At 57.8% G+C, this 254,420-nt stretch overlaps 6 protein-coding genes, 1 long non-coding RNA gene and 1 pseudogene across 25 annotated transcripts; 4 read left to right on the forward strand and 4 right to left on the reverse strand.

Moving 5' to 3' along the window:
- Positions 1-14,861: 14,861 nt before the first annotated feature.
- On the forward strand, positions 14,862-40,795 carry NKD2 (NKD inhibitor of Wnt signaling pathway 2). 2 transcript variants are annotated; one of them, XM_074329140.2, is made up of 11 exons: positions 14,937-15,093; positions 15,185-15,220; positions 15,498-15,595; positions 35,581-35,641; positions 36,064-36,182; positions 36,590-36,682; positions 37,324-37,468; positions 37,781-37,865; positions 38,425-38,552; positions 38,749-38,964; positions 39,087-39,554. In XM_074329140.2, the coding sequence occupies exons 1-11, from the start codon at positions 15,069-15,071 to the stop codon at positions 39,383-39,385; spliced, it is 1,305 nt and encodes a 434-aa protein (XP_074185241.2). In that variant the 5' UTR covers positions 14,937-15,068; the 3' UTR covers positions 39,386-39,554. The 2 variants fall into 2 exon arrangements, with proteins under 2 accessions (XP_074185240.2, XP_074185241.2); XM_074329139.2 differs by having other exon boundaries at positions 14,862-15,093; positions 38,749-40,795.
- A 2,502-nt stretch (positions 40,796-43,297) lies between these two features.
- Positions 43,298-122,905, reverse strand: SLC12A7 (solute carrier family 12 member 7). 9 transcript variants are annotated; one of them, XM_074329131.2, is made up of 24 exons: positions 122,699-122,905; positions 73,222-73,316; positions 72,612-72,734; positions 69,404-69,550; positions 68,115-68,169; positions 66,492-66,622; positions 65,403-65,644; positions 64,392-64,603; positions 62,966-63,133; positions 60,769-60,867; positions 60,071-60,128; positions 59,362-59,536; positions 58,241-58,359; positions 58,058-58,156; positions 57,786-57,905; positions 56,893-56,997; positions 56,199-56,367; positions 54,090-54,285; positions 53,623-53,792; positions 53,173-53,304; positions 50,548-50,655; positions 49,363-49,541; positions 45,804-45,937; positions 43,298-44,864 (listed from the first exon to the last, which is right to left on the reverse strand). In XM_074329131.2, the coding sequence occupies exons 1-24, from the start codon at positions 122,826-122,828 to the stop codon at positions 44,773-44,775; spliced, it is 3,258 nt and encodes a 1,085-aa protein (XP_074185232.1). In that variant the 5' UTR covers positions 122,829-122,905; the 3' UTR covers positions 43,298-44,772. The 9 variants fall into 9 exon arrangements, with proteins under 9 accessions (XP_074185232.1, XP_074185231.1, XP_074185234.1 ...); XM_074329130.2 differs by having other exon boundaries at positions 73,222-73,319; XM_074329133.2 differs by lacking the exon at positions 122,699-122,905 and adding an exon at positions 92,145-92,358.
- A 15,886-nt stretch (positions 122,906-138,791) lies between these two features.
- Positions 138,792-143,894, reverse strand: LOC141570747 (uncharacterized). Its single transcript, XR_012495216.2, has 2 exons — positions 140,930-143,894; positions 138,792-139,897 (listed from the first exon to the last, which is right to left on the reverse strand). It is a non-coding gene; the product is annotated as an uncharacterized LOC141570747 (long non-coding RNA).
- Positions 143,895-144,042: 148 nt separating this feature from the next.
- LOC141570446 (single-stranded DNA-binding protein, mitochondrial pseudogene) lies at positions 144,043-147,194 on the forward strand (annotated as a pseudogene).
- Positions 147,195-150,188: 2,994 nt separating this feature from the next.
- On the forward strand, positions 150,189-165,532 carry SLC6A19 (solute carrier family 6 member 19). Its single transcript, XM_019744619.3, has 12 exons — positions 150,189-150,482; positions 155,092-155,232; positions 155,678-155,815; positions 157,168-157,349; positions 157,700-157,810; positions 158,069-158,181; positions 159,425-159,553; positions 159,639-159,795; positions 161,490-161,694; positions 161,805-161,964; positions 163,899-164,061; positions 164,265-165,532. The coding sequence occupies exons 1-12, from the start codon at positions 150,281-150,283 to the stop codon at positions 164,466-164,468; spliced, it is 1,905 nt and encodes a 634-aa protein (XP_019600178.2). The 5' UTR covers positions 150,189-150,280; the 3' UTR covers positions 164,469-165,532.
- A 1,812-nt stretch (positions 165,533-167,344) lies between these two features.
- SLC6A18 (solute carrier family 6 member 18) lies at positions 167,345-180,375 on the forward strand. Of its 2 annotated transcripts, none has more exons than XM_019744615.3 (12): positions 167,345-167,552; positions 170,018-170,158; positions 170,636-170,773; positions 171,125-171,306; positions 172,933-173,043; positions 173,888-174,000; positions 174,705-174,833; positions 175,990-176,146; positions 176,617-176,821; positions 177,140-177,299; positions 179,010-179,172; positions 180,124-180,375. In XM_019744615.3, the coding sequence occupies exons 1-12, from the start codon at positions 167,393-167,395 to the stop codon at positions 180,313-180,315; spliced, it is 1,851 nt and encodes a 616-aa protein (XP_019600174.3). In that variant the 5' UTR covers positions 167,345-167,392; the 3' UTR covers positions 180,316-180,375. The 2 variants fall into 2 exon arrangements, with proteins under 2 accessions (XP_019600174.3, XP_074185230.1); XM_074329129.2 differs by lacking the exon at positions 180,124-180,375 and adding an exon at positions 179,983-180,030.
- Positions 180,376-181,645: 1,270 nt separating this feature from the next.
- TERT (telomerase reverse transcriptase) lies at positions 181,646-203,200 on the reverse strand. 8 transcript variants are annotated; one of them, XM_074329127.2, is made up of 16 exons: positions 202,864-203,198; positions 201,415-202,735; positions 197,686-197,881; positions 196,349-196,529; positions 195,400-195,579; positions 194,619-194,777; positions 192,335-192,430; positions 191,608-191,645; positions 191,377-191,490; positions 191,037-191,108; positions 189,427-189,615; positions 188,240-188,366; positions 187,725-187,763; positions 185,643-185,767; positions 184,823-184,960; positions 181,646-184,314 (listed from the first exon to the last, which is right to left on the reverse strand). In XM_074329127.2, exons 1-16 carry the CDS (start codon positions 203,080-203,082, stop codon positions 184,185-184,187), a joined length of 3,324 nt encoding a protein of 1,107 aa, XP_074185228.2. In that variant the 5' UTR covers positions 203,083-203,198; the 3' UTR covers positions 181,646-184,184. The 8 variants fall into 8 exon arrangements, 5 of the variants coding, with proteins under 5 accessions (XP_074185228.2, XP_074185227.2, XP_019600173.3 ...); XM_074329126.2 differs by having other exon boundaries at positions 191,608-191,693; positions 202,864-203,197; XM_019744614.3 differs by having other exon boundaries at positions 187,702-187,763; positions 191,608-191,693; positions 202,864-203,197.
- A 10,282-nt stretch (positions 203,201-213,482) lies between these two features.
- On the reverse strand, positions 213,483-227,475 carry CLPTM1L (CLPTM1 like). Of its 2 annotated transcripts, none has more exons than XM_074329124.2 (17): positions 227,100-227,475; positions 226,563-226,663; positions 225,504-225,693; positions 224,086-224,231; positions 222,965-223,043; positions 220,832-220,949; positions 220,446-220,540; positions 219,665-219,749; positions 218,308-218,411; positions 217,396-217,461; positions 216,665-216,715; positions 215,861-215,943; positions 215,291-215,325; positions 214,859-214,914; positions 214,735-214,779; positions 214,345-214,460; positions 213,483-213,972 (listed from the first exon to the last, which is right to left on the reverse strand). In XM_074329124.2, the coding sequence occupies exons 1-17, from the start codon at positions 227,259-227,261 to the stop codon at positions 213,888-213,890; spliced, it is 1,617 nt and encodes a 538-aa protein (XP_074185225.2). In that variant the 5' UTR covers positions 227,262-227,475; the 3' UTR covers positions 213,483-213,887. The 2 variants fall into 2 exon arrangements, with proteins under 2 accessions (XP_074185225.2, XP_074185226.2); XM_074329125.2 differs by having other exon boundaries at positions 224,086-224,234; positions 227,100-227,468.
- Positions 227,476-254,420: the final 26,945 nt, after the last annotated feature.

Below are 254,420 nucleotides of genomic sequence, written 5' to 3' on the forward strand. Positions count from 1 at the left end.
AACAACAGAAAGGGTGAATGTGTGGGAAAACCCAGGTGGCTACTGACTGAATGCAACAATAATAACAATAGCTTGCAAAACTTAAAATACACGTAAAATTAGGATACAAGACAATAGCACAAAGGCTCAAAAAGGTACTATGTTTCCCAAAAAATAAGACCTAGCTGGACCATCAGCTCTAATGCGTCTTTTAAAGCAAATATTAATATAAGACCCGGTCTTGTTTTAATATAATATAAGACCCAGTCTTATATTATAATATAATGTAATATAATACAATATAAGACTGGGTCTAATATAATATAATACAATGTAACATAATACTGGGTCTGAAGGTCCAGCTAGGTCTTATTTTCGGGGAAACACGCAAATGGCATTAAAGGAGTGTAAGGTGCTTGCATTGTCCAGGTGGGCTAAAACTCTAATATAAAGGATGCATGTGGCAAATCACTAAAAGAATAATACAAATCTGGGGCGGTCGATGGCTCAGTTGGTTAGAGCGTGAGCTCTGAACAATGGGGTTGCTGGTACAATTCCCATATGGGCCAGTGAGCTGCGCCCTCTGCAACTAGATTGAAGACAATGAGCTGCCACTGAGCTTCCGGAGGGGCAGCCGGATGGCTCAGTTGGTTAGAGCGCGAGCTCTCAACAACAAGGTTGCCGGTTCAATTCCTGCATGGGACGGTGGGCTGAGCCCCTACAACTAAAGATTGAAAACAATGACTGGACTTGGAGCTGAGCTGCACCCTCCACAACTAGATTGAAGGACAACAACTTGGAGCTGATGGGCCCGGAGAAGCACACTGTTCCCTAATATTACCAATAGAAAGAAAGAAAGAAAGAAAGAAAGAAAGAAAGAAAGAAAGAAAGAAAGAAAGAAAGAAAGAAAGAAAGAAAGAAAGAAAGAAAGAAAGAAAGAAAGAAAGAAAGAAAGAAAGAAAGAAAGAAAGAAAGAAAGAAAGAAAGAAAGAAAGAAAGAAAGAAAGAAAGAAAGAAAGAAAGAAAGAAAGAAAGAAAGAAAGAAAGAAAGAAAGAAAGAAAGAAAGAAAGAAAGAAAGAAAGAAAGAAAGAAAGAAAGAAAGAAAGAAAGAAAGAAAGAAAGAAAGAAAGAAAGAAAGAAAGAAAGAAAGAAAGAAAGAAAGAAAGAAAGAAAGAAAGAAAGAAAGAAAGAAAGAAAGAAAGAAAGAAAGAAAGAAAGAAAGAAAGAAAGAAAGAAAGAAAGAAAGAAAGAAAGAAAGAAAGAAAGAAAGAAAGAAAGAAAGAAAGAAAGAAAGAAAGAAAGAAAGAAAGAAAGAAAGAAAGAAAGAAAGAAAGAAAGAAAGAAAGAAAGAAAGAAAGAAAGAAAGAAAGAAAGAAAGAAAGAAAGAAAGAAAGAAAGAAAGAAAGAAAGAAAGAAAGAAAGAAAGAAAGAAAGAAAGAAAGAAAGAAAGAAAGAAAGAAAGAAAGAAAGAAAGAAAGAAAGAAAGAAAGAAAGAAAGAAAGAAAGAAAGAAAGAAAGAAAGAAAGAAAGAAAGAAAGAAAGAAAGAAAGAAAGAAAGAAAGAAAGAAAGAAAGAAAGAAAGAAAGAAAGAAAGAAAGAAAGAAAGAAAGAAAGAAAGAGCTGATTCTATAGCACATATTGAAAAAAAAAAGAGTAATACAAATCTAATATGGAGGAAATAATAAGAAATATTTGATTAGTCAGAAACTGGCAGAGAAAGAGAAGGACAGAGGAGACCACTACACAGCAAACTGTAACGTAAATTTAAACACAAATGTACCATCAGTTACACTAAAATAATGTACTCATTATTTCAGAACGTCATTAAATTACATTAATAATCTAATTAAAAGACGAAGCTAGTCAGACTGGATTACAAAACTGAAAATCTTCATTTCCTCAGATGACCTGAGAAGATAAGCACACAAACACATCAGGGTGGGAGAAGGTACACTGTGCAAACACACCAAAAATCGGTGGAAATATTGAAGATTTGAAAAACGTGACAAGCGGATTTGACATGGTGAACACACCAAGCACCCTGCACCCAAGAGATCCCTGCAGTAGACACTTTTCCTCAAGTGCACGAGGATCGTAAACCAAAACTGATGACGTCTTGGGCCAGTAGGAAGCCTCAGCTAATTGTCGGACGCTGACAGCAGCAAAGAGAATCGTCTGTGACCACGGTGAGATCATTGACAACGAGCTATATGAAGACAATCCCGAATGTTTGAATATAAAGTGATAAACTTCTAAATAGTCCATCTGTCAAAGAGGTCCCAGTGGAAACTAGGAAATATTTCAACTGGATGATGATAAAAGATGTGAAGTATAAAAACTTCTGTGATGTACTGACAACAATGGCAGCCCTGAGAGAAAACGTACAACCTACAATGCAAATATTAGGAAAATGCTGAAAATCAAGGAACTAAGTGTTTTTCTCAAGAACTTGGAAAAAGAACAGAAAATTAAACTTACAGTCAATAAATTAGCAGGAAGAAAACAATGAAAACATCAGTAATTAATGAAATAGAAAACATTACACAAGAAAAAAAATCAACAGTCAAAAGTTGTTTGCTTGAAATAGAATAATTAAAAACAAAATGATAAACTCCTAGAAAGTTTATTCAAGGAAAAAATGAGGCACAAATCAACAATATCAGAGATGAGAATGGAAACATCACTGAAGAGCCTACAGATATTAAATAATTAAAAAGTATGCTGAACAGTTTATGCCAATAATTTTGACAATTTAGATAAACAAATTCTGAAAAACACAACTTGGCAAAACTGATACAAGAGGAAGTTTACAGCTTGCAAAGTCCTATTGAAAACATCCCCACAAAAACTCCACATGGACGGCGAACGGGTGGCTCAGTCGGTTAGAGGGCGAGCTCTGGGCATCTAAAAACAAAACAAAACAAAGCTCCACATGGAGTTGGCTTCACCAGGAAATGTATCCAAATGTTGTGGAAGAAATGACATTAAAACCTCACAGAGAAGAGAAATGTACCCGGCGTGACCTCATTATTAACATCCGACAGGATCACTGCAAAGGAGAAACATCACAGCTGTCACGAGGAGCAGGGATACAAATACACTTTAAAAATTAGCAAATCAAAGCCAACGGGGTGAAAGTGCAGTCCACTGGCCAAGCATGTTGCAGACATGCAAGATGGCAAGGCCTGAGAAAACAAATCAATATGTAGCACAAGTGACCAGATACAAATGAGAAAACATCACGTAATCATCTCCACAGATGCATAAAAAAGCTCTAAAAAATTCAAGCCATTCCTTATAACTCTAAGAAATGAAAGAGAAGCAAAGTCAATCCTTCATCTGATGCAGAGTGCCGGCGAACACCATACAGATGCTGAAATGTGGAGACGCACGGACTGCAGATACCAAATTTTACCACTCTGACTAAATGTTTTATTAGAGGCTCCTTCCAGTGCAACAAAACAAGTAAACAGAAAGAAAAAGAAAGGAGGAAATAATACTCTCTTAATTTATTGACAAACATAGGAAATATAAAACTGCACAAAACCGTTAAGTGATACGGGATTTCAGCAAGATCGTGATTTCTGGGTCAGGAAGCAGGCCCGTCAGTGGCCGTCCTGGGCCTGCCGCTGGTCCCCTCTCAGCCTGCTGAGGCAGCACAGACTCAGCGGGCAAGAGGGGTGGCCCGGACACGCCACATCGGCCGATCCCTGGGGAGGCCAGGGGGTTGGCCCCTCACGAGCTCTGTGGCTGGCCCCAGGACCCAATGTCCTTTCATGCGCTTGCTTTTGATTTCCTTAGTGTCCACTCATCTGTCAAGGACCTGCCAAGGCGTCCCTTCCCTACGACAAGCACGACAAAAGCACCTTCCAAACCACTTTCTCCCCGAACGGCCCTGAGCTGAGAAATGCTGGTGCCAAGGTGGCAAGCCTCGGCTCTGTGGTCGTGGGCACTGCTCTGTAGTCATGGGCACAGCTCTGTGGTCGTGGGCACAGCTCTGTAGTCGTGGGCACTGCTCTGTGGTCGTGGGCACAGCTCTGTAGTCGTGGGCACAGCTCTGTAGTCGTGGGCACAGCTCTGTAGTCGTGGGCACAGCTCTGTGGTCGTGGGCACAGCTCTATAGTCGTGGGCACAGCTCTGTGGTCGTGGGCACCGCTCTGTAGTCGTGGGCACTGCTCTGTGGTCGTGGGCACAGCTCTGTAGTCATGGGCACTGCTCTGTAGTCGTGGGCACTGCTCTGTGGTCGTGGGCACAGCTCTGTGGTCGTGGGCACCGCTCTGTGGTCATGGGCACCGCTCTGTGGTCGTGGGCACCGCTCTGTGGTCGTGGGCACAGCTCTGTGGTCGTGGGCACTGCTCTGTGGTCGTGGGCACAGCTCTGTGGTCGTGGGCACTGCTCTGTAGTCGTGGGCACTGCTCTGTAGTCGTGGGCACAGCTCTGTAGTCGTGGGCACTGCTCTGTGGTCGTGGGCACAGCTCTGTGGTCGTGGGCACTGCTCTGTGGTCGTGGGCACTGCTCTGTAGTCGTGGGCACTGCTCTGTGGTCGTGGGCACCGCTCTGTAGTTGTGGGCACAGCTCTGTGGTCGTGGGCACCACTCTGTGGTCATGGGCACAGCTCTGTGGTCGTGGGCACTGCTCTGTGGTCGTGGGCACAGCTCTGTAGTCGTGGGCACAGCTCTGTGGTCGTGGGCACTGCTCTGTGGTCGTGGGCACAGCTCTGTGGTCGTGAGCACAGCTCTGTGGTCGTGGGCACTGCTCTGTGGTCGTGGGCACAGCTCTGTGGTCGTGGGCACTGCTCTGTGGTCGTGGGCACAGCTCTGTAGTCGTGGGCACAGCTCTGTGGTCGTGGGCACTGTTCTGTGGTCGTGGGCACAGCTCTGTGGTCGTGAGCACAGCTCTGTGGTCGTGGGCACAGCTCTGTGGTCGTGGGCACTGCTCTGTGGTCGTGGGCACAGCTCTGTGGTCGTGGGCACAGCTCTGTGGTCGTGGGCACAGCTCTGTGGTCGTGGGTACGGCTCTGTGGTCATGGGCACGGCTCTGTGGTCGTGGACATGGCTCTGTGGTCGTGGGCACTGCCCTGTGGTCGTGGGCACTGCCCTGTGGTCGTGGGCACTGCCCTGTGGTCGTGGGCACAGCTCTGTGCTCGTGGGCACTGCCCTGTGGTCATGGGCACTGCCCTGTGGTCGTGGGCACCGCTCTGTGCTCGTGGGCACTGCCCTGTGGTCATGGGCACCGCTCTGTGCTCGTGGGCACTGCCCTGTGGTCGTGGGCACGGCTTTTAAAGTGGGAGGAAGTCGTGGACGCTCTGGTTGACTTGGTCTGTTTTCCTCATGACTTTGGTGGAAATTGTTTCTTGTTACTGCCATCGATGTTTAACAAACACTGGTCAGAGTGAAATAGGCCGCTCACCGTGAGAGCTGAGGAGGCGGGAGGGCAGCGGGGGCGGCAGGAGAAGCAGACGCAAACACAGGCGCGGCTGGCGTGCTGCAGAATAAAGGGCCCGACTGTGCCTCATTGGTGTCTCCTGTGCTGTCTTGGCTGGTGAGGCTCCTTAAACGCTTTCCTGGAAACAATGCGTTCTTTTTTCGGCATGCACTACAGACATCCCCGCAGCTCAGGAATGGGCCTCTGTGGGACGTAGTGCCCGGCTTGGGGCGGAGGGGCAAGGTCCACCGCTGCGGCCACCTGGGGTCAGGCAACACCCAGGGCTGTGGGGCGGTGCAGCCGCCATCCCACTTGGTGAGCTGGACCAGCAGGGCAGCCCTGTAGGACCAGACACTTAGCTCACAGGCCTGCTTGGGGGGCGCAGGCTGGCGGGAGCAGAGGGAGCGAGCTGGCCCTGGGCCTCCATTCGTGTCCTGGACGCTGCGTGGTCCACGGTGCAGAGTGGACACATGTCGCCTCATAGCACGTGCAGCCTCCCACATCACGAGTGTGGAAGGAGGCCGGCCAGCGGCCTGCACAGTGGTCTGGAAGCAGGGAGAAGTGGGCGCTGACCCAGGTCAGGGCAGTGGGGCAGCCGGCCGCCTGGAACTCCTGGGGTCGGGCACCCGTCCGTCCTGGTTTGGGGGTTGAATGTGTACGTGTCTATGCAGTTTATTCAAACCCCACAGTTAAAGGATACAAAGTGCACAGTGTTTGCTGGCCCTGCTCCCAGGTGACGCCACCTCCATTCCTGAGAGACCACAGGTGTGTGTGGGAACGGCAGGCGTCCCTGGGCTGAGGGCGAGGGTTCTGGCAAGCATCCCATGGGAGAGCCCTGGCTCCCATTTCTTCCCTCGAGTTAAAGTGATTGGGAAATGAAAATAAAGAGGAAACGTTCTCAGGGAACGTACAATCTACCATGGTTTTCAAATGTGATGACAACCGCCAGCCTGGGCATCCAGGACAACAGGTTACTGCCCGTTCTGCCGGGTGCTGCAACCCAGGCACCCCAGACCATCCCCTGTGCCTGTGCAGGAAAGAGCACAGCACCGTGAAGGGGGCTCGACCCCCAAGCGGCCATGGGGGCTCGGATACGGGCTCTCCCCCCCTCTGTCTGTGTCTCTGTGTCTCCCTCTCTGTCTCTGTCTCTCTCTGTGTCTCTGTCTCTGTTTCTGTCTCTCTGTGTCTCTCCATCTCTCTCTGTCTCTCTGGACCCCACCTGACCCTGACTGTCTTACCCACTCACTTGCTCCCTTCCTGGGGAAGCAGGATGGAGTCAGTTGTAGGAGCTGTGCTGCTGGGTGTGGTTGGAAAAGGGAATGACATTCAGCGGGAAGAGGAGTCCGTGATTTACTGAATGTCCTCAGAGGAGCTTTGATCCCTGGGGCCAGGCGGGGTCAGGACGCCCCTGTACATTTTCCAGTGTCCCCTTTGCTCCCATCTGAGTGCAGAGGGAGTGCCTGATACGACAGACAGAGTGATGGTTCCCAAGGACGTCGTGTCCTGACCCCAAGTCCTGTGAGTGGATATGTTAAGTCATGTGACAAAAGGGACCACGTGTGCTGATCCACTGGCCTTGAGGTAGAGACAAGGTCCTGGGTGACCCGGGTGGCGCAGTGCACCTGCAGGGGTCCTTACAAATGGGGGGTGGGCAGGAGACAGAGAGTAGGAGACATGTGGTGTGGGGAGCCAGGATATGTCGCTGGCTCTGAGACAGAGGGAGGGTCCGAGTGGGCTGGAGAAGCTGGAGAAGAGATCAACTCTGTGCACACCGAGCCGGGCCAGTGAGACCATTTCGGACTGTGGCCTCCAGACTGTGAGGTCATAATGTGACCTGGTTATAAATGGCTCTGTCACACAGCCCCAGGGCTTCCCGTAGGATGGAGGGCCTGGCACAGTGGGGCAAACGTGGACAGAAGCCCAGGCGACCGTCTCTCAGAACCAGGGTTGGGAGGGGGCATCCTTTGTCCCTGGCACCCTTCCTCGCAGGCCGCTGCCCGCTGCCCAGTTTGGCAGGTTCCCGGGGACAGTTGGGGTCTCAGCAGGGACAGCCTGGCCCCGTGCCTAAGGGGCCTAAAAGTGGTTCTTGCTACCCACCGCATAAGGTCTGTGTCTACCTCTACTTGTGTGGCCCCCAATCTCACACACATCCACTTTGCGATCCAAAATATTTTGCAGTTGCCACGGGCAAGGGGCTGTAGTGGCTGGTGCTGGAAGCTGCCCCCCGAGGCCACCCTCCAGCGGGACAGACCCTGTTCTGCCCGGCTCAGCCCTCCTCCCACTGCTGAGACACTGCCAGCACCCAACCTGCTCCATTTGGCCTGCTGACCTCCAGATAACCCAATGGTGGGTGCTCCAGCTGACGCAGCCAAACAGGCAAACAGCCTAAGCGTCCGTCAGCTGATGGAGGGGTGAGCACAATGGGGTCGCTCCATGCAGCGCAATACGACACAGCCACAAAAAGCAAGTTCTGACACAGGCAGCACCATTGATGGACCTGGAAGTGTCCTGTTGAGTGAGAGGCCAGATGCCACATCCTTCTGTGTGACATGTCCAGGAATAGGCTGGTCAGTGGTTGCCAGGGGCTGGTGGAGGGGCCGGGGAGTGACAGGGTTTCTCTTTGAAGTGATGAAAACGCTGAAAACTTGGATTGTGCTGATGGCTGTGCAATTCAGTGAGGACACTAAAATCCCTAAAATACGCACACGCTTTACAAGGCCGAGTTGTATCGCATGTGAATTATATCTCAGTAAAGCTATAAATTTTTAAAAACAATGTTTCCACAATTTAAAAACTCATAAAAGTAACATTTCCTGGTAGCCGTTTAGAAATCAAGACAATGTATGCTCATTGTAGACAGTTTTTAAAACACAGAAAGTTATAAAAAAGAAAAAATTATGTTTCCATTTAGCAATGACAAGCAGTTTACACACGCTGCACTTTTTCCTGGTTTCACGCCTGGTTTATTCACGTAACATGAGCATGGCCTGTGTGTCAGACGCCTTCCCAAACTGTGTGCCGTCCACAGGATCGCTCACGCTTGCCAGCGGCCACGACCCGCACGCTGGTCTCCGACCGTCCTCGTGTGTTTGTTCCAGGCCTTCACTGCCGTCAGAAACCATGATGAGTGTCTTTGTGCAAAAATCCCCCGTCAATATTTCCTTGGAAATAAAACCGAGAAGTAAAATTACTGAATCAGGAAGACGAACTCTCCTTTCACATCTGAGGACAGGGTGGACTCTGCAGAAAAGGGGTGGGGGCTCCCGAAGCCCCACTGCGATTCTGACAGTGCAGTCACTCTTGGGGGTTCTTGCCTAAATAATTGTAACGTTTCGTGACAGGTGTGGCCACACCACACAGACAGCTGTCTTCCATGGAATGGACTTACGTTAAAGAAAACCACAGTGATTAGTCCTTTTTCCTGTAGACCAGGTCCTGTCAACACGCTTCTGGGTTTTGCTTGTTTTCTTATTGAAAGGCGTTTCCCGAGACCCAGCGACTAGGGCCCCCTCACCCGGCTCCAGCCCAGCTCAGCCACCACTCGGAAGGAACCTCCCAGGCTTTGTCACCGTCACCCCCACCCCAGGTGCCTCTAATAAAATGGCAGCGACTCCCTAAGCTTGAGACAGCCCCTCCAGTTGAAAAGGACCACGCAGTGGCCAGGCAGTGGGGGAGATCAGAGTTCACCCTCAACCCTGCCCCCCCCCCGCCCCCGGCAGCGAGGATGACAGAATTGGCGGTTATTTCCTAACAAAAGAAGCAACCAGATACAGGTGGCAAGCATTCAAACCCATCTCAGTTCCTCTGGGCTTGTTCCGATTGAGGGTGGGAACCCTGGATGCCCCACCTCCCAGCCCATCTCTCCTGCTGCCCACCTGGGGGGCGGGTGGAGACTGGGCCAGAGGGATGAGGGTCTGAGGTCAGTGAGGTCACCGGGTGGTCCGGGGTAGGTCCACGGCGTGGAAGGAGGCACCTGACACCTCAGTAACCAGAAGATGGCTGTCGTGTGGGTGGAGGCTGTGTTCCTGAGGCCACCACACGGCTGTGAATGGCCATCAGGGGTTCCGAGGGCCGTCCCCAGGAGCTGTAACGAGTCCTCTGCGTCTGGCATCCAGCCTGGTCACCTCGTCTCCCGTAACTCTTCTCAATTATCTGCAGGCAAAGGTGCTGGGTGAGGCCAGTGGGAGGGAAAGGATGTGGCAGCCTCAGCCCAGGGATGGGGGACTGGCTCAGCCTGCACCCCCACGACCAGGGCCCTCTCAGGCCCCAGGCTCGGGACCCCAGGCTCAGAACTCCTATCCCAGCCCCCCAGGCTCTGGACATCCCCAGGCTCACCCAGAAGAGAGGCTCCCACAGGCTCACGAGGACCATGGAGCAGCTGGCTCAGGTCATCTGGGAGCAGGAGGAGGGAACAGGCAGAGTGGGGGGAGGGACACTGAGTGGCCAGGGGAAGAAGCCAGGGCTGGGGGAGGGGCTGCTCAGGCCGCTTCAGGGCCTGGGGTCCCCGCTTCAGGGCCTGGGGTCCTCGCTTCAGGGCCTGGGGTCCCCGCTTCAGGGCCTGGGGTCCCCGCTTCAGGGCCTGGGGTCCTCGCTTCAGGGCCTGGGGTCCCCTAGGCAAGGTGGGCAGAGACATGCCCAGCTGTATATTCAACTGAGGGTGTGCGGCCCGAGACAGACGCCACAACCCGGCAGCTGGTGTGTCCCCTCACATGGGGTCCTTCTCCAGGGAGCCAGGTCTCCTGTGCTCCAGTGTGAAAGTGGAATGTGACACCCACAGAGGGAAGGGCCTGAAGGCGGGGTCAAGGTCCAACCTGGACAGACGGGCCCCTGTTGGGAGCTCCCCGCTGGGCGTCCTCTGGGCTGCATCCAGCCCAGCCCAACACCAGGCGCCACAGACATGGTGAGCGGGTGAGGCCTGCTGTGACCAGGAGAAGAGAGGGGACACGCGGGGTTTCCATGTACACACCACACAGGGCCGCCCCCCCTCAGACGAACCCCTGGTGAGCCCGGGGTCCGAGGGCTTTGGAGGGGGAGTGGCAGCAGAGGCAGTCAGACTGTCGCCCACTAACGTCCTTCAGATCTGGGACTCGCTGGTCCGGCAGCCTCGATGGGTCCAGCCCATGGTTTGAATCCAGGTGACCGGTGACACTGCAGCAAGGCCAGGCCCCTCCTCCCGCCGGACCACTGCCCTGCCAGGAGCCTTGGCGCCGCCTCCCCTCCATGCAGGGCCCCTCTCGTTGCCCTCGGTGACCCCTCTGGGCATCCCTCTGCCCAGCTGCACCCTTGTGGCCTGCACACTGTGGCCCAAGCTCAGCCTGGTCCCCACCCCTTGGCATGAATGGATGTGGCCACTCTGTCCAGTTATTCACACCGTCCTGTCATACCCACACGAAGGATGTCAGGTTGAGGCCTCGGTCACATGCTGGTGTCCCAGTGTCACAACAGCACCTGGGGCCTGACCTGGGGCCGGCAGACACTGCCAGCACCTTCACCTTCAACACTGTCCCCTCTGTGGTGCAGGGCCCCTCTGTCCCGCCAGCCCCTATGTCCAGCGGGTCCATGCGGCCTCCTCTTGGCCCCCAGCTCCACCCTCCGGTCAGTTCCAGGCACCAGCTTGGCTGCCCCGCCTGCCCCCTCAATGCTGCAATTCTCCTCTGGTCTCCTGGGCCTCATCGACCCATCCGACCACTGGCCTTGTCCAGGGCCCGCCTCTGGGCTGCGTGCCAAGTGCCCTGGCTGCCTAACCAGCCTTCTGACCATGCCAACCCTCGACCTCCTCATGCCGCCCCCTCGGGGGACCTTCACTGTCTCCCCTTCCCCACACGTGCCACGCCCAGACTCTGCAGCCTCACAACAGCCCTGCGTGTGTTTTGTTTCAAGTCCGTTTGGTCCACGGCCCCACCCTCTGCCTCAGGGATGTGCTGAACCCAGGGTCCCCTCCTTCCGACTGGGGTTCTCAGGTCCAGCCCCTCCTCCCCTGTCCTCTCAGCTCCTGTCCAGGATTGCTCTCCTGGAGCGAGTGTTTGGGGGCCCCCACTATGCCAAACGGTGCTCACCCTCCATGTGTCACCTCGGTTAAGATTTTACCAGATTTTTCTGGGAAGATGCCCCCCGCACCTCCCGGCACATCCAGGGAGGCCGGCCTCGGGGATGCTGAGCCACAGGTGCTCCACCAGGAACAGGCGCGGTCCTCCTGCAGGACGTGACAGCCGACTGGAACCGGCCTCCTGCCCCCAGGGTTGTGGGGCTCCTGGGAAGCACCACCCTGGGGAGTAAGCTTGGGACCTGCTGCAGATGCGGCTGCCACAAGCCCCTGCTGCCTGCCTCACTGTGAGTGGACGGCCATGTCTGCCTCACTGTGAGTGGACGGCCTCCTTGTACACAGGCCCTCCCGCGGGGGTCCAGACTTGGCTGCCTAGAGCCGCTGTGGCCGTGTCTACACCCGTGGAGTAGCCTGGCTGAGAAGCCCGCAGAGTGTCCTGGCGGGTGGGTCCCCTGTCCAATCGCCCAGGTTAGTCCCACCTCAGCCCATCTGTGGCTCCATTACGTGCCCCTGCTTGGGGTTCAGCGAGCTGAGTTGAGTTTCTTATAGTCAGGAAACCCCCAGCACCCATAGCCTCTGGGAGTTCCCGGAATGACTGGCCATCCCCTGTCTCCTGGCCGCAGCCATGTGGCAGAGAGTCAAAAATTACAACTCAAAGAATTTGGAGGTATGCCACCTAAAGCAGGAACAACAAAAGATGAAACAGATACGCTGAACTTCAAAATCAAAAACTTCTGTATTTCGAAGAACACCATTGGGAAAGTGGAAAGACAGCCCATGGAAAGGGAAATGATATTTGCAAATCACACGTCTGTTAAGCAATTTGTACCCCTAACATACAAAAAACTTCACATCTCAACTAAGGTTTGCGCAGACATCATTAACCATCAGGGAAATGCAAATCACGCCAGTGTGACACCACGTCCCACCCGCCAGGAAGGCCAGAATCAAAATGTCAGATAGTAACAAGTGTTGTGAGGAAGTGGAGAGATGGGCCGCACCACATGTCTGGCAGGGCTGTGACGTGGGGCCACCGCTGTGGGTAACACCGGGGCTCACAGTGAGGTGGCCCTGACACGGCTAAACAGAGAGGGACTCAGTGGCTGGCAGGTCCCCTCCCGGCTGCCACACAAGCCCTGTGTGTTCACAGGACTCAACCCAGGTGTCCACCAGCAGATGGATAAAAAGAAAACGTGGTCTGTCCACCCCTTGGAATGTTATCCAGCCATGAAAAGGAATCACGTCCTGACCATGACACAGCATGGATGGGCCTTGGGAATACTACACTCAGTGACAGAAGCCAAACACATAAGGCCACACGTTCCATGACTCTGTTCACATGGCAAGTCCAAAACAGGGAAACCTGTGGAGACGGAGCAGACAGTGGGGCTGACGGGAAGACTGGCGAGGAGAGCTGAAGGGCACAGCTTCTTCCTGAGGCGACGAAATGTTCTAAAATTGACTGTTTTGGTTGCACAAATCTATGAATATACTAAAAACCACTGAATCGTACACGTAAATGGGTGAATTAGACGGTATGTGAATTACATCTCAAAAAGCCGTTAAAGCAAACAGTTGAAACCTCTGCCAGATAATCCAGGTCAACGTGGAACATGTGAGAACTTCCTGCTGCCCAGCATTGAGTGACAAGGTAGATGTGATGACAGACACCGGTCAGCCCAAGCCAGGCCAGCCTGGGGGGCACGGTGGAATGGGCATTGATTCCAGGGGTGCTCGAGCACCCACCCGGCCCTCTGCAGCCCTTGTGACATCTGCGTTGAACAAAGACTAGAGCTTCAGCCAGAAGGAACAAGACTCGATGGTCCCTGCCAACTCACCTGGCCGGGCGTCCCAACCAACCTCCCCGGTGGGAGTGTGGGGTGGTGGCCCCCCAGTGTCTGCGAGCACCACCGTGGAGCGCCATACAGGACAGTATCTGCACACAGGTCACACACCCACCCTCGAGTTGGTGCAGGGTGATAGACAGGGACGCGAGGCGCTTGGAAGGGCTTTCATCTCTCAGCTGGTAGTTTGCCTGATGCCCAATAGTATTACTACTATTGTCGCAGAACATGAAGAGGATACATGAAACCTCAGAGGATGACAGTTAGGCTCTAAGCGGGAGTGAGACGCAGAGAGGGGCTGGAAGAGTCTGGGAGGGTTGCTCAGAGGCAGGGGGTCTGGACCAGGCTCTAGAGCTGGGTGCCATGTGGAAGGTGCCCATCTCCAAGGCCCCAAGCTGGCACTGGGTCATGCTGAGTCATCCATGGAAAGTGGAGTAACCACGGGGTTACGGCAGCTGCTGAGTTGAGGCCACTGTGGGAGATGCAGGTGCTTGGGGGGCCAGGGAGGTTTGTGGCAGGAAAAGGAAGGTGGGTAAGTGTGGCCAGCGGGGGTCCAGGGAGGTGAGAAAGGATGGTTTCTCCAAAGGAAAATAGAACAGGGCAAGAACAGGGGTCCCCACAGGGTGACGGGTGCAGAAGAAGGAACAGAGAGGGGCTGAGGGGCTGGGTACTGAGGGAGGGGTCTCCAGGGCAGCTGGATGGGCTGGGGAGCAGGCGGAGGGGAAGAAAGCTGTGCTGGGGTCTGACCCTCAGGTGGGGGGGTGGGACCATCGCCCCGACCCAGGGCTCCTGGGGCAGCTGATACCCTCCCTCACTGCCCAGGAGCCCAGCAAAAGCCCTGCCCCAATCACGGCCAAAGGAAGGAGGCGTGCAGGGTGTGTTCAGCCAGAGGCGCACTGCTGGTCCTGTCCTGGGGGACTGTGGGACAGAAAGAGGCCAGGGCTGGACCTCTGGGAAGAAGCCAGGCGGTCCACACCAGCCAGGCCCAGGCTGGGAGCTGCTCCTGTGGAGAGACACCCCCTCGTCTCCTTGCCCCCCCTCCCCAAGATGCCTCTCCCATGGGCCTCCTGTCCTCTGAATCCTGGACTAGACTCCAGGTTGGAAGCTTAACTTCCAACCCACCACCACCACCACCACCACCACCGGCCACAAGGATGCAGGGTGTGTTTCTACAGTCCTGGGTGGTGCACCCGGGTCCTCTCCTGAGAAGAGAGGGGCTCTGGACTCCTCTAGAAGAATTCGGGACCCCATGACCTGGGATGGCCTGGTGAGGGTCCTGGAGCTTTCCCCAAAACGGTCCACACAGAACAGCGGGCTCCACTGCAACCCCTGACCACTCACAGGCGGCTTGCCCCGCGTCCTCACCGCTGACGGACGCCGTCCCCCCATGTCCCTGAATTGGCACGCGCCCCAGCAGAACCAGGCCCCAGAGAGTTCCCAGGCAGAGGCGGCCGCACGGGATCCGGAGGCGGGCTGGGGTCGCGGCCCAGGGGGCGGTGCGCTGCGGATGGCGGCCGCGGGGGGCGCTGCGGGGGCCTCAGTTAAAGCCCGGGCGCTGGCGCGCGAGTCCAGAGGGAGCTGGGCAGTCGCTGTCGCCGCGCCCTTCCGCCCCAGCGCCCCAGCTGCACCGTTCCCCCGTCCCCCGACCCCCGGCTTGGCGCGGACGCCAGGCGCGGGGTCCATGCGGCCCACGCTCACGCCCGGCACCGGCACCAGACCCTAGACCCGCACCTGAGCGCGCGTCCGGAGCACGACCCGCGCCCGGTGCTGGGGCAGGATGGGGAAATTTCAGTCCAAGCACGGTGAGACGCGGGCCTCGGGCGGGCGGGCGGGGCGGGCGCCCGCCACTCACTGACCCTCCCTCTCCCGCGCCCTCCTTCCGGCGCGCCGCAGCCGCTGCAGCCTTCAAGCGGAGAGAGAGCCCTGAAGGTGAGCGGGCGGCGGGGCAGGGGGCTGCCACCGGGCGGGACCCCGATCCCAGAGCCCTCGCGCCCTTGGGTGAGGGGACGGTGCCGCGGGGTCTCCGGGAGCGCGCAGGTCCCCCCAACCCCGGCCCTGACTCTCCGGCCGGAGTCCTGCGCGCCAGGCCGCGCGGATGGGGTGGGCGCGCCAGGCAGTGGGACACCTTTAGGGCGCAGCGCCCTCGGGGCTCATGGCGCGTCTCCTTCCCACCTCGGTTCCCGCGTTTCCTCTCGCCGGGCCGCAGGGGACAGCTTCGTGGTGTCCGCGCACCCGAGTGGCCGCAAAGGCACGGAGGAGGCCGAGCGGCGCGGCGGCCTGGAGCACCGCGCACGGGACAAGCAGGTAGGCGTGGATGGGTGCGTTGGAGAAACCAGGACACGTCGGTGCCAGAGTTGTGCCCATGGCTGGGACGGATCTAGAAGGCACAGGCCGAGATGGCCTGCGGGTTGTGATGCCAGCTAGACTGAGAGAGCCTGTCCCTCCCCAGCCTCCAGGGACCAGGCTGGCAGGTCCTGAGCCCTTAATATCCCAGATGGAGGCTTGGGGGGAGGGGCATGATTTGCTTTAGGATCCATGGCTTCACAGTAAAGATGGCCTGAGCTGGAGACCACCTTGAGTCCCATCTGCAGGGTAGGTGACCACTGGCCTGCAGGGAGTCTCATGGGAAAGCCAGGCTCCAGGTGGACCCTGGGGCCACCCAGGCTTCAGGGTCCTGCTCAGGTGGGTTTGGAAGGTGTTGTGTTCAGAAGCAGAGAACTGCTCAGCACAGCACCAGAGAGACCTTGGGTAGACTAGACCCTCGCATGTGTGCCAAGCAGGAGAAGGTGGACGTTGGATGGGCATTAGTGTGAGCTGGCTCCGTGTAGATGGCTGAGACCCCTCCCTGCCCACTGCTTACGGAAAGTCATCTCTGTTTGTGGAACGACATTCTTGTGACAGGTTGATATGATAAATGAAAAGTTCTGAGTACATTTGTGAACACCACACCTCCACCTGCGCAGGGCCCAGGTTTGCCCTGAAATCAAACCCATACTGGAATTAGGGTTCCTGCTTTCGGAGAGTGAGGGTTTAATCCCACACCTGTGAAGGTAGTAAGTACATTTTAAGGTACTTTCTGGTATATCATGGTAATGTTGGATAGGAACGCCGGCTGGACCAAGGGACAGCGTGGGGTGCCCAGGGAGCAGCTCCGAGGGAGGTGGGGCTGTTGTTGATAACGGGATGGTAACTCTCCCCTGTGTGGCATGTAAATTGGGGCAGACTGGGAGCTGTGTGGCCATTAGCTCCGTGGTCAAGGCTTCAGGCTGGCACTGGCTCGCTGGCTGTCCTGGCTAGGGACCTGCTCCCTGGGGACACACAGGACCTGGTGCTGCCCACTCGGCCCTCAGGACTCGCTGGGCACATCATTGGTCCAGAATATGGCTGCAGGAAAGAGGGTGGTCTCAGCAGCACCAGGCAGGCTTCTCATGGGCTGAGGGGTTCACTGGAGAGAGGGTCTAAAGCGTGAGAACTTCAGTGACACTGTGGGGCTGTCAGAGCTGGGGCTGAAACGGGCCTCCACACTCCTGGGACAGGTTTTGAAAGAATGGCAGAGTTGGCTTGGGTTGTTCCCTTTTCATTTTGCTATGGTCTGAATGTTTGTGTCTCCCCAAAATTCACGTTGAAACCCAACCCCCAAAGCGAGGTGTGTGGAGGTGTGGTCATCGGGAGGTGACGAGGTCACGAGTGTGCAGCCCTAATGATGGGGTTATTTGCCTTCTACGAGAGACCCCAGGGGCTGCCATGTGAGGACACAGCCAGAAAATGCCGTTTATGTCAGAAAGGGTCTCTCAGCGGACCCTTGATCTCTGCCAGCACCTTGATCTTGGGCGTCCAGCCTCCAGAACTGGGAGACATAAATGTCTGTTGTTTATAACCCCCCCCCCCATGGTGTTTGTTGTAGCCGCCCGAACAAACTGAGACGCCCTCATTTCAGGAATGAAAGGTCCTTTTGCCACCCTGATGTGGACAGAGCAAACTCAGAATATAGGATGGTCCTTAAATTAAATACGTTTCAGCCTCAAGATGACGGCTCTGCTTTTTCCGTATCTTCCTAATTTGGCCGTGTGGCTGCGGTCAGGCTCCTGCCTTGAGTTTAGACATCCTGGACCAGGCACGTCTCACCCTGGCACCGAGCACAGGTGTCCACCAGCACATGCCACTGTCCCTTCCCTGCCTGGGGCGGTTGCGGCCCCCGTCCAGTGCCAGCTGTGCCCCACCACCCCAGTCCCGGTGCTGCCCCAGAAAGTGCTCAGTCTAGGCATTTGGGTGTCAAGTCCCACGTCGCTCCTGTTCCCTGCCCAGTGTCCTGTGCCCTTCTCTGTGTGGCGCCCAGAGCTCCGTCCGTCATCTCTGCCCTCCCAGGCGATGCCGCTGAGGAAGGCCAGTCGGAATCAGGCAGAACACCTGTGATGTCTGGCCGGGGCTGGTGAGGGGATGCGTCCTCCTTTCCCTGAAGTCCCTCTGTATGTCCACAAGAACTGTGGCAAGTAACCATATAGAAAGAAGTACATGCCCACCATCTAACTTTCACCTACCCTCCCTCACCTCCGAAAATAAAGGCCATGAGTTGTTTTGCCCGTTAATTGTTAGTGAGCACGCTAGTCCCTGCTACGTATTTAGTGCACATCTAAAACATTCTCACAAATATTAGTACTTCCAGGCAGGTGGACTTCCTGCTTCACAGGCTTCTAGAATAGTCTTCCTTATTGATCTGAGAAATGCTGCAGTTTGGCCGTGACAGGCCCTGTGCCACTTCATTGCCACGTGCCCCTAAGGCCAGTGCCAGGGTATGTGGGGTGTTGGCAGGCACAGCACAGAGGATCTGGGAAGTGGAGTCGTGGAGGTCGTCTGTGTGTTAAAATCATGAGAAGTGGCAGACGGTAGCACCAGCAGCAATTGGCAGTGCTATTTCTAAAGGTGGGACCATCCCCTCCGCATAAGGGTCCCGGTTACAGGTGGGGCCAGCCCAGCAGCAGCAGGGTCAGGGCAAGGATCCGGCACTTGTCAGGATCCTGGAAACACGCCCTTGCCTGCATGCACTTGCTCCCCATCTGCCTGCCCCTCTGTTGTTTCTCCAGCTCTCCCTGAGGCTGGCAGGACAAGTTCAGAAAAATAAGAATTACCATTAATGATTGAAACTTTGTTGTGGATTGAACACAGCCATCCATTAACTAAATCTGAAACTAGGACGTTTTGGCTCACTTCAGAGGTGGCGTTTTAGCTGAGAATCGAGACAGAAGTGCGTGAGTCAAGGAGGCCACGTGGTGAGGCCTACTGCCTGGTGGGATTCTCAGTCCCCAAGGCTTTGGGACAGGCAGCTGGGCAGGGCTCAGCCCATCCTGCCTTGGGTGGAGCTCAGCTTTATGGGTCCACACACTGGTTCCCCGGACACATCCAGACGGCATTGTCATGAGCTGATGGGTGGCACCTGTTCCCAACGGACACAGCCTCGCAGAGTCAAGATGGCGAGTCTGAAACCCCACCGAGAGACTCACCTCTGGACAGGCCTGTAGCTTGCAGCAAACGTCATCTGTCGTGCGTGTGGTTCTGCCACAGGTGGCCTCTGGCTGCTTCTGGAATCGGGCTCAGCGCCACGGCGTGGGTTCATGCCTGTCTCCTGGTGAGGATTCCCTGGGGCCTGTCACCATGGCCTCAGTCCCGCTTGTCCCCTCTGTGGTGGGGCAGGGCCACTCCTTCCTCCTCACCTGGCAGCTCAGGAGCCAGTCCACCTGCCCACCTGCCCACCTGCTCACCCCTCTGCCAGAGGACATGGTAGCAGCAGGATTTACACGGCTCACTGAAGAGTGGTTGAGATGTTAGCGCTGGCTTTTCGTAGAAATCCCTGGAAAATTCCCAGGCTTTGCAGGAAGTCTGGACACCACCCTGTCCACAATAAACAGAGAGCCGTGGTACGGGGCGTAAACCACACGTTTGCCCGAGACACTCGCGATGTGGGTGCCACGGCCCCTGCTTGTCAGCCGGGCCTCGGGCCTCGTGGAAGCAGAGGCACCCCTTGTGACTCAGTGAGACGGGTGGCAGGTGCTCCGGCCACGGTGCAGTTCAGAGGGCTGGCCTGCGGTCTGCTATACCCTGTGCTCTGGGGACACTGGCCTCACAGAGTCCCGGCCTTTGGGGGTATCTGGGCCTCAGGGCCAGACCTCTTTCCTTCATTTTGGGTGCACACTGTGGGGACTTGGACACTAGCAGCATATCCCTGCCCTCAGATGTGCCATGCGTGTGGCGAGGCTGGCACAGACGAGCACAGGTGCCTGAGGGTCACCTGGATGTGGGGACATTGACGACAGTCCTGGGGTCCCGGCCTCGCTGAGCAGGAGCACTCCGCCCCCCCAACGTGTTTCTGAAATTGCCAGTGGCCCTCTGGGTCCCCACTGTACCTCAGGACAAGCCAGATGGTCCCAACTCATTCACATCTGAGGAGCCACCAGGCCACTTTGTGGGAGGCGCCTCCTGGAGAGGGGAGATGGGACCAGCCTGAGGACCCTGTAGGGAGTGGGGCTCTCTAAGTGTGTGTCGGAGGGGAGCAGCTGACGTCTACCTTGTTTCCTCACCTGGAAATGTGGACAGGTGCTGTCTGTAGGCCAGACTTGGAGGGGAAGGAGACCCACTGTGCTCCCTGGCTGTCCCCACGTCGCTGGGAAACAGGAGGTGCTGGGGTCACCTGTGGACGTGCCACCAACAGCATCAGACGCTTGGGGGCTGAGTGCCACACAGACAAGCCATGTACCTGCCGCCTGCCCCAACCCAGCACCCCTGGCGGGCCTTGTGCTGCTGCAGGGGCGGCGTGGCCACTGGAGGCAGTGTGTGTGCCCACCTGCCATTTGCTGAGCTGTGGGCACCCTCACATTGAGTGGTGAGGACTCTGAGCTGGCGCCCGGCCTCAGGGCTGGGCCAGCAGGTCCGTGTTAGCTGGTGGCACAGCCTGTCCCCATGAAAGGACGCTGGTCAACAGAGGCTCTTCCCCTGAGAGGCTGGTCTCCAGAGAAGCTCCTTGGAAGCTGTTGGAGATGTAGCATGTGGCCGGCCTATTGGGAACACGACAGCAAGGCACGTGAAGGCCGTTTGGAGATGCTGGCCATTCACTCCACGTGCATGCCCCCAAGGCCAGGGCTTGGGTGGAGCATTCGGGAAGTGCAAGGAGCTGCTCGGGCACACGGTTCTGCAGTTGGGGGTTTCCCAGACGACGTGGAAGGAGCCCACAGGCCGCAGCAGGTCACTAACAGCTTCCAGGGGCACCATGATGCCGCTGCGGCTGCGCAGACATGGCAGCTCCCAGGAGAGGTGCAGACCTGCAGGCACTCTGCCCGCGTCGGGGAGGAGTTTCACCAGCGTGGGAAAGCACGGTGCCACGTCCAAGGAGCACCTGCCACTTCTCTCTTGTGTTTGTACTGTGGCCGAGTCGTTGCAATCACTGTGAGGGTTTTGTTGTTGGAGAGCTTGCCTTTCGTTTTTTCTTCAAAAATCCAAGCTGCTTTGCAGTCTTTGGAAACCAGCGCTCAGCCAAGTGGCCAGCTGTTAAAGGGGTGGCAGCACAGAGCCAGACGTGGTGTAGACTCCCAAGTGTGGGTGGGCAGCTTCAGCTGCTGGGAGACCTTGAAGCTGGCGGGAAGCCATGGGGCCATGGGGGTGACCCCTGTCAGCCCCTGCCCCGCCCTTGGCCCAGCAATCCAGCCCCTGGCCCCCTGACCTGGATGGAGCTCTGGCGAGGTGCGAGAAGGCCGTCCAGCTCTAACACTGCAAGGCCCACAGTGAGCCCAGGTGGTGAACGCAGGCTGTCATCTTTTCCTGGGCACAACCCTGCTGTGCACGCAGGGAGCAGAGTAACATCTCCTCTGAGCAGCAAAGTGTATTTTGGTTTCATTTCCCTTGTAGGCAGTGCCTGGTCCTTCACCCGCTGTCACCTGGGTGGCCAGCACTTGTCCAGAGCTGGCTGGAGCAGGGCAGCACCTCCGTGGCTGTGCCAGGCCACAGACCCTCCCTGGGCATGGGGCCCAGACAGCACGGCCCTCCCCTGTCCACCCTGCCTCTAGGCTGCGGTCGGGCGTTTGATCATTTCTTTTTCTCAGGAGCTGAGAGGTTGAGGCCCATGTCCCCTGTCCTCCAGGCGCCACTGTCTGGCCAAGGGGCACCCACCCAGCCCACCCCAGCAGAGGTTGTCAAAGACATTCTGCTCACAGACGACTGCTGGGGATGCGTGCTATGTCCGTCTGCAAATGCAGGAGCCTCGGCTCACCAAGGGTTCCCTCGTACCACTGCAGTGGGAGGCGGCCCGTGTGGCGGCCGACCGTCGTGTCCTGCGTCACAGCTTGTCCTGCACAGCTCCCAGGCCACGTGCTGCTTCTGCCTGAGTCCTACAAGGAACAATGAAGTGACGGATGTGATGAGTCGAGCTGGCTCAGCCACCGGCAGGCTTTGCAGAGGCGTGCTGGACAGCAGCCCACACGTGGCCAGTGAGCGCCAGCGTTAGGCTCCATTCCTGACCTTCCTGGGCTCTGACACCAAGTGCGCAAAGGAGCGCTGTGCTGGGTGGGCAGTCCCTGAGAGGCCAGGTGCCCTGAGCAGGCACGGGGGACGTGGGGCCACGCGGCTGGCCCTGCCTCTCCTCTCCCCGGGAAAGGAGGCCTGTGGCCATGTGGCCGTGTGGCTGCCGTCCCCGAGCTAGCGGAGGCGTGGTTTACGGAGGCAGCAGTTTGGGCTGCTGGGCACAGTCCATCCCTGAACTGAGTTCCAACAGCAGGATTTGAGATAAGCCAGCGTCTGAGTGACGGTGACATCGCTGCCCTCAGCCCTTCCTGCAGCTGTGAGGTGGGGTCTCTCCCAGGTTGATGCCCTCATCAGAAAGCCTCTGGCTTTGGAAGACAGGCCTTGTCGTCCAGGGAGGGGCCACAGTGCCTGCCAGGCTGTGGGGATCGCAGACAAAGGGCACTTTGGGGCGGCCCACTGCAGGCCCCTCTCCTAGGCCATGCGAGTCTCTGTCACAGCCTCTCAGCATTGTCCTGGCTGCCGGGCCTGCCCACCCCTGTAGCTTCACCATCCCGTCCACTTGTGAGGAGACCTGGCCAGTGGGGCCATGAGGTGCCCTCGTGCCGTTGGGTTAAAGCAGAGAGAAGTGTGCGGGCAGGGCCCGCTCCCTGCCTCCCACGGAGACTCCGCCTGGTCGCTGGGACCCACCCAGCAAGGCACTTTTTCTGATCCCATGTGTGTGGACTGAGGAGCGGACAGGGCGTCACAGCAGAAAGGCCACCTGGCGTGAGAGGAGGGGGAGCCAGCCCTGCACAGGGCGGCTGGGTCTTGGCAACTGGCCCGTGTGGGTTTCTGGGCCGTAACCAGCACCACAGACGTGTGGCCTACGCAATGGGAATGTCTTGTCCCCCGGGCTGGAGGCCGAAGGAGGAGGCCGTGTCCTCACGTGCGTCCTCCCTGTCGTCCTCTTCATGTGATGTTCCTTTTGTCGGGACACAGGTTGTATTGGTCCAGGCTCCACCCTTGTGTTCAAGTGACATCTGCAATAACCGTAGCCGCAGCCAGGGTCACAGCCATGGGACTGAGGGCAGGACTCGAACATGTGAATGGGGGGGACGATCTGGCCCCTGACAGGCCCCAGGTTTCCCTCAGCCCCCTTCTCCTCCCACCCGTCCTCCCTCCTCTCCACCTCCTCCCAGTGCTGCACTGTGTGATGATGGCTGAGAAGGAGGCAGTCGTCCTGGCCAGGGGACACGGGACGCGGCCCATGGTCAGCCTTTTCCCAGCCTTTTCCGTATCTGGAGCTGTTTCTCTCTGCTGCACCCCATCTTCAGCACCATCCACGGCTCTTCGTGTGTCCTGAGCCCCCAGGCATTCGGTGCTGGAGAGGCTGTGGTCCTCCTGAGACGTCTCTCCTTATTACTCGCCCCATGTGACCCGGCTCTGCTGTGCCCTGACCTGGGATTGGTCACGTTTGGGAAAAGGGCCAAGGGGAGGGGGCTCCGTGGTGCGTCCGCCAGCCTCTCGCAGGCCGGGCCTCGGGCCTCCATCCTGACCCGCTCCTCGGACCCCAGCCAGGTGGCTTTGGAAGGTCTCTGGATGACACTGCTCACCCAGCGTCAGCCCCCAGGTCCCCGGAAGGGCTTCAGGAGAGGGGGGTGTGGGGAAGGGAGCTGTGAGCTGCACTTTCTGTTTCCTATTTCCAGAGCCAATTCCTGTAACTCCTTTGGGCTGTTTTGGTTGGAAGGAGGCAGGGGGCATATTTTTCCGTGGTTCAGCTGTCCCCGTTTTAGCTCTTGTAAGAAAGTATTTCCCTGTTCTCGTCTGGAGAGGCCAATGATTGAAATGCTCCTCCCTCTTGGAGCACCAGTTTCCTTTCCCTGTGGGACTGGGTTCTCACGCCTAAGCCAGGCCTGCCCCCTCTGTCTGCCCAGACCCCCTCCAGGCCCATGGCAGGGCACACAGCCTCACCCCTGCCCCCACTCCTCAGGGAAGGCACTGCCCTCCCCCGCCCTCCCCCCTCCCACTTCCCCTCCCTCCCCCTCCCCCCTCCCCTCCCCCTCCTCCCCCTCCCCTTCTCCTACTCCTCCTTCCCTCTCCCTCCTCTTCCTGTCTGGAGGCCCAGCAGACCCTGACCATCTGGGCTCATTGTGTCTTCCTGGCCTGCAGGGACATTTGCTCCTCTGAGATCTAACCACCCAGGAGGACATGCTTTCCCAGCCTGCGGGGTTACAGATGCCCATGTGTGTGTCTTAAACCCAAGAGGGGCCGGCCCCCGGCTGCAGGGTCCCTCGAGCCTCAGGAGAAATTTGGGGCAGACCCCACCCCAGATCCCACCAGAACCCCAGATCAGTAATTCTTCCTGAAGAAAGCTGGACGTGTGGTCTTGTCATGTGGTCTTGTCACGTGGTTGGCAGCGACATTTGATGGCAGATCTTTCTGGAATGGTTGAACTTTGACAGTATAAGCACATGTTAGAGTGCCCTAGGATTAAGTGTTTTACAGAATTAAAAGCAGCCTGAGGCTACCTGTGTTGTTTTCCTGGGGAGGCTGTGACAGAGTCCCACAAACTGAGTGGCCTAAAACAATAGGCATTTATTCTTTCACGATTCTAGAGGCCAGAAGTTTGAAATCAAACTGTCAGTGGGGCTGTACTCTCTGAAGCCTCCGGGGGAAGGACCTTCCTTGCCTCCTCCCGCTCCTGGGGGCTCCAGGCGCCCCGGGCACGGCTCAGCTCTGCCTCGTCTTCATGTGGCCTGTCGCCCGTGTCTATCCTTTCCTCTTCTTCCAAGGGCACCACTCATTGGATCAGCGCTGACCCTGAATCCAGCATTAGCTCGATTCCAAATATAGCCACATTCTGAGGTTCCGGGTGGACGTAGATTCTGGGGACCCCCGTCCAGCCCAGGACGCTACCCCCGAAAACGTAACATCAGAACACGCTGTTTTCCAGTTTCTTTGGCACGAAAGGGACTTGAGTGAGGAGCACAGCCGACAAAGCCCTTGTGTCCTGACCAGAGCAGTCTTCACATCAGTGCTTTGTCTGAAATCCGCATTTTGAGGCGACCCCAACAAGGTCCATATTGAGTGACGGCTGAAGCCGCCCCACTTTCGCATTTGGTGATTTCAGAGTGGGTCCAGGTCTGGGCTCCGTGCTCAGGAGAACTGACGTCACTGAGCCACAGGAGCAGACGACCTCTGGTGTCACAATAGTTACGTAGCTGTGCGCGGCACATAACCGTTTGGCCCCCGTCTGGATCAGCTCTGGGATTCCTGGTGGCCCCGCCTGGAAGGAAGGCGGCCGGCAGGTGGGCCCCTCAGCCCAGCCTGGCCCCACATCTGGGCCTGTTGGAAGCAGGACTGTGCATGTGGTTGTCTCTGCATTTGGAACAGCTTTTAATTAGCTTCAGGCCAAATTCCATGCAATGAATTATCCAGCTGGAGAAGAAAAACCTCAGGGGTCCGCTTCAGACCAAGGCAGCCCATCCACCAGGCACACCCTGAAAGGGGCTACAAGTCCCTCTGTGCTTGGCGGTGTCCCCAGATGTTAAGGAGACTTTCCGTCCTGCAGTTTCCCTGTTCATAGCGCAGCTGAGGGGAGGAACAAGGCAGGAGGAACGGCACAGAAGAGCTGGCGGGTCCTGCATCTCAGCAAGTGGTCCTGGTCCCCTGTCTGCCACACCCAGGTCCCATCCCATCCCTCGGGAACCCGTTAGCTTGGTCTCAGAACATTTCACCACAGCCCTCTCTGCTGTGCCTCCAACCAGACCTCCACTTCCTTCTCCCCTGCACCTCTGAGAGCCCAGCTGGGTGTTGGGCCAGTCCCAGCACCTACTTGCTGGGCTGACAGCCTCACTGGGCTGACGGCCTTGCTGGGCTGACGGCCTCGCTGGGCTGATGGCCTCACTGGGCTGACGGCCTCGCTGGGCTGATGGCCTCCCTGATCTGACGGCCTCGCTGGGCTGACGGCCTCCCTGATCTGACGGCCTCGCTGGGCTGACGGCCTCCCTGATCTGACGGCCTCGCTGGGCTGACGGCCTCACTGGGATGACGGCCTCGCTGGGCTGACGGCCTCGCTGGGCTGACGGCCTCCCTGATCTGACGGCCTCGCTGGGCTGACGGCCTCATTGGGCTGACGGCCTTGCTGGGCTGATGGCCTCGCTGGGCTGACGGCCTTGCTGGGCTGATGGCCTCGCTGGGCTGATGGCCTTGCTGGGCTGACGGCCTCCCTGATCTGACGGCCTCGCAGGGCTGACGGCCTCCCTGATCTGACGGCCTCGCAGGGCTGACGGCCTCCCTGATCTGACGGCCTCGCTGGGCTGACGGCCTCGCTGGGCTGACGGCCTCACTGGGCTGACGGCCTCACTGGGCTGCCTCTCCGCTGAGAAGCTGCGTGTGATGGACGCGGGGCCTTGCAGGAATGCCGTCTGCCTCCAGCTGGGTCTGCTCAATCCTGTCTGCTGTGCCAGCTGGCAGGCACCCAGGACCAGCCCTCAGCCTTGGAGGCGAAGGACTTACCTTCCTTTTGTTCTGCAATGTTCCCAAGGAATTTATAAGAAATTTTGAGCCCTGAAATCAGAGAAGCAAAAAACCTGTTATTTTTTAATACAAAAATCCAAACTGGAGGTTATTTTAAACAACCCTCGAGGTGTCTGGTGGGTTTGAACTTGGAGCGCTGCTGTGGTGGAGCCCTTGGTCAGCCAGGACTGAGTGGTCACTTACAGGAGACGCCCCCTCCTGCCGTCAGTGAGATGAGGCCGTTGTCTTGGTCCCAGGCCGTCAGCCAGCGGAGGCGGGACCCTCCCCGGGTAAACCCATGGGTCTCAGGGCTTCCGTGCACATGCCTCTGGGCCTCGGCCTCTCACACGAGCTCAGGGGCGAGTGAGGCCCAGCCAGCTGTGGTTCGTCTGTCTCCCTCCTCAAAGAACCTGCCTGATACTAGCAGAGCCTCCCGAGGGTCGGGCACAGTCCCAGTGGCCTTTGGCACAGCCTTCCCTCTAGCCGGGGACCTGGATGGTTGGGCCCTCCGGGCTTGAAATCAGGCCCCTTGGCAGATGATTCGCCCAGAACCACACAGCAGGGAGTCGTGCAGCCAGGACCCGGGCCAGGCAGGCCCTGGAGCCTATGGTCTGACCGGTGAGCTCCCTGCCTTCTGCGGGCTCCGTGCTGCTCACAGGCTGCGGGGAGGCAGACAGCGGCCACCACACAGGTGCCCTGTGCCGAAGGTTCCTGGGAGAACTAACGCGAGGGGTTGTGAGGGCAGCCAGTGGGGGAAGTTGCCACTGATGGGCCACGAGCACTGTGGCATTGATGAAATGTCCAACAGAACCGAGTAGCCATCCCTCCATCTCCAGGTAGGACAGGGAGGGGCCCTGGGCTTTGCCACAATCACAGCTGAGTCCATGTGTGCAGGGGATGTTTGTGACAATAGGGGAGTGAAGACCATGGCTACACCTGCATCCCCATCTCCCAGCAGCAGATGCTAAATGTCAACACGACTGCCTCCCTGCAGCTTTGTGACAAGTGTCACCTGCTGGGAGAAGGGCCAGGCGGCCCTCTGGCCCCACACCCACAAAGTCGGAATTCTTGGGGTTCCTGGACCCCATCTTCCCAGTTTTGGAACAACGGGCTAGAGCCAAGAAGGGGGGCATCTTGCCCTTTCTCTTTTTCCATCGATTTGTTAAAATGGTTTAGGTTTTCTTTGAAACAAAACTGTCTTTAGTTCTCAGTAAATGCAGTGTTTATGGCTAGTCTGTGAGGTGACCCCAGAGGCCCGAGGTGTATTTTCAACAGTGGCCAACCCTGCTTTCTTCAGGAGCTCGGGCAGCAGTCAACCCCATCTATGGTCCCCATGCCAAGGAGGTGACGCTGTGGCCCCCTTGCCCCTGAGGTGGGCAGAGGGAGGCTGCTGGAGCCAGCAGCTGCCAGCGAGAAGGTCCTAGGCTGGAATGCGGTGACGATCCTCCTGCTTCTGGCCTAGGCCCCTCCAATGGGGCCGTCCAGTGCTATCCAGCGTCCTCTGCGAGTGGCCAGGGAGCTGGGGGCAATGCTGGCCTCGTGGCTGCCATGAGAGGAAGCAGCCCGACAGAGCAGGGACACTCTCGTGCTGGGTGCAAGGACACAGGGGACAGACACGCTTCCTGCTTTTGGGGTTTCCAGGCCCAGCAGGCAGGGGCAGGATGCTGGCCACCTCAGTTGTAGCTCGTCTGGGGGGCTCAGAGCCCCAGCAGATGAGTCCTGGGTCAGTCAGAGGGCAGCATGACCAGGCTGCTGCCCCGAGTGGCCGGACAGTGGGTCCCTGGCCGGCTGGCCGCCCTCACGTGGCATGGTGTCATGTCTGTTTTCATCCTGAGAAGCCCACGTTGGGCTGCCCTTCCCACCCTGGTGTTGGGAATGGCTGCAGAAGGGCTGCAAGGGTGGGTGCCCTGCACTCGGTCCCATGCTGTGCCCCCCAGTTTCCCAAACCATGTTGCGGCTCACAGACACGGGTTTCCTCCGAGCACTTTTGTCTTTCACACGTAGGGTCTCCACTGAATTCCTTTAGGCCTGGGTTTTAGTCCGTGTCTGTAGAAGTAGCTTGGGTTTTGTCCCTGCTCCTTTAAGATCGGCCGGCTGTCAGATGTGGAGCTGCAGCCACCGGGCTGCCTTTGATCTCAGGTCTGCTGAGGCTATCACTTGTCTTATCTTATGCAGGGTGTGTCTCTACACAGTGCTACTGAGACGCTTTTAACGAAGGAAACAGCACTCCTTACTGTTCTCAGAGCTCGGCCAGGGGGTCCTGGTGCTGTGATGAGGTCTTAGCTCCCCGCCTTTCCAGTATATTGAGCTCTGCTGAGGGCACAGACGGCCCCGTAACATATAGTGCCTTCTAAATTAGAAAGGCTAAATAAATGCATGGGGTTCCTTTCCTGCTTTGGAATAATCTTTCTTCGAAATAGGAAACAAAAGGCTTTAATATAAATAAAAGAAAACGAAAAGCCTGGTGGGCCCGTGGAGGAATCCAGGTGGGGAAGGCAAAGTCTGGGTTTGAAACCCAGGGACATGAACCTCCTCTGAATGGGGGTGACCAAGGGCGTAACGGGTCTGTTTTTATTCTGTATGTTGTGACTTCTGTGGCCTATATGCTCAGAAGACAACAGTTGGATTTGGAAGAGCGAGCACCCTTGATTTTCCTTTTTCTGTGAAATTCTGAATTGTGAGCTCTGAGGACAAAAGCAGTAGCAGCACGAGTGGCAGGAGCAAACGAGGTGATTGTGCCGCACGTAATGTGGATCCAAAAAACCCCAGGAAGCTAAGAGTGGAAGTCCTGGAGGTTTTGGCATGTTTATGGTCACGTCGCATTATCGAAGGGTGTGCGTACAGGTGTGTGAGTGTATTACACATGTGTGTACATGTGTATATGTGGGCTAGACACACACGTGTGCATTTATACAAATTTAGTATCGGTGCTGAAACCTTTTGTCCTCAGCGACACTTGACTGAAGTGGAAACTGGGGGGACATGGATTCTGGTCCCAGCGACAAGCCTGGGTTTGGGGTCGGGCTCTTCCCAGTCACGTCAGTTAATGTGGGTCACACAAGTCGTGGGGGAGGGAACCCGGCCACCATGCTGTTAAACCCAGATTCTCGCTGACCCTCTGTTGACAGTGTTGAGCTGCATGTATCTACAGGGCAGGTGGCCTGGGTTGTCCCCGGTCACTCATTCATAATGATGAGCTGTGGGCCAGGCACTGGGCGGGGTCCCTAGCTGTGGGCCAGGCTATGGGTGTGGTTGGAGGACGCTCCCGTCCCCATGGTATGTTTCAGTCATTCCTGCCACGGGCTTTGCAGCCATTCTCTGGCAAGTTCCAAGTGTGGGGCCCTTGGGGACCCTCTCAGGGGTCAGGGTCTTTTGGGGGTGGGTAGGTGCCAACAGAGAAATCTCTATAGACCAGGGTAAGTGGGGTGTATAATACAGGCTGTGTCTTTTCTTATTAAAATGAGCAAAATTGTGACAAGCTGGGCCGGGATGAGAAGATGGAGGCCTCACACAGGATGGAAGTCACAGCTGGCGTGTGAGGGACACATATTTCCTTTAGGAGAACTTCTGAACCCAGATGGCTGAGATTCTAGATGGAAATTCCAAATGTGGTTGGTTATTGCAGAGTCTGACTAAATCGTCCTCACCCAGAAGGACCGGTGGGCAGACTCTGAACCGCTTTCTCAGACCCTGAAGCTCTGTGGTGACTTAGAGAGAAAGAAGCTACAGTTGTGTGCAGCTCCTGGGGAAGTCTGGGGCACCCTCACCGCCCCCACGCCCCCAGAACGCTCAGCTTCTTCGTCCCTAGTCTTGCTTTCAAATCAGAAGTTTAGAATAACAGTTACAGCGGCCCCTTGAATGGGACTCTCCGAGGGCCTCAGCTGCACATGTGTCGGAATCATTAAGCTCGTAAAACTGCATCGTCACATCTGAAACTGTTTAGCCGCTGAAACCGAGACTGCCACTTCAAAGCTGCTCTGGCCGTTCCAGGCGGGACGACGCTGGTGGGTCACCTTGAAGTCAAATTCCATCCGCCTGCGGCCACCCCCACCCCCTCACAGAGCCAGCGGTCACAAACAACAAACTCGGAAAGAGTGGCTTCCCTCAGGCACGGGGTGTATTCCCACACACCTTCAATGTGGGGGCGGCTGGACCCGCCTGCATTCCTGGCCCCGTGAGGGGGTTCTTTTATTTAAACAGCACAGGCAGCAGCTGCCCCCACCCCGGCCCACATTTCTGCTGGAGTGACTACTGACAGGCTGCTCGTCCCCTCCGCCCCTGCCCCACCGACAGCCACTCTCCATGTCTCCCTTACCCCCTGCCCCTCTCGGGCCCCTTGCTGGCCGTGGGCCTCCTGTTCTCTTCTCCAGGCGCCTGGGTGCTTCTCCCTCATCTAGGGTGCCACCTGCACTGGGCTGCCACCGTTGGCACGACTAACCCCAGGCTGAGCCACCACAAAGAGAAGCAAGGTTGTCTGGTAGCTCCTGACACGGCCCTTTTCCTTCTGGAGAGTTCCTTGGCTGGCGGGTAGCGCTGACTGAGGAAGCTGGAGCAGAGGGGGCTCCGATGGCCCTTCCTGTTCCGCTGTCCCCGCGGCCCTGCCCTCCCTGTGCACTCTTACAGCTGTACCTGCTTCACTGCCAGGGCCTTACCTGCCCAGGGCAAGGAGGCAGGTGAGGCTGTTTCCCTGCTGACCAGAAACCCTGCCAGGCCAGGCAGTAATCCTGTCCTGTCCTTCTCCGCACCCTGTGGGTCCCTGCAGCCGCGTGAGGTGGGACTGCCGTGAGGAGGGGACCCGCCCGGGACCAGGTGGTGCGGCCGCAGGGGTGCTCTGTGGATCTGGGGGCACCGCTTGCTGAGGGTCACTGGACGTACCTGGGAGCCATCCATCTTGTTTCCGACCAGCACCTTCTAGATAACTGCTGTGACCGCGAGTGTGGCCTCACAGGCCCCATGACCCCAAACGTCCCCCCAGGATCGAAGGCCACCCCCTCCTGAGGGACTCGCTGAGGGGGCATCAGTAACCGTCCTGGTATGAGCAGTTCTGGAAAAGTGCCTTCAACACACCCGCTCCCTTCTCCCTGTCACTCCTGCCTGCTGCCCCCAGAGGAGCCCCTCCCCCTTCTCTCCTGCTGGGACTCCTGGCCACAAGGAGCCCCCTCCTGCCCCCACTGCACCTGGGAGGAGGCCCCGAGGACTCAGGAAGTCACACAGAATTCTGGGAAGTGGCCCCGAGCTCACATTCCAGGGGATGGTATTCCCAGAAGCCCAGAGGTGCTGTGGCTTCAGGCCTGAGCCATAAGGGGCTGTGAGCTGCACGCAGGGGATCACACTGAGTTGGGAGAAGGGGCAGCGCCTGCAGGGAGGCTGGGGTGCACCAGGTGCCCGCACACCCGTCCTGGCCGACACACTGGGTTCTCCTCACCACAGACAGGAAACCTGCTCCTGGGACCCAGAACACTACTCGTTTTCTGGATGGAGTAAATGTTTGTTCGTGAGGCCACCACAGGCTCAGGAACGCAAGCCACAAAGGCCTCGGAGTCTATCAAGAATGCACTTTCGGAAGCAAATGTGTTTCCGGCCGCGTGACCTCACTTTTTTCACTTGAAGCAGGGCCTGCTTCTCCCTTCTGTCCTCAGCCGTTTAGGCGCGAGGAGGAACCCGTCAGCAAGCTCAGGTGTTAGAGCTGGTGGCGTGACCACGTCTGTCCTCACAGCACAAGCTTCAGACGGGGGCTGGATGCTGCCCCCAGGGTCCGTGTGCTCCTCCCTGGGACCCACGGCTGTGACCTGATATGGAACAGGGTCTCTGCAGGTGTGGTCTTGAGGCAGACGGAGGTCGTTCTGGTGGGGCCCTCACAGCTCGTAGGTGTCTTTGTCAGAGGGTGGCAGTAGGAGATTTGTCATAGAGGAGACTGCGTGCACAGGGAGAGGCCACGTGGAAACGGAGCAGAGGTTGGAGGGATGTGGCCACAGGCCCGGGAACACCTGGGGCCCCAGGAGCTGGAGGAAGCAGACACACCATCCTGGAGCTTCTGCGACACATGGCCCCAGACCTGGGAGAGCATAAATTTCCATTAAGCCCCCAGTTTTTGGCCACTTGTTCTGGCCACACCCGGATACTACACTGTGCCCCAGCCCCTGTTACCTTCACAGCTGTTCACTGAAGCCCAAATCCCCGAGACCCACACACTAACCTCTTGGCTGAACAAACGCAGATCTTTCAAGGGAAACACGCAGGTTTTATCTGTTGGGGAAAGACGAGACCCTGCCCGTCCTGGGCCAAAACAAGGACTGACGTGAACCCGAGGGCTGCTGCCTGGAAATGAGCAGGACTTACGGGCCCTTCTTTTCACGGCTGTCAGCCTCGCGCAGTCCCCAGGAGAGAACGCACTTGCTCTGGACACACTGGTTTCCGGAATGGTCTTTCCAGGAGGCAGGGAATAGAAAGCCTTTGGTTGATGCCAGTGTTGAGTTTCTCGGGAAAACAGGCCCCTGAAAATTGGGGATGTGTCTGCTAAGATCCCAGATGCATCACGTTTTGAACATTGAACTCTGAAAAGCAGACCACTCAGGATGTCGTTATTTACATCATGAGAGGCTTCTCATTTCCCATCACACCTGCCTGGCCTTAAACAATAGCAGCCCTCAGCCAGGTGTGCATGACCTCCCCACACCCCCCACACACAGCCCAGACCTCACACTGAAGCCCACAGACAGCCCGTGTCACCACCACCTCACCACGGGCTGGGGACACTGCTGTGATTGTGGGGCTCCACCAAGCGCTGTCCCACAGGAATGTGTGGCTGGACCTTCTGGCTTTTCAGGGGAGGCCAGGAGCCGAGATTTCAGGTGAATCTCCCAACACCCCACGCTATGGGCAGCTGTGGGGAATGTCTCACGGTCTCACCTGGGTCTTTCACCAGGACGTGTCTAGGGCAGGGCCGTGTGCTGGGGAGGACGGTGCTCGGCCTTGTGCTGTGGCTCGTGGAACAGACATCCTTGGCGTCTGAGCTCAGGACAGAGTTGGACAGGAGACGTGGATGGTGGCCTTGGGGCAGCTGACTCACAGGCCTGGATGGTCTGTCCCTGCAGGGCGAGAGGGGCAGGCATCGGACCACAGGGACCCCGCAGTGAAGGTCACAGCCACCTAATGTTGATGTGCAAAAGGAGGGCCTGACTGCTCATGAAGCAGTAGGAAGCCGTGGGCTGAGACCCTGTCGTCAGAGCCAGAGAATGAGCCTACAATGCCCCAGGGCAGCTGGGGATGGCAGCAGGCAGCCAGGAGTGCGCTGCCCCCTGGCCCGTGCCACAGGGCAATAGCTGAAGGTCAGGCCCAGCGTTGAGCACAGCTGGATGGGTGGCCCCTGCTGGCTTGCCAAGGGAGCCCCGGGGTGGGGGTAGGTGGCGGGAACAACTCTGTCAGCTGTCAGCCAGGGAGTAAGGAGGATGGTGCTGAGGACCCTTTCTGGGAAACCTGGCCAGGCAGAAGGCGGGGCCAGATGGAGAGTGGAGCTGGGGACTTTATAGCCTGGAGGCTGGGGCTGCCTTGCAGGCCGGCAAAGGGAGTGAGGGCAGTTGATTGTCCAGGAGGGAGGACTCGCCATGGGCAGGGCGCTGCGGGAGGTGGACTTTAGGAGATGGGACATCTGCTTGCACCCTCCTCCACCCCTGTCTCACACGAGGGCCCTAGTGAGCTGGGAGTCAGCTGGCTGGGAGGTCAGCCCTGCAGGGAGGGGCTGCACATCTGGCCAGCATCCCTGTGGTGGTTTATCCATTGCCACTGAAGCTCTTGGCCCTTCTGTTTAGCCAAAGCAGTAAAGATTAAAGGGCATTTGCTGTAACCGGGGTGAATTTGACCGAAACCACCAGTCACAGGAACAAGGATTGTTACTTTCCCCCCAAATACTCTTTTCCCTCTTTTGAGGCTCTGCATCTCAGAGGCAATTGCTGCTTTAGCTCCTAGACAGACACTAGATTTTAGCGTGGGGATATGCAAAAATGGACGATTTTCCAGCTGGAACTTGAGGCCCAGCAGGGCACTACTCACTGCCGGCTGTTGGAGTGTCACTGTCCCCGTCACTATCGCATCTCCTGCTAACTATTGTGTTCGTCCTTCGTCACTGTGTCTTTACTGTGGCATTGTCACAGCGTTGGGAGCGCTGTAGGAGACCAACCAAGCTCTGCTGTCACCTGCCCTCGGGCTCCCTGGTGGCGTGTCCCACAGGAGCTGCACCGTGGCTCTTCTGGGTTCTGGCACTTTCCTGGAAGCAGGTCTGGGGCTTCGGCAGTTTCACCGACTGACTTTACCTCTTTCAACAAGAAATGTTGGGCCGGCCCAGTGGCTCAGGTGGTTGGAGCACCGTGCTCCTAATGCCGAGGTCACCGGTTCAATTCCCACATGGGCCAGTGAGCTGTGCCCTCTACAGCTAAATTGTGAACAACAGCTCTCCCTGGAGCTGGGCTGCGGCAGCCGGACATTGGCGTGAGCTGCTGTTGGCTACCGTGTGCTGCCAGGAGCGGCCGGGGACCAGCATGAGTAGCTGGCAGCCATCGTGAGCGGCAGCAGTTGGTGAGAGCTGCCATGAGCTGCTGTGAGCGGCCGACCGACGACTGGTGACCAACAGCCTCAGCCGGGGGGCATGGGCCAGGGAGCTGTGTCCTACACAACTAGACTGAGAAACAACGGCTTGAACCAGAGTTGGGGGGGGGGGGGAAAAAGGGGGAGGGAATTAAAAGGAAAAAAAAAGGCTATGCACACTCGGCCCGAGCCTCACGTTCGGAAGCCTCTATGATTGTAACGCACACTTGGGTCCAGGTGGGTGCCTGGGGGCGGGGGCACTTCGCCCCCACAGTCCGGAGCCGGCAGGTTCTTGGGCAGCAATGGGCAGCGTGTGTCCAGTCCTTGCACGTGGCTCCCGGAAGTGCTCAGGCTGGGCTGGGAGAGAGGACAAGTGGCTGTCCTGTCTGTTCTGTGCCTCCTCTCAGCACGGGCCATGCACAAGCCCTGCATTCTCCCTGCGGCCGCGATCTCAGGCAAAGGCCACACACTTGACAGGGCACGCGGGCTTTCGGGGGCAGCAGGTCCTGTCCTGTGTCTCAGGCAGCACATCTTGTCCCGGACGTGGTTCTGATGGACACCACCATGCGATAGGGACGTGTTTTGCTTTCGAAAACTGTGAGGCTTAGTGAGGTGTCTCTACACCGAGAACGGTGACACCCCAGGAGGCAGGCGTCCATGGCCGGCCCCAGCCGCCCAAGGTCACACGCTCCTTGTTCTCCCTGCAGGAGCTGCCCAGTGGGGACCCCAAGGAGGAACCTTTCCAGGGGGACCAGTGTCCTCTAGAGGGTAAGTCCCGCTCCCCAGACCTCACCCGTGCCCCCAGCATATGGCCCAAACCTGCCCTCAGCACACCTGGACAAACGGACCCCTGATGATGTGGACCGCCCACGCTCCTTAACTGCCCGTGAAATGCAGGCCTGCCCCGGGGCAGCCTCCTCCCCACCTTATTCTCCAAAGCCACCGCTGGCTGTGAGGGGCGGAGGCAGCAGGACACCCTGGCCCTGGCGACCCCAGGTGAGGGCTGCCCCGCCTCTGCCCAGGGCCCTCGACACCTCCTTGCTCCGGAAGGACGGGCTCTCAGCTCAGGCCCATCTGGAGAGCATCAGAGTCTCCCCGGCTGCACTTTCCTGCAGCCCTGCTGCCCGCGTCCCCTGCCTGGGCAGGGCCAGGGGGAAATGGCCCTTCCTAACCCCTTCTCGTCCCTCCAGTGGTGCTCCCCCCTGAGAAGGCCGAGGGCCCGGGACAGCTCTTCAGTGTGGACGACGGAGAAAGAGCCGCAAACCGCGAGGGCCCGCGAGGCCTGGGCAAGAAGCACCTGAACATCGATGTAGGTGTTTGCCCTGCCTCGGAGCAGGCGGTCCGCGGGCGGGATGGGTGCACATCAGCCCTAAAACAAGCATCAGCCTGGAGGGTTTGCCTGAGGTTCAGCCAGTGGGAGGAGTTACGGCAAAGCTTGCAGGAGCTACCAGTGTCTGCTGGCTGGGGCCGGGCAAGGGTGCCCCCGAGAACCCAGCGGAAACTGCTCGGTGATGTGGCACCAAATAATCCGGGGATTTGCCGGGGTGGCGCCAGCACCAACGGAATGACACAGAGGTCCCCCATTGGTCTCCCACCCCGCCCAGGGCAGGAGCACGGGGGAGCGGGGGAGGGGCCCACTTTCCGGAGAGGTGGGGGAGGCTGGGCGTCCCAGCTCAGTGTGCTGGCCTGCCTCCTCTGTCCCCATGTGTCCTGCAGGCGCTCCAGTGTGACGTCTCGGTGGAGGACAACCGCCAGGAGTGGACCTTCACACTCTACGGCTTCGACAACAGGGGCAAGGCCACCAGGGAGGTGATGCACTTGTGTCTGGGGCAGATGGTCCACGGGGCAGGGGCTGGCCGCAGACAGATGCCACCATGCCTGGTCTCCATGATGGGGAGACAGGCTGAGCCCTCTAGGGTGGGAGGAGAGGTGTGGATGGGGGTTCAAGACGGGGGCCACGGCAGGACCCAGGCAACCACTGGAGCCGAGGCTGCCTGTGCTGTTTCCAGCAGAGCCCCGCACGGCCTCTGGGCGTCCCCTGAGGCCCAGCCAGGCCAGCAGCCCCCCCGCAGGTGGCAGTCGTCCCAGGAGTAGCCCTGGCGCTCTCCCCTGCTGGCCTGCGTCCAGGGCGGGCAAAGTGCTCCCCAAAAGGAAGCAGACACATAGGACGACTGAAATAAGTGTCTTTGGATCAAAGAGTAAGACGGGTAGTCACCTGATTGCTAAGTCCTTTGAGCACAGACTGAAATTGAAAGGGTCCAAGGGATGTGATTCCAGCAAGAGCAGGGCTGCCTGTTGTCACAGGGGCTAAACGTGGGGTGACACAGGCTGCTCAGTAAGTCTGGGTCTGTCTGGGATGCCAAGTGACTCAGGCAGGCAGGCAGGCAGCCAGGTGGTGGCAGTGCCCCCGCCCAGTGCGCCTGTGGTAGTGACGTCAGTGCCGCCCTCAGGACATGTCCAGCCTGATGCACACCATCTACGAGGTCGTGGACGCCTCAGTCAACCACTCGGGGAGCAGCAGGAGCCTCCGTGTGAAGCTCACCGTCAGCCCCGAGCCCTTCGGCAAGAGGAGGGAGGGGCCCGCCGCCGGCCAGGGTGAGGGGCCTGGGCCTGCCACTCAGATGCCCTGAGGACGCTGCTTTAAATGGCAACCCACCCTCTCCCTGCAGCCACCCCAGCCCGTCCCCTGTGCATTTCCCCGTAGCCCTACCTCCCGCACAGCAGGCCATGGGGGTCACTCTTCAGCACCCCCACCCCCCAGGGCAAAGTCTCTGTCCTTTCCTGACATGGAAAGCACGGTGCATGGCCTGGCCCCTGGCAGGGCCTCAGAAGTGTTTGCGCAGTAAATGATTGAGTGAGCGAGCAAATGCACAAGTGAGTGAGTGAATGCACAACGGCCTCTTTCAGACCGGGAGCCCACTCGCTGCAGGACGGAGGGCGAGCTCTCCGAGGACCCCAGGGTGGCTGACAGGAGGTTGTCTGCGCATATCAGGTGAGGGGCTGGGGTCAGGCTCCGCCCTCCATCGGGACCCTTGTCCCACTTTCTGCAAATGCCAGGGGCCACCCCCTCAGGGCAGGCTGCCAGATGGGCACCTGGGTGCGGAGGTGCTCTGCTGGCTTGGCCCTCACTCCAGCTAAAGCTGAGCACACCCAGTCTGAGGTGGGTGAGGACTGAGGGCAGGCGGGCCTCCAGACCCTCAGCGTGGGGACCTGTGGTTCCACTCGTGGATCTGTGGTGGTGACAGGGGCAGTGGTCTCGGGGGTCTCAGAGCAGTGACCCACTCTCTGGCTCAGAGTATCCTAGGTGAACCAGAAGACGGGGACTCCTGTGGATTCCCAAATTTGTCCCAATGGGGTCCCGGGGCCGGCTGGGGACTTTGCTGTCATGGACGCCCACCCTTTCTGATGCTCCTTGCTGGGAAGTGGGTGCTGGGCAGAGCCCCTGCCCGGGACCCCGGACTGCCCGCCGCAGTGCCCCCTCCTCTCTGGGAGTGTTGCTGTGGCCTTTGCTGCAGCCGGAGCTCAGGCCGCTCTGCCCTGTGCCCACACAGGAGGCCCAATGCCGACCCCCACCCCTGCCCCATGCGGGGGCCATACTGTGTGGACGAGAACACCGAGCGGAGAAACCACTACCTGGACCTGGCTGGGATTGAGAACTACACGTCCAGGTTCGGACCCGGTAGGTACTGGGCACCAGTCCGCTGGGCACGAGGCCCCCGGCCGTGGACGCCTCCCTCAGGAGTGTGAGCTGGCCCGCAGGTTCCTGGGCCCGCAACAAGCACCCTGTGCATTGCGTCCAGATGTGGGGGGTACCCGGTCCAAGGTGAGATGTGCAGGCCCTGCAGAGGGCCTCACAGCCTGTTCCATGTCGGCAGGGTCCCCACCGGCACATCCCAAGCAGGAGCCGCAGGCCAAGGCCTCACACCCCCCGAGCAGGTCCCGCTCCCAGGACTCGGACGCGCACAACCGCAGGTCCCAGGTGCTGGCTGACCACACCCTCCTGGCCACGGAGCCCACCGCCCGGGCCCTGGACATGCAGCCCCGGCTGAAGGGGCAAGAGAAGCAGTTCCTCAAGTCCCCCAAGGGCTCGGGTAGGCCTCCTGGGGGGCCTGGGGGGGGCGTGCCTGGCGGGGGTAAGCCCGGGAGGACCTTCAGCTACTGTCTGCCAGCCGCCCCACCCCAGAGCCCCCAGGACGGCCACCACCTCCCACAGCCCCCACCGCAGCCCTATGGCCACAAGCGGTTCCGGCAGAAGAGCAAGGAGGGCCACTCGCCGCTCAGGGCCACGCTGGGCCAGCCCTTGGCATTGGAGCACGAGCTGGTGCGGGACCTGCCACCCATGCTGGCGGGGGAGGGCTGCACGGTGCCTGTGGTCCAGCGCCACGAACACCACCACCACCACGAGCATCACCACCACCACCACCACCACCACCACCACCCGTCCTAGTGCAGCCCCGCCTGCCAGCTCCAGGTCCCCGGTGGGTCAGCCCAGGCGGCACTGGGGGCACTTGAGAACAGGGCCCTTCGTCCCTCCTCTGCTCTACTCTCCTCCGTGCTGTCAACGGATGTTGTGTTGAGACGAACACGTCTGATGCCACTGACGTTTCCAGTACGAAGTTATTCTGTGTAACTCATGAACCCACATGTAAGCGTAGAAAAATACACTTGTATCTTTCATTTATGATTCCAAAGTGCGCCCCCCTGTGGTGCTGAAAGGACTGTGCTCGGACGACCTTCACGCTTTTCTCGCGGTGCCTTGCGCTTTGCTGGCGAGGCCGTGCGTATGCAACCCGCGTGGATGTTGGAGCCCGCACGCAGTTATTCCTTGTGAAGCCGAAGGGCAGGTGTCCTCCGTGCTCTGCGTGTGCTGAGGGCTGTTCCAGAACACCATGCCCAGCACGTACCAAAATGGAGGGGTGGCCACAGGGAGGGGCGAGGTGCTCCTTGGAGAGTGGTCATGAAATGTGGGACATGAGGCCACGAGAGCCGATGGGGTGGACGGCAGCAGCATCTTAAGTGGACAGGAGGGCTGGGAGGTGGTGAGCTCCTTCTGAGCGCACATACCGTCCCCGGGACAGGAGGCAGAACACTCGCCCTTGGGCTCACACAAGCCATCGCCGTGCCCACCTGTTGGCACAGGTGATCCCTCTGGGAGGGAGGAAAAGGATTACAGACCAGCAGGAAGTCCCAGGGATGTGGAGCAGGGCCCGTCTCAGGGCTGTGGAATCCCGGCCAGCAGCGTCCCTCTGAGGCAGGCCACTGCTGCTCCTTCCTCCCTCTGAGATGGACAACTGGATTTTCTGGCAACTTGAGAGTTAGTGCAGGTGGTTTCCCCCCTCCCCTTCTTCCGTCTCCCTCCACCTCCAGTTCAAGCCGTTGTTTCTCAGTCTAGTTGTGTAGGACACAGCTCCCTGGCCCGTGCTGGTGTTATGAGCCCTGTGCTCCCCCCAGCTGAGGCAGTCGGGTGCCAGTCTCGGTTGGCCACTCACAGCAACTCATGGCAGCTCTTGCCAGCTGCCGGCCGCTCACGCTGGCCACCGGCCACTCCTGATGGCACACGGTAGTCCACAGCAGCTCACTGCCGGCCACTCACGCTGGCTGCCGGCCACTCACGGCGGCACACGGCAGCCCGCAGCAACACACGGCAGCTCACACCAACCCCCGGCTGTTCACGGCAGCCCAGTTCCAGGGAGAGCTGCTGTTCACAATCTTAGCTGTAGAGGGCGCAGCTCACTGGCCCATGTGGGAATTGAACCGGTGACCTTGGGCGTTAGGAGCCGGTGCTCCAACCGCCTGAGCCACTGGGCGGCCCCTTTGTATTGACATTCATGGAACTGCTTTTAAGAATCGAGCAAACTGGTGGTCAGTTTGTAATTGAGGTTCTTTTCCCCCAGGCATAATAGAAATATGTGCACTTTGTAACATGTCACACCCTGTTTTAAAATGAGCTTTTTAAGTAGATATGGTCAGGCCACCTGCACCAGCCTGTGGCTGCATGGAAAGGGTGTCTGTCTCCATTTATAGAAATGTTTGTAGAAGGACAATTAACATACGTTCCGGACACACACCTCCAGGTTTATGGGCAACTTTCCCCCCACTTTACTGCACTAAAAGGAAAACCAAAAAGCCCAAAACCTAAGCCCCAAATCGGGTTCATGATAAGGGGACACTTGGAGCCACTGTCTGGGGCTGCACAGACCAAGGTTTACATGGAGACACTGGGCTCTCTAATGAGACTGGAGAAGCCGCTGCACCATTCGCTGCTGTCTCCTCTTCCTCCCTGTAGCCCTCACACCCCGTTCACGGCCATGTGATCCCCCTCGGGATTTCTGAGGAACAGGTGTCTCCCTGTGAGCGGAAGCCACATGCAGGGCAAACTGGGGCGTCCTCGGGGTCTCTCGGCCAGAGAACTCACCTGGTTTCCAGGTATTTCAGCTCAGCTCGTGCATGCTTGGCCCAGGGGCAGAGCGCCCTCTCGTGGGAACATGTCCACACTCCATGCACACGCATGAATCCTGCACAGGCATCACACCCTGCTCAGGGTTGTACAGAAATGCGTGTCATCCCGAGCCGTGTCCGTTTCTCAGTGTGCAGAGCTCTTGCACCCAGTCCCACATTCGGGGACCTTGTTTAGTTAGTCCCAGCACACCTGTCTGCCCTCAGGTAGGCGCTCCGCTGACCAGCGGGCATGGAAGTTTGGCGGGGCCTGAACTGCAGCCTCTGACCTCAGACCCCGGTTTTAAGAACAATTCCTAAGTGCAGTGGGACGCCGGCAAACAGACCAGAGGCTGTTGCTGCTGGTGACCTCGTGACACATAGTAGCACACCTGGCAGCTCTCCAGCCCCCACCCTGCCTCCTCCGCCCTGCTGACCTCACTTTGTCCAGCAAGCTCTACAGCAGACCAGCCTCCTCCGTCAAACCAGAGGCAGGGCTCCTGCAGCCCCAGGACCCATGCGGCCCTGCCTCCACCCGGCACCCCTCTGCCCTCAGGTTGCCCGGCTCAGGGCCTTTGTGGTGGGTGCCTCTGCCAGGAGGGTCTCTCCACTCCGACTGACCCTCACTCTCCTCCCAGCCCAACATCTGGTCAGGGCTTCCTCCCACTCACATGGTTGATGCTGCCTCCCCAAAGGTCACTGCTCATGCTGCACAGGGGGCCTTGTCCACGAGGTCAGGGGTGCGATCGCCACCCCCCCTTCTGGGCTTCTGCCTGGATGCCAGGCCCCTCTCCACCCAAAATGTTCCAGTGTGTTCTCTGCAGCAGGAGGCCTCAAAGGCGGAGAGGTCAGTGGGGCGAGGGCGGTCTGTGGTTTTATCAGTTTGGGAAACAGTGCGTTGTGATTTTTCCTCAGCACTGACCTGCAAGAAGGTGCCACGCTGCCCAAAGCCTACGGGCTCTAAGCTGTGCTGACCACATGCCCAAATGGCTGGGCCACAGGACCTGACGCGTAGGTGCCCATGGGCACATGGCCGAGTGAGGACCTGGGACCCACCAAGTCCTCCCTCGATTATCTGCCAGCCCTTTGTGGGGCCTGGTTATTTCCACTCCCGTGACCCCCAAGGGCAGGCCCCTGTGCTCTAGGTCATGGGTGTGAGTGCCCCGGGCACAGCCCACACTTACCCAGTGGGGACTGAAGGACGCTGTGCTCTCTGGGTCACGCTCCAGCAGTGACTATGTCTACCTTGCCCAGGGCCCAAGGAGACACGCTAGCGAACAGCTTCACACACCTGCGTGCGTGCAGCGGCCTCTGTTGTCACACTCATAGGCTGCAAACTCCACCACCATTATAGGACATCTTCACACCCAAAAGGTGCCCTGTGCTCACAGCCCAGCAACTGCCTTTGCCTCTTAACTCGCCTATTTCGCACACTTCGTAAGTGGGTAACATGTGGCCTGTGACTGTCAGAATGACTGAATTGTATCCCAGCGAGTGTTTACCGTGTTTTGTTCAGCTGTTTATCAACTGCTGGGTGTCTGGGCTGTCCCCACATTTTGGCTGCTATGAACATGCGTGTGCAAGTTTATGCGGCTGAGCATTTCTCTGGGCGTCCACCCAGCAACAGAACTGCTGGGTCACACGGCAACTGAGCACGTCGGGAGCTGCAACTATTTCCACAGCAGCCACACCTCACATTCCCACCGGCACCACCAGAGGGTTCTGATTTCGCCACATTCTGAGCACTTGCCCTCCTCCCTTTCCTTGGTTCACCCACACCTGGGGGTGTGGTCCCCTTGGAGGTGCTCTCAGTGTGAGCCTGTGTATTGCAATAATTAAAGGGGTCCCCTCTAATCACAGATTTTCTTTGCTGATTCCATTTATAGGGTCGTTTCAGCAAACTCCTCCAAGAGAACAAAGGCATAGGGGCATTTTCTGCAATTGTCTAATTTTTACTCTGAATAAGACCCATGAGATCCTTCAACATACTCAGATTTTAAAGCATTTTATTCTTCTACTAACAAAAATCATACAAAGAACCTGTAAAAGGAAAACATGAAATCCACCTTAACTGGCTGCAGTTAGTTACACAAAGGTCAGTGTGGAAAGGCTGCGTGGTGCTGAGACCACAGACACGGTGGGCAGGCACAGGCCACTCCGTGCTGAACCAGGCCAGGAGGACGTGCCGGCCCCCACCCCTAGCCCAGCTGCGGCTGTTTGGCACACGCTCTGGCCAGTGGTCACTCAGACCGCGAGGCTGGCCCTCCAGGCTGCACAATGGCTCCTCAGAAACGTTTGGAAGCACACACTTAACCTTTGCCCAACATGAAATCCGCGGCCCGAGCCAATTCCTGAAATGCCCATGGAAGCCAGAGAAGGCCAAGGGCAAGGCTGTTTGAGCCTCTTGCACAGACACAATCTTTGTGGACTTTATTAGCACTGACATGCCTAGGTGTTTAGACAAGTAAATAAGCCCAACAGAAAGTGGGGCACCGTTACTGCAGCATCAACAGTGCATGTGACCAAAATCACCAGCAGAAAGACCACAAGGTCAAGTGCAAAGCCTGCCCTAAAAGGCTGTCACCGTCCCTTACCTGCAGTGGGACAGACACAAGCTTCAGGCAGATAGCTCAGTGCCCTGTGCGCCCCTGCCCCCCCCAGTCCCCCGGGACATGAAGTGGGGACACGGAGGCCAAAGGATCGAGTGCGAGTCACATGGAATGGCGCGGTGTGCGTGCGGTTCTGGAGGTGGGGAGAGAGCTTGCTCCACACCCCCCAACACCACACCGCTGGGATGGGCCTGCCGGGGCTCAGGAAAGGACACAGCCGCTCGCAGGCTCCCATCTGGAGCACAAACCCAGCTGGGTAACCCACCCCGTGCTCCCGATCAACTGGGTTCCCTTCCCAGATGTCCCCAACCAGGTGGGCACCTGATCAAGGCCACCGGCTGAGCGTGGGGACGAGGGTGTGGGCAGAGCTCGGTTTTCTGCCTTAATTTAGGGAAACACACACACACACGATATTCAAAGGAACAGACAGCTGGGGGCTGACCAAGGAACCGTTACTGAGCCCTCACTGGGGGCTGACCTTTCACCTTCATAAACGGACCCTAATGGCCCAAGGGTCAGAACGGACATGTGACTGCCACAACAGACTGGGTAGGTGCAGCCAAGGAGACTTAATTCTACAATCCCGAGGCTGAGTGCATGGCCGTCACGAGACGGACAGCTGTGTCCCGGTCCCCCGCGTCCCCTCAGGAGCACACGGAGCACCCAGGGCATCCCATCTCCCCTCAGACTTGAGGAAACCTTTTCAGTCATGCACTGGCTCTCAGCCTGGACTGGAGAGCCCGGTGGTATTCTAGAAACTTCTGTAGCAAACCACGCCAGCAGGTCAGGCCAGGGGCAGTGTGTGCGTGGCACGGCCCCCAGGCCCGCCCAGCGCGCTGCCGGGGCGGCCGTGCGCTAGGAGTAGATGGTGATGACCTCCCGGCCGCTGCCCCTGACCAGAAGCACCCTGTTGAGCCCCTCAGTCAGGACCTCGAGGAACTCCATGTCTGGGGCAGGTGAGTTAAGGCCACAGCCAACCCGCCGGACATGTAGCCCAAAGCTTGAAGAGAGCGACTGACTTCCTCAGGGTCCCGTGTCGTTCAGACTCGGTTTGAGGAAGAGGATGAGGACCGAGTCAGGGAGAGCCAGGCCCCAGGGTGGGGGGGCCAGGGCAGGGGGCCCCAGCGAGCAGCCTGCAGCACCGACCCGGCCCCACCCAAGGCCCCCCCACCTGACCAGGAACCTAGAGGGGACCCCAGCCCACGTTGGGCTCTGGGTACAGACACAGGGGAGCGATGTGCCTGGCGGACGTGTCCACAGCCCGACACCCAGACAGGCCTGCAGGTCCTGGTCATCAAAGCGTAAGTCCCTAAGGCTGTCGGCAGTTTGAGGCTTAAACCTGACAACCTGGCTGTTGATGTCTCTACCTGCCCCTTGATCCCCCAGGGGAGGGCGGGGCTGAACCCTGGAGCATGGCCCCCTAGCTACATGTCACTAGGCAGCCAGGAGCCTGTGTGGGGACCCGCCCCATGCAGCACGGGGTGGCTGATGCACATTTGGGGGCTGGGAGCCCAGTTGGGGACAGGGCTGACCTGTGAACTCTGAGGTCATGCCTAGTATGTGTGACCTGAGGTCACAGCTTCCCACTCCATGCTGGACACCCTCACCCACCAGGAGGGGCCTTGGGCCCCTGTGGGGACACGGGCTTGATGAACAGAAAGGTGATTAAGGGGCCTGGAGGAGAGGTGCTGAGAAGGCTCCGAGCGGACCTTCAGCAGACGCCCCGTGGACCCGGTCGCCCCAAGCTCAGCTGGTCCCAGAGACAGTCACGCACACGTGCCCCATGGGGCCGCAGCAAAATGCGAGGACAGGAGTCAGCCAGGTGGCTGCTCAGAGCCCAACGCCCACGTCACCTGCCCCCCAGGGCAGCGCCCAGAAAAGGATACAGTTCTCGTCTCCTTGGCGGTTTCTGGGGGGGCCGGGCATGTTGAGCAGCACCAGCTGGGCGTCCTGGGACTTGCTCAGGACGACCCCGTTCAGCTTCACGGCCGTGTGCATTCTCCTGACATTCGACTGGTTCCTGTGGGGAAAGACGGTCACTCTGCACCCCGACTGTGAGGCTGGGCACCAGCTGGGTCTGAACCCCACCTGCCCACGTCACTCCGCTGCCCAGGGCTGGGTGAAAGCCAATCCAGGTTCTCACGGAATCACCGCCACAAAGGCCCCACGGGACAATCGTGACGGGAACCGAGGGGACTTGTTGAGCAGCTGAGGGCCACAGCCTCCAAACACTTCACACTCAGCACTACTACTGCTGCTAAGCTTCTAGTCTACGAGCAGCTGTCCGCACAGGCGAACGAGGGCTTTGGCGGCGAACTAGCTGTCCGGGCACAGAAAGGTGCTCACACAAGCACCGGCTCTGAGCTGCTTGCGCCTGGGACCCTGGTGTTGGGGCCGTACTCCATCTGTCGTGAGTCCACTAAACCTAGTGCACACGGCAGCTGCTCACTCACACGGGATGGGGTCCGAAGAGACCCCAGAGATGGTGAAGAACCAGGTCCCTCCACCCTGTGGTCTGAGGTCCTGTGACAAGAGCTGGATATCCTGGCCAAGATGCAGCCCCTGAGAAGCCACCTAGCTCTCGGCCCTCCCAGATGCTGGCGCTCTCGGCTATGGCTGAAAGTCAAGAGCTGGCAGTGCCCAGAGACCCAGACATGGCCCCCGCCCTCACTGACCACCTGGTTCTCCAAGCCCAACAGTGGGCACAACGCCCACTGGGCTGCCAGTGTCTCGGGCAGCCTGGGTCTAGCAGTGGCCCCCAAGAGAGGGCCCCAGCCAAGTCCAATTGAGGAGACTGAGACCCAGGTACCCGGGAACCTGCAGACCCCACTGCCCCGGCTCCCACCTCAGGAACTGCGCTCCAGGAAGCACCAGCGGTGGACGTCTAGGAGCCCCGCCCTCCTCAAAGCATTTGCATCTCCCTGTGCAGGAAGCTCCAGCCCACTGCCGATTGTGGGGTCACGCACAGGAAATCCACAGCCAGCCCTTCTACAAGGTCCCCCGTGCCCCAGACACAAGAGGGACAGGCCTGACAGAGGCTACGCATGAGGGCGCAGAGAAAGGCCTGCAGGACAGATGAGGCCACACCCTCTGGTCAACTCCACCCTTAAGGCAAATAAATCCGGTGATCACCACCAATCACCAGGTGGAAACAGGGACCCGGGCCCTTTATTTTTGCCCTGCAATTCTGTCTGACAAAATTACAGATTGGGTCTCTGTCTGTGGCACAACAGGGATCCTTCCTCGTGAGAACCATGAATGAGCCGCCTGGAGAGAACATAATCAGCCGTGTGCATAAACAGCAACAGCTCCAGAACACGTGTGAGCCATTAAAGGATCTCTTAAGATGAAAAGTTTGAGAGCACACATGATCATGAAATCGGACGTTTGGGTCTGGAAGGGCCCGTGGCTCCAGGGCAATGAGCCCCCGTTGGGGTCAGAGGTGCACAAACTAACAGCTGGCCATGAATCAGAAACACGCAGACTCTGCCACAGGGAGAAAAGCTTCGCAACAGGGTCTGGAGGCTGGGAGCTGGAGCTGGGGGTGGGGACCCCTGGGGCAAACTGGGTATTCCGGTCCCCGGCTCCCGTGGCCTCGGAGCAGGACAGAGGAAACAGAGGAAGACAGCACAACACACCCCAGCAGGACCCCACGGTACGTCACGCATGTCAGATGTGGGCTGACCTCCCCACCTTCCAGAAGCTTCCCTCAGCCTAGCCACACGTGGGGCAGATGGGAGTAGGCCCTGGGCAACGTCGGTCTGCACACTTAGTTCAGGGCATGAAACAGCCCCTTTCTGGGTCACTTTCTTCTGAGTTTCCCTGCCTGCAAGGGTCCAAACTCCGACCCTGCTCAATTCAGGGCTTGGGGGCACAGGTGTGTGGAGCCCGACCTGAGCCCTCGTGGCCGTGTGGGAGCAGGGGTTCTCCGTCAGCCCATGGTTTAGGGAGAGACTCTATTCCTGTGTCTACATGTTTTTGTTTAATTTACAGACTTTATGGCAGGGTTACTTTTAAACTTATGGACAAACAGCAGAAAGTAGACCCCTGCATGCCCCCCCGCACAGTCTCTCGACACGTCCATCCGTTTGCTCCCTCAATGAATCAGCATTGTCCCTTGTCCTCGATGTGTGACTAACTCAGGCTCGGGGGCCAAAAAAGGAAGTGCAACCACTGGTCCCCAGCGCTGCCCTAGGCTGGGGAACAGGGGAGGGATGGGTGGACCAACCGCAACCTCAGGGTCCTGCCCTCCCGTGGCCGGCCTGGCCATCGCCCTGGCCCCCTGGCCCCCTGGCCGTGGGACTAAGCCCCAGCCTGACCGCACACAGAATTCACCCACATCCCCTTTCACACGGGGGTTAAAGGACGGCAGTGTCCTCCAGGCCAGGGGACACAGGAGAGGCTGGCCCTGCAGAACTGGCTTTCTATCAAAACGCCTCGGCCGAGGGATGTGGAAGAACCAACCAGCTGCGACAGAAGCACACACTCTCCAGTCAGAGCGGCTCAGGACCAGCCGCCCGATCTCTGCTCTCATGGGGTGTTTAGAGAATGAACCTCGCGGATGTGCCATGAGCCGCTCTGAACCAAGGAGAGCCAACTAAACAGCAACTAAACTGCGAGCCACAGCAGTGCGGGCAAGCTCCGCCTGCACACGGACACGCATGCATCACAGGACACGTGCACACGCAATCATGCACACGCGCTTCGCGAGGGGCTGGGCATGGGCAGCAAGCAGGCTAAGAGGTGTCCTAAACCACGCGAGCGACTTACAGGTTTCCCCATTCTCTACATGGGAGAGAAAACAAAGAGCACGTTACTTCAGTGACCGCGACGCACACTTCACCACGGGCCCACCCCCGCTGCCCTTTCCTGGCCTACTTTGGTCCTTCTTCACGAGGAGGGTCTCACCCCTGGGGCCCCAGAAAGCCCCCGGTCCCTTTCTGACAATCTGGGCTTTAGGGTCTAGGTCACTGAAGACCCCAGGAGAAGCCACGCTGCTGTCCTGTCCCAGGACCCAGGGCTGTAAAACTAGGATTCATCCCAGGACCCCTCCCCGGCCGGGCGCAGTCACGCCGTGCCATGGGCCCCTCTGCCAGCCCAGGGGCTTCTCAGCTCAACAGCACGGACGGAAGCCAAGGCAGGTGGACAGGCTGCTGGCCATGGCGGCAGCCTGGCCGTCAGCGGGGACCAAGCTGGGAGTCCCGATCCATCTAGGAGCCCTAACGTCTAGCTGCTGTGAGACCCACCAAGAGCTCAGACAGGCCGGCTTCACGACTGACACAGCCAGGGCCCGGCTAGCTGGCCCTGAAAGGAGTGTGGTCCTTGGGCAGGTCCCCTACCCTCCCAGGCCTGCCAGCTTGCAGCTGTGTTGCTGTGACAGGCAGGGAAGGGGGTTGGCTCAATGCAGCCAGGACCTGCCACCGGGGCCCATAGGCTGACACTCACGGCTTCAGGCTGAAGAGATCTTTGAACCCGGATATGCCGACGTCTTTGTTCTTATACTTCTCGGCGATCAGCTTCTCTTTCGTCCAGGTCATCTGCACCTTGTCTGGCGTGGGCGGGGCTTGGGTCCTGGCAGCCACCACAGAATGGGACGCGGTGTTCCGGTCGTGGATTAGCTGAGCCTGGGGGGAGGGCAGGGGCAGCGACGGGACTCACCACAGCAGGTCTCCAAAGTCCCGCCGGGAGGCAGCAAGCACAGGCAGGAAGACGCTGGCCCATAGGACCAACAGGGGCTCGCGACCAACCGGACCTGAGGATCCCTGAACAGCCTCCCACATGGGACCCCAGAGCCGCCCCCTCCCCTGGTCAGTCCCCTTCCTCTTGGGTTTCCAAATCAAACTCATCGCTTCCTTCTCTCTCTCCTCCTGCCTTGCCTCTGAAAGCCACCGAGAAAAGACCCAGACCTCCATGTTGACTCAAGGGGACATTCACTCCTCCACCCATATATCCATCCACCCCCATCCCTCCATCCACCACCCATCATCCATTTATCCATCCATCCACCTATCCATCAACAGCAGAGGGCCCACCAGGGAGTGCATGTTTGGGGTATGTGGTAAGCACCACGGAGTTTGGGGATGGGTGTGGGAGGAGGGAGATTCGGTTACACAAAGCACCCGGGACGCCTGTGTGCGAAGGCGGTGCTGCCCGACGGCCAGAGGGAGATGGGGGAGGCCTGGGGATGAGGGGCTCAGGGCAGGGCTGTGCCAGGCTGCTGGGCCACGGAGCCTAGGGAGGGGTTAACAAGTCAGCTCTCGGAGGCTCCGTGGCTGCTGGCTGGAGGATGGAGGGGCAGGAGGGTGGCCGTGGGGGTTCGAGCAGGAGATGACGCAAGAGGCGAGGGGCTGTGCACAGCTGGGACCCGTCTGAAATAAGACTGCATGTGTGGGACTGGCGTGACCCAGCCCCTGGCCCGGCCTGGACGGGGCCCAGAGGCTGGTGAGGGCAGTGGTCACGGGCGAGGAGGTAGAAGGCCACCGGCTGGTCACAAAACCAGGGCTGTCGGGACAGGCTCCAGGTGACGACAGACCCCGTCCCAACAGCGCCGTGGGGCTGGGGAGCAAAGGGTCCTGTGCCACACCTGTGCCGCCTCCCGCCTCCGCCGCAGGGCGCCGCACCCCCACGCACCTCCCTCTCCCGCTCGGTCTTGGAGAGCTGCATCTGCTTCACCATTTGCGACCTCTGCTCCATGAGTAGCGTCTTCTCATAGGTGAACGCGGAGATGTCACTCTCACCCTGGAAGGTTCCAGGGCACAGAAGTCAGTCAATGTGCAAAACAGTGTGTTTTCACCACATCACCCGCTTCACTCCGTGTCTGGGCAGCTGCTCAAAAACAGCTGCCGGGCTCCTCCCCCCTTCCCTGGGAGGGTGAGCGTGTGTGCGCGTGTGTGAGCACATGCGTCCTCCTGTGTGCATGTGTACATGAGGGGGTATGAGCACGTACGTGGGTGACCATGTGAGCGTGTGTGCAGAAGCGTGTGAGTGTGCGACAGCCCTCACAACTAAACACACTCCCCCCTCCGCCCATGGCCCTTCCTAGCGCCCACGCTCACTAATGCACGAGCCGCCATGAGGAGGAAAACCAGCAGCAGCTGAGCCAGCGCACTGTCCAGGGCTCTGGACAAGGGCCCTGCCCAGCTGCGGCTACGAGCACACAGCCCCGTGTGAGGGACAATCTCAGAAGTAGCAGGAGTTGCTCTCTGTGCCCAGGAGAGCCGGCTGCCAGTGCAGGGGAAATCTGTCATTTGCCCGCTGACCAGAGCTGTCCTCTCCCGACCTGGCCTGTCCCTCAGTGGGTGACACTGGGTCCCCCCGTCCCTGGGCGGGATTTGTGACCCCCACATGCACCACCCCTCAGCCCTGGGAATGCCGCCCACAGGGCCGCCGTGGAGCTCTATGCCGCCCAGCCGCCCCGTAAGCTGGGCATCATTCCCTGACACTTTCTCGTGAGTCACTAGGCGGGAAAATTAACTTTTACGCATTATTTTTTTTATCAGCTCACTCTACTAAATTTTACTGAATAAAATGTTTATTTCCTTGGGTTTTCCTGGTATGTAAATCATACCACGTACAGAAAAAAAAGCCCCCCATTTCTAGTACTTAAGGCTGCAACATCAGCATCCAGGAGGCAAGACCTTGTGGCCGGCCGGCCGCGGATGGCCGGGAGGCACTGACCCTCACTCAGTGAGGGGCTTTGGCTCAGGCGCTGAGTCCATTCACTGAAAGCCCATTTATTCTTACTTCCCTGGTGCCCTCAATGATAGCTCCTCATTTTAGAGAAAAGTCTCAGCAAAGCTGCCAAGCTCACTCAACGGGCTTTTCTGAATCTTGCTGGCTGGAAGGACCTCCTTCCTTATCAGGGGCCCTGATTCTTTATGGTTCAATTTCAGCCTCTGGCCACTGGCTTCCCATCTCCTCATTCATTTTCACACTCCCTGCAGCCCATGGCCCTCAGCTCCCTGTGGGTATCTGCCTCCTGAGGACTCTAGAGCCCCAAGCATGGGGCTGCAGGTGACACCCCGGCCCCTGGCTCTCTGTGAGGCCATGTGACACAGCATCCGGCATGTGTGTGTCCTGCGGTGCCCTGGAGGGGGAGGCCAGCCTTGAGAGGAATGCAGAAACTGCAGGAGAGGAAGGCGGGACCCTGCACACACCCCCAGACAGAAGGACCTAACTTGGCTGAGGTCTTCTCCTCACAGGACCCATCTCCTCCGACAGGAGAGCCAGCAGGGCAGCTGAGGGCAGGAGGCCGGCTCTCACTTTCACAAAGGAAACACCACTACGTCCGTAACACCACAGACGCTTTCCACTTAAACCTAATTAGCAATCGTGAGTGAGATCAAGGAGGGCTGTAGATTTGAACGTTATCGTTCAATACATGGCACCAGCTACCCACTTGGAAAGCTGAGTAAGACCAGTGGCTTGGAAATAACTAGTTCTTGCAAAATTGTGACACTGACTCCACACCTCAGTACCCTCCTCAAATGGGGGCAAAACCATTTGCACCTTAATTCCATTTGGCTTCAGATAATTTAAAACTGTATGAGATTCCTGAACATGGACAGCAAAAGCCGATGGATGATTACAGGATGGGGAACAGCAAAAGGACGCGGGAGCCACCGGAAGATGTCCCCGCAGCCAAAGCCGGGCAGTGCAAGCAACACAATGAAGAGTGTAGTGAACAACCCAAAGTGCAAAGGAGTGTGAGACACACACACACAGATGCACTGACACACATGGAGATCCCGACAGCTCAGTCCCCCTCCTGCACCTGGGGACTCGGGGACACACTTCCAGAGCAGAGTCTGGAGAAGGAACCACTGCGACTTCACAGCAGAGGCCACAGGTCCCATGCCTGCGGGGCCACAGGTCCTATGAGGGGTGGAATGCCACGTCTCCCTTACAGGACACAGTGGGGAGGGCGCGCCCCCCTGAGGTTCTCCATAAACTAAGTCCCGTCCGCCACGAGAAAACCATCAGACATGATCTGGGGGACATTCTACCAAACCCCTGACCCTTCTAAACTGTCAAGGTCATGAAGAAAGAGAAACCATCACAGTGCAGAGGAGCAAGTACAGCACAAGGTCCTGAGACAGAGACCGCAGGAAGGATGTGAGATGCTGAATTGGGAGCCCAGTGGGTGGTGAGGAGCAGGGCCCACCCTCATGTGACAACCATGCTGAGGGCCCGTGTCAGCACCGGGTGGCGGGAACCTGCTGGAACCGGCACCCCTGCCCACGCCGGCGCCCTCACCATCTCCACCACCTCCACCTCGGCGCTAATCCTGAGGTGGTACAGGAACGTCTGCAGGTCCTTCTTCATCTGGATGCTGTTGTCGTCCACCTGGGCCACCGTGAAGATGCGCATCCGGCACTTCTTCCACACCTGGGGAGGCCTTGCATGAGGTCCCAGGGTCCACCCACAGGGCCGCCACCCCCACGCGCCTCACCCCACCCCGTGAGCCCCCTCCCACCCCCACCTCCCGCAGTGCCCCGCCCACCTAATGTTGCCCATGACCCCGCCCATAGTCCCGTCCCCACCCATGCCCCGCCCACAGTCCCGGCCCCACCCCACGTGCCCCGCCCACCTGTTGCCATGACCCCGCCCACATCCCCGTCCCCACCTCCCGCACATGCCGCGTCCACCTAATGTCGCCCATGACCCCGCCCACAGTCCCGGCCCCACCCCGCGTGCCCCGCCCACCTTGTGCTGCCGCAGCAGGAAGGGCAGCAGCATGAGCAGGCCCCCGTCGTGCACGATCCACCACACATCGATGTTCCCATCGCTGAAGCGCTCCTGGTTTTGTGGAAATAGGTCCACGTTTTTGGCCACCAGCAGGGCCTGCTGGGCCGCCGTGGTGTCGCGGACGGTGTCTGTAGAAAGGAAGCACATGGGTCAGCCGGACAGCAGCCAATGCGAGAGTCCCCACAAAGCCCAGGGTGGCCCTCGCTCCATCTGCAACTCCACAGGTGGCACGGGCACAGGTGGCTGAGCTGGGCACCTCCACAGTGATGGCCAAACTGGAGGACATGGCGGGAGAAGGGAAAAGGGTGGCTCAAGGCTCCCAAGGCTTTAAAATGGCCTTTGCCTTTCTTTTTAGGTGAAACAGCACGGCTGGGCCCAGAGGGCCTTTGGGGAACAGCTCTCGGGCCAGAGGAGACGCGACCCACCGACAAAGTTCCTCCAGGAGGAGGGGTTGTCCTCCTCCTTCCAGGACTCTGGCCAGGCCACGAGCACCGTGTTGTGCTTCATGCCCCCCAGGCCGGCCGACTGGATCAGATGGGACATGCCATCCCGCAGGTTGGAGGACACCACCAGCTGGCAGAAGCCTTTGCTCTTCTCAGCGCTCATCAGGGACCGGATGTTCTGCAGAGAGGCCAGGGGTCAGCGCCACAGCTCCCGTGGCTCAAGTGGGAGCGCGATGTGCCAGCCCCACCCAACTACCCACCACAAGGGGTGCCGGTGGCACTGGGCAGACCCCACCCTGACGTCACTGCCTCGGAGTAAGGCCAGCGGCACAGGGCAGGTGGTGCCTTTGGGGCCTGAATTCAGGACCTGGCGTGAGCTCCAGGGGACCACCTGTGCGTGTGCATGTGCAGGAGACGGGCAACAGTCGTTGCTCTGCACACAATTCCACGCGGTTCTTTGAAGATGATCTACATCGTGCCAAAACCTCCCCCGGTTCACTGGGACCTTTCAGGGCCTGTGTTAAACATCTGGTTTATGGAAAACCTCGCTAGAACATGTCAAATCTAACTTCTTCTAAGGAAGACTGTGATGCTTCCGGGTTCAGGGATGAAATACTAGGCATGTACCACACGCCCCGCGGTGTGCAGTTCCTGCCCGCTCCATCCCCCACCAGGAGGGGGACGCCTGACACGCAGTGACCAACACGCCTTCCATCAGAGCACCACTATGTGTGGACAACGGTCTTTTCGCTGGCCACGCGGACCAGCCAGTAGCCAGGCCCGGGCCCCCTTTTGGGTGGAGCTGGGAGCCACAGAGAAGCATTCCCGGGTCCCTACACCAAACGGGATGCCCACTGGATTTCAACTCCCTTGGGACAGTGACCCATCGACACCACGGATGTCTGCCCCCTAGAATGGGAATGTCTCTACCCCACATCGCACTTGGGAACAGACACCTGTTTTCTGAGTGTGCAGGTCTGTGCACAGAGGTATTTTGCCCCAGGGTGGACTTCACCCCCAGTCTCACCAATATCCGGTTCAGGTGACATGGAAGATGAGATTTGGGACCTCTGAGCAGCTGGTAGCTAGATGACATTCTGGACGGTCAGAATGGGTTGGGACTTGGGAGGATGTTGGTATGATATGAACGCACTTTGCATGTAAGGCAGATGTGGATTTGGGGGCCAGAGGACAGACTATAGTGGGTTAATGGTGGGCCCAAGAGATACGTCCACATCCTGATCCTGAGAACCTGTGAACGTGGCCTTATCTGGAAAAAGGGTCTTTGCAGATGGGAGTAAGACAAGGCTGAGATGGGGAGACCCTTCTGGGTCACCCAGGTGGCCCTGAATCCAGTGACATGTGTCCTTATATTATAACAGGAAAGACAGAAACACAGGAGAAGCCATATAGCCAGAGGCAGAGACTGGGGTGATGCGGCCACCAGCCCAGGGACGCCGGGAGCCCCAGCAGCTGGAGGAGGCAGGAAGGTGCCCCTCCAGAGTCTAGGGAGGGGGTGTGACCGGCACCTTGATTTTGGACTTCTGGCCCCAGAACTGGGAGAAGATAAACCTGTTGTCGTCGGTCCCCCATGTGTGGTCACTTGTTACGGCCACCTCAGGACACTCATACAGAGGCTAGACTACGCCCTCCCCCTTGCCAAGAACTCAGAGCCTCTGAGCAGGCAAACCGGAGGCACAGGGGCCTAAGGCCACCATGCAGAGATCTGGAATGTGGATGCAAACAGCACAGAAGCTGGGCCCTCGCGAGGGCTCTGGAGGAACCTGTCCGTGCGAGGACTTTTCCAGGGTTCGAGCTAAATGGCTCTCACCACCAGGTTCTACACCTTCCTGGGCGAAACTGGCACTGTCTCTTTAAGGCCTGAGCATCGCACGTTGGGGGTGGGGATGGGGGCTCTTCAGCACATTTCAAATTCAAAGACCACTTAGGTCGTCTTCGAGGTGGGTGATGGCACAGCACACAGCACTGTGTCTGGGGCATCGCACATGGAAGACGTTTGTGTGCGGCCCAGCAGAAACGGCCTGGCCCCCAGCCCCTCCGTCTTCAGTCCCAGCCCACGCGCCCACCCACCTCCTCGGCCTGCTGGGCCTCCGTGTGCTTGTCCAGGTAGGTCCCCTCCAGCACGGAGCCCACGATGGTCAGGCCCTTGCCCGCCTTGAGCTGCGTGGTGAAGGACAGTAGGCGGGGGTGCTTCACGCACTGCTCAGCGTCCAGGTTCAGCATCACCAGTACCTGGGGCCTGTGCGGGAACAGCAGTTACCTGGCAACTCTCCACACGCTCACCGACAGGTGGACAGGTAACACAGGGACAGGTGAACAGTCAGGTGCCTCCTGGGGCCCCATGGCCGAGAACCCCAGTAGGCACCTCCCCTCACCTCCAGGTAAAGGCAGGGTGGAGGCCAAGCGGCTTTCAGTGCAGATTAGATGCCCCCCTTCCACAGGGGCAGCCCTCCGCCGACCCCCTCCCAGAAGTGAGAAGAGGGGCTGCGGGCTGTTACAACTGGTCTCCCATCAGCAGCAGAACCCGCACTAGGAAAGCTCGTCCCCGCCCCCCTCACCACCCACAGGGCCAGGCTGACAGCCCGGCACCGGGCAGTGGCTCAGACACAGCTGACCAGCCCAGGACTGAGGGAAGGTGCTTCTGAGACTGTTTTCTTTTAACAAGGAGGGGAATGCCTTCTCTCTGCAGGTCTGATTTTAGAAACAGATCTTCTGTGGGTTCAGAGGGCGGGGGTGGGGCTTGGGGAGGGCGGCGAGCACTCACCTCCAGTTCTTGGTGTGGGGGGCACCCTGCTCCACGCGCAGGAGAGCGTAGCGGGCTGCGTTCAGCGACAGCCCCCGGATGCCATCGCCCCACTCCTTCTCGGCCCTGCAGAGGGGACAGCAGTGAGGCCCTGCTTTGCAGCCACCCTAGTAAGCTGACTTGGGGGGTCTCTCGGCGTTTCTGTGACAGAGGAGGGGCCTTCCAGGCCGGCTGAGAGAGGGGAGGGGGCAGCCTGTGTGGGACCGGAGTCGGAGCCGACTGGAGGACATGGACAGGATGTGGTGGGGGGCCCTGTGACGGGCAGGCAGTGGCCGGGCAGAGACGGCCCCAGGGGCCTGGCCAGCGTGAGCAGTCGTAGCCCCCAGGCCCTCCTTCCACACCACCTGAGAGCTGGGGCGGGGCTCTATGCAGCCCCCCAACCCCCAATACCCCACCACCTGGCCAGAGGCGCCAACCCCCGCCCCTGGGCGGCCTGGGTGGCCAGGGGAGATGACCCCATAAGGAACCGTGGGCGGTGATGCAGTTCCCATGACATGCGACTGCTGCCCACAACTTTGTCCTTCACAGTGTGGTTTCTGGAAATTTTGAAATCCATCACACATCAGTGGATTTTACTTTCCAAAAACAAGAAGTATGCTAAAAAACGATGGCTTTTACATGAAGACACAGATAAACCTAATGCTGTATTGAAGCAAACGTGGAGTCAATCGTGAAGAGCAGACATGGCAGCTCCCTGCCTGCCAGGACCAAGCTGCAGCGGTGACCCCACTCCCACCTGCGTGCAGGTGCCCAGACGTCCCTGTGCACCTGGGCCTGGGAGAGGGAGCCAACCCCTGCGCTGCCACAGCACTCGGCTGACCCCAGAAGCCCAGCCCCGTGGCCCCAGCACTCACCCACGGTACTCGATGTACTTGTAGATGCAGCTGGCAATGAGCATGGCACACAGGGCATAATACCAGGAGCAGATGAACATCAGCGCCAGGCACAGGCTCATGCCCAGGAAGGACAGTGCCCTGTGGGAGGTGTGGTCATGGGGCGGCCGGCACCCACCCCACACGCCGGCCTCCCCCACGCCCAACCAGCATCCGAGCAGCTGCCTCCAGAACAACACCGCCCGTCAGTGGCAAGCGTCCCCACAGGGACCCCCACCCCCGCGGTGCCTCACCAGTGGTAGTACTTGAAGCGCGGGCGCCAGTTGGGGGTACGCAGCAGGGTCTGCACAGCACAAGCCAGGTTCACAAACATGTAGCACATGAGGAAGAACCTAGGGACCCGACAGCAGCGTCAGAAGGGCCAGCCCAGGTCCCACGGTCCGGTCCCCACACGCCCGCTGCACATGCCCGCTCACATGGATAGGATGGGGGCCACGCTGTCCAGGGACGCAATGAGGATGCCGATCTCACAGATGAGGGCCGTGAGCAGCAGGGCCCACGTGGGCTCCCCGTTGGCCTTCCCGTGGCCGAACACCTGCAGGGAGACGGACACGTGGGTGGGCGGCCAGGCTGGGAGGTCCAACCGCAGGGGAGTGGGAGTGGCTCCATGACACCACAGCCGACGCCGACGCCACCTCCCAGATGGCCCGCCCTCCTGGCCGGCACGTGCCATGCCATCCACCATGGTCCCTGTGGTCAGGGCACCCTCCATGGCCTCGTCCCTCCTGAGCAAACAGACAGAAGCCGTGACAGGTGAAGAAACGCGCGTCTGCTAGGATCAGTTTCAGGAAACTGAGGTGAGAAGAGCAGACACTGGGGCCGCGGTGCCATGCCCATCAAGGTCATACACCAGAGGCCCAATACATACAAAGGTTATTGTGTCCCCGAAATTCAGGTGGTGAGGTCCTGACCCCAGCACCTCAGGACATGACTGTGTTTGGAGTTGGGGACTTTAAAGGGAACTTTAAATGAGGCCACTACAGTGGACCCTGAGGCAACATGACCAGTGTCCTTAAAAGAAGAGATCAGGACACAGACACACAGAGGGATGTTCTTGTGAGGACACGGGGAGAAGACAGCGTGTTCACGCCAAGGAGAGGCGGCAGGAGGGAGCAGCCTGCGAGCCCTGACCTCCGACTTCCGGATCCAGACACGAGAAGCAACTTGTGTTCCTTAAGCCGCCTGTTTTGTGGTGTTTGCCATGGTGGCCCCAGGGCACTGACACAGTAACGGCCTCAAGCTCATTCCAGAGCATTTTAGCCCCAATTGGAAACCATGGGCCTCATCATCGTCACAGTGGGACATTCCTGGGCAGTGTCCCACAGGGCGATGAGGAGAGATGCCCAACCCACATGACGTGGAGGCCCTCACGTCGCTCCTCTGAACTGCTCCACCAGACCAGGGTAGAGGTGGGGACGTAGACCGTGCCCTAGAGCAGACCCTGGGGACCTGCGGACACGTTTCTTCCCGAGGGTCCCCACTCTCAGAAGGGGAGCCAGAGATGCAGCCAAGGCTTGTGGGTAGTCGCCATGCTCACCTGCAGGAAGGGGATGATGCCATCTCGGGCAATGGCCTGCAGCAGGCGTGGCGCCCCTGTCAGGCTCTGCAGGCCAGCGCCGCAGGTGGAGAAGAAGGAGCCGATGACGATGACCCAGGGGGACGGCCAGGCCAGCATGCCGATCACCAGATTCCCCTGCAGGGCCTCCCCGAACCTGTGGGCCGGCGGGTGGGCTTTCCAAACAGCTGAAGACTAAAGGTTTCCCCAGCTTCGGAGTGCGCATAACGCTGTCCCCACCCAATGAACAAACGTGTCCTACTCCCTGAGGGTCCTTTCTCAGGAGCAGGGAATCTACGGCCCAGCCGAGGGTTCGTGTGGCCACACTCACTCACTGTCAGGGACCCACAGGGGCCCTCACACCCCGAGGCAAGCAGGGTTGGCGAGCAACAGCTCCTCCACTGAGCAGCAGGGCCCAGGAGGTTTCCCACAGCCTCTCTCAGGAGCTCCTGCACCCCTAGCTCTGTAGGGGCCCGAGGTGACTCTGTGGTCCCCAGCTCCAGGCGGGAGCAAGAGAGCACCACCCCTCTCAGGTCAGACCAAACAGAACCTCAACAAGGGCCGTGGGGTCTTCCCGCTCCACAAGCAACACGTGAAATCCAAGGTGATCTCATTTCAAAGCTCAAGTTATTTAAGAAAACTGATGCTGACCCCAGAAATTTCTATAAGTTGAAGATAAAAACCAACATACTTATCTCGTAAGATCACGCCTTCAATGCAAGCTCCAAAAAGCACAATGCAGGAGAGGTCTGCAGCTTGTGTCAAGGAAGCAGTGGCTGCCATGCGCTGGCAGCAGGGCCCTGATCGCAGGTGGGCCTGGACCCACCCTGGGTGCACTGCCTGGGGCCCCTCAGGCACCTTCCTCACTGCTGAGCCTGGGTCCACAGACCGGGCCTCGGCTCAGTGCGGACATGCTGGGCCTGCAGCGTGACCACTTCGGGGACAGGACTGGAGATGCTCACTCACTTAGAAGGGGCGAACCTCAGTGAGAGAAAGGGCTCCCTGGCATCTCCAGGCTAGTGACACACACAGCTCTGTGCAACTGTGACCAGTGCACGTGTGTGACTACCCTGTGATACGCATAGTTATATGTCACTAACATGTTATATGTTGCATGTGGTAACGTGGTTACTGTATATGGTTTATTTACGATACCACATCCCATAACCAACTGTGAAGGTGGCGCCCAGGTATGTGTTTTATTTTCTGGCACGCGGTTGACGCCAGACCAGGTTCCTCTTGAAGAGACGGATGTTGTGGTCAGAACTCGCCTGAACCGGGGAAGCGTGCCCAGAGCGGCTGATGGCACAGCAGCGAGCCACGTGGGGCGTCGGGGGCTGTCCTTCCCCAGCGCCTGCGCCTCTCATGCCCTGACCCCTTCAAGGATACAAATAAAAGACGTGGTCACAATGGCCAGAATGGTGCCTGTAGGGATCGACTTCTGCGCGTCCCTCAGGTCCCCAGACCGGTTCGAGCCCGCCATAATGCCTGTGGAAACAGATGATCTGACATGTTACTGAGCAAACCTAGAAAACGCCACCCCCACTGGCCAAGGCCTCTCTGGGGCTGAGTTAGGATGACCGCAGCCAGGACCTTGGCCAGAAAGAATGAGCTGGAAGAGACATCTGCTGGGGCCTGTGTCCCCAAGCCGGGCCTCACTGCAGCTGTGGGACGGATGCTGCAGGGCCTATGGGGAAAGGCCCCAAATGTCCTCCAGGCTCTCCACAGGGACAGCCACCCCCACCATGAACTGAGTCACAGTCAAGACCAGAATGAGGCTCAAACCAGACACTCGCCATTGATGCAAAACCAAAGCTGGCCTCCAGATGCACCCAGCTCCTGCCTCACTCCCCTCTGGGATCCGGGTTAACCCACATGGCCGGGTCCTCTCTGGGATCCGGGTTAACCCACGTGGCCGGGTCCCCATCTGGGATCCGGGTTAACCCATGTGGCCGGGTCCCGCTCTGGGATCCGGGTTAACCCACATGGCCGGGTCCTCTCTGGGATCCAGGTTAATCCACGTGGCCGGGTCCCCATCTGGGATTCAGGTTAACCCATGTGGCTGGGTCCCCATCTGGGATCCGGGTTAACCCACGTGGCCGGGTGCCCTCTGGGATCCAGGTTAACCCACGTGGCCGGGTCCCCATCTGGGATCCGGGTTAACACACATGGCCGGGTGCCCTCTGGGATCTGGGTTAACACACATGGCCGGGTGCCCTCTGGGATCCGGGTTAACACACATGGCCGGGTGCCCTCTGGGATCCGGGTTAACCCACACGGCCGGGTCCTCTCTGGGATCCGGGTTAACACACGTGGCCAGGTCCCCTGTAGGAACTGGGTTAACACACATGGCCGGGTCCCCCTCTGGGATCCAGCTTAACCCATGTGACTGGGGGTCAGAGACTCCCAGGACAATGATGCCAAATGCCAACTTCCTCACAAGGCCAGGTCTGGATCAGAGCATTATAAGAACAGGAGCCTAAAGTACTGGGGGCCCCCCCACGTTACCGCCGCACTGGGCTCAATCCTCCTGCACATGGGCGCAAGTCACTGCCCACGCCCTCAAGAGTCACTGCATTTGGTACATAAAGTACAAGTGATTCCAATTGGGTTCAAAGCAACGCCAATTGACGGTAGGTCCGTCCAGCGTCCCGTGAGCCTGTTCTAGGTGTGACCACATGCACCAATGGGCTCAGAAAGGCAGTGGCAGTGTTGGGTGGGTGAGAGCACAAAGACACGTTGCCACTGCGTGCTGGGACCACCTGCTTTCAGAGGATGTCTCCACCCACCACGCCCACTCTCATCCCAGAACGCATTCCACACTAACAGATGGGGAGTGGAGTACAGGACAAAGACCCCGGGGGCCAGAGCCACATCCCAACCACACCAGCCAAGGTAAGTCGGTGACCCCAGCTTTCAGGGGAGAAAAAAACACTCGCCAACACCTCCCCCTCCCTGCCTCTAAACTAAGGCTTTAGGGAGAGATGAGATATGGTATGGAGCGCAGACAGGCTCCCGGGGTGGCCAGGGGCTGACCCGGGCAGGGACCGACCCGGGCAGGGACCAGAGGGCCAGACACACCAGGCTGCTTGTTCAGCCAGGCCAGCCGAGGTGGGGGCTGAGAGCTCCTGCTTTGCAGGGAGAAGGCTGAGGGGTGTCCAGGTGGGAGGTGGCCTCCAGGAGCAGAGTGTGTGTATGCATACGTGCGCCCCAGTGTGTGCATGTGTGCACATGTGCTTGGGGAGGGGAAACGTGCATACACTAAGGGTCATCCGGGAAGGTCAGCTGACTCTCGCAAGGAGGATGGCGCAGCACCTGGCCTCTAACAGCCCTCCGTGTCCTCTCCTAGGCGCCAGCTAACAGCACCCTGCGCCTTCTCCATGGACCATGCTGCTTCCAAAGCCGTGGGCCTCGCAGGAGAGCAGGGAACAAACCTCACTTAAACACACAACTTCCTGAGGTCCCTCCTCAGAACAAACAGGAGCAGAGACCTGTAAGCTCGTTGCTTGTGCCAAACAGGAAAGAAAACGGGGCACGGGGTTGGGAGTGGCGAGCTGTGGGAGGGAAGTGGCGGCTCTGGCCTCACCGGTCACGGAGGGGAAGTAGATGCCGACCAGCATGGTGAAGGAGGTCACGATGTCCGTGAGGACGTACGGCAGCCCACTGGCTCTGCTCTCCTCCGGCACCGGCACCGAGGGCGTGCCCTTCTTCTCCACAAATGCCCCTTTGTCCGTGTATGCACTCCACAGGTTATCTGTGGGGAGAAAAGGCTGGGTAACAGGACTCTAGAACTTTCCACCAGGCTCCTGCCATGGGGAGGCCCAGCAGATGCACCTGGCACTTCCCCATGGGCTCCAACTTTGCACGACGACAAGGACGTCAAACATTCCCTGGGGAAATTGCTCACCTCCTCTGAAAGGTTTCAGTCCTAAAGTAAAACCTGACGGGAAGACTTCACTTGAACAACAAACATGCCCCTGACTAGCGGCCTGAGGGCTGAGGGAAGGTCTCCCTGTGGACGGAGTCAGTCAGTGATCCCGCCACTGGGGTCCCCAATGATGGAGGACCCCCACTGATGGGGGACCCCTGAGGGGCAGTGATAGCGCACACACACACACACACGCACGAGGTGACACCTGGGCCCACCTCCCACCGATGCAAATATACCACTTGGCAGATCTCAGCCTGGCCCGGCTGCAAGCTATGGTCACCCTCCCCAAACAGAAACCCCCACAACGCCCCCACATGCAGAGCCCAGCCCCAGGGCCCCCACCCCCGACACAGACCGCCCCCCCAAACACCCCTACACTCCCCACAGGTCACTGCCACACCTACTCCCTTTCCACCCATCCTGCTCCCTCCAAACAGGGCACCCGTGTAGCTATCTCTACCTGTACCCTCCGTGGGACCTATGAACTGCTGCCCCTTCCAGGGGTCTTGCTCTGCCAGAGCCCAGAACTGGGCCTTGGGCTCACTACCCAGGAGGCCTCGAAGATTCAGGATCCCCGTACTGAGGGACATGTGGACAGTGGTCACTGCAGCCCTGAACCATCACTGCCAACCCACCTCAACGGCCCCCAACACCTACTGTCACCACAATGTCAGAGGGGCACGGGATACCGACCCACCAAGGGATGGGCAGCTAGGCCTTGGGGTCGTCCTGCTTCCTTTTCCCTAAAAGGCCAGGCCTCTCTCCTGGGTGGTGGGGGACCAGCCATTTCTCATCACAGAAAAATGCAGAGACAAAAATCCAGTCCACACCCGTTAGTTGCTTCCCTCATTAACAGAACTGCCGCAGAGTCCTCAAGAGAAAGGACTGATTTGGAGCCGCTGTCCCACTGGCTGCCATGACATGACCGCATCTTCTGCTCTGGGGAGAGCCGGCCTCAGCAGGGGCCCTGGAGGGTCAGCAGTGGGGAAGGGGCAGCATGGCCACGGACTGAGCAGCAGGACGGGTCCCTCGGGACTGGGCCTCGGACGATGCAGCCCCACTAAGATGGGCCGGGCCTCACCCAGGAGGACGCCGCTGGCCACGCCCGGGATACCCTGGATCTCCGTGAGGTTGTTCTGGGCAAAGTAGTCGTCACAGGCGGTAGCGTCGGCGGAGCCGTTGCAGAAGAGGCCCCAGAGCATGCTGGTCCTCGTGCCGTTGCCAGTGGTGTGGACTTTGGCACAGTCATCAAAGCTGCGTCTCGATAACGTGCGGTTCCCCAGCAGACAGACCCTGCAGTGGGGGTGGGGAGTGAGGACACGCATGGCTCCCAGGGGACCAGGCGGAGATCCACAGAGCCCTCTGTAAGTAGCTCCTGACACTGCCCGTTAGCATGATGGACACATGCACACGAGCGGCTGGGGTCAGCACCTCAGCGGGAGTCCAGCCCCCAAGACTGCACTTCCTGAATCACAGGCTCTCATGCAGTGAGGGGCTAAGGACAGTCAGTCCTGCCACCCTGTCCTGGGGCGTCGGACACAGGAATGAATGGGCTGTTCCCTCCACGTGGAGATGGCAAAGCACAGGAGCGGGGGGCTGGTGCCAGCCGCCCCCCCAGACTCCTCCCGTCAGCCCATGGGCAGTAGGCCCACTGCGCAACCTAAAGCCTGAACACTGGCCACACCAGTGGTTCGCTGTGACCTAGGGCCACTTCCTTGTGACTCGGCATCCTCATTAAAAAAAGGAAACTTCAAGAAAAGAACCCACTTGGGGGCTTTCCTGAGGACCAGGGCAGGAGGCCACTCCCGGGAGGAGCTGGGTGCTGCCTGATGGTCCCCAGAGCCACCGGCCATCCTGTGCGCCCGGGCTTTCACCAGACCTTTCTTTGCAGATGGCTGGTGACAAGAGCCTCTGACTGCTCGCTCCCGAAGCCAGTGAGAGAACAAAAGACTCACTGGCGGCCCTACCACCCCCCACCGCCATGGCCACTGACGAAACCTGAAATACAAACTAGGAAACACTGTGTCCTTACAGACCTGGCACCGGGAAGAGGGACAAAGGACAAGATCCCCACGACGGACCCAGGACTCACGGGATGTTTGGCGGGTCGAAGGCGGTCTTGATGACACCGGCATAGATGGCAAGGATGGACAGCACCACACAAGCCAGGAACACCAGGGCCAGCTTGTTGACGTACTTGACGCCCACGAAGACCACCATGGCCATGAGGGCCAGCGTGCACGTCCCGTACACGCGCATGTTGTGCAGCATGGCCACCGCCTCACCGTCTGCTGAGGCCGCGTGGATGATGGCTGCGCCAGGGGAGATGTAGGTCTGCAGGGAGAAGCAGGTCAGGACCACCATCCACCCCAGCCTGGAAGACGACCCCATGGGGAGAAGGAAGGCCAGACATGACCTCCTGAGGGGCCCTTCTGTGGGGGGCTTGGCGCTGAGCTCCTTCCCCGGAGGCCCCACACCACCAGAATGTGCCTACAAGGGACCCTCGGGTGCACAAAACAGGGGCATCGAATGGCAAGGAACAGGGCCCAATTCTGAGATGACACTTAGGACCCTTCACAGTGAGGCAGTGTTAGAACACAAGCATTCCCCACTTTCCTAACTTAAAAGAAAAGCAATGTTTTTCTGCGACCAGGGATGTAATTCCAGGTTGGAGAGCCCAGTGCCGGCCCAGCACTGCCCTCCCAGAACCACGCGGGCGGAAATGGAGCAGAGACACACGTGCTGCTCGGTGCGTCCTGCTAGGAGGATGGACCAAGGGACCGGTGACGTAGCTGTAAGACGCGGAAGGACCAGGGATGGGGACGTGACAAACGGGCTTGGGGAGCACATCTCCCTGTTGCCCATCAGGCACCCAGGGTACGGGAGGCACCGGTGTTTTTGGCAGCCGTGCCTGAGGTACCGGAGCAGGAGGAAAACTGGGACGAAGGGGCGGCAGGACCAGCGGGTCCCAGAGAGCGTGACCTCTGAGGGGTCTGGCAAACCTTAAAACATACAAAAACGTGAGCGCAAGTACTTCACGTTTCAGGGGGAAACTTCCTGCAGAAGGACCCAGAATGTTCGCCATGTGACAAGGACAGATGAGAAGAAAAGCTTGACGGCAAGCGCTGCCCCCAGGGTTGGCGCCCGGGCAAGGGGAACCAGCCGCCAACAGGGCACTTACCAGAAAAATCTCAATGGTCCCCAGAATGTACATGGCCCCTGCGAAGGTTGTGCCCAGATAGAAGCAGAGGCCCACGGCGCCCCCAAACTCCGGCCCCAGTGACCGCGAAATCATGTAGTACGAGCCGCCAGCTGCAGAAACCACCAAATGAAACAGCGGGTCAGTGAATGCAGACTTCACAAGCAGACGGCCGTCTCTGGGAGTGGTGACTGAAGAGGGTCGTGGTGAACAAGTCAGTAGCAGGGGGCAAGGCGCCAGAGACCTGCGCCCATAAGTCTGCACATCTTGTTGTCAGACCAACACCCATCCTCTTAACTTCGCCACAAAAGGCCCGAGAACCCAGGCTGCTCAGGCACCATTTCTGTATCACCCTCACAGTGCCCTCAATTCCCACGCCTGTGTCTGTCCCTAGCTGTTCTGTCAGTCGGCTGGGTCCACACTGGGACACCAACCAGGAACCACTGTGAGTCTGGAATGTCTGCAACACATTTCAGGGAGAGGCCCCTTTCTGCAAAGCAAATCACCGATCTGCTTCTAGAATCATCACACCCCTCCTGCAGCTGAGCTGTGGCCGCCTTCCGGCTGGGCCTGGAGGGGAGCAGGCGACCCACAGGGGGTCTCGCTGTGCGGAAGTTCTGGGGAAGGGGCAGCTCTTCAAGAATTTGGGGTGCAAAACAAACTGAGCCTCACTTACATACACACACAGGCTGCTCAAGCTGCAAGGGAGCCAGGTGGCTCCTTCCACTTCTGTGAAGCCAGGTGGCAAATGAATTAGAGGCTCCCAGGGTACAAACTGGGCCACAGCACTGCCCTCCGGCCTATCCTCCCTGGCTGAGCTCACCCCCTTCCCGTGGGGACTCCCCTCTTGCGCCCCTCCCCCCCAAGCACCAGGGCGGTAACTTCGCTGCAAAAGGGAGGAAGACAAACATCCAGGATTTCAGGGCTCAAATTTCAAAGTGAAGCCCGGAGGGAACAGACCAGACGTCCCCACGCCAGACAGCCCCTCCCCCACCCCTACCCCTTGGTCAGATGGCGTCAGAGGCAACAAATGCAGCCTGTGGTGCTTTAGTTGGTTGAAAAGAGAATGATGGTTTGTGAGAAATTAAACATCAGAATCAAAGGGATGTATCTGGTCATAAAACGCCAGTGCCTTGTCCAGACAGCAAAGGTGCAGGTTTGACAAGAAAAAGTCCTGGGGACGCTGATGTGGATTCGCCCCGCGGTACCTCAGGGGGACACAGGGAGAGGCCCCAGGACACCGGGGCACCAGCCCTCATGAGTCCACATGAGCATGCTGAGCAAAGGTGGGGTCACTGCTGACAGCATCCGGAAGGGCCAAGGACATCCCTCTCCCATCCACGGGCCCCTGAGGACGTGGTCTCTGTGCTCGGACACTGATGACAGACCCCAACCTACAGGCGGGAAGGCACATCCACAGGAGGCCTTCTGGAACAGGGCCCCGCTTCCTGCCTCACCTGCAGCCATCTTGGATGAAGGGCACACGACAACGTCATCGTCAAAATGAAAGTGGAGCGCGTACTGAGTGCACAGCGGCGCTCAGCGCAGCCACTACCCACTAAAGGAAGTCGCGTTTCAGATGAACCGGGTGCCAGCACCCCTTACCTGGGACCACGCCGTTGGTGGCAATGGCGCTCATCGAGATGGCGGTCAGCATCGTCTGCAAGACAGGTGACCCTTTAGAAGAGCACTCTTGAGGTCCGCCCGGCAGCAAGGACAGCGCCCCCCACACACACACCCCCTGCGGCAAGGGCAGCGCTTCCCGGGTCCTGACCACAAAGGAGCTGCTGAGTATTGGACACTCAGGACCGCAGCCCCCAACCCCGTGTTCTGCCCCACTTAACCCCCAAAGCTGTGCTCCTACAGGCAGCCCAGAGAAGACGTGACTGATAACCCCATCCCACAGTGAAGGGCTCACTTCTGCCTGGGTGCTACCCCCGTGGGGTGTTCAAGGGGGACCCTGCCTGGGTGCCCGCCCCCGTGGCAGACTGCCAGAGCCTGTGTAGGGTGGGCCTGCCCCAGCTCTCACCACCTGCTCAGGAAGCAGCCACACCCGTGGGTTGGGGAGCAATTACTCTACAACCAAAGGACCAGAAGCCACAGCTGGGAAAGCGAAGGCCCAGTGAGTCCAGTGACCAGGTGCCCCCTGGACCGTCTCTGCCGCCTGGACAAGACCTCGCCTCTGTCTTGCTTTTTATCCTTTAATCGTGGCAATCACTGTGGACACTTCCCGACATCATGGCACAGGAGAACACCATGAGGCGGTTTAGCTGACCCCACCACAGACCCGCGAAGGCCGCGGGCCAGGGTGCCGGGAAGCCCAGGGTGCAGGGGAAGTGGACCAACTGGGGCCCAGGGCACTCCCGCTCGTCTGCATGTTTGAATTCTTCCAGGTGACACATGGTGACAGAACCGTTTAATCACCCTCCTCATAACGAGAATAAAAGACAGTAGGAAAAGCACGGCCAGGGAGCAGGGGATGAGGAACTAAACGAGATGTGACAGAACGCTGGACAGAAGAGCATCTGTGTCCTTGACAGGGACACAGGCGCGGAGGCCAAGTGTGGGTCTGGGGCTCAACAAGTCACCTTCCTATAAACGGGGTCCCTGAAATGTCCAGAGGGCTCCAACTGGAAGAGGACCTGGTCCAAGAGCAGGACCGTGCAAGTGGCAACAGCGGCCACGGCAGCGCCCAGCTGCCCAGACGCCCGCAGCCCTTCTGCACACCAGCGAGACCAGACGCCCCACAGCCGCCGTGCTCACACTGGCTCTGGGCAGGGGCTGCGCTGACCCGGGACGCACGCGGAAACCAGGCCCCCAGAGCCCGCAGTGGTCCACAGCACCGGCCCTGATGCCCGGGGCACACACAGCGCCAGAGCCGGCGGCTCACTCACGCAGGTGCAGCACATGAACACGATGAGGAAGGACTCCAGCACGCCGGCCACTCCCACGATCCACGTCAGGCGCAGGAAGAGGATCACGCCCAGGATGTTCTGCAGGCAGGGCAGGTAGACGCCGATGAAGGTGCCCATGCCCGGGCTCTGCGGGAGAGAAGGCCCCGGGAGGCCAGCTGCATGGGGCACCCAGCCCGCCCTGCAGCCCCACCTCCGCCCTCCGGCCCGGAGGACGAGGAAAGGAACCAGCTTCAGCTGCCTGGACCTAGAAAAATGGCTGAAGGGACACCACCCCCCAGAGTGACCTGAGGCTCCAGAACACCAGAGCAGGACGCCAGCCGTCCAGGAGCAGGCGGCCTTCCAGGAGGGGCCAGACCCACATTATCACCAGGGAGCAGAGGGAGCAGCCCGGCTGGGCCTTCGTCCTCTGAGGGGAACGGCGGGAAGGGGGGAAAGTTTGGGAAAGGGAGGAGGGCCAGGCTCTGAGCAACGCGACTGCAGCTTGGGGCTCCAGGAGCTCAGGACCTCATGGGCGTGAACCTAAAGCCACAGAAAGCACAGACACCAGGGCCAGGCACAACTCTACCGTGTCCGGCCTGTGTGGACGGAGTGACCAGGGATGCCGGCGAGACTTCAGAGGATGTGTGTGAGCGCACTGGACAGCCCCTCCCCACAGTCCACAGCCAGACAGAAAAGGCAGACGTGCCGCCTGGACATGGGGAACTGCAGGTGGGGAAGTGCCGGGGGCCCAGGCGGGAGCGTCCGCAGTGAGCCTGGAGAGACCAGCCCGAGGAAAGGCCCAGTGGTCCCACCCCACCCTGTCCATAACCTGGACGACAGCCAGCATGACCACAGTCAGGAGGGACACTTGGGATTTGGGGACATCTGGCTATAAAGACAAGATGCTGCTTAATGAGGAAAACGTGTGAATTTAGGTAAAATTAAAAAAAAAAAGGAAACCTGGGAAGCTTTGCTTTGAAAACGTTTCCTGAATGACAACGATGACCGAAAACAAGGGCCTCATGTGGCAACTGAGGGGTGCAGCCCTGCGGCTCTGGGGACACAGCCCAGCCCCAGGGAGGCAGCCGAGGGCCGATGCACAAGGAAGAACAGACTGAACCCCATTAAAGGAAGGAGGTGGGTTTCTTGGGGTGACAACAGAGCGGTCGAGTACAGAAGGGACAGGGCCACGAGCTCTGACGGATCCTAGGACCCCAGGGACAATGACCTGAGTGCCGCCCAGTCCCTGAGAGGAGCCAGGGGCAGAGGGTCCAAAAGCCTGCACAGCTCACAGCGCCAGTGCTGGGCTCCGGCCGGCTGCTTTAACGCCTGCGCCCCAAGTGCCCTGGCACTCCTAGGCCAGTGTCCTCAGCCCCGGCCCTGCCCACCCACGGGACCCTGTGCTTTTGTGAAAAGTGGGCCTGGCGCCTGACGCAGGGTGGGTAACGTAAACTGTATGAAAATGCGAGTGCTACACCAGGTGACAACTATGCTGGGCAAGTGCAGCCGCTGTTCACTGTCTCATGGAGCACACAAGGTCGTCACAAAACAGCACGGAGGCTGAAGCTGACCGTCCAGTCACAGCATCGCCCGGCTTCAGGCACCACGTGGGCTGGGGGCCAGCTCTCTGTGCAGCGGCTGGCAGGCTCCTGAGTCTCCCGAAAGGGCACAGCGGGCACGTGACCTTAGTTCTCATAAAAGGCAGCTTTGAAGGACACACCTGACCACTGAGACCCAGGAGGCTGCAGGGACCAGGCCCTGGAGACGGCGCCTGGGGGGAACCGACGCCCTATCTCTGGGGACAAGCGCCTGTGCTCAGGTGGTCAGAGGGACAAAGAGGGGTGGCCCCTGCCCCCACTCCCCAGGGAACTTCAACTCAGGCCTAAGTGGGGCAGCTGGATTCACCCCAACCAAAACCTGCCCACCTAATGACACACAGCTGTGCTAAGGGTCACGGGGTGGCCGTCCCTCCTGGGGTCCCCATCTGGCAGTGGGTCCATGCCACGGGCCATGTAGATGTACCAGGCTGGTCACTTAGGTTACATCTCAACAGAAACTACGAGGGGTTGGGGCTGCAATTCTGTCTGTGCCACAAGGCGGCTGTGACCTGCTGGGCTGCGCCATGTGGCCCGGAGGGAGCTGCAGCGGCAGGTGGGGGCCTGGGTGGGGCCAGGAGCTGAGGCCAAGGGTTGGTTCCAGAAACACTGGGACCCAGGCAGGCTGGCAGTTCCCTGGGACACAAGCTCCTACAGACAGACAGATGGACAGCTGTCCCACAGCAGAGCCAGACCAGAACCTAGGACATGCATCCACAGCTGCGACCTCCCGCAGGGCGTCACCTGGGCCTAGCGTCTTCCGTCCCCCACCTCAGGGCAGGCCGTGGCTCCATGAAAACCCAGGGTGGTTACAAGCCCCTGACAAGCCAAGAAGGTCCTGGCAGGGGAAGCGGGACAGGTGTGGTCCGGACACACCACCGCTGAAGAGGCCACTGCCCTCTGGCCGGGAAGGTAGATGGAGCTGGATGGCGAGGCCATGTCCCCGTTATGTCTCTGTTACTTCAGAACACAGGGACCTTCGGGTGGCATTCTCAGAGCCACGTTAGGGGAAATAAAGGGGGGAAATCACCATTTTAAATCAAGAAAAGCCGATTTCCACCCTTGAGTGAGCCATCTGCGGAAGAGGTGATCAGAAGAGGAGACTTGGGAAAAGCCAGTTTTTTCAAGGTTTCAGAGGAAGGAAGGCAGGAAGAGGGTGCGTCATGACCTCTGGAAGCTGGGGCCTGCACTGGGAGGTCTCCCTTGGTGGTTAAATTTTTTTTTAATTTTTAGTCTGTGTCTTTGATTTTAAAGTAACATACATACTGCAAGATAATTTAAAAAGTAAAGGAAATAAGACAAAACTAAGAATCACACATCATTCTCCCATCGAGACACTCAATGTGACCTGTTCACTGTGGCTTCGTCCGAAGTCGCGAAACACAGCTGGCAGACTTGGCTGTTCCGTCCTGGGCAGCCCCCAGCCCCTTGGTGCTTTCCTAAGCCCGCTTACAAAACCTTCCCGGAAAACCTTTCCACACAAATCCTCACGGCAGCTCTGCTTATTTTTTAGGATCGAATCCTAGAAATAAATGCCTAAGAAATAAAATTTCTGGGACAACGGTAAGAGACGAAGTGGCCTATAACTGAACAAAGGGCAGGCCGTGGCGCACCTTGACCTCGCGCCGCCGGCTTTCCTCGGCTTCCTCGTGCTCCACCACACCCTGGCTCAGGTTGGTGTAGTTGGCCAGCTTGTTGAGGAGTGAGGACACCATGGGGTTGCTGTCCATCTCCTCCTGTTTGGGACCAAGACATGGAATCAGTCACCGTAATCCCTAACTGACACGCCCCAAACCCACCAGACCAACCACCCGGCACAACTCCTGCTGTGTGGACGCTCCAAAGAGCCCATCTACCTCCAGGGCCATCTGGAGCCCAGCTCTGTCCTGGTCCTGAAGACTATAGATCCAGCCAGGCCCTGATCACAGCCCGTCTGAAGTCAGGGGTCAAGGGCCAGAGGTCAGGCTCCAGGGCACAGTGAGCAGGGCTACCCACCCAGCAAGGGGGACAGGGCTCCCCAAGATGGCCCAGGATTCAGCCTGTCCGACGGGTTCCTGAGGCACCTCATGGGGAGGGGTCAGCTGAGGGACCACGAGCGTCACCACCTGGTGCCCAGTCAGGCAGCCTGGCCCCAGTTCACCCTTAGACTAGGGGGTCTCAAGGCCATGGCCCACATTACAGCTACTTTGTGCCCGGCTATTTGCAGGAGAAAGTGGACGTTACCTCAAAGAGCGCCATGCTCCTCCCTTCAAAGAAACTCTCTCTCTCCGTCTCACCATTGTCAATGATTGGGCTGCTTTCTCTTGAGTGCCCATCTCCTGCTAGGGAAACAGTTCAGGTTAGTTTTAGGAGCTGAAAGGAGATGGGGGCAATAGGGAACCAGGGGGACGGCAGCCTTAGGGAGGGCCTCCCGGTGACAGACACCCACAGCTGAGCCAAGTGCAGGACACCGGGGAGAGGCCAGCGCCTGTGGCCTGAGGACGGAGTGGGTGCTGGTGAGGACGCTGGGCTCCGAGAGCCACGTGTGGCCACAATCTTCCTTCTCTGAGAACAGACATACAGGAAACCTTCACACATCAGTCTCTGCCTAGGACCACAGCCAATGAGGTCCCAGGTTGTGGCCCCCTGCCCTGCACTCGGGGCGCTGCCTGGCCAGGCGCCCTGGGTCTCCCTCCTCAGCTCAGGTCCTGAGGGGCCTGGGGCTGACGTCCACCAGAGGTAGGACAGGCCAGAGCCTGGACGACTCCCCACCAACACAGCACGACGAGCCCTGGAGCCACTTGGCAGCCATGGTGAGCGTGAGACATGTCTGCATGATGGGACAGAGACGCAGCCCAGGGACCACCCGCCCCGGGGACCCTCTGACATGACCACTAGTCTGCTGTCCACCCACATGGGGACCAGACCTGTTCACGCCCGGGGTGACCCGAGCAGCTTAGCTTAGCTGTCCCACAGCCATCTGGAAGAGTGACTCCGGCCTCAGCACACCCATTGGAGCTGTCACTGGATCATGGACAAACCACAGGCCTGTCACACCAGCTTTTGCCAGCCAGGTCCCAGGACTCATGCAGCCTCCGGAGGGAACTCCCCAAGTGGGTGTCTGATCATGCCGCCCAACTCAGGGGGCCCTGCCAACGGAGGGACACGACAGGGCCTCGGGCTGCCAGTGGTCAAGAGCTGCTGGGTTCACAGCCAGGACCCCTGGCCTCAGTTTCCCCACATGGAAGATGGGACTCACAGGAGACTGATTACCTTAGTGGTGCCTTTGGAACGTCACGTAGAAAACCTTGGCGGGGCTGGGCTGAGTGCAGGGTCTCACACAGGACAGAGGCTATGCAGCACCCAGGACCCCGGCCCGGACCCTGCAAGTCTGTCTGCATCCAGCCCAGTGGCCTCCCTGGGAGGCCCAGCACCCCGACAGTGGGGCTCACAGAGAGCCAGGATGGGCCAGTCCTGGGGGCACTGCCGGGGCGGGGAGCGGGCCCCCCCAGCAGGCACGGGCTCTGGCAGACACCACGACTGTGCCTCATCCCACAATCAACCAGACACTGTCAGACCAAACAGGCAGCAAGTTTTACAAGGAGAAACCTGCTCAATAACCACGTGGCCATCACTGGGAACCTGGTTTTAAATTAGGGTTCACCGTGCAATAAAACCCTGCATGTATTTTAGAAGACGGGCTGTGTTTGCCCTGAAGCATGACCCCCCGGGTACTGATGACAAACAGGAAACAGCGTCACACACAACAGGACAGAGCCTCTGAGAGCGCAGCTCCAAGGTGAAGTGGGGCTCCCGGCCGGGCTGGGGTCAAGGCAACGGTGTCTCTGCTGATCTGACTTCCTAAAGCTCCCTACTGGGGGCGGGGCTCAGGTAAGACGGAGCCGTGCAGCCTCCTGCTCAGGAGCTGCAAGTCCCAGCGCCTGCCTCTCGGGCCACAGACCCTCCAACGCCTCACCGGAACTCCCGGGGACACACAGCCTAACAGGAAGTCCACTGACTGCTGGCCTGTGACTGTCAGTGACGTGGAAATACCCAAGGCAACAAGGACCACACAGACAGTGCGTTAGCTCTGTTGTGACAGCACCCCGAATCCTGATGGGTCACCGTGGCCTCACCTGCGGTCGGTCCCCGAGCCGTTCAGAGCAGATCCTGCAATGGGGTGTCATGGAATCCACACATACGACACGGCCCTCAGGTGACACCTGGGACCCCCACCTCCATGGCTACTCTGTCAGGATGGCCTGACCCAGGCCACCAGGTCACTGCAGCCGCGTCAGGAGGCCCACACAGGGCTCGGCCTGACCCAGGCCACCAGGTCACTGCAGCCGCGTCAGGAGGCCCACACAGGGCTCAGCCTGACCAACCTGCGAGCTCGCTCCCAAATCCTGAAACACAGGCCCCAACACGTGCTCTGAATTCAAAATGGAGAGAGAGCCACTAGCATCACTCTAATGGCAACCCATACGTGCTACTGAGCCCAGAACCCTCTGGCACCCCCACTGCATAGATCAGGGACGCCAACGCCACCACCCCAGAAGCTGCCAGCAGGGACATGCAGAGCAAGCACGCACAGGGGCCTGCAGGCTGGGGCCACCAGCGCTGCCTGCACCCCCATCTGTACCTTACCCGAGTACCCCCAACACTTTGCCCACCTGTGTCACGGCCACCAAACGGCCTCATGGGAGCCGCGGTCATGGCAGGGAAAGGCCCAGGCTCTGACCACCAGGCGTCCTGTTATGATCCAACCCCCCACCAGGAGGCTCTCGAGTGAGGGGGCCAGGAAGAGCGTTGGACACGCTGTCCTCTGTCCCCAGGGAGCCCCAACCAGGCTGAGCATGGACTTAGCGGGGGGTGACCTGCTTGCGCAGGTCCTGTCAGGGTGGCGTTCTGACAGAAGCCCAAGGAGCCAGGCGTCCCTGACCCTGCCAGGGCTCAGGGAGGGGGTGTCCACCAGTGTGTCCCCCGAGGAGGCTCTAGGTTATGTCCTGTCCCCTAACAAGGGAACGGAATGAGGGAGACAGAGGAGCAGGGAGCCTCCAGGGCCGCCATGAGGGCACAGCAGCCACCCTGCCCCTGCCCCGCTGACCTGGCCCGACATCCTCAGCTCCACACCCTTCTGGCCACAGCCTCCCGGCTCCTCCACTGGAGAGGCCCAGGCCTCAGCACCCACAGCTGCAGCAGGCGCCCCGCCCCATGCTCTGCGCCGCTCTGTCCGCCTGAGGACTCCCAGGCCCCAGGCCCTGCTGCCAGCTAGTCACTGAGCAGGAGCAGGGACACGCACGTCACCACTGGACTGATCGCCACAATGACCACTTTGGCCGAGAACTGCCAGCAGACACTGGGCCCGGGGCGAAAGCTGGAGCAAACGGCACAGAGCCGGGCCGTCTCCCACGAGGCGCTCCAGTCGACACGCCACCCGTGGACCTCACCAGGGGTCAAGGCTAACATCAGGGTCGGGGGACGGACCCCCAGAGCGCAACACTGACTGCTGGGTTCCCGAGTCTGATCGTGAGGAAGCCTGAGACAAACCCAAACAGGGACCACGCACAGGACGTCCGGACCTGCTCACAAAGGCCGGTGCCACGGAGGCTGAAGGAGGGTTGTGGAAAGCTCCAGATGGAAGGACAGGGGAATGGGTGATGGAATGCAGCGCCTCACCCAATGCTTTAGATAAGGGACATTGTTGGGCTGACTGGGGAATGTGAACAGTGAACAAGACCTTCAGTCGGTGAGAATTCTGATTTGGGCGACGACACCAGAGATTATGGGAAACACACCCATTCTTGTCAACGGTTCAGGAGAAAAGTGAGTGAAAGGGAGAGAAACAAGCCAACGTGGCAAAACCGTAACATTCAGGCAAATCGGGCCAACAGCACATGGAAATTCTCTGTGTTCTTGCAACTTTCCGAAGTCTAAAGTTACACCAAAATAAAGTTAAAAGAGAAAATACAAACATTCTCAAATAAAAAAAGAAATAATGCTAAAGCTCCTTGCCCTAAACCGCAGCAGCCCCACAGAGGAGCCGGGTCAAGGCCGCCGGCCTCCCTCCCTCCTTCCCTCCCTCCCTCTTTCCTTCTGGAGTTTTAAGCGGATTCCTGCCCAGGCTCCTTTTCTGGAAACAACATATTACTTTGGTGATAACAATCATGGCCGCTGACAGAGCAGCAGTTCCCGACTGTGTCTCTGGAGTAAATGGAAGGTGCAGAGGGCTCTCTCTAGACCCGCCTCTGTCTGGAGGACACTCAGGCCACCCAAGGCGGCCGACAGCCCTGAGCGACAGGGAGGGAGGGAGGGGTCGAAACCCGGTTCAGTTTCTCCCTCCGCTGAGGCAGCCTGCCCTGGCTGCACGACCTTGGACAAAGCCGGGCTCCTGGGGCTCGTGTTTCGTGTCGCGGGGGAGCCTTGCCACACAGCTCGGGGTGGCAGCTGCCCACGTCCTCGGGCCTGATCCTTTTGCACACGTGGGGGGCTCAGAGGGCAGAGCCAGCTTCAGACCCCCTCCTGTTCCCCAGGCACAACCCTGCCAGGGCCACCACAGCTCTAAGGGCAGGGGACCCTACTCTGACCAAGGCCCATGCAAGCTTCAAGGCCACTCACCTGGGCTTGCGCCCCTGTCCTCCCTCCGCTCATTCATGGTGACAAGGGCCCAGCACAAGCCTGAGCAGAGGGAACCCTGGGGTGCAGGTACTGCAGGGCAGGCAGAGGCGGCCTAGGCAGGCCCCACTGTGTCCTCCAGGGCGGGTGCCCCAGTGGTGCCCTTGCAGCAGGGCGGCGGCCTGTGCAGGGCCCTGCGAGGAGGGAGGGCCCCACAGCTGGATCAGGTGTCCTGGCTAAGCCAGCCCCAGGGCAGGACCCACATCTGCTGTCCCTAGGCAGGTGTGCACGCGGCACAGACAGCCCGCCACGGTTCATCTAAGGGACAGTTGGTGTCCACCAGTCAAATGTTTCATCAGTTATGGCCCAGAGGTCACAGGATTAACCCCAAACCGTCCCCCAACCACACTCCCTCCTCCTGCCCCCAAGAAACCCACTTCTGACTCTCCACACCTGCGGACTGAAGGCGCACAGCTCACCTCACGTTTACAGAAATAATTTTACAATCTGTTGGTTTGACAATCTGGATGTAACCACCTGTCGCTCACCACACAGAAAAACAACGTGATGAGGTGGAAGGTCACAGTTCACGCTGAGCCCGTGACCCTTCCGACACATCTTGGGGGGCTGCAGAGCTCGAGTCACAGCCACAGCCGTGCCCACTGGATGCAGAGGGGGCGGGGGAGCACTGTAACAGGCCCAACCTCAAGGATTCCGATTCCGTAAGGTGACACCTGCGGCAGGGGGGTGACAGACACAGAGCCCGTCCCAGGAAGACTCCCCGAAACCGCCCTCCCTTCCTCCTCCCTCTGTGGCTTGGTGTGGGCTCCTCTTGTCACTGAGAAAACACACCCTCAGCCAATAAAATCTGAACCAGAACAAGTCAGTATGGGTTTCACTGCACTCCCCCCACCAGCCTGACAGGGAAACAGGCCATGCTGGGGTGGACTCCCAGTGGCCTGAGCTGCCCCCCAAAGGACAGCCAAGCTGTGGGTGTCACACAGGAAAGAGCACTGAGGCTCCCAGTGACCCTGGGAAAACAAGGGAATTTCCCCCAAAATGGAGTGAAACAGGGAGATATTATGGAAACATATCATGTAAACACATGCTGGGTCCCTGAAGTTGTTCCTGGCTGAGCGCTGAGCATGGTTCCCGGGACAGCCCCCGGCAGCAGCTGGGACAGGTGTGTTCCGCAGAGGCCGCCGTCACAGCCCAGACACCACCAGGCACCACAGAGCATCACAGGGCAACGAGCCATCAGCGCCCACTGTCCAACGGCCTGGACTTCGGCCTCCTGGCCAGCGCTGGGCTCTCGATGAGCTCTCAGGACAGACCTCTGATTCTCTATGACACAGCAGCTAATTCCTGTAACTAGTCTTTTGATGGCCTTTAAAATGCACATTTAATGGTCCCATAGAAGCTGGCAGCAGCGGGCAGAAGCAGGCAGCAGCGGCCCCTGCTCCCTGACCGTCCGAAGGCCACCAGCCCTAGGAGCATTCAGGGGACACCACCACCACCCACCACCTAATTAAAAGTGGAAACTGAACACTCAGCCCACCACCAACTCCACAGCAGTAGCTGTCCCAAATACAGGGGGGACCTGGGCAGCAAGACAAACAGTGACAACTGGCTACAACATGGAATAAAAAGAATTCATAAAACCACATGGCCCTCATTGTTAAAAACTTAAAAGGTGAGAGGACGGACTTACATACTCATTTCTAATTAATCAAGTGTGGGAAGAGAAAAAAAGCGACAATATGGACAGAAACCCAACGAATACACCTCAGCTGGTATCAAGGTCTCATCCGTGGCGGGAGCCCTGGGGACGGCGGGTGGCCTGGGTACGATGGGACGAGAAGGCACATTCCCTGTGGGGGCTTCCTCCCCAAACCCACATCCCAGTGTAGTCTAAGGACACCAGACACAGCCCCCCCTGAGCACACCCCCACTCCAGAGCCGTGCAGCCGAGAACAAGGGCAGCCTGACAGCCTGTGGCACCAACAGGACACCAAGCAGTGACCGCTGAGTGCAGTGTGGGGTCTGGGGACAGAGCAGGACGTTGGGGACGAGGTGAGACACTGACGGCTGAGCACAGTGGGCAGTGACACGCAGAGCTGGCCCTCGGTGTGACAGCCACGCCGAGTGGGGAGCCAGTACCGGGCCCGTGGGGACACTGCCGCACCTCCACGCGCCCCTCAAGTCCAGAACTGCGCCAGACGGAAAGTTCATCAAGTAAAAATAATTCTCATGTGCGGCCGGTTAGTGCAGTTGGTTAGAGCGCGATGCACGTACCACCAGGGTCGCCGGTTCGATCCCCACTGGGCCACAGTGAGCTGCACCTCCACAACTAGATTGAGACAACGACTTGACTTGGAGCTGATGGGTCCTGGAAACACACACTTAAAATAAATAAAAGTTTAAAAAAATAATATAATAATAATTCTCGTCTTGGTGGGACCACAAAGAGAAAATTTAAGAACCGAGGCATGGAAAACACAGACAAGTGCAGCTGGCAAACAGCCGCACACGAGTCAGAAGACCACCGTTCGTGACCCCGTATTAAGTGGTCCAGGCATGAAGCCGAGAGACACCCTGAAACCAGTGGGGACCAGGCCCGTACACTGACTCCAAAGGGGAGGGGCCCTCTGAGGTCACGTCGGCGGCGGGAGGTGGACCCCAGGACCCAGGAGTCATAGGACAAGAACACCCCCGTGGCACTGTCTTGCCTCACGGCATTTCTCCTGAAAACAACCCAAGGAAACAACCACGTGTAAGCTCTGCGGCATTCCGCAAGACACCTGGCCCAGATCTTCAAGCATGTCCAAGTCAGGAAAGATGGCAAGGGGGAGAATGCTCTAGATCGTGGGCTGGCAAGCTTTCTCTGTAAAGGGCCACACCGTCCCTTCACAACCACTCACAGGCTCCAAAGACAAGACAGTGTGTGAACAAACGGCAGGGCCATGTTCTAATGAAACTTTATTGACAAAGGCAGGCAGCTGGCTAGACCACAGGCTGCAGAGCCCAGCAGGCCGGCAGCGGCTCTCAGCACACGGGGCTAATGACCCTCACCAGGCTGGAGGGCGCTCAGCAGGCCCTCCCTCCAGCCCCAAGGTCTCCCAGCTTTAGGAGCCACTGCCCCTCCTTACAGCAAGTAGGAGCGGCCCGTTAAGAGCCCACGCCCTGAAGACCTGGCTCTCCAGCCCAAGAAGCCAGCACTCGGTGGGTTACTCCTCTGCAGAGCACGGCCCGGTCTCAGTGACCACACACACCTGCTGGTCCCCTCAAGATTTCAAGAGTTCAGCAGCGCGTGTGCTCCCGCACCTTCAGCATCTTTTAAACAAGCTCAACAGGATCAGCTATCCCCAGAGATTGTGGCCCTGCAGACAGGCCACACCAGCACACCCAGGTGACCGACGGCCACTGGTCAGCAGGCCTGACCCAGCCCAGCACTCAGAGCTGCAGCCGGACTGCAGCCCACTGAGACCCCAGACGAGCTCCCCCAGGAACGGACCAGATGGCCGGCACCTGCTGCTGGAGAAGCAGGGACTCGGGGCGGGCACAGGCGGGGCATAGGGGCCCTGAGCAGCGCCACCCTCCTCCCAGAGTGCAGGCAGTGGTGGGCATGCTCTAGACGAGGTTGCACACCTTCTGTCTTCACCTTGTCATTTCATTACAAAAACGTTTCAACTCTCGGCCAACAGACGCTCTGAGAAGCCCCACGGCCACACCCCGAGCACCGGCCCTTCCCGTCCAGCTGAGGGGCAGCCACCAGCATCCTGTGAGACAGACCCCACAAGACACAGAGCACCCCACCTGTGCCAAGGCAGCCTCTGCTTGCTTTTCACCCTGAATCAGTTTTTCCTGCATCGGCTTTGATGCCCACATTGCTGGCTCCCTGAAATGCAAACTGAACCCCAGCATCCGTAACGTCACACAGTGACTGGGGACAGTGCCAGCCTAGAGGACAGCAGCCTCCACCCCCAGGCCACGCGCCTGGACTCAGTCACCCTGGAGACTGCATGGGCTCTCAGGGTCCATGTCCCTGAGTGTGTGTGTCCCTGTCATTACTGAGCAAATGCAATCTAGTTCTCTGCAGGGCGGCAGGCAACGACCCCCCAGCCCAGAGAAGCTGGCAGGTACTGGGACTCAGCAAGGCCGCCCGGGCTCGGGGCAAAGCAGACCCACCTTCCTGCCATGGCCTGGGAGCCTGGACCGTGGTGGTCAGCTGTGGACACGGGGTCAGAGCCCAGCAGCCCAAAAGGACCCCAAGTGCACTGTGTCCTCCCCTCTGTGGCTGCAACCTCCACGAGCCCCCCATGTCCACGCACACTCTCCCCTCCCCGAGTAACCAGCACATTCCTCCCCACACCTTCCTCCTCCAGCTCGGACATGGGGTTTCACCGCCGTCCCTCCCAGAATGGCTCCAGGGAGGAGCAGAGTGACCTGTGAGACTCAGGGCCAGATGCGTTCCCGAGGGCCAGTGGGCTGGGCTGGGCAAGCATCATCAGCCATCTCCCCTTCCTGCCACCAAGATAGAGGTGTGCCCAGCACTGGATAGGGACCTGCACCGAGGCATGGACGTGGGGGGACACGGTGTCCCCTGTAGCCACCAGGCACTTCCAGCAGAGCAGAGTGCCCTCTGGTGACCTACAGTGCGTCCCATCAGCCCCATCAGCCGGACCCCAGATCACCCCACACCCCTTTCCCAGTGGCTGGGTCCTGTCTGACGGGATTGAGCTGGAACAACAGGGTTTTTGGTTCCATGGTCCTAGCGGTTTAAGTGGTGACCCCTGGCCTCTGCCCTTTGCCCTCCCTGCTTTGCAGCCAGTATCAATGCTGGGAGCTGAAAGCCAGCAGCCTGGCAATGGAGGCCAGCGGGGTGCCCATGGGGCTCAAGAAAGCCCGAAGCTGTAAGTGCCCAGCTTCCTACAGCTTCTGGCTGATACAGAAACGCCTTCTGTGGTCACAACAGAGGAAGCATTGAGAGGACAAGAACCACCCACAGGCCACCGGCCACCACGGCCACAGCTGCTGCAGCACTCCCCCTGCAGTGGCGTCTTCTGGAAGAACTGACGAGCCTTCCCCAGGCGGCTCCTAGGAGAGTGCCGGGGTCCTCTGAGAAAGGACCTGGTGAGCTGAGGGGACAGGATGTGGGCGCTCCCCATGTGGGGTGGCCCCTGGTCCCTTCTACAAGCTGCACCTCAGGTCCTGGCCTGAGGGACAGTCGCTGCCTCTCATGGGGATGACCTGTTGCTTCCCAAGGTGTGAAGCTCCACTGAGCAAATTAAACCTTCCTCCTCTGCGCTCACACCCGTGCGCTCCCCGCCCGGCTTCCCACCACGAACAAAGCCTGTTACTTAAGGCTAACGCTCCAGGTGGGGCAGCAGGGTCCCCAACTCACGCATCTGGGCTCCAACACAGGCGTAGGCCTGGCTTGACCCAACGCTGGGTTCCCCACACAGGTGACATCCATGTGCACCCAGCATCTGGCTGGACATCCCACTTGGGGAGGCAGGTGGGCCGCTTACACTCCATCCTCAAGGCTTCCCCACTGGGGCACAGCCCTCACTTCTGAAAGCATCAAAGACATCCTGTCCCCAGCACCTGTGACACTAGGTGTGAGCAGCCTCGTAGGTCAGAGGGGCCCACAGTGCAGCCTCAGGTTAAAGCCCACTGGGCACAACTGTGTCCCTCTACTCCCCCACTAACCAGGCACATCCCATGGGGCTCCCCCACCGTCTCCCACAGCACCCCACTGTTGGGGAAAGGGAGGCTCTCGTGGGAGACATGAGGCGACCTGGGGAACCGTGGGCGGGGTCAGGAAGGCTTCAGATGCACCTTCAGCCGGGACCACGGCCTCCGCTCACTAATCTCGCCATCAGGGCCCTCAGCCCCGCCATCTGCAGACCCAACCTCTGGCACATTTTTAAGTGTGACATTCGCACTGTCTAGAAAGCAAGGACAGTGCCAGGTGCTCAGCTACCAAAATGCACTGACACAAAGAAACGGCAAATCAAAAGTGGCTGGGAAGTCCCGGGAAGTAGTCACACACACATCAGCAAGCACATAAACACAGCACACGTCCATGCACACACACACACACACACACAGAGCACACGTCCATGCATGCACACGCAGGCACACACAGCACACACACAAGCGTGCACATACACATGCACACACAGACACACACAGCATACACACCAGTGTGCACACAGACACACGTGAATACACAAATGCAGATATAGACACACACACAAAACACACGCATGCACCCATAAACACATCCATATGTAGAACAGTCGCACAGATACATGTGAGTACACAGAACACATGTGCAGGCACACATGTGCACACAGCGAACACACCCACTTCCCATACACAAGTTAATACCCTTCTACAGGCACACACACTGTGCATGCACACGGATACACGCACACACACACACGCTCACACACAAGCATTCTGGGGACCACAGCTCCGAGAGCTTCTTCCCAAAAGAAGGATGTGTTTCCAGGACTTTCAGTCTGAAGAGCGACCCCCCAGAAATGGCGGGCCCCTGGGGAGCCCTACAGCCTGACACTCCCTGACTCTTACGGCTGCGGCTGCTCCTGGTCTGACCTCTCCGACCTCAGGGCCCGGCAGGCCTGAGAAGCCCCCGGGGGCAGCTCCCATTACCGCCACCGGCTCCCGTCTGGCTGTGGTCAAGACCCCTGGTCGGAGGTAAGAGGAAACCCAAGAACAACCTGGCGCTTCTCTCCTGATTTCAGCCACACTTGATCCCTCCCCAGTGACCAGCCTCTGAGCCTCTGAGAACCCAGGCCCGACCCGCAGGCGCCGTCACCAGACGGGGCTCCGGAGACAAGAGGTCATGGCCACCTCTGGGGTAGGACGGTCCCTAGACGGAAACTGAGGCACAAGGAAAACTCAGAATGGCCTTTGAGTCCCAAAGGGCCTTGCATTACCCTGGGGTGTACATGTACCCTCGAGCAGAGGGTGACAGACGTGGACACAAGGGGCTCCCCCACCGCTCGGACGGTGCCAGGCCTCGCCACTGTGCTAACCGAGGCGTGGCCTGTGTGAGGAGGTCAGGGCGGCGGCCTCACACAGCCAAATCGAAAGTGGTAAACAGGCCCAGGCGCCACTGGCTCTCCTCCCAACAGCCAGAGAGACCCCAGGCCTGTGAGTCACGCGGGCCCAGCAAGTGGGGACTGTGCTCGGAATGACCAGAACGCAGAAAACAAAGCTGCTGCCTGAACCACGGCTCCCACCCCCACACCCGTCCACACAGAATCAATCACACACTTCCACTCCGCCCCCAACTGTTTTCTCAGAAAGAAACCGCCCAAGAAGAGGAAGAGGAAGCGAGCAAGGAGCACCTCGCAGGCTCTGGGCCTTGCTCAGGGCCTCCCGAAGTGAGGGTGGCGGGGCCCACGCAGGTGCCCAGGCAAGACCCCGGCACCAGTAACCGCTCATGGCCCCCGACCCCAGCTGCCCCCCACCAGCCACAGGGAACCACAGGAGACCACCGGACGCTCACCGGGGCTCCTGGCAGGAGGTTCAAGGACCCACCCAGAGCCTCAGCCGTGGGTGCAGGAGCTGGGGGGCCTCATTCTCAGCTGGTCCTGCCGGCAGCCGCAGCCCCGGGCTTATCTGCATAGAGCCTCTCTGTTCTAAAAAGGGAGTTCCCCTTTTTCATAAAAGAAAGGTATTAACCCTTTGTACTCTGCTCTCTGCTGAACGGCACTGCCCCCCAATGTCCCCCAGAAGCAGCCCAGGCCCCCTGGGACCCGCCCACAGCCAGCCACCGGCCAGAGCCTGGGCGGTCCGGCTTCTACCGTGCGGGAGACCCAGCCCCCTACTCCTGGGTGCTGTCCCCGCCACTGTCACCAGGCCGCAGCCCCGCAGGCCCCTCAGGAGGGCTCACACGCCCCCAGGAGAAGGGTCTTCCCTGCCGAGGCGAGGCCCTGGCTGCCTGCAGACACAACACACCCGCCCCAGAGCAGCTGTCACTAGAAAATAACTCTATGGGACACCCTCATGCACACACTGAAGTGCAAAGTGCTGGGCCCGTGAGCCTGACACGGACGTCACACCCTGCCTCCCATCTCACGTGGAGATGATGACAGGAGAGCCGGGCGGCTGGCAGCACGAGTGGCCAACCAGCCCCCGGTGGGTGTAGCATACCCTTCCCCGGGCCCACCTTCGGGTTTCACCCCAAGCCTGGCCACCACCCCAACTGCTGTGCCCCAGCTATGCAGCACGAGCGGTGTCTACAGCGGCCCTGAGGACAGTGGCCCTGGAAGGTGGCCTGGTCCAAGGTCAGCCACCCCAGTGCAGGAGCCCAGGCCCGAGGGTCATGTGGCAGGTCCCAGGGCTGTGGCCGCAGGCCCAGTGGGTAGAGACGCAGGCAGAGACTCCACTTCACGGCTGGGTCCTCCGAAGGCAGGGGACGAGACCAGCCCGCTACTGACCTGTAGGACCTGCCCTGGGCAGACACCTCTGGCCTGCTCCAGCTGCCCAGGCATGGTGTGTAGCCTCAGCCCTGACCAGCTCCAAGCCCACGAGGCACCTCACGCTGCTAAGCACCCCCTTTCCAATGTCCCCCCGAGAGCTGCACCATACTCCCCAGTGGTATAGGACAAGGCCGTGGACGATCTGCGGTCACTTACGTGAAGGAAACACCCTGAAATTCAGTCCCACCTGGACCACTAAAGGATGGACGGTGCCACGTGGCTCCCAGGCCCCTCCTGGGTCCCAGAGTAGGGCGAGAAAGGGGCTCCCGGCCTCCAACAGCACTGGGGACACTGAGGGGCAGAGGCCCCATCAAGGCGCTGGGAACAGCAGGAACGTCCACAGCCCAGCAGGCCCCGCAGAGCCGCCTGGCACAGGCAGGTGGGTCGCACGTACAGCAGCCCCCCCACATCAAGCCCCACTGGCCCACAGGGCCCACTCCTTCCCACTGACGGTGATGGGAACCGAGGAGCCGGCTCTGCCAGGGGCCCCCAGAACCCACACAGCAGGCGCTCCCCTGGCCGTCACGCCTGCCCCCTGCCCCCGCCTTCAGACCCTGACTCTGTGCCCAGGCGCCTCCGTCCAGGGCCAGGCTCCCCCAGGGGCCACAGCGTTTCACCCAACCCAGGGTCTGCCGGGGGCTGTGTTTCAGGGAGCTCCATCCTGGGGGGCTGCCTGCTCGTCCTTGTCACCATCGGACAGTCTATGCCTCCAGCCGGTGGGTCGGGCCCAGTACACAATACGAGGCACAGGCCCAAGAGCCCATGTCAGAGGAGGGGGCGACATGAGCAGAGGCCTGTCGGCGGGTCAGCTGCTTCCTACTCACGGCCACAGCCCCCCTCAGACACGGCAGCAGGTGGGCGGAGCAATCCCAGCCTCATGCCTCCTGATGGCAAGGACACAGCCAGGCCATCAGAACCAGTCGGGCCCTGAAGCTTGTGGCTTCCACATGGACGGGGCTGGGCTTCACATCGGGAGGCCCACCGCTGCCTCAACACTCTCCCTGCTGGCACCACTTGCCCCTCTGAGAGGCCTCCCTCAACCACAGGCATTCATGGAGTCCATTTCCCCATCACACCACTGACCACGTGCCAGTTCCTACAGCCGCCGTGCCCCAGGAGGGGGGCTGAGACCCTTCTGCTCACTGGTGCCCCCAGGACCACCATGGACCGGTGGGGTGAAGCCCACACCCTTCACAGGACAGAAGGCAGCTGCTGTAACCGGCACCCAGCAGCCCCAGAGCTGCCTGACCACTGGGGGCTGCTGTCAGACTGGACCCACTCGGAGCCGTCCCTCACGTCCCAAGAGCAGCAGCTGCCACTACTGGTGTCCACAGCTCAGGCACCCACCCCAGCACAGCATGGGGATCGGGAGGTCTGGGGAACCTTCTGGAAAAAAAGACTCAGAACTGGATCTAGGAGGCAACGGGCCCCCACACTTACTACAGGGAACACATTTCAGAACAAGGCGCAGACTGTCACCCCCGCCTGCACACCCCACGGTGGGGACAGCACCCCCAGCTGTGACTGGATGGGGTCCACTGGGGGGCTGAAGTTAAGAACAGACGCCCCCACACCACGTGATCCAATGCTGGTGACCAAGCCCCTCTACCAGCCACTGCGTGTGCACACACACAGACACACACATGCACACGTGCACACTCGGGCTCGGCAGCAGGACTTAACCAGGTTCTCACTTGATTTCTAAGCCAAGCGACTGTTGCCTGACACAGTCTGGGACCCCAGCGAGCACGTGGAGGAGGCGTGAACACAGTTGTGCCCCCAACTCCATTCCGCGAGTATCAAACTATTTTTTCCTCCTTGGCCTTTCAAAATGGAATTCAGTACAAAACACGTTTGGTACCCCCCACCCCTAATACGAAACACCCTAAAGGGCGTCCGTGGGCCCAGGCCACCTGCAGTCACCCCAGGAGCCAGGCGGGTCATGGGCTCTGCCTACGGGACAGACGCACGGCCTGTCCTTCCTGTGGCAGAGGGACGCATCCCTCCTTCCTGAAACCCAGTGACGGATGTGGCTCTGTGCCTTTGCCCAGCTGGACAGAACCAGAAAGCTCTGGCCACCCCACTCTTCACCTGCTCCCTGAAGCCCCACGTCCTCACCCCGGGGTTTGTGCTGTCGCCATCCCAGTGGCAGCAACCTCACATGGCAGAAAACCTGCTCAAGCCCTGGGGCCACAGCCTCAGCGTGCTCACCACGGCCCACTCCCAGGGGCTGGCCTGCCATGTCCCCTGACGGGACAAAGGCGAGTCTCCCCAGCACTGCCTGGGTCAGCGTGTGGGGGGGCTGCGGTGCCCTTCCCAGAGGGTGGAGAAGACCAGAGTGACCAACAGGACCTGAGCAGCAGAGCAGGACATCACAGAAAAGGACCCAAAAAGCAGAACGGGAACCAAAGGAGCAGGAAGCAGAGTCAGAGCCACGGGGCCCGTCTCAGGCTCCAGGTCTCGGACAGGGCAAGAGGCCCACTCGGGCTGACGCCGAGCCACAGAAGCTGCGGGTGGAACCCCTCTGGGGGACACACAGGACCCACCCACCGGCCTGGGGAGGGGGTACCAAGAGGGGGTCAGACTGGGCTCCCCGAAGTCGGTTAAAAACCCATCATGCCCAGAGCTCAGGAAGAAGCACCCTCATGCTTGCCACCTCCCCTGTATGTATTTCCACCAAGAAACAAAGTATCAAGAACACGATACAGAAAAACCTATCCTTTCCACTCCCATCACAATAACATGCAGAACACATGTCCCTTTATGCAGGGGACCAGGGTGTGGTGCCCGTCCTCAGGGAGGGGACCGGCCCCCAGGAAAGATGAACCCCAGTCATTCCAGAACACGAGGCCCCACCTTGCCGGAGGGGAGGGCCAGCGAATGTGCCCACAGCAGAAGCTAACACTGGCCTTGGCCTCCACTTCCTGCGCCAGCCCTCCCTGTCCCCAGTGGTTTTCACTCACTAAGGGAGCAGCTCCTCCAAGGGGGCCCAGGCCTCCCTGCAGCAGCACTGGGGTTCAGGGCTGCCGTCTTCCTGGGGCAAACGCACCAGGCACAGGCCTGCCATCCAGGAGATCCAGGGTAAAGCAGTAGGACTAATTCAAGGTCAAAGCTCAGCTTCTGCCATCTGCCACCCACCACCCTGCCGCTGGCCGTGGCGCCATGGGGTGGAGCAGGCCCGCTCCTTCCATCTCCAGGTGCCACAGGCTCCTTCCATCTCCAGGTGCCACAGGCTCCTTCCATCTCCAGGTGCCACAGGCTCCTTCCATCTCCAGGTGCCACAGGCTCCTTCCATCTCCAGGTGCCACAGGCTCCTTCTGGCTCCAGGTGCCACAGGCTCCTTCCATCTCCAGGTGCCACAGGCTCGTGGGGCCGCCAGGTGCCACAGGCTCCTTACGGCTCCAGGTGCCACAAGCTCCTTACAGTTCCAGGTGCCACAGGGTCGTGGGGCCTCCAGGTGTCACAGTCTCCTTCTGGCTCCAGGTGCCACAGGCTCCTTCCGGCTCCAGGTGTCACAGGCTCCTTCTGGCTCCAGGTGCCACAGGCTCCTTCCGGCTCCAGGTGCCACAAGCTCCATCTCCAGGGGCCACAGGCTCGTGGGGCCTCCAGGTGCCACAGGCTCCTTCCATCTCCAGGTGCCACAAGCTCCTTCCGGCTCCAGGTGCCACAGGGTCATGGGGCCTCCAGGTGTCACAGGCTCCTTCCAGCTCCAGGTATCACAGGCTCGTGGGGCCTTCAAGCTTCCAGACCAGACAGACCAGAATCTGGCCTGACTAAGGTCTGTATCAGCTGGGCCTAGGGAGGTGAGCGCCCCCATCTCACCTCCCACCCACCCCCGGGACGCACTCTGTGCACATGCCACCCTCACCCCTCACTCCTCACTCCTCGCCCTGAGGTCCTATACCTATTTCCACAACAACCCAGGGGTTTCCAGGTACAGGGTCTCCCCAAAGTTGCTCTACCCCACTGAGAGGCCACCCAGAAAACCAGGTGCTTCCCTGGGGGGGTCAAGGGTCAGCCACAGGGTCAGAAGGCCCGGCAGGAAGCCCCAGCGATCCTGTGATGCTGGCGGGGCAGCCTGGCCACGGGCCTGGGACCACAGAGTGCAGACCCCGCACAACACGGACCCTCTGGAAGGGGTTCTGGCCCGGCTGTTCCCAGCTCCTGCAGGACCCTCCCCAACAAGCAGGGCGTGTGTTGGTTTCCCCAGGCTGCCCACTCATCGTGCTGGTGACAGGGCCATCACATGGCATCACTGAGTGCAGACTGGTCTGACAGCTTATGTTAAACTCAGAGCCCAGCCACAGACCCTGACAGACAAGGGCCCTGGGACATGCAGCACGAGGACCTCCTTCCTCTTTCTGAGAAAACACGAAGACAGAGCACAAAACGTCAAAGTCCCGGTTAGCTCTGTGCCAGCTCAGCCGAGTGTCACAGTTCAGCTCAGACAGAAGGTTTGTGAACAAGAGCACAAAGCCCACACTCCTGGAGCTCCTGCGTCTGAGATCATCCAGGCAGATGTGACTCCTGTCCAGCCCTCAGCAGGGACGGGGCTCAGAAAGCAAACGCGCCCAGGGAGGGTGGGCTGAGGGCTCGAGAGCAGCTGGGCGAGACGCCCAGCCTTTCTGGCAGCTGTAGTCCCAGCTCGTGGTCCCAGGGCACCACATGAGAGCATGACAGCACAAGGGACAAGCAGGAGGAAAATGATGCCCCACTTCAAAACAAACCACAAACTTTGGGAAGAAAGCGAACATGGCACCAGCAGATAGGGAGCCAGACACCCAGTAGGGCAGCTGAAAGCTCCTGTGGGAACAGGAGGGCTGCGGAGCCCATCTGACACAGCTCACCCAGAAAGACCACAGGACCCACTCACGCGTGACGCTCAGGTCCAGGGGGCTGTGGTGAGAGGAAGACTGAGCCTGACACACTGTTTTCACGCCCCAACCAGAGCAGCCGTGACCAGCCCCACTCCCAAATGCAGAGCTGGGTGGGACCCTGATGACTGACGAGGCAAAAGCCCATCAGGGGAGCACCTTCAGCAGGTTCCTAAAGGTGCCCCCAGGAGGGGCCCGACATGTCCTGCCAAGGAGTGGGCACACAAGACCTGTCCGCTCCACTCACCTGGCCGTCTTCCCGTAAGTGGCTGCAGCTGGCAGCCCCCTCCCACGGCTACACTGTGCGACCCAGGGCAGGGGGGTGGGCAGCTGCAGGCACCAGACTGGGTCCTCACCTCCCCAGTTTCTAGAGGGGAGCTGAGAGCAGAGATGAAACTGCTCGCTGAGTAAACCATCCATCAGCTGCAGGAAGCTGGGCCTGGAGGAACAGGCCTGGGGGAGGGAGCCCCCACAAGAGAAAGTGAAAGTGCCACAGACCTCGGGACACCAGAACAAAGAGGACCGGGGGGACCCTCCCCGAGCACTGCTAGTAGGGGCTGGGGTGGCCCCCTCCCCCAGCCCCACCAGGGACGTGTCCTCCTGCCAATGACCAGAAAGTGGGCTACTTCAGGCCCCTGCGCACACAACTGGGATCAGCAGGGGCTGATCTGACCCGCGACCCTTTGCCCCGCCGCCAGGGGGGAGCAAAGGCCAGAGGAAGAGCAAGGCGCCTGGGGGCAAACCAACCCCCCGGGTTCTCAGAGGCCCCTTCGTCGTTTCCATAGCTACCCCGTGGCGTCTCCCACACCTCCCCCCTGCCCCACTCAGGGTGCCAGAATAAGGTGCTTCCTGGATCCCGGGGGGCAGGCCATGGGGGAGAAGCCGAGGGGAGTCTCCAGCCCTAGGAGCGCTGGGCACGGACCCTTCGCCCGCCGCCCACGCGACTAAGCTTGGTGTGGGCTCTGCAGGCAGGACGGGGACGGGGCTGGCGTGAGGGAGCCGCAGGAAGAGGCAGAGTGAGAGGAACTGATGGGAGAGCCCCGGGAGGGGGGCAAGCGGACCCACACCCCTCCCTGGGATCCCCGTCCCGCCCGGACCGCCCCAGCCCCGCGCAGCCCGGCTCCGCCTTTGTCCCGCGGGCAGGTGCGGCCACGCTCACCCGGGCTGGAGCAGTCGGGCTCGCGGCCCTCGGGGGGGCCCGGCGCCTCGGTTATCTCCGCCGCCTCGTCCTGGTCGCCGTCAGCCCGCGCCTCCACGGGCACCACGGTGAAGTTGGTGGGCATGCTTCTCCGGCCACTGCGCGCCGGGCCACACCGCGCTCCAGACGCGCTGCGCTCCGCCCGCTCCCGCCGACGCGCCGCGGGACTTGGGCGCAGAGGCGGGGTCCGCGCGGCCCGCCCCGAGCCCGCCCTCCGGCCCCGGCCTCGCCCCGCCCCCGGCCAACCACGTGACTTCACCTGCGGTCCCCGCGGCCCCTGGAAAAGTTTGAGCCGGGCAGGACAGGGCGGGGCGGGGCGCCTCCGCGGATGTCCCACCCCCAGCCTGTGCCGGGGGACCGCCCGAGTCCCCCGCCCGCCCAGTGTCGCCGTCCCCTAGCGGGTGACTCCCCGTTCCTGTGCCACCTCCCCCTGCCCGCCGCGGAGCAGTCCCCCCACACAGTCTGGCCCCCAGGCGAAACAAAACAGGGTCCCCCACCAGACTGAGCTGGGTTCAGGTCCCCTCTCCTCCTTGCCTGGCTGGAGGCTCACCCATCCCTGGGATGGGATTTATTGCAGAAGGGAGCCATGGTTTGGAGGGGGGAACTGCTCGGGGGCTCGGTCCACAAGGGACTTAACCTGATACACAGAAATCACCAGGACCCCAGGCCCATCGCTGCCTGCTCAGGTGAGTGGCTCCGGGAGCCCGCCCTTCCCCCACGCCACCAGTCAAGTCTGGGGAAGCCACTGGGAGGGGAAGTTTGCAGACCAGGGCAGGGAAGTCCGCCAGGAGAGGAAGGCAGCGGAACAGCCCTGCAGCCTGGGATCTTACAGCCAATGACACAGGAAAACGGGCCAACAACCCAACGTCCATCAAAAGGAAATTAGTCGGAAAAGTTAGGGCATCTAGGTGCAATGAGACACCCCAAACTGTTGTACACCAACAACACAAAATACAGGTCGGAGGTGAGGGCACTGGCAGTCAGGACAGACTAAAACAACACTCAGAATGGTCGGACAGTGTTTGAAAAGCGGGTATAGTCCTGCAGGCCCAAAGGGCTCCCAAAAGATGCCAGACTCTCTCTGGGCTGTGGGGGCTCTGCCTTTTCCTGGTATTGTGTTCTTATAATAACCAAACAACGTAACAAATTCAGAAAAGCCACTTGCAATGAAAGACAAAGGAGAGAAGAAGGTGGGTGGCCAGGTTCCCACCCTCTGCCCCAGGCTCAGGCCCCAGGCGGAAGCCGGAGGCCTGTGGTCACCAGGCCGGACAGGTCCAGGCAGCCCACGGGGAGTCGCAGCCCTTAGCCTGGAAGGGCCTGGCCCTGGCTGGGTGCGGCTGAGGGGGGGCCTGGCACCCCTCCTGGGGTACGGGCCAATCTCCAACACAAAGGGGAGAAGATGCAGGTTGCTGCTGGGACCCTGAAGGCATGGTGGGAGCGTGAGGGGGCAGGAAGACGGGGAGAGGGGACGGAAAAATGAGGGGGGCCTGGAGTAATTTTTTTAGAACAAAAAGTGTGACCTGCCCTTCCTGGCAGGGTGGGGCGTGAGGGCCACAGGGACAGAAGCCCCGAGGGGAGTGGGCCTGTCTTCCACTGCCCTATGGGACCAGAATTCTCCTGCATGTCTGGGCGGGAAGAATTCTGGGAGAGAACCGCCCAGGCCCATGGTGGTCTCTGAGGACCCCACCTCTGCCTGACTGTGCAGTGGCTCAGAAAGCAGCTGTTGCAGGCAGGGCCAGCAGAGTCCCCGCCCTGCCAGAGTAGACAGACACAGGGGGCTCCAATCTGACCCAGCCTTGGCCGCTCCACCCCAGGCTCCCCCTGTGACCCGGATTCCAGGCCCCTCCTGCTCAGAAGCCCTGCAGTTGGCCCCTGGGGACACATCTCCCTCACTGAGGGGCAGGGCAGGACAGGCATGCGCCCTGAGGACCTAACTGGTTCTGGGGTTCAGCAAAACAATGTCCTGGATTCTGAAAAACGTCATTGTCACCTGAGAATACTCAAAAACAACCCAGAGACTCCAGGTGGAAGGGACCCAGGAGACCCACAGGGCAGGAAGGGGAGGGCAGTGTGGGGCCAGGTCGCCAGCAGGGGAGAGTCCTCAAACTATCCCCCACTTTTCTGTAGATTTGAAAATGTTCAAAATAAAATCATTTCATGACTGGGTAAAATCTCCTTGTTTCATGACACATGGACGTACTGAAAACATTAGTGGCCACGACCTTCAATGCCCCTGGTGAGTTCTGACATCCTGCTGCCAGCTGGCCCTGCTCTGCTTGTCTGTCCCCAGCTCAGAACGTCCTGGGTGCCAGGTGGCTGGATGTCTCAGGCCACCAACGCGGCCCTTCGCCTCCAGAAGAGCAGAGCCCCAAAGAGGAAAGCACTGAAGTCCCTTCAAAACAGGAGGGTGAGGGTCCCCTCCAACAGAGCTCTCAGACCTTACTGGGCTTTATTTTGTACTTGAGAAAGGTGAGGATTGTTAAAAGAACACAGAAGTTAGAATGGGACTCAGCGCTCGAGGGGGTCTGCAATCCTTTCAAGGATGAGATCCCGTCTTAGGGTCATACCCTGTGGGGGTCCTGGTGGCCGCTGTGGGTCTCCAGCTTCTCATTTCCTGAGACTCTGGTGGAATGGGCACAGCCTGCCTTCCCTCTGCTGTCCTCCGCTGATGCTGTGGGAATCCTGCACCCACAAGCTGGCCTGGCTGCTGAGGGCTCACGAATCAGGACAAACCTCAGGCTTAGAGAGGGGCGGGCACAGAGGTGGCAGCCAGCCATCGTAAAGTGTGACCAGGCCCAAATGCCGTTGTGTCCTCTAGCCCTTGTTCTGGCCCCACAAGTAACTTCTTTTCAAGTAAATCTTGGACAAACATTTGCTGTGAGCTCTGGGAAAGGCCGTGTCGGAATCCAGGCTTCAGAGTTGGAGGGGTGAGCCTAGGGCTATCACAGGGTCCCTGCAGCTGGCAGTCCCCTCTGAGGCACAGGCAGCCTGGGCCCTGGTGGAGTGTGTGTGTGTGGGGGGGGGGGGGTGCAGCCTCGGTGGGGGGTGCCCACAACAGAGAAGGGGTTCCTGCCAGCACTCCACCACAAGGACCCAGAGCCCCTCCATGCTGACGCTGTGAGACAGGAAGACCCCACACTGAGAACCCTTCTGTGAGTCAGAGCTTCACAGACACCTTTCTAAACACTGAGAGAAAGAAAGTGGACCAGCTGAGTAGGAAGAGCGCAGACCAGACCCAGCCAAAGTCTGGGATTCTTGCGGCAGCCGTGTGTCCTGAACCAACTGCAGTGACACGGGACTGTTGGAAGGACAGTCACTGTGAGCAGACAACCCGCCCTGATAACTCAAACATGAGGCCGAATCCAGCAGCTCCGGGGTGGCAGGGGTCTGGGGCCACCCCACAGGGAAACTGCACGAAACCCACGAGGGAGAAAACCCTGGCCCAGGGTCTGACTGGAAAGGGCTTGTCAAGTCTGCCCCTGTGGTCTTGAAAATGCGGGAGACGCAAGAATTTCTCAGAACAAACTGAGCGAAACTCCGAGAACAGCGACAGTTTCTGGGGTCTCTGCCCGAGGCGGGGGTGGGGGGGTGGGGGAGGCAGGGGGGCTGGCCAAGCCTCTGGCCTGGCTGAAGGGAAAGGCAGAGCAAGAAGGACAGTGGCCCCTCCTCACACCCTGGGCCCACAGCCTCCAGGGACCACAGCACCGAGCAGGATTGTTTAATTTGAAAGAAGATAAGAGGCCTGCACAGCTGTCAGTGATAAGCACACCAGCCCTCCCCTCTGGGGGAATGTTCCAGTGACTGTGGGGTGGGGGAAGCAGCGTTTTAAAACTGGTCCAGTAAGGAGGGCCACCTGTGAAAATTCCATGTGTGGAACACAAATCGTTCCTGTCAGCAAAAGGCAGCACGTGCCGCAGGCTGAAGGCACTTTCCAGAAGCTCTAAGTCTGCCTCTGGTAGCCCCGCCGTACAGTTCCCAGGGGGACGGGGAACCATTGCAACGCCACCAGCAGTGTTTTAAAGCAGGCACCTGGAAATCTGAGGGCAAGACCAGACCCACTTTGCTGCCACCTTCTCCCCATATGCCACTTCTGGGGGCCACAGCCAGAGCAAGGACACCCAGAGCCATCGCCCCTCAGCCAGCACCCAGCACAGGTGGGGGACCCTGCTGTCTCCCGCCACCCTCATGGTACCCCCCAGAGTTCCCAAGGGCCGTCAGCTCCCAGGAAAGTCGGGGAGCAAGCCACATCTCTGCCCTAGCCACAGTATGACTCTGTCCACTCCTGTCCTGGTACAGATGCTACACTGCCGTCTCACCTATGGCAAGGGTGAGGTCTGGTGGGTCTGTGGCCTGGTTTTAGCCCCTCCCAGAGATGCTGGTTCCTGGGGCAGGTGGTGTCAGGACAGCAGGGCTCCTTGACGCGTACCTGGCCCACACTGCCATCCCTCCGCCATCCCTGCGCCAGGCCCCGCCCAGGCTCCCACCCACACACGCCAGCCGAGGCCCAAGATGGCAAATGGCGTGGGTAGGGCAGGCCTCACCTCGTCCGGAAGGCTGCGTTTCAAGGTGAGGCCAGGAACACACCCCGTTCCTTTGGATTTCCCCCAGAGAGCTCCAGGCAACAGGCCAGCCCTGTGCCGGGCAGGGTGGGGACAGGAGCATTCAGCTTTGGGTTCTGGTTCATAACTCTGACCTCCCTCAGGTCCCCTGCTCCCCTCTGCTGCTCCATCGCTCTCCAAATCCAGTCCACACCGGTCTAAGGCACACAGGTGATTCCCAGCCATTCAGTCCCTCTAAGGCCATCAGATGCGAGGCTCGCAGGCTCCAATGCAAGTTACTGGTGTCAACTTGAGACCTTTCTGCTGCTGGGGTGCTGGCTGGGTCTCTTGTTTCACCCTTCAGAGTGCCATGGATCCCACCTGGGGTTGAGGCGAGACCAGCTCACCTGGCAGGCTCACAGGACACCCCTGGAAGGCTCACAGGACACCCCTGGAAGCCATCGGGGGAGGGCCCAAGCTTTCAGGAGTGCAGCCTGCAGTCAGAGATGGCAAAACACAGATTTACACTAAAATCGATGGTTGCAGAATTCCTTCGTGGCCTCAAAACGCACTCTTCATGAAAGAGAAACCGACAAAGTGGTCAACCTTAACGCCAGATATTTCTCTGTTCCTCCAAAACCACCGTTAAGACTGGGAAAGCGGACCCTCATGCGTCAAGATAGCTGCCAGCGGGGCTGGCCGGTGGCTCAGGCGGTTAGAGCTCCATGCTCCTAACTCCAAAGGCTGCCGGTTCGATTCCCACATGGGCTAGTGGGCTCTCAACCACAAGGTTGCCAGTTCAATTCCTCGAGTCCCGCAAGGGATGGTGGGCAGCGCCTCCTGCAACTAAAATTGAACACGGCACCTTGATCTGAGCTGCCGCTGAGCTCCCGGATGGCTCAGTTGGTTGGAGCGCATCGTCTCAACCACAAGGTTGCCGGTTCGACTCCCACAAGGGATGGTGGGCTGTGCCCCCTGCAACTAGAAACGGCAACTGGACCTGGAGCTGAGCTGCGCCCTCCACAACTAAGACTGAAAGGACAATTTGACTTGGTAAAAAAGTCCTGAGGTACACACTGTTCCCCAATAAAGTCCTGTTCCCCTTCCCCAATAAAATTAAAAAACAAACAAAAACAAACTGCTTTAAAAAAAAGAAGAGAGAGGACACAAATTACCAATATAATGAATGGAAGAGGGGACATGACAACAGATCCTACAAACATTAAAAGAATAAGGTAATATCACATTAAAAAAAAAAAAAAAAAAGATAGCTGCCAGCCACGCGGCCAGCCGGGCTGTCAGGATGGCCTACAGATCAAGCAGGACGAGCCAGACCTGGAAGGAAGGGATGAAGATGGCAACAGATGCCCCACAGAGGAGCCAGGGCCACGAGTGCGGCCAGGCTGTGGAGCGAGCGGCCTCCCCACACCCCCCGTGTACCCCACACACCCCGTGTGCAAACCGTGCAGCCACTTTGGAACTGCTCAGCAGTAACCTGGGAAACTGCACACCCGTCTCTGTCGTGACCTGGCAGTGACTCCCAACAGAAACGTACAGGCACCGAAGACGCATACAAGGACAGTCACAGCAGCACCTGTGTGTCAGCCGGGCGGAGCAGCCCACATGCCCACCATGCCCACCAGAGGCGCGAGGCAGGCAGGCAGGCGTGTGTCCAGTGGACTTGCACGTGCACTGAGCTCAGGCCGCACACACCACGCTCCATCTCACAGATGTGGTGAGAGAGGCCGTGCGAGCCTGTCTCCCTGGAGCTCAAGGGTGGGCCAGACCGATGTGTGGGCACACGGCAGGATGCAAATCTGGGGGGGCGGGCCCTGCTGCTACCTGTTTGGGGGCTACACCGCACAGAACTCACTGGGTGTGGGCTTGTGTGCTCCACCGGGGGTCGCCACTCCTCACAGGGGCAGGAAAGGGTGGCTCAGAGCCTCTGGGCTATGGGGTGGGCGCAGGCTGACCTCACAGCATGGACACAGCTCATCCCACGTCTGAAAGGAAAGTGGCGCCTGAGAGCAACCCCAGTGTGTGCTTCTGCCGCTCCCCAAATTACCTCCCAGCCCCAGAGCTCCTATTTTCCTGGCAGCGGGAGACCTGGGCCATTTCTATCACAGCCTTCTGTCAACAAGGAAAGGATAAGCCAGCAAATATTTGTCAAATCACAAAGCCGTCTAGGCAGAAAAGAACTCTGTCAGGCCTGCAGTCCCCAACAGACGCTGGGGGGCGGAGGCCTGGGGTGTGCGCGTGGGTGCTGGCGTCAGGCCCCAGACCACGGTGTGCGGGCCCGTGCTGGCCATCTCCACGCGTCCTCTCCAGTGCCTCCTGCCTTGCTGGGCAGCGTGCAGGCTACTTCCAAGTCCCATGTGCTGATGTCCCCACTGGCCGTGAGCCTCTCCGGGGAGCTGTCCCTGACACTCGCCGTGGCAGGCTCCACCCTGAGTGTGCGTGTAGCCTCAATTAATCACGGAGCGAGAAGAGACAAGATCTTAGTGCCATAACGATGCTCATCCCGTGGGCCACAGAGGCTCAGTCACTTGCCAGACGTCACACAGCCAGAGAGGGTGAGGCTGGGACCAAGAAAGGCGCTTCAAGTACAGCCGTGTCCCCAGTCCCATGGGTGGTGTGGAGGGGCCAGGATGGAGCCAAGCCTTTCCTGGGAGGCAAGCCCACCGCCCATCCAGACCTTGTCCAGGACCTGCGGGGTGAGCCCTGGACGCACACCCACAGCCACCTCAGGAGTCCATGCAGGCTGTCCTAGCGGAGGGTAGCAGTCTGCACCCCGGTCCTATCATCCTGAAGCCAGTGGACCGTGGTGTCCCCTCCAAGCGTCGGAATCTCAGCCCACGAGGTCAGTGGGGTTGAAGGCACCTCCTTGGGGGTTGTCTCTGCCTTCTGCTGCCACCCCGTCACTGTATGTGGGCCATGGCCCTGGGGTCACTGCTGCGGCAGGTCCCGGTGTCATGTGGCCCCCCCATGTGTCTCAACACCACCCTCAGGAACTTGTCAAAAACTATTTACCCATTTTGACTTTTCTTTCCCTCTTTAAAACAAAATAATTTTGTTTGTGGTAAAATATCCAGGACGTAAAATTGAGTGTGCAGCCCGGTGCAGGAAGCGCACGTGCGTGTGTCACAGTAATGAGACAGGAGACGGCCTGACGGAGCCTGACACCTTGGTAGCAACAGGCAAACCGGAATGTCAGCCGGAGTCAGAGCCCTGGGTCCCAAGAAACGGACGTCAAAACCACCGGTGCCAGATTTTATAAAAACCTGGCCTAGCGCTGGTCAGGGAGCCCACCCAACACCTCCACTTGTCTGCTCAAATAAACCCCTAAAAACTTTAACGTGCCTGTTTACCTTTTAACCTCCTCCTACTCCTCCAGACCTTTCCATCTTCCCAAACCAGACCTCTGTCCACATTAGACCCTCACTGCCTACCCCTCCCCCGGTCCCTGGCACCACCGTCCACTTCCTATGTCTGTGAGTCTGACACCTCCAGGGACCTCGGGTGATGGGGTCACAGCATTCGTCCTCTGACTGGCTCATTTCACCTCCATCTCCATCCACACTGCAGCAGGTGTCAGAACCCTTCCTCTCTAAAGCTGAGTCACATTCCACCATCTGGATGGACCACACTGTGCTTGTCCATTCATCTGTCCATGGACACTTGGGTTGCTTCCACCTTTTGGACACTGAATCATTTTGCTTTGCTAAATAATCTCCCCCTGTGTAGAGCGACGTGGAACAATTTGTCACCATTTTTGTAAAGAATCTCATGCACAGCACAACCCCTCTGGGAGGAGCCAGGACGTGTGTCAGTGGGGCCTGGGGTTGGGCAGAGGGGAACGAGACAAATTCCCACCGGACTCTCCTCTGTACCTTTCCCATCTCATAGCCTGTGCCAGCACCACTAGGACAAAAATACTTCACAATCCTTTAAATTAGGCAGCTGTGCCCGGAGATAAACAGGCTACACCGCAGCGCCCAGGGGGATGATTTCTATCCTATTATTACCCACAGCCAGATAAGGGGGCCAACGGCCTGTCCCAAGGTCACCCCAGCGGGTCCTGACAAACTGCCGAGGACGGAGGCCCAGGGAGAAGACGGGCCAGTGACGGGCTTGGGGCTGAGCTGGGCTGCGGGCTGCGGTCCTGTGCAAGTGTCCGAGGGACACGTGAGCCGCAGACCTAGAGGTGTGCGGGGGCCAAGGCTCACAGACGCAGCTGCAGTCGGTTCTGCCGAACCCTTTGCAGACTGGCAGAGCCAGCCCTCACGTTTACACTTCACGCGCTGCTTCACCATTGAACCAAAAGCCACCTCTTTTTCTTGACTTTCTTCTATTCCATTAAGAAGGGAGAGAAGGGAACGTTTGATTAACACCTTCTGAGTTAGATAACAATCTCTGTGTTTAATTACCTCGTGCAAACAAACCTTAAATATCTGGCTTGAATCACACGAGAGCAGACAGATTCATGTGCTATTAAGACTCACTGCTATCTATAAAAACTACCTTTTTTGTGTAAACACTACTTTCTCAGGGCAATGATTTAAAAATACATTCTAAAAATAAGCTTTGATTGCCAGGAAAGTCTACTGAGGTCACACAGGCCTCACAACTTACATTCCCATGTAAGAAACGTCCAAGCCTATAGAGAAATTTGTAAGAGTTTACTTGAGCCAAACTGATGACATTGCTGGGAGCGAGATCTCAGACACTCCAGAGAATGGCAGTTTGCAGTTTCTTCTATGCATCTGGGCTTGAGGAGGGGACGTGAGCAAGAGGACACGGAGGTGAGGAAGCAAGGTGGGATGGATTACAGGAGATTCTGTGCTCTCTTGAGAGTGGACACACTTATTTCAAAGGTGTGGGCTCCTAGATGCACAGAAACATGGGCAGGGCTACTATGGCCAAGATGAGCCTTTTACCGAAGAAGTTCTAGTCCCCGGCGTGACCTCTCACCCACCTGGCCAGTGAGGGGTTTATGACCAACCACCTGTGAGGTTACTGTCCATAAAACTCCTTTTTTTGTTCACAACTCCAAACCCACACAGTCCATTGTCCCCAGTGCAACAGACAGATCCTCCCAGAGATGAACAGCCCAAAAGCACGTAATACAAAGGCACCACCGAGCGCAGAGCACAGGAACAAAAGCAGACCGGCCGAGACTGTCTGACTGCTACACTCCACGGAGAAAAGGGAAGCACATTTAAAAACCCAAAGCAGGAAGATGTGCACCCTCGGCTTGGGGCCCGGACAAGTGCCTCTGGGAGGCGATCACAGAAAAGACGGCGGGACAGTCTCTTCAAAGCGCACACAGAGAAAACCAGCGCCAGCGTGGATTCCCACACCAGCAACACAACAGTTAAAATAGGAGGCACAATGAAAGCATTTCCAGACAGACAACACGGGAGGGAACCCTCCCCGAGCTGAAGGCGATGGTCTCCAACAGAAGCACAGAAACGCAGGGAAACAGTAAGGAAAAGCATGCAGGTAATGGCACCACCTGGGCAGGGCAGATGCTGTGATGCATGTGGACATTAAGTGTGCAGTGTCACATACAGACGCGCCACGACGGTGGCCCAGGAGTGGGGCCAGGCTGTGATTCTTGTGCGCGTGGGAGTGGTGGCAATGCTCATTCCTATAGACCCGATGAGGCAGGCCACATGGCAGGAACAGCAGCGTGTGTCACTAGCTGAACAGAATATTGGAACACGTTTAATAGCAGAGAAGGCGTGAACAGGAGGTCTGGACTCACAGCTGCATGGCCACCCTGCAGGTTATCACTTCTGGCTGCTGGGCTTAATGACAGCAGAACCCGACGGAACCAGGAGACACAGACACTTAGACTCCAATAGCGAGAGACTTTAAGACATCTCTCTCAGGGTGCGACCGGTTGGCTCAGTTGGTTACGATAAAGTTCATAACACCAAGATTCCCACATGGGTCAGCGAGCTGCGCCCTCCACAACTAGATTGAAAACAACGACTTGATTTGGAGCTGATGGGTCCTAGAAAAACACACTGTTCCCCAATATTCCCCAATGTAAAAAAAAAAAAAAGATACCTCTGTCAGTCATGGACAGAACACATTTTAAAAACTCAGCAGAGATAAAGGTCTGAACCACAGGTGTGACCTGACAGTTCGGCGGCCACACACCTAACAACCACACAACTCATATACATACTGTCCAAATGCACATGAAACATTTAGCAAAACAGACCATATTCTGGACCGTAAGACAAATCTCAGCCAATTTCAAAGAATGCAATAACAGTAGGATCTCTGACCACAGAGGCACAAAGCAGGAAATTAACCGCGGGGAGATAACTGGAAACTCCCCCGGGCGCTGGGAAGTTAAGCAACACATTTCAAGGAACCAATGAGCTAAAGGAGACACCACAATTGAAAGCAGCTAATATTTTGAATTAAATGATAATGAAAACACAACCTATGGACACTTGCCGAGTGCAGCTAGAACTGTGCACAGGAGAAAGCTGTCACCACAGGAGATCCTGCAGAAACTACACAGACAGTGTAGTGGGTTGACCTGTGTCCCCTGAAAGGTAGTGATAACGTCCTGGCCCCCGGTGGCTATGAGTGTGGCCTCATTTGGAAAGAGAGGCCTCGCAGATGTGACCAAGTTGAGTTTACGCTGGAGTAGGGGGGCCCTGATTCAGTACGATTTGTGTCTTTAAAAGGAGAGATTTGAAGACACCTGAGGAGGAATGCAGGGGAGGAGGTCATGTGATGACGGAGGCAGAGATTGGAGTGATCTGGCCACAAGCCAATGGGGCCCTGGAGTCCCCAGGAGCTGGAAGAGGCGGAGACGCTGCAGAGCGAGTGTGGCTCTGCGACCTCTTCTGGCCCCCAGACAGGGGCAAATACATTCCGTTATTTTGAGCTACCAGTTTGTGGTACTTTGTTACAGCAGCCCCAGGAAATGATACAGTTAACAAGAAGATATTGTGAATAACTTTGTGATAAAAATTTTGAAATTGTAGATGAAATAGACAAATCCTTTGGGAATCATCGCCTACCAAAATTTACAGAAGAAATACAAGCTCTGAATAGTACTATGTCTCACGAAGAAACTAAAGCCATAATTGGAAACCTTCACGCACACACACCACACACACACACCACACACAAGCCCAGATGGCTTCACTGGTAAATTTCTTCCAGACACTTACGGAAAAAATAACACCAATTATACCAAACTCTTCCAGGGACTTTTTTAAAAAGAAGGGATACTGTCTAACTCATTTTATCCAATCAGCCTTCGTCATCGAGGAACTGAAAGATCAAGTCTTGATGAGATATACTACACCCATGAAAATATCTGAAATGCTACTGATTGGTGGGACTGTAGCATTCTCTTTTTACCTGGGGGCGAGGGTGTGACAAGAGGAAAATTCTGAAATGCCTGAAATTAGGAGGGTGGGAAGAAGAAACCAGGAGTTACTCAGTTAACAGCCACAGGCAGAAGCCGAGGGGAAACTGCTCTGATTCCTGAGTCTGTCTGGAAACTCTGAACCGACTTTCGGGTGGCTGTTTCACTCTTACCTGGAGAGCAAGGTGACCTGCACCCTGCTTGCAAGTGATCTCCCTGGGCTGTGTCCCATGACCGGAGCCCGCAGAAGCAGCGAACGCTTCTTCCCAGGGACTTTGCACCTGTGACAGAACCAGCCCCGCCCCAAACAAACTCATAAAAGGTCCCGTCAGGATGGAAAAGCCTGGCGAATGCGATGGCTTTCCATCCTCCCTGCAGCTGGTGGTTCGCACTGCAGGCCCCAGGCCCTGATCCTTTTCAGGCTAGCGCATGGCTCAGTGAAATCTTTCTTTCAGAACAGTTTTTGGCCATGAAGATTTCTGCTTAACAGAGTTGGTTAGTAAATGTAAAATTTGTATTCATCTGGCTATCGGTGTCACATGTCGGTGCCAGTTTACCTAAACATGCACATGTCCACCAGGAAAGACCAGAGGGGACAGTGGTCAAAGGATAGCAGCCTCAGCTCCCTGCAGCAAGCCCGGTGACCACAGACCCAGGCATGGTTGAAAAACTGCCCGGGCCAGCTGTTCTCGCCTGGGCAGAGTCCAGTGAAGTCAAGGTCACTTGTTCCCAGCAGCCTAGATGAGCTCTTTGTTGTCTGGCAGCACAAGAAATAAAGGCTGAGTAGCGCAGCTCTCCATTGGGACAGCTCGGGTCACACAGGCACGAGGACCCCACATCCTCCCTCTCCATGACATGAGGTCAATGCCGGCAGGCACAGAGACAGCAGCCAGCCCACTGAGGGCCTGGGGCACGTCTCAGCACAGACGCCCTTGCTATGGTTTCTTTCTTCCTTATCTTATTGATGGAATTAACCTTCTCAGATGCACGAAAAGTGTCTTGCCCTTTATTGCTTTCCAGTGCTTAGCACAGCACCTGACACAGTATCTGTTGGCGCTCAGTAAGGATTTGCTAAATAAGGAGCTGGGCCAACACCCGGGGGGGTTGTCAAGACCAGTACTGCCCGAGGCGGCGACCGCAGCACCTGGTTCCCTTCTGTCCCCCCAACTGGAGTGGGTGTGTGTGTGGGGGAGTGTGTGTGTGCCTGAGCACTTTTGCTTGGGTCCGTGTGCATTCTGTGAGTGCGTGTATGTGCCCACATGCACTCACTGTGTTTAGCACGCATGTCTTCCTATGTGGCCTGGGGCAGCCCGGGCCCATCACCACAGCTCTGCGTGCCTGGGCAGTGGCTCTGAGGTATCCTGCTAGTGCAGACACTAACCTGGACCCGCTCCCACACTGAAGCCAGGCCAGTTTCCTCCGTCCACCCACACAGGCTCCCTCACCTTCCCCACCACGCTCTTCAGGCTCTGGTTTATTCTCTCTCCTCCTGCTGCCCTCTGCAGTCGGGAGGAACCCCTTGAGATCCCAGGTCTGACAGCCTCACACAGCTCTTCCCCTGCTCACACCCCTGCTGACCCTCAGCGAAGCCCTCATCCAGGAATATAGTCGCTCCCTCGTCCTTCCTGGAATATTCTTATCCTTCCTAGAATATAGTCACGTGCCCTGGACATCAGGGGCACCGCCCCAAGGGGCCACAGACACCACCAGAGCACTCCTGCTGGCCCTTCCCCGGGACACAGGGTGGACATATCCAGCTGGGGCCCTCACTGCTAAGGGACAACCATGCCTTTTGTCTCTGAGAGGGCAGCTGGGACACTCCACTCCTGGGTGGCACCAGGCAGGTCTGGAAGTGTTTGGAGAGTAAACACCCCTCCTGGGCAAATACAGCCGCAGCCAGGCTCTGAGGCCACACACCACACCAGCTGACAGGCAGGAGACGGACCCTTGCTCACCCAAGGGACAGGGAGCTGAACCCCTGAGCAGGCCCAGGGTCTGGGGACACCGACATGCAGAGAAAAAAGCCACAGAGACACTGGGGCACTGACGCGGGGGGACGTGAGGCCACTCAACGGGACCAAAGGTTGAGTCCTGGCCAATGACCAACAGCGAGCATCTGGAATGTTCCCTGTGTCCTGGGCAACAGCCCTCACCTTTGGCGGGAGAGGCACTGGGAGAGAACGTGTGAGGTGTGAAGGGCCCACGGTGGCTGTTAATGAGTCAGGGATTTTCTGGAGGGTGAAAGTGAGGAAAGAGTGAAGAAATAAAACGGAGTCACTGTAGTCAAGCTTGTAAATTACTACAATGACATAGGCTGAGGCCTGAGGAAAGGATTTTGTTCTTGCTTTACCCGCCCAGGACTTAAACGTCTGAGCTCTCCAGTTATGCCTGGAGAAGGTATACAAAGTGTGCGTGTGTGTGTGCACACACACACACACACAGAGGGTGCCAAGAAAAATATACACACATTTTAAGAAAGGAGAAAACTGTATTAAAATTTTAATACCCACTATAACATGAGCCTTTTAAATATAAATACCCAATAACAAAAGATGAATACAAGCCATGCGTATACATTGTTTTGGCACCCGGTATGTATATATATAACTCCTACAGGTAACCCTATGGTAACATCCTGAAGGACTAAGGTAAGAATGTTCACACATCCAGACCACCTGATACCCAGTATCCAGACCACCGGTCATCTAGAGGTTTCGGACCAATCCAGAGGCTAAGAACACAGGACTGATTCTTCTCAAGAGTGTACTTTTCAAGGACACCCACTGTCACCACTTCTATGCAACATAGTGTTGAAGTCCTGGCCACAGCCATCAGAAAAGAAAAAGGAATGAAAAGCATCCAAATTGGAAAGCAAGAAATAAAACTGTCAATATTTGCAGATGACATGATACTATATAAAGAGAACCCCAAAGAATCCACCAAAAAATCTCTTAGAACTGAATGAATTCAATAAAGTCATGGGATACAAAATTAATACTCAGAAATCAGCTGAATTTTATACATTAAAAACAAATACCTAGGAATAATTTTACCAAGGAGGTAAAAGACCTGTAAGACACTGAAGAGAGAAACTGAAGAAGAAACAAATCTATGGGAGCACACGCATACGCCGTGCTCACAGACAGGAAGAATTAACATATTAAAATGTCCATAAGCAAGCTATAGAGTCAACACACTCCCCATCAAAATACCAGTAGTGTTTTTCACAGAATTAGAACAAATAATCCTAAAATGTATATGGAACCACAAAAGACTCCAAATAGCCAAAGCAATCATGAGAAAGAAGAACAAAGTTGGAGGTATCACACTACCTGATATCAAACTATACTACAAGACTATAGTAATCAGAACAGCATGGCACTGGCATAAAAACAGACACATAGACAATGGAACAGTACAGACAGCCCAGAAATAAACCCACAACTATGTGGTCAATTAATCTACAATGAAGGAGGCAAGAATATGCAATGGGGTAAAAACTGTCTTTTCAATAAATGGTGCTGGGGAAATTGGACAGATACACGCAAAAAAAAAATGAAACTGGACCACATTCTTACTACATATACAAGAATAAACTAAAAATAGATTAAAGACTTAAATGTAAGACCTGAAACCGTAAAACTCGTAGAAGAAAACATAGGCAGTAAACTCTCTGACATTGCTTTTAGCAGTATCTTTTTGGATATATCTCCTTGGGCAAGGAAAACAAAGAAAAAAATAAACAAATGAGACTACATCAAACTAAAAAGTTTTTACACAGCAAAGGAAACCATCAACAAAACGAAAAGACAACCTACTGAATGGGAGAAGATATTCATCTTCTGATAAGGGATTAATATCCAAAATATATAAGGAACTCATACAACTCAGCATCAAAAACACAAACAATCTGATTTTAAAAAATGAATACACATGAATAGACATGTCACTGACGAGGACATACACATCATCAATAGACATATGAAATAGGCTCAACATCACTAATCATCAGAGAAATGCAAATAAAAACCATAATGAGACATCAGCTCACACCTGTCAGAATGGCTGTCATCTATAAATCAACAAGCGACAAGTATTGGTGAGGACGTGGAGAAAAGGGAGCCCTCGTGCACTGTTGGTGGGATTGCAGACTGGGGCAGCCACTACGGAAAACAGTATGGAGGTTCCTCAAAAAAATTAAAAATAGAACTACCTTATGACCCAGCAATCCCACTTCTGCATATTTATCTAAAGAAAACCAAAACGCTAATTTGAAGAGACACATGCACCCCGATGCTCATTGCAGCGTTGTTTACAGTGGCCCAGACGTGGAGGCAGCCTGGGTGCCCATCGACAGATGATGGGTAAAGAGGAGAGGGTGCATTTATACAGCGGGACGGTGCTCAGCCATAAAAAAGGATGAAAGCCTCCCGTTTGCAACAACCTGAATGGACCTAGAGGGTATTGTGCCAAGCGAAGTAAGTCAGACAGAGAAATACAAATACTATGCGATCTCACTTATATTGTGGAATCCTAAAAAAAGAAATAAATAAATGAACGAACAAAACAGAAAGAGACTCATAGATACAGAGAACAAGCTGATGGTTGCCAGAGGGGAGGAGGTTTGGGGGGGTGAGTGAAAAAGGTGAAAATGGATTAAGAAGTACAAAGAGCGAGTTATAAAAACAGTCCTGGGATGTAAAGTTCAGCATAGAGAATACAATCAATAATAAGTAAAAACTACGTGTAGTGTCAGGTGGGTACTCGGCTAGTCAGCGGGACCACGTCATGAGGAATATAAACGTGTAACCACTGTGCTGCAAAGAGACCAACATTACAGACATACCTGAGACCAACATAACACTGTATGTCAACTGTACTTGGCAAATACATTTAAAAATAAAATAGTAGAAAGGACCTACTTTTTACTGTAAGGACCCTACGCTTTTCTTTCTTTGATCCTTGACTAATTGGTTACCATTTATTTCTAGCTAAGCCCGGGTTCATTTACACTCGGTTGACAAGGGTGGGTGCAGATGGAAAGGGGGTATAGGACCAGGCCAGGTCTGCGAATGTACATAATGCCACCAAACTGTACACTTAAAAATGGGCAAGATGGTAAATGTTGTGTTTTGTATGTTTTAGCACAATTAAAAATTAGATCTGCTGAGCTCCCAGATAGCTCAGTTGGTTGGAGCACATCCTGTCAACCACAAGGTTGCCGGTTCAACTCCCACAAGGGATGGTGGGCTGCGCCCCCTGCAACTAGAAACGGCAACTGGACCTGGAGCTGAGCTGCGCCCTCCACAACTAAGATTGAAAGGACAAAAACTTGACTTGGAAAAAAGTCCTGGAAGTACACACTGTTCCCCAATAAAGTCCTGTTTCCCTTCCCCAATTAAAAAAAAAAAAAAAAAAAAAATTTTAAAATGAGATCTAAAAGGCCTGTGCAGGTCCCAGCAAGTCTGAGGGCAGAGGGCCACCGGGAGAGTTCCCAGGGTCCGTGTGGGGTCAGCCTGAGACCCCAGGCTCCGGAGGCCGACTTCCAGCCTTCCCTGATGTGAGGGCCGGAGCCAAGTTCCCCAGACCCTGCCTTCCTGTCCCCCTGGAGGTGTGCCAGGAGAAGGGTGCCCAGGGCTGGCGAGGGCATGGCTTCCAGGTGTCAGGCCAGCAGGCATCTGGCCTTCCTGAGGGGCCAGGCCAGGCTCTTTACGGCCAGGCCACGAATGAACGTGACAGCACCTAGGACTGGCCAGCGTTGTCTGGGGAGGAAAATCACAGGCTCCACCATGGGGGATAACCGACATGGTCAAACAGGAGGAAAGAAAAGACTCTGGCTGGGGTCACAGGCACGAAAGCGAGAAGCCTGCTTCCAGGGCCGGCATCATTCTGAAGCCTGGTGACTCAGAAGGAGAAGGTGCCTGCTGTTGTCAGCCTGCACAGACCACACTGCTCACTGTCATCGGATCCTGAGCCTGGGGTCAGACCACGAGGGAGGGGCAGCCCCGCCAGGGCAGCTCAGGGCGTGATCTCCAGTTTCCCCTAAAGAAGAAAGTTAAAAAACCCAAGAAGCTTCTGGTGTTACCTCCACAATTTTATTTCTGGGTGTGGTTCAGAAAAAATGCTGAAAATCGCCTAAAATTTGGCTTGTTTGCTTACGGGACGCTCAGCTGCCGTGGTGATGCTTCTGCTGCTCCCCTCCCCACCAAGGTGGCCAACCCTCCAGAATCTCCCAGAAGCCACAGCACTTGCTTCAGCCAATGCCTGATGGGTCCTCTGGTGGGGTTGGTCGTGAGGAGGGGCCCTGGTGGCTAGTGTCCTGAGCAGGGTGCCCCACTGAGGGTCTTTGCAGCATCGGGGCAACTCTGTGGGGGGCGGGCCCTGAGCCCCAACATGTGCCAGAGGACCCTGCAGTATGGGGAGGGGAACAGGGACAGGACCTTCCCCTCCCCAGGCCTGAAGTACAGAGGGAAAGGTTCCACCCGCCAACCCCCAGAGCGGACAGGTGGGGGGGTCCCCCCAAACCTGCCCAGGCCCCTGCTTGGTGCCCTGAGTACTTAGGAGGAAGAGGAGAGAAGGTTCCTTCTTTCTCTGAAGTGCAGTCTCAGGCACAGTGTGGGGGGGAGCTGTGCAAGGAGAGACCCTTCCGGGCCTTCCAGGGGAGCCCAGAGGGAAGATACGCAGATGGGAGGTACAGGACAGGGCCACCTGGGGTCACAGGAGGAGGAGAAAGGAGGGGACAAGGCCTGGGGGCAGAGGTGGAGGTACAGCTCAGAAAGAGCCAGGCCACCTCCTGGCAGCCAGTGCAATCTGAAGTGGGGCGGGGCGGGGGGACGGCCCAGGGAGCCCTGTGGTGGTGGTGGGGGGGGAGTCCAGGACCCCAGACAGGAATCTGATGGGAAGGGTGGTCTGGGGGTGGTGACAGGCCCCAGGTCAGCAGGACAGGGAGATCTGAGTGAGGGTTGTGAGGTTGGGCTGGAACCTTCTGGAATGCCTCCGTCCCTGTGGCCTCTGGCAGGGTCTGGCTTGGTGAACGAGGCCCAAGAGGTGGCCCCAGGACCAGGGGTGCTCACAGGATTCAGGCTGGAGGCCGAGGTTGGGCACCAGACACGGGCCTGACAAACCCACACCTGCTCCCACTGCAGGGCCTTAGGCACGGTCCTCCCCGCCCCCTACTGGCCGGCCTGTTACTCGCCCAGCGGTCACCTGGAGGCCAGGGGCCCTGGGCCCCCTCTCCAACCCGCAGGACCCCACAACCCTGATGCCCCACAGAGCCCCACAGAGCACGGCTAGCAACGTTTCAGTGGTCACTGAAGGTCACTATCTCCCCTGAGGTTTCCACCCCCTTGAGCTCACTGCCTGGACTCCAGACATTATCCGCCCCCATCCCTGGCGGGGACATGGGGCCCCTCCCGAAACCTGCAAACAGGAGCGACCAGGACCTGCTCCCCGTGCAGCCCACCCTCTGTGCAGTGAGGTGCTGCCCACACAGCAGACGGCGCAGACACGGCCCCCGCGGCCAGCGGCGCAGACACGGCCCCCGCGGCCAGCAGCCCAGGGCCCAACCACAGCCCCAGCAGCAATGGGTCCAGGTGGTCAGCATGTGGTCAGCGACTGCCCCACTTCCACTCAGGACCAGCCACAGAAAGCAAACACTCCCCAGCCACCCACACAGGTTGCCCCGTCTAGCTCCCCGCCTCCGGCCTCCCCAGGCCCACAGCCCCCACCAGGGCACCTGCATGGCCCTCTCTCAGCAGTGACGTTCTCCCACTCGTCTGCCTGCCCGGGAGTCCTGGCCATAGGACTCAGCTCTGCCCGTTGGCACTGGAGGTTTTTGTTCACGTCCACAGCCAGGTTCGGAAGTGGGCCCTGCCCCAGGGACTTTGCACTGATGCCCCTGGGCTGGTTACCCAGGCAGCGGGGGCGTCTCTTCCTGGAAGTGGCCTTTGCCGGGGAGGTTCTTCCTGCTCACCCCAGCAAGCAGTGAGGACCCATCAGGACCCACGGGCAGGCGGTACCTGAGCGGTGCTGGCAAGCGGTAGGTGACACACACGTTTCTGAGGTGATGGCGTGGATTCTGCCGGGACATTTTCTCATTCCCACTAAGTTGCACGTCCTTCGTTAATCACCACACCGGGGCTCCAGGGCCCGGGCAGAAGGCCGCTCCAGGGGAAGCCACAGCACCTCAGCCTGTGCCGCAGCGACAGGGAGCCGCCACCTCCACGCTGGGCGGCCCCTGCTGCCCTCACCCACTGTGCTCATCGCCCAGCCCTGCCCGGTCTTCTCAGACCACCTGTCACTCACCCCTGTGGCTTCACACCAATCCCACCCTGCCTCAGGGGCCAGTCCAGGTGCCCCCACAGCGGGTCCACCAGGCTTTGTCTGGACACCTACTGGGGGTGGGGGGTGGGGCCGCGCCTCCTGGAGACCACGGCGCACGGTGGACACTTGACAGATGTGCCCCCGTAACGGGGGCTCACACTTGTGGGGCTGTCGTTGGGCCCAGGGCTTTGCCCTCAGGCTGTCGCCGAGTGTGAGGGCTCCCACTTGCCCAGTACAAAGGGCAAAGGGCCCAGGGCCAGAAGCAGGGACACCAGCCGCCAGAATGACCACCATGAACCGAGCACGGGCCCCTTTGATTCAAATACACGTGCAGAAGAACAACTCAGCCGCAGGAAAACCGCACAGTTGCCAGTCGGGCAGCCCCCTAGGCCAGTCAGTCGCTGGCACTGTTCCCAGCTCTGTGTGCACACGACGGACAGACGCAGGCAGGCGCTGCATGTGCCCGAGGCCTGGCCTCGTGTGTGGGCCTCTGCATTTCTGTCGCCGTTCCTGCCCTTTGCCCCACGGCCTGTCCTCAGCACCAGGACTTGCACACTCACCCTCTACTGGGTTTTCAAGTCACAACCTGGCTTCCAAGCGAAGCCTGTTACCAAACGTAGGCAAAGTGCAAAGGGCTGAGGGGACATAGTGCAGGTGGGCAGGGGCCCAGTGCCAGGCAGGCCTCCCCCCAGGACTCCAGGGGACGCCTGGCTGTGTAAGAGTGGCGGTGACGTAGTGCCCTGTGCTCTGTGCCACCCTGCCAGGGCCAGGCCTTGGGTCTGTGCAGCACACTAGGGAGTGGGGATGCAGGGGAGCGGCTCTGGCTGGGGGAACGGGTGGGACCTATGGGGCCCTGGAGGGTGGGGGTGGCACCGCCTGCCCTGCGCTTCCTGGGAGAGCAGCCTTGGGTGACTCAGCCCCTGGCCCAAGCTGCACTTTGGAACTGGGTCTGCTTCGGGAGTTGATTTCCGGCTCAGGTCCCAGACTCCGGGGTTCCTTTGATCACCCCTCAGTCCCAGTGTCTCCACCGGCTCCAGGACACAGTGGTCACCTCCCTGCTGGGGTCCAGCCTCCTTCTCCTAGGATGGCCCCAGGAGGTCCCAGGCTCCAGCTGCAGCAATGGCTGGGGGTCTGGGATAGGGGCTGCTCACTGTAGACGCAGACAGTGGTGCTGGCCCATTGGCATGCCACTTGGGTGGTGGGTAAAGCAAGCATTGCCTGTAGTGCTCCCGAACAACCTTGCAGGCAAACCCAGCCAGCCAGCCCCTGCAGGCATCACTCAGAAAGCCAGCTGCTATGACCCAGCCCAGACTGGTGGCTTCACACACACACACACACACACACACACACACACGCACACGCACACGCACGCGTGCGCCTGTGCTCACAGCTCTGGGGTCAGAACTCTGAGATCAGGGAGACGCAGGGCCTCACTCCTTCCGGAGGCTCCAGGGACGGCCCTGCTGCCTTCTCCAGCTTCTGGGGCTCCAGGTGGCCCTGGCCTGTGGCTGCGTCACTCCCATCTCTTTCTATGTGTCTGTTCCCTTCTGTGTCTCTTACAAGGACACTTGTCACTGGATCCAAGGCCACACAGATGATCCAAGAGGGTCTGCAAAGAGCCTTTTTCCAAATAAGGCCACGTTCACAGGAATCAGGGGTTAGGACATGAGCATAATGTTTGGGGGCCACCATTTAGCCCCCTACAAACCTCAAAACTAAAACAGGATTCAGGTCCAAACTCGGACGTATGTGAGCCCCAGGGAGTCACTCCCTCAGCGTTCTGCACACAGTGGGACCACTTCCAACAGCTGGGCACGTGGGGCACGCGGGCGGTCCCTGTGCCCTGCCCCAGTGGATCTGACCAGAACGCCACGGTCCCGACTATAGAAGGGGCCTCAGGGCAGCAGCAGGTCCACTCCTGGAGCCCCCCAAGGTCCCACAAGTGGGGCTCCACTCTTGCCCGTGTGGGTTTGGCTGGCTGGTCTTCCTTCACACACGGGAAGATGGGGCGGCCTCCCTGGCCTCTGCTCAGCCTGGTGGGCTTCCTGGGGAGGGAGCTGGGCTGGTGACAGCACCACAGGTGACCTGTGGGCGCACACACACCAGAACGGGGGGCTGAGGGCAGTGCACCAGGGGATAGGCCAGGGGGGAAGGCACCCCAGCAGGGGCTCAGCTTGTCACGAAGCCCCGCACCCCAACCAAGAGGGCACAGCTTGGCCGACACTCAGGACAGTAGGGCCATGTGGCTCACGCTGAGAGAAATGGTCCCTGCAGGGGAGGGGCTGGTGGCGCTGGAGAAAAGGAGCTTGGTGAACCCCAATACCTGTCCACTCAACCATCCTTCTCACAACAGGCAGTGGCCCACCTGAACCTTGTGCAGCCACATGTGACCCAGCTCCCTGGGGATGGACGCTGTTGGAAGTGGGTTCTGTGAGCAGCCCTCCCGCTCTCCTGGAGGGCATCACCTGCCCCGACTCTGGAAATGGGCAGATGGGGGCGCGTCAGAGCACAGGCACCCTGTCTGTGGCTCAGAACCTGCAGAGTCACACGGTGGGGCCACCATTTAGCCCCCTACAAACCTCAAAACTAAAACAGGATCCAGGTCCAAACTCGGACGTATGTGGGCCCCAGGGAGTCACTCCCTCAGCGTTCTGCAGGTGGCAGCAGTGTGTGTGTGGGGGCACTGTGAGGGCCTGGCCCACAGAGGCTGAGGCCTCGCCTGTGCAGTGGCTGGGGGAGACCCAGTCCTGCGGCACCTGCAGCCCCCTCCCAGGCACAGGGCACCGAGACCCTGCAGGTTCCGGCAGGTCCTGCTGAGGCGGCAGCTGGCTCGTTCCTGGGGTGGCACCGTCATCCCCGAGGGCTCGAGGGCTCGCAGGCATCCCAACGGCTCACCTGCACACTGACTGCCCCCAGTTTGTTAGCACTGTGGACACAGGCAAACTGGGGGTTACCTGCTGGCTCACTCCCCCTGCAGGCAGCCCCCCAGGAGGTGTCCCTCCTACAAATGGGGATGGGACTCAGTGATGCACCGGTGTGGCCTGCCCTCCCTTTGCTGAGGATCTTGGCAGCACTCACTGTGTCTCCAGGGGGACAGGAGCACGCAGGTCTCCAGGCAACGAGGCAACACGGAGCCCAGGCCCCGGGGGAAGCTCAGATGGGGTGAGGGGGGCAGCATGGGTCCCGATGGACGTGGCTGCCAGGCAGGGAGCCTCGGCCAGGGGAGGCAGGCTGTGAGCCCTCTGCCGGGAGGTCCCAGGGCCCTGCTGTGACAGCTCAGAGTGACCTCAAGGTGGGCCACCATGGCTGTTCAGGGGCGCCCACTGGGGGCTCAGGGCGGAGCAGAGCCGCGGGGCACGGCCACGGAGGAGGCTGAGCTGAGACAAGCCTGCCTGCGGGTGTGGGGGTGCCCGTGGGCTCCACAATTGGACAGTTTATCTGTGAGCGTGGGCATAACAGGCACCACAGAACAGACATCTATTGCCTCTGTCCTGGGGGCTGGAAGTCTGCCCGGATATTGGCTCAAACGTCTTTCTGGATGTTTTTGTGAAGGTGTTTTGGATGAAATTATCACTTAAATCGGTGGACTCTGGGTAGAGCAGACTGCCCTCCCTACTGTGGGTGGGCTTCGTGCAGTCAGCCGAAGGCTAACCTCTGAGAAGGAAAGAACGCTGCCCGCAGACGGCCGCAGACGAAGTGCAGCTCTTCCGCACGTTCTGGACACACCACGCCACAGTCCTGGTAGCCAACGTGCTGGTGGGTCTGCTTCTCTGGGGCCCTAACAACTGCTCTTCCCACGTTTTCTCTCTCAGGTGTCTGCAGTGAGCATTGCTGTTCAGCACAGCTTTGAGGGAAGCTTCTAGAGCGCTCGAAGGCCCCTCAGCCCACCCAGTCCCAGTGGGGGTGATGTTGGGACCAGGGCTGCTAACAGAGGGGCTCTGGCAGCCTGCACCAGGAAAGACAGGGGGCCACGTCCACCGGGCAGCACACCGTGTCCCCTCACTCACCGGGCGTCCAAGACACGAGTGAGGTGACGACGTGGGACTGCTCTGCAAACTGCAGAGTGAGGGCAGGGTGGGACGGCAGCTCTGCTGAGGCGGGAGAAAACTTGCACGCATGCACACATACACATGCGCATGTGTGCACACACACACTCCCTTCCCGTGGCTGACACACGGCCTGTGCACCGAGGGGCCCAACACACCTAGTGCCAGCCTTGCTTCGCACGCCCTCTTGGTGCCCAGGGCCGGCCCCTGCAGGCTGCACAGCCGCGTGTCCTGGTCCCTGAGTCTGCAGCCCATGTCACCCCCAGCAAGTCCTCCCGTCTGAAGGAAGGCCCCTCCACAGCACGAGCTGGGACCTCAATCCCCCCATGGCTGAGGCTGCTGTGCATCTTCATTGTCCAAGGAAGGGGGGGCGGGAGGGGGCAGTATGAATTGCCGTCCCAGGCCTGAGGCCCCCTCCCTGGGATCTGCATGCAGGAAGCTGCCAGCGGCCCCTCTCCCCCTCCAGGACAGCACGGAAGAGGTCACACAGAGAGTTATTTGAAACAGGAAGGTCCCTGGACAAAAATGTCTCCTGTAAGAGGCCTGAATTTGCACCGTGCAGAGAGCAATTTAGATTAAAAAGGACCCACTCCTGGGAGAGCCCTGCATGGAGAGATCGATTTAATGAGACTGGCCTCCCAGAAAGGAAACAAGAGACCGGGCTCTCTGGCAGGAGCAGGCGGCAAGGGGAGGTGTTTAGTTCCCTCTTGGCCCTTCCCTCCTGTTTGCTTTTTTTTTTTTCCGTATTTTTTCCTACTGTGGTAAAGTAACTATACATAACATAAAATACACCACTTGACCCATCGTAAGCACCTAGTTCCACAGCATTAGGCACGTTCACACCGCTGTGTAACCACCCGCACCACCATCTGCAGACCTTGCTCATCGTCAGACCGAACCTCTGTCCCCATTAGACCCTCACTCCCGTCCCCTCCCCCAGCCCCTGGCACCACCGTCCACTTCCTGTCTCTGAGTCTGACCACTCCAGGGACTCATGTAAGAGGAATCACGCAGCATTTGTCCTTTGTGTCTGGTTTATCTCTCTCAGCAGTGTCCTCAAGGTCTGTCCATGCTGTGGCTGGTGTCAGAGTGTCGGAATCACAGTCCATTGGACAGATGGACCACTTGTGTTTGTCAGGGGACCCCTGGGTGGCTTCCACCTTTTGCAGTGTGGACTGACTACATGCAGGATGGGCAGCCAGCACTGGGGAGCCCGGGAGCCCCAGTGTGAGGGGGATGCACACAGCAGCCGGGGGTGGGGGCCCAGCCCACTGCAGTGATTGTCTCCCTGGAGATTAGAATTCCATTTACAGAAACCTGGGGTGGCCAGATGGCTCAGCTGGTTAGAGCGTGAGCTCTGAACAACAGGGCTGCCGGTTCGATTCCCACATGGGCCAGTAAGCTGCGCCCTCCACAACTAGACTGAAGACAACGAGCTGCCGCTGAGCTGCCAGAGGGGCGGCCGGATGGCTCAGTTGGTTAGAGCGCAAGCTCAGAACAACAGGGTTGCTGGTTCAATTCCCGCATGGGATAGTGGACTGCGCCCCCTGCAACTAAGATTGAAAGCGGCGACTAGACTTGGAGCTGGGCTGTGCCCTGCACAGCTAGATTGAAGGACAACGACTTGGAGCTGATGGGCCCTGGAGAAACACAGTGTTCCTCAATATTCCCCAATAAAAGTTAAAAAAAAAAAAAAAGAAAGAAACCTGACAGGTGATTCGGTGCCTCAAAAGTCACCTCCACCCACCCCCACCTCTCCCACTCCGCAGCCCATCCTGCCCTGTATACAAAGAAGCCACATTGAACATTAAGCAGCAAAGAAGAGCAACAAAGGACGTGCCTCCAAGCGCTTTCTGTAAGAAATCACCACGGCGAGAATTCTCGGGCATCAGAGTGACCAGACCCTTGGGTGTTCTGGATGGCTGCTCCGGCTGCTCCGTGAGGCGACTCACAGATTAACAAGCGGCCGTGCTCCATAAAATATTTAAGGGAATGAAAACGGAGCCTGCACGCCTGGGGGCTCCCCGACACCAGAGCCGCCTCCTGCCTGGCAGCGGAGAAGAAACCCTGCCCAGAAGAACCTGCCTCCAGCACACACCCGTGACGGACTGTCACGAAGTTGTGTAGAAAGCACAGATGCACCATCTGGGCAAGGGTGGGGGGTGGGTGTTCCGGGGGGTCCACAGACCCTCTGAGGGCCTGTCACAGAGTGTGACGTGGGGAGCCAGCTGGCCCTTCGTCCCCCCACTGCACCCCTATTTGCGTGTCTACTCCACACCCTCAGCTGTGGAGCTGGAGACTGAGGTGCCCACGCTGCCCAGCGACGGCAGTGCCTGACCAGGCCAGCCCCTCGGCTCCCGCTGCCCAAGTGGACAGGCTGCCCGGTCCTCGTGTGCCCTTGGCCAATGCAGATAGCCTCTGCTGGCTCTATCAGCCCAGAGGGTGCCTCCTCACAGACACCCCCATGGAAGTGGCAGGCTGCTGTCCACCGACCCTGAGCCACAGGCCCCTACCACTGCCCTGCTGACTTCCAGAACCTTCCACTCAGAGTCTGCTTCAGGTCCAGCCCATCCGACACGAGGGAGACACAAGAAGGCGGAGGGGAGTCTGGCTCCTGGGGAGTCAAGCTGACCTCAGTGCAGTGTGGCCCTAGGGGGGAATCACTAGAGAAGGGGGTGAGTAAGTGTGTGTCCCTTGGGCCGCCTCCCCCCCACGGCCTTGAGCTGGCTGTGACCCTCCCCAAATGTCCTCAGGGCAGCCTCGTGCAGGCTCTCCAGCTGAGGGCGAGGGGGAAACATGTCCATCGCATGTCTTGATTCTGGATCTGGGAACCCTCTGACAATCCCGCGAAGGAACTGCATGGGGGCTCCCGCCAGCACCCCTTTACTGGGAATAAGCAGAGAACGATGGTTCAGTCTTGCTCACCTGGAACCCCCGCAAACCATGTGAGAGCTTTCCAGCCCCACTGCAGTGCAGCCAGACCTTTCCTGGGAGACCAGAATGCTCTGTGGTCCCCTCACTCGTCCTGTCCTGTTCCTGCCCTAGGCTTGGGGCTCACAGGATGCAACCACATTGCGGGCGGGCAGGGAGTCACACCTGGCGCTCGCTCGGACACAGGCATCCTGTCCCAGCACAGACTCCCCGCCCCCGCTCTCGCACTGGGCAAACCGCAACGGCTCAGCACACTGTGGTGACCTGAGGGTGTGTGCTGGGCTCTCACGGGACCCCTTGGGAACCTTAGCTGAGCCACGCACAGGGACGGGACAGGGATGCAGAGCTGGGCTCCCGTCCTGCCACCACAGCATGCTCTCGCACGCACGCACGCACGCACGCACTGGAGGGAGCTGGTCTGGGGGCAAAGTCAGATGGCAACTGTGGTTCCCACTGCAGGCTGGACGCTGCAGGGAGGCACCGGGGACCCGCACGGAGTTAGGAGCCTGTGAGCTCCAAGGATTAGAAGTTCCCTCCATCACCACCCCACACACACACCTGGAAGTGAACTTGAACCAGTGCCCACAGCACTCCACTTCCTGGCTAGGACCGAGGCTGCCAATAAAGCCTGTTTCCTTTTTTAAACTTAGTGTCAGCGTCTAAGTGAAATGTCGAATAATAGGGCTTTTGTTCTCACATAGTGGGCACAACACAAAATCATTAGATTGACCACTGGCTGGAACGCCTGCACCCTGGAGCCCAAGGTCTATTGGCAAAGGCTGGCCAACCAAGCGTGGGCAGGCAGTGGCCACAGGCTCAGCACAGTTTCCAAAGTTTAGGGCTGAAGTGGGGCAACAGCCAGGGTGGCCAGCCCCACCTGGGTCCTCAGCCCCTGAGGGTGGCGGTGGGGAGGGAGGGAGGCCTGCCCCCGAGACAGCAGCCCACAGGGAGCAATGAAGGTGGGTGTGGGCGAATTCGAGGGCCCAGTGGGATCCCCTGGCCCCAAACACATTGAGGACTCGGGCAGCACCCTTCTTCCACCAGCCTAATGGTGAAAATCTCAGCAGCCCCATGGACAGTGGAAAGACCTGAGCATGTCTCCTGGCACCAGACGCTTCCCCAGGGGCTCAGGCCAGCGTGCTGGGTGCCGAGGGCCAGCAAGGCAGACGAGGCCTGAAAGTGGGTGCACTGTAGGAGGGTCAGCTGACCCAGGGCCGCACCCCATGATGGGACAGTGCCCACTGGGAGTCCATCTTCCAGCCCAGAGGAAGGCCAAGGCCCCAGTCCCTGTGGGGAGAGCGCGGGAGCTGAGCACGCCCCATGCTGGAGTCAGCAGGGAACCGGACTATCGCCTTCAGGGTCCGAGGGGCAGGGAGTGTGGGCCCAGCTCTGCCGCCCAGGAGAACCAGCTCCTCTCACAGAGCAACCCCGTCAGGAAGCCCTCACCCAGGCTCTCATGTGGGTCTTTCTCTCCCTGGAATCTCCACTCACCCCCTTCATCAAAGCCGTTTCACTCAGAATAGGCTGGGGGTCGTAAGAGGTAGAGAGATGATCTGATCTGATCGGGCTCTGATTTATTCTAATCAATGACCTGCGGAGTCACCTGCTCGCAGAGTGAAACAAAGGACGGTGTCCCTGGGTGAGCAGGAGCAGGAGACAGCTCAGCTCCGTCTGCAGGGCACCCTCCCTCCGCCTCACCCACAGTGCTGTTGCAGGGGTGCGGTGGAGAGGGCCTGCCTGCTCTGGGGTTGAGGCCACAGGTGCACAGCAGGTGCCATATGCCCCTCCTGGAGCTGAAGGAATGATTGGCAGGGTTAGAGGGTGACGGGGAGGGAGCAGGACCTAAGAACCAGCTGCCACCAGGATGACAAGAGTCCTGTCCACACGTCCACAGCTGACCTAGAGCTCAGAGCACAACGGGACCTACCCGCATATCCCCATCTGTGCCAATGGTGCTGTTGTAGAGAGCAGGAGGCTGTGACACACACACCTACACCTGCACACACACGCACATCAGGAGGCCCCTGCTCACCTGGGGAGGCTCCGCTCAGGTGTCACCATGGTGCTGAAGCATTTCCCAGTAACTCAACGGAAGGCCTTAAGCAAGCATCTGAAACCTCAGCCCTCTCGCGCAGAGCCCTCACTGTGTGCACACACGACACCCACACACACTGAGTTTCCCAGGGGAGGCCCTTCTGCCTGAAGAGCTGCCTACCTCCCCACAGCTGACCTGCAGGGCCCACTGGGCACTGGAGAAGCTGCAGGTGGCTGGGACAAACATCAGCCCAGAAGTAGCCAAGGTCTGGAGGGCAAGCGAGCGCCCTCCCAAGGGCTGTCTGCCCGGGTAGCAGGTGGGGTGAGGCCAAGCCCCTGGGCAGGCCTCGGTCCTGAGCACCTCTGTCCCAGGCAGGGGTCAGTGCTCTGGGCTCTCAGGAGGGAGAGGAACGGCACTGGAGGGACAGGCTCAAGCAGCCTTTCAGATTCAGTCAAGCCCTGCTCCTGAGGAGCCCTGTCACCAGAAACCAGGCTTGGCCGTGTCCCGACACGTCCCCACCCTCCCCTCCCAGGGCTGTGGGTGCCACGCCTCAGTGAGCAGTGAGTGGCCAGGAGGAACACACTCTGTACATCCCCCCACAGAGGGACCGTCCTGGCTGCCAACACTTCCGTCAAGTCCAAAGGTCCACAAAGGCAGACGTTAGGTGGTTACAGGCAGGTGAGGTCACTGAGGGAAGATCACAAACCCAGCGACTGACCAGAGGGGCTGTCCTTATTATAAAAGCACAGCTCTGACAGGAGGCCTCAGGACCCTGGGGCGGTGGCATTAGAGGGACAGGAGGCCAGCAGAGCACTTCCTTCTCAGTCTCCAAGGCCTCTCTCTACACACCCCTTACACACCTGCGGTTGCGACTTGGGCCGGCGCTCTGTGCTCCAGGAGCCAGGACATTAGAGGGCCTGGGAGCTGTCACCAGCCAATGCCCTAGGACAATGCCCCGGCATTCCCCGCACCAGGCCCCCGGACAGGGCAGACTGCAGGCGGAGGTGGGGCTGCGGTCAAGGCTTCGGAGGGGAGCGCTATGGATGCACCACACCGGCTCAACCCAGCGCTGACCACAAGCGACACGCGTGTCTCCAAGGCCAGCGCCTCTGCAGCTCTCCCGCCCCTGCCACCCGCCACCCGCCCGTGACTCTACCGACCTCGCCCGCCCAGCAGGGAGCCGCGGCGCGGGCCAACGCCTGCACTTCCCCGAGGGGACGTCCCCGTCCGGCAGCACCTACCGTAGCGGCTTGGCTCGCGGCCGTAACTCAGGATGGGCAGCGCATCCACGCACGGCGGTTCTGGGGCGGCTGCCGGGCCGGGGTCCCCCGCCCCGCCTACCGCGGGGGTCACCACGAAGCGCTGGGACATGGTGGCCTCCGGTCCCCGGGTGCCGCGAAGGCTGCGCGACGCGTGCCGGGCCTGTGCGGCCGCGGGCGGGGCTGGAGGTGAGCGGAAGAGGGCGGGGTGGGGGCGGGGCGCGGCTGGTGGGGCGGGGCTGGCACCGGGGAGGAGGCCGGAGGATGGACCCTGCGCGGTCAGGGACCCGGGAGGAGCCAGGAGCGCGGTCGGACGCACGGGAACCCGGGAGGGGGCGTCGGGACGCCAGGTCGGACGTGGTCGCCCACCGTCGCCGAAGATCCTTGTTCGCTGTGCGACACTAAAGCTTTGATAGCGAAGCCAGTCGTGTCCCTCCCAAACAGCAAGACCTCGGGGGTCGCGCTGCAAGACCTGGGAGACCCCGTCGCACCTCAGGCGGTCAGGGGTCGGCGCGCCAGGGCCCGGTCCTGGGGACGCTTAGGCCAAGGGACGCCCGGGATCTCTGGTCCCGGATGGATTGCCATCACCCCTAGCGCCAGGACAGGTGGCCAGGACAGGTGGCCGGGGCGACCGACCACGCCCACTGAGGGCCGGTAGCAAAGCTCCAGGAGGGAGGGAAGGTGGAGGCTGCTAGTCCGTGGGGCTTGAGGGACAGACGCCCCAAGACTCACCCGGGAGAGTGGAAGGCGGGAAAGAGAAGGTGAGGCAGGGAGTCGGGGGTGGGGACCGACGCACCCGGAAACCTGGTGAGAACCAGCCACTCTGTGCACTCGTCCTGCAACGCCTGCGGCAGCCACAGGCTCATATTATGGTACTACGCTGCCACTTTGCACTTATCCCTGTAAAGCTACAATATGCAACGTGCTTTGCACATTTACTCATTCAACGAATATTTCTTAGCGCCTAGCTATGCCAGGCCCGGTGGACGACATAAGGAGGCAGAAATCCCTGCCGTTTTTGAAGCACACATTCTAGAGTGGAGGTAGAGATAAGAGCCCCGATTAAAAAGCAGACGAGAAAGGGTCTGGAAGGGGTGAAATTGTGAATGAGTGTCCAGGAGGGCCCCAGGGGAAGAGGACACTGGCACAATGACTGAAAGGAGGTCAGTGGTCAGCTGTGTCTGCTTCCATTCACTCACCCCATAGCCCCTGATGGCTGTCCCTGGTCCAGCCATCACATTTGTATTCTAATAGGGGAGGGAGGAAACGGGAAGGTAATTAGCCCCCTCCCAAGAACACAACCCAGAAGCTGCACACAACACCTCTGCTGGACCCACTAGCTAGAACTTAGTCATGTGACCACACCTGCCCATGAAGAAGGCTGGGAGGGGCCAGCCCGGTGGCTCAGGCAGTTAGAGCTCCGTGCTCCTAACACCGAAGGCTGCCAGTTCCATTCCCACATAAGCCAGTCGGTTCTCAACCGCAAGGTTGCCAGTTCGACTCCTGCAAAGGATGGTGGGCTGCGTCCCTTGCGAATAACAATGGCAACTGGACCTGGAGCTGAGCTGCTCCCTCCATAACTAAGATTGAAAGGACACCATTTGACTTGGAAAAAGTCCTGGAAGTACACACTGTTCCCCAATGAAGTCCTGTTCCCCTTCCCCAATAAAATCTAAAAAAAAAAAAAAAAAAAATTACACAAGCATTGAAAAAAAAAAGAAGGCTGGGAAATGTGCCCGCTAATGTTTGGGGACTCTGTTAATGAAGACGAAGGAGAGGTTAGGTGTTAAGGACACATTGAATGCGGCAGGAAAGATCCAGGGGGGCTGCTTTCTTTCACCCACCTTCTCATTACCTCCCCCACCTCCGCTCACCATCTGCAGAGGTCGGCCAGGGTCCAAGTTCTCACACTCGGCCACACATGGCCACTCCCACCCTCTTCCTGCACAGCCTTCATGGGCTCTTCTTGGTGCTCAGGAGCCACTCCTGTCCCCACCCCACCCCCACCCCACCCCCAGATTTCGGTCTGTGACACACAGGGACCGGGACAGCAGCCCTGCCCCTCCCACCCCCATTCTCCTTCAGTATTTTCTAGGCCATTCTTGCGCACTGATACTATTGTGTGTTTTTCCTCAAGATAAATATTTGAATCATTTTGGAAAGTTACACACACACACACACTGGATTGGAAATCCAATCTGTAAACAAATTTGCTGAGAACTGACATCTTTACAGTGTTGGACCTTTCACCCAGGTCCTGTGCAAGTTAATTCACGCGTACCCACCATTTCTTGTTACTGCTGTAATGCATCTTGCAACTATGCTGATATGTGAAAACAAAAGCAAGACAAAGCAAAACATTACTGGCTTCTGTGTATTTCTTTTGTAATCTGCCACCTCACAGAATTCTAAATTCCATTATTCAATTGTTTTTTCCAGTCCAACTTCTTAGGTTTTTGCAAGGGAATCTTTACCTACAAAGAATGACAGCTTTGTCTTTCCTCATGGTTTTTGCTGTTTCTGTTTTCTTTTCCCCCTTTCGCTCTTGTTGTGGAATTTTGTGGAAATTCCAGGGCAATATGAAATACGCTTGCTACAGCTCCTTGTACGGGCTGAACTGGAATGGCAACAGTCCTGCGATCTCCCCATAAGGCCTGGTGCTGACAGAGGCCTGGGGTGGCTGCATCTGCCCTGCTGCACTCCACTGGGTGGCCCTGGTGGCCACCATCAGTCACCAGGAGCCAGCAGCCTCTCTTGAGACTGGAGACAGCAGGGAGGCCTGGAATGGAGCTGCAGAGAGCGGTTCCAAGACTGACAGTCTGCCCCTCAGCCTTCTCTTCCCACCGTTTAGGGTCTGCAGGAGGACAGTCTGTCTCCAGCTTTCTCTGCAAAATGCTCAAACCTGCTCGGTCCAGCCACAGCCTCGATGGAACCGGCTTTCTGCCCACCCAGTCAGCACTGGCTGTCCTAGAAACCTGAAGACACTGGAGCTGCACAGAAACCACTGGCCGCACGACCTCAGCCTGGATGAACAGGCCACCGCAGCCCCCAGCCTCTGGCCCATGTGGACAGAGGTCACATCGCCTAACCTGGGAGCTCCTCGGCGAGTGCCTCTGGGTGCCTTACATCGCTCTGCCTGTCGTGTTGGGGGTGGATGGGACCCCCTGGGAGAAGCCCAAGGGGCCTCTGGTCATTGCTACCCACCTGCAAGAGAAAAAGATGTAGAACCTCTTATTTCTTCAAAGTGTTGAAACCGGAAAAATGCAGATTGGTTCACATACGTTCTCGATATACCTGGTAAAGTAAGATGCGAATGATGGAAGGTGGTGAATGCAGGGTGACAGGGGCGGGAAGGAGGAACTCACGGGTGCCAGAAAATGACACTGAGGGACAGGAGACATGAAACAGCCTTCAGGCGGGGAGGGTGTGGAGCCGGGGGCTGGAACGTCCTGCCTCCCTTTTCTCCCCTTCATTGAATTCTGCTTTTGTCTTCACTGTTTCTTCTATTCACTCTTTCTTTCTACCATCTTGATCTGAATACTCAGTTTAAAAAGCAATCTTCAATCTTCATCATGTCTTGGTAAATAAAACACCGAAGACGATGCATTTGCCCCTGAAAATAGCTTCGGCCTCATCTCTCAGGCCGAGCTTCTGTGGGTGTTCCCTCAATGGCATTTTTTTCTACACAGCCTACAATTATAGCGTTAATCTCTTCAGCTAAAAAACTTGCTATAGCCTCAACTGTTTAAATTTATTTATGTATACATGCATGTGTTTGTTGATTTGTTGTTAGTTGATGTCTAATGTGCCAACAGTAGGAATCACCATCTCTCCAGAGGGTTCCACGGGTCCTGACAAGCTTGAACAGCAGGACACAGAGCACTACTGACACCGCTGCTCGCAGTCCCTGGAAGCGCCCGTCAGTCTCCTTGCCTTCTTCTCCAGCACGTCCCCTAAGTGGCATCCATTGAACAGCATGTAGCATTTTGAGTCTTAGCCTAGAAAAACCTCAGGCCGATGTTCAAAGTGCCAGCCCTGCTATAAAAACATCCCAGGAAAGCACTCATACAAAGTCTAGCTGTCGGGACAAAGCACAGGCTCCCCTGGACCCCAGAAGTCACAGCCTGGGAGTCATCTAGTCGACAGCAGAGGGCACATGTGTGTCAGGGTGGGGGCTCTGGGGGTCAGCGGGCAATCGGCACACCCACAGGCAGCAAAGCAGGTGGGCGCCGCAGGCCTCTGTCATCAGACGGACACGTACAGGAGCTCTCACTGTCCCCGCTGCGGACCTGGCACCCACAGACACTCCAGGGGTCCTGGCCCCTTAGCCTCTCAGACAGGAGCAGCTGCCCTGGCAGTCCCACCTGGCCATCCACAGGGTCAAGGCCCAGGAGGACCCCTGCAGGCTGCAGTCCACACCGCCCAGAGGGCCCTCCTCTGCCTCAAGCCGCCCCTGGTCAGAGGAGGCCTGCGGGGCAAGGCCCCGGGAGGGACACGGGACCGCTAAGCAGAACCACTGCCGACGAGTCCACAGTTCGGACGGTGGGGAGACTTGGGGCGCTGTGTCCCCTCAGCTAATGTGGTGCTGCGGGGGCAGGGACACTGACAACCTGGAGCCTGGAGCCTCACTTTGGAGCCGTCTTGGATGACTCCCCAACCAGGGCGACCCCCACTCTCTCTTTCTCTCACACACACACTGTCTCTCACACTCACAGTCTCTTGCACACACTCACACTCAGTGTCTTACACACACACACCGTTGCTCTCACACACACATCTAGGGCAGCATGAAGCCTGCCTGCCGGCTCCCTGAATCTGCCCCGTGGCCCCACTATGAACCACAGGACAGACAGGCCTCATGGACGTGCAGGCTGATGGGACACCAGCGCTGCATCCCCAGTCGGGCTGAGCTGGGTCGGGGTCGGGGCCACTGCAGGAGGCCTGAGCCTCCTGCCCTGTTCTGTATCTCAGGGTCTGATCTGATGCCCACCCCACCTGTGCTGTTGTGAGCAATAGCCCTGCCAGCATTCGGGTCCCCTCATTAATAAAGCTCAGTCTTCCCTTTCCCCCTGCACAACAATCCTGGACCTTCCTGGGGGCTCAGACGCCACCTGGGTTTCACGTGTCACCTCTGTGAGAAAGTCACCATCTTCTTGTGAGAGCAGGAGAGGCCACACCTCAATCCTGCAGAGGGCCAGAGGGGAAGGAGGCCTGAGCCAGCTCTGCGGCCTCACACTCAGTGCCTTCAAAATGAAAGTCCCCTCTGTGCTTAGGTGTCTGGTTTAATGCTGCCGGCAGCTGCATCCTGGGACCACGACAAGGGTGCTGAGCATGGGGTTTGGGCTGGGGTGTCACCGCCTCGGGGCCGGGAAAATGTTGAGTCTCACACGCCTCACGGTTGTTTAGGAAGGAGACAGGCTTCCTTTCTAGCTCCAGGCTTCCAGGAGGTACCCACCTTGTTTGCTAAAGCCACTTCACCTGGCTGCTCACAGGTGGGGTGACTTGGTGGAAGACAGCCTGCCCCCACCCCACCCATCCCACCCAGAGGGACAGGCTGCGGGTTGAGTGTGTTACGGTAACACTCTGCCCTCAGGGAAAAGGGGCCCCTCCTGGACGCACAGCACAAAGCCCTGCTGGGGGTGTGGGTGCCCCCCAAACCAGGGTGGGGGCCTCTGCTGACTGGCCCCCTCCTACTTCAGCACTGCCTCCCCTCAGACCCACAGCAGCCACCCTGTTCCCAGCCCTGGGGTTCCGGATATCCCCTGGGTCCTGGGGACAGGGCCCTCTGTGGCTGGCCATCAGGAGTCCAAGGGAGGGGTGCCATGAGAAGGGGTTGGGGTGAGGCTGGGGGTGGGGTGTGATGGGAGGTGCTGGACATGTGCTGGGCTCCTGGACGTCGTCCCGCGAGTGACGCACACTGACACTGACAATGTCCATCCTCACTCACATGTCCGCGGGGCCGCGGGGGGTGGAATGGGAGGCTCAGGAGGGGGTCAGGGAGGCCCTGCCCCTGCTCCCTCTGAAAGATGCTTCCCGGATGGAGGTCCTCACTGTGCTGAGAAGGGGAAGCAGGACTGGGCCCCGGGTGCTTCCCAGGGTCTACAGGACAACTCACGGGGGTGTTAGTTTTCCTTTGGTGCCACCCACCCCCACTTTTAGATTGTTCTCCTCCAGCCCTGAACCAGCACCCACCAAGAGGTCCCCTGTGTGCCCACTGATGGTTCCCTCCAGTCCATCACACCCCTCTTGGAGAAAGGCAGCTGCCTGTGGCCCTCAATTCTCCTGGGGGACCCTTCTGTGTTATTTCCTGCATTGCTCCAGCACCCAGGACAGTGTGCAGTGCCCCTGACGTTCATAAATTAATGTGGAATGGTGGGTGGGTGGGTGGGTGGATGGATGGGTGATGGATAGATAATAAATGGATGGATGATGGGTGGATGGGTAAATGCCTGGAACTCTCCTTACTGTGCAGTTGACACTCAGAAAATCACTTTCTCTTCTTCTGGAAAGTGTCAGAATGATATTATTTGCTCTGGACCCCCATGGCTATTTGGCTTAAATTCTATGTCTCTACCTTGAGTTGTGTGCTGAGGTAGGATAGTGTAACTACCCTGAGAAGTTCAGTGTAGAGGAGGCGGGGAGAAAGAGGAAGCTAAGGAGCCAGGCACATGGGAGGGTGGAACGTAGCAGGTTCGAGCTGAGGGAGATGCCAGGACTGGCCCCAGTGGTGGGCTGGCTGGAAAGCAAAGCCAGGGGCTGGGGAAGACCACGCAGGACCACAGGAGGCAGGCTGTGGCAGGTGCAGGGCAGCCCCATTGCCTTTCATCCTCTCGTGTCATTCTGCTCTGCTGGGGAAGCCCCGCTTTGCCAGGTGGCCCCCACTCTCAGGAAGGCTTCCAGCAGGTGCTGACACTTTGTACCCATCTCTGTAGCCCCGCTGCTTTTCTTTTGCTGGGTTTAGGTGTGGGCAGGTGATAAGGGTCTGGCCAATGAGCCGTGAGGGTAGGTGTGAGGGAAAAGGATGAGGAAGAAGGGGGCATATCTGGGAATTACTCCTGCAGGGCCAGGCAAGGAGGGCCAAGTCAGACGTCAGTCTCCTCCGCAGCATGTGGCAGGGGTGTGGGACCCCTGTGCCTGGGTATGTGGTCCATCAGCTGTACCCCGTGGCCAGTGCAGTGGGAGGTGGTGGGAGGTGGCCCTGATCCTCATTAGCAAAATGTCTGGCACAGTGAGGGTCTGTTCAGCCCCACACAGGACTGACCTGGATCTGAGATCAATCTCAGGGAATCGCAGGGTCAGGACACTCAGAAACCCAGGGTAGACCCGTTGTGTCTCTCCTGCCTGGAGCCCCAGTCCCAACCCTGGCCATGTTGCTCCCAGGCATAGGGTCAGCCCTTAGCCATGGACCCCTCCCTGCCACGCGACCTGCCCCGCTTTGGACGTGTAAACATGGAAACTTGGGCCATCTGACCCGCGGCCTCGCTCAGCACAGCGACATGATCCCTTGGGCTCCTCTGGCCCCTGGCTCCCCTGGGAGTTCGGGTTCCTGGGCTGGGCATCTCAGCCTGCTGTAGTGAGGGGTGCCCCAGGGGACCCTGGCCCTGAATCTTCCCAAGGTGCCTCCCGTGGCTTGGGGAGCATGTTTATCAGAGCCTGTGACTCTCAAGCCTCTAGGGGCTGCCAACCCGTCAGCTCTGCCTCCTGTGCTGGGGGGCGTGGGCACTGCCCACATGTAGGCAGTCTGAATCTTGAAGGCTCCTCCTAGCAGACAGCCTGCTCTTTGAGACAGTCTAAGACAGAATATATCCAGTACATGCAATCTACTTCCCGTCACCCATTCGCCCGTCCATCCATCATCCAACCACCCACCCATGCATCCATCCATCCATCCATCTGTCCATCCTTCCACCCATTTGTCCATCCATCCATCCGTCCGTCTGTCCGTCCGTCCGTCCGTCCGTCCATCCATCCATCCATCCATTCTTCCATCTATTTCCATCTATCGTCCATCTTCCATCCACCACCCATCGCTATCCATCCATCATCCCTCCCCCATCCATCCATTATCCATCATCCATCCACCATCCACTACCCATCCTTCCATCCTTCCATCCATCTTGAAGCTCCCTGTGTGGTTCTCCTGAGGTGCCTGCTCTCAGGCGTGAGGTAAGGAGCCAAGGGCAAGTGTAAGGAGCCGGGACAAGGGCAGTCCTGTGGGCAGCGCTGGGGAGGGAGAGTGGGGCTCATGGTGGGGCCTGCGTTGCCCGTCAGGCCAGAGACGGGGGCTCAGAGAGGTCAGGAAGAAGAGGCAGGTGTTCATGCAGAGAGGCCCAGGCTGCAGGCAGGGTGCAGAGTGAAGACAGGCCACGGTCACTTCTGCTCCCAGCTTCCGGCCATGGGTTACCTAGTGGGCTCCTAAGCCAAAGTGGCCTCTTTCTCTCATTGTTCTCAGGGTATTTTGAACTTATGCGCCTGTCGCTTACAGTCCAGAGTGTGATAGTGAAAATAACTGACATCTCCTCCTTGGTCAAGGGGCTTCCTTTGTCCTCTATGAAGGCTGCCCTCCAGCTAAAACCTTCAGGGTTCCGTTACCAGCTCAACCTGTGGCTTTCAGGGTTCCTCGTGGTTCCTGCCTCTCTCCACACCCATCTTAGTCTCCTCCCCCCCCTCTGAATAGCCTGCTGGATGGAGCCCACTGGCCTTGCTCCTGAGGTGGCCTCATTTGCCCCTAGAGCTGATCATCCCTCTAGGTTGGTGTTCCCCACCTCCCCGCAACCTGCCCTCTCGGGGCCATCTCCTGTTGCGTCCCAGGGCCCTGCATTGCCTGTCTGGGCGCGTCCTGACCTCCAGGCCCGGCTCAACCGTGCCCAGAGACATGTCCACTTGCACAGGGCCCAGTTCAGAGCTGAGCAGATGCTCGCAGCTGAGGATGGACATACCTGGGCACACTGAGACAGGGCAGGTGCGGCCCAGGTGCAATTTAAGGCAAGAACAGAGCTTTCTGTCAGAAATGTCTGTCCTGCATAGCCTCCCGAGCAGACCCGAGCAGCATGGGACATGCTTGCCTTCCTGGGGGCACTCTCCAGCTCAGAGGTGGGAGGGCTGGGGACCCTTGAACTCTTTTTGATGTAGATTTTATTTCCGATAATGTGCTCATAACTGTTCAGTTCAGAGTTTAGACAACTGTGTGTCCCTGTACAACCACCATCCAGAACAAGACGCAGAGCTGCCCATCACCCGGAAGGTTCTCTCCTGGCCCTTGCTGTCACCCCCACCCTCACCCCAGGTAACCACTGCCGGATCTGCCTGCTCTGGAGCTCAGAGTAGACAGGACCATGCAGCGTGTGCTCCTCTGTCACTTGCTGGTGGCTCAGAACTCTTCCTGTGCCGACAAACCACAGTTGGCTTATCCATTTCTTTTGATGCCGGATTCTGGTCGTTTCCGGTGGGGCTGTCAGGAATAAAGTGCTGTGGACCTTTGTGCACAAGTGTCCCTGTGGGCACGTGTTCACTTCCCCTCGGAGTGGAAAGCCCACCCCATGGAGTAGATACATGTTTAAATGTGCCAAACATTTTTTTCCAAGGCGGTAGTGCCATTTTACAGGGTGGGCAGGACTGGGGCTGCCCAAGGTGGGAGCGCCCAAACGCCCCTGGGCCGAGGGCTGCATCCGCACCCAGCAGCCTGAGTGAGCCAGCCACACTCATCTCCTTTAACAGGAGGGCACCCATCTCCCCCGTGTGCCCCCACCCCGGGCAGGAGACTTAGTCAACATCCTGCTGGGGCCCTGCACCCACGCTGTTTCCTCAGTAGGTGTCTGGTGCCAGACGGACCCACCCTCACCCTGTCCACAGGAGGGTTTCTCACTCAACCTCTGTACCCTCGGTCTTCTTACCTGCAAAGTGGGGTCTCCCACTTCTCCCTGAGTGTCTGTTGTCTCTGTCTCTGTCTCTTTGCTGCCCATTGAAGGACGAACCTCATGCTCAAGTGCTGAGCACACACAAGCTGCGACCTGTGCTGGGAGGGTCATCCCCTTCTGTCCCTGCAAGAAAACCTGCAGCCCCTCCTCACCTCACCTGATGAGAGCTCACCCTATTTCGGGGAAAGCAGCGGGCGCCCCTGCAGGCCGCTGCCGGTCTCACAGCCGGGAGAGAGGCTGCAGAGGGTATGCTACCACCCCAAACCTTACCAGGACCACTCCACCGCTATGATCACCCCAACCTCCGTGCGCACAGACCAGAGGTGCCAGAGGCCTGTGGGAAAGGGCACGGCCGCCCCCTAGCGCCTACGGACTGAGCCCAGTCTGGATGGTCCGTGCCCGCGGTGGGAGGCGGACACGCGCCTCCAGGGATGGGGCCTGCCCAGTGAGGCCCCACGGGTCCCCGTCAGGTGAATGGATAGGGTCCCCAGTCCGCGACCCCGGGAGTGACCCGATCAGGACGCACAGCCCTCCCCTTGGCGTTGCCCACGCCCCCCTACCTGTTTGCTCTTCCCCTCTGCTCTGGGGCCCCCAGGTACAGTGGATGCAAATCCCTTCTGGGCTCAGTGCTCTGCTCACCCCTAAAAATAGGGAACCCAAAATGCTTCAAGGAAATCTGGGCTCCTGGGACAACTGAACCCCACCCGCAGCGGCACCCCCTCCCCATCTTGCTGACATCCCTGAGCCAGGATCCATTTCGTGCTCAGCTGTACCCAGGAAGAAACTGAGGCACAGAGAGAAGGGAACGACCTGCCCAGGGACCCCCGGAGACAGAGGGGAGCCGGGGTGCGTGGGGGTGAATGGGGGTATCCCAGGATGAGCCGAGGTGAGCAAGGGTGTGCCAGGGTGCTGGGCCGCCCCACGTCCGCGCAGTCTTACTGAGACGCTGCCCGCCCGATGCAGATACCGCCGGCCGCCGCCCGAGCGCGCATCCCGGCCCGGGGGCGCCCCCTGCCGGCCAGCATTGCCAGCGTCTGCTCTCCAGGTGAAGTGCTTTGTTTGATTTGTCAAAATAGGGATTGTATTGCGCACCTGGTTTGCATTCGGCTTCCCCCGACTTGACCTAATATACTGAACATGTCCTTGCCAGTGAACGCTCTTTGTGTATCCGGCGTTTATGAGTCACGTTCATGTGGTGTTCGGTGTCCCGTCACTTACCTGATCCTTCCTCTCTGAGTAGACATGTGCGTTGGTGCCAGTTTTTGTTCTATAAATAATGCAGTGTGAAGCATATCTAATGTGCCTCGGGATGGATGGCTGACCTGGGCTCTTTTCAAGGCTCCTGATACTGGTCGTACAAAACTGGGCGAGGGGCAAGATTCTGGGCTGGGGGCTGCCTGCGAGAGGTTCTGCAGTCGCCACCCTCACCAGCTCTCCCTGCTCCCCAATTACGCACCCTCTCAGCAGGGGAGCTGGGACTGGATGGCCCTTGGGGGGCCTCCCACATCCTGGTTGCACCGCCCTGGTTTCCCCAGCCCCGGGACCCAGGTTTGTGGGGGAAGCTGGTGGGTGGAGAGGGGGTGTGGAGAGCAGTGCATACAGACAGCAGCCCTCCCGGTCACTGGAGGGGTGATCCCTTCCCCTCAATGAAATCGTCAGACCAAGATCATTAACTCATTCGTGCAGTAGGAAGGCGCCCTACTTCCTCACCCCTGCCCATACCCCTGAGAGGCCCGCTGCCCACTCCTGGGAGCACCAAGGGTCTGCAGGCCCAAGACTCAGGTGCTGGATCAAGCCTGCCCTGAAGGCGGCCCAGAACCAGCTCCTCCGCACCCACCTTTGCAAGTTGTGCGGGGCAGGCACTTCAGCGGGGCTCCCTTCCCCTCGGGTGATCTGGGTCTGGAAGGAGGCGGCCCACAGCCCACCCCACCCACTCCCGAGAGTGGTTAGGACGCGGGAGACCCCGCCACTCACAGGCCAGCGTCCTCCCGCAGGTTCTCCTGATTAAAGGGAATAATCACAGCATTGGGCGCTCACTCCGGGGCTGCCCGCTACATAGACCAAAGACCGGGTGGACCGCACGCCCACCATTGATTTACATGCGGCGGAGAAAGAAGAAATGTTACGAAACACCCCCTCCACCCTGTGGACCGTAGGAGGCGTCAGCAGCATCAGGTAAGCGTCTTACAGGAGCAGGTGCGCATCTCAGCGCCTGCGCAGTGCGGCAGGGGTGCGCTCTGACGCTGACCCCCCCATCACTGCTGCAGGTGACGGCGCCACCGTGCAGGAAGACCCCGCTGGGGAAAAGGAGGACGCCCTCTGCTCCCTGACTGGGGTCCCAAGTCCTGTCCGCCATCGGATCTCTGGGTGACATCCCCTCACCTGTCCCAGGCCCGCCTTGGACTAAAGACTCTATGCTGAGATGCACTGCGAGAGAGACAGGCGGGACAAGTAACTGAGCAGAGATCCCCAGGGAGGCCGTCAGGCGTCTGCAGACGCTTGTCCTCCCGCAGCAGCGCCACCTGGGCACCACCTGGCTTCTGCAATATTCTTCTTCCTCTGCTGGCCACCCTGCTCCTGACGCGTCAGAGCTCAGCTGCACAAGGTCCTGACCTGGCAGGTGACCCATTTGTTCCTCATTCCTGAGCAGTCTCGACCGGTTGGGGTCCTGCCTGCATTAGCTGCTGAAACTTTCTCGTAAGGTCCCCCTGGAAGTGCTAAGAGGCACCTCAGAGAACACCTGGGTGCACACAGACTCCTTGCTGTGGACTGAGTTGTGTCCCCCAAATGCATATACCTGGAGCCTGACCCCCAGTGTGTTTGTATTTGAAAATGGGGCCTATAAGGTGGTAATCAGGGTTAAATGAGGTCACAAGGGGGGGGCCCTGATCTGACCAGATTCTTCTCCTTGTAAGAAGACATGCCAGAAAGCTCTGTCTCTGCCCTGTGAGGACACAGGAAAAGGTGGCATCCACAGGCCAGGAAGAGTCCCCCCTCAGGCCAGCACCCTGACCTGGGACATCCAGTCTCCAGAACTATGAGAACAAATGTCTGTTAAAGTCGACGGTGTGCAGCATTTTGTGATGGCACCTGAGCAGCCTGACAGTCTCCTCCCCTCTGGTGTCCTTGGAGCAATGGCTCCAGCCAGCTGCTATGTGGTTCGGAGGCAGGGCAGCCAAGAGGCCCACTGCCGTGCCAGGGGGACCTGCCAGCGTCCCTGCAGGGTGTTCTCTCTCCCAGAGCTTCAGGGATGGGGACGTCTGCCACGGGGCACCAGAAGCAGTGCTCTCGGTGGCACCTGCAGACAGAGACACATCCCCACGCCTTCACTGGACTTGTCCGTTTTATTAGAGCCCCTCTTTTGTCCACACCTGGCCCCCTCTTTTGAAACTTCCTAGGGCTGGTGTCGCTCAGAGCAATCTCCCTTGTGAAGCTTCCTTTCCCAGTAGGAAATTCCTGGCCTTCCACCCCAACCCCCGCCCTCCCCACCCACCCACCACCTGTCTCAACTGGACCCCTGCTATGGCCCCACACCTGCTTACTGTGGGCTTGGAGGGACCATCCCTGCAAAGGGAACTGGTGTCTTGTCAGCACTCACACAAGAGTAGGGGCAGGGGTCAGGGGGATCCCTGGAGGGCCCCTCCCTGGCCCATCGAATCTGCCCTTAGGGTGGCAGGGGCCCTGGGTCATCTGCCTCAGGGTTTGCAGTTTCCTGAGCTGGGCGTGGAGGGGGAGACTGGGGCTCAGAATTATGGTGGCAGCGAGGGGAGATAGGCCTCATTCTGGGGCTAAGTATGGATGAAAAAAAGGGGTTCTATGGAAAGTCACCTCACAGGGTGATCTGAGTATAAACCCCTCGCTGGACCAGTCAAGGTAATGGTGGGTCTGGGCCATCACACCCAGGCCTGTAAATTCTTCAATAAAAGGCTCATCTTGGCTGTAGGCAGCCCTGCCCATGTTTCTGTGCATCTAGGAGACCACACCTTTGAAATAAGTGTGTCCACCCTCAGCAGAGCACAGAATCTCCTGAACTCCCGTAATCCATCCCACCTTGCTTCCCCACCTCTGTGTCCTCTTGCTCACGTCCCCTCCTCAAGCCCAGATGCATAGAAGAAACTGCAAACCGCCATTCTCTGGAGTGTCTGAGATCTCGCTCCCAGAGGCAGTTTGGCTCAAATACATGTTTATACAAATTCTCTACAGGCTTGGACGTTTCTTACATCAATATGGGGCAGGTTGGAGGGGAGGGGAGGGGGGGGCAGGGACAGGGTCCTGACCGGGAGAAAAGTGGGCGCATACTCACTCGCACACCACCTGCTCAGGCTGAGCTGAGACCTGGAGGGAGGGGCCCCCATGCTGTTACCCTCCAGCCCCTCCCCCACAGCACCTCAGGGTGGGGGTTCTGCGGGCTCCCCCACCATCCACAGACCTGCCTTTTCCAATCCACATCTCCTGCAGCCCCTCCTTCCTCTGACCTCTGACCCAGGTCCCTCCTCTGAAGACTCTGGTCAGGTCTCCACCCTGCTCCTCCCTGTGCTCTGCTGACTCAAGCCTCAGACCATGACCTGTGACCTTGCAAGTGAACCACCTTGCAAGGGACCTTGGCCCTATCCACGACCACACCTGGCCTGTCACTCCCCGAGCCAAGCCTCTGCCCAGTGTCCCCTCAGACCCCCAGCCCGTGTGCTGCCTGCCTGGAATCCAGGCTTGTGCTGCGGCCTGGCCTAGTCACCGCCCAGGACTCTGGGCCCCCTGCCCCAGGCTGGTCTGGGAGCCCCGGGAACCAGAACAGCCTCCCTGACAACCTGGGCCTCCCACCTCAGGCCCCACAGCCTGGGCTGGGCTCACCATGACCCTTGACCTTGCCTCACTGCCCTTCCCTGTCCTTGAAACTGGAGGCCAAATGCATTCCAGGAGCCAGACTGGAGCCGGGCCATGGAACAAGCATTTACTATCAGAGCACCGTTGGTCTGAGAGGGCAGCGAGTTGACACCTCCTAGCACTGCCTTCACAGTCTCAGGCTGGCTTGGGGTTTCTAAGGGAACACCTGGGTGTGCCTCCACCAGGGGTCCGCAGGGAGCCTTCCCTGAGGCCACGTGAGATGCCCTGGGCTCAGCAACCCAGGAGCAATGATGGGAGGAGCCTAGTAGACCATTGAGATTGTGATCAATAAGCCTAGAGTATCAATCGGAAGTTTCAGGGTAACTTTCTGTGCTCGCTTGGGCAGCACAGACACAAAAAAAGGTAGCTTTCTGAAACAGGGAAATGGGTGGGACCGGGACATTCTGAGCTCAAGCCCCAGGGGGTTGATCTATTGTTAAGCTATAGGTAGGTCAAGGAAAGGCCAGGCCCAGAGAGACCTCTATTATGGGGGTGCCAACCGGGCCCTGTTTCATCCCCACTCTCTGGAACCTTCTCCTGAGCACCACTCTCAGACCAGGGGAGCTGGGCTGCGGCCTTCACATCCCCTTCCTCCAAATTTCCTGAGTTCTCTCCAGGCCAGCCCAAGTCTCCCCCCACCCCCATCGTTCTCTCCGAGTTACCAGGAGCTTGGGGGTCCTGCTTAAATCCCTTCTCCTCCCCCATCTCAGCCTCTCAGTAGGTCCACACCCCTGACCTCCAGCCTGACCATCTACTGGGGAGTCTAGATCCTGTGTATGTGCCCTCCCCTCCTCTATCCCCCTCCGCTCCGCACCCTACTCCCCCTCCAGCTAGGGCTGCTGGAGAGTCAGGTGGGAGAGCTGAGTTTACACGTGTGCTTGGCTGGTACCTGTTCCTCCTTCCCAACCCTGCGGTTCTTCTGAAGGAATTAACACTGTTTAAGCGAGTTCTTGGAATATACATACGTGGTTTCATTCGGGAAGTGACATTCTGCTCAGAACGTCCTTCTCTTTACTCCTTTCACCCAATTGTTTTTGTAAGGTCCACTCTTGGCTCCTAACTGCCAGCAGCCCTACGGTCTCCCATCACCCCACCCAGGTGCCTCCAGCTCTGCGTGCCTGGGGAACCCGCAGTGGGACACCTCACACTCATGCAAGGCAAGGGGGCTTCTCCGCAGCCTGTGCTCCTTGGTCTTCCTGTTACCCGAGAGTGAGTCCTTCCAGGCGCCATGTCAGGTTCTTGGTGTCTCGAGCAAAGAATTGAACGAGACATGGAAATAAAGTGGTGAGAGACTAGTTTAATGGAAGAGATAGACACTCCAAAGAAATAGGAGCCAGGGGCGGCCGGATGGCTCAGTTGGTTAGAACATGAGCTCTAAACAACAGGGTTGCCGGTTCGATTCCCACATGGGCCAGAGAGCTGCGCCCTCTGCAACTAAGATTGAAAATGGCGACTGGACTTGGAGCTGAGCTGCACCCTCCACAACTAGACTGAAGGACAACAATTTGGAGCTGATGGGCCCTGGAAAAACAGCATTGTTCCCCCAATAGTCCCCAATAAAGTTTTTTTAAAAAATAAAAGAAATAGGAGTGGTCTGAGCAGCAGAGAATGGCTCAAGGGCCGAAGGTGGCATTATTAGGAGAAAAAGTACACTCCAAAGAGTTTGGAGCCCCGAGCAAAGGCAAAGCTCAGGAGGTTCAAAGGGCTCGGACTGGCAGGGACTTGGAGTTTTTATCGTTTTTTTCTCTAGAATGGGCTGTTCCTTTCCGGGTATTGACACCTGTGATTGACAAGAGGCTATTACCTCATCATTTTAGATTGCACATGTTACTTCTCAGAATTCAGTCTGTTATGATGATATAATGAACTTCTGGGCGTCTGCATGATATTATAATGATGGTATAATGAGGCCCAGGTGAAATGAAGGTCGTTGTGGCCTTTACTGCACAGGTGTGTGACTGGTTTAATCTAGTTGGGTATTTTGTACCTATTTGTTCCTCATAGGGGTAGATAATTACAATGAAAAGGGGAAGTTTTGGGTGGAGAGGGGAGGTCTTTTTGGTGGTTGAATACTATGGGTTATGCAAGAATGCAGAGACCCGATGCCTGTCTCTAACTGCCTGCCTTGTTTTCCCCTTAAGAGACACGATCCCCATAAAATATCTATGGGAAGCTGAGGGACAGAAGATCTTTTCTTCTGTATCTGCTTCCTGCTGGGCAGGGGCGTAGAGCTGTCCCTACCTAGTGGGGGATTCGTGTAACTCTCGCCCTATCTGACCTCAGATGAGAGGAAGGGGTCCCGAGATCCGCCTGGAAGACCATGTTGGCTTCTTTGGTTGCAAATGGCAATCTTGCTGGGGTGTCCACTGTATCCCCAAGGCCCCTGAATGAGGAAAAATAGATTTTAATTAATAGATATAAAAGTGTTGTCTTAATGAGCAGAGCTCAAAGCTATCGATGCGGGGTGGCTACATGATGGAAAGTCTGCCCGCCCTATAGAGCCTGTGGCCACTTAACCGGCTATTCAGGTGTTAATTGTCCAGGAGTTACGCAGGTCGGTAGGAGAGAACATTAGCCTTCAATGATTACAACCAACGAGCATAAATCACAAGTCTCAGGGCAATTATCCAGAGCAGGGTCAGGAGATTTCTATGATTCAGGTTAAAAACAATCTATTATTTATGATCAAGAAACCAATGGACTTAAAACACTGAAGAAAGAAAACGTAGCGTTTCCGTCATGAGAAGCCCTTTCGTTTGGCCCGCATCAGCAGCCTGCGTTTATGACTTATTACAACCCCTCTTTTGTCCGCACACAGCTCCCACAGCCAGCGGGGCTTTGCTCCCAAGAGGGCGCTGCTGGGGCCACCTTGCTCAGGGTGCAGCACAAAATGCCAGGTTTGGGACCCCCTTCAACAGGCGGACCCCTTTGGACATGCTCTGTGTAATGTGTGCACCTCAGATCTCCTCTGAAACCCAGACTGGGTGATTGTGAAGTGGGGAGCCCAACCCCAACCATGGAGGGTCCAGGGGCCCCAATAAGGAGGGTGCGTGGAAGAGGGCAGCCCCAGGGCTAGGCTGGACTCATCCTGGGAGGCCTGAGGAAGGATTTTGAGCAACACAAAGGAGCTGGGACCCAGGAAGCACTTGGCTTTTGGGGGGCTGGGAAGACGCCCAGCATTGAGGCTGTGGCTGGCCAGGGGTGAGCCTCGGAGGGGCCAGGAGGTTTGGGGAGAAGGGGCCTGGACTGGGAGAAGCAGGGTGTCCCGTGGGGTGCTGCGTGGAGGCCTCTAAAGGAGCTGCAAGTGCAAAGGCTGGGTTCCCAGACCTGTCTGCCCGCCAAGGCTCCTTGCCAGCCCGCCCCCACCCGCAGGGACACAGGGGAGAGTGGGGTGAACGGCCTCTTGGAAAAGTACCTGGGAGTATGCTAAGAAGTGACTTCCTCAGGCTGAGGCTTAATCACGTTCAGTCGGCTTGAAAACAGTTGGAATCGTTTCTGGGAACGCCTGGAGCAGGGAGGAGCCAGAGACAGCGGTGCCAGGGTGGGGGGACGCGGCCAGGGCGCCCTCTGCCCTCTGTGATCACAGTCCTGGGGAGGGCGGGCCTAGGCAGGCCGGGTCAGGTAGACGGATGACAGCCACCCCCACACACTCACCTGTACCTGAGACCCCAGCCCCGTGCTTGCCCCGCCTCTGGGCTGCAGACAGCCGGTGGACTTGGAGCCCCACCTGCCAGCAGCTCTGTCACCAAGCAGCCCCGCCCTCCCGGGACAGGCCACCAGGGGCCCTGCAGCCCCCAGGGGGAAGGTGTCCTAGCCCTTAGGAGAGGCCAGCAGAAGTGCTTATCCCTGGTGGGGGGACAGGCAGGCAGGGCCCTGGGTCAGCAGCAGGGAGAAGGGGGACGTGTCTGGTCCCCTCCCACCTCACCCCTGCCCCCCCACACACTGCCTGGGTGGGCCTCAGGTCAGAAGGACTCAGTTTCCTGTCTGCACTGGAGGGGTTGGTCCAGCTGCCCTCCCCAGAGGCCCCACAGAGGGTCCCCCGCCAACGCCCCACCCCGACATCTCACACACTTAGATTGAACTTCCTCTCCAAGCTTGATTTGAACAGAGTTCCAGAAGCTGCTGTAGCAGTGGGTGGGACCCCTAGTCCTCCTTGACGTTGGGCTCAGCAGGGGACCCGTCACAGGCCACACTGCCTCATTGGGTGTGCCGAGTCTCTCAGTTCAGCTTCATTCCTTCAACCTAAGAAGCCACTTCCAGAAAACTCTGTCTCAGGAGTCCAGACATAGGGAAAAAGGTTTTTGAACAACAATATTTACAGTAACAAAACTGGGATGACATAGCTGCCCAACAATAGAAAAAGTGGGTAAGCACCCCAAGGGGTCCTACCTAAGGGTGACTGTGCAGCGTGGGTTTCATGGAGTGAGAAACAGTATGTTAAGTGGAAAATGGAAACAACACCAATGATAATATATGCAATATGCACGTATATATGCATATAGATACATAGGAAAAATGCTAAATTAACTGTTTACAATCATCTATGGATGGTGAAATTATGAATGCTTTTTACTCGTTTCTTTGTTCTACGTTTCGAAGTATGTTACAAAAATGTGTTACTTTTATAATGGCAAAAGTTATAAAAATATAAATTTGCGTATGTTACTAATTATCTGACAAAACGACCTAAGACCCTTCACCCAATGCCTTGTCCACTTTTTCCAAGCTTGTAAAATAAAGGGGAGTGCCCAGGCAGATGTCCCCTCTTCCCAGGCCTCCTGGGGACCATTCAGGGGATGTGGGACCCTAGGTACCACATGTGCTCCGCCCACTGCTACCAGCTGGGCTCCGGAACAGCTGTTATCACAGCACTGGCAGTCACGCTGCATCCTGTCCCAGCTTATCTCTGGGTTATTTCCTCAAAGACCCAGGCTATTAACAATCGGTTCATTTGACAACCCAGCAGTAAACAAACACGTAGGAATGGGACTCCAGGTGAGTCTGGCCACACTCAAGCGGGGTGGGGAGATTACAAACCAGCATCCCTGGGTGCCAGCTCCACTCTGGGCAGGGCTCCCATGCCGCTGAGCATGCATTTGGGGCATGGAGCCTTCTGGGAATGCAGTGGCTGTCACCTTGGACCCCTGCTAGGGCCACCAGGTGCAGGGGGCAGGACAGCTGGACCCCCACTCTCTTTTTCCCTTCCCCTCTCTTCCTCTTTTGTCCTCTTTTCCCAATCTCTCTTGCCCCGCCCCACCCCAGCCCCTGTGCAAACAGCTCTGCTCCCTCTTCCCCTTGGGAAGACAAAGGCAGAGAGAATACAGATGAAAGACCAGAGCTGACTGCCCTGTGGCTTACCTCTGGGCCCAGCAGGCAATGAATGCAGGCCTTGAGGGTGGGGGTGGAGCCCCAGCAGCATGGTCCCATGACTTCTGGGGCTACTACTCAGTAACTTGGCCTTGTAAACACGCTTCTTCATGAAAACAGCCCCCCTTTAAAACAAAGGTTAACGACTGCAGATCACGAGCTGCCCGGCCCGGCCCTCCCTCACCACCTGTGGCTCAGTAATGAAGGCTGACAGGCTGGGCTTGTGCTGTGGCAGGGCTGGCAGCAATCACTAATAACCAAGTCCCTCCAGTGCCTTGCCATCCTAGGGCTTGGGGCATGTCCTATCCTGTAGTCTGTCTGTCTAGGGGACGTCCCAGGAGCAGGCCCAAGCACAGGAGGGGGTCACAACTTCTCCACACACTTCCCCTTGATTTGAAAGGTGTGGCATCCTCACCGGAGGGTAACTGATAGTATCTAAAGCTGAGAATGGGCCCCTTGCAATAAAATGTGAGAGACAAACGCGGAACCAAATCCACTTCATAAGGGTTTCGGTGAGCTCTCTGCTTCATTCAAACTGCATTTTCAAAACTTATGAAATTAGCAAAGATCTTAAAATAATATCTCTTGTTGGAGGAAGTGCAGGGAGTGGATGATTCTTGCTTCCTGCTGGTGAGACTAAAACTCAGCCTTTCTAGAGAGCAGTGTGTGACCTACATTTACTCTGGAGACAGGAGCGGCCCCCACTCCTGCAACCAGTCACCTACGCACGCACGTGGTCCAGGAACACAGGTGTGAAAACTCCATGTGTGTGGAAAACCCAGTGATGCATAAACTATGCATTGTGGACAACTGGGGTTATTCCAGGTTGTTTCTTTCTTTTTTCTTTTTTTTTTATTGGTGAACAGTGTGCTTTTTCCAGGATGTCAAGCCATTGTTTTTCAATCTGGTTGTGGAGGACGCAGCTCACTGGCCCACGTGGGACTGAAACCGGCGACCCTGGTGTTATGAGCACTGGGCTCCAACAACTGAGCCAACCAGTCACCCTATTCCAGGATGTTTCATGTTTAAAAATCTTTTATCACCACATTAAGAGAAAAAAGGAGAACAAGTTTATAATAATCTCAAAAATGTAGAAAGCATTTCACAACTTTTATCCCCATTCGTAATAAAAGAGGAACACGGGGGGGGGGGGGTGATGGCTAAAGGGTACAGATTTCTTTTGGAGGTGGTGAGAACTTTCTAGAATTGGTTGTAGTGATGGTTGTATGAAGCTGTGAATAAACTAAAAAGAGAGTAAATTGTACACTTTAAATGAGTAAATTCATATTGTTATAATTAGATCTTAATAAATACAGAGGGTGCCAAAAAACGTATACACATTTTAAGAAAGGAAAAAATTGTATTAATTGTAATACTCAATATATACCGATAACAAACGATGAATACAAGTCACGTTTGACGTCTGCAATTACAAGAGGTGCTCAAAGTGGTTACCATCAGCGTCCAGCCACTTCTGATTTATGGCGAACTACTGCTTGAGCATAGATAATATCTCTTAAAATGTGTATACATTTTTTTGGCACCCCCGCTAAGTACCAGAAAAATGAAACAACCTCTTAGTGCACAGAGAATAGAAGGAACATTCCTTAATCTGATTAAGGGTTTGTACAAAAATCTCCATCATCCTCAATGGTTCTGATGGTGAAATACTGAAAGCTTCTCACAGGACGGCAAATGAGGCCAGAATGCATCCTGTTACCGATTTTATCCAGTATTGTGTTGGACACAATGTAATAAGGTTAAAAAAATAAAAAGAGGGCCGGCCCGGTAGCTGAGGCGGTTGGAACTCCGTGCTCCTAACTCCGAAGGCTGCCAGTTCGATTCCCACCTGGGCCAGTGGGCTCTCAGCCACAAGGTTGCCAGTTCAATTCCTCGAGTCCTGCAAGGGATGGTGGGCAGCTCCCCCTGCAACTAACAACGGCAACTGGACCTGGAGCTGGGCTGCTCCCTCCACAACTAAGATCGAAAGGACAATAACTTGACTTGGAAAAAAATCCTGGAAGTACACACTGTTCCCCAATAAAGTCCTGTCTCCCTTCCCCAATAAAATCTTTTAAAAAAAGAAAAGAAGAAGAAAGAATAAAAGGTAAAAGGTTGGGGATGAATTACGCTGTAATTATCAGTTGGCATAATTTTGTATTGAAAATATATTTTAAATTAGTGGTTAAGGAGGCTGTCAGGCTAGAACGTCAGGAAAAGGCTAAAGATTAGGTCGCAGGAAAAGAAAAACTGAAGCCATGTTTCGAAGATCCGTAGCACAGGTGTTTCATTAGTTTGTAAGGCGTGAGTCTGAAGCAGCTGTCAGCTTGGTTCTTGAAAGATCCCTGAATCGCATGCAGTTACTGGGGCGAGTGGGTCAGGACCCTGACATGACACAGGTGGAAGGGAAAAACCCCGTCACAGTATTTTCTCTAGCGACAAATGGGATGTGGAAATCCGGAGACAAAGAAGCATACCAGATGGGGGATATCAGTCAAAAGACAAAGGGGCACAGACTTTCAGTGCCTGACAGGCCTCAGAGATGCAGCATGCTAGTGTGTGAAAAAGGGGTCTCGAATTTATGTGGAAGGAAAAGTAGATGATGGTGAATACACAGATAAAAATAATGTGAGGCGGCAAGCAACAACCATCATAGCTGATAACATTCTATTTCTGAGTGACCAGACAAAAGAGAAGGCATATAGCGGACGATGCGTCTTTGGGCAGTGTTTGGTACAGTCTCATTTCCAAATCACGTATAGTCTTTATGGTTTCTAAGGACAAGAATTAAAATATTCTTTTATATATATAAAAATCAATGGCTAAAGGTACTAGAAAAAGATTTCAATATAAGGTCTATCTGCAAAAATTAATTATATTGTTATAAGTGCCAGCAATACACAATTAGAAGATAGACATTAAAAAACAATACCATTCAAATAGCATCAAAAATGATTGAATATCTAAGAATAAATGTTACGAAATATCAAGACCTCCACACAAAAAAACTTATAAAACGTTATTGAGCAAAAGAAGGCGGGAGTTAATGGGGGCGTTCCTGTGTGTGTGATTTACAGCATTGATAAGATTCCATCTACATTGATCTAGAAATCTATAGATTTAATGCACTTTGATGGAAGTTCAGCACGTTTTCTGTGGACACTTACGAGCTTATTCTAAAACACGTGTTCTGAAGAACACAATTGGAAGACACGTACCATCAGATGGAAAGACCTGTTGTAAAGCAACAGGCATGAAGCTGGTGCCTGTGGCAGGTGGGGAACGAGAGGTGAAGAGATAGCCCGGCTGGAACAATAGATTCCTGAGAAAAGCGGCTGAGCGGCAGAGTGGGGCACGGGTGGGGTTTTGAGTACACAGAACTGGTCATTTGAATAAAAAAAAAGGAATCTTCACTTGATGGCTTTGTGACCCACAACATAAAAACCAATTCCAAGTAATTGCAAGTGAACTGTTACTTAAATGCCTAAGGCAGAACCATCAAATAAAACCTGCAGGAACATCTCCATCCCCTGGAGGCAGGCAAAGCCTTTTTTAAAGGGTCAGTGACTGGCCAACAGTATAATGAGAGCTTCTGTTCACCCATGACATCTTTGAGAGGTGGGGGAAGGCGGGTGGCTCAGTGGGGAAGGTGTTTGTGAAGTACTGGATTCTAGAATGTAGTAAAATAGCCTGAAAATTACTAAGAAGGGTCAGCATCCCAAGAGGAAAGGGCATTTGAAAGGGGGGATTGCCGATGGCCGGTCAGTTCTAAGGATGAAGCTGGAGGTCACAGGCTGTCAGGGAAATGCAAGTTACAACCACAAGGTGATTATTAGCCTGACACAATGGTCACGGAGGAAAGGGGCCAGGACACGAGCTGGCGAGGGAGTGGCACCCCGGGGGATGCTGGGTAACGGGCTCCACCCCTGCCGAGGCCCCGCAGGGTCCTTTCAAGTCGCTGTGCAGGCCCAGGAGGCAGCCGTCCCACAGGACACAGGCCTGAGCATACAACACAGTGGCTCGTGAGAACAGCGTACTCTGGACTCTGTCCGCAGCAGCAAGATGATAAGTGAGCTGTGACACGTTACACCTGGGGCCCTGCACGTGATGACGGGAGAGCGGGAGGCTGCTGGACCTCACAGCTACACAGAGGCCAGGGAGCCGGGCACACAGCAGGATGACACCCAGCTGTGCTGCGAGATCCGGACAGGGGCTTCCTCTGGGACAACAGACAGTGCCTGGAGGGAGCAGGGGCCTCTGGGGTTCTGGAACATTCTCTCCTGTCCTGGGGATGGGCCCGCCTTATGGAAATTGTCAACCTGTAGAACAGCAGCAGAAAGACGCATACTCAAATACCCAGCCGGTCACAGTGACAGTGGTATTTGCAAGGGGACAGGCTGAAGCTGGCAGAGCACCTCGCCAGCAAGATTGTCTCTACTGAATGTGGTGTGTCCAGCACGGTGCTTTCGTGTTCCACATTGACAACGGCACTTGAGAGAAAATTTTCATTAAAGATTAATAAGCAAACATTTAAATTTGATTAAAAAATTAAAGTTATATAAGAAAATTCTCAAGACATAATGTTAAGTGAAAATCATGCCCAGACAGTACAATTCCACACGCACACACGTGCACATGCACACACACACATATAAAAGCCCAGAACAATGAGAAAATGGTTTGTGTTTGCCTCCAGGTACAGCCAGGTCTGGCTGGAGGGTGGCCAGGTCACAGTCGTGGCATGAAATAGTCCCTCCTCGGGGCCACGGCGTCCAATGCCCACCGGCCATCTGGGGAGGGCACGGCCAGCCTCCAGCTCCTGGCCGACATCCACCCAGCGCTGCCCAGGTGTCAGGCACGTCCAAGGAGCGCTGTCAGTGAACAGGCGGCGAAGACCCGTCTGTGGGTCCCACATGCAGGGCACAGAGAAGTGACCAAGTAAGGGCATCTCCTGCACGGGTGTCAGGAACAAAAGCAGAGCTGAGTGGAATGTGGAGTGCCGACGGGGGAGCAAGCTCAGGCTGCCATGTCAGCGGGTGACCCAGCAACCTGGGGCGGCAACCAACAGCGTGGGAAGGCGGCTCCAGGCAAGGGGAGCAGGCATGGACCTGGGGTGCAAGGAGCAGCCACCGACGGGGCTTAGCAGTCACGCCATTCAGGTGGAACACAGCAAGCCCCCTGGGGACTTTCCCCTTGGAGACATGTGGGCGCACGGAAGGTTCTGAGCAGGACAGACAGGGCTGCCAGGCTGAGAGTTCTCTGCCCGCCTCCTACCCAGCACTTCTCTGCACCCTGCACCCCAAATGCTGAGCCCAAGGAGACGGCCTGCAGCTCTGCGAACGCACGGCGCCACGGCAGAGGTGTCCCCCACCCTCCGCATGGCCCAGGTCCCCAGCCAGGCCTGTGGGGAAGGACCAGGCAAGTCTGGGACTTTGGCTGAGTGGGGTCCTGGTGGCAGCCCCCTTCACGCTCGTCAGGGAGACCCCGAGGCCCCGCGCTCAGGCTCAGCACAGGGCACCTGGCCTCTGTCTGCCAGGCACCGCCTCCGGAATTTCCCAGGAAAACCACCTGTTCTACAGCCTAGGGGAGGGGCTGAGGACTAAGCAAAGTGGCTGAGCTTAGGGGGCTGGTGGCCTAGGAATGTGGGTCCTAGTGCAGTTTCCCCTCCTGGCTTCCTCTGCAGAAGCTTCCAGAAGGAGTGGCCAGAGGCCCAGACATCAGCCCTGACCCCCAACACCTGGAATCCACGCTTTTGTCTCCTGTGGGGGGCTCATACTGGACACGCCCAGGACAGGACCCCAAACCACCTCGTTGGCCCATGGGGTCCAGGCAACACCTCCTCCCACCTCCACACAGTCGGACACCACCCAGCCTGGGCCAGCCCGGCCTCTCCTGCCCCCCAGTCCCTCTGTCTCTGTGTCTCTGCAGTGGCCTCCACCCAGCTGGCCCTGCCCTCCAGGCTGCCCCTGTCTCAGCAGCCAGATGTCCTGAAGCAAACCTGATCCCTTCCTTCCGGTCGACCCCTCCGCCTGCCATCCTGGGGTCAAAGGTCAGGCTCCTGACCTCACTCCTGCCTGAGCGACCTCCACCCACCTTCCTGGATTGTCCCCTGAACTCAGTGCAAACCCATCTAGTGGGGTCGGGTCAGGTAGCCAGGCCCGGCCGCCCAGACGTCACCGCTCAGCGGCACAGACCACTGATGAAGTATTTACACAGACAGAATGGCAGGGCCCATCCTCAGGGAAGGCCAGGGGGCTGGGCGAGCAGGTGGGGGGGAGGGCAGGGCACTCTGCAGAGAGCTGACCGGGAGGCTGGACAGAGGCTGGTAGGAAGGGCGTTCTGAGGGAAAGGCCCAGTAGTGGGATGGGTGTGGATGGTCACTGGCCAGAGGGAAGGTGTCTGTAGGGGAGGGGTGTGGCTGAGTTGAGGTCAGGGCAGGGCACACCCCACCCCACTCCCTGCCCAGAAATTGCACTGAAAGTCCCCACTTTACCTTGAGTCTCAGCCTAGACATAGCTTTGGTGGGGGCCTCCCCTTGCCCCCCCAACCACCCCTCAGCCCGGAGGTCGCCAGGTGGGGACCACATTGCTCTTTGGATGTGCCCTGTGTCTCCCAGCTTGACTGCCCGCTCTGGGGGGCAGGGACCCACTCAGTCTGTTCCATGCACAGCACTTGGTAGAAGACAGAAGTCCTGCAGCCTGGGAGAGACCTGGAGGCTGCTGCGTGCAGCTTGGGGACAGTCCACCCAGGGATAGCCCATGGGGACGAAGCAGCTCTGGCCACCCCAGTGCTGGCGGGACCCAGGCTCTCCTAGGAGCTATTCAGTGCCCAGAGCTCAGGCCGGGAGGGGTCCAGATGGCTCCGAGCTAAATGTGAACAGGGCCGTGTGCTGCTCCCTGGGCCCAGGGCTCCAACTCGAGTCCCTAGACTGGGGTGGGGGCAGGGGTACCCCAGCACCCGGCCTGTTGGCAGAGAGCTGGAGAGAGAGACCCCTCCTGGCCCCCTCCTCCAAGTGGGAGCATGTGGCTGGAGGGGGTGGCAGGGGGCTGTGAGGGTCCTGGGGACTAGCATCCTACAGAGCCAGGCAGGGCCCTCCACATGGCCATTTTGCCCCGGGTCGCACCTCCCCGGGAGCCTGGCTGTCTGAGTGCACTTGGGGGTGGGGGCGGCTTACCTGTGCCCATGACGTCTGCGTTTGCACAGGGGGAGGGCCGGCCAGCGCCTGCAGATAAGGCATTAACAGTCTGTGCCCTCCAGATCTGCTGACACTTCCTCTCGGCCCAGGTGCTTGGGGTGAGGTGCCAAAGGTTCCCTATAAAAGTGCTGGGGCTCTGTCTGTGTCCACTCACCCGTCAGCACCGGGCCTGTGGTGCTGAGAGGACCAACCCCCACCGCCACCATGGTGAGGCTCGTGCTGCCCAACCCGGGCCTGGAGGACCGAATCCCGTCCCTGAGCGAGCTGGACGTCATTGAGAAGGAGGAGGCCAGCTCGCGGCCCAAGTGGGACAACAAGGCTCAGTACATGCTCACCTGCGTGGGCTTCTGCGTGGGCCTGGGCAACGTGTGGCGCTTCCCCTACCTGTGCCAGAGCCACGGAGGAGGTAGGCTGGGGCGGGGTGGGCAGAGGCCAGGGCAAACGAATGATGGCCCCCAGGGCCAGGCACCCCACTCACCGAGGGGAGGAATTTGGAGGGTAAGGGGCTGTGGGCAGGACAGCACGCGCTCGCGCCCTCCAGCTCTCGCCTGCCCACTTGAGCCCCCCGAGGGCAGGGCTGGAGAATGGTCACTCTGCTCCTGGTTCACCCAGTGCCCAGTCCCACACGTCCAAGTGCCTGGGTGTCGGGGAGGCCACTGTGCTCCAGGATCCAGGAGCCCTGCCCTGTTCCCAGAGGACAGATGTGATCTGGTCATGGCAGGACAGAGAGGGAATGGCTGCTTCTCTGGGCAGGGGCCCTCCTCTGAGAGAGGAAGGTGCCAGCATGAGGGGCAGTAAGAGCGGGGACAAGTCCCAAGCACACAGGGGGCCCAGGGCCCTGAGGCACAGAGGAGGGAGCTGGGCCAGGAGTGGTTGATTCACAGAGAGACAGGTGGCAGGCTCTTGACCGATGGGCACACACCAGAGATGGGAAAGCCACATCCCCCACCAAACATGGCCTGTCCTGCTGCCTCCAGAGGCCTCTGGGAGCCTTGGCTGGAGCCCAGGAGTCTCCTTCCCCAGGGCTGAGGCTGTCCCCTCTCTCCCAGCCTCAGAGCCTCCACTGGGGGGCAGGTGCTGGGTCTCAGTCCCCATGATCTTACCCCTTCACCACCTTCCAGGTGCCAACGAGGGCACACCCTCAGCCTAGTTCCCTCAGCCCCACACCTCTTCATGGCTTCTGCCCCCCAGCGCCCCAGACTTGAAAGGGGGTCTGGGAGAGGCTGCAGAGCTGGCTGGATGCCCTGGGGACGGGCTTGTTTCTGGTTCTGTGGGCTGTGGAATAACCTCCTTTGAAAGAACAAGGCTCTAGGGATGTGAGTTAGTTTCAACCTTTGTGACAGAAAAGTAAGAAAGCAGACGTGGTCGTCCCTGGGTCACCTTTGTGACACCCCCATGGCTAAGGACTCGAGTTTCTGAATGGCTCGGAGGGTCTGTCTTAACACAGTTCTGTTCTAGCTGCAGCCACTTCTGTGCCAGTGGGGGTGGGCAGGGGATTCTAGGGGCCCGGTGAGGTCACCCAGCAGTAGAGTAACAGACAGTCCCTGAGGCCAGGCTGCCCCTTCCCTCTGGAAGGTCCAGGTCACCTTCCCCACCCCATCAGGGCCTCTCTGGGGCCAGGGTGCCAGCATTTACTTCCTTCCAAAGGGAAGCTCAGTTGAGCAAAAGGGAGGCTATCGCAGCCCAGCCCTTACCCCGCCCCTGCCCCCCCACACTGGGCCCTGGTGGGTTGGGAGGGATGCCCAGGACCTCACTGAAATCCACTTTAAAGTCTTCAGCATGAGTGACTAGAGCAAAAACGGAGATCTAAAGTTTCCAGACAGCTGGGGGCCCTCGGGCTGAGATGTGTTCGCCCATAGGAAATGGGGGCTTTCAGGGTGCAGCCACACACTTGCTGTGAGGCTGAGAGGCAGCGGGGGGAGGCTGCCTCCAGACACTGATGAAGGGAGAGGTCCCCACATCACCCCTGAGTCCTGAGGAACGGACAGCAGAGCCCGGGTCCGACCTGCGTCAGCTCTGGGAGGCGAGAGCACATGTGCAGCCCTAACTCCCAGGCGGGGCTGCCGCCAAGCACGCCCCACCTCTAGCCGGCTCCGGCCCCTCCAATGTGCTCCCTCCCACCTGGAGGGCCTTTCCCTGTTCTCCAGCTCTGATCAGAGCTGAGCACCTGGCCTCCAAGCCCAGGAGACAATGGTGAGGACAATGGAAAGGCTTGGCGGGGACTCTTCAGGAGTGACATTTCCCACCCCTGCACCCCCACCGATGGGGGAGGGAGTGACCGAGTAACTTGGAGAGAGTGATGGATCTGAGGACTGATGACCACTCCTGATTTGGTGAAAATTTAATTTGCCTTCAATTATTTGCAGGAGTTCTGGGTAATTTGAAAAGTAAGACAAATCATCACTTACTTTGTGTTTAGCTTTGTACTGTGACAAGAAGAAAATGCAGAAAAGTAGAGAGAACTACAGAGAAGCCTTGCCCCCAGGACAGAGGAGCTGTCAGCAGCATTTTGCTGTGTTTGGTGTGGGGGTGCTGGTGGGGCGTGTGCACACACAAACTCCTGCGTGTTGCATGCCATTGAGCGATGTGTTGTCACAAGAAGGCCCCACTTTCTGGGTCTCAGGTGGGGCATCTTTGTGACCAGGGGTGGCCCCAGGTGCCCTCTGCCTGCATCACCTCTGCCTGCCTCGGGTTTGTGTGTTTGCCTTTGGCAAACAGCAGAGCACAGTAACCTCGGGCAGAATCTGTCGCTGGGCCACACGAGAGGAGACATGCACATATTTATCATGGGCACAGGTGTCATGTGATGGCGTCCATTTGGACTGCGTGTGGCAGAGACAGCCCAGGCAAGGGGCGAGCGTTGTCCATGTCCAGCTTTCAGGGAACAAGAAAGGGACTAAGGGACACACGGCCCCTGCGTGATTGTGGGGAGACGTGGGCTCACAGGGCCCTTTTTCTGAAGAAGGGCCTTTCAGAAGCTGAGTTGGGATCAGAGCCCACGTCTTGCCCCAGCCCTCTCACCTGTGCACCTTCTGGGTTCAGTGTCCCTCCCGCCTGTGAAATGGAAGGTGATGCAGAGTTGTGAGCTGAGGGCTGTACCACCAGCCCTGCTGTCCAGCTCACAGACAGGGAAGGGGGCTGTGTGCAAAAGACTGAAACCCAGGAGGCTAGGTAGAGGCAGGACTCTCCCCGCTGAGGGAGGCGGCCATACAACAGCCAGGTCCTGGTGACTGGACGGTCCCCGGCCAAGAGTTCTGGACCAGCACCTGGCAAAGTGCGTTCATGGCGCGTCTGCCCAGGACCTCTCCATATGTGCCCACCGCCCCGTCTGCTCAGTGACACCACCCCGACGCATGGCGTCCCCTTAACCCCATCTCACCCCCACTTCTGAGCCACAGCACACGCAGGAGAGATGGTGTGCGGGCTGGGGGAGCCGCAGGCGGCAGCGCTGCCCCCTCAGCACAGCGCTGCCCATGGCCTCCCCAGCCTGGTCCCTGGGGCCACATTCTTCTCCGGGTCCTGGCCCTGCAGCCACATAGTCAGCACACCTTCCTGGAGCCTTTGCTCTGTGCCACACACGGCCCATGCAGGAGAGACTGTGGACAGAAGGCTCAGACTTGCCCTCCTCCCCGCCTCCTCCCCACCTTGTTTCCTGAATCCTCAGAGAAAAAGAAAGAGAGCTACGTTTCCATGCAAGTGCATCGTTCTCCTGCGGGTTCTGTCCACCTGTGTCTGCATGTGTGTCCATCGGTGTGCAAACGCACACGAGCACACCCATGCAGACAGGAGCCCTGTCAGGCGCCACCTTGTCTACCTGGCAGGCACGTGGCAGTCGTCCCTCGCTGGGGCCTGCAGCCCTGCCTCCTCTGTGCCCCCCCCACACCTCCCACAGTGACAAGTAGCTGGGGTTTGAAGAAGGAAGCTTCATATCCCAGGGGCTCTACTTGTAAAGAAAAGCAAGAAAGCAGACATGGCAGAAAAGTAAGGCATTGCTTGGGTCTCTTGAGGGAGAAAAAGGCTAAGACCCTGCTCATCCTTGCAAAGAACAAGACATGAATGCATGTCCCATGCCAGGTGCTGCCCTGGGCTTCAGGTGCCAAGCACACAGACCCCACTGGCCCCACAGGATGGCCCCACAACATGGGGACACGGGAGGGCTCACTGAGCCCAGGCCCATTTTGGGGGGTGCAGTGGGCATGTGCTGGTCCCACCATCCCACCCTCTCTCATCACTGGCTGTGGTGCCTGCTCAGAGCTCAGCCTGACACTCGGCAGCAGAGGCTTCCGGGAGCAGCGGCTGTCCAAGCGGGGTTTTCAAGGATGATGAAGAGTTTCCTGGTGGAGGAGGGGCCGGGGGACCTGCGGGTAAAAGTGACATCACGGGGGCAGGGGAAGGATACAAGGACATTTGGGAACCACAGATTTGATTTCTTCTTGGTAGTTTTGCCCCAACGATTTTCACATCAAGCTCCTGAGAAAACGTTAGAGGCAAATCTTTCCTTATTTTAACTCTACCCTCCCTGACACCGTGACCCCTATTGGGCCCTGCCCATGACCCTGCAGCCCCAGCTGGACCCTCGGTGCAGGGCAGCTCCCCATTCCCCCTCCCCAGGGGATCCAGCTGCTTGCTTTTCATGTCATTGTCACCTTGGGTTCCCCATCCCCTGTGAGTGAAGATTCCACTGCTGTCCCTGCCTCCCCGGCTGGATTTCAAGCCCACAGTGAAGTCGCCACAGCCTGTGCCCAGTGCGTGGACACCCTCCCTAATCCCCAGAAGCAGGCTTGGTCTTGGGAGGACAGCAGACAAACTGACCGCGGTCCTAAGCAGCAGAAAAAGTCCCCCATAAAACAGTGTCGATGGCTGTCACGGGTGGTGGCGGCGTGTCCGTGACGGTGTCCTAAGTTTGTATTTGTGACAGAATTCTTCAGGTATTTCCTACCAGCACTTGTGTCCCCAGAGGGGGCCTCCTGCTGTGTGCCTGCCCTGCATGACGCCCTGCTGCTTCTCCCTGCCAGGAGCGTTCATGATCCCTTTCCTCATCCTGCTGGTCTTGGAGGGCGTCCCCTTGCTCTACCTGGAGTTTGCCATCGGGCAGCGGCTGCGCAAAGGCAGCGTGGGCGTCTGGAGCTCCATCCACCCAACCCTGAAGGGCGTAGGTGTGTATCTGGGCCCACGCGGGGGGACCCTGCCTGCGTCTGCTGTGGGAGCAGCGTGCTCTCCCCTTCTCGCCTGCCTCTGTTTCCGGGGGGCTAACTGCCCCCAGCCTTCTGCAAACTCTTCCTTGTAATATCAGGGAGGTGGCAGTGGCAGGGTCCAGGCTGGGGCTACTCTTGGCATCCAGGGACCAGCTGGGCAGCCGAGGCTGTCCCCCGATGGATGCCCAGAGCCTGGGAGGCTGTAGACATGGGGAGAATAGCGTCCCCCCATTGCTGCTCATTGCAGGGCTCAGCGAGCGCCTGAGGGATCACCCTCCTGCTCTCTAGGACGCTCCGTCCACTGGTCCACTGGCTCCCCCAGTCGGCCCCCAGCAGTGCCCCTCCCCCAGCGTACCCCCAGTGATGCCCGAGCCCGACAGCCCCCACTGCTGTGTCGTTGCCCCAGGCATTGCGTCCATGTTCGTGTCCTTCATGGTGGGTCTCTACTACAACACCATCATCGCCTGGGTCATGTGGTACTTCTTCAACTCCTTCCAGGACCCCCTGCCATGGAGCGAGTGTCCGCTCAATGCCAACCGGACAGGTGAGCCCGGGCGGGGCGGGGCGGGGCCGCCGGCTGTGTGAGCGCCACTGCACCTTTGAGCTGCACACCGATACTTCATAAATGGTCGCTCTCCGATGTCCCCAAATGCAGATGGTTGTGGCTCAGGTTGGAAAAACCAGAGCACATTTAAGGCAATAGGGAATTGAAAAAGAAAAAAATGATCATGCCAGAGAAAAGCCCTTAAGGCAGGTGCTTCTGCCTCCGTAGGAACGGTGCTGGCTGAGGTCGGGTGAAGGAAAGGCGGGAGCAGCCCTCTGGGAAGCAGGCTGTGGGCGGCCCTGACGTCACCCAGGGCGGTGGCCTGACCCCCATTGTCCTCCCCACCGAATCCCCCGGGGTCTCCTTCTCTGCAGTCACCAGTGTGTGACTGCCAGTGCAGGCTGTGTGTGTGTGTGTGTGTGTGTGTGTGTGTGCTCGCTCATGTGCACATGTCAGGCTGTGTGTCTGTGTGTGTGCGTGTGTGCCTTATGGGTATGCACATATATGTGCCGTGTACACACACACGTGTCAGGGTGTATGCACGTGAGTGTGCATGTGTGCCTTATGGGTATGCACATATATGTGCCGTGTACACACACACGTGTCAGGGTGTATGCACGTGAGTGTGCATGTGTGCCTTATGGGTATGCACATATATGTGCCGTGTACACACACACGTGTCAGGGTGTGTGCACGTGAGTGTGCATGTGTGCCTTATGGGTATGCACATATATGTGCCGTGTACACACACACGTGTCAGGGTGTATGCACGTGAGTGTGCATGTGTGCCTTATGGGTATGCACATATATGTGCCGTGTACACACACACGTGTCAGGGTGTGTGCACGTGAGTGTGCATGTGTGCCTTATGGGTATGCACATATATGTGCCGTGTACACACACACACGTGTCAGGGTGTGTGCACGTGAGTGTGCATGTGTGCCTTATGGGTATGCACATATATGTGCCATGTACACACACGTGTCAGGGTGTGCACACGTGAGTGTGCATGTGTGCCTTATGGGTGTGCACATATATGTGCCGTGTACACACACACGTGTCAGGTGTGTGCACGTGAGTGTGCATGTGTGCCTTATGGGTATGCACACATATGTGACATGTACATGCACACGTGTCTGTGGGTGTGTGCCCGTGGGTGTGCAGGTTCACCTGTGTAGGTGTGTGCATACATGTCTGTGTGCCTGTGTGTGCCCATGTGCACGTGTGCACTATTGTCCCTGGTGTCAGTGAGTCGGGAGCACGGCCCCTATTTCCTGCAGCTGTGCTGTCTGTCCCCTCCTTGGGCCCCATGCTCTGTGACCCAGACTGACATGTGAGAGCACCCCCTGCAGGCTACGTGGAGGAGTGCACCCTCAGCACGCCAGTGGACTACTTCTGGTACCGGGAGACCCTCAACATCTCTGACGCCATCAGCAACTCGGGCTCCGTGCAGTGGTGGGTCCTGCTCTGCCTGACCTGCGCGTGGAGCGTCCTGTACGTGTGTGTCATCCGCGGCATAGAGACCACGGGCAAGGTGCGGGCCAGGCTGAGGGGCTTGCGGGGCATAGGTGCGTGTCCGGGCCCTGAGCTGGCTGCCCCTTCATCAGCTCGCAGGGTCACGTTCCCATGTGCCGTCTGTCTGGGAAGGGCCTCTGCTGGCACCAGCTTGGCTCCAGGGACTCGTGCGGGCTCTCAAACATGCGATTAGAAAGCTGCATGCTGGACTGGTCCACAGTCGCCTAATGGAGGCAACTGAATAACCATCATTACAAACACAACAGTGGGAAACTGGGGGCTGCCTCTCCCTGCCTGGGAAGCTGCGTGACCAGCCCTGGCTCCTCGTGAGCCCTGTCGCCCCTTCATCTCACACCGCCCTGTCCCCAGGCCGTGTACATCACATCAACGCTGCCTTATGTCGTCCTGACCATCTTCCTCATCCGAGGCCTGACACTGAAGGGAGCCACCAATGGTATCGTCTTCCTGTTCACGCCCAATGTGAGTCTCCCGCTGTCCACCCCCAGGTGTCAGGCTCCCTGCCCAAGCCCAGCCTGGCCAGTCCCAGGGCCCCTGGACGCATGCATGCGGGGCCTGCAGGGACTGCGTGTGGCCTGAGGGCAGCCGCGTCCGCGTCGTCAGCGGCCACCTTCAGCAGCTGTTGTCTTGCCTGACCACCCACCCAGCAGCTCTCGTGTCTCCCTTGGACCAGTGCCGTGTCCCTGGGGCACGTGGCTGAGGGTCTGTGTTCTGCCGCAGGTCACGGAGCTGGCCAACCCGGTGACCTGGCTGGACGCGGGGGCCCAGGTCTTCTACTCCTTCTCACTGGCCTTTGGGGGGCTCATCTCCTTTTCCAGCTACAACTCCGTGCAGTGAGTGCGGGCGGGGGTCCTGGGCGGGGTCCTGGGCGGGGTCCTGGGCGGGGCACCGGGCTCCGCGCTGAGGCCGACGGGGGTCTGGGCCGTGTTACATGCCAGGTGCCTTGGTCCTGGCGATGGGGGCTCCGGTGTGCCCCTTGCCCCCTCCCCCTCCCCGGTTACCCCTCGCAATCCAGGACCCCAGGTGCCCAGCCCCCACGATCCACCCAGACCAACACCCACATGGAAAGGGCCCCCAGGGCCTCAGAGGAACGCAGTGATGTCGGTCCATCTCTGCGAACATTATGGAGCACCTACTGTGTGCCCTGCCTGCCGCACGATGATCTGTCCTCCTGGGGCCTGTGGCTGTGGCCTGGCTGGGACACAAGCAAGTGGACTAAGCGGGAGACGAGGGGATGGGGCCCGGCGGGCCCCTCGGGCAGGGTGGGCAGGTCCAGGAGGTGCAATGTGAGCAAAGACTCGCACATGGAGGGTGAGTCAGATGCCCTTCTGGCTGCTGGCCGTGGGGGACTGATTTCTCCACGTCCTCGGGACACTTGTTAATATCTGACTTTTTCGATTCTGGCCATCCTGGTGGGTGGCATATGGAGTCTGCTGTGATTTGATTTGAGTTTCCCCGAGGGCTAAGGGACTGGGCTTCTGCTGGAAGCATCTGGAAGGGTGGTGTTAGTTTTAATAGTGGGGCGGGTGGGAGAGCTGCCAGGCCGGGTTGGGGACATCAGGGATTGTGTTCTGGACACGCTGAGCTGGGGAAGCCTTTGAACTCCAGGAGAAGGCAGGGAGCCCTCAGCTGGGAGGAGACAGGCCCCTCAGGGGGTCAGAGGACGTACAGTGGGGCAGGGGAGGGGCATGGCCAGGTAGGGTGGGGACCTGGCCAGCTGAGGCTGAGGACTCGCTCACTGGGCCCAGAGCAGCTGCCAGCCAAGCAAATGTGCACACAGGGCACTCCCAGCCCACCTTTGGGGGTTGAAGGCTGCTCTAGGGGTCCACAGAGTTTTGGGTGGTCTCTTCACAGCTGGCATTGTGAAGTGGTGAGAAGGGCAGGAGTGAGGACCACTGACTGTGGGCACAGGGCTTGGGGACAGCTCTCTGGTCACCTCTTGCTGGGTGCCAGTCGGGATGGACAGGTGGGCTGCCTGTACCCCAGCAGCCCAGGCTCAGTCCTGTGCTGACCCGGCCGGGCTGGTGGACACAGCGTCCCTGGCCTGTGGTGACCTGAAGCCGTGTTTGTCCGCAGCAACAATTGTGAGATGGATGCGATAATCGTGTCCGTCATCAATGGCTTCACGTCCGTGTACGCAGCCACCGTGGTCTACTCCATCATCGGCTTCCGTGCCACCGAGCGCTTTGATGACTGCTTCAGCAAGTAAGTCCCGGCCCAGCCCACACCCTCCTCCAAGGAGCCTACCGGGCCTGCACCACCCAGGGCATCAGCCTCGCTGTCTTTCCAGGAATATCCTGACGCTCATCAATGGGTTCGACCTGCCCGAGGGCAACGTCACCCAGGAGAACTTCGCGGAAATGCAGCAGTGGTACAATGCCACCGACCCCATCACCTTTGCGACACTCAAGTTCCAGACCTGTGACATGACCTCCTTTCTGTCGGAGGTGAGTCCCTCCGGGGCGGCACAGGCACGGAGGGAAGACCCCATTGGGTGCCGAGCTCCCCAGGAGCCCAGTTCCCACAGGCCTGTCCCCTCCCCCGCAGGCCTGCCCGCCTCTCACCCTCCTGCCCCTGGGGGTCCTGGGCGCCTGGGCTGGGGTACCAGCATCTACCTGGCCACAACACCCCACGTCCAGATCCCAAGTGAAGGCCAGGCGGGGACGGGGGCTGTCGCCAGCCTGGCCGCCTCCATGGCCTCATGTCAAACGCACGAGGACGCCCCACGGTCCATTGTTAACATAATTCCTCCCGTGAAAAACTCAGAGTCATTGTGACTGTACTTTTGAAATGACTTGGGACCTGGTGGCACACTTTATGTCAGGCTGGCTGACGTGCGGCATTGTCACAGTGCCAAGGAACATGTAACCTACACACCATCGTCTGAGGCACGAATGCTTTTGAACACCAGCTCTAAGGGTTAGTGATGCTTACAAACCACGGCGCTCGACAGACCAGCGTTTACTAATTTTTGTTGTGCAATTTCCTTATTTGGAGCCATCCAGTACTTGGGGCATGTTAAGCGGTCTAGGGCCTGACGCCGTTTTTCCAGTGGCCATAATAACGCAGCCACACCAGGAGCGAGGTTCAGAGAAGCCATCGAAGGGTTCTCTGAGCACCACCTTCCCGCCGCCGTGCAGGTTGGAAGGGCAGGCGGCCGACACACAGGGTGTACAGTTCGAATCCCTTTCATATCGAGGTACAAGCACATTCCTTGCTCAGGGCAGTTTGCTGAGGGTCATAAGTGAGCAATTCTGTGCAGCATCCAGAAGTTTCCAGCAGCAGTCAGGCCCCGCCTCCCGGCCCCCCAGGCCACTACTCAGCTGCTCCTGTCCCCATGGTTGTGCCTTCTCTAGATGTTTCATGAAAAGAGGGCCATGCCCTTGGTGGCCTGTGCTGCCCTCCCTCGGCCTCGCCACTGCAGATTGCTAAGGTGTTGTGTGGTCAGCCCCTCACTCCTCTGTGAGGCGGCCATTCTTGTGTGGGCCCCGCTGTTTTTCACATGTCCTCTTCAAGTCCCCACGGGCCTGCACAGAGCTCAGTCCGTGAGTGGAAGGGGTGGACACTTTTGTAAATGCTGTGACATGGCCTTGGGGCCCCTGACTTCTATGGAACCCCAACCTCCCAGGTCAAAGCGGGAGACCACTTCCCCTCAGACTTCCTCTCCAGAGGGGAACACTGGCTGCCAGGAGGGGACCTGGTGCTGGAGGTCACTGACACTTGTGGGCTGGATAAAGTGGCCCGGGGTCAGCCCTGGGGCTGATGTCCTGTGAGCCCGTCTGCCACACGCCTGCCCTATGGCCCACTGTGACACACGAATGGGCCGCATGCCCAGGGCAGCCACCAAGGGCACTCACTCTGACCCTACTGAAGTCACTTAGCGCTCCGAGCCTGGCCACGTGGGTGCAACTCAAGAATCGTCCTGGGGTCTGAGCAGCGTGTGCTGCTGGCCTGTGTGACTGTAAAACAGCTCAGCTTTTAAAAGTACAGTTCGGTCTCAAAGACAAGATCTGGTTATTTCGCAAAATGACTCAAATGAGCCAGACGCCTGAAGGTGTGGGCAAGACGTGGCGAGCCGACCGAGGCCGGGGGCCCTGGCAGCGTGTGCTGTGCGTGGCTGACACGTGTGCTTGCTGCGCAGGGTGTGGAGGGCACGGGGCTGGCGTTCATCGTCTTCACGGAGGCCATCACCAAGATGCCGGTGTCCCCGCTGTGGGCCGTGCTCTTCTTCATCATGCTGTTCTGCCTGGGCCTGTCCTCCATGTTTGGGAACATGGAGGGTGTGGTCGTGCCCCTGCAGGACCTCAAAGTCATCCCCAAAAAGTGGCCCAAGGAGGTGCTCACAGGTAGGTGGGCGCGGCCGGGTGGGCAGGCGGCGAGGACGGGCGTCAGGGGCCCTGGGGGAGGCGCCGCCCGGAGCCCGGTCCACACCAGCTGCCCCTCTGCCCGTCCGCAGGCCTCATCTGCTTGGGGTGCTACTTTCTTGCCTTCATCTTCACGTTGAACTCTGGCCAGTACTGGCTCTCGCTGCTGGACAACTATGCCGGCTCCATTCCCCTGCTTGTCATTGCCTTCTGTGAGATGTTTGCTGTGGTCTACGTGTACGGTGTGGACAGGTAGGGGGAGGCTGAGGCCCAGGCGGGAGGGAGACCGGGGTGGACAGGTAGCGGGGAGGCTGAGGCCCAGGCGGGAGGGAGACCGGGGTGGACAGGTAGGGGGAGGCTGAGGCCCAGGCGGGAGGGAGACCGGGGTGGACAGGTAGGGGGGAGGCTGAGGCCCAGGCGGGAGGGAGACCGGGGTGGACAGGTAGGGGGGAGGCTGAGGCCCAGGCGGAAGGGAGACCGGGGTGGACAGGTAGCGGGGAGGCTGAGGCCCAGGCGGGAGGGAGACCGGGGTGGACAGGTAGGGGGGAGGCTGAGGCCCAGGCGGGAGGGAGACCGGGGCACGCAGCCGCTCCAACTGCTCCGGGAAACTGCCACGCTGGGATTAGCCGTGCCATGTCTGGGCCGGGGCGGAGGACAGGTGCGCTGACGTAGGCGGTTGGGAGTATTTCCCTTGTTTGGACGGCAGGGGTGGGTGCGGGTCGGGCGCCTGGATGGACGCTGTGGAGAGAACATGGATCCCGGAAGGATGCCCATCCAGAGCACCCCAGATGCTCCCCCTCCGGCTTCTAGATGCTTCCAGATGCAGCACCCAGATTAAGCTCAGACATAAGAAGACTGCATAGTCTCAGGGCAGGAGAACAAAATCAGCACCACAAGTGAAATTACAGCCACCTCTGATCTGATCGCATGATTTAAAAAAAGTTATAGCCAAAGTGTCATAAGCAGAGTCAAAAGAGCAGTGAACTAGAAGGACAGTGGTAGTGCGAGGAGGTGAAGCACTCGTGCACCAAGAGGCGCTCGGCGGACAGACAGGGACCAGACATGAGCAGAAGGCCCAGGAGCACCCTGGGCTGGGGAGTGGGCAGGAGAGGCGCGGGCCAGGAGTGACGGGTGGGGGCGTGAGCTGTGGGCAGGGGGAGCTGGGTGCTTTTTGTCAACATGGGTCCATACCCGGGGAGCCCTGTGGTGGGGACGCTCTGGGCCTTTCTAAGGGGCGAACGGCCCTGCAGCCAGAGACTCAGATGAGGACAGGGGGGACCCTTTTCAGCGTCCCCTCGGCCAAACTCTCAGGGCATTGCCCGTTGTCAAGATGGGGGTCCAGAAAATGGCACCGTGTCCTTGGCAGGAGCTGGACGTGCCACAACCTCAGGAATAACGCCGGTGCCGTTACCATGAGACATGCCTGCGCCCTCAGCCCACCCTGTTCTGTGTCACCAAGACACACATGTGCAAGGGCCACACGGCGTGAACAGCTGAGATGGCAGCTGTAGGCAGACCCCCTGGCCGTGACACCAGCTGATGTTGCCCTGTGCCTGGTGGTGGGTGTGAAGCAGATGTGACCGTCCTAATGAGTGCAGGTCCATCTGTGAACGGGACACTTGCTACTGGGGTTCCCATGTAACGCTGCCTCAAGGAGGTTACATGAGTGGGAGGTGGAGAGCCAGGAGTGGCCGCGAGCAGAAGACACTCATCACCACGCTCCCAGGACTTGCTGGGGACAAAGCCTGGGCACCTCTACTTTTCCCGAGTGTCCTCAGGGCTCACCAGCGGTCCTGGACAGCTCATGTTTACATTCTGGCCACTCCGTTCTGATTTCTACAGACAGTAAACTCATTTGTGCAGAAGAGAGTCTGGTACAGGATGACAGGACGTGGTGGGGCCTCCAAGGTCAGGGCTGCTGACCCCTGTTTGCTCCCAGGTCGGAGCGCTGGGCTGGGGCTGAGGGGCGAGGCTTCCAGAGGCTTGTGCTGTGGCCACGGGCCTTCCCAGGGGAGGCGCGTCTTTGTCCAGAAGGACGGCTAGCACTGAGATGACAGAAAGCCAGGGTGCCGTGTTGCAGGGCAGCGACTGTCCGATGCGGAATGGTTGGCCCACCTTCCGCCTTGATGGGATGAAAGGCCCGTGTTCCCACCGGGTGACGGCTCCCTTCTGGCCTCTGCTTCCAGGTTCAATAAGGACATCGAGTTTATGATTGGCCACAAGCCCAACATCTTCTGGCAGATCACGTGGAGAGTGGTCAGCCCGCTGCTCATGTTGGTCATCCTGCTGTTCTTCCTCGTGGTGCAGGTCAACCAGAAGCTCATGTACAGCGTCTGGGACCCCGCCTATGTGAGTGTGCGGGGCCGCCGCATGGGGAGGGTGGGTCGTGCCCCTGGGAGGAGGTGTGTGGGGCTGGGGAACCTGGGCTCTCCCTCCCCTCCCCCACAAGGCCAGGAGGTGAGCATCTAGGCAGAAAGGGGCATTGTGCCCCCTGAAAGAGACCCCTCTGGCTGCATTTGTGTCTGTTCAGCCTGCGGTCACTCTCTCCCCAGGAGGAATTTCCCAAATCCCATAAGGTTTCGTACCCAGACTGGGCATATGGCGTGGTGGTCATCGTGGCTGGGGTGCCGTGCCTCACCATCCCCGGCTTCGCCATCTACAAGTTCCTCAGGAACCGCCTCCAGAAGCCAGAACAGCAGCAGGGGCTGGTCAGCACACTGTCCACAGCCTCCGTGAACGGGGACCTGAAGTACTGAGCAGCTCTGCCCACGGCTGCTCGTGTGCATGTATATACACAAGTGTGAGCGTGAGTGTGCACTGGGTGAGTGTACATGTGAGAGCATATGTGCACGCTGGTGAGTGTGTATATACCTGAGGGCGTGTACAAGTGTGCACTGACATGTGTGAGCGTGTGTGATTGTGCACGTGGGTGTGTATATGCATGTGTGAATGTGCATGTGTGTATACATGTGTGCATACATACGTCTGCATGCATGTTATATATATACATGCAAGTTATATGTGCATGTATGTGTACACATGAGTGTATTGTGTATACTATATGCTTGCACATGTGTGTACATGTCCTTGTGTGCACATGCATACAGGCATATGTGAACACCTGTGTATACATGCATGTCTGTATACACATGTCTGTGTGTATATACACGGGTGCGGGTATGTGTATTTATAAATGCATATGCATGTGTATACATGTGTCGTGTGGTATATACATGTGTGTATGTATGTGTGTGCATGTGTCATGCTCATGTGTATTTATGTACACATGTGTATGGAATGTACGTGTATGCACATGTGTGTGCACATGTGTATGCATGTGCATATGCATGTTACCCACAGCACACGCCTGCCACCTGGGGGCTGGCTGCCCCCTTGCTGTGCTGGGTCATGTGCTCCGGTCTTGCCGTGCCCTCCGGGGAGCAGTCAGAAGCTACAGCAGGAAGGCGACAGCTGCCGTGCTCGTCCCGTGGAGAGGGGAGCACTGTGTTGTGCTGGCTCCTTGGACCAGTCCGCTGCTCCCCAGCCCTCCCTCTCGCTGGTGAGCCCTTGACCTAGGAACTTCTGCTGGTTGCATCAGGCGTCTGACCCCACGAGGAGAAGCCCCATCTACAAGAGGCCACAAGCCCCTCGGCCGCTGACCTGGGAAAGCCTGGCCAGTCCTGGGCCCTGCCGTCCACCAGCGGCAGGTTCCCCAGTCTTGGCAGTGGTCTGGATTAATGACTGCTAACCCGTTTAATCATTGCTTCTGGCTGCCACAAATAGATGACAGTTAAATAAAACTCAACTTGGCATAATTTAAGGCTGAAACACCCTTTGTGTTTTTTTGAAGAAGGCATTAACTGTGTGAATTTTTAGCCAGATGTTGGAAAAGACAAGTTATAGGGTAACTCAGCCTTGGTCAGTGGGGTGGAGGACAGTCCATGTGTACTGAGCGATGTTGGGGACTGAGAAAGCCCTGGATGACCTCCACTGGGTGACACTCAGTGATGGCCGGTGTCAGCTCTTCTGCTGTCACAGGAAGGGTCACTTCCTGGGAGGCAACACCAACCTCAGCCAGTTACTTGGCACTTGGGGTGTTTATTTCAATGAACTGGTCACCTCCACAGTCCATGGCAACATCTACAAGTTTTAGTTACACTGGGCTTTCTGCGAATTCTCCCGGCAGGGATGGGAGACCCGAGTGGAGGTGGGGTCCTGGCACCACATCTGTCTGTCCACATGTAGACACCACACCACACTCTCCCCTCGCCCCGTACCTACCTCCCATCCAACGGTGCGCACAGACCTCAGCCCCAAAGCCCTCGGCGTGTCTAGAGTGCGTTTCCATTGCCCACTGGTCACCTGGATGCCGTGATGGGCAGAAACCTCTGAAGACAGAGTGGGAGGCGGCATACAGCCCTCCCCCTGGGGCCATGACCACCTGTCCACACCCAGCATGCCCAGAGACCCCACACTGCTCTGGCCTCCACGTGCCGGACGCCAACGGCTTCCGTGGGACCCCACCTCCTTGTGTCCCCAAAGCCTCCTGACCCGGGTTAGGGGAGCGCTGATGGCTCTCCCATGGGCACACTGCCCCACGCAGGGGCACAGAGAGAGGGACTGGCGGGGCCGCCTCCCGCCCCTGCCCTCCTCGCCCCTCCTCCTCTCTCTTCACCCCTCCCCTCCTCTGCATCTTTGCTTCTCCCCTTTGTCACTTATCCCTCTCACCCAAAAAAGAATTTCTTAAAACTGTGTCCACGAGGCCCACACTTCCAGGACCCACATATCTGGGGGTCGTGGCCACACTGCTGAGAGACGCAGTGTCCAGGGAAAGTGAGAATTGCAGGTCTGGGGCCCCGGCCTGTCCTGGTGGAAGCACCAGCAGGGGGTGGTCTCCATGTCCCGGAGCCCCCAGAAGGAGCGCCAGGCTCCATCCACCCCATGTCAGCTCATCTCCTCTTCCTCGAGGGCAGGTCCCACGTGTCCCCCAAGCCGGCTGAGCCCACCCCTCCCTTGCACAGTGGGTGTCACCCTGTCCCACCTGCCCGCTGCTTGACAGTGGCAGTGGACACTGAGGATGGGGCAGAAGCTCCAGGGCCCAGAGGAGGAAGACACTCCCATCCCCGCCCCCACGGCTGACCCAAAGGTCACACTGTGTGACCCCATTTGTGTAACGTTGTGAAATGACAACTGTAAATAGGAAAGTGTGGGGGGGGAGGGGGGGCAGGCGGGAAGGGAGGTGGGTGTGGCCATGAAAGGGGCCAAGAGGGACCATGGGGGGGAAGGTCCTGAATTGACACATGGATGCCAGCAGCGCCCTGTGACCTCGACACAAGGTCTGCAGGATGCTGCCATCAGGGGAGCTGGGCTCACGGGCTGCCTGCAGAATGGGACGAGGATGTGTGAGTCAACGATTATCTCACAAAGTAGCTGCATGTGCCCTGGACTTGGGGCCCGAGAGTCCCTGGAAGGGACCGGTTCCTTGGTGGTGGCACCCGCAGGCTGTCAGAACAATGCGGGTAGGGGCCGGAGGGGTTCAGGGAGGGATGAGGCCCCAGAGCTCGGGCCTGGCCCTGGTTACCAATTAACGGGCCCCACGGTTTTACTTTAAATGACGGGGCCTGCACTTGAAGGGGGAACTGCCAGGGCTTCCGCGGCTCCTCAGTACTGGAGAGCGGGCATGGCGTGTGCCCCAGGACCAGACCCACCAGTGGGCGGCAGCGGGGACCAGAGGCCCAAGTGGGACAGCAAGCTACAGTACCTCCTCAGCTGCGTGGGCTTTGCTGTGGGCCTGGGCAACCTCTGGAGATTTCCCTACCTGTGCCAGAGCCACGGCGGAGGTGAGCCTGCATGGGCCCAGGGGACAGCGGCCGCCAGTCCCCACCCTGGGAATTAGAGATACACCACCACCCAGGGAGAAACCTGGCCCTTTGGGGACAGGGCACCAGGGCCTTTGGGACTCAGAGGAACCCTCCAAACGCTGCTTCTGTTCAGCCTGGCCTTGGCGTTGCTGTGCTACCTGCCAGGCTGGCACCCCTGTTCGTGTCACAGGGGCTCTGGTTTCACCCACAAGCTTCCCTAAGACGGCAGGTCCACAGGGGGCCACGGGTGGTGGGAAAACAGCCTGCAGTCACTTCTCCAGACACTTGTCTGTCTTCGTGCAGCAGAAATGTCACTTTCCACCCATAGTGCTGGGGACGTGAGGGTACCGACAGCATCCATCCTCGGGACCTGACATGATGTCACTCGGGTCTGTCCCCAGACGCGATGGGTGGGGGACTTTGCAGGCCAGGTTCCCCCTTTTCTGGGGTCCCACCTCGTAGGGGCCGTTTTGGGCTCAGTGCCAGCTTCCTTCTGCACCTGTGACATCTGAGGGCTCCCAAGTTCCCTGGTGGTGGTCACCTGGCTCCATGGGGTCTCCGCTTGGAGATGCGAGTGGCCTCTCCCTTGAATGGTCACTCTGGCCTCCTGCCTGCCCGGGAAATGGGGGTGCTGGGTTCTCATGCCTCGTTTTCTGGTCGGGGCATCATCCTTCCCTTCTCAAAGACAGACAGGTGACTCTCTTGGCCGTGTGGCAGGGGGACGGGGCAGGAGGGCTCTGCAGAGCGAAGCGGACAGAAGCAGGGTCTGACTGAGGGGCCTGCCTGTCACTGCCGCCCGATGGGTGTCAGAGCCTTTCTGGGGTTGGTGGCAGGACGGCCCCTCAGGAAGCTACATGGCCCTGATGCCCCAGGGGCCCTCTGATGCCCTTTGCATCAGAAAGGAGTGTGACGGGGCGTGGGCGGGAAGCGAGGCCCGACACACCGGCGTCACCAACGTCTGACGCTTCACTCACCGTAAGTGGTTATCCATGTCCAGGGTACATGGGCCCGGAGTGTCCGAGGACTAACCTCCCAAGTCCTCGTCACCGCAGGCCTGGGCTGCGGCTGACCAGGGCGAGGCCGTGTCGCCGTGGTGGCCTGTGTCCCCAGGGCCGTGTCGCCGCGGTGGCCTGTGTCCCCAGGGCTACCAGGGACAACACAGTGCCTGTCACCACCTGAACCCCTAGTCCTTGGCAAAGGGGGGTCCCCCATTTTTGAAATAGTCCTTTAGCCTCCATTTACAGATGTGAAACACTTGGTAAAATGTCATGAAATATTTAAATTTCTTTAACTCTCTCTTTTCCTACAAACGTACCCCCATGTGTGCAAAGGCCATTTTTGTACCACTTTGACCACGGTGACTGTTGGGAGACAGGATGTAAGTGGCAAGCAGGCGATGGCAATGTGCCACACTTTCAATCTGCATCACACGGGGGTGACAAGTGTTTTCTGTCACATTCGTGATCACTCAGCTTTGTAAATTTCCTCTTCAAATGTAAGAATCAGGCAACATTGTAACAGAATTGGCAATGACTGTCACATAAACACCGTTGTACTCTGTGGTGACAGTGACACCCGGCTGCTGGGGACTCTGTTCTCCTGACACATGGCAGTGCCCACCGGAGGGAGCTGCCGGTCCTAATGGCGCTGGGTCCCCACGTCTGTGGGCTGTGGGCTCCGGGAGGGGCCAGGGCCCCGCTCAGTGCTGGGGGCCAAGCGATTTTTCTTTTCTTTTGTTTTTTTAAAGATTTTATTGGGGATGGGGAACAAGACTTTATTGGGGAACAGTGTGTACTTCCAGGACTTTTCCAAGTCAAGTTGTTGTCCTTTCAGTCTTAGTTGTGGAGGGCGCAGCTCAGCTCCAGGTCCAGTTGCCGTTGTTAGTTGCAGGGGGCGCAGCCCACCATCCCCTGTGGGAGTCGAACCGGCAACCTTGTGGTTGAGAGGACGTGCTCCAGCCAACTGAGCCATCAGGCCACCTGGGAACTGAGTGGCAGCTCATTGACTTCATTCTAGTTGTGGAGGGCGCAGCTCGCTGTCCTAGGTGGGAATCGAACTGGCAGCCCCGTTGCCCAGAGCTCGCGCTCTAACCAACTGAGCCACCCATCGACCCCATGGGACCAAGCGTTTTGTTCTCTTCCTTCCACTCTGGGCACCGTGGGGCCCTCACCCTGCTGTGCTGTGTGGCCCACCTCCTGGCACCTGGGCAGGCGTGTGGGCGAGGCTGCAGGTAAGAGGCCGTGGGGACACAGGTCCCAGCCAGCTCAGGGAGAAGCTGCAGAGGTCAGTGAGCCCAGCTCCCGGCCCCGGTCCTGGGGTGTCCGTGGGAGCAGAACAGCCCACCTGTTGTTGAAGCAGCGCACGGGTCCTGTCCCCTCAGGGGTTCGCAGTGCTTGTGTGCGCTGCGCTCTGTCCATCCACTGCTGACCGCCGCGTCCTTGCAGGGGCCTTCCTCGTCCCCTACTTCATTGCCCTGGTCTTGGAGGGGATCCCACTCTTCCACGCTGAGCTGGCCATCGGGCAGCGTCTGCGCAGAGGCAGTGTCGGGGTCTGGATGGCCATCTCGCCCTACCTGGGCGGAGTCGGTATGCAGCCTGCTGCCCCCTGCCCACCAGTGCTCGGGAGGCCAGGGTGGGGGCTGCGGGTTTGCTCGTCACGTGGGCACGATGCCAGCGGCCTGGAGCCTGCAGAGTAGGAGGTGCCCTGATGTGAGGGGCAGGGAGACCCGAGACCAGGCAGCAGCGTCCCCGTCACGCTCTGTGGAGGCCTCATTTGGTCCCCTGACAAACGACTTGGGTGGGGGGTGCTGTGGGGTGAGCTCAGGGTGCAAGAGGAGGACACAGTCGTGGGCCGTGTCCTCAGTCACTGCGGGCTGTGCACATCAGGCCAGCACGGCCCAGGAGCTGGTGGGCATGGGGACGGGGTGGGCAGAGGGTCACAAGAGGAGGCATTGCCCCTCAGGCAGTGTGGCCAGAGGCAGGCCAGCTGTGGGCAGTGGGCATGGCCCGGGGGCAGGCGTCAGGCCGCTGCAGCGGGAGGTGGTGACGGCGGCCTGCCTGCAGGGCTGGGCTGCCTCTCCGTGTCCTTCCTGATCAGCCTCTACTACAACATGGTCCTGACCTGGGTGCTGTGGTACCTCCTCAACTCCTTCCAGCAGCCACTGCCCTGGGCCACCTGCCCGCTGGACCTCAACCGCACAGGTGACGCAGGGCCGGGACGTCGCACTCGCCTTGCCCGAGCCTGCGCGGCTGCTCTGAAGCCACGCATTTCAGCTCCAGTTCTCTTCGCCCCGTGTGTCTGTTCACTGCTGGACCCGGGGCCCACGTATGCCCTGTTATTCACAGTGCAGCTTGTGGGGCTGGCGGCCGTGCTCGGCCACGGTGCTGAGAGGGAGGGGGCTGCTTTCCTGAGCTAGGTCTTTAGGTCCCGACCCCACCGGGGTCCTGCCAGCAGGCCCCGCGCCCCCAGAGTGGCTCCTGGAGGGGGGGCTGCAAAGCCTGAGTCCTGCCGGCATCCTGTGGCCAGCGCATGACGGGACTGCCTGGTTCCAGGGTTCGTGGAGGAGTGCCAGGCCACGAGCACCGTGAGCTACTTCTGGTACCGGCAGACGCTGAATGTCTCAGCTGCCATTGAGCACAGCGGCTCCGTGCAGTGGCGGCTGCTGGCCTGCTTGGCTGCCTGCTGGGCGGTCGTGTACCTCTGCGTCATCAGAGGCATCGAGTCCACGGGGAAGGTGAGAGTCTGCGGCCGGCCCCACGCCTCAGCTCCTGCAGCTGCAGAGGTCTCCCGGTGCCACCAGGGATGACACGGTTTACAGGCCCTGCTGGGAGGGCCGTGGGCGGCAGGACGGTGGTGTCTCCAGGAGAACACTAGCCCTTTTCACTAGGAAGGGACCATCCTGACCCTGGTCCTGGCCTTCATTCTGAAGTCACCTGACGTGTTAAAATAGCCACCTGCCATCTTTGACCATGTCCACGTCGTATGTTCTTGTTCTTTTAATGTGTCAGGGCCTCTGGGTTTAAAGTGTGCTTCTTGTTGACAGCGTGCTCTGGGGTCTTGTGTTTTGCCCTGATCTGCTGATTCCTGCCTTTGGTTCGGGGTATTCAGAGTGTCTACGTTTAGTGCGATGACCGATGTGGCTGGTTCAAGTTCTCTTGTGTTGGTTTTCTCCTTGTCCCTGTTTCTTTGTTGGCTCTTTTCCACGGCCGCGCTCTGCAAGCTTTGCTGGCCCGTTAGCGATAGCGCTTTCGTTTGTCTTCGTGCGTCAGCCCATGGCGGCCCCCTGAGCAGCGCGGCAGGTAGAAGGAGGCCCTCCCTGCGTCACACCTGCATCTCCCTCCCTGCTTTCATGCTGCAGTCATACACCTTATTGCACGTTGCAACAGGAAGTGCATTGTTACATTTTTGTTTGAAACAATTGACTGTCTTTTAAAGAGAAAGACATAGTGAAGAAAAACCTACTGTGTGGCTTCCACACAGAAAGGACCAGGAGGGCCTGCCGGCCCGCTCGCAAGCCTGCCTTTCCAGGGGCCCAGCTCAGGGCCGCACCCTGGGTCACTGCCATCCACACCCCTCCCAGCACAGCCTGTAGACCCGCGTGGGCAAGTCCAGTGGACACAGCAGCCGCGTGCAGTCCAGGCGCCTCTGAGTCCCGGCTGCCGTGGAAGGCTGTGCAGCTCTCCACGGACCCAGTGCGCACAAGTCACTGTCACTCCCATGTGAGGGTCATCATGCTTGAGAGGATTGCAATTCTGAGGCAGAGCAGGGACCCCAGGAGGCCCCACAAGCCAGCCAAAAATTCCACATAACACTGCTACAGACGTCCCTAAAGATGGGTCTGGGTGACCCCCAAGTCAGTCTTTATTTGAGGCTTGGGGGCAGTGAGGGAAGGCGTCCACTTGTGGGTTTATTTTGCATGGACACTGGTGTACAGACCCCTGCCCAAACCTGACTGAGAACTGGGAACTGTCCTGCTCTGGGGGGGAGGGTGTGGGCAGGTGTGCAGCCCCAGGGCTCTGTGAGCAGCCAGCTGGGGGCTGGGGGGAGAGCGAGAGCTGAGGGCCTGCAGTGTGGACGACGGAGGCCACCACCAGGGGGTCAGTGCCCACCTCAGGTGACCCGCGGGCACAAGGCATACGCGAGTCCAAGGCGACCATGGCCGTGAACCGCAAGCCCCCCGAGCGTCACTGGAGTCCACCCCCACTCCCACCCCTACAGTGCCCTCTGCCCCAACCCAGCTGGAGTCCTAGACACGTGATGGGTCACTGGCCCACGAGGCGGTGCCGCACGCCTGCTTCTCTGAAGGTTTTTATATGGAACAGATGTCACTGAAAAGTCTCACAATCTGGCCTTTTTACAGGCGATTTACTTCACAGCCTCGTTCCCTTACCTGGTCCTGACGATCCTCCTGATCAGAGGACTCACCCTGCCCGGGGCGGTCGAAGGGCTGATCTACTTGTTCACCCCCAACGTAAGTGGCCATCCAGTGAAGTCCAGGCTCCAGAGGACACTGCCATCAGGGCCACAGCCCAGCCCACTTGTCCCATGCCCTGGCCATGGGGTGGGGGTGGGGGTGAGGTGGTCAGGGTTGGAGCGGAGGGGGGAGGACGCCGTTTAGGACATGCAGACTCTGGTGCCTGCCTGTGGGGTGTTGGGGGCCCGGGGGTCAGTGGAGAGGCAGGCTGGGGACCAGTGTCCTGCTGTAGGGCCCTGGGCTGCACACCTCTGGGAGCTCGTCCAATGGCCAGCCCCAGCAGGCGAGCGCCCACAGGACAAGGCGCTTGCCCACCAGAGCCCACAGCCCTTCTAGACCACCCCACATTCTCCAGACCCCAGGCCCCCAGGCAGTGCCCCGTCCCAGGGGAAGGGAAGGGGCACCTGTGTGTGGAGGTAGGTTTCCCCGGGGCCCCCGGCGGCAGAAACATCAGGCACCGTGTGCAGATGGACCCCCCGAGGGCCCTCCAGTTGCCCAGTCCAGCAGGTCTGAGGAGCAGAATAAACACATCCAGGCTCAGGTCGCCCAGACCCATTCCCGGCCCTGAGGTCTGCCACCAAGTTCTCACACCCACACGTCCATGTGGACGTGAGCCGTGGGTTATCTGAGATGCCACAGGACTTGAGGCCGAGTTTGCTGTGCTAACTGCCTTTCCAAGGTCCTTGGCCGGTCTACTGCTGTCCCGGGACCTAAGCAGGTGACAGCATTAATGACAGCCACCCTGGAGGAAGCCCTGGCACCATTCTGGGACAGCAGGTGCCCGGGCCATGGTGGCTTATCTGTGGCACAACAAGGCTCTCCTGTCCCCTGTCCCCTCCAGATGCACACCCTCCAGAACCCCCGCGTGTGGCTGGACGCAGCCACCCAGATATTCTTCTCTCTGTCCTTGGCAATAGGAGGAAACATCGCGTTTGCAAGTTACAACCTGCCCAGGTAGGGTGGGGCTCGGGTGGCACCCATCCCCACACTCAGCACATCTTTATTGGGACTCACTGCCTGGGACGGAGGGTGACCTAGGGTGAACTTGAGATAAGACCAGACCTGGGGATTCTAGCAATTACTGAGTCATCCCCTGAGGGCTGGACGTCAGGGCCTCTATGGCAGCTTCTGGTCCGTTTCGGAGCCAGGCAGTCAAACCCAGGAACAAGGTCATCACTGGGGGCTGACACCGACCCCGCGAGCCCCGCGTGTGACGCACGAGGTCGCAGAGCAGAAATGCAGTGTGTGCTCCTCTGTGGTCCCTGGAGCAGGCTCAGCCTCCGCTCCGTAGGGAGCCAGAGCGGGACCTCGAGGCGGCATCGTGAGCTGCACAGCGAGAGCTGGTGCAGGCAGCTGGGCCAGGAGGTGCGGGGCGGGGACAAGGTGGGCCGGGGCTTCACTCTCAGCATTGACAAGTTACCGCCTCAGCTGTCACTCGAAATAGCTGTGTGCAGGCTACCCACCACCAGCCTCCAGGAATGCCCAGAAAAGCCCTCTGTCCCTGTGCCCGAGGCCCTGGGGCCGTGGAGGCAGGGCCGTCCTGAGACCCCAGGAGCAGAGCGGGGGGCGTCCCGGTGGGGGCGCTGAGGTGCAGGCACCACGTTCCTCCCCGAGGAGCCTCACCACAGAGCCGCCTGTGCCTACCTATGTCGGCCCAGGAACGACTGTGAGAAGGACGCACTGACCATCGCCCTGGTCAATAGCATGACCTCCCTCTACGCCTCCATCACCGTCTTCTCTGTCCTGGGGTTTAAGGCGGCCAAAGACCTCGGGCGCTGCCTGGATGGGTGAGTGCCATGCCCTAAGGCCACCGATAGGGGCTGCTGCCCGGGAGTCCCACACCCTGACCCTCTATTTCCTTAGGGGAGTGTCCCCCAAAGGGCACGTCCACCGGAACCTAGAACATGACCTGATTTGGAAATGGGGTTTTTGCAGATAGTGTGGGTAAGGATGAGGTCACACTGGAGAGGGCGCCCCAAATGCATGAGCACGTCCCTATACGTACGAGACCGAAAAGGACACACAGACACACAGGGAAGGGCCACATGACAGGGAGGCAGAGGTTGGAGTGACGCTGCTGCAAGCCTAGGAAGGCCTAGAGCACCAGGACCTGGAAGAGGCAGGAGGGACCCCCGCTAAGAGTCCCCAGAGGGCGACCCGGCCATGTCCATGTCTATGGTGACACATGTCCCAACTGGGCTGTGCCAGCAGAGGGAGGAAGAAAAGGACAGATGCGGCCGCTCCCAGGATGGGGCGCTCTGGGAGCCGCTGAGGGTGTGCACCTCCTGGAAGGTTCTGGAGAGGCTGCGGGCCGCACCTTGGTGAACAGCATGGTCCCCACTCAGCTCTGCCAGCCGCTTCCACCAAGACGCCTGGGAACTCAAGCTGTTAATCCATGAACTGCTCCTGGATGTGTGTCCTGGGAGGCCCTTAGGACAGCATGGCCGTGCTGCGCTTGAGAGTTTGAAACACCAGAATCACCACCGACAGCAGACAGAATGTGAAAGCCGAGGCCTCAGCGAGGCTGTGTCAAGGACAGTGCCCACAGTGGTGGGGCAACAAGAAAGCATCGCACAGCCAGCCGACCTCGGCGGGACGCGCCACTCCAGGCGGCTGCGTCCCCAAGTAACCGCAGAAGAGCTGCGGGTGTGAATTCCAAGGTTACAAATAAGTTTAAGGAGTGGGCAAATTTGCAAATGCTGAAACATCCGCTGGGGCTGCCACCCTTACTGCAACCCTTAGGGAGTGCTGTGCCCAGTGCCCACGGGGGACCCACAGGTCCAGGAGGCAGGGCTGCCACCGTCTAGTCGTGCCCACAAGGGAGACTCCCCTGCAGGCCTGGGCCCCCTCTGGGCTGAGAACAGTCTTCCTTCCCCACCGTGTGCATGAGGTAAATGATCAGCAGCCCCGCTGTGGCCACAGGTGTTCTCTCTGTCCCTGCAGAAACGTCCTCCGCCTCATCAATGAGTTTGATTTCCCTGAGCACAGCATCTCCCGGGACAACTATGCCACCGTCCTCACACACCTGAATTCCACCCAGCCCGAGAGGGTGGCCGGGCTGTACCTGGAGACCTGCCGCCTGCAAGACTTTCTGGATAAGGTACTGAGGGGCCTGGCCTCGCTGCAGGTGGCTGACGGGGGAGTGGGCGTTACTGATGCGCAGAGCCAGGCCACACCGGAGCTGGGCAGCCACAAAAACGGCGCGCTGAGTCCTGGGCACCAGGGCGGCAGGCTGGGGTGGGCATTCAGGAGGCGGCTCCTGGGGCAGAGGTGGGATGGGGGCCTGAGCCCAAGGCGCCTGGGTCCCACATCACCTGTTGGCTAAAGGCTGTCAGAGGACGAAGGTTCCTTTCCCTCACGTGCTTGTGTGTCTTGTCCCTGCACAGCCCAGACAGCAAGGGACCCCGCCTCCGCCCTGAGGCCAGGAAGCATGTTGGTGCATGTGTGTGTCATGTGTACGACACGTTGGTGTGTGTGTCCCCGGTGCCGCGTGTGTGTGTCCCAGCGTACTGCGTGTGTGTCCCAGCGTGCTGCGTGTGTGTCCCAGCGTGCTGCGTCTGTGTGTTGCAGAGTGCCTCAGGCACAGGCCTGGCCTTCATCGTCTTCACAGAGGCCATCCTGCACATGCCGGGTTCGCCCGTGTGGGCCGTGCTCTTCTTCTCCATGCTGTTCACCTTGGGGCTGTCATCCATGTTTGGGTACATGGAAAGCATCATCACACCGCTCCTGGATGTGGGGGTATTGCCCACATGGGTCCCCAAGGAGGTCCTAACTGGTGAGTGGCCAGATGCCCTCCTCCACGAGGGCTCAGGAGCTGGGCTGCAGCCCCAGTGGAGGGCTGGTCCTCTCGGGGCTTGTCCTGGTGGCCCTGTGCTGACTGGATGTCCCCGAGTATGTCACCGGGGAGCAGAGGGTCAGGGTGCAGGGAGCAGAGAGCCCTCCCGCGCCCACACTGCACGCTCAGGCCAACCCCAGTGTCCTCCTGCCCCTGGGAACAGCGCAGGTGGCGGTGGGGATGAGCAGACGGGAGAGCAGGTGCGAGGAGCTGGGAGGGCCGCCGGCGACCTGCCTGCGCGGTGTCGTGTGTGTGCAGGGGCGGCCTGCCTGGCCTGCTTCCTCTCGGCCACCTGCTTCACGCTGCAGTCCGGGAGCTACTGGCTCGAGGTCTTCGACAGCCACGCCGCCTCCCTGAACCTCATCCTTTTCGCCTTCTTCGAGGTGGTCGGCATCGCCTACGTGTACGGGCTGGACCGGTGAGTTTCATGCCCCTCGGCTCCCGCCCCTCTGCTCCCGGCATCCACGTATGCGACGCCTGGGCATCGTGGAGCTGGTCTCCGGGGCAGCTACGGGGATGGGGACGGGGATGAGACGGAGCCACCTGAGGCCCCTCCCTGGGATCCACAGAAGCACCCACACAACCCGCCAGCCTGGCCGTGCTGGCCTCCCAGTCTGTGGGGAGGCGAGTGACAAACGGCCACCAGCCATGCAGGGTGGACTCCTCAAGTCCAAGGACAGGTGGACAGTAGGACACTGGGAGATCCACCTTCCTGGATGCCCACCTGGATTCCTGCCTGGAGGCCTGTGAGAAGGCCCGGCACTGATCCTGCCCATCCCCACCTGGCTTGGGCCTGCTACACACTTGTCACTCACACCTGTCACACCTGTACTCACACCTGTCACTCATACATATATTCACACCTGTAGTCACACTTGTCACTCACACCTGTCACACCTGTACTCACACCTGTCACTCATACGTATATTCACACCTGTAGTCACACTTGTCACTCACACCTGTCACACCTGTACTCACACCTGTCACTCATACGCATATTCACACCTGTAGTCACACTTGTCACTCACACCTGTCACATCTGTACTCACATCTGTCACTTGTTACTCACCTGTACTCACACCTACACCACACCTGTCAATCATACTTGTACTCACACCTGCCACACCTGCACTCACACCTGTTGCTCTCACCTGTACTCACACTTGTCACTCACACCTGTCACACCTGTACTCCCACCTGTCACTCACACCCATACTCACACCTGCCACCCCTGACCACAGCTTTGCATGAGTGGCCCTAGAGGTTGTGCTCTCTGTCCTTGGCTCCAAGGGGTCCTGGGAGACAATGAATGTCAGGGCCTTCATCTGTTCTGTGGGCCCAGGGGCCAGTGCGTTTGTCCCGAGGTGGACACTGACCACACGGAGAGATGGAAGAGAGAGGCAGCTGTCTGGTGGGGGCCTGACCTGGTGTGTGGGACGAACAGTGAGCCCTGGACTCCGACCAGCCTTGGGTCTCAGGAGACACTCAGGCACCGTCTGGAGTGGAGCTGGGTGGGGGGGTGGGGGGATCGGGAGGGGAGCAAGCAGGGGAGGGGCCGCGAGGAGGTGCCTGTCTTCCAGTCGGATCCTGGGCATCACTGATGCTGCAGCTGCTGCACTTCCTGGGTCACCTCTGTCCCCACCCTTGCGCCAGAGTGGCTCAAAGGTGGCTTCTCCACCCTGTGCACTGAGGGCACCAGGTCAGGTGCCAGCTTCCCTCCCACAGCTGGGCTAGCAGGAGCTTCGCTGCTTCTCACCTGGTCGCTGAGCCTCCTGGGGTGAAACCTACAGGTCCAGTCCATTGGCACCTCACCCAGGTGCTGGGCTGGGGCCGGGCTGACCGCCTCCCTGCTGCCTGGCTGCCCCTGGTCAGCGCTGTCCCTTGGCAGGACTGACCTGCTCACTCAGGCCTTTTTCCCATGTCGGCCAGGGGGTTGAGCCCTCGTCGGGATCTGTGAGTGCTGCCCATTGGCGGCTGCTCAGGAAGGCATGGGGCAAAGGATGGAGTGGAGGTGGGGACAGCCCCACAGGCCATGTCTTGGTGACACTGGATGAAGCTGTAGGCTGAGTGGGTGGGCAGACCGGCAGGGCACTGGCGGGAGGGCCTGAACCCAGTGTCTGTGTGGCAGGTTCTGTGATGACATAGAATGGATGACCGGGAGGTGGCCGGGCCTCTACTGGCGGGTGACCTGGAAGGTCATCAGTCCCCTGCTCCTGCTGACCATTTTTGTGGCCTACTTCGCGCTCCTGACCCAGACGCCGCTGAGCTACAGAGCCTGGAACCCCCAATACGTAGGTCCTTCAGAGGGACCCAGAATCCCTGAGACCCACTGCGGGTCTGGCCTGGCCTTGGTGCCAACCAGCGCCCAGATGACCCTCATGGTGGACAACTGTACCCTGAGTGACCATGTGGCTGACTCTATGGGAACTCCAGTGGCCTCTGGGGGCATCAGAGGCCACTCTGGCAGCCCAGGGAACCTTGGGCAAGGTCCTTGGCCAGTGGCGGGAGGTCAGGAGAGATTCCAGACTCTGTCAACATCACAGGTCCCAGTAGCCTTACGTACAGGGACATGGCCTCCAGCTGCACGTCCCAAGTGCTGTGGGGACAGGCACTGCACACTGCCCACCCCTGGTCTGAGACAAGAGAAGGGGTACACAGCACGTGTCCTAGAACTGCCACCAAGCCCTGTCAGGGAGGGTGCGCAGGCCGCACTCTGGCCCAGCCCTCGCCCGCCGGGCTGTGCTCAGCCACCTGTCACCCAGCTGTCTGCTCTGAAACTCACTGTGCCCCTTGTCGGGAGCGTGGGAGTAATTCGTTCCAAATTGCCCTTAGAAAGGGATGCTGTCCCAGACACCAAGGCAGGAGCAGCAGGAGTGGCACTGCGCTTCTCAAAGCATTTCCGTGACTGTCATCCTGTTAGAGACACAGCCGTGCCTTGTGGACCTCTCAAGGGGGTCGCAAGTCGTGGGAGGTGTTGCCCCCCTCGTAGAGGAGAGAAGGGAGCGTGGGGTCCGACGATGCCCAGGGGATCAGGCTGAGGTGGGGCCCCTCGGGGTGGTCAGGGCACCTTTTCCATCCCTCCACCTGCTGGTTTGTTTCAGGAACAGAGGGAGTGAAGCTGCCCGTACAACCCAGGTCCACGTAGCCAAGGGTCTGCCTCGCTCCGCCCTGGGAGGTGGGGGTGGGGGTGGGGGCTGATGCTGTCCACTTCCCGGTGCTCACTGTGGCCTCGCGTCCTTCAGGAGCAGTTCCCCTTGAAGCAGGAGAAGTCCTACCCGGGCTGGGTGTGGGCCATCTGCGTGCTGCTGTCCTTGCTTCCTGCACTGTGGGTCCCAGGGGTGGCGCTGGCCCAGCTGCTCGCCCAGCGCCGGCGGAAGCAGGAGGATACGCGGCAGGACACACGCCTGGAGCTGCAGGACAGTGGGGTGTGCTGAGGGCGGGGGCGGCAGGAGGGCCCAGCTGTGTGCCTCCATTATATTCATCCTGACCCGACACCTGTGCTTGTGCCACGGACACCCACATGCCCTCCAGCCTCGCTCGGGCAGCCCAGCCCCTCATCACAGTCCATGCTGTTTGCCCAGCAGCGGCAGAGTGTGGTCCAGCTCCCTGGGCCCTGCAGTCTGGGGTCCTGCACGGCACCGTCTGGGTGGCCACAGGCTGTGCTCGGCAAAGCCCCTGGCAAGACGGGGAGAGGATCCATTGCCAAACAGGCCACACCCATTGCAGTCCCGGGAACATCTGCGTCATGGGGAGGGTCTGTCATGACTGAGCATGTGAGGGACCCATGCGGGCAGCAGGAGCGTGGGCCTGTCTCAGGGGAGGTGGGCAGCCTGACGCAGAGAACTGTCCCAGGGAACCCATGGCCGCCCACTTGCCCCAGGACCCACGATGGACCCTCCTCAAGGGCCGACTGGTGACTCCTGAGGTCACATCACAGACACTGCCTGTTGTCCTTTTAAACTTTCTCAAAGACCACATGTGTCGAGAAGGTAGAAAAAGGCCGATTATCATTCAGGCTCCTACTGTGTCCACTCACCCCCAGTCACCCCGTGGTGCCCGCCCTGCAGCCGACGCCATGACCTGCCCTTCCGGAGCCCTTGGGACAGCGCCTCTCCCCCAACCCCACTGTGCTCCCGCTCCGCCTGCCTCCCACCAGCACCGCCGGCCAGGGAGCAGGTCTCAGGCTCTGGGCCTCACACAGGCTGGCTACTGACCTGCCACATGGACACCATTGGGTCCGTGGCTCCGCGCTGCTGGGAACAGCCCATGGGAAGACCCAGCACACCCCTCTCTAAGCACCTTTTAAACAAGTCCCTGGGCGGACTAACGCTGTCCAGGGTGCTGAAAAATCCCCAGATGGTGGGTTGTAAATAGCCTGTGTCGGGTGTGCTTCTAGGAGCCATCAGCGCCCACAGCCAGCCCAGACCCGGGCAAACTACTGCTGCCTATGAGCCCCTGGATCTTAAAATGGACAGCACTGCAGGGTGCCCCGAAGTCTGTCCAAAGCCCCCCCGTGGGCGAGTCCTGCCCACTGCCCTCATGCTGCCACCCTTGCCCCACCTCTGCTGAAAAACCAGCAATGGCCGCTGAGTCTGTCATGCAGCATCTGACACCATCGCCTCAGCCTCCTTCTTGCACTTGCACGGACCGTGATGACACTGCTCCTGCCGGGTAATTCAGGTGTGGCTTCCAGTCCAGTCAGCTGAGTAGTTACCTGATTCCCCCTCTGCAATGTCAGGTTTTGGGGTTAGGGCTTGGGCGTCTTTGGGAGTCACTGCTCTGCCTCCCACAAGTGCCTGGGGGGTTCTGAGCCCAGCCAGGTTTGGGAGCCCTTCACAGCCAGGCACCCAGCACGCACGGCGGGCGAGGGGCAGGAACGTGGGACTGGGGGGTAACCACAGCACTTTGAGGGGTGCTGTGGGGGCATTGTCGGCTTTCACTCTTGCTTCCTTTCCACTCCTTTCTGCGTCTTGGTTCCACTCGCTCCATACATGTGTGGGATGAGTGAGCAAATGGGCTTCTGTACATGCAGTTTAGATCTAGGGAAGCCCAAAAATCTGCGTTTTTTTCTTTGCTTTGTAAAATTTTATTATTCCCACGTTTCACCCTGAGGAGATTTGGCTGTCGGCATAGTGCTCTTGACAGGAGATAAATCAGAAAGTTCTTAGTGAAGCCTGGTGAAAACGTGTGCCCTTCTCAAGGGCTTAACACTTGGGTAGTGCACGTGAGAGCCTGAGGAAACCTGCCGCAAAATGCTTCTCCTAGACAAGACTGTGCAGCTTGTAGGAGACACCTGAGCGGTGACCGACCGCCTGGGCTGGCTGTGCCAGAAACGCCAAGGGGCGCCGTGAGCCTGCAGTGGGGTCCGACCTGCCCTGAGCATCCTCCCCCCGGGGCGGTGGGTCAGTTTGCCCGTTTATGATGGCGAGGGCACCGCAGGCCAGCACATGGGGTGGGGCTTGGCCCCTTAGTGCTCAGCTCACTGGTGATTTACGACATGTTCCATGGACTTGGGTCCCCATAAATGCGTCGCCCGGCCATTCGGAGTTCTCTGAAGCAGCAGAGTGAGGCAATATCCATAAAACTCACCACAGCACACACTCATGCCCGGACATCGGGCTGCATTAGCACTGACCCCGTCCAAAGTACTCAGTGGCACCTGTTACATTATGTCCCCACCAAGGACATTGGAAGGAAGCCTCGGAATTGCTCACTGCTGTCCACATGCCATCTCCTGGCTTGGCACCACCCCAGGGCACAGGGCAGAATACCAGCTCCTCTGGTGGGGTCTGTTTCTTCAGATGACACCCCTTTGAGCTGCCCCTCCTGTTCTTTGAGTGACTCTTCCGGCTCTGTTCAAGGTCGTCTGTCCAGAGCTCCGCGCCGCCCACCTGCACACAGCACACCCGCAGACACAGGCAGGCCGGCTCGCCCACCTGATGCCTGCAGCTCTGTGGACGAGGCCTTCCCGCAGTGGGGCTCCTCACAGGGCCCAGGCTGGGGAGCACTCAGAAGGTGGGGCGCTGACCAGGGATGGTGTCTGGGGGGCTGCGGTGAGGGCTGCCCTTGCCTGTCACCAAGGCCCAGAACCCCTCGTACAAGCCCCTCCACGACCTGTCACTTCTCCCCGGTGGCCTCATCTACATCTCCCGTACCTTGCCCTCCATATACCTCCAAACTTCGGACCCTGAGCCACTGTCTGCTCCGTGGTTGTGTGTGGGCCCCACCCGCCCCCCTCACCAGGCAGCAGCAGCAGGAATTGTTAAAAGTGCAAACTCCCAGGCCTACACAAGACCTGCTGCACTGGAAATTTGGGGGGCAGCCCCCTTAGCTGTGTGGTTTCAGGCCCAGAGGACCCAGAGCTCAGGTTGAAACCTGCTACCTCACCTCACAGGTCACCCCCAAGCTGGCCGGTCAGCTACAGGCAGGGCTGCCCCTGCCCCTTCCCATCTGCCCACCTCCTGCTCAGCCCAGGAAACCCCTCCACTCACCCCAGGCCAGGACCCATGCACACCACACCCCGTCACACCCAGGCTCACGTGCTTATAATTAGAGATAACACCACCTTCGTAGTATTTTAATACAAACATCAGAAACACTCAGCACTTTGAAAACAATACACAGGCTTGGTTTCTTCTTTCTGCGGCTCTCCCCTCCCATCACTGGGGGCGGCTGTGTAGGAGGGGCCATGGGAGGCTGACTGCTGAGCAGGAACCAGCAGAACAGTCCGGAAGTGGGGGTGCTGGACAGATGGGGTGTGCAGGACACTTGGCTCCAGGAGGCCCGGGCAGGGCGCAGGGACGGATGAGATGAGAGGCGTGGGTGTGGCCACACGCAAGGGCTGCAACAGCTGACAGGGTCCTTTGCTTCCAGGAGGCGCCCTGAGGTGCGGACTTTGGATGCACTTTGGAGGTGGCTGGGGGGTCAGCCGGCGGGTGGGGTGCCACTCCAGGTGGGTGTGGGCAGCTTGTTTTGGGCGTTGCACGTGTCAGAGAAGGAGCCACAGCTGCCACACGTGGGCCATGGGCTGTTGCTCTAGACTGGGGTGACCCACAGCAAAGGGGGTGACAAAGGTCACTGATACGCCCCTTCCAGACGCCAACGCCCCGGTCAGGCTCTCCCAGCTGCCTCCTCCTGGCGGCTGGTAGTTGAAGGGTGGAACGTGACCAGAAAGTGGGGCTGGGGCACGGGCCCTGCTTCCCCGCTGGCTAAGCCCCTTCCGGGTGCAGCCATCCAGCAACACATGTCCTGGGGTCTCGGGGGCAGGGGCCAGACGCTCTGGGTGGATACAGCTGGGAAGGGGTCAAGGGCCCAAGCCCAGCCCAACCATCAGTCCAAGATGGTCTTGAAGTCTGTGGTCAGGGCCGGGTCGGCCGCTGTCTGCAGGGTGGCCAGTGTCGCCCGTGGGAGCCGGAGGCAGAGCTGCAATTGGGCTGCGGGGAGATGACCGATATCAGCCTTCCTCTGGGTAGAAACCCGAGCTTGCATGTCATGCCAGCCTCCTGGACCCACTGAGGCGGCAGGTGGGACAGCTGTGCACTGAGCACCTACTGTGTGCAGGCCAGGCTCCAGGTGCTGGGAACCTCAGCAAGAGGCATGTACCCACGAGGCCGGGGAGCAGGCAGGCCCTGGTGTGGGAGGGAGCGGGGACGTGCACGGAAGGGAGGCGCTAAGGACCTCACGTTGCTGTTGGGGGGTCGCCAGGGCAGAACTCAAGCACAGGCCACGGTGCAGGGAAGGGCACGCAGGCCAGCGGGACTGGAGGAGGCGGAGGGACCAGGGCGGAGGCGGAGCAACAGGGTGGGCGTGCACGCAGGTCACCTGGGGGCTCCTGCACCCACCTGCCCGGGACTGAGACACGCAGGCCGACACTCAGGACGAGGACGTGGCTGCACCTGCACAAAGGGGCACCTTGGGGCTGGGCCCGTGTGCCTCGCTTACCTTCCCGGAGTGGCCCCAGGAGACACTTGTAGGTGACGTTGTGACGAGACAACTTCAGCAGGAAAGCGTGCAGGCACAGCCACCTCACGGCTTCGGAAGGAAATGGGCCGGTGGCACCCTTGGCCCCCAGCAACGTCCCTGGGGGACACAGGGGAGGCTGAGGTCCCAGGTCTCCTCCCAGGAGACCATGTGCTCCAGACACCAGGGGTCCTGGTCAGGCTGAGCGCAGGAGCGGGGGACAAATGGGTGACTTAATTTCAGGGGCCCCCCAACAAAAGCACCGTGGAATTCTGACAACTGAAATGTTTTTTCAACCTCTCCAGAGAAACTTCTACGAAATAGAAAGTCTGTTAACCTCAGGGCCACGGAGACACAGCATGGCCTGACCCATGCACGAGGCCTGACCCACACACGAGGCCTGACCCACACACAAGGCCTAACTCATGCACGAGGCCTGACCCATGCACGAGGCCGTGGGAAGGGCCAGGCCCTGAGGCAGGGGCGGCTACAGGGGGCTCAGGGCCCCACCTGTTCGTGCAAGCATCCCCAGCACCAGGGAGAGGTCCCGTCGCCCGTTCACAAATGTCCCATCATGTTCCAGTCGTGCAGGTTGCCTGCCCACCCAGCAGGCAGGTGACATGAGGTCAGTACAAGAAGTGACAAGAGCCCCGACTCCATCTCCGGCCTCCGCAACACCAGGGCCTGGTGCTCATGGAACACAACAGCTCCATGTTGGAAGTGTGAAGTCAGCAGCCCACGTTCGCCAGCACCATGGTGACCCCGACACCTGCCAGCCCAGCCCTGGGTCACCTGCACGCACCTGTGTTCTTGGCTTTCAGAAGGGCATAGCAGCGGGACGCCATGTCCGAGATGACACGCAGGAAAAACGAGGGGTTCTTCCAAACTCGCTGATTGAACGGGAGCTGGAGCACACACGCGTGGAACCTGAGGGGCCAAGTTTATCAGGAAAGCCTCCTGGCCGCAATATGCATGCGCGCGTGTGCATGTGCTGGCGTGTCTATATGTAGGCGTGCACACACCCACATGTCCACGTTCTGTGTGTGCACGTGGGCACAGGGCACATGACAAGCCCCCGCCAGGGTCCCATACTCCTGCTCTCACCAACTGCCCAGGGCCCTTTCTGGAAGAACGTACATGCATCCATCCAGCCAGCAGTCTGACCTCGCACTCAGTCACCCTCGTGAGGCGGGAGGTGTCGCCCCCACTTACAGCCGAGGGGAGACAGGTCTGGAAACACGCACGTTAGTTACGGGCCTGGTCCCGGGACGGGGCTGCACCGCCCGCCTGGGAGGAGCACGCGACCCGCAGGTGGAGCACCTTCCCCCCAGGGACGGACAGAGCTCGGTGCGGGTGGGCGTTCCATCTCCCAACAGCCCCAGCCCGGAGCCCACACTCGGCCGAGACCAGAGCTGAGCCTGGGGGCCCGAGGCAGACAGTGCCTGGCGTGTCTTGCTCCCTGTGTCAGGCACATGGCCCGGCCTCGCCTGCCGCAATCTTGGCCGCCGTGACCATCATACTCCAGCTTCATGTCCCCCTCCCGCCGCGGAGGGCACACAGACCTCCTGGGACCCTAACCGTCCAAGTCTGGAAGCAGCTCACATTTATGCCAGTGGGTGGGGACACCTGTCCTGAACCCAGGTGTCTACAACGTCCCCTGGCAGGCAGGTGTCCGGGGCCAGGGCCCCACCGAGCAAGGGGACCCACTGGTGGGGACACAGAGCCAGGCTGGGCTGAACACGAGCACAGCTGTCAGCGGGCGAGGTGACGTGGCCTCCAGGGACTGGGGCTGAGGCCCCAAGAACCAAGGTGTGTCACAGCCACTTCGTCCTTAGCCGCAAGTGGCCTGCCTGGCAGCCTGCGCAGGAGTACAGGTCCAGGGAGGACGATGCAGGTCGAGGCAGACACGTGACACGGAAAGCAGGGGGCGCTGAGCACTGGGCCCTGGCCTGAGCCCGCGGACTCTGCACCTTTGGGACACCAATGGGACAACGGAAGGGCACACATGGCCCGTGTGGCGGAAGCACAGGGCACGGGCCCCCGGGGCTGAAAGGCGTTTCCTGGTGTGACATGCAACAGGTGTGACCTCCGAGAGCGCCACCCAGCCCCTGAGACATGACCGTGTGTCACATGGGCACCGGGTAACACGGACTCAGAGGCTCCCTGTCACCTGGGTGACGGCCGCGGACCCTTGTCCGCCCACCACTCAGCCACCGCCCGACTTGGACTCTGGGCAGAACACTTTCCCAGGACAGATGGGCAGGTAGCCCCCCACCCCGTGAGCTGCCCGGGGCTGGTCTCCCTGGAAAACACTGAGTGAAGCCTGCTCTGGGTCCTGAGGCCAATGGCTAGGTGACTGGGGTCCTGTCCGTCTTCCCGACAGCACAGCCTGCGGTGGAACTGTCCTCCCCACAGACACAGGCACAACCAGTGAAGCCACCGCCAGTTCCCGCTCAGCAGGTGGCCGCAGAACCCTGGCACAGGGAATGTTCCAGAAGCACAGCTGGGCCTCAGCATGGGCCAGCGGATGGGGCAGGAGTGCTGGCTGGGCCCGCGCCCCACCACCCCTTCTGGGGACACGGGAGGGATTGGGGCCGCGGACGGCTGTCTGGTCTCTGGGTTCCCTCAGGCGTGTACCTCCCACCCCCGCATGCGGCTGCCCTCCTCATGCTCTGCAGCCCCCTCCCCCTGCAGGACGGGCCAGGACACAGGGACGAGGGGACACCCGGGCCACGCTGGCCTTCCTGGTGACTGGGAAGACACCAGCACAACCAACATGAACGCGCACGAGAAGCAGTTTTGTCACCACCCAGGAGCTGGGGTGTGGGGTATGGGGATGGTCCCCACAGCATGAAGCCCACCTGTAGGCCTGCAGCAGGAATACCTTGTGAACGTTTGTGCAAACCGTCTGAAGGCGATTCACCTGGAGACACAGGAAAGCGAATGCTGGGAACACGTCTGCAGGTTCAATCCCCAGCTTTGCTTTACCCTCTCAAATGGAGTGAGGCCCACTGATGAGCAGCCATTGTCCCTCCAGTGAGGTCCCCTGTGCAGCCCCTCACTGCCTTGGGTAGTCGGGACTCTGCTGGTGCCACCAGAGGGAAGGGAGGCAGGAAGGGAAGAGCAGGTGCGTCCAGCCCAGCCAGGCCGATGTCCTGGGGCCCTGAGGCTCTGGAGCCAGCACCCACCGAGGTCTCGATGCCCACACCCTGTGAGGAGAGCCCCAGGGCGAAGATGGGTCCTGAGGGGCATGAGGGCAGGGGGCCCTGGATGCACATGCATTGCACAGTTGCACACAATACACAACAGAGCTATGACCACGCAGGCCCCACAGGTGGGCTGAGCCACAAGGCGTCCGAGCTCTGAGTTCTGCAGGCCACCTGCCGGCCACATGCTCACCTGCAGGTCCAGGAACAGACTGTGACACTTCAGCCCCAAGACCCTGAAGAGCTTGCGACGCATGCTGTGTCCGGCCTTGAAGCCCGGGCTGAAGGTGAGGCTGGTTCTGATGGAGGTCCGCGCATAACTGTAACACAACAGGGTCCGGTGACGCACCCGTGTCCACCTCACGCCTCCACCTGAGCCCGTGCTGTCTACACGCTCTGATCACACCTCACACGCATGTCCATCCACACAACCTGCGGGCTTCTCCCCGGAGGGGATGCCCCTCAGACACGCTGTCAGCGCAACCCAGCAAACTCCCAAGGAGCCTCTGGGGACAGGACCAGGGCAGACCCAGGGCATCCACGCACAACAGCTGGGACTTCCAACACGAGGAAAAGGGACCCCCGCCTCCGCACTTTGCAGTCTGTGTTTTTCATTCACGAAGCAGCCATGCCTGCTGAGTCTGTCCACATCTGTGCTGAGCCTGGGGCTGGGCTACGAGCTCTTAGGTTCAGAGGAAACAGCCAGCTAGGGCTGAACTGTGCCCCCCAGATTCTCCCCGTGTGACTGTTTGGGGACAGGGCCTTCAAGAAGGTAACTGAGGTTACATGAGGCCATGAGGCCGGGAGCCTGATCCAATGTGACTGGTGTCCTTCTCAGAAGAGACTCACACCAGAGATGCTTGGAAGGCAGCGGGACAGCCGTGCAAGGACACGGGAGGGGACAGCCATCTACAGGCCAAGCAGAGGAGGCCTCAGAAGAACCAGCCCTGCCCACACCTGGATCTCGGATTCCAGCCTCCAGGACGGGAGAGAACGGACGCCTGTGGTTTCAGCTGCCCTGTCTCTGGCGGTCTTCATGGCAGCCCGGCTAGACAGGCACTCACGGAGCCACTGTCCTGCTCCCCGACCGATCAGAGGTGGCCATGAACCCATGACGTCCAGTGAGGCCGCGGACGAGCACTGAGGCGTGAGCCCGTGTAGTAAAGACATCCGAGTCCAGCAGAACCTGAAACCTCTGGGCTGACCTGCGCTGCCTCCCCGTGGGCTGGGCCCTGAGCCCGCACACAGCTTCCTCTCCCCAAATGCCCCCAACAGCTGCTCACCTGGCGAGTCCACCAAGCCTGGCCTTTCGGGGCCGCAGTCGCCTGCACATGGAAGGAAGCAGGCGCAGGCGGACGGGCCGTGTCCCCGCGGGCTTACCTGGAGTAGTCACAGAGCACCTCCAGTGAGCGTGTGTCCAGCAGCAGGCCACACCAGGGGAACAGGCAGTGGGCCGGCAGCTGCAGGGGGCCCTCGCCGCCCGGGCTGCCGACCTCCACGGGGAAGTTCACCACCGTCTTCCGCAGGTTTGCCACGCAGCCGTACTCGGGCACACCCCTGACCAGGGTCCTGAAGCACAGGCCCACGTCAGTGCCAGGCAGATACACAGATGACGAGGCAACGCTTAGAGACCAGGGTGGCGCCAGGGGAGGGCAGCATGGAACCCCCAGGGACAGGCTGAATCCCGAGGCCGGGTGGATGCTGGTGACCCTGTCCCATAGGTGGGACAGGTGAGCAGTGAGCTCAGGCACCAGGCTGAGAACTGGGACAGGCAGGGCGAGCCCAAGGATGACATCCTGTCTGCAACAGCCAGGTGTGCCCACTTGGCAAGGCCACGGTCCCCAGGCTGGCGGGGTGTTGTGCAGAGGAGGTCGGCTTTAAAAGCTGCCTTCCATAGCAGGGTGGGCGCAGCCGTCGGTGGAAGGGCCCAGACCCCAGAACCCGGTGTCCCGAGCTTGGAGACAGCCTTTCCGGGCACTGCCGCCTCCGCTCCTGCCTACCCGGCTGCTGCCCCACGGGTTGCAGACTTGCCTCGCCAGCCTCCACTGCCACATGGCTGACTCCTTGCGATAACTGTTTACCTGTCCCCAATGGTCCACTCTGAGCCACCTCCCCGCCCAACACCTTCTCAGGAGTGGTGCCCCCAGACTTCGAGACGGGGCCACACTCCCTGTCTGCGCTGTCCCCTCTGGCAATCAGTGGCCACATAGCCTCTGAGGTCTATGAACGCAGCTGGTGCCCGAGGACCCGGGAGGCATTTAACTTTGGTGAACTGACATTTGCACAGTGTCCTGTATCAGGGCCACTGTGTGCCAGCAGGAAGACCGTGTACCCTGTGAGCCCCAAGGACCCCCAGGGGATGTGGGCTCCCGGGATGCCATGTAGATGGGTTCTCCCAAGACAGCCCAGAGACCAAAGCGAATTGTCCCTCGGGTGCCACTACCGAGGCTTCGGTTTTATAACCTTCTCCCTTGGAAAACCAACTTTAAAACAAGCCCGACTCCTGGGGCCCCAGGGGGAGCGGCGCCCCACGGGCCACACTGAGGCAAGGACCCCCGCTGGTCTGCTTTCACCTTGGACAACATGGACGTTACAACCAGAACCCCACAGACACTGTACTTCTTCACGTCCTCGGTCCTCCCTGTGACCCCCGTGACTGGTGACCCGTGACCGCCACAGAGAAAAGTGATGGTGGAGGCACACATGGCGCACTCCTGGGCTCCCCTTTGTGGTCACAGCCTCCTGGGGGTGTCACCGCCCCTCCACTGGCGCCCAGTCACTCGCTCCCTCTGGGCAGCCCGTGTGCTGACGGCTCCACAGAGCTCGGCTGCCCTCCAGGGACCGGAGGCGGGACTGCACTCGGGTTCTCAGCAGCACGACTGCTACGTGCCCTCACCAGAGCACGAACGGAGGTGACAGCTGTTACCCGGGTAACGTCAGTTGTGCGTGGCCACAGAAGAGCCCGCAGACACACGCGCATGGGCCCTCACCTGAGAAAGACCTTCGCATGTGTCAGGTGAGGGGTGACCAGCAAGAAGTCGTCCACCAGACGCAGGAGCAGCCTAGTGTGGAGACACATGGGCGGGGCACTCATACCTGAGGTCACACCTGCACGGCCAGTGCCGACCTCAGTCTCTGTGGGATCCGCACTGGCCGGGGACGGAGGGCAGGGGCCGGCGCTCAGGCAGCGCAGCCACACGCGCCAGGGTGCTGGGCCACTCAGTCCACGCTCAGGGACCTCCCGTGAAGATGGGCCGCCCTGCCCGTGTCGGGGTCCAGAGTGTGAGACGGGGAGGAAGCGGTCACAGCACCAAGGCGGGGGACCCCTACCCGTCCTGCTGGATCCCGGGGAACACCTTGCTCTCCATGTCCCCGTAGCACAGGCTGCACAGCATGGAGGACAGGACGGAGCCCTGGGGGACACCCTGACACTGGACGTAGGACCTGGGGGCAAGACAAGGGCGGAAGGGCGGGGCACATGCTCACATCACACACACACACCACCGCCCACACGCGGCACAGCCCCTTCCCACGGGGGGGCAGCAGGTGGCCCTGACTCACTTGCCCCCAATCCTGATGACGTGGCTGTGCACCAGGCGCTGGAAGAAATCCAAAAGGCTGCTGCCGGCCTCGTTCAGGGAGCAGCTCTGCAACAGCAGCAGGGGTGTGGGGGAGGGTGTGGGGGAGGGGGTGGGGGAGGGGTGTGGGGGAGGGGTGGGGGAGGGGTGTGAGGGAGGGGGGCCGTGGGCGAGCAGGGGTGAGCAGGGGGAGCTGCGTGGGGGGTACCACCAGGCGTGTGTATGGGGGCCAGGCACTTCTGTAGCTCTGGCTGGGCTCCCAGGCCCAGACACCTGCACCACACACTGTGACTCTGGCATGTGGGGGCCCCTGGTGGCCAAAGGAAAGGGGTCTGGAGGTCTCAGAGCTTCACTTGGTGGACCAGCCTGACCCTAAAACTAGTTCTGTGAACAGCCATGGACGCAGGACCCGTCTCTGCTCATGAGCGAGAGAAACGGGTTTCACACCGCGGGGTCCATCTGAGGGGGCCCACAAGGTGAATAGCAACGCGTTCTCCTAAAGGACGTTTTTTTGGCCTCAAGATCAAAATTACGGGAGAAGATGTCTCTCACAAACCTCAGTGAAAAGGCTGGACGGCAGCACAGAATTAGATGAGGAGGCAGAGAGAAATGCGGCTGAAGGCAGAAGCAAGTCCCCTGCAGCCTTGGGGGGTGGCCCCACCATGTTCACACCCCCCCAGGTGGTGAGCCGAGCGCCTGTCCACACTGACCTGCTCGATGACCACGGCGTCCCTCAGCGAGCTCGTCTCCTGCAGGTGCCGTACGAACTGTCTCATGTAAGGCTGGAGGTCCGTGAGGGTGGACACCTGCTGACGAGAGGACAGGGCGTGCGGCAGGCAGACGCCACCCTCCCTGTGCCCGGGCTGTGCACCACCAAGCGGAGTCACATCACGGAAGGTGGAGCAAGGGAGGCCCTGCCGTGCAGCATGTTTGGGACAACAGAGGTGCAGGGAGCAGGACAGTGTGACAAAACCACAGGGGACGGCACCTGCCGTCACTTCCCCAATGACTGCTATGCCTGACAAAAGGCAGATGAAACTGCGTGGGGTGCTGGCGAGGCAGGACACAGCCGGACGTGCGGTCCAGCCCGGGGCGCACCCCACATTCAGCCTGACTTCCCCGAGGCCTATCGAGCCCACTGTGGGAGGCGCCGCCTGAGCAGAAATCGGGCTACGACCGAAGACAGTCAGGGTTCAGGGCCACCAAAGCAGCTGGGATTGAGGGGTGGGTCCTGGGGGGACGGGGCGGCACAGAAAGGGCCCAAACTGAGGGATTCCTCCTCTGGTGCTTGTCAGCTACCTGGGGCGAGGGCTGCGGGGAGCCAGGCCCACAGAGGGCACACCTGCCCTCAGGTGAGACGGCAGAGGGCCACAGCCAGGGAAGGGAAAGTGACGGAGACCAGCCCCTGCGCAGTCTAAAGACAACTGTCCTCGGATCAAGGTCACCCACCACTCTAAGTGTCAGAAGAATACTGTCCTCTCTGGAAGCAAACATTGTGCAAAACCTATGCTTTAAATGCTTTTATTTAAAAGCCAGGCAACTCATGAGAAAAACAGCAAGCCATGCTGAAGAACAGGCCTGCATGACCAAACCTCAAGTAAACAGCAAAAGCATGACAGGAACCCACCGTGGCCGAGACGGCTACTGAATTACTGAATTTAAAAATCAATAAAGATGGCAGAACCAATAAAATAATGGAGACGGACAGTTTTACCAGAGACCTGGAATCCATGAGAAAACTTACACGGGATTCTAGAACTGAAAAACAGAAGAGCTGGACTTGAGAATTCAGTAAGTGAGTTTAGCAAAGGATTAGAGACAGAAAAAGAGAAGATTAGTGCACTGGAAAGCAGGCTCGCTTGAAATCAGATATAAGCAGACACAGAGCAGGTTAAAAATACCACAAGAAAATTAATTCAGAAAGGACCCAGACCTGAATGCAAAAGCTAAAGCCATAAACATTCTAAAAGAAAACAGGAGAACCGTGTCATGACTTGGGGGCAGGTGTTTTACAAACAACACAGTGTGAGCCATACATTATGGAAAAGTGGACTTCTTTAAAATTAAAAACTGTTCATCAAGAGTCCACTTGCGACTGAAAAGGTGAGACAAACCAAGAAGACATTTGCAAGACGCACACGTGACGGATGACATAAGCCCAGAAAACACGTGGGAGGCAACTTGAAACGGCATTTGTGAGAGAAACGTCTGCGTGAAAGGTGCTCGACTCGAGGATTTTCACACGTGCCCTTCCCAAGAATCCCCCGGCCTCCCCGACGGCACTGTGCTGAGAGCTGGTGCCTCACACTCCCGATGACTGAGAGCTGGGTGCCTCACACTCCCGATGACTGAGAGCTGGGTGCCTCACACTCCCGATGACTGAGAGCTGGGTGCCTCACACTCCCGATGACTGAGAGCTGGGTGCCTCACACTCCCGATGACTGAGAGCTGGGTGCCTCACACTCCCGATGACTGAGAGCTGGGTGCCTCACACTCCCGATGACTGAGAGCTGGGTGCCTCACACTCCCGATGACTGAGAGCTGGGTGCCTCACACTCCCGATGACTGCTCGGGGACCCCCACACGCTGACTGGGCCTCAGGCACAACCTGAAGCCCCGGGGTCCTTTCCCAGCATCACTGAGGCCTGAGGCCCCTGGCCACTGTGAGGAGGGGCGGCCAGTGAGGCACCGGCCATCGAGCACGCAGCCCACGGTGCGGCCACCGGCCAGGTGTGCTCCTGGGGGAGCGGCCACTGGGATGCCCCTGAAACACACGCCCGGCTTTGTGGCCACGCGTGTCCCTCCTCTGCCCAAACCCGTGTGCAGTCCCAGGGGCCCTGTGACGGGAGAGCAGGCAGGAGCGGCGTGAAGAGACGCCTGAGTGTGACGTGAGCATAATGAGCACCTGCAGCACAGGAAGCGCCGCTCAGGGCCGTGGGGAGGGGCCAGGCTGAGGGACAGACGCCCCGCCAGGGACGCACCCGCGGGCCTTACGTGTCTCTTGAAGGCCTTGCGCACGCGCCCGCAGGCCGCCCTCTGCACCACGGCGTACTGGCGCATGCAGTAGGTGTGCTCTGGGGACCCCATCACGTTGGCCACGAGCTGCAGCAGCCTGTCCTGAGGGAGGGTGTCGTACGCCCCCGTCACATCCACCTACATGAACGGAGGTGCCGTTTACAGGCTGCTCACGGACTCACCTCGGCCCCCCACGTCCCAGGTCCTACCTGTTCTGCCCTGTCGAGCGAGGCCCCGACCTGCCCTTAGCAAACCTGGGGTGACTAGGCCACAGCAGGACCGGGGCGCCATGCCCACAGCCCACATGCCTGCCCTGCTGTGGGGCTCTCACTGAGATGCACGCATGTCCCCCAGACTGACACCCCATGTCTTCTAGGCTGTGACACCCACCCAGTGTCACCTGGTGCCACCTCATGATCAGCAGGCCCCCTGGTTTGTGACCAGGTTCCAGGGCACCTGGGCTTTGTGAGCTGAGCAGGTGGCAGTGTCACCCTCCCCCACAAAGAGTAGCCCCATGGAGTCAGGGTTCAGAGTCACTGAGGCCACACCAGCCAGGATGGTTCACAGCTTCTGCCCTCGGGAGCCAGGTGCCCCAATGGAGACGGCCCCTCCCTGCTCCCAGGGATGTCACCCAGGTAGACACGTGGCCTGAAGAAGGCAGCCACACCCCAACCAGGGCCCCGAGGTGGGGACACCGAGGTCCCTGTGAGTAGCTGGCTCCCTGGGTGGGGGTGGGAGGGGCGGAGGGACCGGTGCCCACCTTGACGAAGTACAGCTGGGGAGCGGGGTCCTGGGCCCGCACGCGCTGTGCGAAGGCACGCCAGGCCCGGTAGATGTCGTCCAGGCCCATCACAGAGGCGCCCAGGAGCCCAGGCCGCCGCACCCGCTCGTAGTTCAGCATGGCGAACAGCGTCTTGATTTGCGAGGTGACATGCTGTACCTGGAGGGCCGGCCCAGGATGGCACAGCGTCAGGAGATGCTCCCAGCCCAGGGACCTGGGGTCCGACTGCCCGCCCTGGCCTCCGGGGCCAGGGCCAGGCACAGCTCCGCCTCTGCCTCCCACCACCCAGCTCCCCTGACACCAGAAGGGCCAGATGGCTGACCTGCCCACGTCCACCCCAGACTTAGGGGCCCCCAGGGACCCAACATGGAATCCCACGCAACTATCTACACGCAGGACCCATGTCTCCCACCCGGCCCTCACCCCCACCAGAGGGGGGGGGCACTGCCTCCTGGGGACCCCTCCCCCACCAGATGGGGGTTCATCTTTACTCATAGACCACACCAGGTCCCTAATCCACAGCTTCACTTTCTTGTTTGGGGCACCAGTAATGACAAAATCACCCCCAAATGCTAGAGAGACACTCAGAAAGGGTCAGACACAGACGTGTCCTACGAGGGAGGGGTGCTGACCACGGGGTGAGTCCCTACGGGGTCTGGGAACCCAGTGGCTGAACGGCCTGGCTCTTTCTGCCCCCGGATTCTGAGAGCACACCCCCTCCCCACCCTGTGCCACAGCAGGACCCCAGGCACCATGTGGGTCCCTCGGGTCACCAGTCCGTGTCCCTGGGTTCCTGGAGCCTGTTTTGCAGCTTCTAGGGCTGGCCCTCCTGCGAGCACAGCCCGTTCACGGTGCACCGTGGGCCGCCCCACGTGGCCTCCAGGCTGTGTCCAACACACTGCTTAAATAATGAACCAGAGGCGGTGACCTTCTTGTCCCTGCGCGAGGTCCCAGCACCCATGACGTAACGCATGTTCACGATGGGCCGCAGGCCGCTGGGCTTGGGGACGAAGCGGAGCCGGGACTGCAGCAGAGCCGGGCCAGCTGCCCGGAGTCGCTGGACCTCCTTGTCCGATACTTCTCGAAGCCGTACCCTATTGAAGTGCTGTCTGCAACAGAGAACCGCGTGGGACGGGGCTCAGGGCCATGCAGCAACCCAGGCGGGTCACCTGTGAGGGTGGCACTGACATGCAGCCCCGATGCCACTGGGCTGCCCTCCCCGGGGGCCCAGGACACAGGTTCCCTCTGCTACAGAGCCCTGCATAGTGCAGGCTGGGACCGGAAGGGACCCCTGGGCGAAAGGCCCCCCATTCTGACACGTGGAGTGAGCAGGGAACTACTAGGTACAGCCGAGAGGAGGAGAACCATCTCCCCGGGACCCCAGCTCCCTGCCGGCCTTTCCTGAGGCCACCACAGGGAGGGGTAGGGCTGAGGACGCTCCTGGGCCGAGGTCCCAGCAGCAAAGGCAAGTCAGAGTGCCACCCATCGTGGGACACGATCGTCCACCAGGGAGGGTGATGGTCCCCACAGCCCCACAGTGAGTCTGAACGGCAGCTTTGGATCACACACCATGAATTCGGTCATTAGAGCGCACTGGGTATCAACTCAGACACACAAAAAAGGCCTCCAATCCTGTCCTGGACACAGGAGGACACAGGCCCCAGCACCCCGGGCTCAGGTTCGACCCAAGTCTGCAGGAGGTCCTGCCCTGGCCACTTCAGGGTGTCCCCAAGCCGAGGACACAGGGCGCCTCAGCCAGGCCAGCCCGAGAGAGGAAGGCTTGTCTGTTGGCCATCACGTCCCTACCCAGACCGGGTCCCACCCAGCTGACACCCACCAGTCATTCACGACAACCCAAAACAGCAGCTGGGCAGCTGAGACAAATGCACTCGGAAGCAAGTCAACATTCTGGAAGCTTCTGCCTCAGGGTTCCACAGTGAGTGGTCAAGTGGGCGGGTTTCATCGTCTTGTGACACAAGCCTCACTCATTCTGCACAAATTAAAATAGAATCTGACCATTCGACCATGGGCAGGGCCAGACCAGTGGTTTGGTGGCACCACTGTTCCCGCTCTCAAGACCCTAGAGGTCCCCTAGCTCAAACCCGATGCTGCAGGTAAGGAAACGGGGGCTCCAGGAGTGGTGCCAGGGTAGGCCACGGGCAAAGATGGCCGCGTGGTGGGGCGCTGGGCTCTGCAGCCAGGGTGGGAGGCAGGGCGTGTCTAAGGCAGAAGGAACCCAGCGGCGCCAGGCTCCACCGGCCACACCTGATGCCGATGCTTTGCAGCTGGCTCCAGACGCGCTTCCGGAAGAAGAAGAGCCGGTTCTTCTGAAACGTGGTCTCCGTGACGTAAAAGAATGACCTCAGCAGCTCGACAACGTACGTGCCCATCAGCCAGCACAGGAACTTGGCCAGCAGCGACTCCCTCCGACGGTGCTCGGCGGCCGGGACACAGCGACCCCCTGGGAGCAGAGGGGCAGCGCTCAGCTCAGTCCCGCCCAGCCGGCTGCCGCAGGCGCCTGGCACGTGCATGTCGGGACCAGACCGGCTGCTGGCGCCCACGTGCAGCATCTCCGTGACACGCAGGGAGGACGGGTTGTGATGCGTCTGCTGACTGTTCAAGTGGAGAACATCTTGGGTACGTGGGGCTTTAGGAAAATATCCTGTTGATCAGTTTCATTGTTTTTCACTTTTTTATCGTGCCCACTAGAACATTATAAATACACATGTGCCCCTTCTTATACTTCTAGACAGCAATGGCGTGGCCTGTCACCATCTGTCCTGGTTGACACGTAGGACAGAGGGCATAGACATGCTGCACGCCGGGACACACACTGGGTGCTGTTCTCTATGATTTCAGGTCCCCAAACACCTGGGGTTCTCCAGGCTCAACAACCCGGTGAGAGGAGGCGGTGACACAGCAGCTAAGGGACGCCCCATGCTGTGGGCCAAGACTGCTGTCATCCTTGGAGGTCCTCTGCATTTTAATCTTACACTTGGAAACACCATGGCACAAGGTCCACGGGTGTCATGAGGCTGCCACGGGGCCATGGCAGACAGAAGCAGGGAAAGAAGAAAGGGGACCCAGAGGCAGGTTGGGGGACAGAAGATAGACTGGGAACAAAGACGACGGGGTAAAGCTAAGTAAGCAATGACCAACAGAAACACACTGGTGTTTAATAGGGACGTGAGCAGGTCAGTGGGGAACAGCACACAGGCCGGAAAGGCAACCAGGTTAAAGCATGCGAAGGGCTTTACGTTATCCAGAAGAAGGGAGCCACTCAGGAAAGAGAGTGGAGAATATAAATTCTAACTGCTCGGAGGCAAAACCAGGGGAATGCACAGTAGGAGCTGCACACAACCAGTCAGGAAACGAGGAATAAGGACATGGCAGAGGCAGGCACACTGGACAGACAGACAGAAGAGAAGCACGCAGACACGTCTATAATCACAGAGCGATGCAAACAAGTCCGTCTCGAGGAAAGTGGCAAAGACTGACACTTGACTGAAAATGAAACGTCAGCTATCTGGATAGGAAAAGGTTAAAGATAAAAGTTAAAGGACAAAAAATGGTACAAGAGGTAAACATAACCGCAAGAAAGGCAGTGCGGCCATCCTGTGAGCATCAAACAGGCTTTAAGGTGGAAAGAATCACTAGACACTCGTCAGGAAGCTACAACCTGCATGCACCTCATAAAACCATGTGAACATGTCAGGACAGGGGGAGCTGGACGGACACGGAGCGAGACGCCCAGCACTCGGCACCCGGCACCCGGCACCCAGCACCACAACAAGCCTGATGTGGTGACAGAGCCGCCACCCCGGGCCTCCAGGACACAAGGAACGTTGGTGAAGACTCTCCACACAGGAGATCACAGAGCAAGTCTGCATGTTTCAGATGACCACACTACTGAGATGGAAATCAGTAACAAAAAGGTAACTTAAAACATCCATGCATTTGGAAAATGAAAGTCACATGTCCAAGGAACTCACTGATTAAAGAAATGATAGAAGAAACTACAAACACTAAAACGCAGTCCATATCAAACTGTGAGCCACACATCAGAGCACGGGGGTCGCTGAGCAGGACGGAGGACAACGCACAGCCAGAGGTCCACCTGAGAGGTCAGAGGACAGAACAGACAAAGGATACAACCATCAAAGAAACGGCCGGAATTCAAAACAAAGCCCCACTAAAAGACTCTGCAGGTCCAGGTGGCCTGGGCAGGAGGGACACCGTATGGGATGTGAGGCAGAGCACAGCATGCGCCAGCGCAGTGCATGCCCAGGTTCGGGGACAGGGGTCGCTACCGGCCCAAGGATGGCCGGGGGGAAGCAGCTCCTGAGTTCCCATCAGGAATCTGGCTTGCCAAGTTTCTAGTGACACTTGCCAGCAGATGCGGTCGGCCCGACAGTCTGGTGTTCAGGATTGGGGACTGGGGAGCCGGCGGGGGTCGATGGGCAGCTTGGTAGGCAGGACAATAGTCAAGGATGGCTAGACAGAGGCAAAGGAGCCCGGATGCTGTGGACGGAGCGCCTGGCAGGGCAGACGGCCTGCACAGAGGAAGGGGCGCCCCAGCAGGACAGGGTGGCGGAGGTGACCACGCACGGCCGTGATCAGAGCAGGTGCCCAAGGCTAAGGCTGTCGCATGCATCATTTATTCAGCCAGGGGGCAACTGGCATGGCCGAAGCCACGGAAGCAGCAGATGTCTGGGGTACAAGTGACCGAGGGCACCAGAGGTTCAGCGCCTGGGTCCCAGCCACCTGGGCTAACAGTGCCGGAAACTGGGGAACACAGCTGCAGCCCGAGCTGCAGGGTAAAGCGAATCGCATAACTGCTGACTCGACTGAGGCTCACACATTCGAGGGTCACCTGTGCTGTCACTCAGCAGTATCGTCCTGTACACACACACCAACATTGTTAAGCGAGAGCTCTCACGTTGGGTTTTATCCCCCCACAATTAAAACAAAAACACCAAGTTGCTGAAGATCACCTTGCTGTCCCCCTCACCTGGCCCTGGGGTCTCTTGGGAGCCTGAAAGGGTCTGCCTCCCTCCTTCCCTCCCCCCACTGCTGCCAGAGGACGCTGCAATGGGGATCTTCTGGGATACGGACGGGACTTTTAGGGTCCCGACCCCAAGAGCCTTGACGTGCAGCAACACCTGGCTGTAACAAAGGGCTCTGAACCATCTTTTTTCTATAAGCGTCTCAGGAGTTGAGGGAGGTCAAACGGCAAAACGTGGGTCTGTCCTTGCCACTGCTCCAGTCGGGGGAGCTGGGAGGGTGGCTGGTCCTTCCACACCTGGCGCCGGTGCGCAGACGAGGACGCCGCCGAGAGGGGCTGAGTGGTGGCTGGACCGGAGGAACATCATCATCAAGCCCAGAAAAATCACATGGGTGGGGGTGGGGAGCCCCAAAGGCCAGCTTTGCAGAAAACGTCCTGCAGGCACCCGTGGTGGCAGCCCACTCCCTGACACGGGATGGCGTCCGGCTGCTGCCTCTGCTCCCTGGTGACCCTCTCCTTCCTAAAGATGGCTGGGGTCCTTGTGCAGGGCAGTCTTTTCACTCGTCAGTCCACCCTGCCCTGGCACAGCAGAGGCTTGCGGATCTGTATGTGGGCTGACCAAATGCTGTCCCAAAGCCAGGAGCTTTATCTCCCACCCCCCACAAAAGTGGGTTTCGCCCCAACCTCCGTTTCTATCAGTGGGGAACCACTTCATGGTGATAAACCTTGAGGTCAGAGGTTATGGATGATGCTCAGGAATGCTCATGAGAGCGCCGCACGATCATCTTGTTGCCACGGCCCACTCCCCACGTCCGTCTGCTCACTGCCCACCTCCAGCGCCCAGAACCTGCCTGAGTCCATGAAAGTAGGTTGATGCAAACGGGGTGGGGGAGCGGCTCAGAGGCAGAGACTGGGAGGGAGCCACGCCAGGCACCCCCGCTGCGGGGCTGTGGGGCCGGGGCTGCAGCGCCAGCCACCCGCCTCCTCACCTGGTTTCTGGCACAGCCAGGCGCAGTGCTGCACTTTCATCTTCCAGGTCAGCTCCTGCAGTGAGAGCTTCGCATGCTTCCCCAGAGAGACGAGCTTCTTCACGTTCTTCAAGAAGCGGCGCTCATTGTGCCTGGATCCCCAGAGGCCTGCGGGCACCACGCGGCCAAGACAGGCCCGCAGGAGCCCATACACGTGCCAGGGGCTGCTGTGCTGGCGGAGCAGCTGGACCAGGCGCCGCGTGCCCGCGTCCTCCTCCGGGGCGCAGGCGCCCGCTCCACCGCGCCCCTGGTCGCCGGACCCCGCTGGGGTGCGCCGCAGCGGGCAGTGTTTCCTGAGGAGCCTGCCGTAGGGGCACCGCGCATGGTTGGCAAGCAGCTCCCGGAACAGGGGCCTCATCTGCCAGTAGCGCGCGGGCAGGCGGCGCGGCCTGCGGGGAGCCCCCGGCTGCAGGGGCCTGGAATCCAGAAAGATGGTCTCCACGAGCCTCCGGGCCCCCGCCAGGCTGGGCCGCAGGGAGCTGAGCAGGAAGGAGGAGCGCAGGCGTTCTCCACCACCGGCGCAGTAGAGGAAATGGCTGGTATCAGCGGACGCTCGGGGACCGAGCGCTTCCCGGGGACGCGACCGCGGAGAGGATGGGCAGCTGGCTTCTCGCTCGCCTCGCAGCTGTGGGAAGGGCCGACCGGTCCTGCGCGGCTCGCCCTCCCCAGACGCGGCTTCCACGGCGACTCTGGTAGGTGTCACCGCGCTGGGCTCTCGGTCACCCGGCCCACGCGCCCTGCCCAGGTGGGCCCGGGACGCCTGCCCGTCAGGTCCGCGGTCTGGTTTCGGCTGCGGGACGGGGACCGGGCCGCGCCTGGGCCTCTTGGCCCGAGGCGGACTTTCCTCCACGCTGGCCGGACGCCGCCTAGCGCCGGGGGCTTGCAGGCCCAGGTGTCTCCCGGCCTCCCCGCCGCCGCCGTTCCAGGCCCGGCGTACTGGTTCGAGGCCCGCCTGTCGCGCGGTGAACAGGTCGTAGAGCGGCGGCCCGCACACCTGGTAGGCGCAGCTCGGGGCCACCAGCACGTAGAGCGCGCAGCGAGCCAGCAGGTGGGTGAGCACGTCGTCGCCCATGCGGCGCAGCAGCAGCCCCCACGCGCCGCTGCCGCGCAGCGAGTCGGTCACTGTGTTGGGCACGTAGCTGTGCACGTTGGTCGTGAAGGCCACGGGCGGGCCGCCACGGAACCCGTCCAGCAGCGCGAAGCCGAAGGCCAGCACGTTCCTCGCGCCCCGCTCGCAGAGCCTCTGCACGACCCTGGCCACCAGCTCCTTCAGGGAGGACACCTGGGGGAGGGGTCCCAAGTCACTGGGGACGGAAGTGTCCGGGATCCGGTGCGCAGCCGCGTCCGGCCTCGTTCCCCGCGGCCCCACGCCCACCCCGCAGGCCCGACCGGTGTACCCGGGCAGCCCACCTGGCGGAAGTCCGGGGCGGCTGGAGGCGGCTGCGCGTCCCAGGGCACGCACACCAGGCACTGGGCCACCAGCGAGCGGAAGGCGGCCGGGTCCCCGCGCTGCACGAGACGCCGGCCCTCGGGCCCCAGGCGCCTCGCGAACGCGGCCAGCGGCAGCACCTCGCGGTAGCGGCTCCGCAGCAGGGCGCGCACGGCGCGGCACCGGGGCGCTCGCGGCATCGCGGGAGGTGGGCGGGGCGCCCACGTGCGGGGACCACAGGCGCCAGGGCCACGCGGCGAGTAGGGGTCCCGGCGGAGGGCGGTGCACGTGGAGGAAGGGGCGGGGCTGACGGGGTCCGCGGAGAGAGGCGGGGCTGAGGGAGGAAGGGGCGGGGTCGCGGGCAGTAGGTGTTCGGCGCTTTGCCTTCCCTCCCCACCCGGTTGGCAGGTACCAGGTGTTGGTGCCGGATTTCAACATGGACACGGCGTGTCCTCAGCGCGCAGCTGCACCGGGCAGCGTCCCCATCCGTGTGCGAGACCCCTCCCAGGGTGCAGGGCTCGCAGCGACGGTGGCACAGCGGAGAGGCTCTGGGGGTACCCAAGGAAGGGGACCATAACCGGGGGTGGGGGGGCCCTGGGGGACCTGATGCACTCTGCGTCCCCTGGGGAAAGGGTCCTCTGGTTTGTCACTGTCTCACGTGGGCCGTGACCCTGGCACGGAGGGTTGCGTTGTGGTCCAGCAGAGGGGTTTGAAAGAAGCAGGACAGCGCAGAGAGGAGAGAACGGACGCCAGCGCTCTGGCCAGACGGGCCTGGGGAAAGGGAGGGCACAGGCGCCTCCGCACTGGACTCCGGAGCTCCTGGAGCTCGTCCCGGTGCTGGCAGCAGGAAATGGGCGGTGGTCGCCGGCGGGGCGCTAGGCCCCTCGGGACTAGGTCTGCTTGACCCAGGGCTGTAGTTTTTCTTTGGCTTTTTAGATTTCTTTTGTCCCGACCATAAACAAAAAACTCCACATCAATTTCCTGTTCGTCAGGACCTGGTCAGTCTGCCAACGGGAGGGGAAAACGTGGAGCCACAGGTGCCCTGCCTGGCACCATCTGCACGCTCCTCACACTTGTCGTGGTCCCTTCATGCCATGGGGTGGAAGGTGAGAGTGGACACGTCGGGGACCTGCCTGCAACCTGGCAGCCCCAGAAAGAACCAGGAGCCCCTGGCTACCCACCACGCAGCAGAGACCCTCCCCAGGCCCAGGGGGACAGCTGTGATAGCGGCTGGTCATGTGAACAAGACAGTTCAGAGGAGTCACCCTAATGAGATTCCACCCAAATGCAGATGCTGTGGGTTGTTCAACTTTGCATTGCTGAGAGGGGAAACTTCCAGGTCTGGGGAGGCTCGTGGAGGAGACATCTGAGTTTGGCAAACACTGCACAGCTGCACAAATGTTAACCTTTCACAGTTAGTGAAAGGTGAGAAACGTGGTCAGGAAATTGCTTCTATTCGTGGCCGTGGCATTTAAACAGGCCTCCGCTTTCCCTCCCTTGACAGACAGATGATGAGTCAGGCTCATGGCGCTCTGCTCTGTGGGGTCTGCCTGCCTGGTAACCCTGGGGAGGGGGCTCTGCTGTTCCAGAAGCCCACAGAGTGAGAGCACGTCCTCACTTCTGCCGCTAGAGGATTTGGGCTGCTTCAGGATATTTGTTCTTTTTGAAGTTGCTCTGGTTCACCCGGAGAAACCAGCTTGAAAACATCATCAAAAAAAGAATAAAATAAACTGAGACAGAAACTGACAGGCGTGTGGTTAGTACCACGTGCATGTGAGAAAAACCCCCAGTTGGATGGAACTTGCTCCCATCCAGAGTGCCCTTCCGTATTGCAGGGTCTGCGGGTTTGTCTCTGAGAAGTGAGGGACGGCCTTAAGTCCTTGCATCACATGACGTGAAAAAAGCTGCATTGTTGTTTAAGATCAAATACAACCACCAAGCCCCTTGGAAGTCTTCCGCAAGGCACTGTATGGGCTTCACACACCCTGAAGTTTCTAAACAGCGGATTCTGTGCCAGGAGCCAAAGCACGGTGGGGGCCTGTGTGGGGACAGGCTGCAGTGAGGTGCTCTGGTACTGTGTATGCCCACCACGTGGCACGCATTCTGCCCAGTGCGTGCTCCACCCACAGGGCTCAAGTCTCAGATCTGCAGCTGGATGAGGCCTGAAGACGCCAGATCGCAGAATCAGGGCTCAGAGGGTCTGGATGGCAGCCAAACGAGCACAGTGCCAGGTCTCTGAGCGGTGACCACAAGCAGTGTAAACACCAGACCTGGTCAACAGCACCCTTTGCCTGCAGAAGGGCAGGGCCGCGTGAGCCCAGACCCAGTGAGGGCGTGAGGACCAGACGCTGGGAGAGCCACACTCAACACCGCCTCCTCCGAGCTCTTGTCACATCTCGTCCCCACCCTGACCTGCTGCCTCCCTCTCACAGGGACCACAGGCTGATGCAGGGCACCTCCCCACCTCAGAGCCCACCATATTCTGCCATCCGCGAAGTCCCTTGTGCTGGGGAGGTCACGCTGGCAGGCTGTAGGACTAGGATGTGGCATCTGGGGAGTGTTATGTAGCCCAGGACGCCCAGCGTGGCAGGGAGAACGGGCTCTGCCTCCTGTCCTCTCCGGCACCCATGCTTAGTCTCCCATAACTCAGGCAACAGTAAACCAGAGCCAGGACGCTGGCCCTGGTACAGTGTGTGGCCAATTTGCTGTCATTTGATCACCTGTGCAGACTGTGTGTCCTCGCCTGCATTCGACGATGTCACTAGTTCTTACTGTAGCCCCTCTGATGGGGTGAAATCCAGATGAACTGTCACATGGTCCTGAGGCCTGACAACCTGGGGACTGGTGGGGGGGCCCAGGAGGGACCCAGATGGCACTCCAGGCACAAGGCAGGTTCCAGCTCAAAGAATGTTGGCGATCTAGAAAGACAGACAGTGTCCTTGGAACTAGATTGGGAGTGAAGAGGGGACAGTGGGAGACAGGTTTAGAAAGTGTTTTCTGGAGAGGCAAAGTGGTGGAGGAACCAGGGGACCTGCTGGAAGGGGGACAGAGCAGAGGACAGCAGTGTGGCCACACAGCCAGGGTCCTGGGTCGGGGTGCGGGCTGCACTACAGGACCTCTGCACCCCTCTGTCCTGTCTCCCAGGTTCCCTGAATCCAAGAACCGATTGTGCCAGCTGCTGTTGTTACCCCAACCTGGGGCTCACAGCAACCCCCATCTCATCTTCAGTCGGGGGTCTGGGCAGATCTCTGTGAGCACAATAAAACAGTAATAAAACAGTGGTTGCTGTGCCTGTTTCCTCGTGATTTGTCACGCAGAAGAGGTTACTGGAACATTTAATTCTTAGTGGTAAAGGTAAGTAACATGACTAATGGTCTTCCTTTATCGAGCGCTTTCCAATTCCCATATCATTTCGGGCACATCAGCTCATATCACCGTGCAGCCCTTGGAAGCAGGTGGACAACAGTCAGCGTCCTTTCCTACAGGTTCAGAGATGCAGACTTCCTGAAAATCCCTGACAACTTGGGGCAGAGCCGGAACACAAACCCAGGGTCTCCATGTCCACGGCCAGTGTTCCCTCAGTGCAGGCTAGCATCAGGGATATGGCCCAGCGAGGACAGGGTGGGACTTCAGGGGACATGGCCCCACCGGTTCACGAGGTTCTTTGGGAGCTCGGACGCCTTGGCTGTGCCCCGCTTGGCAGCTCCCGGGAAAACTATCCTGTTTTCCCACTTTCTTAGCCAGAGGAGACCTTTGACCTCCTGGCCTTGGCCGCTTAGCCGCGTTAATCCTTCCTGACCCACTTCCATCTCCTTGTGTACTTTCTCTTGCACCTTAAACCCCCTTAAGAAAACCAATAAAAAGTGCTCAGGGCTCAGAACCGCCGACTGCTGGTGTTGACTCCTGCACCTTGGCAAACAGTCAGTTCCCGCTGTACACCTTTGGGTTTCCGCACTCTTGAAAGGCATTTGATGGAATTTAAGAAAGCAGTAAGACAAAATTAGCCGCTGGGATGCTGGAAGGCAGAATTTACTTACAGATTTAAGCCCTTAAATAGCTCCCTTTGTGGACTCCATGTCCAGGCCCAGCCACGTGCTGGTTCCTGGCAAGCCAAGTACAGGACCCGGTGCCTCTGACAGGCCCTCTCCTTGGTCTCAGAGAAATGCAGGACTCGGCAAACCAGTGACCCGGGGTGACCTGCATCTGCAAGATGAGGGCAGAGGGAAGAGGTCATGACCACAAAGCCAGAGTTTCCAGGTTATTCTTGAGAAGTGGTCTCGTAAAAGGAGGAACTGAACTCTGACTTCCGCACACATACACTCAGTCATTGCTCAAGACTGAAGCCACCGCACTGGGAAGTGTCCTTGGTTTCTCTTTCTGGCACGTGCCATATTTAGCCACCATCATCTCTTCCATTATCGCAACAGGCTTCTAAATCCTTCCATTCCTGCTAGCCATTCTCCAGGGAGCATCTAGAAGGATCTTTGAAAAGCACAGATAAGAGCATGTCACTCCCGCTAATACCCGCTAAGGCCTCTCACTGATCCCAGAATCAAGTGCAGACGTGTGACTCGCTCTCAGAGATGTACGGGCCTGATCTCTCCCGCCGCCACCTTGCGTGCATTTTAAGCCAGGACCCTTGAGACAGCTACAGTCGTTCTATGTCCATGCAGCCCCAGGCAGATACAACATGAGTGATTGTTCTGAAGGAATCTCAAAACACACAAGAAAGCAAAGTACAAGTGAGAGTGGGCAGAAACCAACAAAAGAGAGAGCAGATATCCAAATTTTGCAGCTGTCAAAGACATTCATAGTAGAGAGCAAATTTGTTTTCTAAATTTAAAAACACAAGCAGGTGTGGGGGGCGAGGTGTAAGGTACAAATAAAGAGCTTGACTGTTAAAGTTGCCAGGGAGATTTAAAGAGTCAAACAGTGTCTAGAGTTGTATATGTGCGTCAGTGAATGCAAATTCAGGAAGACAAACTAAGCACCAAAGCAGAGAAAACCCACAATGTGGGAAATGACCTATCTGAAACAAGCAGAGACAAGGAGATTGAAACATGAGGGGGCTAAGAGGTAAGAACAACATCGCAGAGAGAGAGAGTAGGAAAAGTGTGGAAGAGGCACCGTTCGAGAGAAAATGGCTGACATTTTTCTGCTGTTGATGGAAGACATGAATACACCATTAAGATAAATACACACTCAAAGACTAGATAGAAGGGACGAGGCAGATGTCAAAAAGAACAGCTTAAATTCAGGCAGGAGAAGACAGATCACCTACCACAGTGACAGTGACTCTAGAAAAACACCTGTAGGCAGCCATCTGTCTGCGAGTGGTCCCCGGAAAAACATCTCTCAAGAATGAGGGTGACATAATGACATTTATCTGAATAAATCTTGAAGGGTTTACCAGGAGTCGAACTTCTAAAGGACGGACTTCCTGAAGGAAGGTCTGTGGCCCAAGAAAAAAAGGTGAGTGAGGAAACAGATGGACATATGTAAAATAAAAGGAAGATTTGATTTTGGTGAGGCTCAGAAAAAGAAAGAAAGCTGAAATACTGACAACTGGTGTGTTTAACCAGTTTTTACTGTAATTTACTGTAATTATTGATAAGGGTGGGGTTAAATCTATTATACTGCTATTGGTTTTCTCCAGAGGGTGCCAAAAAAATGTATACACATTTAAAACGAAGAAAAAGCATATTAAAATTGTAATACTCAATATGTACCGATAACAAAAGATGAATACAAGTCACGTTTGACTTCTGCAATTACAAGAGGTGCTCAGAGTGGTTCCCATCAGTGTAATTTTAATACAGTTTTTTCTTTTTTCAAAATGTGTATATATATATATTTTTGGCACCCTCTGTGTTTGTCCCATATTGTTTCTCTTTTCATATTTTTCTGCCTTCTTTTGCACTGAGTATTTTTTATAATTTGATTTTATCTCTTAGTGGCTTAATAGCTGTAACTTTTATTTCAGTGATTGCCATCGGGTTTATAGCATGTGTTGTTAACCGATCTCAGTCTGCCTTTGGGGGACATCACATCTTCACGTTTATTAGTAGGGGGACCTTCCAGCAGGTACTGCCATGGCACCTGCCTGCATCGGTGCTATTGCCACGGCACATTTCACTTCTGCGCATGTCATGCACCCCAAGAAACATTGTTGCTATTTTAGCTTTAAGGGGCCCATTATCTCTCAAAGTAATAAGACAATCTCTGCATTTACCCACCTATGTTCCCTATTCTGGGATGCCTCGTCCCTTCGTGGGGCAGCCTGCCATGTGGTCCGTCATGGCTGCTAGAAGGACTCAGCTCCTATCAGGCAGATCTGCTGTGATGAATTCTTCCAGTTTTTATGTGTCTGTGAAAGTCCTGAATTTTAAAATATATTTTGAGACATATTTCACTGGGTAAAGAATTCTGAGTCAGCAGACTTTTTTCTCTGAGTGGTTGAGAGCTGTCTTCTAGCTCGCGTTGCTTCCCCCGGAAATCTCCTGCGTCATTTCCTTTGTTCTTTGCATGTCACGCATGCTTTGCCTTGGGCTGCTTTAAGGATTTTCTCTTTGTTACTGGTTTTCAGCCATTTGTTTATGATGTACCTTTTTTTCCTTACTGTTTCCTGTAGTTGGTTTTGGGTAAACTTCTTGACTCTGTTGTTTTGTGGGTTTTTTCTTTTTTAATGAAATTTGACACGTTTTCAGACATTATGTCTCCCCTCCCTGCCTGTGCTCTCCCTTGGGTGTCCATTCACACGTCAGCCACAGCCCCCGGGAGTCTCCCTCAGCTCACCATGCTCTGTTCTCTTTTGATGTTTCTCAGTAGTTTTTGTTTCTTTTCACATCGTAGGTATTGCTGTCTTAAAATTCATTCATCTTTTCTTCTGCAATGTCTCATCTTTCACTGATCACACCCAATGTATTTTTCATCTCAGACGTAATTTCTATCTGCAACACCGCCATCAGTAACCAGCTGGACACCAGGGGACCCTTGCTGGTCTCCAAACTTCTCCGTGTGCAGCTCCCGCCTCCCAGCACCACCTCCTCACCTCAGGGAGACCAGCACGTTCAAAAAAGAAAGGCAGAAACTAATGAGCTCATGAAACCATCTCCAAAAGTAGGATAGATAGGCCCAATAATGTAAAAAGAAAGAAATCAATTTCTCAGAAATTGATGAGAAAAAACAAAATATAAAGAATCAACAACGCTAACCCTTTACTCTTTGAAGAGACCAATGCTAGTAGAACTGACAAAATCAGATTGGTCAGGAAAAAAGAAGACACAAATAGCTATGTGAGGAGTTGTTATGGCTGAATGGCATCTCCCAAGTCATATGCTGAAGCCGTGACCCCTAGGAGCCGTGAAGGTGACCTGATTTGGAACTGGGATCTTTGCATGTGCTCCCATAAAGGTCAGGACATTAGGATGGGCCCTAATCCAGTACAACCGTGTCCCTACAAGAATGGGAAATTGGAGACAGACCCATAGACAGGGAGAGCGCCGGTGAAGATGAAGACAGCCACCCACAAGCCAAGGAGGGGACACAGGACAGGCGCCCCCTCGGGCCTGCCAGAGGGACCACCCTGCCCACACCTTGACTTTTGACCTCTTGCCTCCAGGACTGGGGGACAATAACAGTCTGTTGTTTGAGCCAGGTTTTCTAGAAGGATCCTGACCAGGTCACAGGTTCACCCACCAGTGCCACGCTCTCACCCACACTTGGTACTGCCAACTTTTTGATTCACTTCGTGTTACCTGGTCTGTGGTCCCTTGTTGTATGGCCACAGGAAACTGCAGGGGTCAGAGCAGACATGGCTACAGACATAAGAAACAAGAAGATAGTATGAACAAGTTCATGCCAGCAAATGTGCAAATTCAGACCAAATGGAGAAACTGCTTGAGCAAAGGCATGACACTGCACGAGGAAACACCACCAGCAGAGCACGGCCACCACCATTCCAAAGCTCGGTCGGGAGTCAAGACCCTGCAAAGGAGCCTGAGGTCTGGAGGGTCCCACCCGCTGCCTCACAGCCTTGCTGGGAGCGACTTCCAAGGACAGAGGAGGAGGTGCTCCCCGCCTCACACCACGTGGGTAAGGCAGCCGTGGTGACAACGCCAAGAACGGCGTTAGAGACGATGGTTATGGAGAAATAGGAAAAAGTAGGCACTTCACCGTAAGAGGGGTGTCGAGCGCTGAGGACACGAAAGGTGTTTGGCACGTTCGTCATCAGCAACACAAGCCAGGACCTGCAGCAGATGCCAGCACGCCACGCGCACACGCAGGGAGGTGCCAGACGGCAGTGCCCAGGCTGGGGGCATGACGCAGCTGGGACTCGGGCTGCACTGGCAGGCACGAGCTCTGCTAAACCTGTCACACTGTGTGTCCCCAAAAAAATGACTGTGGTGTCCCCCACAAGACACACACACAGACGCTCAGAGTGACTCCTCCAAAAAGCCACAGTGGACGAAACCCTGATGGCGTCTGACTGATAAACTGCGGTTCCTTCGTGCAGGGGGCTAGTGCACGGGAACCAGGCATCCCGTGCCCGTGTGCCACTGGACGAAGGCCAGGCAAGCATTTGGCTGAGGAAGCTCTCCGCGAGCGTCCAGTGCAGGGTTCTGTGTGGGTGCAGGTCAGGCTGACCAACGTGTGCGGTCTGGTGACCATCTCCTCTGTGACACAGACATGCGGACTAGGGCCCGATCGCCGGGTCAGGAGCTACCGTGTGGCTCCGGTCTTGGGCGCTTTCAGGTTTCCACCTTTACCCAATCATCTCTCATAGTCGGCAACTTAACAGCTTCCAAGGGTTCTGGGACATTTTACGAATGACACACACCTGGAAGTCCTACCTAATAATTGTCACGTAAGGCATGGCCTGGCTGCTATGAGGACCAAGGAAGCACGAGAGAAAACTGGTCACCACAGCGCTGCACTCCTCAGAACGACACTTCGAGGTGTTTGAGAGGGAAACCGAGTCAGGACGCGGACCGTGTCCAGGCAGTGCCCAAGGGAGGGCGCTCGCAGTCGATTCCCCCTTAAAACCCTGCCACTCACAGGGACATTAGCCCCAAGGGGAGAGTCGTGTGTGGGGAAAAAGGGTCAGTCCTGAAGCTGGAAGGGACTTGGAGGTCTCCTATTATACTCCTTTTATTTAATCTCCTGTTTATCTTTAAAAAATGGAGGCAGGCACTCAAGTAACCTTATGTGAATAATTTATTAACACATAAGACTATGGCTTTTTATAAGGAACACCCTGTAACTTACTATTGATTAAAACATTCCTTTTAAAAGAATGTGACTTCCACATTCACAAGACAAGACTGGTCCACGTGCAATGGCATTTGCAACCTGAAAAAGAATGTCACTGGAGGGCCACTGGAAGCCAGGCTGGGACTGCAGAAACAGAAGCCGGCAGACTAGGGTGTTCCGCCCCCGGGTGCCCGCCCTTAGGATTCCCAAAGGGCCATTTGGAAAGCCCGTGTTCCCACACTGCTGCCCGCTTATCAGGTCCACCTGCATGCAGCCTGTCAGCTACGAGCAGCAGGTGTCACGGAAACACGTGTCCTCCTGACATGTTTTATAAGGACACTGCAAGTGAGAGCAGCAGAGATCTGCAGAGAACTTTCTAAGTCTGCCAAGCCTTGGGCTTCGAACGCAAGGAAGGAAGGTCTGTGTGATGTCAGCCCGTGGCGCCGTTGGAACTGGCACCAGGGCAAGCAGAGCCCCCGGGCCGAGCCAGGTGGTCTGTTCATGAAGCATGTTGGAGCCGTGTCCACATAGCTGATGCGTCCTCATGCAGAAGCCGGTGCCTCCCCCAAAAGCAAAACACGTATGTGAAGCTACTGGGCGCAGCCCACTGGGTCGTCCTGAGCGTCATGGTTTCCGGGCAGGTGACAAGCCTCAGAGACTGCCCACAGGGCCCTGGACTCGCCTCAGCATTCTGATGATAAAAGGGTGATTTGAAACCAGGGTCTTCTTTCAGGTCATTGAGTGAGGCTCACGCGCCGTAACTGCAAGTTGCTCCTTCCTGACGGGCTCCTGGACAGCGAGCGTGGATGAGTGGGGGACACGTGCTCGCAAGACGCCAGGTGACGCTGCCCACATGGCTCTACCTTCTAGCCAGGAGGGGCCCATTCCGTGGACTTCTGGGGTGGCCAAAGCACCAAGATGACCCTTGACGGTGAGATGACTGATCTCCAAGCCCACGGTCGTCGGGCCGAGATGCTACTGTCGGTGTCACCAACAGCCAGCCACCCGCTGCGTGCACGCACCCACGCGCTGAGAGCCGATCCTCGGGAGTGATTTCACCGATTCGACTACACCTTGTCCCCAAACCTGGTCTCTCTGCCCACCTGGGCTGCCTGCATTAGCCTACGGTGTTCCTCCAATAGCAGCACGGTCAGCTGGGCAGCCACGGCTGCACAATGAGTGCCTCTAACACCAGACACAATGTGCAAGAACGCCACTGACTCCAAGGCCGGGGAGGGTGCTTCACGTCGTCCTTTCTGCAAACACGAGCCCATGTCATGTGCTCGTTTCCGGGCGGGGTAAGCAGAAGTATCTGAAACACGTCCCGTATTGTACCAGGCCAAGAAAATGTTATAGCCAGAGAAATTTATTTTAAAATACAAACGTACGTACATTAAGCTTTAAAACAGTCAAGTGTTAAACAAAGAGAAAAGCAATTGATCCCGAATCCCACAGCACGGATTAGAGGCACCTGCCACTCACGCAGGAGCCCCTCCCTGCCTCCAAGTCTGCGGGCGACCGTGCAGCCCACCGACCCTGGGCCGTCCTGGGCTGAGTGGGAAGTCTGCACATGGGGGCGTTGTGACTGCTGCCAGCTCCTCAAACCCCATCAGGGACTCAGGAGATGGAGAAACGCCCAGAGGTTTTGGCAATGCAGAAGTAATGCCCAGGCCAGTCACCAGAAGCGTCCCACACGTGCAGTCAGCTGAACGCCTGAGCTGCACTGTGTGGCTGGGAGCGGCCCGGCCGGGGCTCAGTCCGCATGGGGTTTCCGCTGGGGCCGCTCCTCATAGGACTCCCCGAATTCGTTCACTCTGCTCCTGTCCACAGGGTAGAGCCTGCAACAACACCATGTGTGTCCTCCAGCCCCAACAACTAAGAATCGAACCGTCAAGGTTACGGCAGGAGAGTGCTGTGGGGTTTGCCTCCTGCTGGTGGCTCGAGGCCGATCAGAGCAGAGGGGCCACACCCGCCCCCAGGGAAGGCCTGCCCGGGGCCCTGAGCCCGGCTCCTGGGGGAGCACAGCACAGACTGGGCTGGGTGACCCCTTTGTGCCTGTGGAGAGAAGGGCTTGCAGAGGCTGGTGCAGCCACTCAGCACTCTCTGAATAACATCTTCCGTGGCCTCCCACCGGCAACGGGAACGCACGAGGGCCACCGCGAGTCCTGTCCTCCCCCCAGGACGACAGCTGTGGTGTCAGCGGGACTCACCATCGCTGGTACAGGTAGACAAGGAACACGACGTCATCCCTGAAGCAGGCCAGGCGGTGAGAGGTGGGCATGGTGATGATGAAGGCAAAGACGTCATCGATGAAGGTGTTAAAGGCCTGCGGGCCAGCGAGTATGGTCAGGCAGCAGCCATCAGGGTCCGGCAGAGGCCCAGCTGACTGCCCAGCCCTGTCTGCTCCAGAACCCAAATCAGCCAATCACTTCACAGCGCACTCACCCAAGTGCAAGTGACTCTTGGAATGACAGTAAGAGCAGAAAAGGAGGTAGAGGACTCTGGACTGGTGACATGCCAGGACCCAAAGGACAAGGGAAGACGGGACCCACCCTATGCCCCTGCATTCCCATAGCGCCCCCTGTAGGCGAAACACTGACCTTGTAGGTGAAGGCCTTCCAGGGCAGGTGTGCCACTGACTTCATCTGGGAACAAGGACAGATGGTGCGGGTCAGGGGTCAAGGGTCAGGAGCCACCACACAAGCACACAGGGACACCTCTTACCTTGTAGTTGACGAAGAGCTGAGGCAGCATGAAGAGGAAGCCAAAGGCATACACTCCTGGGGAGACAGACACGGCTGTAGAGCACACGCTCCCTCCAACACCCAGGGCCCCAGGGCTGCAGCCAGGTTTGGGAACCAGCCCTAGTGAGCGAGGCAGTCCGAAAGCCCCTCCTGCCTACCCGCAGACCCCCAGTGCCTGTGGAGGCACGGCCACGCCGCGCCCCGTGCTCTCAGGGGTCAGGTGTGGAGATGGTGTTGGTCATGGCTGGCATCACACTGGGGCATGGAGGAAGCTGCTCAGGGCTCACAGCAAACTGGGCAGCCTGGGGCCCAGCCGTGTATAGAGCCGGGCCTGACAAGCTGACCTCACATCACGGGCAGAAAGGGACCTGCCGTAAATGCTGTTACCAGAACAGGGAATCACGGGACTCACCATTGACGAAGCTGTTGATTAACCAAGAATACCAACTGGAAAGAAGAGAGAGCTGTCACCGTGGGAGGCCCGACGTCCCCCACCAGCCACTGTCTGTTACGTGACAACCATGCCTCTTTCCTTTGCAAGGTGAGGAGTCTGCAAACTGGGGGTCTGCTCTGACAGCCATCCTTCAGAGCTGCCAGTCAGACAACCAAGCCCTGGCTGCAGTCCTGCCCTGCACAGCCCCTGGGGCCGTGCCCCTGTTCTCCCCCAGGCCCCCGCAGCGCCCAGGGCACGCCCCCACGCTCCCCCAGCCCACACGCAGCAGCCACACGGCCGCTACTGCATGTTCCCTGGTCAAACTGATTGGCTGTCACCTGGACGCCGTGCTGTGGGTGCTAGCCTCCCTACGTGGCCACGGCTCAGGACAAAGGGGCAGGGCAGGCCTTGCCCCCCCCCCACAGCGGTGTCTCCAATTCCGGGGCTGCTTTTACGTCGCTCCCAAACCCACGGGACCGATGAAGACCCCAGCTCTCTGCCGAGCACATGGAAGCTGAGCGGGCTATCCAGGTGAGTGTGGCCCCGTACCTCTTATACTTGACATTCAGCAACGAGTAGACGGCGCCTCCAATGCACAGAGGGTACAGTACATACGACAGGTACTTCATGGCCTGCAGACAACAGCATTCCCCGTTAGAGCCCCCCTCAAACCTTGACTCACAGGCAGGGCAAGAGACCTCTGCACACGGCAGTTGTGGGACTGGTGGACACTCCAGGCTGCATCTGTCACACCCAGTGTGAGCGCACAGCACCCAGGGCGCAGCTGAGGGGACCATGACGTCAACAACAGCACACCAATGCCGGCTCACCCCAACCAACCAGCCTACGACAGACCCATGAAGAAACAGGATGGAAAGAAATCTGGAGAAACTCCCGGGAACGTGTGAACTGCCGCCCAAGTCCCTGCAGTCGTCCCTGTATTTACTGGGATTTGAACTTCACTGTAACCCCAGTAAAAATCAGACTGCAAGTGGGTACCCGTTAAGCCAATAAATAAAGCCTCCCCGCCTGGGGAAGACTGCATGACCACACAAAAGCCGCAGCTCCCACAGTAGCTGACACACGACAGGGTTAGCCTGCAGCTACCACGGGCCTGAGGACAAGCCCACTTATGAAGATAAACGTTCCCCAGCTGTGTGGCGCCACCTGCAGGGACCAGGAAACAGGGAGAAGTCTCGTGCCCCTCCTCTCCCAGGCGGAATCTACTCGGGACTGTGGCCACCCCTCCAGGGAGACAGCCCCCGCGGTGCAGGTCCCAGCACGGCCATGTCTCCTGGGCGCTCAGCTGTCTGTGTGCCGGGCACGCATGCTCTGCAGGCCCCTGCTGCTCACCTGAGTGTCGTACTCCTCTGTTCTCCTCTCAGATTCACTGTAGGCACCAAACTGTTGTAAAATGCAACACAGTCATGTCAAGTGACTGACGGGAGGCGGGCAAGTGAGCACGAGCCCGCCCTCCACCCGGAAGGACTGGGGGCAGGCAGCCTGCGTCCACTCTGGCCGTGACACTGAAGCCGCGTGCCCGGGCATAGTGCGAGGCCTGCTCTGCACGGAAACAGACGCTGCTCTCTGATCAGTGACGGTGGGTACCTAGGCACCTTTAGGGACTACGGGCTGTATCCCACCTGCCGAGTATCCTGTCCCCGACCTGTCTAGGACCTGCATAACGGGACTTCCCCTCAGCTGAAGTCCCCACAGAGGGCAGAGCGAGCTTCAAGCCCGTAACCCACTGGCTGGCTGGGCAGCCGCTGGAACCACCTGCGGGAGCCCTCAGACCGGCGTCCTCCCGGAGCTACAGGCACTACTCGATCTGCACTTGGGGTCCCCGTGCAAGCCCAGAATGAGCCGTGATCACAGAACCGACGCTGCGTCCGCCGCGGGAGCCGTTCTGGTTATCGGAGGGCAGCGATGCCACTGCGTGACAGTCACCTGCTCCACACCTCAGCAGTGCAGCCAGGAAGTGCCGTGGCACACAAGCTGTGGCACGTGAGAGGATGGGAAGCAGACAGTATCGGACAAGAGGGAACAAGGTGACGACGTCCAGAGCACAGAGCAGCCTCGCTCACCTGCAACGCCGGCCTCAGGCCCCTCCACACAACGCTCATCTTCAGAGCCTTTTTCACTTTCCACAGCTGGGAAGAAACAAACCGACACTGAGGATCCCGACAGCACAAGGCCAGAAGTCAGCACTCAGACCCTGATGGCCCAGCCCCAGCTGCCCACGGGTCCCCTGCTGCTCTTCACGGACCACCGGCCACCCAGCAGGGTCCCCCACACGGCCACCACCCCTCCTCTCAGCGCCAGCAAACTGGCCCTCAGCCTGGCCGTCCTCCTCTGGGCTGAGTTCTCTCCCCTGCTCGTCTGCTCGGCGGGCCCACCCCACCCAGCCTGCCTCCAGTTCACCCAGCAGAGGGCCCAGCCGTTTCCGGTCTCTCCAGGGCCCATGCCCAGCTGCTGCCCCATGGAGTAGGCCAGGCACAGCCACCTTTAAAAGTGGTGTCCACACTGTGGTTATGGGAGTCCCCAGCCACGGCCCTCCTGCATGGGCGTGGAGAGCACAACCCTACCTGACAGCCGCGTGAGCTGGGTGGCAGGCGGGGACATGGAGGCCACCGCCTCCCTCCACTCTCCCAACCCCACCTTTGTTGTCGAGGCTCGGCCCAAGCCTGCCTGCCCCCCAGGGCTACCCTTCTAAGCCCCACACAGCCAGGGCCGTCACAGGGCCACACCGCACACTGGCGAGCTGCTGGGGACTGCAGACAATGTGTCAGAACACGCCGTGAGGGTGTGATGAGCTGGCACGCTCCAACAGGAACCGCAGGGTCACCCGACGTCACCTTCCAGGCTCCCGCTCTGGCCAAGGACCCACAGCAGCTGCCTGTGGAGGTGGCCGCATGTCCCGACACACAGTCACATGAGTTCTGACTGCGCTGAGCGCCTGGGCCCAATGCTGGCCACATGCACTGGCCACAGCTCACCTCGATGGCGGCTCCGATGCCCGCGGGGACCAGCACCAACAGGCTCGTCTGCTCGTCCAGCAGGAACAGGAAGATGACCACCGTGCTGAAGCAGCGCCAGAGCACTGCGGACAGAGGGCGTGCTGAGGGGGCGCCCAGCACACGCGCACACATGCACTCACATGCACACTCACGCACGCACACACGTGCACTCACATGCACACTCACGCATGCACACACATGCACACTCACGCACGCACACACGTGCACGCACATGCACACTCACGCACACACGTGCACTCACATGCACACACACGCACATGTGCACTCACATGCACTCACGCATGCGTGCACTCACGCATGCACACACATGCACACTCACGCACGCACACACACGCACGCAGTCACATGCACACACACACACACACATGCACACACATGCACACTCACGCACGCAGACCTGCAATTTCCTGCCACTTTGTACACTAACTGCACAGTGGGCCACATGCGGCTGGAGAACACAGTGTGAAATGGTTCTGAAAGGCTCCAGAACCAAACACAAAGTAACCCCAACAATGTGTGTGTGTAAGTCACCCTTTAACACACAAACACACAGAAAATGTGCTGAGGAAACAGGCTCCTGAGCAGAATTACAACTTGCTTTCCTGTTCTCCTAGGTCACACCCTCCTGCTTTGTACCAGGTCCCTGATAAACGCATCAAGCTTCCTCTCTTGAAGTCCTACTTATTAAATGCTGCCACCCACTGGAAACGTCCTGCAGAGGAAGTGCGTCTGGGCAGAAGCGGCAGAGCCAGCTCCCACGTGGGACTCACGGGGCAAAGATGCCCAGCTACCTTCCGTGGGCAGACTCAAGGACCCACAAACCCTGCTCATGGCCACTGCCATCTATTGCCCCCTCCTTCCGCCCATGAAAAGGCGGGGGGGGGTAGACGGGGGTGGGTAGGCGGGGGGGCAGGGGAGGGAAGTACTCTGAGGAAACCAGACACAGGTGACATGGGGAGAGGGACCCAGGCACCCCAGACCACCCAGTTGGGGGTGTCACTGCCATGGGAGGAAAGACCTGCCTCTCGTCTCGGGCGCTCGCCTGGCCAACACACCGGGTGCTGGGGACCAGCCTCCCTGTCCTCACCAACACGGGCCCCAGCTGTGCATCCCTGTCCTCCTCGGTGACAGCTCCCTCCCAGTTATCACCACACGTGACCTAGAGGCCTCTCCTGAATGGGACCAGGGAGCGGGGCCTGCAACAAGCGTTTGTCACAGAGTCATAACTTTAGGTTTCAAAGTGGACCTTATAATCCGTCTATATAGACGACAGAACATACTCTGGGAATGGGTCAGACATTCTGGTGGCGTCTACCTGCTTTGGTGGACATTCCAATCATGCTCTTCTTTTTTTTCCAGAAGCTGATGTCATTTTTAAATGCCAGGAAATCAAAGAGAAGCTGAAAAGGAGAGGGGACGGCAACGCCATCTGTTAACCGTGAGTCTGCAGGTGTGCACAAGGCACAGTGAGGTGGCCCCACGTGTTTCAGCACCACGCCGTGGTCACCGTGGGCCAGGCCAACGCCTACAACCAGCCTGCAATGGCGGGCTGCCCGCAGGTGCACCTGCCGTTCCCCTCCGGTCACAGCAAGGGCTCATTCTGAGATACGACCTTTTGATAAATGTGCTGCTTCCCAGAGGTTTTGGAAAGTTTTAGCTGAACCGGCTGCTGAGGCCCAGGCACTCAGAGCCCCCACCCCCCCCGCCTATGCCGTCGCACCCTCCCACCCTGACCGAGTCTGGCACGGCCAACCCGTGGTGACGGCGTCCCCCCGCCAGCCTGCAGACCCGTATAACCACTGGGGTTGACAGTGAAACACTCATGTTACTGTCATCCCTTCATCTCGGTGATTTCGGATTTCTTTCCCAGCCAAGTCCCAAGTCTTAAGGTGGCCAGTTCCCGAGGTTCAGACACCCTCTTTTGAGCTGGCAGAAAGGTCCTGGCATGGCGGCCTGCAGATCCTCAGGTCTGCTGGCCACCAAGGGGCTGCCGCACAGGACACGGCCACACCACTCCCCCAGCAAAGGACGGCTGGTGCCCTGGGAGCCATCCACACCTGCCAGTGTCATCACCAAGGACTCAGTGACCCACTCACGTGAAATGCTGCGACAAAGAAGGTCAACGCTAAGAAATATAAGTTGGTATCAACAAAGATTCCTTTCACCTCATCAGCGTCTTTCTCTGAAAACCCTGAAAGAAATACAACGCAAAATAGACTGTGTCAACCTCACTTCACTTCACAGACATTCCTGAGGGTTGTGCGCGGTGAGAGGTCCCCTGCCCCAAACTGTGGCGTTGCGGACATGATGTCCCGAGAAAAGCAGGCTCTCAGGGAACAGCGAGGGCTCTGCAGAGACAGGGAAACTGGATACTGGTGACCCTTAGGGTTACGTAAGGGAACCCTCAGCACGGGGTTACAGTGCCTCCGAGGGCGGGGACGACAGGGGCCCAGGCCCAGGACGGCCGGCGCGGCGGCCTCACCGAGCTGCTGCAGGGAGAGCACGGCGTCCTGCATGTGGATCCAGAAACGCAGCCGCCCCAGCGAGATCCGGTCGTAGCAGACGGTCAGGGGCAGCTCGGTGCTGGAGCGGTTTATGACCTGACGGAAGGGCACCAGTCAGAGCCTGCCCTGCCGGGAGCACCGCCGCCGGCCAGCATCCTTCCACCTTGGTGGGACCACAGCGCACCTGTCCCCAAGCTCCAGAACTGACACTCCTACGTCTGTGTTATGGCCACACCCTGGCTAAACACCCCTCTTCCTCAGGGAATCCTGAGGGTCCATGGTCCTTCCTGGCTCCCCCATGTGCCAGGACTAGCGACGTGCATGACGCCGAGCCAAGGGCAGGAGACGGAGTAGGAGACCCGTGCAGCCACCTGCACCCACGGGCCTAATGCCCCAGACTGCAGGGCAGGGGCAGTCACTCCACCGAGGGCTGGCCGGAAGCTCCAGGAGGCAGCAGCACTCAGGCTGGGCTCATGAGGACGCACAGAATTGGGGTGGAGGCTGCCTCAGCAAGGAAAGCACGGTCGGTCCCGCGGTCTGGCAGCAGACATGTCGGCAGGGGCCAGGCCCCAGGAGGGAGGCCTCTGCCAGCACACGGGGCAGTGACACCCCCACCCCGAGGGTGCTGGGCACACCCACAGGGTCACGTTCCACACTCGCCACGACCCCTCAGTGAGCACAGCTGGTATCATAGGCCTGGCCACCAGATGTGCCAGGATCAACGGGACACCAGGCCCAGGCGTCGGGCCACCCCACACAGCACAGTGACCTCAGAACTTGCGGCAGCAAGCCAAGCCCGCGCCAGGAGGTGCCACTGCCTCGGCTCCGGGGGTGGGCAGCACCCGTCACCCCAGCGGGCTTGGCTGTTCTCCAAAGAGGGCACTCCTGCAAAGCAGCCCCAAGTGAGACACAGTGCTGTGGCAGGAGGTGAGCTGGGCAAAGCTGGCTGCCTGTCATGTGCTGTTCTGAGACTATCAGCACTCTCCTGTGTCAGGCCTTTCCTCAGCCGCGTGGCAACCAGGAGCATGTGGGCACTGCAGATGCTGCCCACAGCCGCCAGCGACCCAGCCAGACTTGTCTGCTCGCCGCTTCCCGAGCCCCTTTCCAGGGGCGACCACGGCAGCTGCCAGGGCCACCCAGTACTGTCGTGTGCAGCTCAGATGAGCCTGGTGTGACCGAGGGCTGCGCACACAGCACAGCACACTCCAGAAAAGGCTGAGGAGGAACAACTGCCCGCCCCAGCCTGCAGGCCAGGTGCTGTGGCACCCAGCGAACTGCAGGACACTGCGTGTTAGGGACGCCTCGCCCCGGGGAACAGTGGAGCGGGGACAGTCATTTCTGAGTGCCTCCACCAGCAGGAGGCGGCAGAACTGGGCAGGGGCCCGAAAGGCCCAGCCTGGTTAGGGGCTGGGTTCCCTGCTGCTACAGCGCACCAAGGGCTCCCTACGCTCTCCTGGCCTCAGCTTCCTCGGCAGTGAGATGGAGCGACTGTCCATTCAGAGCTGCTGGGCGTGTGGCCGGGCTCCTCAGAAAGTCACCAGTGAGCAGTAGTGCTCTGGAACAGTGAGTTATCCGGCTTCGTGCAGACGTGACCTCAGCGGGGCAGCTGTATGACCCTGGGTAGGCCTGGATAAGCATGGAGCACAGGGACACGCCTCCCAACACCTGGGGGGCACTCAGCACGGCGCCTGGCATGCTCAGTTAATCCCAACCACTGCTGTCATTGTTCTTCACCAAAAGCCGGCCTCACTTCTTTCCCCGTGTCCAGCCTGGGGGAGCAGGCGTGTGGCTTCTGCAACATAACACGGGCCCATAGCTGCTGTCCAACTGTCCACGTGCACACCTCGACCCCGGCCCTTGGGACCGGCGGTAACACACAGGGCCAGCTGCTCAGAACACTTCCTGAATTGCCTGCATGTTCGCAGCAGGAACCTCGTTCACTGACCATTTCAGCTGACAAGCGCCTGCCCAGAAGCCCATGCGTCCCCGGTCCGAACACTTACTGAAGCACCTCGCAAGCCCTCCACCGGCCTCGCCAGGGGACCCGCACCACAATGGAGGAAGCACCCCAGGCAAAAGCTGTCACCGCAAGATTGAGGGCCAGCGCTCACCATGAGGTCCTTCACCCGGTTGCTGAGCTGGTCGATGAACAGAATAGGGAGGTAATGCACCGTCTTCCCCAGCTGGACCCTGGGGAGAAGCAGTTCAAAGTCACGGCGAGCCCTCTCACCTTGGAACTGACCACAGCCGAGATGCCGCATCCCTGAGAATCCCAGCCCACACCTCAGCTGCTCCTGGTCATAGCCGTCCCAGCCAGAGAGAGCACCCAGCGGACACCAGGGGGACGGGGGACATAAACGGTAACCTGGCCACACAGCGGATCATCATCGGGGTGTAAAAAAGAGTGAGTGGGGCCCAGCGAGATGGTGACAGCAGAAGTACAAACCCATCTGCTACTCATGCCTGGGAGGGGTGGGGAGCCAGGGGACAGAAGTGGGGGCTTTGCACCTAATGCTGCTGTCACTGAGCTATGTGCATGTATCACGAAGCAAAACCACGATTTAAACTTACAAAAGGAAAGGCCCTCCTAACCCCACCACAGGGGCCACCGACAAGGGAAGAACAACTGTGGTCATGGCCACTCCTCGGGGTCCGTGAGGACCTGCTAACAGGTCCTAAGCTCACAGCAGGCTCCCCGAGGCCTGCAGATGCGTGAAGTCTAAGCCGGTCAGTCAATGTTAATAGTTACGCTGACCCAGTGACAGCAAGCGGCAGGCACACCCGGTGGAAAGCTAAGTCCACGCACCAGTCACGATTAGACCGGCCATGGCCCCCTAGTGGACGCAGTCAGGATGCAGCCAGGACAAAAGCAGAGGGACACGCTCTCCTCAATGCTCCTGATTTCTCTCCAAGGGAAGGCTCGAAGGCTCGGCCAAGGGCCAAGGGCAGGGGGGCTCCCTTCGGTTTCATTCATGTCACCACTTGGTCAGCAAGAACTCCCAGAGAGCAGGGACAGGCCTGGTGGTGCCCCGGGCCTCTGAGCTCAGGGATGGCTCAGAGAGGCAGGGGTTTGGTGGGTCACGATCCCGGGGGGGGGGGGGGGGGGGTGTGCTCCCTCTACCCTCACACCACTGGGGTCGCCCCCTGCTGTCAGCGCAGCAGGCAAGGGGGCCGTGCTCAAAGCAGGCGAGTAAGCGTGCCCTGCTCACTCCCACCCGCCCGGGACACACACATCTTCATGTAGCGATGGACGTCGGCGGGCAGGGAGGACCCGTCGAAGACGAAGTTGTCCACCATCACGTTCAGTGTCAGTCTTGGTCTCCAGTGGGAGACGGGCTCCTCCAGGGCGCTCGTCGGCTGCTTCTCGGCTTCGATCTGCTGCTAAATGGAAGGAATGACCATCAGGAAAAGGGGCCAGTGCTGCGTGGGGAACGGGACTGGGATGGACGGTGTGAGGCAGCGGCGTGGGGCAGCCCAACGCTGCCAGCCCCCGACTCCTTCTCTCCCCAGAAGCCACGTTGGTCCTGGATCTCTCACTGGCTGAGGTTTGGGATGCAGCCTAACACAGCCGCTTCTCAGGACCCTGAGGGCAGTGTGGGAGACGCCGGGGGGTACAAGCTGAGCACCCTGCACGTGCAGTGGGCCTGACAAGGAGATCGCTTCTAAGCTGGGGATGTCAGACAGGCTGGAAGGAGCCATGCCAATGAGTAGACATCCATCTTCACTAAATTCAGAAAGAAGCTTATTGACGAGAAAACCTTTGGTAGATCTAATTGGTAAATTCTAGGAAAAACTGTCGTTTCATTTATCTCCCACCTAAAGACAGTTTGTAACAATTTATATTAAAAATGGGCTCCAAAATACAAGCAATAGCTAACATCTGGGATTTGTATGTTCCAAAGACCCTCCACACGCACTGCCTCGACTCTCCAGGAAGGCTCTATGAGGCAGGGCCATACTGTCCCCATGGAGAGGGAGATGGGCGCTCTCCCCAAGCACACAGCAGGGAATGCACACTGGAGGTTGGAGCAGGCTGGCAGGGTTTCTGGCCCCAAACCACGGACAGCCCTGGCCCCGGCAGGAACAAGTCCCACAGACGCTTCCTGAAAGCTGCCACGCTCCTAGTTCGTAACTACGTCACATTCAACACTCGTGTGAACACCAGAACTCCTCCATCTGGGGCTTTGTGAATGGTCACTTATGTGATCCCCAGTGTTTCCTGGTATGTAGTTTTCTACGGACATACGAAACATGACGTGTACGTGGCCTCTTAATCACTTTGAATTACATTCTTAGAATAAACATCCAAGAGCTGTCGTCCTGCACGCAGCAGTGTGAGTCTCTCAACTCTAAGTGATGACTGCAGCTGAGCTCCAAGAAGGGGCGGACTCCCTGCTCCCCACACTCCCAGGGGGCTGAGCGGGCCCACGGCCTGTGAAGGAGCTCGGGTGAAGAACGTCAGTGGATTACTGCAAATGCACGTCACTAATTGGACGTATAGTTTATCCGTAACCCATGGGAAATGCTTCAGCTGAAGACAGTGTGAGCCAGTAACATCACAGTGCCTTACTTTCCCGTCCTGCACACATGTGTGACTTCCAGGGACAGAGGGCCTGTTCGTTTGCCTGGTGCCGCAATGGAGATGCTCACCTGAGCAGCAGACTCCCCAGTGAGCAGGTTGACCTCTTCTGGTTTGGGGACCATGTAGGTGGTCAGAGGGCTGACCAGGTGCACCTGCTTCCCATCATGCCACGGCAGAATGCCAGCATGATGGAGGAAGATATAGGCGTACAGTGTCCCGTTGTTTCTTGTTTTCTTTGGTACAGAAACGTTAACTGTCCTAAAACAAGACAAATTACAATTTTAAACATGTACATTTACATTCCACGTACATACACACAGCAGACACCATGCAAATGTCTTTACAAATTACACTGTTTCAAACCAACTAATTTTAGCTTGGAGTACTAAAAACGAAACCCACTTGTCTGTGACTGTCCTGAGAGGCCTAGGGGCAGAGGTTTACAGATGTGTTCTAGAAGCATGGGTGGCAATGCCTGAAAGCTGAAAAGACTGCCTGTTCTGCCTCCATTTCCCAGCACTCAGAAGCCAGTCACTAGCTGAGGTCACAGGCAGACAGTGGCCAGCCCCAAGTGTGCGCATGCCCACCCTCCACCCTGCCTCAGCAACTGTCCCTGGGGCAGGCCAGCCAGAGGATGTTCCTGTCACACAGCGTCACATGTCCCATCACTCTATCTGATCCCTCCCAGACGACGTGGAGGGAAAAGGTAGACTCCTACAAGTACACCAATTTTTAAGTGCACTTGTTGACACTAGATACTACAGCCACAGTTAAACATGACACTCCTTCCACTAGGAAGAGACGAGTCATTTGCTGTCTCTGTTCTCCAGGTCCTCCCCACTGTGACACCCTCTCCTTCGGAAACTCCCCACGGCTGCTGTGACACCACAGCCATTCGATGCTGGTCTCAGCTGCTTCCTAAATGACAGACTCATCTGCTACTTTCAAGTAAAACAAGAGTTTGACTGCTTACATGACACATAGGTCTCCCCTTAAAACGTTCACCATTCACAAGACAGCTGGCACGATAGCTTCTTAAGGTAACCTTGCTCTGCACACAATGCTAACTTTTAAATGACACTTGATGACATGAACCCAATCATTGGTACGTTGTCCCATAACCATACCTTTCGAATTTGGACTCCACGTCAAAGTCTTCCACGTTCAAGACGAGATCCACGTTGTTCTCGGCACCGAGGTTGGACCGGGTGGTGGTGTACACGCTCAGCTGGAAAGGATGGCAAGAAAGTCAGCTTGGCAGGGCCCCGGCCAGAGGGCACACACAGCAAACAGCTGCACCGAGGGCGGCCTGATGCTGCAGGTGGGAAGGTTTCACGTTAACTCCCGAAGGGGCTCTGACCTGGGGAGGAACGAGCGTTTCTGATGCGACTGCTGCGAAGGTGCAACACAACCACCTGCTACACAGCGGGAGGCTGACGGGACCACAGGGCGAGGGACTGGGACTCCGGCGCCTGCGGGGCCGCCATGCGGGCAGGTCCTCAGGATGTGCCGGGGGTCGGAGACCGGCTAGCAGCCCCAGCCCGGCCGGCCCGGCGCACTGAGCGGGACCCACGCCGCCGCCCAGCCCGGGCTCCCCCGCAGAAGCGAGGCCGCCCCGCCCCGCCCCGCCGGCGCCCCGAGCAGCGCCCCGCGCGGCCGCGCACCTGCAGCTTCGGCCTCCGCGCCAGGTAGGGCTGGATGCAGTTGGCGTCGCCGGCGCACGGGCGCGTGTAGACGATGCCGTACATGACCCAGCAGGTGTGCGCCACGTACACCACGAACACGCCCACCACCAGGCTGGTGAAGGAGCTGCGGCCGCTCCACATGGCGCCGCCGCCCCCGGCCCGGAGCAGCGCCCGCTCGCCCGGTTCGCCGCCCGCTCGGCGCCCTTGCCGGACACTCCGGCCGCCGCTGCTCACACACGAGCAGCCGCGCGCCGCCGCCGCCGCCGCCGGGTAACTAACGCGTCGCCCGCCGCCAGCCGCCGGGCGCCCGGCATGCTCCTGCCGCCGACCTGTCGCCGCGGGATTCGCCGGCCCGCCCGCCGCTTCCGGGTCCTCCGCTGTTCGCCGGAAGTGGACGCGCCGCGGGGCCACCTGGGAAACGTAGTCTCGCCGCCGCCGCGCGCACGTACGCACGCACGTTTGCGTCCAGGGCGCGGCGGCAGTGACGTCATCGGCCGGCGCCGTCCTCCCGGCGGGCCTCGCGGGTCCAGTCGCTCTGGCTTCCGCCAGTCAGGGTGGGGCTGGGACGCGAGGTTGTCGGGCGCGGCCTCGGCGCGGGCCGGTCCCCCAGGAGCCCCTGCGGAGGACGCGGGGCCCGAGTGGCGGGACCCACACATGGGTGACATGTCTACGTGTGAGGCCCTGGATGGAGGCGACGCAGAGACTCTGTTCTTTCAGCCCCAAGTCTGCAGTGACATCAGAGTAAACATGAACCATTGAATAGTCACAAAAACGAAACACGCGATTCACGTTGGTTTTGTCAGACGGGACGAGGGCCTCAGGGTCCGGGGGTTTCACTGTCCGTGCAGGAAGCGTCCAAGCTGTAGGGGACTTTTCCGAGTTGATTGAGACAAACTGGCCGCGGCTGCGGAGACGCCCGCGAGAACGCGGTTTGCGGGTTTCGTTTCCATGCGACAGAAGAAGAGGAGGAGACAGAAGGGGGTGTCACATGGGTCCCGTCGGGAGACGAAGGGCTTTGGAGAAAGCAGGGGGGTCTCGGATTGGGGGGAAAAGGAACAGACACTCACAAAGGTGGGTGCAGCGCGGTCACATTGAAGCGCATAGAGATGGTCGGGGGGCCCGACACCACGAGGGGCTCCGCGGTCGCGGGCTCTGCCGCAGCGGGTGGTGCCCCGAGGCGTCTGGAAAAAGGGGCGACTGGCTGCAAGGGTGTGTGGTCTCAGACGCAGACGGACAGGCTGCCTGAGCTGCAGGCAGGACGCGTCTGCTCACAGTGACCGCTGTCATTTAGGAATCGGTGCGTTCAGACCGTCCTGTGTAGTGACATAGTGACACGTGGTCTCGGGTTTGCATGGCCTGCCACCCCCCCCCAGCTTGCCAGGTTAGTAGTGACCCCACATAGACCATCCTGTGTAGTGACACGTGGTCTCGGGTTTGCATGGCCTGCCCCCCCCCTCAGCTTGCCAGGTTAGTAGTGACCCCACATAGACCGTCCTGTGTAGTGACACGTGGTCTCGGGTTTGCATGGCCTGCCACCCCCCCCCAGCTTGCCAGGTTAGTAGTGACCCCACATAGACCATCCTGTGTAGTGACACGTGGTCTCGGGTTTGCATGGCCTGCCCCCCCCCTCAGCTTGCCAGGTTAGTAGTGACCCCACATAGACCGTCCTGTGTAGTGACACGTGGTCTCGGGTTTGCATGGCCTGCCCCCCCCCCCCCCAGCTTGCCAGGTTAGTAGTGACCCCACATAGACCATCCTGTGTAGTGACACGTGGTCTCGGGTTTGCATGGCCTGCCCCCCCCCCCCCCCAGCTTGCCAGGTTAGTAGTGACCCCACATAGACCATCCTGTGTAGTGACACGTGGTCTCGGGTTTGCATGGCCTGCCCCCCCCCCCTCAGCTTGCCAGGTTAGTAGTGACCCCACATAGACCATCCTGTGTAGTGACACGTGGTCTCGGGTTTGCATGGCCTGCCCCCCCCCCTCAGCTTGCCAGGTTAGTAGTGACCCCACATAGGCCATCCTGTGTAGTGACATGTGGTCTCGGGTTTGCATGGCCTGCCACCCCCCCCCACCCCCAGCTTGCCAGGTTAGTAGTGACCCCACATAGGCCATCCTGTGTAGTGACACGTGGGCTCGGGTTTGCATGGCCTGCCACCCCCCCCCCAAGCTTGCCAGGTTAGTAGTGACCCCACATAGACCATCCTGTGTAGTGACACGTGGGCTCGGGTTTGCATGGCCTGCCACCCCCCCCCCCCAGCTTGCCAGGTTAGTAGTGACCCCACATAGACCATCCTGTGTAGTGACGTGTGGTCTCGGGTTTGCATGGCCTGCCCCCCCCCCCTCAGCTTGCCAGGTTAGTAGTGACCCCACTTGTCCACATTACTATACACTAGTCTGTAAATGCTGAAATGTAGCACAGTATTTCTGCAGATGGATGAGCTTGACAAGACCTCAATCAGGTAAGTGTAGCCAACTGCAAAGAAGAAAACATGTAATCAAGCAAATAGAGTATATAAGCAATGGCTGTGCCTCCTGGGGGAAGACAGAGCTTTCGATGTGAATCCCCATCTCCTTTACTTGCTGAAAGGAAATACAACTATCTCAAAACAAGCACCTCTGGTTCTTCAAGAGAGCACCCCAAAGGGGGGAACCCCTTGAGTTGGGTAACAGTTTGTTGTTTTTCCAGTATGAACTCCATGGCCGGGGTGGGGGTGGGGGAAGCACTTTCGAAGAAAATACAAAATCACTGGAATGAAACGACTAGGGCCGCTCTCAGCACCGTGAAAGGAGCTGGTGCAGGTGAGGGGCCTCCAAACTCTTGCACCTTCACTGTCTTCCGGTGAAGCCCCCTCTCCCCAGCCCACAACAGTGGCAGAGGTTGGCAGGGGCCCAGGAAGGAGGGAAATGTGTTCCCATTTTCCAGTGCTTGGTGGTACTAGACAGACGAAAGCCCAGGGATGGGCACGAGCTCTCCTTTTCCATCAAAGAGCCCGTGGGCCACACCGTGGGATGACAGTCTCTTGTCTCTCTTGGTCTCTGCCTTGTGCTCTGAACCTGGCTGAGTAGGCGGGACCTCCATGCTGGGCACGACCCTCACAAAAGGGCAACCTGTACTTGGTTGTCAGGTTCTCCTTCATCTGCTATTTTTTAAAATTAATCAGATCAAAATAATCCTTATGCCAAAGAGGCACATTTTGGGGTGGCATATTCTGCTGCCCTTCCCTTGGGGAGCTACACAGAAATCAATGACATTGGACACTATGTATTTTTTTATTTGTTTCAGGTGTACAAAACAATGTAATAGTTAAACATTTATCATTTATATCCCTCACACAATGACAACCCCCCTCCCCCATCTGCTACCCCTCTGACATCACATACAGCCGTTACATTGACACTGGACACTATCTCACACCACACAGAAACTAAAGCTTCGCTATGCGTTCATCACCGAAGGACAGCCTCATTTCTTTACGTTTCAGCCTTATGAATACACCTGTTGTGCAATTTGCATGCTTGTTTTTATTTGGATGTAGTTTTCCAAAGCAGTTGTGTAAGTGATATGGGAGAGCTCCCTCACTACAAAAGTTTTCAGCCTCCCTCACTATTGAAGTTGTGTCTCCTCCCTAGTTTCTTAGCTCCTTAGCCCCGGGCTTTGATTACTCTTCTAATCAGTGTCTGAACCCTAGACTAAAGATTGCTGTAGCCTGAATCACAGAATGTCGCTCAGATAACTACTTAAAAGCCTGTGACTTCCCAACATCCCCCCAGCCATTCCGACCCCCCAGGCCAGTGTACTTGTTGATTGTAATCGTGGAAGCCTATTGTTCTTTCCAGCCCATTCCGAGCCCAGCTCCTGGACAAACAATTGGTTGAATGGCCACAGATTCTATAGAGCTAATGGATTTATTAATTAAAATCTATTTTTCCTCATTCAGGGGCCTTGGGGATACAGAGGACACCCCAGCAAGACTGCCAGTCCAACATAGTCTTCCAGGTGGATCTCAAGAGCCCTTCCTCTCATCTGAGATCAGATAGGGTAAGCGTTCCGTGAATCCAGTAGGTAGGGACAGCTCTACGCCTCTGCCCAGCAGGAAGCGGATACAGAACAGACCTCCTGTCCCTCAACTTCCCATAGAAATTTTATGGGGATCACTCTCTCAAGGGAAAAACAAGGCAGGCAGTTAGAGACAGGCATCGGGTCTCTGCATTCCTGCACAACCCATAGTATTCAACCACCAAAAAGACCTCCCCTTGAGACAGGTTAGTTAGCATGTCCTGAGGTAGACAGGGGGGTCCCTGGTGGAATAAACAGACAGCCTTTTCCTAAAACTCCAGGTTTTGAAATCACTCCTTTGCTCCAGGACAAAACGTAACAAGGCCTTGAGATTAATCATAAAATTCCTTTTGGCCTGACAAATGGAGCAGATCTGATAGGTAAAGAGTGGGTTACTTTGCTAATTGCTTCAGGATGGGCAAGCGGAACAAGCCTGGTAGACGAATTTCATTAGAAGGCGCCAGCAGTTCCCTTCTTCAAACAGGCAAGTAAAGATATAAAAGTAAGAGCTTTTGCACAGTCACTGGGCACCCCTATTCAGGACCCTCTTCCGCTCAGGAGCTCTGACCCTTTGCTTTCAATAAACTATCCTCTTTTTAAAACTCTCTGCCTCTCCTGGGTCCGTGTTTCCATTCTTCGGTCTCATGACACACGGTCCCGGCACTCACTCACTCACTCCAAAGTCCCCTACGTCATTTGGGGACTCACGGAGACACATTCCTCCTTCACCCTCTCCACCCCAAACTTCCCCTTTTCATTGTAATTATCTACCCCCACGAGAAACAAATGGGTACAAGATACCCGACTACATCAAACCAGCCACTCCCACCTGCAAAGTTTAACAAAGATGACGTAATAGCCTCTTGTCAATCACAGGTGCCAATCAGGTGGTCCCACGCCCAGAAAGGAGCAGCCCATTCTAGAGAAAAGAGGACAAAAACGCCAAGTCCTCACCACTCAGCCCTTTTTTGAGCCTTGGCCCTTTCGGCCTTTTTGCCTCTGAGCCCCTTCCTTTGCTCCTAACAATGCCACTCTGGGCCCTTGAGCCAGTCTCTACTGCTTGGGCCCACTGCTATTTTTTGAAGTGTACCTTTTCTTCTATAAACTGCTTTGTCACCACTTTACCTCCGGTATCTCGTTCAATTCTTTGCTTGAGACGCCAAGAACCGGGCACCGCGCTGAGCAGGGTCCACTCTCAGGTGACAAACACTAGAGGTGCGGTTGTTGGAGCCTAAGTGGGGAGTTGTTTAGCTTTGGGAAAAACTGTCAGGCTGTCTTCCAAAGTGGCTGTATATTCTACCAACAGTGAATGAGAGGTCCTGTAGTTTCTCACCCTCCAGCAATTGGTGGTGTCATTTTTTTGGAGTTTAGCAGTTCTAACGTGTTCAGGGCTGTCTCATTGTTTCAGTTTGTAATTCCCTGATGATATATGGTGTGGAGCTCATTTCTGTATGCTTATTTACTATCTGTTGTCGACATAAGAAAGTCCAAACCTGTAGAGGATTTTTTATAAGAGTTTATTGGCGCCAAACTGACAACATGCTCTTGAGTGAGATCTCAAATGCTCCAGAGAATATCAGTTTTGCAGTTTCTTTCATGCATTTGAAATTAAGGGAAAGTAAGGAATATGACATGAGGGTGAGAGAAAGCCAGGCCAGGATTGGATTACAGGATGGTTATGATTCTGTGCTCACACAATTTAGGAGGAGGGTCGAAAAGGGGACATTTTAAAGGCGTTGTCTCCTAGATGCATAGAAATATGGGCAGGGCTGCTCACAGCCAAGACAAGCCTTTTACTGAAGTTACAGGCCTGGGTGTGACCGCCCACCCACCTGCCAGTGAGGGGTTTATGACCTGATCACCATTGTTGTGGCTGTGCGCTCGCAGGCCGTGAAAGATTCACGAGTCAGACAGAAACGTAGAAGATCTATTAAAGTAAGAGGTGAGTCGGCAGGGCAGAGTCTGCTGGAAACTACTGCCTGGAGTCTTTGGTCTTAAGGTTTGTTTTCCTGTAGTTGCAGGTGGGGAAGGTGCGGTAAAGCTGATTCTCACAACCTTTGCATTTGTTATGTAGATTTAAGTTGGAGCTTGGAGGGTGGATCCCGTACAGATGCAAAACCTCTCCCAAGGCTCGGGGTTAGTGCTGGGCCCAAGTAAATAGAAACGTCGAAACTGCACAGTAAGTGCACAGGAAGCAGAATCGTTAGGAGGTGAAGAGCTTCCAAAAAGTCCCAAGCTAAATGACACTTTGAATGACACCAGAGAGCCACATCTCAGAAATGGAGGTTTAGTGCCACCATCACCATCCTTCCGTCCCACAGCCATGAGGCTACTTTCTATAGAACCCTTTGTTTTTGCCCAGTGTCCACAGCGATCTTCTTTGGCCAGATGTCTATTCCAATCTTGATCCATTTTTAGTGGGGTTCTTTGTTTTAGAGTCCTTTGCATATTTTGAGTAGAAATCCTTTATTAGAAATGCATTCTGCAAATATTTTCTCCTCGTTTGTGGCTTGTCTTTTTGTTCTCTGAACAAGGTCTTTCACAGAGGAGGAGTTTTGCATTTTATAAAGTGCACGTTGTAAATTTTTTCTTCATTAAACTTCATGTCCACAACTGTACCAGGTTAGTGCCTGTTTTCATTTGAAGGGACCAGTAAAACCTAAACTAATAAGTGAGGAGTGGGCTGGGCAGGAGGTGTGGGACAGGGTCACCCCTGAAGGGTGGGGTGGGATGTGAGTGGCTGGGGCCAGGCCGGGCCGGGCAGGAGCTGAGGTGCCGTGTGGGGAGCGTCCCCGATTTTCGTGAGCACTGATGGTGGAAGTCTGGCCTTCAGTTTGTAAAAAACATGCAATAGCTGTGAAACACAGTAAAGCAAGTGCCATGAGACAAGGTGGGACTGCGTGGGCGCACCATGGCTTGGTTAACCGCCTAACTGCTGATGGACATCAGGGATGTTCCCATTTTTGGTTACTATGAACAAGTCTACTGTGAGATTGGACTACAGGTCTTTCATGGCCATATCTTATTAGTTCTCTTGCTTAAATACTTAGCAATAGAATTTCTGGGTCCTATGGGCAGTGTGTGTTTAAGATCTTAAGAAACTACCAATTCTCCAATGTAGTTGCATCATTTTACTTTGCTGCCCACAGATTTTGAGAGTTTCAGTTGCTTTAAAACCAACGCTTGGTATCTTCTGTCTTTTAAAATGTGTTCCTTATAGTAGGTATATACTCATATCCCCTTGCCATTTTAATTTGCATTTTTCTGATTTTGAGTGAGGTTGAGCATTTCTATGTGCTTATTGGTCATTCATGTCTTCTTTTCTAAGGTATCTTTTTAAATCTTTTGCCCATTTAAAAAATTGAGTTGCATGTTCTCATGTTACTAGGTTGTGAGAGTTCACTATCATCTCCATATTCCTATACTCTGAATATGAATATTTTGTTAGGTATAGGTATTGTTAGATATATGTATTGTGAATAGTTTCTCCCAAAGTGTGCTTATCTTTTCATGTCCTTAATGGTGTCTAGCAAACAGCAGGAATGTGAAATGTTTATGAGCCAATGTGACTGCATCGTTACGATGAACGCTTTCTGGTTCTCCTTCCTTTCTCTCAGGTTTTGCTGTACGTGTTTGGAAGCTCTGTTATTAGGTGCATACAAATTTAGGATGGATACGTCCTCTTGATGACTTGACCTTTGGTCGTTCTGAGCTGTTCTTCCTCCCTGGTGATACTCTTCTCTCAAGCCAACTTTGTCTCAGTAACAAACTATGTCAGCTTTCTTTTGCTAGTATCTCCCTGGCATATCCTTTCCATCCTTTTACTTCTAATCTCTCTGTGTCTTTATGCTTGAAATAGGTTTCTTGTAGGCAGTTTAGAGTTAGTTCTTTTAAAAAAAATTCTGGTTGAAAATCTCTGCCATTTAGTTAGAATTACATCGTTTAAATTTAATGTAATTATCAATGTGTTTTTCTGTTTGTCCCACCAGTGCTTTGTTCTTTTTCCTATTTTTTTCTGCCACATTTTATTATTATTATCTTTGCATTTTTAAGGCTTTAAATATATCCCCTTTATTGGCCTCTCAGCGTGGCCTTTTTTGGTTTTAGTGGTCTTCCTACAGCTGTCAATATGCAGCTTTACCTTAAGACAATCTACCTTCAAATCATATTATACCTGATGTAGGTTGTAACAACTTTAAACAGTAAAGTTCCATTTCTGATGTCTCATTCCTTTTTTTATCATCATACCTTTCACTTCTATTATGACATCAGCTCCATATGTCATTTTTGCTTTAAACAGTCAATTATCTTTTAAATAAATTTAAAATAAGCAAAGAGATATTTTATATCTATATGTATATTTACCTGCTCTTGGCTCCTTTGTATGTATCCTGGTTTCTAGCTGGTTTTTATTCTTTCAGCCTTAATTACTTCCTTTCGCATTTCCTGTTATGCAGATCTACTGTAGTGATTTCTGTCAACTATTGCTTGTATGACAATGTCTTTAATTTGTCTTCACATTTTTGAAAGCTATTTTCCCTAATGATGGAATTCTAATTTGATGGGCATTTTTCTTCTAGCATGTTAAAGCATATTGTTTTATTGTCTTCTGGCTTGCGTTGTTTATGATGAAAAGTTAGCAGTTATCCCGAGCTTGGTCTATCTGTCTGTAGCGTGTCTGTACTCCGGCTGCTTTTAGAATGTTTTTAAAAAGTGGTTGGTTTTCAGCAATTTGTGGATCACAAGCTGCAGTCTGGTCCCCTTGTCTGTCCTGCTTGAAGCTTATTGAACTTATTCAATGTGTGGTTTCATCAAATTTGAAAATTTAGCAGCAATCGTATTTCTTCAAATATATTTTTTCTGCCTCCACTCTTTGGGCTCCAGTGGTGTGTATGTTACACAGCCTGACGCTGTTCTAATGTCAGGGAACTTGTTTATTTTTTCAACTTTCCCCTCTCCACTCTCAGGTGTGAATACTTTTTAATGCTATGTGTTCAAGTTTACCAATACTTTTCTGCTGTTTCTGCTGTTAAGCTCATCCTGTGCATTTTTTCATTTCAGATGTTATATTTTTCAATTCCAGGCATTCCATTGAGATTTTTCTTCTTTTCTTTTTTTCTATATCCTGGAGAAAGGGCCATATGGTAGAGACATTCCTTATATCTTTGTACAGCTGCACATTTCTGTTTTGCAGACGTAGCACAGTTCATTCAACTATCTCCATATAGTAGATATTTAGGTTGTCTCCAGCCTTTAGCAATTAAAACTAGGGGTCTGAAGGATCGTAATTTTTTTCTTTTTCATATTTTTAAACAGTGTGTCTGTGAGATAGTTTCTTAGCAGTGGTATCGTTGATCCGAATGATAAGTGCATATGTACTTTTATCAGACGTCACCAATTCCTCCCTTTAGGGGGCGTACAGCCTGTCTCCCACCAGCCAAGTCAGAATGCCGGTTTCCAACCTTCAGGGCGGCCATCAGAGTGCAGCGTCCAAGTTTGAGGGTTTTGCCGATTTGATAGGTGGAATATTGTAACTCTTCGTAGTTTTCGTTTATGTTTCTCTGGTTATGAAAAGTACGTGGCCTTGTGGAGCAGGGCTGTGGTTCTTTGCACCTCCTTGCACTGCACCGAGGAATAACCACCATAATTCATCATCTCGGTGCCTCCGTCCTACGCAAGCTCAGCTGGGTTCGCTTAGCGAAATGAAATCCTGTTAAGTGCTTTTGCAGGTTTGGGAAACTGTGAAAAATGCAGTTCAGGCTCCACCTAGTGACAAATATTAGAAAAACAAGAAGAGTTTCCAGAGACATTTGGGGTGAGCACCCCACCTGAGCACCTTCTCTGGTACCAAGTCGGCTTTGTGTTTCTGCATGTTGTCACAGAACAGCAAAGGGGGCCATGATGGTTGGTCGCAGACACCAAAGTCCATTTTCAGAGGGATGCGTGACCTCTCCTGCTGTCATCTTCTTCCTGAAATCAGGGTAACACACCTATTCGTCGAGTGGTCAGGAAAAATAATGAGTAGTGACCACAGAGGAACAGCCACGTCATGTGAGCTGTCACATCCCACCTGTTAGGATGGCGGTGTGTCTGAGGAGGTGTGTGTGTGGGGGGCCTCAGGGTGGACAGTAAGGAAGGGCTGGCACTTGGCCCTGCATGAGTTTCCCGTGGTGGATGTAAGGCAATCCCACAGACTGGGGGCTGAAACAGCAGTGACATGCTGTGTGTCCCCTGGAGCTGGAGTCCAAGTCATGGTGTGGGCAGGGCTGGTTCCTCCCGAGGGCCGTCTACGCCCCATGTCCCCACATGGTCGTCTTCTGTCCACATCTGTGTCCTGCTCTTTTCTTAGAAGGACACCAGTCAGATGAGATTAGAGCCCACCCCAGTGACCTCATTCAGCTTCATTACCTCTTTAAGACAGTATGTCTGAGGTCCTGGGGCTTAGGACTTCACATATATATTTGGAGGGACATAGTTCATCCCATCACAGCACCTTCATTCCATTGCAAATCCTCCCCAAAGTGACACTGTAATCACGGTTGTTTTGACGATTAGATGGAGGAGAGCAGGGGTGTGAGGCCGTGGTGAGGGAGGTGAGGACCCAGCCAGATGCTCCTCTGCCTCTCCCACTGCTGGCTCCGTGCTGGGCCCAGGAGGTGTTCCCCAGGGGGCGGGGGTCAGCTCGCACCATCTTTGTCTGAACCGGGGGCTGACATGGGGTGGTGGGCACTAGGAGAGGCTGTCATGAGGGGCTCAGGAAGTGGCTTCTCCAGGTGCCAGAGCAGCCGAGCTGATGGTCCACCAGTCCCCACCCTAATGGACCTCTGAGTTCCCAGAGGACAATCAATGAGATTCCAAGTTCTAGCCTTAGAACACACGAGCCCTACTATTAGCTTACAAAAAGCCAGCCTGGGAAGATTGGGGTTTGAAGTTTCCTCAGGAAATCTGTTTTTGAACAAATAATAGATTCTATTCTCTAGGACACATGGGGAACCAAACTAGGTTTGAAAGCCAACAAGCTTATGGGAACAGCTCTTTTTGTGGTAGGTAGATGTCACTCCGAGGTGTCTGTCCTGTGCTGACACTTCCCCTGAGTTCCAGCTCTGAGCGCTCTAATTGTTGATATAATTGTATCCTTGACCGAATGCAATCACGACAGCTCTGCATCGACCACCTGGAAACCCACGTGCAAGGGCACAGAGCCCCCCCAGGAGTGTGGACATGGGCCACTGGGGGACCCATGGGATCCTCAGACGTGCTGAGGTGCGGACAACACCCACCACAGGTGCACACAGGCAGCAGGAGACTGAGTCAGAGATTCTGCCCCAGGTCGAGGTGCAGCCCAGGGCCACGCTGCCAGGTTGTGTCAGGTGACTTAAAAGAAGAAACACCTATGATGGCTGTCCTCAGATCTTCCACCCTCTTTTCGTTTCCATCTCAGTGTCACAAATCAAAGTTGGATCTGCAAGTAGGGATTCTGTGGAAAGTGATGACGAACTTTGGCTCAGATAATGGAATGAGGCGTGAAAAGAAGCAGCCTGGGAATTGCACAGAGACTCCCTGAGACAGCCAGTTAAATCCACCGTGCCTGTCACTTCTTCCCTCCTGCTGTCACCTACAGCCTAGGGTGGGACCAGGTGGAAGGGCTGCTTTGGACATTGGTGGGCCTTTGACAGGTCATCCTGTTGACGTGCAGGGCTGTTGGGGTGTGTGGATGCTGGACACCCTGAAATCAAACAAAGGACTGCCCCTCACCTAGCACCATGGGGCAGTTCTCTCTCTTTCTCTCTCTCTCTCTCTCTCTCACACACACACACACACACACACACACACACACACACACGGTGAAAACCTTGAGCCTAGACTCCAACTTGTTTAAATGTAAACCCACGTAATTTTTGCATGATTTTAACATACTCCGATTTTTCTAGGCATTTGCAATAAGGCAATTGGGGGTGGTTTGTACTTGCTCTTGCTGAGAACATCCGGTAGTGGGTCATCATTCTGGATGGCAGTTACGCACGTGTCACCTGTGCTCACCCAGGCTGCAGCCTCCCACCCCATGTCTCCCGCACAGGTGTGCTGTGCATTCAGACACAAGGTCCACGGTGTGTACCAGCCACCTAACACCCATTACATCTCCTTTTATGGCAGGTCATCACATTGACTGTTATGAAATGATATGTAGGCAATATTGTCCCTGCATTTCATTCTAGCAGAGCGAGAGGGCATTCTAAAATGTTTGTCATACAGAGAAAGACAAATACCATAGGATTGCACTTGTATGTGGAATCTAGAAAATCAAAACAAATGAATAAACAAAGAAAAACAGGAGTAGACCCATAGATACAGAGAACAAGCTGATAGTTGCCAGATGGATAAAAAGAAAAAAAGTTTGTTATAAAAGGTGGGACATAGAGTTTGATGAGGCCGAGAATCACTGACACCAGTAAATAGTCTCTGGTGACCAGACCCTCTGGAAGAAAGAGTGGAATTACTCTACTGATGACAAGCACGGGCCACCTGGGAAGTGGCGGGAGGCCCGGGAGGCCCCAAAGGCGACTCTGCTTCCTTCTCACCAAATTCTTTAACTCAAGGAAACTGGAAAGAAGAGATGTCTGTCAGAAGCCAGGCAATGAATTGAATCCTTGTCTCCTGCAGGGAGCAGGTGTTGCATCTCCCCTGGAATTAAGGGGTGTGTGTGCTAGTCCTAAGCTTCTGTCAGAGGGCCAATAAATCCTGGTGGCATGGGGTTGTCGGTTATACGGACCGTCTACTTGGAGAAGATAAGTGTTGGCCCTTGTCACACTTTGCCGACATCACAAATCTGAAATAATGACTTGGAAGAAAGACTGGGCCCTGGTTAATGTCAATTCCGTGTAAAATACGCACCCCTCGATTCATTGATGAGATTTGCAGGGTGGGCTTAGGAAGGGATGGGCTTCCTATTTGCTAAATGGTTTGCATGATGAGGGACATATCCATCCCAGTGGGAGGACGTGACTGTGCCTATTTCTGCGTTTGTTGTTCCCTGGAGGAAAATGGTGACCTGGTGACCCGGTGACACAGTCGGCATCACAGGGCATTTAACTCCGAACTGAGTGAAATAAGAAGATAGAAAGTTTTCTCCATTAGTTCTTTTGAAAGTTCATCTATTGGTCTAAATTTCAGTGCTGAAACAGTCAGACCAATGGACACAGAACAGAAAATCCAGAAATAGAATAGAATACATGTAGAGCTTTAACAATAGATGGACTTCTGACAATAATATTCTTGGGACAATTGGCTGGCCATCTAGAAAAGGATGAAACTGAATCCTTAGCTCACACTTGATGCCAGAATAACCCGCAAAGTGCAGTTGTGGTCACATGACCGGAGCCTGCAGCTGGGAGAGCAGCCTTGCCCCCGAGCCCAGCCAACAAGCACCAAGCAGTGGACAGAACCGGAACGGCAGGAGAGAAGCGGCTGGGAGAGTCCCTAAAGTCGCACATTCGCATTAGCTAGAAAAGTGGTCCTCTTGATACCTTTTCCTCATTATGATAGTAAAAACATTCCCCTAGGTGGAGAATTAAGGTGCTAATGAGACGTATAGAGTAGCACCGTAGGCACAGGGAAAGACCCTTCTCCATGTACTTTGGGGGGAGAAGCGAAAGAGGAAAGGGTGCCCCCAACCCCAAGAGCCCAGAAAACTGCAGTGTCTGAAGCCTTGGGGAGCTGCATCCATTCTCCTCCAGGGTGTGTCCCTTGGTGCATCAAGCTCCTGCTTTAATAAACCTTTCCCTCTGCAAACTAGCTCCCATTCTCTTGATTTCTATCCTGAGAGGGGCAAGGACGCCTGCGCTGGGAACAAAAGGACCCGAGAGCTAAATGTACCAATGAAACGTGAACTTGCGAAGAGAGCAAGGTGAAGGCCTGGGGGTTCCAGGAGAGTAAAAGCCTTTCTTTTCCGCCCCCCTTTCTTCCGCCTCCCCGGCCCTCTCCGGTTCAAGCCATTGTTTCTCAGCCTAGTTGTGTAGGACGCAGCTCCCTGGCCCCCGCTGGTGTTATGAGCCTTGTGCTCCCCCGGCTGAGGCAGTTGGTCGGCTGCTCACAGCAGCTCTCGCTGGCTGCCGGCCACTCATGGTGGCGGCACACAGTAGCCTGTGGCAGCTCGCGCCAACCTCCAGCTGTTCACAGCAGCCCAGCTCCAGGGAGAGCTGTTGTTCACAATCTTAGCTGCAGAGGGCACATCCCACTGGCCCAGGTGGGAATCGAACTGGCCACTTTGGCATTAGGAGCACGGCGCTCCAACCACCTGAGCCACCGGCCCGGCCCAGAAAAAGCCTTTCTAAATGCAATTTATAATTCAGAACAACAAGGAGAAGATCAATACATTCAACCATTTGAAAACCCCAGCAGGTTATTTTGTGGATACGGACTAACTGATTCTAAGCTCCTGTGGAGGCAAGAGACCCCAACAGCCAGCACAACACTAAAGGAGAAAACACAGTTGGAGGCGACACCACCTGACTTCAAGACTTGCTATAAAGACATAGGAATGAGGCCACTATGGTGTCATTGAGGGAGGGATCCTGTCATCTCACAGAGTGTCCTCAGAATAGACAAAGGGAGGAAGAGACACACAGAGCAATGGGACAGAACAGAGTCCTGAATGGACCCCCATAAATATCATCACTGGAGCAAAGACAACCCTGGAGCACAGACAGTCTCGTTCACCAACGGTGCTGGAACAAACGGAGTCCAGGTGCCAAAGAGTGAACATAGACACACCCCTCACAACCTTCATAGAATTCACTCAAAATGGATCAAGGGCCTAGACATAAAACACGAAACTATAAAACTCCCACAAGATAGCACAGGAGAAACCCTAGGTGACCGTGGGTATGCAGGTGGCTCTTTGATACAATGCTAAAGGCACAATCCATGAAAGAAATCATTGTAAAGTGAGCTTCATTAAAATGACAAACGTCTGCTCTGTGAAAGACAATGTCAGGAGAGTGAGAAGACACCCCCTACAGCAGGAGACACACAGGCATGTGTGCCCTTGTCCGTGGGGATATATTCCGAGACCCCCAGTGGATGCCTGAGCCCACATGTAGTACTGAGCCCCGTAAGTTTTTCCTGTATTTACCCACCTTTTCACTTACAGAAGTGCTTTACGGCTTCTCTGAGGTAGTGGAACTACCAGCACGCTCTCAAGCTTGGGGCCATCACTCAGGACAGGGAGGGTGACGTGAGACACCACTGCCACACCATAGCAGTTGGTCTGATAACCAGATGGCCACTAAGTGACTAATGGGCAGACACACAGTGTGGACAAATGGACAGCTCACCTGCCAGGTAGGATGGAGTAGGGCGGTGTGAGATTTCATCATGCTACTCAGAACAGCTCACAGTTTACACTTACGAATTGTTTCTGCAATTTTCCAGTGAATATTTTCAGACCATGGTTGACTGCAGGTAACTGGAACTGCATAAAGTGAAACCACAGATAAGAGGGGATCACTTTATTTGCAGAAGACACATCTGATAAAGACAGTTATCCAAAATATACAGCGAAGCCTTAAAACTCAACAATAAAACACACAATAAACAAAAATGGGCCAAAGACCTTGACAAACACCTCACCAACGAGGATGTACCGATGTCACATAAGCAGATAGAGATGCCCCACATCACGTGTCACCAGAGAAATGTGAATTCAAACCACGAGACACCACCACACACCTGTCAGAAAGGCCTGAATCCAGGACCCTGACATCACCAAATGCTGGCAGGGACAGGGGGCAGCAGGAGGTCTCAGTCACTGCTGGTGGGGACACACAGTGTGACAGCCACTTTGGGAGACAGTGTGGCGGTTTCTTACAAAACCAAACACTGCCACCACAGGATCCAGTAATCACACACCTTGGAATTTACCCAAATGACTTAAAAACTTACACCCACAGAAACACCTGCCCGTGGCTGTTTAAAGCAGCTTCATTCGTGTTATGAATTGCCAAAACTTGGAAGTGACCACAGTGTCCCTCAGTGGGTGATGGATAAACAAACTGTACATCCAGACAATGGATATTATTCAGCGTTAAAAAGAAATGAGCCGTCAAGCCATGAAGAGACACGGAGGAAACTTAGATGCATATGCCTGAGTGAGAGAAGCCAGTCTGAAAATGCTACACGCTGTATGATTGCAACTGTGACATTCCAGAAAAGACAAAACTGCGAGGCAAAAAGCTCAGGGGCTGACAGGGCAGGGGAGGCGGAACACAGAGACCTTTCAGAGCAGTAAAACTGCTCTGTGTGACACCGTCATGCTGGCCACGGTCACTACCCACCTGCCCAGACACACAGCATGTATGACACCAAGGCTGTCAACTGTGGACTCTGAGAGGTGCCGTGTCTATGTAACAAATGCACCGCCTGGTGGGGGTGTTGGCCACGAGGGGCTGACCATGTGGGGGGCACGGTGTGTGGTGGGCGGGCTCTCTGTACCTTGTGAGCAATTTTGCTGTGAACCTAAATCGGCTCCAAAAAGTAAAGTTTATTAAAAATGAAACATAAACTCTTGTGTGAACAAAACCAGAGACAACTAGTACACAGTGTGTGGGGGAGTGTTTGCCTCCGTGAATTATGATAAACTAAAATGTGCTTCTGCAACGAAGACGACAAAGCCCAGGCGTCTAAGGCGAGTGCGTGGCAGTGAGCACTCCTGGGGGAGAGGGGCCGCGGGCTCCTGCAGTCGGCCGCGGGCAAGGGCCAGCCTCACCTGCCAACGGAGAGATGCGTCCTGGCTGCACCCGCCTCTGTGGGCTGGGCGGCAGTGCAGAGCCCTGACCACATGCCACTGGGGCATCTTGTGAGGAAGCGGGTGGGTCATGTGACAAGCTGCCACCCTGGGGCGGGGACCGTGGCTGCAGCCACAACACCATGTCCACATGTACCCGTGGCTGGCAGTGCGGGAACATGTCCTGGAAACAGACGCAAAGACACATGCCGCGGCTGCCGCCTGTGCCGGTGCTCACAGGAGCATATGCCTACAATGGCCCCACAGCGAAGCACGGGATTCACTGGGTAAACTGAGGCACATCTGTACAAGGCAGCCCCATAGCGAGTAAAAAGTCATGTCTGGGCTGACCTGCAGCTGTCTCCCTGATGTGTCTGTATGTGAAACCAGAAAAGGGGGTAAAGCATCTAACCGTTGATCAGTTCAGGGGCAGCAAAGATGACCCAGGAGGAAGTAGGATGTTACTGCGTCTGGAGGGCAGGGGCCAGGGAGCAGCCCTGCCAGTGAATCCCGCTGTGTCTGCTCACTTTGGTGCAGGATGATGTGATCCCAGCAGGAAGAAAGTGGCAGGGGCCACTCAGGCAGAGCCTGTTCCCTGGGGCTGCACAGAAAATGCACAAACTGGCTTAAACACAGAAATCAGTTCCCTTTCTGGAGGTAGAGGTCAACGATGATTTCGATCAATCCACAGAAATCAGTGATTTCAGTTAAGGTGTTGGCAGGGCTGTGCCTTCCAGGCTCATGGAGGATCCCGCCCACGCCTCTGCCGCTCGGTGGTTCTGGTGGTTCTGGTGGTTCTTGGTGGCCCTGGGCTTGTGACCACATCACTCCACTCTCTGCGTCATCTTCACGTGGCTGCTCCTCTGTGTCCGTCTCCTCTTCTTACGAGGATACTAGTCATTTGATTTACCTTCCCCAGTATGTCCTCATCTTAGCTAATTACATCTACAGAGGTTTATTTCCACGTAAGGCCACATTCTGAGGTTCTAAGTGAATGTGAGCTTGGGGGGAGGCACTGTTCACCCCAGTACAAGTGTGTGTCAAAGTGGCAGTGACACCACACAGATGCAAGAATGACTCCAAATGACTTGAACACAGCATGCATGGTGTGTATCCTTAGTGGGCTGTACTCAAAGGACAAAAGAAAACCTTGTTTTCTAATTTTTGTTGGGGAATATTGGGGAACAGTGTGTTTTTCCAGGACCCATCAATCATTGTCTTCAATCTAGTTGTGGAGGGCGCAGCTCACTGGCCCACGTGGTAATTGAACCGGCAACCCTGTTGTTCAGAGCTCACGCTCTAACCAACTGAACCATCCAGCCGTCCCCCAAAGAAAACCTTTTGTGTTAATATTTTTATGTTCTAACTTTTCATTTTGAAATGATTTCAGACTTATAAAAAAAATTACCAAAACCATACAGAGAATTCCCAGCCTGTCCTGCAGCAGCTTTCCCCAAAGTCCTGCTCATGTGACCATGACATGCTGTGCACACTAGGGACAGACTCCAGCAATATGACGGACCCACTTCTCCTGGGCCAGGGCCCACATTACGTGTGGTTGTCATGTATCCTGTGCCTCCTCCAAGGGGAAGTCCCTCAGTCTTGACACGTTTGGGGGGCACTGGCCATTGCTAAGTACAGTCTCCCAGCATCGGCTCGTCTGCTGTTTCGTCATGGCCACAATGAGACGTGCCCTTGGGCAGGAGGCCGCAGACGATGCCGGGCTTCTTGGGGTCCCCCCTCGGTGTGTCCACTCTGGCTGTGGCACCCAGGAGTGCTTGGTGACAGGTGTCAGCCAACCTTCTCCACTGCAAAGGCACCACTCTCTCTGTAATTGTCTTGTGGGGGACCAAGTAAACACCCTACTTCTCTTCCCGGTTCTGTCTTCTGATGTTAACAGCCCTTGACGACTCTTGCCGAATCGGCCGTTCTGTCTCTGTTATTCCTTCTGCATTTTTTGTGTTCCTACCAGCGATATATGAGTTCCGGTTTCCTGCAATATTGTCAGCACTTTATATTATCGACGCCTCAAATTTTATTATTTAGTTTAAGTTTGAGTGGCTTTATTTTCCTCCTTTCAGTTTTATTGGCATAACTGACATCAAGTTCCAGGTGTGCAGCATAATGACGTGACTGGCCCAACCTGCGAAATGACCACAGTGTTTAGTTAACGTCCGTCACCTCACGCAGACACACGGAATGTGGGTTTCCTTCCGCTGAGAGCTCTTAGGACCTACTGTTAGCGACTTTCCCGTGTGCCCCACAGCAGGTCCCTGAGGTCACTTGCCATACATGACGCCCCAGGGCTCATCTACCTTGTAACTAGAAGTTGGTGCCTTTTGGCCTCCTTCCTCCAAGTCCCTCTGCTTCGCCCCCACCTCTGGTACCCACCAATCTCTCTTATTCTATGAGTTGAGGTTGTTTTAGATCAGGTGGTACGTGCGATCATACGGCATTTGTCGTTCTGCGTCTGACCAGGACTCTCCCAGGGATGAGCATTTGCCGTCTCCAGCGGTGTTGCCCATCACCCACAGGGCCTCAGGCTCAGAGAGGCTGAACGCCCTGCTGTCGCCACCCTGAGACACCTAATGAGTTCTGAATGAGGGCCCTGCTTTCTCATTTTGTACAGGGCCCGGAAATTATGTAAAATTACGTACCCAGTTCTGATTACCCACGATATGTGTGCTCGCTCGCTTGGTCCTACAAAGCACACAGAGTAATTCCAGGATTGCTAACACACAGCTTTGTGCAAAACAAACTTCCTAACTGGGGCACAGCACCTGCACAGAGTTCTATTTGTCTTACCGTATATGGTCAAAATACTGTTGTCAGGATAATGGGGTGGGTAGATAGATGGAAGTGAACAGCAGGAGGAGAGACCTGGCCCCGGTTAGAAAGCCCCTCCTACATGGGTCAAGACCCCTGGCAGCTGCCCAGCAGAATTCCAGGCTCACACATCCCTCTAAGTCAAAGACATGCGTTGTTAAGAGCCAGGGAAAGGAGGAAGGCATCCTGCTTGTCAGGACCACTAATACCTTACTGGCCAGGACTCCAGGTTTACACAGGCCCCTAAGAGATGGGTTTACATAGCCCCCTAAATCAGAGAAATGCATTGCTAAATGCCAGAGTGGGGAGGACCAGGCACCTCAGGGGGAGAAAGAGAGATAAGAGAAGGGAGGGGGGAGGCAATTCTACCCATAGAAATAAAAACGTTCATACAATGTGAGGCGAGGCTGCTTCCCTCCCTTGAGTCAGCCCGTCAGTGTCTCGGAGAGCACTCGCTTTCACTGCCAGACTTCTGGCTGTCCTGTGCTGCACAAACTGTCCCTTGACTGAATTCTTTCCTTCAAGAAGACAAAGAGCTGAGGTACAACGTTATTCCCAGGAACACAGAGACCCGGCCGGACTGGGTTCCGGTGTCCCTCCGTCTCACGCCTGGCCCAGTGGACGCCACCGGCCAGCCTGGTGGGAAGGGAGAATGCAGGGCTGGGGGGGAGGGACACACTGGGGGCTTGGCAAGGGGTTAGGCGCCCAGGTGCCAAGGAGATGGCAGTGCTGGTCCCTGTGGGGATCTGCCGGGATGGGAGCAGGGGCCAGCTCTGGGCAGGGGGCTAGGCCTGGCGTGCGCATTGTGCTTTATCAGCACCTGGCCACCCAGGTCATCTGGCCTTAACTCAATTAACCTCACAGAGGTCAGTGGACTGGCATCACTGCCTAGAAGCCAGATGGAAGATGGTGGGGAAGGCGTGGGTACAGGCTCCCCCGTACTAGTGGCAGAGAGCACGCGCACACACACACGTACAACAGTCACTTGGCTGTGTGACAGGGTCTCCCAACCACAACAGTAGTGACCGCAGTTGATGCTTGTCTTTGCAGTGGCCATCCTGTGGGCTCCAAGATGCAAACTCAGGAGGTAGAGGCCAGTCTGAGGGTCCCGTGGGGATGTGGTCTGGACGCCAGCAGAGGACATGCACAGAGTAGGCCTTCCATCAGTGTGAGCGTCTGGAAGCTGGCCCTCCCCGTCGGGGGGGGTCACAGGTGGCGACTGCTCAGGCAGCAACTGAGGGCACTGGCTCTGAACCCTGGATGAACACGGCAGCTGGGCAGAAGCCCTGGGAACGTCCGAGGGCACAGGCGCAGCCATCGTCCTAGGAATGGGGAGTTGGCCATGCAGATCAGTCACTTCCATCTGGTTCCTGCGGACACTTGCCTCCCCTCCTCTGCCCGGAGCCTCAGACAGGAAGCCCAGTCTACTTCTCAGCCCAGCACACCTGTAACTTGCATGGAATGCGTTAACAGAACTTAACGTCTCCTGAAGCACGTCTTACCCTGCTGCGTGCAGCCCACGGTGGTGCTTTCTGATTTATTTAAAGAGTCAGTTGCTGCTCACCATTGATTTCCACCCCCCTTCTTCCACCCCCCCCCCCCCACACTCCAGTTCAAGCATTGTTTTCTCAGTCTAGTTGTAGGACGCAGCTCCCCGGCCCACGCTGGTATTAAGAGCCTTGTGTTCCCCGCCGGCTGAGGCAGTCGGTTGCCAGTCGTCGGTTGGCCGCTCACAGCAGCTCACGGTAGCTCTTGCCAGCTGCCGGCCACTCACAGCAGCCCACGGCAGCCCACAGCAGCTCACGCCAACCTCCGGCCGCTCATGGCAGCCCAGCTCCAGGGAGAGCTGTTGTTCACAATCTTAGCTGTAGAGGGCGCAGCTCACTGGCCCATGTGGGAATTGAACTGGCGACCTCGGTGTTAGGAGCACGGTGCTCCAACCACCTGAGCCACCAGGCTGACTGATTTTTTTTCTTTTAATTTTATTGGGGAATATTGGGGGACAGTGTGTTTCTCCAGGGCCCATCAGCTCCAAGTCATTGTCCTTCAATCTAGTTGTGCAGGGCACAGCTCAGCTCCAAGTCCAGTCGCTGTTTTCAATCTTAGTTGCAGGGGGCACAGCCCACTATCCCATGTGGGAATTGAACCTTGTTGTTGAGAGCTTGCGCTCTAACCAACTGGGCCATCCGGCTGCCCCACTGGCAGCTCAGCGGCAGCTAGTTGTCTTAGTCTAGTTGTGGCGGGCACAGCTCACTGACCCATGTGGGACTCGAACCAGCAATTCTGTTGTTCAGAGCTTGCACTCTAACCAACTGAGCCATCTGGATGCCCCTCACCATTGATTCTTGATGCATGGCTGGCATGGCCTGCCCTTGGGGGCACAGTGCCTTCGCTGCTGCTGGTTGCAGGAAGGCTGTGGTCAGCACATTCAGGCAGGGCCCCGCGCAGGGCAGTGAGGTGCTACTCCTGCACACCGGCCGCACTGCCCAGTCCGGTGGTGGGTTGCCAGGCCTTGGCACGTGCTGGCCCTTTCGCCCTTCTTGACCATGTCTCCCATGAGCTGCTCCACCGTTATAACCTCAGCTGAAGCATCTCGCCTACACCCCACCTGCTGTGCTCAGATGGGGCCGTGGGAGCTTCACACAGTGGCACCTGTGTGTTTGCTGGGGCAGTACTCGAGTTGGAGTCTCCTTGGATAAGCTGCAAGCCCCCTAGGGCATGGCCAGGTGCGTCTGGGGCCTGTTGTCTCCACACAGGTGCCTGGAAGCTCGTAGGATGTCATGTGTGTTCACTGAATGGAAAAGATGGGGAGAGGTATATGAGTATCCGGGGGCTTCCGTCTCCACAGGCTGGAGCAGAAGTCTGAGATCGGGGTGCCTCAGGGCTGGTTCCTCCTGAGGCCGCGAGGGAATCCCAGCTTCTGGTGTTGCAGCCGTCGGCCGTCAGTGCTGCTCTGTGGCTTATAGCGTCCTTCCCGTCTCTGCCTTGGTGTTTACACGGAGTGTCCTTGTGAGTCTCTGTCCGAACTTCCTGTTTTCCTGAGGACACCAGTCCTATTGGCCCACCTCCCAGCATGACCTCATCTTCACTAGTTATATTTACAACGACTCCATCTCCAAATCAGATCACACTCACAAGCACTGGGGTCAGGACTGCAGCACATGAATTTGGGGCAAATGCATCCCTGACAGGAGTGAAGAAGGGGGTGGGGGCATGGAAACTGCGGGGTGCTGCCCAGGGTGCCTGTGCCTCCTGCCCCTCGGGCCTCTTGGCCAAGCTCCGTCGTGCCTCAACCCCAGCTCCACGCACCCACACTGATACCTGCCGATGAAGGACTCAGTGCACGTGGGCCCAGCCAGCTCCCGGACCTGAACACAGAAGGGCAGCATCACCCCAGGGCCCTTTGAACCCTCGGACCTCCGGCCAGGGGGCTGCTCCTCTGGGGGACATGGAACACTCTGGCCTGTGGGGCGTATGCGTCACTCCCGCCCTCTTGCTCCGGCCTGCTCAGCTGTGGTCCCCAGTTTGTGCACCACCATTGTGATGGTCACTGGGACCCACAGTGCTGCAACCCGCTAGGAAGTCTGGGGGGACAAGGGCGGGAGAGGCCTGGAATCCGAGGAGTGGCCGGTCAATTGGCCCCCCCAGCTAAGGAGGGTTGGGGAGCATTTTGACACCAGTCTGAACAGCCAAAAGGAAACCAGTCTGCGCTGGGATCAGGCATTGGGTGTGGGGCTCAGGGCAAATCACCTTCTGCTGGGGGTGTCAGCACTAATGTGTGCCCCTGGGCCCAGCCGGTCACCCTGCTGAGATGCCCACAGCTGTGGCCGGTCCAGCTTCCAATCTCCCCCCGCCCCCTCCCCCACTGGGCAATCCGCTTTAACAGGCGTCTGATGGATGCTGACCAGTGGAAGGTAGTCTTGGTTCACACTGAAGGAGTCCTGGTCACTGCTGTGGACAATTATATGACAGGACAGAACTGTCCCCAGCAAAGCCCCGGCCCAAAGGTCCATTTCTCAGTGCCCACGATGCCTGTGGGGACATGGCACTCAGCCAGGACAGAAGGAAACGAGTCGGAAGCACCGTCGTCGTGGGACACTGACCACAAAGCAACGACGGTGCTGTGGTCAGAAACGCAAACACCGGCCAACTCACCCTTTCAGATAACTCTGCATTTCTAGTTAGAAATCAGAGAGAAGCTGTAAAGAAACGATTAGCTGGGTTAAAAATGCCCTCCCTCCACTAGCAGCTACCAGTAAGCGTGGTGGAGAACGTGGTCCCACGAGTCAACACACAGCAGCATGCCAACTGTCCCATAACCCTCGGTACCGGACACACTTGAATTTGTTTCAAAACCTGGAGCTGCGCCTGGTGGGCCCATGTTCACAGATGAGGCACAGACAATCGGGACGCTGGGGTGGGGGTAGAGCCACAGGGCAGCTTCCCCTCCACCCCCGGGAGGACAGAGCACAGGGTAGAACATGGGGGCCCAACCCTCACACTGAGACAAAACCCAGAGGACCGACTGGCACAGGGGCATATTCCCATTGCCAACATCCTGTTTGCCACCGTGGGGAATGGACCTATAGGTGACTTTTCCCCTTTTCCTCCTAAGCTTGGAAAGTGATCGTTTTGTGGCAAAGTAGAACATTTTAGAGTTTTAGATTTAGTTTCTCTGTGTGAAAAAGGCTTAAAGGATATTAGAACATTTAATAGCCGATGGGTGGTAATACCATCTTCGAATATGTTTAAGGCAAAGCTACTCAAATATGAACCTTTGATCCAGACGTCCCGTGAGGACCGCAGGGCTTGGCGCTGGGACGCAGGGCTGCGGCTGGGCGCACCGTTTAAAAGTGGATACGTTTACCATTCAAATTTTAACCCAATAAATATTCCGTCTGACACAACACTTCATCTACACAACAAATAACTTTAAGGCAAGACGATCTTGGCTCCCGGAATAAGTAAAATTATTTAAATTCTAGATAAATATGATCAGTGCGCTAGCGGCTTGACTTTTAAAGTTCAGTTATATAAACGGAAGCTTTTTACATTCAATTTGGGAGAGCAACTTTTCCAAGCAAATAGGGTCTGCAGTACTTTCTCCCTGCCACCTGTTTGCTCTGGATGCTTGAGGACCCCCCAGCCCCTAGGCTGCTGTCCCCAATGGGCAGTCCCCCCAGAGAACGAATGCCATCCCTGCTGAGGGAGGGATGGGGGGCTACTGCTTGGGGCAGAATTTCCCAGTGGCTGCACTGCTGCCTGGGACCTGGGACCCTGGCCTCCCTGGAGCCCCGGGTCCCCACCACAGACAGTGGTACACGTTAGCGTACTAGGGGTTGTGAGGCATCCTGCACAGGGAAATGGGCATCACTCAGCACCCCCAGTTCACTGGACACCATTGCCCTGTGTCACATGTCAGCTGCCACCTTCTGTAGCTGCCCCAGGACCGACTGGGACAAGCGAGGTCCCCCTCTGCCACCTTGCCCTTGGGGACACAGTGGCTCCTTTTCAAACTTACCTGTCCTGGGCCTCACTCTTCCCGAACTCAGGGCTCCACCCACAGGCCTGTGCAGAGGGCCGAGTGGGGGCCCGTGGGGCTGTGGACTGGGGTGACCACCCATCCCAGGCAGGGCTAGGAAGGTTGGCGCGGAGCTCACCACACCCAGGGCAGGGCGGCCCAGTCTGACCCGGCCTGCAAGGGCCGCTCTCTCTTTCTCCCCCTCACACACACACAGCTGAAACACGTTTCACAAAACAGAACTTGCCCTTCTCAGGTGAACTGACTGGTATTTTCTATTTTGTTAAGTTTTTAAAATTGTCGAGCCGGACTCACTCAATTGAAGTGCTCTGGCATTTTCCATTCCAGGTGCTGACACCAAAACTGCGGCCCTGCTTGGCTCCTGCATCACCTGGGGAGCTGCTGCCATTACCTGAGGGGCTGGTGGCGGGAGGTGAGCAGGTGACCTGCCTGCTCTCGTTGGTTCTCCCAGCCCCAGCCCCGCGCTGGGTTGGTTTGTGGCCCCTGGTCTGTGATTTGTGAGGAGGGTGCGATGCCTGAGCCTCCTCCATTGGGAATCTGTGGGTCCTGGCATGGAGGTGGCGTTGGTGACCTCAGGGTTCTCGGGAGGAGGAGGGAGCAGTGAAACCCTAGCCCCAGGTGTGGCGTCATCTTCCATAGACCATGGAGCATGGGACTGGCTAATTGTCTTAAAAAGGTGACCTTTTCTGCGCTGCCAGTAATCAAGTTCAGGTACAGAAACCATGAACATGGGCTGGTCAGACGCCTCTACAGAGATTAAAGGAGGATAGTGGAGTAAACAGCAAAAAAGCCAAAACGCAGGAATCTGTTTACCCTTTAAATCACCGATTTCACTGTTGCTGAACCTTTATGAAAATGCTTTTCTCAAAGGAAACACCGCACGGCTTTCCTGGGCTTTAACTCGCAGACTTTGTCTAAAGGTCACTCGGTAAACAGCGTGAATGTGATGGTGCAGTGCGGTAGACCGCGGGCTGAGACCTCCTACTCGACAGACGGGCACAGGCGGGCTTGCCCGCCCAGGAGCGTGGTCTCTGCTCGGGTTCGCGTGAGAAGAAAACACCTGGTCAGGAATTCTGAGATTGTATTAAAGAGCCTGACCGCTCCTTGGAGAAGAAACAGCAGATACGGCTTTCGTACGTCTAGCCCCACCGGGGCTCTGACGTTGGACCCGAATGACTGACTTTTAGAGGCAATACAGGACCGTCCACCTATCCACCATCTATGCTTCCATCCATCTGCTACCTATGCATCCATCCACATACCCCTCTATCTACCCATCCACCACCCACCCCTCCATTATCCCTCCATCCCTCCCTCCCTTCTTTCCGCTTCCTTATATCCACTCGCTTATCCATTTATCTACCCATCAACCCCCCACCAAACATCCACCTCCCCATTCACCTACTCTATGTAAATACCCTGCCATTAACTCATCCATCTGTAAATATATGTGACACTGTCTACCAGGTGCCAGGACTATTATTTAAGTCACTGGCAGAATGGGACCGATGCAGGCCCTGCTCCCAGCCAACTGTGACGAGAGCCGAGAAGCACCTTCTGGGAGACCTGGGAAGAGGCTGCTCAGGGATCACTGACCAGGGCCAGATCCCAAGAGCAGAGGTGGGAGCGGGCTTCCAGAGGGGACGTCCAAGAGAAGGTGGGATGGTGTGAGGAGTCAGTGATTGGAAAGTGGTTGATGAGAGTTGAAAGGAGATTGTTCCAAACGGAACAAGTGGGAGGCACAGGAATTTGGAGACGTGTCCGATACCGCTCTCGCGCACCCTCTTACACTGCACCCCAACACTCTCGTGTACCCTCCAATCCTCTCCTCCAACGCTCTTGTACACCCTCCAATACTACACTCCAACGCTCTCGTGTACCCTGTGATACTTGGCTAACATAACAGTAACAATGCATTTCCAACGAGGTACTGGGGCTTAGGGTTCACCATCTTTTTCTGGGGAACACAAGCTTTAGTGCCCCCCTGTAAGTCAATGCCGTCTGCTGAAAGGTCCTTCCTTATTGGCTGAAATATACTCACCTGGGTTCACCAGCGATCCTGGTGTTTCCTGTGTTTCATTCAAGAACTCGCG

The sequence above is a fragment of the Rhinolophus sinicus genome, chromosome 3 (genome assembly GCF_057876585.1).
Source record: "Rhinolophus sinicus isolate RSI-liver-muscle chromosome 3, RSI-T2T, whole genome shotgun sequence".
NCBI classification, from domain to species: Eukaryota; Metazoa; Chordata; class Mammalia; order Chiroptera; family Rhinolophidae; genus Rhinolophus; species Rhinolophus sinicus.

Bases quoted from the DNA above. Each gene is read 5' to 3' on its own strand.
- NKD2 (XM_074329139.2), top strand. From the start codon at position 15,069: ATGGGGAAATTTCAGTCCAAGCACG. The intron at 15,221-15,497 runs GTGAGCGGGCGG...GCCGGGCCGCAG, and splicing joins GCGGAGAGAGAGCCCTGAAG to GGGACAGCTTCGTGGTGTCC. The intron at 36,183-36,589 runs GTAGGTGTTTGC...TGTGTCCTGCAG, and splicing joins AGAAGCACCTGAACATCGAT to GCGCTCCAGTGTGACGTCTC.
- SLC12A7 (XM_074329130.2), bottom strand. From the start codon at position 122,828: ATGTCCCAGCGCTTCGTGGTGACCCCCGCGGTAGGCGGGGCGGGGGAC. The intron at 69,551-72,611 runs GTGCGCCACGGC...TCTCTCCCGCAG, and splicing joins GCCGGCGGCGCGAGGTCAAG to AGCCCGGGCATGGGCACCTT. The intron at 45,938-49,362 runs GTGAGTGTCAGC...CTTTCCCCACAG, and splicing joins GATCTCTTCAGCCTGAAGCC to GAACCAGTCGAATGTCAGGA.
- SLC6A19 (XM_019744619.3), top strand. From the start codon at position 150,281: ATGGTGAGGCTCGTGCTGCCCAACCCGGGCCTGGAGGACCGAATCCCG. The intron at 157,350-157,699 runs GTGCGGGCCAGG...CCCTGTCCCCAG, and splicing joins GCATAGAGACCACGGGCAAG to GCCGTGTACATCACATCAAC. The intron at 161,695-161,804 runs GTAGGTGGGCGC...GCCCGTCCGCAG, and splicing joins GCCCAAGGAGGTGCTCACAG to GCCTCATCTGCTTGGGGTGC.
- SLC6A18 (XM_019744615.3), top strand. From the start codon at position 167,393: ATGGCGTGTGCCCCAGGACCAGACCCACCAGTGGGCGGCAGCGGGGAC. The intron at 173,044-173,887 runs GTAAGTGGCCAT...TGTCCCCTCCAG, and splicing joins TCTACTTGTTCACCCCCAAC to ATGCACACCCTCCAGAACCC. The intron at 176,147-176,616 runs GTACTGAGGGGC...TGTGTGTTGCAG, and splicing joins TGCAAGACTTTCTGGATAAG to AGTGCCTCAGGCACAGGCCT.
- TERT (XM_074329126.2), bottom strand. From the start codon at position 203,082: ATGCCGCGAGCGCCCCGGTGCCGCGCCGTGCGCGCCCTGCTGCGGAGC. The intron at 187,764-188,239 runs GTGAGCATGTGG...CTGTGTCTCCAG, and splicing joins GTCTGTTCCTGGACCTGCAG to GTGAATCGCCTTCAGACGGT. The intron at 184,961-185,642 runs GTGCGTGCAGGT...TGTGTCCCCCAG, and splicing joins TCTGAAAGCCAAGAACACAG to GGACGTTGCTGGGGGCCAAG.
- CLPTM1L (XM_074329125.2), bottom strand. From the start codon at position 227,261: ATGTGGAGCGGCCGCAGCTCCTTCACCAGCCTGGTGGTGGGCGTGTTC. The intron at 220,950-222,964 runs GTGAGCGCTGGC...CCCTTCCGTCAG, and splicing joins ACCGGGTGAAGGACCTCATG to GTCATAAACCGCTCCAGCAC. The intron at 213,973-214,344 runs GTGAGTCCCGCT...GTGTTGTTGCAG, and splicing joins GTCTACCTGTACCAGCGATG to GCTCTACCCTGTGGACAGGA.